At 43.3% G+C, this 288358-nt stretch overlaps 2 protein-coding genes across 7 annotated transcripts; one reads left to right on the top strand and one right to left on the bottom strand.

The window, feature by feature from the left end:
* The first annotated feature begins 73843 nt into the window (after nt 1-73843).
* On the top strand, nt 73844-210352 carry CPM (carboxypeptidase M). 5 transcript variants are annotated; one of them, XM_073620066.1, is made up of 9 exons: nt 73844-73978; nt 80490-80652; nt 174905-175002; nt 176270-176442; nt 186747-186931; nt 193827-193967; nt 199074-199226; nt 208287-208435; nt 209807-210352. In XM_073620066.1, exons 1-9 carry the CDS (start codon nt 73970-73972, stop codon nt 210032-210034), a joined length of 1299 nt encoding a protein of 432 aa, XP_073476167.1. In that variant the 5' UTR covers nt 73844-73969; the 3' UTR covers nt 210035-210352. The 5 variants fall into 5 exon arrangements, with proteins under 5 accessions (XP_073476167.1, XP_073476168.1, XP_073476169.1 ...); XM_073620067.1 differs by having other exon boundaries at nt 73848-73978; nt 80493-80652; XM_073620068.1 differs by lacking the exon at nt 80490-80652 and having other exon boundaries at nt 73854-73978.
* A 22165-nt stretch (nt 210353-232517) lies between these two features.
* Nucleotides 232518-287751, bottom strand: MDM2 (MDM2 proto-oncogene). 2 transcript variants are annotated; one of them, XM_073620064.1, is made up of 11 exons: nt 287574-287751; nt 286802-286880; nt 286633-286707; nt 286392-286525; nt 278983-279032; nt 263629-263693; nt 261353-261431; nt 261062-261222; nt 254845-255000; nt 242873-242950; nt 232518-239146 (listed from the first exon to the last, which is right to left on the bottom strand). In XM_073620064.1, exons 1-11 carry the CDS (start codon nt 287603-287605, stop codon nt 238583-238585), a joined length of 1473 nt encoding a protein of 490 aa, XP_073476165.1. In that variant the 5' UTR covers nt 287606-287751; the 3' UTR covers nt 232518-238582. The 2 variants fall into 2 exon arrangements, with proteins under 2 accessions (XP_073476165.1, XP_073476164.1); XM_073620063.1 differs by lacking the exon at nt 287574-287751 and adding an exon at nt 287028-287525.
* Nucleotides 287752-288358: the final 607 nt, after the last annotated feature.

Genomic DNA, 288358 nt, shown 5'->3' with positions numbered 1-288358 from the left:
GCCTGGTCATGAAAATCTTCCGCAGGTCAAATGGTTAAAGACGGGTGTTTGTGCTGTTGCAGATTGCAGTGGGCCAGACCACGAAAACCATTTCCACCTCAACTAAGCTTTATGTATTCATTTAATTATCACTGGGACACATAGCAAGTTTAAAGACATTATGAGATATCCATGACAACACAGATATAATAAAAAATGAAGTGCGAGAGATATCTGACCAACACAGTAGTCATAGCATCTGGAAGGAAGAACCATGGTGTCCAAGGGGGATACGCTAGCCAGAAGCGTGGGATAGCAGTGATTTTTGCAGCTCTGCTATAGAGATGAAGATTCTACTTGCCACCTGATGGAGAAATATGCATTGAGCTTCTTCTATTAAAGGGAGTCACTGGCTATTATTTCTAATACAAGCAACATGGTCACTATAAAGAATGTGGTCTGGGTTCACATCCCTGCAGTGCAGTAATATATTGCTGTGCAGTGATTCATTGCAGTGCCACTCATTGTGAATAGCACCCTAATGCACTTTGGCAACACGTCTGCCCTGCATATATTAGAAACATTCCAACTGCTACATTTATTTTATTACTTGTGCACTTCTCCCTTTCATATTTGATTGCTTTCAATATTTTTTTGACTGTGCTTCTGAGTTATGTTAAATACTTATTGCACCCCATGACAACTTTTTACCCACAGACACCAATTTTATCACCTTAAACTGAAGAAGTGGAAATTTAAACCCAGGATGGGAATGCCCAAGGCATAGAGAGTGACCACAATGACCCTACGTGGAGACTTGTCTATACAGAACACAGATTGCAGATCCTGGTACCCACAGCCTGGTGATCATGTGATCGATATGCGATCACATGATCACAATGTCAACAAAGCTGTTATGAATGAATACATTCATAACAGCTGTGTTTGCTCAGCTCTGATTGGCCCACAGCTATCTCATGGTACCTGGGCCATTCACAGCACCCTGTACCATGTGATTAGCTGTAGCCAATCATTAGTAATCACAGGGGTTATGAATGTAAAACCCATTCATGAGAGTACAGAACATTGCTGTTACAATGATCATCATTGTAACAGCAATCAAAGTGTAACAAAAATCCCTGATTACCCCCCCCCCCCCAGAGTAGTACAGTGTTACTGTGGTGACACTGAACTATTCTGATGAAAGTATTAAAAAATAAATTGTAAAAAATGTTAAGAAAAGAAACTAAAAGGTATAAACAAAAAAAAAATTTTTTTTTGCTGAATTTTTTTTTTTTTTCATACTGTCACCAGCGTCCCTGATCACCACCACACCAGTCATATGATGACACTATACTGCACTAGTGACAGTATGTAATAAAAAAGATATCAATGTAAACATTTTCAAAAAAATTGTGACAAAAAATGACTACTTCCAAAAACTTCCCATGCCTCTTATTAAATGCCTCAGGCTGTCTACCTTCCAAAAAGGGTTCATTTGGCAATTTAAGGCCCTCAAGAATATAGGTAGGCCATCAGTACATCAGAATTGATCAATCTTCAAATATACTATATGTACCATAGTTTGTGGAGGCTATAACTTTCACACAAACCAATAATATACACTTATTGGGACTTTTTTTTTTTTTACCTAAGACTTGTAGCAAAATACATTTTGGCCTAAATTTACAAATAAATTTGATTTTATTGAATATGTTTTATAACAAAAAATATAGTTTTTTTTTTTTTTCCCCAGACTTTTCAGTATTTTTTAATTTATATCAGAAAAAAACGCCCCCAAAAAAACAGTAATGATCAAATACCACCACAAGAAAGCTCTACTTGTGTGAAAAAGATGATACAAATTTAGTTTGGGTACAGTGTTGCATGACCGTGCAATTGCCACTTAAAGTAGAGCAGTCCTGAAAAGCACCTTTTGCAGGTATAGCTATGTCAAACATTAAAAAATAAGTGCCTATACTGTGTAAAATCCAGTATGGCACTATCTCACCCTGCTCTGCTCAGCCTCAGTTGTCCTGTATTCTCGGCACTGTGTCACTAGAGGCCAATCTGCGACAGCCTCAAGATTTATTGCTGCTGGGGGGGAACAACAAGATGACACAAACTGTGATGAGCAAACGCAGATTAGGGAGGGGGAAAAGAAAAGCAGGAGAGGTGACACAACAAATTCTGCTGCCAGGGAGAGACAAAAGAGTTATATTTAAAAGGATAGTGTCTTATCCTATCACCCTGATATTCTCTCCTTTCTCCCTTCAGCACTGAAAAGTTTTTGCAGCCTCCCTTCCTACCCAAGCCAAGACACAAAATTCAAGGCTGGAAATGCACACATTTTAATTAAAGAAAGTGGTATACAGTGGAACCTTGGATTACGAGCATAATTCATTCCAGAAGAATGCTTGTAATCCAAAGCACTCGTATTTCAAAGTGAGTTTCCCCATAGAAGTCATTGGAAACTCAGATAATTTGTTCCACAGTGACTTCTATGGTATGCAATACCGCATGTGGCCAGAGGTGGGGGGCGCCGGAGACACTCAGAAAGAGCTCGAATGGAGTGGAGAGTGAACAAGTCTTGCTTTTTGACTGCTGGTGATTGCTGGGTTGCATTTTTAGGTTCTTTTTGGGGCTTTTCCTTGTAGCTTTTTAACACCTTTTTCTGACACTTTTTAAACAATTTTTTATATCTCTTTGCTTCCTTCAGCCTACTAACTCAGGGGAGTGGTTAATTGGTCGCAGGTGCTTGAGGCCTATAAAACATTCTGTAGAACTCATTTTGAGCCTGCTGGAACTTAGACCAAGTGGAACTGGTCTAAGTGGTGAGTTAAAAACCAGAGTTGAGGCTAGGAATTGATAGTTGAGGAATTCTCAAAGTTTTTTTTACTAAACTTTATAAGAAATCTAACCTATTTCCCACTGCTCAGGCAGATAAACCCTACAAAAGCACCTGGCCTAGAAGGCTTCACAGGCCATTATTATAGAAAATATGCAGATATATTGACACCACATCTATGCTCCTTTTTTAACGCATTGCGAAGGGGGGCTCCCCTGGCCACACACGAAAATGAGGCTTTTATACAGGTAATTCCCAAAACCAGGAAAGGACCACGGAGACCCCGCTAATTATCACCCGATTTCGCTCATTAATGGGGACCTTAAACTGATGACCACAGTCTTAGCGACTAGAATGAATACCTTCCTATCCAATTATATTCATCTTGACTAGGTGGGGTTTGTTCCCAACCGACAGGCTTCTGACCAAACCAGACGGGTGATGGACATCATAGCAGTGCTTAATTCAAATTGGGACAATCAGGGCAAACTCAAGGGAATGCTATTATCACTAGAACTTTGTAAAGCGTTTGATTCAGTGACGTAGGATTATATACACTATACATTGAAAAGATACGGATTTGGGCCTAATTTCATGACTGTACTACAGGCGTTATATAGCACACCTACTGCTAGACTCCAGATAAAAGGTTACAAATCGCACACTATAGATATACATAGGGGGATGCGACAAGGTTGTCCTTTATCTCCCATTCTATTTATATTGGCACTAGAACCTTTAGCAATTAAGCTAAGCAATCATCCAGACATAAAAGGCATATACTGTGGAGAAGGGGAGCATAAGTGTGCCCTTTTTGCCGACGATATTTTAATGTTCCTCTCATCACCAGTTAGGCCACTCCCCAATATGTATCAAGCCCTACGTTGCTTCACAGCTTTCTCTGGTCTCACAATTAACCATTCCAAATCTGAAGCTTTAAATCTAACATTAGAACCGCAGACTGTGAAATTACTTCAAAATTCATTCCCATTTAAATGGCAAAGAGAAGCACTCCCATATTTGGGAATCTTTCTAACTCCTTCCCTACAGACTTTGTACCAGGCCAATTATCCCCCCTCTATAGAAAATTGACAGCGGATCTTCTGAGATGGACCAATAATCCACCGTCGTAGTTCGGCAGACTGTATTCAATAAAAATTAACCTCTTACCGAGACTGTTTTATTTGTTTAGAACTAGGGTTGTCCCGATACCACTTTTTTAGGACCGAGTACAAGTACCGATACTTTTTTTCAAGTACTCGCCGATACCGATTACCGATACTTTTTTTTTAATGTCACGTGACAGTTTTTTTTTTTTTTTTTTTTTTTAACAGTGCTTGCTTTTTTTTGGGGGGGGGGGGGGGGGGGAGGGGGTGAACGTTGTATGTGTGTGTTATTTTTTTTTTTTTACAATTTTTTTTTTTTACAATAATATTTTTTTTATTCTTTATTGTTTTTTTTTTTTTAATCAGCCCTTTTGGGGGGCTTTGGTGAGATATCAGGGGTCTTAACAGACCTCTGATATCTCCCCCTTGAGACAGAGAAAGAGACCGAGGATAGAGATTCCCCAGTCCCTTTCTCTGCAGCGTCAGCTGCACTGAGAATGAATGGAGAGAAGACAGCGGCTTCTCTCCATTCATAAACTGACACATCCACAGGAGATTACAATGTTTCAGTTATGTGAATGGACAGAGTCAGCTGACTCTCTCCATACACAAAGGAAGGAGGAGGAGGGGGACGGAGGAGCGGAGGGGGAGAACGGAGGGGACAGATAAGAAGAGCAGAACGGAGGGGACAGCTGAGAGGGACAGATAAGGAGAGAGGAATGCAGGGGACAGCGGAGAGGCACAGAGGAACGGAGGGGGCACGGAGGAAGATGCAGTGACAGTCAGCTGTGACCGATCACAGCTGTATGTCACTAAAGCAGCTGAAAGCCGCTGGGGGAGAATCTTTGTATCTCCCCCATGCGCCGATCACAGCTGACTTCCAGGTATCGGTGGAAGCATCGGGAGCATTTGCCCGAGTACAAGTACTTGGGCAAATGCTCGGTATCGGTGCCGATACCGATACTAGTATCGGTATCAGGACATCCCTATTTAGAACCCTTCCGATAGCTATTAACAAACCAGATCTTAAGGTACTTCAGAATAAGATTATGTAATTCATCTGGGGGGATAAAAGACCTAGGGTGAATAGGCGAACCCTCTATACTCCCAAAATGAGAGGAGGTCTGGGGGTTCCAGACCTGGTCAAATATTTTGAGGCAGGACAGCTAGTCCGATTAATTCACTCTCACTACTTACAAATTCAACCATCCTGGATGAAAATTGAATCGTCCCCCCACCCCACTAAACCGATTAGTCACATGTGGCTACGTATGAGAGATAGACCAACTATAATGTGCCCTACGTTATCTTTTTCATTAAGTTTATGGGACAGATTGCAGAAGCCCTTTGCTTTCCGTTCTAACCATTCCCCCCTAGCCCCGTTGACGGGTAATCCAGATTTCACCCCAGGTCTTAATCCTCAAGTGTTTTCATGGTGGACCAACAAGGGTCTGATACGTATTGCCGATATGTGCGACCACAGAGGTATCTTATCGAAACAAACCCTAACAGAGAAATATCAATTACCCAATACAGAATTCTACCATTACCTTCAAATAGTGCACTATTTAAAGACTTTACAGCGCACAATTGATATCACTAATTCCACCCCAATGGAATACCTGTGCAGGTCCTTCGATAAGCATACAGGTCACATTTCAAAAATATATAGTATCTTGACCTCAAAGACAGAAAAATGTATTTTATATGCACAAGTGGGAACAGGATATAGAGGTAACGATGGAAATGGATACATGGATTAAAATTGCACAATCAGCCTCAAAATCATATATTAATACCTCACTAATAGAGGCGAATTATAAAGTCCTATTACGGTGGTACATGGTACCAGCGAGAGTAGCGACATATGTCCCAGGCACCTCCCCACTATGTTTCAGGGGTTGTGGTAAAGAAGGCACACTATATCATATGGTGGACATGCTCTAAAGTCAGGCGATTTTGGATACGCATTTATAACTTTATCTACTCACTCACCCAAGTGAATCTAACTAAATCTCCACAACAGGTGTTGTTGGGGGGCCAAGTGGAAGGAGTGCCTGGGCATACAAAAAAACTCATATCTTTTATTTTCACGGTGTCTAGGATTGCAGTTGCTAGATCTTGGAGAACGCCCATGATGCCTTTCGACTTGGTGAAAGCGAAGTTGTCGTGGATCATGATTAATGAACGCCTTTCAGCGATGTTATTGGATAAACAGCCAGCCTTTCATAAGATCTGGGAACCGTGGTTGACATATCTGTCTGAAGGTTTATGAGTTGTTAGTAGAGCCTAATAGGGATCTACAGGGGTGCACTCCCCCCCCCTTTTTTTCCTCTTTCCTTTTCACTTTTTCCTTTTCTCTTTTCTTCTTTCACCACAGTTCCTCTCCTACGCAGGTCTTCCTTTTCATTGTTGTCATCCTAGTATCTTATATGAAAGACTAGAGTGTGGTAAGTGGCCTTATGGTCATATGGAGCGGAGGGGAGTGGTTGGGGTCCTCCCACCCACAGCGTGATCCCATAGGGGGTGGCTGGTGGGACTCTTGCTTATTACCTTCTCTCCGACAAGTACATAAGTAATGAAGAGACAATTCTAGGGACAACTAATATATATATCTAAACAGCCATAACTCCAAATTATGATATTCTATATAATGCCTAACTTTGTATGCGAGTGAAATTAGAGTTAGAAGTGAACAACTGGCCAGCCAAGGTTCACTTCATGCTGAGATAGTGGAGTTGATATTTTCTTTCTGTAAAATTTCGCAGGCCATGTTGGCTGTGATATTTTTTTTTTTTTTTCAATATTTGCGGAATGTATATTGTATTTTCTACCTGTTAAACTCAATAAACATTATTGGAAAAGAAAAACCAGAGTTGAAAACAGGAGGTTATAACAGGGGTCATAGTACCTGTGTAGTGTGAGAACCTGAGTGTTGTCTGAGTAGTGTGTGTCGATCGTTAGTACTTGTGTATTGTGTACTGTGTACTTGTGTATTGTGAGTACACGTAGTTCTGTGAGTGCCTGTGTATTGTCTTGTTGAATATTAGTGTCAGGAACAGTGGGGGCTCGTCCATAGGGGGCGCACGGGCGCTGCCCCCCCTCCAGGCAGTCACAAACAAAAAAAACATTTTTTAAAACTAGCCCTTTAAAAAAAAAATTGAAAAAAGGTCCTTAAGTGCACTATGTCCAGGCGCAGCACGCAGTGTACTATGGGAAGCGCCACGTCTATGCAATCACGAGATTGGAGACGAGGCGCTTCATTTGCACTACACTGCACACCTCCACTACACCGCACAGCACCTCCACTACAGCACACCTCCACTACACAGCACAGCACACCTCCACTACACTGCCCAGCACATCCTTTACTACACCGCACAGCACACCTCCACTACACCGCACAGCACACCTCCACTACAGCACACCTCCACTACACCACACAGCACACCTCCACTACACTGCACAGCACACCTCCACTACATTGCACAGCACACCCTCCACTACACAGCACAGCAAACCTCCACTACATTGCACAGCACAGCACACCTCCACTACACTGCACAGCACACCTCCACTACACTACAAAGCACACCTCCACTACCCAGCACAGCACACCTCCACTACACTGCACAGCACACCTCTACTACACTGCACAGCACACCCTCCACTACACCACACAGCACACCTCCACTACACCACACAGCACACCTCCACTACACCGCACAGCACACCTCCACTACACCGCACAGCACACCTCCACTACACTGCACAGCACACCTCCACTACACCGCACAGCACACTGTTGCATTTGATGACCAGTGGCTGTATTCGATGGGCACCGTGGCTGTATTTGCTAGGCACAGTGGCTGCATATGATGGGCACAGTGGCTGCATATTATGGGCACAGTGGCGGCATATGATGGCACAGTGCCTCCAATTGATGGGTTTTTTTTAAGTATTTTTCAGAATTTTTTTAGTTTGTTTGCACCCTCCCAAAAATTTTGAGCACTGGTCAGGAAGCTAGTTGTTAGGTAATTTGTAATTTAATAGGTACGATGCCCAGCAGGTATGGAGAGGCAACTCTTTGTACATATTACGGCATGTATGCGTTCCTTGTTCATCCGATTGAGGGTGAATACTGCTGTGCAAAATGTAAGCGCATTGTTTCCCTGGAAGCCCAGGTTCTGAATCTGGGGAAGCAACTGTCAGCACTAAGAAGTCCCTCCATACTAAAGGAGAGCCAGGAACATATACGGCAGGTGCCGGCAGGGGCCAGCGCAGAGGCGGGTGGAGACAAAGAGGTGCTGGCACTAGGAAAGAGTAGATGGGTGACAGTCAGGAAGGGTAGAGGGGGAAGTGCCAGGGAGGTCAATCTAGGGCTGGAGCATCCCAATAAGTACGCTCCATTGAGTGACATTGGCGAAACCAGTCAGGGACCAGCAGTGCTGGAGCTAAGAGACTCTCCTAGCTGCTGGGAGAAGAACTCCTCCAGTGAGAGTGGGGGGGGAAGCGAAGGGAAAGGAAAGACAGATTCTGGTGGTAGGGGACTCAATTCTTAGAAGGACAGAGAGGCCAATCTGTAACAAAGATCTGAAGCGCCAAACAGTATGTTGTCTACCGGGCGCTCGGGTTCGGCATATCATGGATCTGGTGGACAGATTACTGGGAGGGACTGGGGAAGACCCAGCTGTCATGGTGCACGTTGGCACCAATGACAAAGTCAGAGGCAGATGGAGTGTTCTAAAGAACGATTTTAGGGACTTGGGAGCTAAATTGAGGAGAAGGACCTCCAAGGTAGTATTCTCAGGAGTACTACCGGTACATTGAGCCACACCAGAAAGGCAGAAGGAGATTAGGGAAGTAAACAAGTGGCTGAGGAGCTGGTGTAGTAAGGAGGGGTTTGGGTTCCTGCAGTCGGTCACCAGTACTATAGAAGGGACGGACTGATCCTAAATGAGGAGGGTGCAGATATGCTGGGAGTAAAGATGGCCAAAAAGTTAAAGGTGTTTTTAAACTAGAAAACGGGGGGAGGGTCCAGAGGTAAAGATAGTCAGCGCAGAACATAGTCCAGAGGGTAGTATTGGGGGCATTAGTGGTAGGTTGACTAAAACACATAAACCCAAGGTAAGTATAGAAAAAAGTCCTAGTTGCAATCTCAGAACACCCAATAAGAGGATAGTATGCAACTGGTCTAAATTATGTGATATGTTCACCAATGCCAGGAGCCTGGTGGACAAGATGGGTGAACTAGAGATACTGTTGTACGAGGAGGATTTGGATTTTGTGGGAATTTCAGAGACTTGGTTCAACAGCTCTCATGATTGGCTGCCAACCATTCAACGGTATACCCTTTATCACAGGGATAGAGAGAATAAAAAAGGGGGAGAGGTATGCCGGTATATCAAGAATAATGTACAAATGAATGTGAGTAGGGATGGGCGAACGGTTCAACCCGAGCATAAGTTCGGGCCGAACTTTTGTTGTTTGTACGCTCGGCGAACAATGAACATTATGCGGTGTTCGCGGCAAATTCGAAAGCCGCGGAACCCTGTTAAAGTTTATGGTACACTAACATGAAGTGCTAATTTTAAAGGCTTATATGCAAGTTTGGGGACCTGGGTCCTGCCCCAGGGGACATGTATCAATGCAAAAAAGTTTTAAAAACTGATGTTTTTTCGGGAGCAGTGATTTTAATAATGCTTAAAGTGAAACAATAAAAATTAAATATTCATTTAAATATCGTGCCTGGGGGGTGTCTTTAGTATGCCTGTAAAGTGGTACAGTTTTCCCGTGTTTAGAACAGTACCACAGCAAAATGACATTTCTAAAAGAAAAAAAGTCATTTAAAACTGATCGCGGCTGTAATGAATTGGCAGGTCTCAGCATTATAGATAAAACTTATTGAAAAAAATGCCATGGGTTCCCCTCCCCCCCGTCCATTACCAGGCCCTTTGGGTCTGGTATGAATATTAAGGGGAACCCCGAACCAATTTTTTTTTTTAATTGCGTGGGGGTCCCCCCAAAATCCATACCAGGCCCCTCAGGTCTGGTATGGATATTAAGGGGAACCCTGCGCCAAATTACATAGTTACATAGTTGGTGAGGTTGAAAAAAGACACAAGTCCATCAAGTCCAACCTATGTGTGTGATTATATGTCAGTATTACATTGTATATTCCTGTATGTTGCGGTCGTTCAGGTGCTTATCTAATAGTTTCTTGAAACTATCAATGCCCCCCGCTGAGACCACCGCCTGTGGAAGGGAATTCCACATCCTTGCCGCTCTTACAGTAAAGAACCCTCTACGTAGTTAAACCTATTTTTTCTTCTAATTTTAATGAGTGGCCATGAGTCTTGTTAAACTCCCTTCTGCGAAAAAGTTTTATCCCTATTGTGGGGTCACCAGTATGTTATTTGTATATTGAAATCATATCCCCTCTCAAGCGTCTCTTCTCCAGAGAGAATAAGTTCAGTGCTCGCAACCTTTCCTCATAACTAATATCCTCCAGACCCTTTTTTAGCTTTGTTGCCCTTCTTTGTACTCGCTCGCTTTCCAGTACATCCCTCCTGAGGACTGGTGCCCAATACTGGACAGCATACTCTAGGTGCAGCCGGACCAGAGTCTTGTAGAGCGGAAGAATAATTGTTTTATCTCTGGAGTTGGTCCCTTTTTAATGCATGCCAATATTTTGTTTGCTTTATTAGCAGCAGCTTGGCATTGCATGCCATTGCTGAGCCTATCATCTACTAGGACCCCCAGGTCCTTTTCCATCCTAGATTCCCCCGGAGGTTCTCCCCCAGTGTATAGATTACACCCAAATGCATTATTTTACATGTTTCTACATTGAACCTCATTTGTCATGTAGTTCCGCACCCCATTAATTTGTTCAGATCTTTTTGCAAGGTTTCCACATCCTGCGGAGAAGTTATTGCCCTGCTTAGCTTAGTATCGTCCGCAAATACAGAGATTGAACTGTTTACCCCATCCTCCAGGTCGTTTATGAACAAATTAAATAGGATTGGTCCCAGCACAGAACCTCGGGGGACCCCACTACCCACCCCTGACCATTGAGAGTACTCCCCATTTATCACCTCCCTCTGAACTCGCCCTTGTAGCCAGTTTTCAAAAAAGTGTCAAAAATTGTAAAAAAGACAGGAGACACTTTGGGACAAGTCCTTTATTAAAAAAAAAAAATAATGTTCCACAATGTAGATCCATCTCACGCTGCCCGACGAGCTGAAAAAATAAAAAAGCCGCAGCAGCTCCGCCTCCATGGGAGGCCGCCGAGTGATGCTGTTATATAGCTGAGGGCGGGGTCACTTAGTGACGTAAACAGACGACCCCAACTTCCTCTGACATCACATCGCGGAACATTTTTATATTTTTTAATAAAGGACTTGTCCCTAAGTGTCTCCTGTCTTTTTTACTATTTTTGACACTTGTTTTCTGAAATGGTAGGGGTACAATGTACCCGTTACCAATTCACATGGGGGAGGAGGCTGCGATCTGGGGTCCCCTTGTTAAAGGGGGCTTACAGATTCCTATAAGCCCCCTGCCTGCAGACCCCCACAACCACCGGGCAAGGGTTGTGGGGATGAGGCCCTTGTCCCCATCAACATGGGGACAAGATGCTTTGGGGGGCAACTCCAAAGCACCCTCCCCATGTTGAGGGCATGTGGCCTGGTACGGTTCAGGAGGGGGGGCGCTCTCTCACCCCCCCTCTTTTCCAGTGGCCTGCCAGGCTCAATGATGCGTGTATGTTGGTTCTTCTATGTGTTTTGTTTCAGGTTCAACTGGATCTGCTGTCAAGCTACTGGAGAATGGGTGGCTTAGATAGAGAATTAGATGTTGGGAACTATGTTGCTGTATTTCTATGTGTGCTAATGTTAAGTCTACATTTTGTTGTTACTTTACCCCCTCCCTTTCCTATCCATGTTTTTGGGATTTAGGTATGAACTCTCAGTATTGAAAGTTTATTTTTATTTTTTTAGACGATGGGGACATCGTCTATTGCGGTGGGGGGGAGTATGTTTCGCCCTGCTCCTAATGGGCAGGTGCTATCTATGTAAATTTAAGTTGTCTGAAGCTATAGTTTAGCTCAGACTGATTATGGTAAATTTCCTGGTTTCTGTACCAGTTCAGCTGGGTTGTGTCAATTTCCACTTGGCCTTGGGTGTCGCTGTGGCCACCGGAAGTGTTGGAAATGCAACAGGCTGGATGCATGAGGGGTACCCCTTTTACTCAGAAATAGCACGGTGGGAGTGGTTCACTCGACATGCATTCTGGGTAAGGGTACTTAAGGTACAGATGCCAATTGGTCGGGGTTCGTTGTTCTCGACCTGAAGGCCCTCCTGGCCCAGGGTGTGCCGTGGCAGCTCTGCTGTCTTGGGGCCGGCCAGCTTTGTTACTACAGAAGTAGGCCGAGGAGTTCTGGGGCCTGCTGATCCAAAGGTTGGTCCTGTGCTGTCTTGCCTGCAGGGAGAAGCCGATCGATTGGAGGAGACCAGGGGAGGACTTCTCTAGAGGTGACCGAGCCAAGTATGCTGGTATCTCGGGAGGAGCCTGGAAACCCAATCGGGGGATGCAACCTGGATTATCTAACTCACAGTATCGCCGGGTCGGCTGAAAGAATCTGGTACTGTGCAACTAAACTTTAAATCTATTCAAAGTTCGGTTATACCATCCTGTGGCAGAGGATTTTGTAATGACCACAACGATTAACTGTTTTTTCATCAAGTCTGTGGCATAGACTGTGTTCAAGTATTGCACCTGACTGTTAGGTCAGTGAGAGAGGCCTATCCAGTGATTGCTATATCCAGATTGGAGGAGACCATTAGTCCTCTGGATAAGTAGAAATACCATGACTCGCAATCTAAGGTACCTAAATCTCCCTTAATCCTCTATCCCTATTCTTTTGGCTTCAAAGAATAAAAGAATTGCAACGAAAGAAACTAAGTGTTTGGTGCAGACATCATTTAAAACTCTTTTTTCCTCCTCATCATTGTGACCCCTGTGACGGACACGAGGTAACGGTAGGCCCAATCTAAACCAGCAGCTCCTTCGGGGGTAAGTGCTACACTTACATAAGTAAAAGGTTACAAGCATAAAAACATTGGTTCCAAAAGCATACAGAGTTCACAGATAGACAGCATAACACCACACACTATAGTTGAACATATTGGGGGTTATTTACGAAAGACAAATCCATTTTGCACTGGAAGTGGACTTGGAAGTGCAGTCGCTCTAAATCCAAGGGGTAGATCTGAAATGAGTGGAAGCTCTGCTGATTTTATCATCCAATCATGTGCAAGCTAAAATGCTGTTTTTTTATTTTCCTTGTATGTCCCCCTCGGATCTACAGCGACTTTACTTTCAAGTGCACTTGCAGTGCAAAGTGGATTTTTCTTTAGTAAATAACCCCCATACATCAAAAGTCTATAAATACATATGCTGTAGGTCCAGATAGAGAACAAAGTCAGTATGAGGTGAGTAAATGATCTTAAAGAATATGAAGAAGCAAAGCAAGAGAGGCTGTTTAGAGGTGAGAGCCTAGTTATCCTAATTGGAGTTCAAACTCTGCATGTAACCCTCTTGTGACACAGAGCCTATAAAAGCAGTTGTTATTCTATATTAGTGGGGAGCTGCTAATATCAGCAATCCAGGTTCCCATTTTTTAAAGAATTTAGCAATAGAAAGTTGCTCCTTGGCAAACATATATTCCATATGGAAGTGTTGGTTCAAGGTTGCAATTAGTTGAGAGATGGTTGGCGGAGTGGCGGATATCCAGTTCCGAGCAATGGAGAGACGAGCTGCTATGAGGATGTGAGTAGTGATAAAGTGAAATTGATGAGGCCAGTCCTCAAGCCCTATACCCAGCAAGACAATCTGTGCTATGATATCACAAGATACATCCGTGAGTGATTTGAGTAAACGATTCACTTCTTTCCAAAACATTAATATTATTGAAGTCCACCATATATGCAGGGATGACCCTATGTTTCCACAGTTTCTCCAGCAGGTGGAGGGGAGGGCCTGGGAAAAGTTTGGAGAGTTTTGCTGGTGTGTAGTACCAAAAGTGGAGCAGCTTCTGGACCGATTCCCAGTGAGTATGGAACTTCGAGAACCGTAGCATTGCCCGGGATGCTTGGTGCCAGGATGTGATGGTAAATTTCAAGATTTTATTCATAAAGCATCCAATCCTCTCAGCTATTGTAAAAAAAATAAATTATATATATATATATATATATATATATATATATATATATATATATATATATATATATATATATACACACACAGTATCTCACAAAAGTGAGTTCACCCCTCACACTTTTGTAAATATTTTATTATATCTTTTCATGTGACAACACTGAAGACACTTTGCTACAATGTAAAGCAGTGAGTGTACAGCCTGTATAATGGTGTAAATTTGCTGTCCACTCAAAATAACTAAACACACAGCCATTAATGTCTAAACCGCTGGCAACAAAAGTGAGTACACCCCTAAGTGAAAATGTCCAAATTGGGCCCAAAGTATTTTGTGTGGCCACTATTATTTTCCAGCACTGCCTTAACCCTCTTGGGCATGGAGTTCACCAGAGCTTGCGCTCCTCCGTTTGAGGATGCCCCACAGATGTTCAATAGGGTTTAGGTCTGGAGACATGCTTGGCCAGTCCATCTTTACCCTCGGCTTCTTTAGCAAGACAGTGGTCATCGTGGAGGTGTGTTTGGGGTCGTTATCATGTTGGAATACTGCCCTACCGCCCAGTCTCCGAAGGGAGGGGATCATACTTTGCTTCAGTATGTCACAGTACATGTTGACATTCATGGTTCCCTCAATGAACTGTAGCTCCCCAGTGTCGGCAGCACTCATGCAGCTCCAGACCATGACACTCCCACCACCATGCTTGACTGTAGGCCAGACACACTTGTCTTTGTACTCCTCACCTAGTTGCCGCCAAACAGGCTTGGCACCATCTGAACCAAATAAGTTTATCTTGGTCTCATCAGACCACAGGACTTGGTTCCAGTAATCCATGTCCTTAGTCTGCTTGTCTTCAGCAAACTGTTTGCGGGCTTTCTTTGTGCATCATCTTTATAAGAGGCTTCCTTCTGGGACCACAGCCATGCAGTCCAATTTGATGCAGTGTGCGGCATATGATCTGAACCCTGACAGGCTGACCCCCTCACCCCTTCAACCTCTGCAGCAATGCTGGCAGCACTCATATTTCTATTTCCCAAAGACAACCTCTGGATATGATGCTGAGCACGTGCACTCAACTTCTTTGGTCGACCGTGGTGAGGCCTGTTCTGAATGGAACCTGTCCTGTTAAACCACTGTATGGTCTTGGCCAACGTGCTGCAGCTCAGTTTCAGGGTCTTCTTATAGCCTAGGCCATCTTTATGTAGAGGAACAATTCTTTTTTTCAGATCCTCAGGGAGTTCTTTGCCATGAGGCGCCATGTTGAACTTCCAGTGACCAGTATGAGAGAGTGAGAGCAATAACATCAAATTCAACACACCTGCTCCCCATTCACACTTGAGACCTTGTAACACTAACGAGTCACATGACACCGGCGAGGGCGAATGGCTAATTGGGCCCAATTTGGACATTTTCACTTAGGGGTGTACTCACTTTTGTTACCAGCAGTTTAGACATTAATGGCTGTGTGTTGAGTTATTTTGAGAGGACAGCAAATTTACAATGTTATACAAGCTGTACACTCACTACTTTACATTGTAGCAAAGTGTAATTTCTTCAGCGTTGTCACATGAAAAGCTATAACAAAATATTTACAAAAATGTGAGGGATGTACTCCCTTTTGTGAGATACTGTGTGTGTATATATATATATATATATATATATATATATATATATATAATTTTTTTTTTTTTTTTTTTTTCATGACGTTTGTACATCTATATCTATAGATATATAATTTTATACCTATAGACTGAATGAAAGAAAAACAGAAACCTGAGATATATTTAAATTGTAATTCTAAACAGCCTGTGGTTTTATTAATAAATACTGTATTTCAGGACTCTGTGAACACATCATGTGGGCAGATGTTCCAACAAAGAACAGTTGCTCAGTATTCTGATCAGCTTAGTGGCAGGGAAAGTAAATATTGCAAAACTAATAAGCATTTTCAGAGACTTTGGAGCTACTAAACTGACTTTAAAAAAAAAAGAGAGAGGGGCCACCCTGTATGCATTCCATGTAGTTGCTTCAACACACCAGTTTCCCACAATTTTGTTTTTTTAAGTAGTGATAATATGTGATTTTCTATATTTAAAATTTGTAGTGACATAATATAATTAAAGGAATGGAAACATTTGAACTCCTTACTCGTGAACTTCCTAATGTGATCATATAAACAGTTAAAGTAATATCTATTTATAAGTAGAGGCATATTTGTTTTTTGTATTTGAAATGCCAATCATCTGATATTATTTTGAGGTGTACTGGATGATAAAAAATGTCTCAAAGATAATGTTGGGACACCACTGGTGAATAAATGCCTAATATAGGAGTTTAGAAATATTCTGCCAAGCCCTCGATATTTGAATGTCATTGTAGATGTGACTTACTAGGTGTAATCCTAGACTCCGACTTGTCATTTCAGCCTCAAATCCAATCATTGTCAAAAGTTTGTAGAATTCACCTCCGTAACATCTCTAAGATTCGCCCTTTTTTAACAAATGAAACCACCAAGCTCCTCATTCACTCCCTTGTTATCTCTCGCCTTGACTATTGCAACTCCCTTCTCATTGGCCTACCGCTCCATAGGCTATCCCCTCTTCAGTCTATCATGAATGCTGCTGCCAGACTTATCCACCTTACCAACCGCTCAGTGTCTGCCAACCCTCTACTTCAATCCCTACACTGGCTCCCAATCACCCAGCGAATTAAATTCAAAATTCTAACCACAACATACAAAGCCATTCACAACTCTGCCCCAAGCTACATCACTAATCTTGTCTCCAAATATCACCCAAATCGTCCTCTCCGCTCTTCTCAAGACCTCCTGCTTTCAAGCTCTCTCATCTCCTCCTCCCATGCTCGTCTCCAGGATTTCTCCAGAGCCTCTCCCATCCTCTGGAACTCGCTACCTCCATCTATCCGGCTATCCCCTACTCTTGCTACCTTCAGGCAATCCCTGAAAACTCATTTCTTCAGGAAAGCCTATCACGTCTCCAACTAATCTCCTACCACTTCCACCAGCTCATTCCCCACAGTTACAACCTTTTGTACCACCTGCCCCACCCTATTAGATTGTAAGCTCTTCTGAGCAGGGCCCTCTTAATCCTATTGTATTGTATTGTATTATATTATAACTGTATTGTCTCCCTTTTATATTGTAAAGCGCTGCGTAAACTGTTGGCGCTATATAAATCCTGAATAATAATAATAATAATAATAACTTAACTTTCATGTTTTTAAACATCGTCATGTTTAATTTGGTAAACAGGCATTTCAAGACACCAGTCATCAAAAAAGGTAAGTATTATCTATCTTCTTTTAGCAAGTATACATTTAGATATAATTGACTGTGTATACTTTTATTGTCTTCCTGTTAATACAATGTTACTTGGCTTTGCTAACATGGCATAACACTAGTAATGTGTTGGATGTCTTGTATCTTGTAAAAAACGGTAAATGGTTGGTGATTATCCTGAGATGATAGATACTTTGAAATTGCATCAGATGAAATTGCACAGACATTGAGGAGTATAATAAATAATCGAAAATATTGAAACAACACTAAAGCCCCGTACACACGATCGGACTTTCCGACGGGAAATGTTGGCTGTCAGGCTGTTGGCGAACAATCCGACTGTGTGTATGCTCCATCAGACAATTGTTGTCGGACTTTCTGCCAACAAATGTTGGCTAGCAGGTTTTCAAATTTTCCGCCAACGAATGTGTGTTGTCGGATTTTCTGATTGTTTGTACACAAGTCCATCGGACAAAAGTCCAAAGTACAAACACACATGCTCGGAAGCAGAAGCGGTCGGTCTTGTAAACTAGCGTTCGTAATTTAGAATTAATATTCGTGACGTGGCAAATTATGAAATCTCCAAATGCAGCGCACAATTCTCTTCTTCTTTAATGGGATAATAATGAAGCTGCTTTGCTGGTGATACTGATGGAGGTATTGCAAAAACATTTTTAAAGGCTTTTTTTTCTAGTGATATTTAGTGATATTTAGTGATAAGAATAATATTTATTATGTTTTTTTTTATGTTGGTGTCCCTTATCAATTTTACATTGTATTTTTTAAAATGTAACTGCCTACTCCCAAACTGTCATTTGAAGTAAAACACATAGCCAAGTATTATTCTACACAATTCTTTTATTGTGAATTAAAAAAAAATAGACATGCTATCTGCCAATAGAACTTAACCAAAAAGTGCATTCTATGCATCCAAAAATATAGAAAATATACCAAATCAAATCATTATACATCCAAAAAAATGTCAAAGCAATAACTCCAAGACCAATAATAAATAACACGTTATCTCCTCCGATTCCGCAACATGTCTGGTTAACGAACGGCCGCTCAGAAACTGAAAAGCGCGAAATGAAAAGTGCGAAATAAAAAGTGCTAAATGAAAAACTCAACAAGAAAAGCGCGAATCAACACTCACCAAACTTCTACTAACAATAAATTAGCAGTAGGAGACTAAAGGGTGGTCCTAAAGAGCTGAAAAACCATGTAGTACGTCTAATATGTCACTACGTTCGTAATTGTTGGTCAACATTTGTGTGACCATGTGTATGCAAGACAAGTTTGAGCCAACACCCTTCGGACAAAATTCCACGGTTTTGTTGGCCAACAATTCGATCGTGTGTACGAGGCATAAGGCTCAATGCACACTAGAGTTTTTTATAAGCTCAAAAAACTCTAGAAAAAAAATGCTGGATGAAAAAACACAGATAACACCCTTTTTGTGCTGGCTTGTAGTAGCGGTTTAGTAGCTTTTAGAAGCATTTAGGACCGTTAGTGTTTTATTCGCATTTTTACAGTACACAAAGAAAAAAAAAAGCTAGCAAAAAGCTGTTTTAGTAGCGGTTAGCATTTTCTTCTGCTGGGAAAGCGCTTCCAAAAACGCTACAAACATTTTTTTTTTTGCTTCTAAACGCTGAAGCATTGAAAAATCATAAACTAGTGTGCACGGACACATAGGATAGCTCATAATAGCTTCTGGGAGCCTAAACAAACGCTAGTGTGCGTAGACCCTTAAAGTGATATTAAAGCCTTGTTTTAAAAAAATAAATAAACAAGTCATACTCACCTACTCTGTAGCAGTGGTTTCTTATTACTGTTTCCGGTCTGATCTAGTTTGGGTGACACAAAGTTTTGTGTCATGAGGGCTACATGCAGAATCATGTCGGGACGCTCTGCGTGGTCATGACGCTGGGTGTATCGCAAGATCCCTTCGTAAGTGATTACGTCCAGCCCCCGTCTTTTGTCACGTGATCCGAGCCTGACGCTGGGCGCGTTATTGTGCGTAGCGCCGGACTCCTTTGTTTGACACGTGGACCGTCGGCCATTGACACTTGAACTGTTGTTCCGATTGGCCGTGAGGTCTGCCTGTCTTCTATCACGTGACTTTGGATTGACGTTGGGCGCTTCTTTCAGGCCGGACGTCATATCCTTTTGTTTGACACGTGGAGTCCCAGTTTGAGTATTGTATACTTCCTGCTGGTTTACGGATTGGCTGCCTGGCTCGTTTGTTTCTTTTTGCTGGATGCCATTGGCCGATCAGTATTTAGCTGCTCATTTCCTGATCAGCTGATCTTTTCGGTCCAATGACATTGAGCCATTTCCTTTCCTTGTGATTGGTTCTTATCTGTTTGTATTATTTATAAATATTGGCAACTTGGAGTTGGTGGCTTATGCCCCAGTAGAAGGCCTTTGGGTCGAAACGCGTCGGTCTACCTTACCATCATTCATGTTGCCCTTGACTTTTATTGTGATCACTCTATTTTAATGTATCGCTTTTTTTTAGCAATAAAAGATACCTTTTTTATCTGCACCATGGGGAAGCTACAGCTACAGCTTTCTACAGCTAACACTACTGGTGTTTTTATAATGTCCAGTGTGCATGAGGCCTTGGGGGAGCGGGCGGGGGGGTTGCTGCACAGAGAAGGTTTTTTTTTTACCTTCATGCATGGAATGCATGAAAGTAAAAAACCTTGAGCCTTTAGAACCATTTCAACTAGTTCCAGACCAGCCGTCGCAGTTATTCTGCGGCAGGTTGGCTCAGCTGGGAGAAGTGTCGTAGCTATACGTCGGGCACGCGGCCGCCTAGGGGGAGGCAGGGGAAGTTATGTCATCTCCCCTCGTGGAACTCTTTTCCTCTTTTCCATGCCAGAGAAAGGAGAGAGGACATGTTTCTGAGCATGAAAGATGAGAGTGAAGAGGAAGTCACCCATCTGTCAGATTCAGGCTCAGAATACGAACTTGTAGACAGCAGCAGCACCCTGACAGATAGCTCTGACGATGGTGTAGTGGTCCCTGCCAAGGTTAGGCGTACCTGACCCCGTTCTTCTGCTGTTGTTGAGATGCAAGAACCACAGGGCTCTCGTATGGAGCAGAGAAGTACTAGTGCCACTCATCCTTCTGGTGAACTGGCAAACACCAGCGGCCTAGTACATCCTGGTCGTACATCCAGCACTTCAGCATCACGTGGTGACGTGGCGAGTCCCATAAGTGCAGTTCAAGCTGGTGAGGTGGCTAGCACAACTAGTGTCCCACAGCCACCAAGAAGACAAAGACAGGCCCGTCGAGCCCATAGTGCCCTTCCTGCTGCATTTGCCAATCCGAATTGGGAGCCCACCACTTCTGCAGCACCCATACTTCCCATTCACTGGCCAACCCGGAATTTAGGGGAAAGTTGATTTTACGTCACTTGATATTTATTCACCAAAAGCAATTTGTATGCTGGTCATTTCATCGCCGCTAATCCCCAGTTGATCCTTGCCAGAGATTGTAAACCTATTACGGTTTCTGAATGTAAGACCTTCTTGGGCCTATCCCTCCTCATGGGCATAGTTAAAAAAAGTGAGTTGTGGTCATATTGGTCCACTGACCCAATTCAGCATATCCCCGTGTTCTCTGCCTCCATGACCAGGACACGATACAAGCAGATCCTGTGATTCAAGCATTTCAATGACAATGAACTCTGTCATCCTCGGGGTGACCCTGGATTTGATTGGCTCGACAAAATTCGGCACCTCGTAAACCACTTCAACCAACAGTTTGCAGCCTGTTTACTCCCAAATAAGTTGTCTGCGTTGATGAGTCCCTGATTAAATTTTCTGGCCGCTTGTCTATCAAACAGTATCTTCCCAGCAAGCGTGCCAGATATGGGGTCAAGATGTATAAGCTCTGTGACAGGTCAACAGGCTATACATATAGTTTTATGGTTTATGAGGGAAGAGATAGTCACGTGGAGCCCAAGAACTGCCCAGACTACATAGGGAGCGCTGGTAAGATTGTGTGGGACTTGGTGTCACCCTTATTCGGAAAGGGGTACCACTTGTACGTGGACAATTATTACACAAGTGTGCCACTTTTTAGTCACCTTTTTGATTGTGGAATTGGCGCATGTGGCACTGTGCGATCTAATGGTCGGGGCTTCCCCCAACGGCTTGTAGAGTCCCAACTTTGATGGGGGGAGAGAGCCTGCTTGAAATGTAATAATTTGTTAGCAGTGAAGCTGAAGGATACACGGAATGTTTTCATGCTGTCCTCCCTTCATGCAGATATGACTGTCCAAATTCCTATGGCGACTGGTGTTGTGGAGAAACCCCTTTGTGTCCACAAATACAACCTTAACATGGGAGGGGTGGACAAAAGAAAGTGACCAGTCGCATAACTAGATATCAATGGCATGCTTCCATCCCGGGTTCATATATAAAAGAAAAAGAGAGGGGCAAGTGGGACTTTAAATGAAGCATGTCAATTGAAAGTATAATAATAATGAATACATGTGAGTAGGTAAAATGATTGGATTTAATTTATAGTCAAGTCCATGATTTTGATGCATACAGTACCAATAAAGTAGTATAGATACAGACATAGTCGCATGAATTGATATATAAGCATATTTAGCAGTAACAATCATTGAAGACTCAGTAGTGTAAAACAAATCAATGGACATACATATATGCAATTCATAACAGAAATACATGAATTAAAATCGCCAATCAAAATCACAAAATCGCATGAAATGAGAAAACTCGATAAAAAATTGATAAATGTCAGAGATATGATTTAGGCTTGATAGGGCATCCTTAGTTTGCGAACCCGACGCGTTTCTTGGCTTCTTGCCAGTCATCAGGGGTGGGATGCATAATTTAACTGAGAAAAACAAAGGAATATCATAAATATTGATACATGTGGAACCTCCAGCTAATAGAGAAAATCGTATCAGAAATGTCCTTTGAATAGAGAAGCTACTTACAAAATAGCCCAAAAGTCAAGGAGAGTCGCCAGCAAAGGGATCTGTTAGGGTGTGAGATATAACCGTCTCAACCGGGGTTGAGGCAGGGCACCGACCATCCTCCCAAAGTGATTGGAGGGTGGGCCAGGAGAAACCACAGCCAACTGATTCCTGAGCCCTCAATATACTGGTCAATGAGTTGTAAATGGGAAAATCTGCAGAAAATTGAAGAAAATGGAATGTATCAAAGAAAGTAAATCTAGAGTAGAACGTGTTGGATGAATAGAATGACTGAAAAAAATATGTACTAGGTACATCTGAAAGAGTAAATGTGTGAAAAATGAGATGATAAAGGGGAATAGAAATAAAATAGATGCATAAAAATGCACGTGAAAAGAGATAGAAAAAGAAATCCCTAGGAAATGTGTGAAAATAGAGAGTGTCGTGTGCCAGGTAAATGGGTGAGAGGATGGGAATGTGTGTACTGTAAGCAGAAAAAAAAGATATATATAAAAAAAAAAAAAATAAATAAAAATATATATTAATTACCCATGTGTTGAATAGTGGCTGCTTAACAGAGCGGTCCCTTCCTAGCGAAGCACAGTGAGGGAGTGAACCGTCAGTCTGTCGGTCCCAGCTGATATACTCTGGCCCTGGGCGGGTCCCTGCCAGCGTCATGCAAGACGTCATTAGCAGCTGAGGGACGAGAGAGCAATCACAGCTGAGAGTAACTCAGTGGATGTCTACTCATCACAGCTGTAGGCGTCAGATGGAGAGAAAAAAAAAAAAAGGAAAAAAAAAAAAATGCATGGCGCCGATGCGTTGAGATCGGGCCCCAGCCGCCCCGAAATAAATGAGGGGAGGTGGGGAGGGAGCTGAGCGCATCGCAACCCCGGACATAGAGACTGCAAAATATCAAAACACCCCAGCCCATATGCTGGATTTAAATCAATAAGTGGATTCCAGGGAATAAAAACCTTGGAATTAGTACAAAATAGTTCTCAATAAACTCAAGGAAACACATGTAAAAATATATTATATAGTCACGGACTGTTACTGTGTTGGAAAATTGGTAACAGAGTTGGGATAAAAATACAAAAAGATATTTGAACTAAGGATGAACAAAAATTAATGATGGTGCGACTTGATCACCGAGGGAGCGGGTGTCTTCCACCCAAATATAAATATAGACAAAAGAAAGTGACCAGTCGCATAACTAGATATCAATGGCATGCTTCCATCCCGGGTTCATATATAAAAGAAAAAGAGAGGGGCAAGTGGGACTTTAAATGAAGCATGTCAATTGAAAGTATAATAATAATGAATACATGTGAGTAGGTAAAATGATTGGATTTAATTTATAGTCAAGTCCATGATTTTGATGCATACAGTACCAATAAAGTAGTATAGATACAGACATAGTCGCATGAATTGATATATAAGCATATTTAGCAGTAACAATCATTGAAGACTCAGTAGTGTAAAACAAATCAATGGACATACATATATGCAATTCATAACAGAAATACATGAATTAAAATCGCCAATCAAAATCACAAAATCGCATGAAATGAGAAAACTCGATAAAAAATTGATAAATGTCAGGGATATGATTTAGGCTTGATAGGGCATCCTTAGTTTGCGAACCCGACGCGTTTCTTGGCTTCTTGCCAGTCATCAGGGGTGGGATGCATAATTTAACTGAGAAAAACAAAGGAATATCATAAATATTGATACATGTGGAACCTCCAGCTAATAGAGAAAATCGTATCAGAAATGTCCATTGTCTACTTTGAATAGAGAAGCTACTTACAAAATAGCCCAAAAGTCAAGGAGAGTCGCCAGCAAAGGGATCTGTTAGGGTGTGAGATATAACAGTCTCTATGTCCGGGGTTGCGATGCGCTCAGCTCCCTCCCCACCTCCCCTCATTTATTTCGGGGCGGCTGGGGCCCGATCTCAACGCATCGGCGCCATGCATTTTTTTTTTTTTTCTTTTTTTTTTTTTTTTTTTTTTCTCTCCATCTGACGCCTACAGCTGTGATGACATTTATCAATTTTTTATCGAGTTTTCTCATTTCATGCGATTTTGTGATTTTGATTGGCGATTTTAATTCATGTATTTCTATTATGAATTGCATATATGTATGTCCATTGATTTGTTTTACACTACTGAGTCTTCAATGATTGTTACTGCTAAATATGCTTATATATCAATTCATGCGACTATGTCTGTATCTATACTACTTTATTGGTACTGTATGCATCAAAATCATGGACTTGACTATAAATTAAATCCAATCATTTTACCTACTCACATGTATTCATTATTATTATACTTTCAATTGACATGCTTCATTTAAAGTCCCACTTGCCCCTCTCTTTTTCTTTTATATGGGAGGGGTGGACCCCAATGACCAGTTGTTCACGCCGTACTTAATTGCCCGCAAGGCCAGACGCTGGTATGAAAAAGTGTCTGTATATTTATTCCAATTGGCTCTGCTGAATGCTTATGTGCTATACAAAGCTTCAGGACAAACTGGATCCTTCCTTAAATTCCAGGAAGAGATCATCACAGCCCTTCTGTTTCCAGACGGTGCTATGCCTCACCTTTCTAACGCAAATGCAGCCAGCTGCATGAAAGGCATTTTACGTATGTCCTCCAGGGTACCCCTGCCCACAGAACACCCCAAAGAAGATTTTATGTCTGCAGAAAACGCAGAATTAGGCGTGACATTCGCTTTTACTGTCCCTCCTGTCTTGACCAACCTGGTCTCTGCATCGGAGACTGTTTCAAATACTACCACACACTGGTGGAGTATTAGCGTAGGGTACAGTATTGCACAGTCCCAGGGTACACTTACACAGCGTCTCGAAAGATGAGATGGCCATCACATTTTGAGAGACCCTAATCTGGAACATTTACAGTTTACATAAAAGTACAAAAAAAAAACACAAAAAAATATTAAAAAGCCAAAAATAGTTGTCGTTTTATTTTTCTTCTCTCTATTGTTCTCTCTCTTATGTTCGATCTCTATTGTCCGCTCTATTGTTCTCTCTCTATTTTTACTGTAGTTTAGAACTGTAATGTTTTATTTTTACTATGTTTATTTGTATTTGCTTTGCAGGTATGGTATGTCTTACTGCAGGTATATAGCACATACTGTAGTGTTACTTTGTTTTATTGTTAACCATTATTTGCTTAGCAGGTACGCCATTCAGCTGCAGCACGGGTTTATTTATTCTGAAAGCAACGATGTTTGCTCCCACGATATGTAAAGCCGTGACTCCAGCGCTGTAGGAGGCGATTTCACCACCACAGTTTAAAAAAAGAGCATATATGCTGAAGCATGGGGGCAGGGGTGGAGGAGCGATTTGCTCCTAACATTAGGGGCAGATTGCCCCCATGCTTCGGCATATATTTTGTAGGCGCAGATTGCGTTAAAAAATCAAGTTGTCTTATTGAGTTATGCCCCGTACACACGGTCGGACTTTGTTCGGACATTCCGACAACAAAATCCTAGGATTTTTTCCGACGGATGTTGGCTCAAACTTGTCTTGCATACACACGGTCACACAAAGTTGTCGGAAAATCCAATCGTTCTAAACGCGGTGACGTAAAACACGTACGTCTGGACTATAAACGGGGCAGTAGCCAATAGCTTTCATCTCTTAATTTATTCTGAGCATGCGTGGCACTTTGTCCGTCGGATTTGTGTACACACGATCGGAATTTACGACAACGGATTTTGTTGTCGGAAAATTTTATATCCTGCTCTCAAACTTTGTGTGTCGGAAAATCCGATGGAAAATGTGTGATGGAGCTCACACACGGTCGGAATTTCCGACAACAAGGTCCTATCACACATTTTCCGTCGGAAAATCCGACCATGTGTACGGGGCATTAATGTTTTATCGTTACCATTGTTTGCTTTTCAGGTACGCTATTCAGCTGCAGCACTGATTTATTCATCTTGACAGCAACAGCGTTTGCTCTCACAATACGTAAATCAGCTACTCCGGTGCTGTAGGAGCAATTTCACCACCACAGTTAAAAAAAAATGGTGCATGTATGCCCATCATTAGAAGTGAGTGGATGAAGGGCGATATTCTAATGGTGGGCATACCCACCGATCAATCTCTTTTTTTCGTTCAGCCCACAGGCTGCATGAAAAAAAGTACATTATAATATACAGTGGGGACAGAAAATGTTTTCAAACCCCCTTAAATGTTTCACTCTTTGTTATATTGCAGCCATTTGCTAAAATCGGTATAAAATAAATAAGTGATCAGCGCAACTTAATATTATAAATATAGATGATTTAGCACTATGCAATAATTTGTGCAAAAATTGCTAAAAAATGCAACTATGCAAAAAAACGCTAAAGATGCTGTGCAAAATTGCTAGGTGCAAATATGAGCTTGTGCTCAAATAAATCAATGCCAATGAATGCTCATACTATAAATAAATGTAGATGATTTAGCACTGTACGATAATCTGTGCAAAAATTGCTAAAATATGCAACTGTGCAAAGAAAAAACGCTAACGATGCTGTGCAAAATTGCTAGGTGCATATATGAGCTTGTGTTCAAATAAATCAATACCAATGAACGCTCATGGCACTGTGCAAAATACAAATATGAATCTGTGCACATAAGATGATTTCAGTGCAAAAAAATTATATAAATATCAATAATAACATTCCTATGTATATGCAATATATCAATGAGTATAAAAGCGAATGTAGATGTGGCGCAGTTCTGATGGAAGAGAGTGTTTTATGATAGAGCTGCTATATTACACCCTCTGCAGTTCTCCCAAACTATATGTAAAAACATTGGAGAGTTTAAAAAATGTAGATTATAAATATCAGCAGATGCCCATCCAATGGGGTGTAGTACCATAAACCAATGTTGTCCTCTAATGGTTAAACCGAGTCAGAGGAGGAAATAAAAAAATGGATATCAACATTAGTATACATATACTGTCCCCAGGGTGTAGCACACTTTCAAAACCAGGTGTATGACCCCCTAATGTTCACGTCTAAATTTCAAAAAAAGAGGAGTGAATGTGCATACAGGAAACGCCAATAATGGCTTTCTGATAGTGATGCTAAATTTTCATAATAAAAAAACGTGAGTGGGGTATTGACTTATAATGTTATTGGAAATGAAGAAAATGTATCTAGGTTGTGTTACAACCTCTGGCAGGTAATTATCAATGTGGTGTCGGCAGCCAGAAGGGGTAACCCAGCATACCCTCTTTTCAATTTTTAAAGCTGGTTGGATAATTAAAAAGATGTGTCCAACGTGTGTTACATCCTCTGGTTGCAATTGAGAAAAATTGTGATACAAACTAAATGTATATTATTCACCAATGGTGTGTTTGGGATATTATAAAATTTGACCTAAATATTTAGTATTACATTCTACAAAATTAATATAAGTGAAAAAACTTAGTAAAAGTGCATTTAATTAAAGTGCCTAGTGCTCAAGATGTGTGCAGTGCTAGCAGATGAGCTATTTAACAAAGTGACTTGTGCTCAAGAAAAAATCCAGTGCTTGCTGAAAGACAATATTGTTTTTAAAGATCTTCTTATTCAGGTGCCAGCTGGTGATGGTTCTTCGTATTCGTGCTCCTAATGTGCATGCACTCACCAAATAGCCTCATCACCACAGGGGTACTGCGCGGTCACAGTATCTGCCACTGTGTAGCAATCCTTGGCAGCCCTGGTCTGGGCTTTAAATGTTGTTGGCGGCTTGTTATGTATTCAGTTCCTGGTCAAAACTGGCTCCACCCATGGATTAATATAATTAATTAATATAAGGTGGAAAAAAAAAAAAAAAAAAAAAAATATATATATATATATATATATATATATATATATATATATATATATATATATTGGGTTCATCTAGTTTAAGGATGTGGTTACTAGAACTAGAATACTATTAGTATTCTATAATACTATACTAATACTAAAAACTCTCCTGCCCCAACAGGGAACCCGAGAATGCAGCCAGTGGTTCCACCAGCTGACCATAGAGCTGATTGGAGACCAGAATGGCTTCAATCATTTCTATGGCCTAAGAAACCGGAAGCCATGAGCATTTCATGACTTGGGTTTCACCGGATATAAACAGCGCCATTGGGAGAGCATTTTATCACACTGATCTTGGTGTGGTCAGATGCTTTGAGGGCAGAGGAGAGATCTAGGGTCTAATAGACCCCAATTTTTCAAAAAAAGAGTACCTGTCACTACCTATTGCTATCAAAGGAGATATTTACATTCCCTGAGATAACAATAAAAATGATTTAAAAAAATGAAAGGAACAGTTTAAAAATAAAAGAAAAAAGACAAATAAAAAAAAAAAAAAAAAAAAAAGCACCCCTGTCCCCCCCGTGCTCACGCGCAAAGGCGAACGCAAGCGTTGGTCTGGTGTCGTATGTAAATAGCAATTGCACCATGCATGTGAGGTATCACCGCGAACATCAGATCGAGGGCAGTAATTTTAGCAGTAGACCTCCTCTGTAAATCTAAAGTGGTAACCCTTTAAAGGCTTTTATTAATGTATATAGTTTGTCGCCGATGCACGATTGTGCACAATTTTAAAGCATGTCGTGTTTGGTATCCATGTACTCGGCATAAGATCATCTTTTTTTTTTATATCATCAAACATTTGGGCAATATAGTGTGTTTTAGTGCATTAAAATTAAAAAAGTGTTTTTTTCCCAAAAAATTGCATTTGAAAAATTGCTGCAGAAATACTGTGTGGGAAAAAAATGCAACACCCACCATTTTAATCTGTAGGGCCTTTGCTTTAAAAAAATATATATAATGTTTGGGGGTTCAAAGTAATTTCCTAGCAAAAGAAAAATATTTTTTTCATGTGCACAAAAAGTGTCAGAAAGGGCTTTGTCTTCAAGTGGTTAGAAGAGTGGGTGATGTGTGACATAAGCTTCTAATGTTGTACATAAAATGCCAGGACAGTTTAAATGACCCTTTTTGGAAAGTAGCCACCCCAAGCTATTTGCTGATAGGCATGTTGAGTCCATGGAATATTGTATATTTTGCCACAGGTTTTGGGAAAATGACAAATTTTTTTGTTTTTTTTTTTAAACAAAGTTTCACTAAATCATATACGGTTAAACGTGCCATGGGCATATGTGAAATTACACCCCAAAATACATTCTGCTGCTTCTCCTGAGTACGGGTATATCACATGTGTGAGACTTTTTGGGAGCCTAGCCGTGTATAGGACCCCGAAAACCAATCACCGCCTTCAGGCTTTCTAAGGGCGTAAATGGTGATTTCCTGACAGACTCCATGGCAGCCTTACGTGTGGGTTAACCCTGCCTCCTCTCCAATGCTATAGGACCCCAATCCCATAAATTTGAGCTCACCACTAGAGACTATGTTCCTTTTTTGTCCTCCTCTATGGACCTACATTGTGTGCACTCACGTTTGCTCGTACGGCATCTAGTCGGGGTGACTCCTGTGTGTCCAGCATACCAATTATGTGGTGCAAGCCCAGGGCCCAGCCATGGGCGGGCGAGTGGCTTTCAGGCACAGGATACCCCAGTGGTGGAGGGGAGGCTGCCTGTGTATTCCCGGGATGGACGTCTAGCAAGTGCAAGCGGCTGGCAAGGTCTGACATCGTTATCCTACATCCTACAACCGTTTTTTTTTTTATGTCACTGTTTTGTCTCTCTCTCCCCTTTCTAGCCTTTCAGCCTCTCATGGTGCCTGGAACACTCCTGCGTTCCAGGACGCCGCATACTTCTGGGTTGTGGCCACAACGAGCGTCTGCGCATGCGCTAGGCCTCGGTGACATCGAATCTTGATTCGCACATGCACAGCTCGGCGGAGTGCCTGGCGACCGCACAGGCTCCATTTGGCCGCTCTCTACAGGCACGAGGAGGGGGGAGGCAGTGATGTCCTTCGGGCTGGGATTTTGAAAAGCTGTCAGCCCCTGTCAGTCTGGGAACCCCTGCGGGCAGTGAGCGGCAGCTTCCCCGAGCCCAGGATCACACAGTACAGGGTAAGCCTCAGCCTGGGACCTCCTTACCGAGTGACCTTCTTAAAGGGGAAGTCACTTCTTGTTTGGATTAAAGTCCCGTCCAAGGTGCCATGGACAGGTCACCGCCTCAGTGCGGCCAGCCCTCATGCACAAGGTACGTGCAGACGAGGGGGAGGGGCTGAGATTGCTCATGATTAGAAAAAAATGCGTTAACATCAGACTTTACATTTCCTCTTTTTCTTTTTCTTCCAGCCCTTTTAAGTCAGACCGCCAAATCATGGTCCAAGACGACAGAGACCTTGCCAGGCCACAACATCAGCACTCATCATCTAAGTCCAGACATGACTCTCCATCCAGGACCCACCAGCAGAGCAGATGTTCCCATTCCTCCTCCAGACACCGCACCCTCCGCCGTGACAGCCGCTCTGATCGCAGAGCCTGCTGGGGATTTGGGACACGAGTCCCGGAGAGCAAATCATTGTGTGACCCATGCAATGCCCAAGTGGTCAGGGAAAAAGAGACTTAAAACCAACAGATGAAGTCTCTAATTAAGCGTGTGTGCAGCAATCCCTAAAGGAGTGGGGTACAACCTGCACACGGAGCCAGTCCACCACTCTGAGGCACAGGAGGATCCGGGCCCATCCCAGCCTTATGACGCATCTCCCGGGTCTTAAGACAGTGAGTTGGACGGAGACAAATTTGGCGGATTCTTCGACTTCGCTCTTGTTTCTCAACTAATTAAAGCGGTCAAAGAGGCCCTTAAGTGGAAGATCCTTCCACTCCCCCGGCTAAGCAAAGGAAGTTCTTTAAACACTTGGGGAAGGAACTTTCCAATTTCCAGCTCCTTTCAGAATTGAAAGATATTGATGAGGAGTGGAGCAAGGTAGATAAGAAGACTTCTATGTCAAGCAAAACCACCAGATTATACCCCTTCAAGGCAGAGGAAGTGAAATATCTGGAAAATGCTCCCCTCGTAGACGCAGCACTGATGCAACTGGCCAAACATGTCACTCTTCCCCTAGAGGATGCTGTATCCTTCAAGGACAGGCTCCAGAGGAGAATAGACCAAGACTTCAAAAGAATTTACGGGCTAGCCAGAATGGCTTGCAAACCCCCACCTTGGCCCTCGCAGCCATGTCCAAGGCTATGGAAGCCTGGACAGAAAATGTGGACTCCGTGCTCAAGGGCATTTCAGAAGAACTGGCCAAGGGCTCGGCAGTCCAGGAATTGAAGCTGGCAGCGGCCTTCCTGGGGGAGGATTCTATCGACCTGCCTGTTGGCCCAGACTATGCTATCCTCGGTCACAGCTAAGCGGGCCTTATGGTTACACCCTTGGCTCACAGATCCAGCATTCATGCAAGCCTGGTGTAGGATTCCCTTTGAGGGACCCTCGTTGTTTGGCAACAGGCTGGATAGCGCCATAGTCCAGGCCATGGGTGGGAAATCGGGCTTCCTGCCCCAGGATAGGCGTCTGCTCAGTCAGAAGAGGCCCCAGCACAGAAGACTCAGTACTGAGCGTTCAAGGGAAGCACGCTCTTACAGGCCCGGCCAAGACTTCAGAAGGAATTGGAGCAGAGGTCAGACATCCTTCTTAAAGCCAGGCGTCCAGTGGACGTGAGCCAGCTAAGTCGTTTTGAGATTGGTCCCGCCCAGGTGGCTTGGGTGAGGGCATGTCTGCTTTTCTTCCGGCACATCTGGGTGGCCTCAATCTCGGACTACTGAACCATCAAGATGGTCTCTACAGGCCACACATGGTCCTTCACCAGTACTCCTCCCCCAGATTTATTTCTACCCTGCTACCAGGGTCAGAAGAAAAGAAGCAGGTGTTATAGTCCTACGTGGATTCACTGATAGTACAGGTGGCCATGGTGCCTGTCCCGAAAGGCGAAGAGTCCCAGGGGGTATACTCCCCTCTCTTCTTGGTGCAAAAGTAAAACGGTTCATGGCGTGATAGATTCAAAATGGAGACTCTGTTAAAAGATGCCTATTTCCACATGCCTGTAGCAGAAGAATTCCACAAATACCTCCGGCTCAGAGTCGGGCAAGAACATCTACAGTTCACCTGCCTCCCCGTCAGGCTGACAACATCACCCTGAGTTTTTTGAAAGTTCTTCTGGCTATGGTGGCCCTCATCAAAACAAAAGGGATACGGTTGTACCACTATCTTGACGACATCCTGCTACTATCCCAAGACAAGGAACGGCTGCTGATCCACAGTTCCAGAGTTTTGGGCACCCGAGCCAAGTCACAGCTCCGTGTGTCCATTCAGACACGGAGCTGTGGCACCGTCCTGCCCCCTCTCTCTCCTGATTGGCTAACTGACTTTGACAGCAATGGGAGCCTTAAACGATTGAGACACTGATGGACATTGCTGGACAGAGATTGAGCTCAGTTAAGTATTAGGGGGCTGAGGGGGGCTGCTACACACAGAAGGCTTTTTATCTTAAAGGAGAAGTACAGCCTGAGCTCGTTTGGCTGTACTTCTCCTATGGATCACAGGAGTGCAGTTTGTTTTGCACTCCAGTGACCCCTTTTCTTTTTTTTTTTTTAATTCCTTTATTTTCAAAAATGCATGTTACAGTTTAATGTACACAAAACCGAAACCACATACAGCTTTTATGTATATTGTAAAACAAAAGTAAAGATCAGCCTTTAACATAGTCAGATGTCAGTATAAACGTACAAATTAACATTTCTCTTGATTACACGATCTGTGGGGTAGAAATGGAATCTAGCAGAGTGAATGAGTCTTATGGATTAACTATCTTAATACCCATGCATAGTAGTTTCCTGAGAATGGCCCTTTTCGGTCTATCAGATCGTGTAATTATCATGACCCGACAGATAATAAAATGAAACAACAGAATAATAAAAATGAGAAAATAAAAATAAAAAGGAAAAGGAGAACTCTCCACTGACCGGGGATAGAAACATCCTTTGAAGATAAGTGGAGTCCAGCAAAGGGTTACTACCATAGTACGATGTAGACCATGATATACAACATATCTGACCAGACCTTCCCTTAGCCAGAGGGATGTAAGGAGATGGATAAAACACAGAGAGGGATGAGGGGGACTAGGGGAGAGTGGGAGGAAAAGAGCGGAAAGGCGAAAGGGGGAGGGAAGGAGGGAGGAGGGAGAAGGGCAAAGAGGAAGGACGGTGGTGCGGCCCCCGCCAGGCGGGGCCTCTATACCAGGGTATGTTCAAGCTATGTTACCTCTCGGAGGTAAGCTTCGGAATAGATAAAGTGTTGCCAGGGACGCCAGGTCTCCCGAAAGGCCTCCTCCCTGCCGTGTAAGGTAGCTGTAAGGTCTTCCATGTCACGCAGTTCGTTGACCCTGGCACATCACTGGATTTTCGTTGGTGGGGTTTCCGATCTCCAAAATAGAGGGATACAGGCCTTAGCAGCATTTAGTAACTGAATAGTGAAGGAGGCTTTATACTTCTTGATTGGTCGTCTAGAGAGGTGCAACAGACACGCCCCAGGATCCCCCTCCAAAGTGGCACCTGTCAGATGCTCGATCGTACGTGTCACCTCCCGCCAATAAGGTTTAATCCTGGAACAGTCCCAAAAAATGTGGAACATTGTTCCCTCGCTTGACCCACAGCGCCAACACAGACTTGGAACCTGCGGAAAAAAACGATGTAGGGTGGATGGTACTCTGTACCATCTAGTCACAATTTTGTAACATGTCTCCTGAACCCTTGTGGCCAGAGAGGATTTTTGGGCAAAATGTAGAATCTTTTCCCTTTGTGATTCATCAAAGCAAACTCCCAAGTCGGTTTCCCACTTAGCGAGGAAGGGGGGGACAAACCCCTCTGCCGGAGCAATCAGAGATGAGTAAATCAAGGATAGAGAGTGGCGTATGGGTTCTCTGCGATGACATATACGTTCCAACTCCGTAAGCGGGCGTGGAGGACCCAGAGTCCGAGCGCATCGGCGTAGAAAGTTACAGAGTTGGAGTCCACTCAAAAAGTCCAATGGTGGGTTAAGGTCTTCCAACCCCGCAGCTGCACCAAGCTGGCCATTTGAACCCAGAAAGTCATGAAGGTGAGGCCATCTATTTTCATCTGACAGGGACCTATAAATTGGACCCTGGCAGCCTGGTGGAAAGTCTGGGTTGCCTAGAATCGGTACCATGGGAGAGGGAATGGGGGATACCAAGGTTTTACGAAAGGTTTCTCTGGCAACATGCAATGTGCTTCCTAGGGTTGGATGGTCGGTAAGGGTCTTAGGGATCGAAGTGGGAAGCCACGGCCAACTCTTGGCTGTACCTCTGGAGTCTTCTAACTCCATTGTAACCCATTGTTTGGCCTCTGCATGACAGTACCAGTCTATCAGTCTGGTGAGATGCGCTGCCCTGTAGTATGCTTTCATGTCCGGGAGTCCCACCCCTCCCCTGCGTTTTGCCATATAGAGTAGTTGCAATTTAATGCGTGGCTGCTTGTGGGACCAGACAAATTCCCGAAACAATGCATCGATTCGCTTAAAGAAATAGGGTGGGAGACGGATGGGGAGAGCTTGCAACAGATAGAGCACCCTCGGGAGTGCTGTCATCTTGATAGCATTACAGCGTCCAAACCACGTTAAAGTGAGGGAGTGCCAATGCTGTAAATCTGTTTTGAGTCTGTTAAGTAGAGGGGCAAAGTTTGCTTGGTAGAGGTTGACAGGGTCCGGGGTGATAGCCACTCCTAGGTAGGGGATGGTATCGGATGCCCAGTGGAACTGGTATTCCAAGCGTAATTGTCGGATAACGTGCGGACCCAACGTAATATTGAGCATGGAGGATTTAGACATATTTATTTTGAATAGGGAAAGAGCCCCATATTCCTGCAAGGAGTGAAGCAAAGCGGTGAGCGAGGCAATAGGGTCTGCCAAGAAGAAGATAAGGTCATCCGCAAAAGCGGCGACCTTGTGCGCCCCTGAGGTTTTGCGGAAGCCCTTAATATGCGGGTTTGCCCGTATCTTACATAGCAGAGGTTCCAGGGTAAGTATAAAGATTAAGGGGGATAAAGGACAGCCCTGCCGAGTACCATTCCGGATATTAAAATAACCCGACCTAGTTTCATTAACCTTAACCGCAGCTGTGGGGTTGGAGTAGTGTGATAGTATCCAACTGAGCATTGACGCACGAAGACCAATATGCTCTAGAGTAGCCCTCACAAACGTCCAATCCACCCGGTCGAAAGCCTTCTCCGCGTCTGTTGACAGCAGGAGAAGGGGTCGCTGTGAAGTCCTCGCGGCATGTATAAGATTAAGCACCCTAATGGTATTGTCGCGGGGTTCTCGTTGGGGAACAAAGCCTGCTTGGTCTTTGTGGATTAGGCTTGGTATGTGTGGGAGCAGTCTGTTTGCCAAGATCTTGGCAAACAGTTTCAAGTCGGTGTTCAGTAAAGCTATCGGTCGGTAGCTCCCGCAACGAAGCAGGTCCTTTCCCTCCTTGGGGATGAGAGATATGTATGCTCTGAGGGAATCAATAGGGAAGGAATTGCCTTTCATAATCGAATTAAGTGCAGCTACTAGCGGTTTGGAGAGCGTCTCAAAAAAGGTTTTGTAATAGATTGGAGTAAGGCCATCCAGGCCTGGGGTTTTCTTTGGTTTGGAGCTTGCCAATGCAACCCCCAACTCCTCCACCGTAATGGGGTCCTCCAATTCCTCCAAAATATCGGCCGATAGGGATGGCATGCCAGAAGAGGCTAGATATGAGTAAGGGGTGGATCCCCCGGTAGAATTAGGATCATCAAGAGGGGGCTTGTCTAAGTTGTAGAGACCACTGTAGATCGAGCGAAATTCCTCGGCCATGTCAGATGAAGTAAACACTTTCCGACCCGATGGAGACAGGATGTGGAAAATATAGGTTTTGGTGCGAGGGCCTCGTAATGCTCTGGCCAAGAGGGAACCAGGTTTATTGGAGAATTCGTACATCGTGCGTCGTGACCAAGCCAACTTCTCTTTTGTTTTATGTAATAGAAGCGAGCGAAGCTCTTCGCGTGCTTTAAGTAACTCCTGGTAAACGGAGCGGGCTAGACTGGCCTTATGGGAACACTCTAAGGTCTTAATCTGGAGAAGGAGCTCCTCAGTTCTGCGAATTCTTTCTCTCTTAAGACGTGCCCCAATACTTATTAAGATGCCCCTGATGACTGGCTTATGCGCCTCCCACATCATTAGGGGATTGGGGACCGAGGCTTCATTTAAGGAAAAGTATTCCTGTAGTTTGGCCTGAACCTCAGCGTGAGTCTCCGGAGATTGTAGCAGCGACTCGTTTAATCTCCACGAAGGTGGGGTTTTAGTCATTGGCCCCAGTTGAAGCGTCAGGTGTATTGGAGCATGGTCCGAAAAGGAAATGACATCTATGGAGGAGTCTACTACCCTTGTCAAGTCCTTATGGGACAGAAGCAAATAGTCTAGTCGTGAGTACGAGTGATGGACTTGTGAGAAGTAGGAGTAGTCTCTATCTTTGGGGTGTAAAAGGCGCCACGGGTCTACTAGACGTAAGGAGTGAAGGTCTGATTTCATCCGTTTAAGGCGGGCATATGAAAGATGGGAGGCACCCCGTGAGGTGTCCAAAAGGGGATCCATCGCAAAGTTCATATCGCCCCCAAAGATGAGCATCCCTTCTGAGAACTCTAGCAGTTTGGGTATTAACCCGCATAGGAATTGTGCATGGTCTGTATTAGGGAAGTAAACGTTGGCAAAGGTGACCTGCACGTCGAACACTTTTCCCTTGATCAGAAGAAAGCGGCCCTGGGGGTCTGCCCGCTGAGCCCCAAACGTCCATGGTACAGATTTTGCCACCAATATGCTTACCCCCTTAGATTTGGAGATGGGTGAGATACTGTGGTATGCCGTCGGGAACAAACTGTTAGCCAGTTTAGGGATACGGTCACCATGGAAATGGGTTTCCTGTAGAAAGGCAATTTGAGTTTTATTTCTGCGTAAGTCAGCTAGGAGCTGAGAGCGCTTTTCCGGGACGTTAAGGCCACGTACATTAAGGGAGGTCACCTTTAGGAGCCCCATTATGGCACCTGCAACTCTGAGAGCTGTTAATAAGGTGAGGAGGACAATCACTTTTAGTCCACGTCCCCGCCCAGCTGAAGGGCAGCAACACCGAGAGAAAAAGGGGAATGGGGGGGAGGGAAACAGGACGAGAAAGAGGGGGAGAGAAGAGGGAGTTGGGGAGGAAGAGGAGAGGGGAAGAGGGTGGGAGAAAACTAAGTTAGTAATAAAATTACTCTGTGGTCTCCCGGCTGATACACAAAAAGAAAAAAGTATAGCATGTGTGTGATGGAAAAATCTGGACAGCCGCACTCCGGATTGGAAAAGTGAAAAATAAAATCCTCTTTATTGAAAAAGTAATAACATGATTAAAATCCGTACATGGCTTTGTTGGGATAATGCAGCATAACCGCTAAGCGGAGGATTTTATTTTTCACTTTTCCAATCCGGAGTGCGGCTGTCCAGATTTTTCCATCACACACATACCATTGGAATAGCAATTGCCGGCACCTGGGGCTCTCACAATCATCCACACAGCGGAGGACGGGAAGCTTGAACCCGGTCACCTAGAGCGGTGGTAACTATCTTGTTCATCTCAAATATCTGGACTTTTGCTACAAAAAAGTATAGCAACCGGGAGGCCGCCCTAAATGGGGGTGGTCAATGCAGCGAGGAGCGTTATGTATCTGTTATTTATATAACCTATAATAACAAAGATTACAGGGAAATTTTTTGGTGGAGAGGAGATGCACTGGGTGGAAACCTTCAGAATCAGGTAAGCTGAATGGAACATAATAACCATCTTAAATAAAATGAGATATAAAACAAAACTCTGCAAAAAACCCAAGAGCGCCACTGTGTTTCAGGTAAGTATGTGCGCAACCTGGCAAGGCTCAATTCTCTATGATCATCTGGCGTTGATGCACTGCAGGGGTGACTTAAGGACAGAGGGGCCCTCACGTCAGCTCGCCCTTCTCTGAGGCCGGTCCATGTGGGGTCCTCCAAATCCCATCTGTCAGTGCATCAAGGCCGTATTTGTCAAAGGAGAAGCTTGGAAACATGCATCCCAACCTCAGCACCACGACTCATGTCAAATACATAAGGAGAGAATGCATGAGACCAACCATGGCTCAAGGATACATCTTACATAATGTGTCCCCCCTCCCCCCAGCAATGTCCAAAAATTAAACCACAAAAAGAAAATATCCCCGAGAAACAATAAAAATGGCAACTGGGAAACATTTTGGGGTCTTGCAGATCAATAAGAGATGGTGAAGGACTCACCAAACAAGTCTCCTAAGCATAGATTGTGCAAGAGCTGTATTGTTCCTGGGAGGATCGCCAAAGTAGGGGGAAGGTGGAGGGCGCCAGTTAACAGGAGATGCTGAGAGTCTTACCGGAATCTGTAAATGGAAGAGCGTTTAGTCCTCGGAGGAGGTCGGATGTACTCTTGTGGCTTCTCTGTTTGGGGGACGAGATCTTGAGCGCCTGACCCTCTGTTGTCTGGGGGGAGCTGGGCCTTGTGTATCCTGTGAGAGCAAATAGTCAAACCAGTTAGGCACATCAATCACAGGTCTGGCGATGAAATTAAATAGGGCAGGGAGTTGGTCCGGCGTACGGAGGTAGAATTCCGCTCCCTGTTTCTTGACTATGAGATGAAAGGGGTGACCCCATCGGTAGGTGGCGTCAGCCTCGCGGATTACTTCCAATAGGGGTCGCATCAGTCCGCGCATGACACGAGTTTGTCTTGAGATGTCCGGGAAAATCATGATGGGAGCCCCGTCAAAATCTATCGGGCCCCTTTCCCATGCTAGGCGTAGGATGTCCTCCTTGATGGTAAAAAAATGCACCCTGCATAGAACATCAAGGGGAAAATCCGGATCAGATAATGACCTCTGTGTGGAGGGGGGGGCTCTGGGGCCTGGGATGCGATGCACCCTGTCCAGTTCCAAGTCCGCGGTCGGTGGTTTGCCCAGAACCTGGTTTAGGATGGCGACGACCGTGGATCGGAGGTCAGGGCCCATAGTGGCCTCCGGAATCCCCCTGAGGCGCAAATTGTTCCGTCTGCTCCTCACCGTCATCAAGACGGAGCTGAACATCAACAAGATGGCGGCGGAAGGCCTTGTGCTCTGACTCCAGTGTTGTGATGCGAGCTTCTGTGGTCGTTTGGGAGGCCTCAATAGTGGTTACCCTCTCCTCTACAGGGTCCACTTGCTGCTTTAAATCATGTAGTTCTCTGGTAAGGGCACTGACAATAGAGGTGGCCATAGCGTTTAAGTCCTGTTTGGTAGGGAGGCCTGCCACTATGCCCCGCAGCAAGCCCTCAACTAGGCCGCTTAGGTCCCCTGTGTTGTCTAAGGGTAGCGGAGTATCGGTAGGCACGAGAGCCGGGGACAGTATAGGTGAGGGTGCCCTGTGCTGTAGAGGGGGAAAGTCTTCCTCCGCTGCGGAGGTTGTTGCGTGTGTGCCCTTCTTACTTGTGGCTGCAGCGCTCGCCGAGCTGACTCGTGGTGGCGCCATCTTGCTCCGTCCGGCCGGTGAGGAAATCTGTTGTTGCCTCAAAAAATAGTGGGATATTTCGGGTCCCCTCCGTTTCTCAGTGGCCGGTGGGTGTTTGCGGCCCCCTGGCATGTGAGGATGGCTTGGCTGCTCGGTGCTACGGGTGATTCATGGCCCGTTCCAGTGCAGAGCTCCCGGCGACGCGTCCTCACGCTTCCATAGTTAAGCCACGCCCTCCAGTGACCCCTTTTCAGCAGAGAGTGGGCTGAAATCCGCTTTCTGCTGACGTTACTTAAAACCAACAGATGGAGTCTCTAGTTAAGCGTGTGTGCAGCAATCCCTAAAGGAGTGGGGTACAACCTGCACACAGAGCCAGTCCACCACTCTGAGGCACAGGAGGATCCGGGCCCATCCCAGCTTTATGACGCATCTCCCGGGTCTTAAGACAGTGAGTTGGACGGAGACAAATTTGGCGGATTCTTCGACTTCGCTCTTGTTTCTCAACTAATTAAAGCGGTCAAAGAGGCCCTTAAGTGGGAAGATCCTTCCACTCCCCCGGCTAAGCAAAGGAAGTTCTTTAAACACTTGGGGAAGGAACTTTCCAATTTCCAGCTTCTTTCAGAATTGAAAGATATCATTGATGAGGAGTGGAGCAAGGTAGATAAGAAGACTTCTATGTCAAGCAGTACCTCCAGATTATACCCCTTCAAGGCAGAGGAAGTGAAATATCTGGAAAATGCTCCCCTCGTAGACGCAGCACTGATGCAACTGGCCAAACATGTCACTCTTCCCCTAGAGGATGCTGTATCAAGGACGGGCTCCAGAGGAGAATAGACCAAGACCTCAAAAGAATTTACGGGCTAGCCAGAATGGCTTGCAAACCCCCACCTTGGCCCTCGCAGCCATGTCCAAGGCTATGGAAGCCTGGACAGAAAATGTGGACTCCGTGCTCAAGGGCATTTCAGAAGAACTGGCCAAGGGCTCGGCAGTCCAGGAATTGAAGCTGGCAGCGGCCTTCCTGGGAGAGGATTCTATCGACCTGCCTGTTGGCCCAGACTATGCTATCCTCGGTCACAGCTAAGCGAGCCTTATGGTTACACCCTTGGCTCACAGATCCAGCATCCATGCAAGCCTGGTGTAGGATTCCCTTTGAGGGACCCTCGTTGTTTGGCAACAGGCTGGATAGCGCCATAGTCCGGGCCATGGGTGGGAAGTCGGGCTTCCTGCCCCAGGATAGGCGTCTGCTCGGTCAGAAGAGGCCCCAGCGCAGAAGACTCAGTACTGAGCGTTCAAGGGAAGCACGCTCTTACAGGCCCGGCCAAGACTTCAGAAGGAATTGGAGCAGAGGTCAGACAACCTTCTTAAAGCCAGGCGTCCAGTGGACGTGAGCCAGCTAAGTCGTTTTGAGATTGGTCCCGCCCAGGTGGCTTGGGTGAGGGCACGTCTGCTTTTCTTCCGGCACATCTGGGTGGCCTCAATCTCGGACTACTGAACCATCAAGATGGTCTCTACAGGCCACACATGGTCCTTCACCAGTACTCCTCCCCCCAGATTTATTTCTACCCTGCTACCAGGGTCAGAAGAAAAGAAGCAGGTGTTACAGTCCTACGTGGATTCACTGATAGTACTGGTAGCCATGGTGCCTGTCCCGAAAGGCGAAGAGTCCCAGGGGGTATACTCCCCTCTCTTCTTGGTGCAAAAGTAAAATGGTTCATGGCGTGAGAGATTCAAAATGGAGACTCTGTTAAAAGATGCCTATTTCCACATGCTTGTAGCAGAAGAATTCCACAAATACCTCCGGCTCAGACTCGGGCAAGAACATCTATAGTGCCAACGCCTCCCCCTCAGGCTGACAACCTCACCCTGAGTTTTTTGAAAGTTCTTCTGGCTATGGTGGCTCTCATCAAAACAAAAGGGATACTGTTGTACCACTATCTTGACGACCTCCTGCTACTATCCCAAGACAAGGAACGGCTGCTGATCCACAGGGAGCAGGTTATCATCACACTGCTCGAATTCGGTTGGCTCCTAAACCTGAAGAAAAGCCACCTGGAACCAGTTCAGTGCCTGATATACCTAGGGGCCCAGTTCGACATGGTGGAAAGTACCATCTCTCTCCCAGTGGAGAAGATCCCAGTCATACTAGAGAGAATATCACGCCTGAGGGCCTCACAGTACCTAAAAATTATCGGCACAATGGTCTCTTCGACCCCCATGGTTAAATGGTCTCTGTCGAGGTTACGTCCTTTCTAGACAGGGTTTCTCCAGCAATGGAACTCAGGGGACAGCAATCAATCCATTCACATAACATCAGTGATGAGGAACAGCCTCTTCTGGTGGCTTCAGCACAAAAATCTGCTCAAGTACCACTCCATTGCCCCCTTATGGGTCACGACCAATGCCAGCGGTGCTGGATGGGGAGCCCTTTGCAGGTCAGAACCTGCACAAGGCAGGTGGGATGCCGTCTTCACAACCCGGGCTCAAATGTCCTGGAACTATGGGCAGCCTGGTGTGCCCTTCAAACCTTCACTCATCTCCTGAAAGGGGAATCAGTTTTATTGAGAATGGACAACACAGTGGTCTCCTATGTGAAGAGGCAAGGGGGCACCCGGAGCTCCACCTTGCACCAAGAAGTCGAGCCCATCATGTCTTGGGCTCAGAAAACTTAGCCAATATCTCAGCAGTTTTCGTCCCCGGAGTTCAGAATGTCCAAGTGGACTTCCTGTCTCGCACATAGTTAGACAACGAGTGGTCCCTTCATGTGGAGACGTTCGAGTGGTTCCTGTCCTTTGGAGTCGATCCTGAAGTAGATCTATTTGTATCCCCCTGCAACTTCAAGATGTGGAAGTATTACACTCGGGGCCGTTGCAGCCAGGCTTTTGGAATAGATGCCCTGACAGGTCGGTGGAGCCTCAACATATGCCTTTCTCCCGTTCCCGATCATCCTCAGATTTTTGCGGAAACTCAAAGCAGTTGAGGTGGTGGTGATAGCGCCTTACTGGCTGAACAGGCCATGGTTTCCCCTCCTGACACAGCTCACCTTCTGGGACCCGGTTCCTCTTCCTTTCAAACCGGACCTTCTTTACTTACTGAGACCAAAATTGGGTCATTTGGGAGGGTTTTGTGCTATCTTGGCATTTTATGGCCTCCGAAACTGTGATAGGCAGTGAGGAGTGAAATCAAATATTTAAGCCCTTAGAAAGCCTGAAGGCAGTGATTGGTTTTCGGGGTCCAGTACACGGATAAACTGCCCAAAAAGTCCCACACATGTGGTATCCCCATACTCAGGAGAAGCAGCAGAATGTATTTTGGGGTGTAATTCCACATATAACCATGCCATTTTTGAACCGTATATGGGGGGGGGGGGTTGTGCTATCTTGTGATAGATAGAGGAAGTGAAATCACCATTTCACGCCCTTAGAAAGCCTGAAAGCGGTGATTGGTTTTTGGGGTCCTGTACACAGCTAGGTTCCCAAAAAGTCTCACACATGTGGTATCCCCGTACTCAGGAGAAGCAGCAGAATGTATTTTGGGGTGTAATTTCACATATGCCCATGGCATATTTGAGCAATATATCATTTAGTGACACCTTTGTGCAGATAAAAAAAAAAAAAAAGTTTGTAATTTTTCCGCAACTTGTGGCAAAATATAAAATATTCCATGGACTCAACATGCCTCTCAGCGCATAGCTTGGGGTGTCTACTTTCCAAAAAGGGGTCATTTGGGGGGGTTTGTATTGCCCTGCCATTTTAGCACCTCAAGATATGAGATAGTAGTCAGTCATAAACTAAAAGCTGCGTAAATTCCAGAAAATGTACCCTAGATTGTAGACACTAACTTTTGCGCAAACCAATAAATATACGCGTATTGACTTTTTTTATGTGGCTGAATACATTTTGGCCTAAATGTATGACTAAAATTGAGTTTATTGGAATTTTTTTATAACAAAAATAGAAAAATATCTTTTTTTCCAGAGTTTTGGGCACCCGAGCCAAGTCACAGCTCCGTGTGTCCATTCAGACACGGAGCCGTGGCACCGTCCTGCCCCCTCTCTCTCCTGATTGGCTAACTGACTTTGACAGCAATGGGAGCCTTGAACGATTGAGACACTGATGGACATTGCTGGACAGAGATTGAGCTCAGTTAAGTATTAGGGGGCTGAGGGGGGCTGCTACACACAGAAGGCTTTTTATTTTAAAGGAGAAGTACAGCCTGAGCTCGTTTGGCTGTACTTCTCCTATGGATCACAGGAGTGCAGTTTCTTTTGCACTCCAGTGACCCCTTTTCAGCAGAGAGTGGGCTGAAATCCGTTTTCTGCTGACGTTACAGAAGTCGGTCGGTTGGTGGTGCCGTCGCCCCAAAACCTTTTTGAGGTACTCTTGATGAAAGCAAGAATTGACCTTGCTGTAAAAAATTTAAATTTGATGCCCCTGTCGCACAGTTACGGAAAAATTGGTCTTTAGGTGTTGTTGGTGCCTTCACCCCAAGTTAGGTTCTGAGGAGGAGACTGATTGTTGAGAGGGCGCCCCTTGTGGCTAAGTGCAGTGCTCCCCTGGGAGTTATACAGAGGGAGCAGTGCTCAAAGGTGCACGGTTTGCCAGGTATTGTTGGTGATGAGCCGGTCACTTGGAGTGCACTGGTAGTTGCTGGGATGACCCGCAGAGCCTCTGAGCACGAGGTACTGGGCAGAGGGTGTCAGTAGGGAGAAACTGGTAGCAGACACTAAAGACAAGCCAGGGGTTATACACGAGAGATCAGTCTAGAAATGCCAGAGATGAAGTACTGATGAAGGAGCAAACAGAAGCGTAGTTGATGGTTAAAGTTCTAGGCTATGTTGGAACTTTACTAGTGGGCAATTACAAACGCCCTACAATGTCATAATACTTTTATGATATATAAAATTATTTTTTATATGCTGTATTAGCAATGTCAATGTTCACTAAACATTATTTCACAAATGTTGTTGGTACTGTATTTCTAGATTACTCTTTTAATACTGTAATACTTATACATTTTTTTTGCTACTTTAAATTCCTTGACGAAGCGGGGTTTTTCGCGAAACGCGTAGGCCACACTTCTGACATTCTCTACCAGGATCTGCACACCCAGGACCAAAAGAAATAGTAAAACTGTAATCTATTTCAGATTGTAATCTGTTTTTAAGGTTTCCATCCATGGATGGTGAATAAAGTTTTTCTACATTATTTTACATTTTTCTAAATTATTTTTAAATCTGTGGTATAGATTGGTATTTCAACCCCACCGAGGCACACTCAAAGTTCCATTCTACCCTATTTTTAGTCTGAATTTTGCACTTCAAATTCTGGTTTGCCATCTATTATGACTGATAGAGGCGGCTCCTCTTCTCTCCCTGGGAAGGGACGGGGCATGGCTGGCTTGAGCAACGGAATGTGGAACACCGGGTGGATCTTGGAGGACTCCGGAAGGGTAAGTTCAAAGGGTTGATTACATTTTGATCTCAAACGGGCTGACGAACATTGGCCCCAGCTTCCTAGAAGGACAGGGCAACCGAAGGTTGATGGAGGAGATCCAGACCTTGTTCCCAACTTTGAGGTCTGGGCTGTCCCTTCTCTTCCGGTAATAGTGTCTCTTGACATCTTCCTTGGCCTTCTGCATGGTTTTCCGGAGGGTTTGGAGGTTGGACTGGAGAAGGGTCAGCCGGTCTTGGACTGCGGGTACTTCCCGCAGTCCAAGACCGAAGAGAGTCTTCCGTAATGGTGTTAGGTAGAGCGGATGGGCGGAACCCGTAATTGGCCCAGAAGGGCGATTGGTTGGCTGTTGCATGTACTGAGTTATTGTAGACAAACTCGGCACACAGGAGCAGGAAGAGCCAGTCATCCTGGGAGAAGGAACAGAAGCATCTCAAGTATTGTTCTAGGGTTTGATTAATCCTCTCCGTTTGTCCATTACTCTGCCTTAGACATGTGCAATCAGTTTCGTAACAAATCGAAATAGGGCTGAATTTTGCATCTTTTGGACATTCGGATGCATCCGAATGTCCGAATAAAAAAATAATGAATTTCAACTAATAAGAAAGAAATTATAGCGGATATAACGAATGAATTCGACATGATTCGATAATGCGTTAAAGATCTAATGAAACAAAAGGTCAACTCAAAGTAAATCTTACAGTCCAATCAGCTGATTAATTTTGTGTTGGAGGTTGGATTACTGGCAAAGTGCATTCCTGAGAACTGAGTGAGAAGAGTGTTGTATTGTATTTGAGCAGAGGAGAAGAGATATTGTCATTGTGTGCGTTAATAGATTCAATAAACAAATGACTTTCCAAACTACAAATCAATATCACAAATCAATATACATACATACATAAATATCGAATTTCAAGTAAAACGAAAGAAATTATAGCAGATATAACAAATGAGTTCGACATGATTCGAGATTCAGTATAACGAATAGCGACACTCTACAGAAATAACGAATTATCGTAACATAACAAATATAACAGAACGAAACTATGTATTTTACGAATTAAAACGAAACAAAACTAAATAAAATTTTCCGTTGTGCACAAGTCTACTCTGCAGGTGGTAAGCCGAAGATAACCGTACCTCAATGGCCAGGCTTTTGGAAAGGCCCTTCCAGAATTAAGATGTAAACTGCACCCCCCTGTCTGAGACAATACTATCGGGGAGGCCATGTAATCTGAAGATCTCCTTGATGAAGGTGTCCACAGTTTCCTTAGTGGTAGGTGTGCCCCTCATGGGCAGGAAGTGCGCCATCTTAGACAGGCGGTCTACCACCACGAAGATGGTTGCATGTTCCTTAGATGGGGGCAAATCCACTATAAAATCCATGGAGATATCTTTCCAAGGTTTCTCTGGCACTGGTAAAGGTTTCAACAGACCCCAGGCTTTGGCGTTGGATCCCTTGTTGCGTTGACAGACAGTACAGGAGCGAACACATTGTTTACAGTCCGATTTGAGAGTGGGCCACCAGAAGGATCGTGAGAGAGTCTTTAACTCCAAAGTGACCGGCTAGCTTGTGGTCATGAAAGGTTCTTAGGACCTGCGGCCTAGCCTGTTGTGGAACGAAGACCTTGTCTTGGTGCCATACAAACCCCTCCTGGCTTCTTAGTACAGAGGTCTCTAACTCCAGGTATTGGGCTGCGGCTTGCTCCATAGTAGATTGAAGATCCTATTGAAGCAATAAGAAATTTTGTTTTGTTAGGATAGTATTGGGTGTAGCCTCCTCTGGGGTATCAGGGAACATGCGTTATAAGGCATAGGCTTTGCCATTTTTAGATCCTGGCTGGTAGGTGATATGGAACTGGAAGAGAGAAAAGAACAAGGCCCAACAAGCCTGGCGAGGTCTCAACCATTTGGCGATATTCAAAATTTTTATGATTCGTATAGATCATAATAGGATGATCTATGACAGAATGGCTCCTGTAGCTATTTCTGAGGCGCAAACTTCCAGAACATAGGGTAGTGCATGGTCAGGGTGCTGAAGGTTTGGAGCGGAAGTGAACAGGGACTTCAAGGTGTTGAAAGCGACCTGAGCCTCAGAGGACCATTGGAAGTGTACATGCTGGCGGGTCGCTTGGGTAATGGATGAAATAATGGTGGAGAAGTCCTTTATGAATTTCCTATAGAAGTTGGCAAAGCCTACTAACCTCTGCACACCCTTCTTATCCATTGGGGCTGGCCAGTCCACACTGGCTTTGACCTTTTGGGGTTCCATAGCGACCCCTTTGGTAAAAATAATAAGGCCTGGTAAAAAAACTGGATGGATTCTTTCTCAAAATCGCACTTTACGGCCTTTGCGTACAGTCTGTGTCTCCTCAGGGTGGCTAGCACCTTTTTTACATGAGACCTATGAAGTTCCAAGGTAGCCGAAAAGATAAGGATGTCATCCAGGTAAACGATAATGAAATGGTCTAGGAACTCCCAGAAAATGTCGTTCACAGGTGCTGGAAAGTGGCAGGTGTGTTCAGAGACCGAAGGGCATGACCAGGTATTCAAACCGAGTCCGGAACGCTGTTTTCCACTCATCACCCTCTTGGATGCGGATCAGGTTGTAGGCCCTGTGTAGGTCCAGTTTGGTAAAGACCCGGGTGTTATGGAATCTCTGGAAAAGTTCCGAGATGAGAGGGAGCGGGTAGCGATTCTTAATTGTAATTTTATTGAGCTCCCTGTAGTCTATGCAGGGTCTGAGGGACCGGCCTTTTTTTTCCACAAAAAATATGCCAGCGCCCGCAGGAGAGGAAGGATGGATGAACCCCTTCTTTAGGTTGTCATCCAGATACAGCCGCAGGGCCTCAAGTTTCTTTTCTGAGAGGGGAACTCCCGGTAGACTGCAGGCACCTCCTAGTGGGCGTTGGGCTGAAGTGTTAGGCAACAGGCAGGGTCCCGAAGTGTGGGGTGAAGGCAAAGCTGCTGGCAGTACGGAGAGGAGAAGCGGATTTCCCTGCTGGACCAGTTGATGTGTGGATTGTGTGCCTGCAGTCATGGGATACCCAGGATAACCGGGAACATGAGTGAACTTAAGATATCAAATCTGAGGATCTCGTGGTGGCCAGACTCAGTGGACACGAAGAGAGGAGCGGTGGCTTGGGTGACAGGTCCGGAACCGGGCTTGTAGCCATCAGCCAGGTGGATGGTCAGGTGCTTTTCCTTAAGAAGAAGGGGGATGTTGTATTATGTTGCCAGTGCGTCCAGGAAACAACTGCAGGCCCCCTGAATCAACTATTGTCGGAAGTCGGATTACCTCTTCCGCCACCTGCAGGGAAACAGGGAGAACCAGGTGAGTAGGTGAGGTTGCAGCCACTTTTGAGAGAACAGGGATATGTGGAGATGGCTTACTGGGACGGATAGGGCAATTGCAGAGGAAGTGACCGATGCTCTCACAGTATAGGCAGAGATTGGCTTGTCCTCGCCGGAGCTTCTCCTCGGCAGACAGAGCTGACCAGACCAGGCCAATCTGCATAGGCTCTGATTCTGCAGGAGCTGGGGATTTGGGCACTGCTGCTGGGGGAGGAGCAACATTTGGTAGCATTAGGGTTGCCACCTGTACGGTTTTCTCCCGGACAGTCCGGTTTTTGAATGATGTGTTCAGGTTTACTTCTGCCCCAGACCCGGACACATCATTCACATGGACTGCACAGAGAGTGACATGTCTCCCCTCTCCCTGACAGCAGCTTGGTTCAGCAGAGCAGAGCAGAATGTCAGTGTATCAAAGCTCCTCCCCTCCTCCTCCTTCTCCGTTCTGTACACACACGAGGAGGAGGGGGGAGCAGGGATGTGCTGATCTCAGGTCTGTAGAAAGTTTTTATTATGCTCTGTAGATGGAGAAGGGAGGGGGAGAGAGCAGCTGGAAAGGAGGGCAAGGTAGAATAATGTGAGAAGTTAGGAGGATATGTGCTGGGGGGGCTTTGGCAGGGGGAAGATAAGCTAGAAGTGTGGATTGGATTTGAAATCTGACAACCCATCCTTGCACTATCTATCTTCCTTCCCAAATCACCCCTCCAGCACATATCTCACCCCCCACTCCTCCCCCTTACACTGGCCCTCTTCTCTCACAAAGCACCCCCCCACATCATATATCTGACCCCCCCAAGCGTCCCCAGCACATATGGGCACAGGCTGTATGATGGGCACAGGCTGTATGATGGGCACAGGCTGTATGATTGGCACAGAGGCTGTATGATGGGCACAGGCTGCATAAGATGGGCACAGATGCTGCCTATGATGGGCACAGAGGCTGCATTTGATGGGCACAGAGGCTGCATTTTATGGGCACATTGGCTGCATTTTATGGTCACACTGGCTGCATTTTATGGTCTCACTGGCTGCATTTTATGGGCACACTAGCTGCATTTGATAGGGCACAGTGGCTGCATTTTATGGGGCACAGTGAGGCTTCAACTGATTTTTTTTTTCAGAATTTTTCAGTTTGTTTGCGCCCCCCCAAAAAATTTTGAGCACCAGTCGCCACTGCCCCCCAGCACATATCTAACTCTACCCACCCCCCTGCTATCACTAGCCCTCTCCCCAGGACATATCTTACCCCTGCATTCTGTGCAGAACACACAATTCAGCCACGCGCCCTGTTTGCTGCGGTGAGCTATGAGCCACATTACTACTCTCTTTTGGGCCACCAAAGGTGTCCCAGGTCTTTTACAATCTTATAGCGTATACCCCCTCAAAAAAATGCTGCCGCTAAAGTGTTCGGGTTTGGCTTGAAGAAAAGGTGGCAACCCTAGGTAGCATCCAGGTGGGCCTAAAAACTTGAGCTCCCGCAAGTGCCTGTCAAGCTGTATTACGACTTGAATGAGACCTTCCAAGGTGGCGGGAGTCTATACTGTCGCTAGCTCATCGTTGAGTGGCTCCGACAGGCCCTGACGATACTGGTACCTCAATGCCACCTCATTCCAGCCTGTGTCAGGGGACCACCCACTTGCAGAAGTCCATCGTATAATCTTCCACAGGCTGCCGCCCTTGTTGCAGGGCATACAGGGCAGATTCAGTGGTGGCCACCCGCTGTGGGTCATCATACAGTTGAGCCATAGCCTCAAAGAATGCATCCAGGGAATTGATGACGGGGCTCTTTTGCTCCAACAGGCCATGGGCCCAGGCCTGGGGTTCATAGGCTAACAGCGACACCACGAAACCCACCTTGACAGTCTAGATGGAGAAGGTGTGCAGTTGCAGGGCTAGGTACAGTAGACAGGCATTTTCAAAGGAGCTGAACTTCTTTCGGTCCCCAGTAAAGCGCTCAGGGGTTGACACCCGGGGTTCGGGTGGCGGGACCACTACTCTGTGTAGAGGTGGCGCATTCCAGAGCAGAGGCAGCTGACGCAGTGCTGGCAGAGGGTGAGCCTTGATCCGATGGAGCAGGTGGCGCTGACAGGTGCTGCAGACGAGCTTCCAACTGGAAGTAGCCCTCCTGCAATCGTTGCACTGCTTGTGTGAGGGCAGAAACTTGTTGGCACATAGCCTCCAAAGGGAACGCACCGCCATCAGCCTCAGACATATGGCTGGATTATACTATCAGGTTCCAAGGAGGAGGCCGATTGTTGAGAGGGCACCCCTTGCGGCTAAGTGCAGTGCTCCCCTGGGAGTGATACAGAGGGAGCAGTGCCCAAAGGTACATGGTTGGCCAGGTGTTGTTGGTGATAAGCTGGTCACTTGGAGTGCACTGGTGGTTGCTGGGATGACCCGCAGAGCCACTGAGCACGGGGTGCCGGGCAGAAGGCGTCAGTAGGTGCAAACCGTTAGCAGGAACTGAAGACAAGCCAGGGGTCATAAACGAGAGATCAGGCCAGAAATTCCAGAGATGAAGTACAGATGAAGGAGCAGACAGGAGAGTAGTCGGTGGTGCAAGCCAGTGGTCAATTAGGAGGGGATCAGAAGCAGGAGTCAAACAAGCTGGGTTGGTAACAGAGAACAGAATCACAGAGACGCAGGAGCACAGGAAACACTGGGGAGCTGACAATAATCCAGCAAGGGGCAGCTTAAGCAGCAGGCTTAAACAGACCCGGAAGTACTGCCCACATCAGTCACACTCACACTGTGCGCTGTGGCAACCATGATTGTCTTGGGCGGAATTGCCAGTCTTTCTTCGGCCATTTCCCTGACACTCCGTAACCTTCTAGAGGTAGTCTTGATAAAAGTAAGAATTGGCCCTGCTGTAAATAATTGAAATTTGATGCCCCTGTCAAACAGTTGTGGAAGAATTGGGCTTTGGGTGTTGGTGCTGCCTTCATCCCGTAACCCTATAAAGGCACTCTTGATGAAAGCAAGAGATGGCCTTGCTGTAATAAATTAAAATTTCATGCCCTGGTCAAACAGTTGTGGAAAAATTGGCCTTTGGGTGTTGTTGGTGCCTTCACCCTGTAACCCTATAGTGGAACTCTTGATGAAAGCAAGAATTGGCCTTGCTGAAAAAAATTGAAATTTGATGCCCCAGTCAAACAGTTGTTGTTTGGGTGTTGGTGCCTTCTTCATCATCACTGGAGCCAACTTGGCAATACGCTGTGGCTGGGGGAACATTACTGCCAATTAGTTGTTTATCAGTGTTCTTCCCTCTCTGCAGGCTCATGTTACGCCCTTCCTCTACCTCAGAACCAACATCAGAATCAAGTCTGTGCATCCTCAAGAAGCAAGTGGCTGACGCTGTGTTCAAATAATTCAGCTGACTTCTCCATGTATGATGCTGGGGCTATGGCAGGAGTAGCTGTGGACAAGGAGGCAGAATAAGTCGCTGTAGCATCTGCGATGGACTGCGCACTAGTGTCAGCTTGGGTCAAAGAGGATGAGAAGGATAAGGATGGTTTAGTAAGGCAGTCCACCACCTCCTCTGCATGCTGTGGCTGGATAGCACAGGTAACATCACTAAACAGAGACAAATGTGCCCTGCCTGAGGACGCACCATGTCCAACTTTGCCTGTGGACACAGACGCTGCTGGCCCCCTCGTAGTGGCATGGGAACATCTGTCTCTCCTTGTTGGCCTCCCAGGCATCATGGGGGGTTATTACCCGAGTTTAATAGGAACTGGGAAATGTGTAATTGGATGCCCTTTATTGAATGAAAAGTGGTGTTTGGTGCACTTTAAATTGAGGAGTGACCTTGACAGAAAGATGAAAACTATAAAAAATAAATGAATAAAAAGGGGGAACACCAGCATCGCAGTCACAAACACTGCGGCTAACAATTTAAAAAAAGAGGGCAGGCAGGGGACAAAAAATCCACTAAAAAACGCAGCAACCAAAAAAAAAAAAAAAAAAGGCATACTGTACAGAACTGTATAAAGCACTAAATGTTATTAATGCTGTGTTAAACACTTCACCACACTAAAACACTACACTGACACAACACTATACTGATACACTATACTCACACACTATACTAACACTACACTCTACACTCAGAGTCACAATAAGTGAACACACTAACTTGCTAATAGCAAACAGAGCCCTGCTCTATCTGTCTTCACTCCAACACAATGCAAAAGCTTCCTGTGGGTAGGAACCATTTATAGTGTGGGGTGGGACTTTGAGCACTGAGCCCGTGGTTGGAGAAAGTCATCCTCGCTTTGTCCAATCAGGGCTCTGACAGTGCACTGTGCCCTAATTGGCAAAGCCTTGAACCTGACCAGCGGTCAGGTGCAGGGCTTCCTCCAATTAGGGCCCTAGAATGCACTGTGAAGCGCACTGTGGGGCGCACAGCAGGCGAACGTCCCGCCGACTGCCCTGCAGATTCGGGTGTTCGCCGGACAGGCGAACATGCGATGTTCGGGCCAAACTTTTGCTCGGCTCAAACCATTTGCCCAACACTAATAGCTTAGTTAGTTGGTTTAGGTAGTTTATTTATTGTGATCACTCTTGCTCATTAGATTCACTGGTTTAGATTCATAGGGTTTTGGGATCTTGGTGTATTAGATGTGTATTTATATTGTTGTTTTACTGGCATTGTCCTTAATAAATCACTTTATTTTTATATCTTATTTGTGTTCTCTGTGCAAGTCCATACATTTCTGGTCACAATTGTTTCACAGGATACCAGCACTTGGTATTCCTGGTAAGTGGCATGTTAGGCATAACTGGGTCCTGTTCCTACGGATTATAAATAGATCTGCCACCTGGTCCTCCTCATGTACCATTGTACAAGACTAAAAACTAGGTATTCTAGTCTTACAGCCCCATCTTACCCACTGTGTATTATTGTTTGATTAAAAAGAATTTACTTTTTATATCGTCTCTTTTTTTAGTCCAAGGTGGCACAAATTTTGTCTGTAGCAAACTTTTTACCTTGTTTCATTAATCTAAAAAGTCAATTAGGTTTGTTGTGTATATTGTGTATAACGTTCTACAGGGATCAAACATTAGAAAAAATTGTAAAAATGCTTAGTAAATGTTCTTGTTAATCATATAGGCATGTTAGCTAGAAAATATTGACTTGCTTGGAATATAGAATACAATCGTACTTTAATAACATCCTTCCCTGAGATGGAAGGCAAGAATGATGAAGTATGATGACTATGTTAAAAATGTAACTTAGCTGTCATTAGTCTTGCAAATTCCCAATGAGACTACTACTTGTTTATTAAAATAATCCAGCACTGTGGGAACTTCCTGGGGGAATTTAGCAATGTACGGTAATAAGAATGAAGAGGGGATTGACTGTATTCCATTAACTCCATTCCATTAATTGCACACATTACATGCTTAGACACTAAATAACATTTTTATAACTGTCAGTGCTCCAGTGAAAAAGGATAGAAACTATTTAAAATCCAAACTGTCCAAAATTTACTTCTAAAGTTCTCTTCTAAAATATCAATCAAAAAATAGCTGAATGCAGAGTAGGGTCCACAACCTTGCAAATCTCTCAGGAACTGGGGAAATTTTCAACAGCACTGTGAAATGAACAGAGAGTTCAGATGCAAAATATAATATCCTCACTAAAAGTTTATGTTATAAAATGTCCTAGGACCCCAAAAGTACTTGTCATAAGCATATGTAAGGAATCTTCCGCAAAATTCGGAATGTTTCTGACTAAATGGCATTGTTATAAAATTTGTACATCCTGACTTATGTGTTTTGAGGGTGCACCCCTACATCAGATCCAACTCTCCCTCAGTGAATATACCTTTGAAGAGCCTTTCCATATCCTGATATGCCTCAGCAAGCCTCTCCCTTCTATATACCCATAATATAATGAAATAATATGACGATACTAAAGGATCGACTGACATCTGGCCTAATGCCTATCACACATAAAAAATACTATATACAGTAAAAACTTGGATTGCGAGCATAATTTGTTCCACAAACATGCTTGTAATCCAAAGCACTTGTATATCAAAGCAAATTTCCCCATAAGAAATAATGGAAACTCAGATAATTCGTTCCAAAACCATTTATTCATAAGTCCTTCAGTTTACAGTCCATATAAAAAGATTATAGCAATGCGATCGGTTGTGTAACCATAAAGTGTCCATATACAAATGGAAGCCTCCACAAAGGGATTAGAAGCAAAATTCAGCAGGAGCTACAAAGTATAAAAGAGAATAGAGGCGCCTCTAATTGTAGCAATATGTTGCTAAATGTTGTACCTTCCTTAAATGTAACCATATTGCTACACTTAGAGGCGCCTCTCTTCTCTTTTATACTCAGTTGTGACCTGGCGCTACTTGTATATCAAGACATCGCTTGTATATCAAGTCAAAATTTATTTAAAAAATTAGCTTGTCTTGCAAAACGCTCTCAAACCAAGGTTTTACTGTATACACAAACAATAATATAAAGTATGACTGTACATAGGCATAGAACATAGGAAAAGAATATGTATCGTCATTACAGCTTTAGTAATATTTATAACATACTAGTGGGTGTTGCCATGTGTTACATGCTGTTTTAATTTGGTGAACCCCCTGGGCCTTAATCATGATAATCATTGTTTTTTTACAATAACCATACCCATATCTATAGAAGGCAAATTGACCCATTGTATAATATTTAAAAGAAAATCATAATCAGATTACATCCTCCATGTGTACACTGTGTCCATGGTGATGGGGGTCAGGCCTTGTCTAGGATTAATAAAAAATAAATAAAGTGCGCTATATGCGTTATATGAAAATACACACATAGATGTGAATACATGTGGGTAGTAGTAAAAACCACAATCTACTGAGAGCAAGTAAATGACTCCATGAGTGGTAAAAATATATAAGTGCAAAACATAAAAACTCAAATAAAAAGAAGAAACAAAAAATGTGTACATGTGAAATACAATGATATTAATAGCGTGAAAATCTGAAAATCAAACAAACTCAGTCCATGGGTTCAAATATAAAAAGTTCATCAGTGAAAAAAAGCTTCCATCCACTATACAGCTCAGCAGCAACTAATCCCCCTATGAGTGGATTGACAAAGGAGAGAGATGTGCAGGATGGTGCAAATCCACTGGCGGTGACTCCAATAAGTGAGAAAGTGATAAAGGTGGACTCTTATCCTCCGTGTTGGACCCCCTCCTTGGCAGGGTCTATCAGGCATGCAGATTTTTGCCCTCTGCAGGGACCATGTAATGAGAAGATCTCCCCAGCAGCTGTTAGGAATGTTGTCTCCGATCCAGGCTGGTCCAAGTGAAACGCCTGGAGAGGGGGGAAGGAAAGCTCTCTTGCTCCCAGTGTGGCAAAGGAAAAAACAAAAGAGCGGAGCTCCAATAGTGTAAAAAGTTTCGGAATTTATTAAATAAAAGTACAGACCGCAACGGAGAGTGCACGCTCCGTGAGGTGAAAATACAATTAAAAACAAGCTGGCATATAAAAATCGTAATAACCCGTGCATAACATGGGGCAATCGTGACGGCTTACAACGTAGCCACGCCCTACATGTTTCGTCATTAGTAGACGTCTTCAAAGGGGCACGGGCTACGTGTTAAGCCATCCCCTATATAGTATAACAGTGCACACCAAGCCTCGTTTTCACCTCCACTCTCAGGGGAGGGAAAACCCAAGCCTCTACCTGGTGCTCCTCAGTGAATGGATGTTGCCAAGGTGACACATAGGACTGAAACTAAACAAAACTTCAGCCCCTCCCAGCAGAGCCAATCTCTCGCGCCATCTGGCGGAAGAAGCCCAGTATTACTAGACAATTAATATGTCTTACAGATGCTAATTTGGAACGTAAAACTGACAGAGCAGAAAGGAGAAAATCACTGAATCTCACCAAGAGGCAAGATGTGATGGAAAAAATTGTAAGTATATATGGAAATGTACGGAAAAGAAACAACGTTCATCTCCGTAAATAAAACCACATTCAAAAAACACATGTATGAAAAAAATATATATATGTATTAAAGTCACACCGTAATAAATGGAGGCCCATCCATGAACGTGAAGAGCACTCGGTATCACAATGATGCGACTAAATCATTATAATGTATAATATCTAAACATATCACTATGCTCCCAAAAAAAAAAAAAAAAGGTTGTGAATGGATGAAGAGATAAAAAAAGTGAATGGATGAGAAAAAAAAAAAAGAAAAAAAGTTGTGAATGGATGAAGAGATAAAAAAAAAAAAGTGAATGGATGAAGAGAGAAAAAAAAATTGTGAATGGATGAAGAGATAAAAAAAGTGAATGGATGAGAAAAAAAAATTGTGAATGGATGAAGAGATAAAAAAAGTGAATGGATGAAAAAAGAAAAAAATTGTGAATGGATGAAGAAATAAAAAAAGTGAATTGTGAATGGATAAAGAGATAAAAAAAGTGAATGGATGAAGAAAAAAAAAAGTTTTGAATGGATGAAGAGATAAAAAAGTGAATGGATGAGAAAAAAAATAAAAAATAAAAAATAAAAAAAAAATGTGAATGGATGAAGAGATAAAAAAAGTGAATGGATGAGAAAAAAAATTGGGAATGGATGAAGAAATAAAAAAGTGAATGGATGAGAAAAAAAATTGTGAATGGATGAAGAGATAAAAAAAGTGAATGGATGAAGAAATAAAAAAAGTGAATTGTGCATGGATAAAGAGATAAAAAAGTGAATGGATGAAGAAAAAAAAAAAGTTGTGAATGGATGAAGAGATAAAAAAAGTGAATGGATGAGAAAAAAAAAATTGTGAATGGATGAAGAGATAAAAAAAGTGAATGGATGAGAAAAAAAAATTGTGAATGGATGAAGAGATAAAAAAAAGTGAATGGATGAGAAAAAAAATGTGAATGGATGAAGAGATAAAAAAAGTGAATGGATGAAAAAAAAATTGTGAATGGATGAAGAAATAAAAAAAGTGAATTGTGAATGGATAAAGAGATAAAAAAAAGTGAATGGATGAAGAAAAAAAAAAAAAAAAAAAAGTTGTGAATGGATGAAGAGATAAAAAAAGTGAACGGATGAGAAAAAAAAATTGTGAATGGATGAAGAAATAAAAAAAGTGAATGGATGAGAAAAACAAAAAATTGTGAATGGATAAAGAGATAAAAAAAGTGAATGGATGAAAAAAAAAAATTAAAAAATGACAAAAATGAAAAACATGTATACAAAAGAAGGGAAGAAAGGAAAGGAAGCACAGGGCCCAAAGCATCACCTATGAGTTGTCAATGAACGCATTCAACTCAATATCAACATTTAGGCCTAAAGGTCTGAGGGAACGGATCTTATAAATCCACTCCATCTCGAGTTTAGAGATGGCCCGTCTTTTAGATCCCCCTCTCCATGGGAGTTTGAGTTTATCAATGCCCATGAACAAAGTGCCGCTAGGGTCTTTTTTGTGTTTGTCTAAATAATGTTTGGAGACTGGGTGGCCCAAAAAACCCCTTCTAATATTTCCAATATGTTCCCCCAGTCTAACTTTTAATGATCGGACCGTGCGGCCCACATAGTGGAGCCCACAAGGGCAAGTGAGTAGGTAAACCACATGGGTGGTTGAACATGTGATAAAAGATTTAATATGGAAATTAAGCAGGGAATTATTGGTAATGAATTGACACACCTTTCTCTCCGTTAAAGCATTAATAGCACAAACCTCGCAATTTTTACATTTGAAATAGCCTGTCATATGTTGAAAGAACATAGGTTTATGAACCGGAGGGTCACATGCAGCAGATACCACCCGTGAACTGATTGAGGGGGCACCCCTAAAGACCAGCTGGGGTCTGTCGGGAAGGGATGGTCCAAGCACGGGATCATTCTTAATAATGTGCCAGTGTTTGTTCAACATCCTCCTGACAGAAAAGTGCTGGCAGGAGTATCTTGTGATCAAGGGACAGACCAGCTGACAGTCCCTTTGTGCCCTGGTTTTATCAGCCAGAAGAGCGTCCCTGTCCAGTGATACAGCCTGATTGAGTTTTTCAGTCAGAAACTGCGCTTCATACCCCTTCTCTATAAATCTGTCCGTCAAAACCTTAGACTGAGCAAGAAAGTCAGTATTGGTAGAACAATTCCTTTTCAGTCGGATGTACTGACTTTTAGGGACAGAGTCTAGGATTGATACTGTCATGCCTATTTAAGCATGTTAGTATATGGAAGGGCTGTTTTATGGTATCCACACTCAGTGAGAGTTGGCTCTGATGTAGAGGGTATGCTCTTGAAACGCGTAAGTAGGACATACAAATGAGACAATGCTTATGTTGGCTGTGAGGTTTGACATTTTATTGTGCCATTTGGACAAAGACATTCTGAATTTTGTGGAAAATTCGTTAAATGAGCTTATAAGGCCTCGTTCACATGGGCGCACTTAAGCGTACATCTGTGTGAGGTCTGTGTTTTCATTCCTTCTTGGAATGTACAGGTGTTCCGTCCACATGCAGGCAGTCCCATTCAAGTCAAAATAGGACGCAGGAGCTTCTTGGACACAGCTGCTGCTCACAATTTGACATCCGTGTGGGTGCAGGTCCCTAAACGCTGACAGTGTGCTTTCAAGGACACGTACTCACACCCACACAGCTATCAGATTGGGAGCAGCAGCTGTGTCCATGCAGTCCATGTGTCCCAACTGACATGAATGAGACAGCCTGCTTGTGGATGCAACACCTGTGTATCACATCGTATAGGCAAAGCACAGACCTCACACGGGTGTATAAGTACTTAAGTGCTTCTTTGTTCATTTCACAAAATAAAATTTATTACAACTGAAAGTAAATAAAAACATTCAAATGCATAAAGTTTTTTTTTTTCTTCCTCTTAGTACCAGGTAGTCATACAGCAGTTCATCTAAATATTAACAACTGAAGCAATATGTAAGAGGCTATTAAAACTGAACACCGAATAATAGCTAAGAACACAATTGATATCCATATTCATTAAGCCAGCTCAGAGGTCTGGCAGAAGTTGGAAGGACATGACTGCAGGTAATTACATGCACCTTTGTAGTGCATTAAAATGACCCTCACATTTTTCAAAGGAACACGTTTTTTTAATTACTAATGGTTAAAGAAATATATTGACAATAATAGGAAGCTATCTAATAAAAAATTAGATCCACGTTCCTAAGTTACGGTCCCTTGTGTATGTAGACCCCTTTGGGAGTATAGTTTGCATTGGGCAACATAGCTGCACTGCTTTGTCCTTAACTTAAAATGGATGCACAGCCAATTCATGAAATTTGAGCTGGGCACATATATCTGAAGTGTCTTCTTATCTTTCTTCAAAGCCCTATGTCTCGTGGCTTTCTCCTGCTCCATTCTTCTGTTATCAGCATAACTTCTGACAAGTTCTCTGTCAACTGTGATAAAACCAGGCTGAATTTTGTGTCAGGGTGGGTGCTATAAATAGATTAGCAGAGAGCTGGTCAATTTATAGCACAGCTCTACATTGTTTCTTCCTTTTTTCTGCCTATGTGGAGAGGGGGGGTGTGCCTTTCCTCCAATCACCTGTCACACAGTGTATGGCAAGAATCCATACCCACAGGTGAATCATGAAGAGAAAATTTGAACAGGACGTGCACTTTCTAAACAGTATATAAAGCTGAAGAGAGCAGATATACATGTAAAACTTATGTAGGAGGATTTGTTTCATCCCTGTGTATCAAATGAGGCTGTTCACTTCACTGGGTATATGTGAGGGTTTACATGCACTTTAAGCCTAGTACACATGGGCTGGTTCAATAGAAACCTGCCGACATTTGGACCGTGTGTACTGCAACCGGTCTGACAGAAGCTGGCAATCCAGTGGTCTTCTGTAGAAGGGGCATCACCGAAAAGGTCTGCTACATTTCTGGCAAGACCAACAGGTATTTTCTGTATTTTTTGAAAATGTTTTTAGCTTAAAGTGATTTTAAAGGCTTGTGTTTTTTTACATTTTTTTAAAATAACAAACATATCATACTTACCTCCATTGTGCATCTCGAGTGGCCCCAAACATCATCTTCTGCGGTCCCACGGCGGCTCTCGCGGCTCCTCCCCGCATCAGATAACCCCTTAGGAGAAGCGGTCTCCTGGGGGGGGGTTACCTTGCAGGAGCGCTCCCAAGTCCAGCATTTGCGTCCATAGCCACGAATGCCGGACTCAGCCCCGCCCCCCCAGCGCCCACGTCATTTGATTTGATTGACAGCAATGGGAGCCAATGGCTGCGCTGCTGTCAATCTATCCAATCAAGAGCCTGAGAATCCTGGGCAGAGGAAGAGTGTGTCTCCGGCGTGTGAAATTCCAGGGCTCAGGTAAGTAAAACGGGGGGGGGGGGGGGGGGGGGGGGGCGGTTACTGCCAGGTGTTTTTTCACCTTAATGCATAGGATGCATTAAGGTGAAAAAACACGAGGGTTTACAACCCCTTTAAAACAATTAATATAACCACTGCATCTAAATAGTAAGCTGTAATTCATTACATTTTTGTTCTGGGATTTCGTTTTCCTGAGCACAAAAACCTATGATAGCGGTTTAAATAGTTGATGTTTTATTTTAGATCTAAAGTCATCATCAGATTGCATTTATAGTATACAGTAGATAAGGAAAACTACTGGAAACCACTTCAAGAGCCAATATTATTGTTGTGTACAGCAATGTGTACAGCTACTATAATAAAATATGTGCAAAGAGAGAAAAAAAAACAGTTGTAGATAAGGAATGGGGCAGAGGAATGCTGCTCCTTTGTCTATTTTATTGACAAATGTGGACTGGGAATGAGGGTGTTCAATGGACAGGATGTGAGACATACAGGGGCTGATTTACTAAAACTGGAGAGTGCAAAATCTGGTGCAGCTCTGCATGGTAGCCAATCAGCTTCTAACTTCAGCTTGTCCAATTAAGCTTTGACAGAAAAAAATGGAAGTTGATTGGTTTCTAAGCAGAGCTGCACCAGATTTTGCACTCTCCAGCTTTAGTAAATCAACCCCACAGTATCTCACAAAAGTGAGTGCACTTGTAAATATTTTATTATATCTTTTCATGTGACAACACTGAAGAAATTACACTTTGCTACAATGTAAATTAGTGAGTGTACAGCTTGTATAACAGTGTAAATTTGCTGTCCTCTCAAAATAACTCAACACACAGCCATTAATGTCTAAACCGCTGGCAATAAAAGTGAGTACACCCCTACGTGAAAATGTCCAAACTGGGCCCAAAGTGTCAATATTTTGTGTGGCCACCATTATTTTCCAGCACTGCCTTAACCCTCCTGGGCATGGAGTTCACCAGAGCTTCACAGGTTGCCACTGGAGTCCTCTTCCACTCCTCCATGATGACATCACGGAGCTGGTGGATGTTAGAGACCTTGCGCTCCTCCACCTTCCACTTGAGGATGCCCCACAGATGCTCAATAGGGTTTAGGTCTGGAGACATGCTTGGGCAGTCCATCACCTTTACCCTCAGCTTCTTTAGCAAGGCAGTGGTCATTTTGGAGGTGTGTTTGGGGTTGTAATCATGTTGGAATACTGCCTTGCAGCCCAGTCTCTGAAGGGAGGGGATCATGCTCTGCTTCAGTATGTCACAGTACATGTTGGCATTCATGGTTCCCTCAATGAACTGTAGCTCCCCAGTGCCGGGAGCACTCATGCAGCCCAGACCATGACACTCCAACCACCATGCTTGACTGTAGGCAAAACACACTTGTCTTTGTACTCCTCACCTGGTTGCCGCCACACACGCTTGACACCATCTGAACCAAATAAATTTATCTTGGTCTCATCAGACCACAGGACATGGTCCCAGTAATCCATGTCCTTAGTCTGCTTGTCTTCATCAAACTGTTTGCAAGCTTTCTTGTGTATTATCTTTAGAAGAGGCTTCCTTCTGGGACGACACAGTGTGCAGTGTGCAGCATATAGTCTGAGCACTGACAGGCTGATCTCCCACACCTTCAACCTCTGCAGCAATGCTGGCAGTACTTACAGGTCTATTTCCCAAAGACAACCTCTGGATATGACGCCGAGCATGTGCACTCAACTTCTTTGGTTGACCATGGCAAGGCCTGTTCTGAGTGGAACCTCTCCTGTTAAACAGCTGTATGGTCTTGGCCATTGTGCTTCAGCTCAGTTTCAGGGTCTTGGCAAACTTCTTACAGCCTAGGCCATCTTTATGTAGAGCAACAATTCTTTTTTTTAGATCCTCAGAGAGTTCTTTGCCATGAGGTGCCATGTTCAATTTCCAGTGACCAGTATGAGGGAGTGAGAGCGATAACACCAAATTTAACACACCTGCTCCCTATTCACACCTGAGACCTTGTAGCACTAATGCCGCGTACACACAACCGGACTTTCCGGCAGAAAAGGTCCGACGGAATCATTCTGTCGGACATTCCGATCGTGTGTGGGCTTCATCTGACTTTTTCTTTCTAAAATTCTGATGAACCTAGAAATAGAACATGTTTCAAATCTTTCCAACGAAGTCAGTTCCTATTGGGAAAACCGCTTGTCTGTATGCTATTCAGACGGAAAAAAAACGACGCAAGGGCAGCTATTGGCTACTGGCTATTGAACTTCCTTTTTCTAGTCCCGTCGTACATCATCGCGTTCTAAGCGATCAGACTTTGGTGTGATCATGTGTAGGAAAGTCCGTTTCAGCGGAACTCCGTCAGAACTTCATCGGAAAGACCGTCGGAGTCTATTCTGATGGAGAGTCCGGTCGTGTGTACACGGCATTAGGAGTCACATGACACCAGGGAGGGAAAATGGCTAATTGGGTGTACTCACTTTTGTTGCCAGACAAGCTGTGCACTCACTACTTTACATTGTAGCAAAGTGTCATTTCTTCAGGCTCGGTTCACACATGGGCGGCACGACTTGCAGGTCGCCTCAGCGAGGCGACCTGCAAACGACTGCCGGGGCGACTTGCGAGACGACTTCTGCATAGAAGTCTATGCAAGTCGCCCCAAGTCGCCCCCAAAGTAATACAGGAACCTTTTTCTAAGTCGGAGCGACTTGCGTCGCTCCGATTAGAACGGTTCCATAGCACAGAACGGGAGGCGACTTGTCAGGCGACTAGGTCGCCTGACAAGTCGCCCCAGTGTGAACCGAGCCTCAGTGTTGTCACATGAAAAGATGTAATAAAATATTTACAAAAATGTGAGGGGTCTACTCATTTTTGTGAGATACTGTATACACACATATACACAAGGAACACAGCACTCCAGAGGATTCTGCATCTTCATAGTTTCATTGTAAAATAGTTTACTCCAGTGTTCATCCAAATCCAATGTCTTTATCAAATACACATGACTTGACCTTATTAAAATTATTCTTGCATTATGATTTTGAAGAAGCAGATTCTTCAGCAATGCAGCAGCACATAGTTGGATATATTATTGGAGCTAAAAAGTTTACAGTATATATATATATATATATATATATATATATATATATATATATATATATATATATATTACTGAGCAAAAGCTTTAGATAGGTGTGAAAAAAAATGCTGTAAATTAGGAAAGCTTACAGAAACAGAAGTGTTATTAGTTTATTTTTCATCAGATAAACAAAATGGTGTCAATGAATAGAAGGCAAATCTAGAATCCACCCTTTGGCTTCAAAACAGCATCAATTTTTCAATTCTTCTCGGTATACTTGCACACAGTTTTTAAAGGAACAGGGCAGGTAGGTTGTTCCAGACACATCTTGGGGAACAAACCACAAATCTTCTGTGGATGTAGGCTGCCTCAAATCCTTCTGTCTCTTCATGTAATCTCAGAGACAGACTCTATATTGAGATCAGGGCTCTGTGGGGGCCAAACCATCACTTCCAGGATTCCTTGTTTTTTTTTTATGCTGAAGATACTTCTTAATGACATTGGCTGTATGCTTGGGGTCATTCTCCTGCTGCAGAATAACTTTGGAGCCTATCACATTCCTCCTTTATAGTATGGCATGACGGTTAAGTATCAGCTTTTATTTCGCAGCATTGATGGCACCATTGATCCTGACCAAATCTCCAACTCCATTTGCAGAAACGAAGCCCCAAACTTGCAAGTAACCTCCACCATGCTTCACTGTTACCTGCAGACACTCATTATTGTGCCGCTCTCCAGTCCTTCAGCAAACAAATTACCTCCTGCTACAGCCAAATATTTCACATTTTGACTCATAGGTCCAGAGCACCTGCTGCCATTTTTCTGCACCCTAGTTCCTTTGTTTTTGTACATAGTTGAGTCGTTTAGCCATGTCCTATGCAAAAACATAAATTTTTCCATTTTATCCTTTTTAAAATCAAATCATGATCCCCTCCCCTCCTCAACTTAACATTCCTACCTTTTGTGAAGCTGATCCAGTCCAGTCTCCAGCAGCGGATGCTGTGTACAGAGAGAAAGCTGACAACGGCTGTGAAATGCATAGAAATTAACGTCACCCATAGAGGTACTATGGGGTTCCGTTGTCGGCTGCCTCTCCTGCACACTCCCACAGACTGATGCTACTGCTGACAGCTCAGAGTGGGACCAGAGTGGTTGCAGAATAGGTAGGTATAGCAATCTCTTCTTTACAGGGCTAGATAGATTAGGTTTAGAATGTGACTGAGAGTAGGTTTAGAGTTAGATTTTGGCTGAACTTCCACTTTAAAGCAGTTGTATACCCCCACCTGGTCATTTTTTTACCTACAGGTAAGCCTATAATAAGGCTTACCTGTAGGTAAAATGAATATCTCCTAACCCTGCACGGCTGTGTGTAGGCTTCATCGGACAGTTTCCATCGAAATTTCCGTCGCACAAAACTTGAGATCTGGTTCTCAAATTTTCCGACAACAAAATCCGTTCACGCAAATTCCGATCATGTGTACACAATTCCAACGCACAAAGTGCCACGCATGCTCGGAATCAAGCAGAAGAGCAGCGCTGGCTATTGAACTTTATTTTTCTCGGCTCGTCTTACGTGTTGTACGTCACCGCGTTCTTGACGTTCAGAATTTCCATCTAACTTTGTGTGACTGTGTGTATTTCCAAGCTAACATCCATCGGAAAAAATCCATGGATTTTGTTGTCGAAATGTCCGATCAATGTCTGATCGTGTGTACGCGGCATTAGACTAGCCTTGGTGCCAGTTCACACAGGGGCGACCTGTCAGGCGACTTAGCCGACTGACAAGTTGCGCTCCATGCATTGCAATGGAACTGTTCTAATAGGAGCGAGCAAGTCGCTCCGACTTAGAAAAAGGTTCCTGTACTACTTTGGGGCGACTTCGGAACAGCTTGCATTGACTTCTATACAGAAGTCACGCTGTGCGGGGCGGCTTCAGAGTTGGACGACTTTGAAGCCACCCCTGTGTGAACCGGCACTTGGACAACTGTGTTTTTTTAAATATTTATGACTAACCTTTAAATATTTACAGTACGAAATGTTTTAATAACGGTGAGTCACCAAAATGCATGTGATGTTTGTACTTTTCACTTTACTAAACTTTGTAGCATAGAAGCAAACTGATATAGCTATATAGGCATATAAAATAGACTAGAAAAAAATGTGCCCAATTTAAATTAAATAAAACAGCTATGGTTTGCAGTCCGCAAAAGCAGGTCACACTCCTCTTTGCAGCCTTAATCTTCTATTTAGTGGCCTTCCCCTTCTGTCACATATAGAGGAATGGTAACTCTGGACTCTCTTACAGATGAAGATACTGTATTCTAATGCAATAATGAATTGCTGCTTATGTACAGTATCTCACAAAACTGAGTACACCCCTCACATTTTTGTAAATATTTTATTATATCTTTTCATGTGACAACACTGAAGAAATGACACTTTGCTACAATGTAAAGTAGTGAGTGTACAGCTTGTGTAACAGTGTAAATTTACTGTTCCCTCAAAATAACTCAACACACAGCCATTAATGTCTAAACCGCTGGCAGCAAAAGTGAGTACACCCCTAGTGAAAATGTCCAAATTGGGCCCAATTAGCCATTTTCCCTCTCCCTGTATAGATTTCAATAAAGCTGAAAGCTGGGGGGGGGGGGGGGGATGGAGGGGGGTGGAAGAGAAGAGGAGAAGTGGCTGTTAGCTGCTTTATTGAAATCTATACAGGGAGATTGGTGCTTGTAACTCCCCTCACCACCTCACCGATCACCCCTGACTGCCCAGGTATCAGATTAGGCATTGGAGCATTTTGCACAGGTACTCGTGCAAATGCTCGGTATCAGCACCGATACTGGCACTAGTATCGGTAAAACCCTACTTTTTACATACAGCAGGTATAAAAAATAATCATCCCCCCTTTAAAATAATCAATTTTTATTGCTTCGCAGCCTAAAATGAAGACAGACACAGTTGTTGTTTTATCCAGCTGTATTTACTCAACTTATAACATCCAAGTGAAAGATATAACACCAACATGCCAGAAAAATATCAAAAAAAGAATAATTGAGTTGAAAAAAGGATCACCCCCTTGAGTCAGTATTTTGTTGAACCACCTTTTGCTATAATTAATGTCTCTGCTAACTTTGCCCATCTAGACTTTCCAATATTTGGCCATTATTTTTTGCAGAACTGCTCAAGTTAAGTTAAATTTGATGGTGACCATTTGTGGAATGTAATCTTCAAGTCATTGCACAGATTTTTAATGGGGGTTAAGTCTGGGCTCTGACTAGGCCATGCAAGGACATACACCTCTTTCTCCTTCAACCACTGTGTGGTCATTTTTGCTGTGTGCTTTGGGTCATTATCATGTTGGAAGATAAACCTTCTTCCCTTTGACAACTTTCTGGCAGAGGGCAGCAGAATTTGATGGTATTTTGCCCCATCCATTTTTCCTTCTATCCTGACAAGTGCTCCAGTCTCTGCTGCAGAGAAACACCTCCATCACAGGATATTACCACCTCCATGCTTTACTTTAGGAATGGTGTTATTTAGATGTTGAGCTGTATTGGATTTCCACCAGAGATATCGTTTGGTGTTGAGGCCAAATATCTCAATTTTAGTTTCATCTGACCATAACACCTTTTTTCATGTTGCCTCAGAATCTTCAAGGTGCGTTTTGGCAAAGCTCAGTCGTGACTGCGTGTGGCCTTTTTTGAGGAGTGGCTTTTTTTCTTGCAACCCCCCCATACAAGCCACATTTGTGGAGAATTTGTGTCACATGCACACAATGACCACTCTTTGTCATAAATTCCTGCAACTGCTTCAGAGTTGCTGTAGGCCTCTTGGTAGCTTCTCTGACCAGTTTCCTCCTGGCTCTTTCATTGCTCTTGCATCGCATACTAGCTCATTATGAAATAATTACCTCATAATTACACAGCCGACATCTTCCACCGGAGTCACTTCTGGGTTCGCGGCTGATTGGCCAGAGCCTTGATGACGTCACTCCTGCGCATGCGCGCAGGAGCTGCCGGTCAAGGCACGGTGATGTTGGCAACAGCGCATATACTGAATATCTCCTAAATTGTGCAAGTTTAGGAGATATTCACGGTACCTACAGGCAGGGCCGTCTTTAATTTTGATTGGGCCCTGGGCAAACATTTTCTTGGGGCCCCCCCTCCATTCTGAGACATACAAAAAATAGCAGGTAGACTCAAAATCAGTTTACTGCAGCAGATCACGCAGCAATTGCAATTGTTTGCCAGAGGTTACAGCCTATCCTTACCGCTCACTGTCTGGTTTCTAGAGGTTACAACACATAATTTCTGCTTGCCGATTGGTTGCTAGAGGTTAATGTACATTATTAGCGCTCACTAATTGGTTGCTAGGGGTTACAGCACATCATTAGCACTTACTGATTGGTTGCTAGAGATATAAAGCAGATCACTACTGTTTGCTGATTGGTTGCTAGAGGTTCATGCACATCATTACCTCTCACTGAGCAGTGGAGCAATCCCAAATAATTGAGCAAGTAAAGGAGCACATTAATACACATACTACAGGAGAGGTTCAGAGACTGCGGACATACTGCGGGAGACAATCAGAGGCTGCGGACATACTGCAGGAGACAATCAGAGACTGCGGACATACTGCAGGAGATTACCAGAGACTGTGGACATACTGCAGGAGACAATCAGAGGCTGCGGACATACTGCAGGAGACAATCAGAGACTGCGGACATACTGCAGGAGATTACCAGAGACTGCGGACATACTGCAGGAGACACTCAGAGACTGTGTAAATACTGCAGGAGACAATCAGAGACTGCGGACATACTGCAGGAGACACTCAGAGGCTGCGGACATACTGCAGGAGACACTCAGAGACAATCAGAGACTGAGGACATATTGCAGGAGACAATCAGAGACTGCGGACATACTGCAGGAGACAATCAGAGACTGCGGACATACTGCAGGAGACAATCAGAGACTGCGGACATACTGCAGGAGACAATCAGAGACTTCTGTATTTTGTCAGTTTGTTCCCCCTGTCTGTGGACGCGGCAGATCCAACTTCACAGGTGGTCGGCGTCATTTTTATCATAACAGTACTGCATTGGGTCATTACCCTGCTACCTGTCAATATGTGTTCATGTCAATAAATTGTTTAATTTTTCTACTCAAACCTGGTCACTGCTTCTCCATTTAGCCCTGCTTTTCTTTTTTCCCCACCTGTTTGGGATACTTTTTACTGACAATCAGAGACTGCGGACATACTGCAGGAGACAATCAGAGACTGCGGACATACTGCAGGAGACAATCAGAGACTGCGGACATACTGCAGGAGACAATCAGAGACTGCGGACATACTGCAGGAGACAATCAGAGACTGCGGACATACTGCAGGAGACAATCAGAGATTGTGTAAATACTGCAGGAGACAATCAGAGACTGCGGACATACTGCAGGAGACAATCAGAGACTGCGGACATACTGCAGGAGACAATCAGAGACTGCGGACATACTGCAGGAGACAATCAGAGACTGCGGACATACTGCAGGAGACAATCAGAGACTGCGGACATACTGCAGGAGACAATCAGAGACTGCGGACATACTGCAGGAGACAATCAGAGACTGCGGACATACTGCAGGAGACAATCAGAGACAGCGGACATACTGCAGGAGACAATCAGAGACTGCGGACATACTGCAGGAGACAATCAGAGACTGCGGACATACTGCAGGAGACACTCAGAGACTGTGTAAATACTGCAGGAGACAATCAGAGACTGCGGACATACTGCAGGAGACAATCAGAGGCTGCGGACATTATACAGGGGATGGTCAGAGAACTTTCAGCAATGCACAGCTTTACAGTTAAATAACACAGCTCAGGGTTTAAACATTCAGGCATTTTATGGTTGTAAGGACATACCTGGCCAGTCAAACTCACTACATACATTCAGGACTGTGGGCGGGGCTTCCACTCTCTGCTCTCACTAAAGCTGCTGGGAGCTCCAATGATGCTTTGTTGGGGGGCCCACATCACCCGTGAATGGTCTCCCCGATCACAGCTTTGCAGAGCGCACAGAGGACACGGGAGGATGTATTCCGCGCTAGCCAGCTGAGAGGGGCGGGGCCGGGAGCTCCACTGACGCTCTGACCCCGCCCACGTGCAGCCTGTGTACTGGGGATAGAGCGCCTGTATTGAGAGCCAGTGATCGGAGTGGGAGTGTCATTGGAGCTCCCGGCCCCTCTGTATTCACCAGCCAGTATAGAGGGGGCGGGGCCGGAAGCTCCACTGACACTCGCACTCCGATCACTGGCTCTCACTACAGAAGCTCTTTTCCGAGTACACAGGCTGCACGTGGGCGGGGTCAGAGCGTCAGTGGAGCTCCTGGCCCCGCCCCCTCTCAGCTGGATAGCGAGGAATACATCCTCCCGTGTCCTCTGTGCGCTCTGCAAAGCTGTGATCGGGGCCCCAATTCACGGCTAGCGCGGGCCCCCCAACAAAGATTGGGCCCAGGGCAAGTGCCCCGTTTGCCCTGCGCTAAAGACGGCCCTGCCTACAGGTAAGCCTTGTTATAGGCTTACCTGTAGGTAAAAGTGATGTAACAGAGTTTACAACTACTTTAATACAGGAGGTGTCTTACTGGCCACATACTGTCACCAGTCATTGTCCCTGATCACCACCAGACCAATTATATGATGACGCTGTACTGCACTGGTGACAGTATGCAAAAAAAAAAAAAAAGGAATTGTAAAGAAATTTTTTTTATTCAACTTCAAAAAACTCACCATGCCTCAAACTAAATACCCTGGACTGTCTGGGTTCCAAAAAGGGGTCATTTGGGGGATATTTATACTGTCCCGGCATTTTTTGGGCCTCAAGAAATGAGGTAGGCCATCAGTGCATCGGGATTGATTGATTTTCAGATATTTACTCTATATAACTTTCCTACAGACTAAATAATATACACTGATTTGCATTATTTTAACCAAAGAATTGTAGCAATAAACATTTTGGTCTAAATTTATAAAGAAAGATTATTTATTTTCAAACTATAAACGTTTATTTAGCATAAACAGAAAAACCGCAGTGGTGATTAAATACCACCAAAAGAAAGCTCTATTTGTGTGAAAAAGAAAATGATAAAAATTTCATATGGGTACAATGTTGCATGGCTGCACAATTGTCATTTAAATTGGGACAGCACTGAATGCTGAAATTTGGCCTGGGCAAAAAGGGGATGAAAGTGCCCTGTACTGAAATGGTTGAAGCAGTAGGGAGGGCTTTCATCTTCCCCCGGTCTTCCTTCTGGGTTTGCGGGGGGGGGGGGGCGCGATGACGTCACTCCCATTCATGCGTGCAGGAGCAGCTGTTTATGCCATGGGCTCTGAAGGTCTGCCACGGTATGCTGAACCCTCAGAGCGCATGTGCCAGTGACATCACCGGCTGCATGCACTCTGAATATCTCCTAAACGGTGCAAGTTTAGGACATATTCACAGTACCTACAGGCAGGGGTGGCCCATCCATTAAGGGCACAGGGGCACCACCCCCCCTGTCCATCACCGCCCCCCATCCATGCATCAGTCCCCTTTCAGGACACCGGCGCCAGCGCCAGAGGCTCTAATAGGCTTCAATATAGGGTGGGCTCAGGTCGCAGAGAGTGCGCAATGATCCCACCCAGGTGTGTTACAACAGTGAATATTCACTGTTGTAACACTGATCCTCCTCCCGGCCAATCAGGAAGCCGGTTTTCACACTGGTCACCCGATTGGCTGAAAAGACAGCCGATCCTATTGGATGCCTAGGAGGAGGAGGGGAGTAGCTGGAAGCCGCCATGGAGGAGAGGACACGGAGCCGCTGCACCACGCTGTCTGCCACCCACTGCCACTAATAATGTAAGTGCGGGACCAATTGGCAAACAGCGGGGGGTGGGTGCCGCCACTGCCTACAGGTAAGACTTATTACAGGCTTGTCTGTAGGTATAAGTGTTAAAGTGGAGTTCCACCCAAAAGTGGAACTTCCGTTTAAATACTTCTCGCCCCCTAACATGCCACATTTGGCATGTCATTTTTTTGGGGAGGAATGTGTACCTAGTTTAGAGTGGGACTTCCTGTCCCACTTCCTCTTTCTTGCTCTTGGCCGCCTAGGCGACTCCTCCTCTCCCCCTAGGCGGCCCTTCCCTCTCTGCAATCTTCTGGGACACGTCACAGGTCCCAGAAGATTGCCTGGCCACTAGCAGCGTGTCTCGCGCATGCGCAGTGCACCCTCGGCCGTGAAGCCAAGAGCTGTCAGGGCCAGGTGCCCACAGTTGCTATGACGGCACAGCGGAGAGGAACGAGGCTCCGGGGGCCCACATCGCTGGACCGTGGTACAGGTAAGTGTCTGTTTATTAATAGTCAGCAGCTACACTTTTTTGTAGCTGCTGACTTTTAACCACTTCCATACCGGGCACTTTCCCCCTTTCCTGCCCAGGACAATTTTTAGCTTTCAGCGCTGTCGCACTTTGAATGACAATTGCCCAGTCATGCAACACTGTACCCAAACTAAATTTTTATCATTTTCTTGCCACAAATAGAGCTTTCTTTTGGTGGTATTTAATCACCTCTGCGGTTTTTAATTTTTATGCTATGAACAAAAAAGTGACAATTAAAAAAAAAAACTGATGGGCACTGATAGGCGGCACTGATGGCAATGATAGGAGGCACTGATGGGCACTGGTAGGTGGCACTGGATAGGCAGCACTAAAGAGGAGCTACTGACAGGCATTACTGAGTGGCACTGATTGGCACTTTGATGGGCACTGATTGGCACTTTTGTGGGCACAATGTGCTGATTATCAGCACAGACCCCCCCCCCCCCCCCCCCGACAGGGAGAGCCGCCGGGCACTTCCTGGTTCACGCGATGATCAGCTGTGATTGGTCACAACTAATCACATGGTAAGAAGCCATACCACGATCAGAGTTGCGTTGTTTCAGACTGCCAGCTGTGTTATCCTGATCATGCCGTATGACTTCCGGTCAGGATATCACAACCACTTTGCCGCCGTCATTTTGCTATATGACAGGCGACAAGTGGTTAATAAACGAAAAAGCGTGTGGAACTCCGCTTTGGAATAGAGTTTACTATCACGTTAATAAGGGAAAATAGGAAATTCACTTTGTAAGGGAATTTTTCCTTATCTTAGTGAAAATTCACTGAGGTGCAAAGAATACCCAATCACGTTCAAGGAACATAAAAATAATATACTTTTTGCTTGCACGTGATTGGATGACGGAAGTCAGCAAATTTCCTTCTAAAGTGAAAAGCATATTTGCTTTTAGTAAATCAGGCCCAATGTCTCCAAATATGAAGCTGATGTGGGTGAGTGCAGGCAGGTAAGTGTCCCTCCATCCAATGTCTCCAGTCCTGGAGCAGTGTACAGAGCAGATAGAAGTATACACTTCCTGTACACTGTCAGTGAGTGGACAGCACTGATTAGACAATGTACATGCCTTTCCATCAACATGCATGAACGCCTCCTCTTCTCCTGTACAAGTCCAGGCATACATTACATGACAGTAAGCTGTGAGGAGTTCCTGGATGTGCGATCCACCCACCCCCTCCCGCCTCACAATAGCCTCTTGTATCTGCTGCCAGTTCGGAGTGGGGCTGACTTGTCGCGGCAAGCTGTAGAACTGTCACTAGGTGGCGCCCCCTTTGGGTTCCGAGAAGAGTGTCAGGCGAGGGGTGGGTACGATCGGGGGGCACATAAGTTGAGCAGAGAGGAGGAAAGCAGTGCAGTGTGTGTGAGCCTGGGATCACCGACACCAAGTTGTGGGAGAGTATCGCTGTCTGCTCAGGATCATGAACTGGGTAATGATCACCTCTCACTGCTGGACATTCATCTCTCCCAACTTTCGAGGAAACACTTTGTTTTCCTTCTACACTGTCATTTCTTCTTTCATTTCCTTTACATGGCTGGGCAAAAGTACATGTGTATGTACAATGTCTACGAGATCTCTATTAGAAGAATCTTTTCTGACTTCCCTGTGTCCTAACATAGACATTGCTTAGGAAAATGTATTTATTTATTTCAAAATCCATTTAGACCTCTTCAGTGGAAAAAATGCAGATGTATTACATATATATATATATATATATATATATATATATATATATATATATATATATATATATATATAAATAATAAACAGTATATAATATATATCATATTATACAGTATATATGATAATATATATCGAGCAGGGCCAAAATCCATTTAGAAGTCTTCAGTGTAAAAAATGCAGATGTAGTATTAATATATATATATTAATTGTTATATTTATATATATATATATATATATATATATATATATATATATAAAATTTTATATATCATATTATACAGAATATATGATAATATATATCGAGTAGGGCCAAAATTCATTTAGAAGTCTTCAGTGGAAAAAATGCAGATGTAGAATATATATATATATATATATATATATATATAATATTTTTTTATATATCATATTATACAGTATATATGCTAATATATATCAAGCAGGGCCCTCTGATTCCTCTTGCATTGTAAATGTACTGTCTGCCCTCATGCTGTAAAGCGCTAACTGTTGGTGCTACATAAATCCTGTATAATAATAATAATAATAATCATATTATATATGATGCGTAGTTTCCTGATGGTGTCTTGGATAGAATACCTTTTAATGTTTTTTTGGGGGGTTTTAATAAGTCATGTAATTTAAAAAAAAATCAACTGTTTTCCTATTTTTCTCCTGTATGTCTAATGGTTGCCACACATATCCAATTCATGTGTATTACGATCAAAAGAATCAAAGCTGCAAACAATTGAAAAGCCATAACTTCCCAATTTTGAATTGATCGGCCGGGGTGGAAAATGATCAATCATTCTGCATCAATCAGCAGCACATCTCAGTGCTGCTGATTGATGCAGAATGATTGATCATTTCCTACCCTGGCCGAATACTTTGTTCAGGAATATGATCATCTTTTGATTAATCAGATTATGAGATTACATGGTGGAAACAGACATGTAATAAATAATTCCTGATCACAAGTTTCAAGGTAACTATTGATTAAAATCCACCTCCCCATGTGTGATTAAATGGGTTGCTGACTATAGATTTAAAATTAGTCCTATCAGAAGAGGTTAGAAAATGAATCCATCATTTATAGAAGCTTATGTGGCCGCCATTAAGATAGAAACTGACAGATTTCTGTTTACTGAAAAGTCAGTTAACTAAGATCTTGTTCTTGCCATGTTTTTACTGCCCCCCCCCCCCCCCCCCTTCAACAGCCACCCCCTTTAGCTGCAGAGGCAGTAGCAGAGCATGTACACATGTGGAAAAAATTGTACCCCCTGTCATTCAAGTAAATGGGGCTGCTCTGCAAGAGTTCCGCAACCGCATGCATTGTAGCACGCTAGTGTGGGGTTCAGGATGTTAAAGCAGAGGAGGCGTTCTATTTCCTCCTCACTGCCTATCAAATGCTCTTAGAGGAACGATCTGAATGAGCTCTAAAAGATTACTGGCAGGCTGCTACCAGTTACTGTACTTTGCGCTATATCAGAATACTTTATTCATATATTATGTTTTATGTATTTGTTTACAGCTATCTAAAAGAATTAATATTTTACATATGTAGCAACATAATGGCCATACACATAACAATAAAAGCTGTCCCAATCATGCTTAACGCTGTGGCTTATTGAACAGACATGAATATTATATTTATTGTACAGCTATCCTAAATAATGTATTTTTCACACGGATAGCAAAAGATTCCTGGTCTAGCACTGTCTATACACGTAACAATAATAGCTGGGCTGATTGTGTATTCTGTCATTTTAAACAATATTTCCCTTGAAAACAATTGTTACATTTGATTATCTGTTTGGTCGAATTCAGTTAGATTTTCTACCAGGACTATCTTTTTTCTTTTCTCATGAAAATGAAATGATCATTTATTTATTGATCAATCCATACATTTAGCACTTTGATTTCCTGAAAAATACCATTCTGTTAATAAAACGATTAATATGTGAAACAATTGTATTGTTATGTGTTTGGCCATAATGTTAGACGCTTTATGGTTGTGTTTAAAGGCTTACTTCTGTTGATCCTGTTTGTTATTCAGCTCTTGCTTTATGCTGATGGAGTGTGTGCTATATGAAATCCCTCAGTCTTCTCTTTCAGCTTGCCTTTTTATTCTTTATACATAATTCCTTATATGTAAGCAAATGTCCTTATCTTATGTACTTAAAACATATCTAAAGCCAATTGTAGTTTGGGAGAGAGTGAGCCGGCCATAGACATTTTAGAATCCCTGCTAAACTGGCCAAGATTCAAACCATGTATGGGCAGGCTGAATGTTCCCAAGTTGATCGATCAATTTGGGTACAACCAGCCTGTCAGATTTGCGATTATTTCTAGCAGTTATGATAGTTGCTAGCAGTAATTATTGTGTTCTGAACGCAGTAGAGTTGATTTACTAAAGGCCAATAGACTGTTCACTTTGCAAAGGGCAGTTGCCCTCTCCAAGCATTGGTCTAATGCTGCATCTGTCCCCTGGCACCTCTAGCACTGAGAACCGAGCGATCAAACACTGCTGATCGCTCCGTTCTCAGAGCTCCCTAAGCAGAGAGCTGCTGACTGCCCCACCCTATGTGAAAGAGTATGGGGTACCCCTACCCATTCAGCTAAAAAAAAGTGTCAAAAATAAAAAAAGCACACAGGTTTTTGACAAAGTAATCTATTAAAGCAGCTCTGGCGTCTCTTCTCCTTCCGATTTCTGCTCCCTCCGGCGATGTCTTCATCCTCCGGTTCTTCTCACTCCGCTGATGTCTTCTTCCGCTACCGGTTCTCCTCTCTCCTCTGTCTTCTCCCTCTGCTGGTTCTCCTCTCTCCGCTGTCTTCTCCCTCTATCTTCTCCCTCTGTTCTTCCTCCGATGCTCTCTCGATACTCTCTACTGCTAGATCCGCTGTGTGCCATTATTTATAGGGTGATGGGGCATGGCCATCCGCTGATGTCACCCGGAGGCCCCGCCCTCTTGTGATGTCATCGTCCATCATGCCCCGGGCAATGACGTCACAAGTGCGCGGGGCCTCCGGATGAGGTCACGGGGTGGGCACGCCCTATGGTTTTATAAGTAATGGACCATGGCGGACCTAGCATTACAGCGGGAGAGAGCGTCGAGAGAACATCGAAGGAAGAACAGAGGGAGAAGACAGCAGAGAGAGAGGAGAACCGGCAGAAGGAGAAGACAGCGGACAGAGGAAAACCGCCAGCGGAAGAAGACATCAGCGGAGGGAGAAGAACGGGAGGATGAAGACATCGCCAGAGGGAGAAGAAATCTTAAGGAGAAGAGATGCCGGAACTGTTTTAATAAATTACTTTGTCAAAAACCTGTGTACTGTTTTTATTTTTGACATTTATTTTTAGGTGAATGGGTAGGGGTACAATGTACCCCATACTCAATCACATAGGTTGGGTGGCTGGGATCTGAGGGCCTGTCCCCATGTTGAGGGCATGTGGCCTGGTATGGTCCAGGAGGGGTGGGGAACGCTCGTTCGTCCCCACTCCCTTTCTTGACCTGCCGAGCTGCATGCTTGGATAAGGGTCTGGTATAGATTTTGGGGGGACCCCATGCCGTTTCTTTTGGGGGGGCCCCACGCCGTATGGTCTTGGAGGGGGACTTTATGCCGTTTTTTTAATTGGCGGGGATTCTCCTTCAAGATCCTCAGCGCACAAGTCGCATGTCAAAGTCGGATCAGTTAAAATGATGATACGAATTTAATCCGACTTCAATGATATTAAATGGGCTAAATCAGGATTAAAGGCAGACACAAAGTAGTGCACGAACCGTTTTCAAAGTTGGACCAGTTAAGACGGCTCTCATAGGGAACCACTGATTTATGCGCGTCATACGACATGTGCTTCCAATTCCGGAGCGTTTGTGGTACCAGTGTGAACCCAGCCTTATGCCCCGTACACACGGTTGGATTTTCCGATGGAAAATGTCCGATCGGAGCGTGTTGTCGGAAATTCCGACTGTGTGTGGCCTCCATCGGACATTTTCCATTGGATTTTCCGACACACAAAGTTGGAGAGCAGGAGATAAAATTTTCCGACAACAAAATCCGTTGTCGGAAATTCCGATCGTGTGTACACAAATCCGACGGACAAAGTGCCACGCATGCTCAGAATAAATAAAGAGATGAAAGCTATTGGCCACTGCCCTGTTTATAGTCCCGACGTACGTGTTTTACGTCACCGCGTTCAGAACGATCGGATTTTCCGACAACTTTGTGTGACCGTGTGTATGCAAGACAAGTTTGAGCCAACATCCGTCGGAAAAAATCCATGGATTTTGTTGTCGGAATGTCCGAACAAAGTCCGACCGTGTGTACGGGGCATTAGAGTAGAATTCCAGTTTTTGCTTTAAATACTTTGTTTGGGCCAAGGTGGCCAAAAACAAACTATATCCATTACTAAACAATGCTTTTGCTGTGTGCACTGTAATAGACTGTAGTAGTGTTAGTTACATACAGTAGGTGGTGCTGAGTTCCGGCAGCAGTACAGGCGACTTCCCATCTGCTGCCAGAATTAAAGAGAGTCGGGCTGAGTTATTCTCCAACATTCAAGAGAAGCCTTGTATTTTTATCAGTGAATAGAAAGCTTCCTCTGATTGAATGAGTTGGAAATCGTGTCATTATCAGCCTGCCTCTCCATGTCAGACAATCAGAGGAAGTCTTTTATTCATTATTAAAAATACAAGGCTTCTCCTAAATGACTAAGATCTTTAATTCTGGCAGCAGACGCAAAGATGCCCGTACTGCTGCCAGAACACAGTGCCACTTACTTTATGTAGCTAATGCTACTTCAGTTCATTGCAGCACACACAGCAGCTGCATCATTCTGGTATGGAAATAGTTTGTTTGGGCCAGTCTGGGGATCTACTTTAGCAGTGGGTATTTGTAGGTCTTCGGAGCCAAAGTAGGGTCAAAAAGTCAAAGATCAGTTAACCCAGCTGAAAAGTCTTCTGCAGGGAGGTACATCCCTGTTTTTCAAGTGGGAGTCTGTTGGTCTATCAGGGCAGGTCCTTGGGTAGTTTTCCTCACTGGCATTTGGGTGCTCAGGCACCCCATTTAGCTCTTTAGCCCTTTCAGCTCACAGGCTAGCCCCTTGTGCCTAACAATTCCTTCCTGAGGCCTTCCTGGGTTCCCCGTACCCTGGGTGGTTCCCTACCCTAACAAAGACCAGACTCCTCAGTGTCATTCAGCACCAGCTACTTCTTTGAATGCTGGTCTTTGTGTCTACCCTAATGCCTTTTTCTTGTATCCCCGTTGTGGCATGCTCGATTTTTCCCTGAGGAGGGTCAGCTTTTTGGGCCCCCACAGTCAGAACTCTTTTGAAGGTCTTAGCTCGCACCACACAAGGTGTCTATCTCTGGTAAATACTGGTCCACTAACAGGGGGGGGGGCTGTTCTACTTAAACCCTCACTAAGACACTATCCATCATGATAGGGATCTCAACCTTGTGAACTCTGTTCTTCAAAGACCACCCTTTGAACCGATTAGAGACATTTCTTTGGAAAATCTCACATGTAAAGCTGGTTATAGATGAATTGGTGTTTTATTTTTTATCAGCCAACTGGCTGCTTGAAAAAAAAGACAAATAAACCCCCCACACAATCGTGGTCGATGACAGAATCCTCCCCGCTGCGCTATTGTATTCTGACAGTGGGGACAACACCGCTGTCAGAATACATTGATCAGTGCTGCAGCCAATTGGCTGTAGCACTGATCATATAGAAATTGTCCTGTGTTCACAGCAATTTGTTTTCAAATGAAATGTCTTAATTTGTTCACAGTAATTTGCTTTTAAATTAAATCAACTTTTAGAAACGTGGCCAGACCAAGTATATATATGCTCCTGGCATGCTGGAAATTTACGCTAGTCATAGAAATGCCTGTAAAATGTCTGTAAACATGAACCCTAAAAAGTGGACAAATGTTCTTAACCCTGTATGCACTGTTTCCTGAACCTTCGATAAAAGTTTTAGGTGAAGTTGGGTTCTAATTATTTCAGATAGCTAAGAATATAGAATTGTGAAATATGAATGGTTGGGCCTACTTAGTACAACTTTTCATCGGTATCCAATGTGCATACACTGTTCTGCTGATCAGGTAACGACAGTAGTGTAGAGACAGGTTATTTATGTCAAAATCTTTAGTTTTCTCATAAAAGTGATACTCCGTGTTTGATAACCACATTCAAAATATTTACAAGTAGTATACGTGAAAACTATATTTGCTTATACATCCTCATTTCTCTATAAAGCAGTTGCTGATGACCGTTGCGTGCCTGGGTTTTCTTGCCCTTTCTGAGCAAAGTCTGGATTTTACCTATCACCACACTCAACAAGTGGAAAGCATATTAAAAGACTTCAATTCAAAATATCCAAATATAACTTATCTCCACAGCATTGGGAAATCTGTGCAAGGTAATATCAGTAATGTTAAACTTTTTCTACAAATTTTTGTACTGAGATGTTTTGCTTTGGAATTTAAAGGGTCAGTCCACCTAAAAGTGGGCAGGTGGTGTCTGGTGGACTGAATTGCCAACTGGCTTCTTTTATCTCTTGAGAAATTTAGCAGTGATATCTTCATATTAATATTTCCAGATTTCCAACTCACCTCCCACTTTTCCCAATAAATAAGAATCCAAATGGGCAGCCTGTTATAATTTTTGTGGTTGGTGTACAGAGCTCCCAACCAAAGTCCCAGGAAAATATAAGAATCTTTTAAGCTAGAGTTACATTGTGGTGTGCCATCTGACAAAAACTGGCATCAGTTTTGGGTGTACTCATCCATTCAATGTTGAATCTGCCTGTTGCAGATATTAATGCCAATTTACACAAATTTGAGCTTGAAATGTAGCGTGTAACTCTTTTATTAAAGGTGCCTAGGTATGGAAAATCATTTCCCATAGTCATTAATTACAAATCATTTCTAATTTATTCATTTCTTAATTGTAGGCTTCATAGTTATAAACACAGTTAGGTATGGATTAAGCTGCTGAATTTTATTTTTCTTCCTCTGACACTCGTACACTGTAAGTGGGTGTGTTCTAAATTGCAGATAATAGAGAGCAGTACTTTATTTAGTACTAATTTCCAAATTAATTCGTAGACAACAGGTAGGCCCTATAGTGCTGTCTGCTTTGAGCTTTGATGTCATGTTCAGTTCTATGGTCAGCATATGTTTACTGTCTAAGGCAGTGTTTCTCAACTCCAGTCCTCAAGGCGCACCAACAGGTCATGTTTTCAGGATTTCCCTCAGATGAAACAGCTGTGGTAATTACTAAGGCAGTGAAACTGATCAAATCACATGTGCAAAATAGTGGAAATCCTGAAAACATGACCTGTTGGTGCGCCTTGAGGACTGGAGTTGAGAAACACTGGTCTAAGGACACGTCAGGGTTTTCCTCCTTTCTCCTTTCTATATTGGTGATCATAGCAAGCTGTGTCTGCAAATCTGATAGTGATCTGAGGTGATAGTGTAAAGTAGACTATAGGAAATTTTTTTAGCTTTTAGTTTATATATTTTAAGGGTCTGTATATGGAAAATTAACTCCAAAGATTAAAAAGGGGAAGTTCAGGTCACAGGAATACCCTGAGTGTCATAAGGACAGTAAGCGAGGGGGAATCACCCTAACTGAGAACCTTAAAGGAATTGGAAGCTAACAGAGGATCTACCCCTTCTCCACTTTAACCAAACCTTAAAGCAGTTGTAAAGGTACAGTTTTTTAAAATAAAAAACATGTTATACTTACCTGCTAGGTGCAATAGTATTGTACAGAGTGGCCCAAATCTCCTCTTTTGGGGTCCCTTGCTGGCACTCTAGGCATCTCATTTTCTCGGTGCGCCCTCATAGAAAGTCGCTATGGTTGCTCACCTGTGGGCCCCCTCCCAACCGGGCTGTGTGCATCCATTGACACACATAGCATGGCTTGGCCCCACCCCTCCACTCCCCCTCACAGGATTTGATTGACAGCAGCAGGAGCCAGTGGCTCTCACTGCCTCGGCAAAGCCTATGAGAACAGGAAGAGGGGAAAGAACCAGTACCGATGGGAAAAGCGCTGGATTGAGTGAGTACTCAGGTAAGTATTGTAGTAATAGTAATAATATAGTAGGAGGGTGAGGGGGCAATAATATTACTGGGAATTGTTTTGCCTTAAAGGAGAAGTCCAGCCTGTGCTTGTTTGGCGGGCTTCTTCTATGGGTCACAGGAGTGCAATTCGTTTTGCGCTCCTGTGACTCGTTTTCAGCAGAGAGCGGATTGAAGTCTGCTCTCTGCTGACGTCACAGAAATCAGTCCAGGCACCACGTCATTCCGACAATAAAGTCTGGATCCACCAGGTGCCTGGACTGACACCTGACTCAGCGAGCCTCTGAGAGCAGCCGCTCCCCGCCCCTCCACAGCTCAGCGCTCCAGTGAGCGAGGAGGAGCAGAGCGGAGAGCTGCTGATTGACAGGCAGCAGCTCTCTGCTCAGGGAGCTGTGAGAACCAGAGCCATCGCGATGTTCGATCGCTCAGTTCTCAGTGTAGAGGCGCTGGGGGAAAGATGCAGCATCGGGCCGATGCTGCAACCACCTAGGTAAGTATAAACCTGCAAACAAAAAAAAAACATGCTTCTCTTTTGATGCAGAGAATGCATCAAGGTAAAAAATGTCTAGTCTTCTAGCCTTTAAAACCACTTTAAATTAAATGGGGTAAATTCCACTTAATTGCTGCCTGGTGCTGATTAAGGAATAATATTGAATTTGCTGCCATCCACAACCAGGGTGGATAAAAATCAACGATTTTTTTTTTAAAAATGATTTTTTTAATTTAAATCAGATTTTTTTTGCTTTAAATCAGATTTTTTTTATTTTTATCAAATTTATTTTAATGAGATGCTTTTGGAGTAAAGATCTATCCAAAGATAGTTTTCTATTTAAAGCAGAACTTCAGTAATTTATAAATCCCCTGCCCTTGTTGTTTTAACTTTGGATAGTACAACATTTTTTTTCTGCCAGGAAATACCTTCTACAGCCCGCTTCCTATTTCTTGTCTGATAAAAAGCCTAGGCTTATGACATCATGCACAGCTCTCTCTCTCACACTCGTGGGAGTTTGCCAGGAAGGGAGGGGGGATGAGTCATAAGAGGGCCAATAAGACCTGCAGAGCTGGAGGTGTGCCTCTGTGTGTAAATCCAGGAAGTGAACAGGGAGCAGCTTCAGCTGCCCACAGTTAAAATGGATGCAGCCAGACTCAGTGGAGGGAGATTTCTGCAGCATATTTGGCAAGTACAGAATCACATTATATATAAAATAATATGCAAAGTGGTTGGAGGGAAGCTTTAGAATGGCAAAGATGTTTTTATCACAAATTATGTGAGGAGACTGCAGTTCCTCTTTAACCACTTCCTCTTTAACCACTTAACGACCGGGCGGTGGTTCAGTTATCCTGACTGGGTGTCATATGACGCCCAGCAGGATAACAGCCGCCGCACGCGCCCATGGGGGGAAGGAACGCGGCGATCGGTGGCTACACCGATCTCGGTAAAGAGCCTCCGGCCGAGGCTCTTTACCACATGATCAGCCGTGTCCAATCACGGCTGATCGCGACGTAAACAGGAAGAGCCGTTGATCGGCTTTTCCTCACTCGTGTCTGACAGACACGAGTAGAGGAGAGCTGATCGGCAGCTCTCCTGACAGGGGGGGTCTGCGCTGATTGTTTATCAGCACAGCCCCCCCTCGGATGCCCACTTCAGACCACCAGGGAAGCCGCCAGGACCACCAGGGAAGCACATAACATGTGGATGGTCAGGTACATCCCCCATGGCCATCCACATATGCCAGCATATGCCCAATCAATGCCAATCATTGCCCACACATGGGCACTGACTGGCAGCATTATGAAAACAAAAAATTTAGTGATGCCAAGCAATGCCGCCCATCAGTGTCATCAGTGCCACCCATCAGTGTCATCAGTGCTACCTATCAGTGCCCACCTATCAGTGCCCATCAGTGCCCATCCATGCCATGTATAAGTACCCATCAGTGCCGCCTACGAGTGCCCATCAGTGCCACCTATGAGTGCCCATCAGTGCCGCATATCAGTGCCGCATACCAGTGCCACCTATCAGTGCCCATCATCGGTGCCCATGAGTGCCACCTCATCAGTGCCACCTCATTGGTGCCACCTCATTGGTGCCCATCAGTGCCGCCTTATCAGTGCCCATCACTGAAGAAGAAAACTTACTTATTTAAAAAAAATGTTAACAGAACAAAGAAAAACTTTTTTTTCTTCAAAATTTCCGGTCTTTTTTTATTTGTTGCGCAAAAAATAAAACTTGCAGAGGTGATCAAATACCATCAAAAGATAGTTCTATTTGTGGGAACAAAATGATAAAACATTTGTTTGGGTACAGTGTTGTATGACCGCGCAATTGTCATTCAAATTGCGACAGCGCTGAAAGCTGAAAATTGGCTTGGGCAGGAAGGTGTATAACTGCCTGGTATTGAAGTGGTTAAGATACATTAATAATTTAGTTTATTCAGCATGAAATGGAGCTTAGTTATGTAGTCTGTGGCTGTATATTCTGCAATATTAAAATTTTTGGTAAACTCCTTACATTTAAAGAGCACCTGTCATTTCAGATCCATCATGGCAGAGCCTGTTAGCGGGCGTCCATTCACCTGCTGCCATCACCTCTCTCACCTTGTGTCACTGCCGAATCACCAGCTGTCCCATTAAAGTGAATGGGACTGTTGATGAGTCAACAGCGGGTCAGAGGAGGAGCTGCTGCGGGGCGGAGATGACAGTTGATCTTTAGAAATAATGATTTAAATCAAGCCTTTTTACTAGTGATTTAAATCGACTTAATTTAAATCAATATAGGACACATCATTAGTGCAATATATTAAAATTAAATGTGAACCTATTGATTATACATATATTAAAGTGCTCCAGTGCATGAACAATAAATATGCTATGTATGCAATAAAGTGAATCCAGTGCAACAAATCAAATGTCCTCAAATAATTATGAAGAAAACACACAAAAATCTTATTAGTAGATCCAATCACTACTTAATAAAGTGCACATGCTTTCTTATTCGTGCTTCACCCGAAGTGGTATATCAAAGCGCTCACCAGATAGTAGTGGCCACAAAGTGACCCTCAGTGACCTGAAGACATGCGCACAGCGTGAAATATATTGAAAGGGAGGCTCGATATACTGTTACGAGTCCTCCGTTCCTGGATCAGCTGGGACGCATGCCGAGGCGCTAATCAAATACCCACAGAACATAAGGTATCGCTTGGTCTCTGCTTTCCTTCTCAGCTGCAGCTTAGTCTGCTGTTTTTTCGTCCTAAACCTGCACACTTATTCTGAAGTTTTTTTTTGTTGGAATAAAGACGTTTTTACACTATCCAAGGTTTGTGGCTTTTATGGGGAGCCACTTTTTGCAGATTTGGCTGATGCATTGATGCACCGAGGCTCAGAGATAGAAGTCATACACAATTCCTGCTGACTGGTGATTGGAGTCTTTCTGCCAGGACATCTGGGAAAGATACCTTTGAAGATGCATGGTTTTTCATGCCTGAGGGTCACTTTGTGGCCATTACTATCTGGTGAGCGCTTTGATATACCACTTCGGGTGAAGCACGAATAAGAAAGCATGTGCACTTTATTAAGTGGTGATTGGATCTACTAAGAAGATTTTTGTGATTTTGTGATTTGTTGCACTGGATTCACTTTATTGCATACATAGCATATTTATTGTACATGCACTGGGGCACTTTAATATATGTATAATCAATAGGTTCACATTTAATTTTAATATATTGCACTAATGATGCACCCTATATTGTTTTGTTATATTGTTTATTTTACTAATTTTGGAGTAGCATCAGGTTGGTAGAGTACACGTTTGTATATATTTTTTGGCGCCGTGCCCATTAATCATTTATTTGATTTAAATCAAATCCACCCTGTTCACAACATACCATCACTTGATATTTTTGATTGTTCTGTCTAATGTAAACTACTGAAAGGTAAGATCTGATTGGCTGTAATGTGTAAATGTGCTTGGCACATTATCATTATTGTTTGCTTGTATCTGCCATATTTAGCCAGGAGACAGGCAATGTGCAATGTTTACTTAGGAATGTCAGGTATTCAGAATTTACCTATCAAATCAATGGATTTGGTAAACTGAACTCTGGTTTGTAGTTAGCATATTTATTTTACTGGCTGCATTGTCTTCTGAAATTAAACTTTGAGTTATGTATGCTTTTTCCATCCTACTTCTCGCCGCCACCTTCTTTGTTACCCAGGTGTATAACCAGTACCATATCTAACACATCTGACACCCGGGGCGATACATCAAAATGAATTTCATTATTAATCATAAGATAATTTTTGCTCAGATTCCATTGCGCAAGTAGTAAATAAAGTTACGTACTACAAGGCTCTGCAGTCACCAGGGGCTTGGTCTGCTTCTGCTACATACTGATATATTCTGATAAGCAGTAATACCAGTTGCCAACATCTAAAACTAATTGGGAGGAGCACCTTGAAGCTTTTAGGAAAATAAAATGCAGACACTTGTGGATGTGGCCAAACAGTAGGCATGGCCAAACAAGTGGGTGTTGCTTAATGATGCATGACTTGTAGTTTAGCATTTTTCTCTTTTTGCTTTGCTATGTTTTAGATAAGATAGGGCCTGGGAGAACACTGAAGAGTAAATGGGAGTAAAAACGGTCACATCATTGGTGTCAGTGGCAGCCCTAATAACCCCAGCATTGGTGTTTAGTGGCTGTACTTACCTGAGCATGCAATCCCACATGGCTGCTTTTCTCCCTGTCAGACTGGGAATATACATAGTAATAATCAGCAATGGCTGATGCACCTCAGCATGCATGGTGCCTCCGCACATGATGTGGATCCAAAAAAGCCACAGAGGTTAAGTCATCTAAATTGTCAGGATGAATCGGACACCAACTTGTAAGCAGGTTGTGCCAATGTTAGTTCTGTAAGTTAGCTCTGTAAGTTAGTTCTTTATGTTAGCAGCTGGCCCAGGTTGGGGGAAAGGGTTAAGTTATGTGAGTTCAGTTCCAGGGTTTTTTAGTCCTAGCCAGCCCACCTGTGCTATAAAAAGGGGGAAGGCTGAGGTTCAGAGTCTTTGGATGGTCCGTGGTATCAGGACCGCTGCATCTTGCAGTCCTTTTCAGAAGACATCCAAGTCATGGAGGAAACCATGATGGGATATCACCTCATGGAGATATGCCTGGACAACCACAACTAATTTAGTTGGCACTAGGAAATGGACATTGTTCATATTGGACTGTAATGTTGAAGTTTCACCAGTAAAGTTACATTTACTGTTCTAAATCTAGTTATTAAAAGTAGTGCATGTTGGTTCTAGGGTATTCTAGGGGATCCAGGGTCTATAAAGCACAAAGGGGTATGAAACAACACCACTGCAACAGGGTTAATTCGGCAAGACAAGGAGAGGGAGTGTAGTTGCTAAGCGCAGCCAAGTGCAAGTTTACGACACAAAGCAACCAGTCATTAGGCGTGGTACCTGGTAAGGTAACAAGTCCTCCAGTGGCAAGGGGGTCAATGTTCTGGCTCCCTACCTAGCTGTTGGTATCCAATAGCAACCAGATCCGAAACCGCATTACGGAGATCTATGGCCTGGTCATGAGGTACAGTGATGTGCTTGGCATTACCCCATGCTGTTACTTGGAGTGAGGTAACAGAGGTATGCTGGACTGGCAGAGTGGGCGCAGGCTTAGAATGTCCCTCCTAATGCAACATCTACCAAAGTTACAGTGTGCAGTGACATGGGACAGCACTTTTCAGAAGAACACTGCACTTTAATTAATGCACACAGGGAAGGCTCACCTCTAAGCCAGTGAACTGCTGTAATGTTAGTTTTTTCACATGAGTGCAGTCTCCACCTAGTACCGGCATTGATGAGCGCGATCCGCATGAAAGGTATCCCCATGTGCAGGGTCTAGTAGGCCCCACCCACAAGCTACCATAAGCGGGACAGCTGGAGTAAATCTATATAGCAATAAGTTGAACAACAATAGGGTCATTTACTAAAGGAATTGAGAATCTTTACACAATTATCCAGTCATGTGAAAAGCTAATTCCCGTTTATTTATTTCAACTGCTTGTAATTGGAAAATTGAAGTGAAAATTCACATAATTTACTGTTTGAAGAGTCTCAACTCCTTAGTAAATCAGCCTGACTATCACTTTAAGAGGAACTTTGCCATGTTTAGGTTAAACTAAATTCCCTCTATGCAATTTTTGTCCCTGTATAACAATAAAAAAAACATACTTACTGGTACATGGAGTCCACCAGTGTCTTACTTTGCAGTTGAAGTTCTCCTTGCACTGCTCTGTTTCCATGTCCAGGATATTTCCATCTTGAAATATCCAGTGTGTGTGCAGTCATGCAGTTGGTCTCTGCCAAATATTTCAGACTGGGCAGAGACCTGTGGCATGTCTGTGCACGTGCAGGATCTTGCGCATGCGCAGACATGTCCAAGGTCTCATCCAGGTCCCAAATACTTGGAAAAAAACAGCATGTCTGCAAAAACATGGATCCCTATGCATGCAGAAACATGATTCTGGTTTATTGTGTTTGGGACCTGGCAGGGCAGGTTCACAATAACATGCTAGTGCAGGATCTCGCAGTGTGCATTTACTACTCACTAAAACATTGCCTGCTGGGATGCGTTACATGGACATCCCAGGAGGTAGCTGGGAGGATCACTACATCATCCTTGCTGAGGTGAGGAATTGGGAAGTGGAGGGCTACCTACTATTATAAAACGGGAGGGGGAGGAAGAAGATGAAAGTGCCTTTACAGGTTGAGGGTCTGCTTTAAGGCATGCCTAAATTACATACAGTAATTTAAATCCCAACTCCAGGCAATATTTTTATTGAAAAAAAAAAAAAACAGTCCCCCAACAAAGAATTTAAAAGAAAAAACAGATTTGGCTGCAATATTCACCTCCTTTCTGGTATTGTCCCCCACTGAAATCCCTTTCTACCACTAAATGTTCTCAGGCTTTTGGGTTGAATGATGCTGGGCGACACTGAGGACATCCTGTAAGTGCAGGGCCTCTTGCGGTATCATCATAGTACCCTGCACTTCTATAAAACAATGCAGAGAATGGCAGTGACATTATTGTGTCAGCACTACTCTTTGCATTAGTGAGCCCTCTCCTGGAGAATATCCAAAGATTCTACATATCGTGTGACTTTCTTAAAGACATCTGAAAAAGGTAAGTATATACAAAAAACTTGGGCTTTAAATGCTTAATTATGGCCAATATTTATGAGCTCGGTTGGTTGAGTATGTCATACTATTCACTTTAGCGCAATCAAAACAGTGGAACATATGCATTTAATAAGACAATGTTTTCAAGTTCCGACAAGCTCATAGACTTTTCATATGCATTTATTTATACAGTTTTGCTTACATTTTCTTGAACTTGCATAATTTCTTTTCCCAATTTGAATAATTTCTTTATGTTATCTACTCAATCAACCCTGCCTCTTAACCCATGGATACTGTAAGTGCAAGGTGGTGTCCATCTTCCTGGGGGAAGAGAAGCAGAAAATGCTATCACCTTATTTTACTCCACTAGAGGAAGATGCACTAAGGAGTGACTAGTGGATGTGGAGGAATATCGAGCCAGTGTTGAGGAAGGCATAAAGACATAAAGGCCTCTGCTCTAGTAGCTGTGTTACCAATGATATGATAATATCTATGAGAACCAGCAATAGTGGGAAACAAAGGTGATAACACCTCTTGCCTCCTAAAGTCTCTGTTAAAAAAATATGTAGGTGCATGGACACGAGTGAACAGAAACTGATGCAGTTGATTGACAGGGAGGAGCAACGTGCTGACGTCACCATGTTTGCGCAGGTCCTGGAAAGACGGGCTGCTACATCTGAGCTGGCTGGCTTATTCACGCATGTATTTAACTACCTTTTGTAAGTGCAATCGTTTTATATATTAAAACTTCTTGTTGATGATTTAACACAGCTGATTGGGTAATCAGTTCCCTCTTTTTTTGAGAACTTCATCTGATTGGGTCTTCCCTTGAGTGGTGGGCGCTCTCCAACTGGGTTCCACTAGAGGGTTAAAGGCCTTGGCTGGGTGTAATAGCCACAAGCGGGATAGACCTTCCATAATAAGAGGTCATAAAGAGCTGGTAAGCGGCAAATTTAAAAGGTGGAGGCTTTTCTTCTGGAACTCGCACACTATTTTGGTGATTAGTAGTGCACCGTGGGATTGTCCCTTTTTTCATCACTTATGGACTCTATGTTTGCAGTGTCGCTGTTTTCATTTATATTTCACTTATTTAGTGCAACTTTACTTTTGGAAAGTTGAGCGTTATCAGTAAAATTTGAAAAAATAAAAAATGTGCCACTGCTATATCATTGTGTGAAATATATAAGCAGAGCCACAAATAAAGGGCTTCAAAGTGACATTGCATGTCATGAGTGGTATGAAGTTTCAGTTCCTCTTAACTGGTTACTCCTGTTTCTTCTGTGTACGTGAATGTAAGGATTACATTTACAGTATATACAATGCGTATATACAAACCCATTGTGTTGCGAACTTGTACTGTGCTGCTCACAAGAAAGCTAATTAGGTTAAAGGCCTGTTTTGTTTGTTAGAGCTGGTTGTGTTTTGGTGTCTCTGTTGCCTGTAGATTACACATAAAGTGGGAGTCCGGCGACCAATCTTTTTTTTTTTTTTTTTAGGTCATTGAGACACTTTGCTAATCCCAAAATAATACTCACAGTTTGGGTGTGATATTTCCGCCTCTGTCTGTTTTTGTACTGAAGAATAACTTTAAAGCGGGGGTCCACCTATCTATCGTTTTTTTTTTTTGGAGTTCATTCACAAACTTTTCTTCTCATGATTATCTACTCACATGTTCTGTGTAATAAGTCTGCCTGTGTCCGATTTCGTTGTAAAGAATAACTTATAAAATTCACTGAAGGCGGTTTCCATCTTCATTGTGGGCATTTGAAGCCCACAAGCATGTATTTCCTGGATGCGGTGAATGCTGTGCTCCCAGCATTCACCGAGATGTTGTGATGACGCTGTTGCACAATGCATGCTGGGAAGCCTGAGACTAGCTCCCAGGGGACTGTGGGAGGTCTGGGAGAGGCTAGAAACACGCCTACTCCCATGGGAGGAAAACCAGGAAGTGCTAAGAAAATTAGAAATAAAAAGTAATTACGGCAAATTTAAATTTTTTTACACAGCATGTCAGCATCTAGGCAAGGAAGAGAATGCATAGAGATAATGTTCAAAATTTGGGTGGAACCCCGCTTTAAAAATGTGATGCTGGCTGTTTCCATCTTGCTTGTGGGCATGTGAAGCCCACAAGCATTGATTTCCTGGAAGGGGTGAATGCTGTTCATTCACAGCTTGTTCACAAGCATGATCATTGTTCCCGCACTGAATCTTGGGAAGCCTGACACTAAGCACCCAGGAGACAGTGCAGCGCCGGGGAAAGGCAATAAACACGCCTACTCCCATGGGAGGAGAGACAGGAAGTGCCACAATAAAGTAAAATATAAAGGTAATTACAGCGATAAAAAAAAATTTCATGCGGCATTTGAACATCTATGCAATTAACTGAAGGGGGTAAGATTAAGTTAAAAATTTGAGTGGAACCCCGCTTTAAGGAAGGTGAATAAATTAGCAAATGAGAGCAGTGGTTTCATGGGGATGTTATGCTAGTGAGCGAGCAAGAGGCGAGTCCTCTGTGAGAGAGCAGAGATTATGTTATATTTGTACAGGAACTGTATAGTGGTAAACAGTACGTACTGTTCATGTGTAACGAGTCCTTTGCAGCTGGAGAGTATATTTTATCCAGGAGATAGAGCCTGAAGGTCCCAACGGTTATTGTTTGACAGTTTCAGGGAGAAGGTTCCACTTTCTATTTTGCAGCAGTAACAGGTTCTCTAACCATGAAAAGTATCATCTTCACCTACCCAGCCTGGAGGAAACATGTTAATTCCAGAAGTGTTCCCCCCAAGTCAGAACGCAGCTCCACAAAGGAAGACTAGGAGTAACTGAGAATTTATGTCAGCTACAGAATAAGAGTGAGAGAGGAATGAGTACATTGTGATATCAGTGCATGAGTCCATTTACAATTTGTGATAAGAATATATTTTGCTTTCGAAAAAGCAAATCCTTTTTTGTACAGAGCATTTTTGTTTCCATTGCCTGCCTACTTTACCATCAATAGAATCTTAAAGTGATCGTGAAGGATTTAATTAAAAATAACAAACATGATGTTATAATAATCTGCTCTGGGCAATGGAATTGCCCAGAGCGGCCCCAAACCCCCTATTCTCGGGTCCCCCAGCAGCTCTCCTGGCTCCTCCTCTTCTGCAAGTGCCCCCATAGCAAGCCGCTTGTTATGGGGGCACTCGCACAAGGTCAATCCCAAGCCGTGCTGCCTGCATCCCTAGGTACCCCAGCACAGGATTTGCCTCAGAGCAGCAGGAGCCAATGGCTGCCTCAGCAAAGCCTGTGAGAGCAGGGAGAGAAGACAGAACTGCTCTAGATGGGCACAGTGCTGGATCGAGTGAGGACTCAGGTAAGTATGGGGGTGGGAGGAGATACTGATACTTAAACATTTTTTACCTTCCCTACAGGGAATGGAATTAGATAAAAATGTTTAGGCTTTAGAACCACTTAAAAAGAGTTAAAGGGTAGGCTGAGAATATGGCAATGATGGTCATGAGTAAAATAGTCAAGTATCTGACAAACATACACTTGCAATTGGGATTGAGGTATGGAAACAATGAAAATATAATTGCCTCCTATGAGGAAAAAAAAATCCCCCCCCCCCAAAACTGGGTGCAGTGAGTAATGCGTAACCCTTAAATTCAAATCTGATCACTGGTAGAAGTGTGTAAAAATCAATGTGTTATACTAAAGAGGAGTCTCTAAACTTTCAGTTTACTGTCTTTCAGACTTTAGTGGGGCTGAACTGTGGGGCAGTTAGAGTAGAAAATGCAACACCATCAGTAGGAATAAACACTGGAATTGATTTACTAAAACCTGAGAGTGCAAAATCTGGTGCAGCTCTACATAGAAAACAATCAGCTTCCAGATTTTTGTGCCAAAGCTTAATTGAACAAGCTGAAGTTAGAAAAGTATTATTGGCTACCATGCACAGCTGCACCAGATTTTGCACTCTCCAGCTTTAGTAAATCAACCCTACTGCCTCAGGCTTGGGAGTCAAAAAATTAAAAAAAACAACATTTTGCAACTACTTTAGGTCAATAACAGTATTATAAAAAGAGCATGTTAGAGAATTAAAGTATCTCAGTTCCCAGAGTGTTGTTAAAAAAAGAGGGGATGCTACACCGTGGTTTTCATGGCCCTGTCCCAACTTTTTTGAGATGTGTTGTTGCTGTCAGTTTCAAAAATTACCTTCTTTTTTTTCTTAAAATGGTAGATTTTCTCAGTTTAAACATTTGATATGTTTTCTATTACCTATTGTGAATACAATATGGGTTTATGAGATTTCTAAAGCATTGTTTTTCTGTCGATTTTACACAGCGTCCCAATTATTTTTTCGAATTGGGGTAGTACGTAGTGCCTGTGCTCAGTAGGATCAGGAATGACGCCGCAATCATGTTGGTGGAATAATGCCCCATCGTTGTTGTCGGTGGAAGGAATTCTGCCCCATCATTGGTGGTGGAATTATGACCCCCTGTTGGTTTCTGTGGAATTGTTGATACATCCTTGTTGGTTACAGTGGGAGAAATAATGCCTCAAGAGCCAGATAAAAAACAGCAATGGGGAGCAGTTTGGAGACCACCATAATAAAACATCAACTTCCCTTACCTCCATTAGGCTGCATTCATACCTGAGCATTTTCAGCTCATCTCAAAAGTTCCAAAACGCCCAACAAGCAAAATTCCATTCATTTAAATGGCCCCTGTTCACATCTGAGCGAAAAGTACACAAGCTTCTTTTTAGGCAGATTACAGACATTCTAATTTTACCTTCAAAAAAGATTTACTTACGATAAAGTACTTTTAACTTTATAAACCTAAGAGCCCTTGCACACTGGGGCGGGGGCGGCGTCAGCGGTAAAACGCCGCTACTATTAGCGGCGTTTTACCGTCGGTATGCGGCCGCTAGCGGGGCGGTTTTACCCCCCGCTAGCGGCCGAGAAAGGGTTAAATACCACCGCAAAGCGCCTCTGCAGAGGCGCTTTGCCGGCGGTATAGCCGCGCCGTCCCATTGATTTCAATGGGCAGGAGCGGTAAAGGAGCGGTATACACACCGCTCCTTCACCGCTCCGAAGATGCTGCTGGCAGGACTTTTTTTACCGTCCTGCCAGCGCATCGCTCCAGTGTGCAAGCCCTCGGGGCTTTCACACTGGAATGAAAGCAGCGGCACTTTCGGGGCGGTTTGCAGGCGCTATTATTAGCGCAATAGCGCCTGCAAACCGCCCCAGTGTGCAAGGGCTCTTAAACATAGTTAGATTGAAGGGATAAAACAAATCCTCTGAACCCCACTGAGTGACTGTTTAAACAAATATTGTTTTTTATGGCTAAAGTAACTCAGACATCCCAAGTCTCCCGCATTTCTGCTGCGGCTCCCAGACACCCGCAAGCGCCTCCCGATATCCCGGCTGCAGGGCCCATCCTAGATGGTCCCCTAGTTCACAGCGGGGAATGATCGGTGCAGCGGGAGGGACAGCTGTGAGCAGCGATCTCCCTGTATAGCTTTTTAGCCGACATCCGCTTCTCCTTCTCTCCCTCCCGTGGCTGTTGGCTAAAAAGCTATACCGGGAGACCGTGTTCCCAGCTGTCCTTTCCACCGCGCCAATCATTCCTGGTTGTTCCTTGTGTTCCTCCAGGCCGCTCCTCTGGCCCCCTGTCCTTCTCCAGCCCCCCTCCATGTTCTCCTCCGGCTCCCTGTGCTTCTCCTCCGTAGCTAGTTTCCCTCCTCTCCTCTCCCGCCTGCTTCTGGGGGGATGTGTCAGGATGAATTGGACAAAGTGAGCAGCACTCGCTCCATTATGAATGGACAGGAGCCAAAAAATGTAATTGTAAAAAAATTTTAAAAAATAAAAAATACTGCCCTACCAACACTGTCCACTGCCCCAACCCCCTCCCCCCAAAAAGCGTTGTGAATTTTTTTTTAAAACAAATTAAATTGTAAAAAAATCAATACGTAAAAATAAAACACATACACTGCCACATACCCCCCTCACCCCCTTCCCCAGAAGCACTGTGAAAAAAGATTTTTAACATTATTTTTTTTAAATGTTGCCGCGGAAGTGGGGTTGCGGAGCACCACCTCCCTGAAGTGAGTTTTTGGAAGTTGGGATGTGTGAGTAACTCCTATATGAAATCACCCTTAAATACTGAGCTTAATGAATCTCATATTGTGGTATACAAAGAGTGTAGATTTTGCACAACTGCAGCTGTTTTTCCATTATTTCATGTCATCGTCCTGTTTCCTGTTTCAACATTCTGCTAGAAAATTATGCAGAAATGGTCTAATGAATAAAGTATTATTAGCTATGCAAGAAGAAGTATCTGTTCTTCAGAAAAGGGTAAAATATGACCCCAGGGCAACCCTAGCTCATCTTTACTGGGAATCTTTTACCCGATCAAAATATATATACAGATCTATACAGGAAATACAAATTCAGTAATTTAATCATATTTGTTGATTAAATCATGAGATTGCAAGCTCTCACAAGCAAGCCTAACCCTTAAATTGTATTGTAACTGTACTGCCTATCTTGGTGCTATATAAATCCTGTATTGCAGTATAATAATAATATATTTTAGGGCCAGTAACCCACCTAGAAATGCAAATCAAATGCGTTCCGGATGCTTTTCTGCATGCACGTATTTGATGCATTCCGGTGCATTTTGTGGTGTGTTTTTGATGCGTTCCAGTGCTTTTTTGGTGCGTTTTTTATGCAGTCCAGTGCATTGTTTCTTCCTCTTTTTTCTTAACCTTAAATAAGGACAAGTGCCTTCCAGTGCATTTTTGATGTGTTTAGGTGCGTTCTGGTGCGTTTTTGATGCGTTAACTGCTTTCCATTACAATCCAGTGCACAAAAATGCGGCATGTTCTATTTTTTTTTTTTTCTGGAACTGGAACGCACTGGAACTGACCACACTGGTGTGAACTTTTCCATTGAAAACCTTATGACCTACTATCCATGCATTTTTAATGCAGAAAAAACTCCACTAGACTGCATGCTTTATGCTGTTAAATTACGTGGATTTAATGGCATATACTGTAGATTGCCCAGTACTGTGTATGAGTGTATTTTGTGCCTTTTTTTCCCTGTTTTTTATATGCCAATGGCTTTCTACCTTATATAAAGTATATACTGTATGTATATCCGTTACAAAAAAAGATGTGTTATGATCTCTCTTTTTTTTACTGTGAATGACCTGATTTACACAGTTGTATTACCATTGGTTTAAAGTTACTCTGTACTGTGCTAAATGTTATTAAATCAAAAGCAAAGAATAATGTTCTACTTCTTACTTATACAGGAATCCTCCCCAGATTGCTGCTGGAATCTTTTTTTTTTTTTGCAAGACTGAGCCGTTTTAGCATGGAACTCTAGAAAGGAGTTCAGCCTAAGAGCTCATTCATACATGCGGCAAGGGAGTGGTAAAAGCAGGCGGTTGAGCTGTGGTTTTATGGTTTTATTGCCCCCCCCAAAGATGGCCTAAGGGGTGTTTTTCTAAGTGATCTCTCAGCAAAATAAAGCATGGAGTCATGGGTGGATGGTTGAGTCTGCACTGAGTATTAACCGAGTCTGCACTGAGTATTAACCACTCCCCGCCTGCGCTATAGCCGAAAGACGGCTTCAGCGCAGGGTTTAATTGCCGGGAGGGCGTCCATGGACGTCCTCCCGTTTACCTGTTTCCCGCGTGATGCCGCGGGCGCGCATCGGAGGAAGTTCTGTGTTGGCCGTGTCCCTTGGACACAGCCAATCACAGATCATGGTAAATGGACAATCACAGCGGTCATTTACCACGCGATCAGGGTATCCAATGAGAGATGACCTCGAAAGGAAAAAAAAGAGATCATCTCTCATTGACGGCTCTCCCTCCTCACACAGAGACCGCATGTGAGGAGGGAGAGATTCTGTGCTGCAGATCTGTGAGTGCCTAACTATCATCTGTCAATTTACAGTAAATACACAGTAAATACAGTGCCCAAATAGTGCCCATTGGTGTCACAGTGCTCATCAGTGTATTTGTGTCCATTGGTGTCACAGTGCTCATCACTGTTAGTGTCACAGTACCCATCATTGTCATCAGTGCCATCTATCAGTGCCACCTCTCAGTGTCACGTGTCATCAGTGCCATCTGTCATCAGTGCCACATGTCATCAGTGCCACATCAGTGTCACGTGTCATCAGTGCCATCTTTCATCAGGGTCACGTAAGTGTCACGTGTCATCAGTGCCACCTTTCATTAGTGTCACATCAGTGTCACGTGTCATCAGTGCCATCTTTCTTCTGTGTCACGTGTCATCAGTGCCATTTTCATCAATGTCATGTGTAATCAGTGCCATCTGTCATCAGTGTCACGTGTAATCAGTGCCATTTGTCATCAGTGTCACGTGTCATCAGTGCCTTCTGTCATCGGTTTCACGTGTCATCAGTGCCATAAGTGCCCACCAACAATGTCTAGAAAATCATTTTCAGCTAAGGAGGCGTACAGTATTCTTGTGGCCGACGGGAGCAACGGGGAGCTCGCTGCTTCAGATTCCTCCATAGATTCAGATTCTGAGTCTGACGTTAACTACGAGCCTGTCCTAAGCAGTGGAACACTGACAGACTCAAATGAGGATGATAGTCCGCCCGCCAGACGAAGGCGTTCTGGTGAGGAAGTAGTGCCATCCACCAGCACCGCAGTGCCATCCACCAGCACCGCAGTACCTTGGCAAGAAAGGCCAAGTACTAGTGGGGTGTCACCTCCATCCCAAAGGGTTAGGTCCCATGCAAGCCTTCCCTATTCCCTATAGAACCCCTTGTGGCTTCCTCCTAATTCAGGAGAAGCTAACATTCCCCCTTTCACTGCCCAGCCAGGAGTCCAGGTGGACACAGAAATTTTTTCCCTGATAGATTTTTTCCACCTAACATGCTAGCATCAATTGTGGCCCAGTGCAACCTGTATGCACAACAATTCATAGTAAGTAACCCAACATCCTATTATACCTGTCCCTATGAGTGGAGAGCCCTAACAGTGGAGGAGTTTAAGATTTTTTTGGGCCTCACATTCTGTATGGGACTAACCAAAAAAAGGAATTACGTTCATATTGGTCAACCCTCCCCATCCACCACATGCCCATCTTTTCCTCAATAATGATGCCCAGAACCAGATATCTCATGATTATGAGGTTCCTACACTATAATGATAATACCCAGTGCCCTCCCCGAAATTACCCAAATTATGATAAGCTTTATAAAATTTGGCCACTACTAAATTATTTTTCTGAAATCTTCCCCCAGTTGTTTACCCCAGACCAACACATATGCGTGGATAAGCCACTTATCAAATTTACTGGCAGGCTGGGCTTCAAGCAATGTATTCCCACCAAAAGGGCCTGCTATTGGGTGAAGCTGTATAAATTGTGCGACCGAGCCACAGGGTATACATATGGCTTCATGGTTTACGAAGGGAAGAACACCCAGCTGCATCCCCTTAATTGCCCAGACTACATGGGATCAAGCGGGAAAGTTGTCTGGGAACTCATAAACCCACTCCTGGAGAAAGGCTACCATTTATATGTAGACAACTTCTATACGAGTTTGCCCCTGTTCCACAACCTTCACAGGAAGAACACTCCAGCATGTGGCAACGTAAGGAAGAACCAGAAGGGCTTTCCTCAAAGGCTTGTCAACAAGAAGTTAGGAAGAGGGGAGACGGCGAGTTTGCGTAATGAGGAAATTCTGGCTGTGAAGTAGATGGACAGAAGGAATGTCTACATGCTGTCTTCGATCCACAATAATACCTTTGTGGAGATCACCAGGAGGAATGTACAAATCCACAAATACAATATGTTCATGGGGGGTGTTGACTTCAATGACCAAATGCTCAAACCCTACCTTACCACAAGACGAACATACCAGTGGTATAAAAAAGTATCAATTTATTTGTTTCATTTGGCCATATACAACACCTTTATAATCTATCGCAACTCCACTGAAAGCCCCCAACCTGTCCTTGGCTACAAGGAGGAAATCATCACTGCCCTTATATTCCCGAACAGCCCACCAGAAAACATTCGATCCGATGTGATTAACAGACTCTCCGAATGCCACTTTCCCGATAAAATCAATCCCAAACCAACAGGCCAAAAACGTCAGAAAAAATGCCGGGTGTGCTTCAGAGGAGGAGTTAGAAGAGACACCACTTATTATTGTTCCCAATGTCCTTCCCAACCAGGCCTCTGCATAGGTGAGGGTTTCCCCTGTTGCCAAACTTCAGTAAATTATTAGTGAAGTATGGTAAACATAACCCTCACTTCCTGCCATTTACCTTCACACCCCTTATGCCTCTGCTCTGTAACTGACCCTGGCTTGTTATTCGACCATGCTTCTGCCTACTGATTCTATACAAACCTCTGCCTAATCTGGAACTGGCCCTGGACTGTTTGACCATGCTTTTCGCCTGCCTCTTGGACTGATCTTGTACCCTGCTACTGGACTATTGGGATTCATAACACAGGGGTCTCACATATGTGAGGGGCTCCAAAATAGTTTTTCTGGATGAAGAAAACTATTTTTTTGTTTTCTCATTCCTAGATTAGGGTCTGGGGACTCAGAGGCTTCAAAGAGATTTGGGTGGGAGAAGCCTCTACCCCTGTCCCCATTCTGTCCTGAACAAGGCCCTACTTCTGCCTGCTGCCTGTAGGACTTCTGCCATCATGCCTCTGCCTGTCACATGAACTGACCACACCACATGGACCATGTTCCTGCCTACTACCAGGACCAATATTTTGGAACTGCTGACAATCTCTGCCTGCAGTGACCCTGGACTGTATATGGACAGTATCCCTGCCTGCTGCCTGTACTGACTATGGACAGTATTCCTGCCTGTTGCCTGGACAATTGTATTAGTTTTTTCTGACCAAGTCCCTGCCTGATGCCTGGACCAGTGCTATCCTGTGGACAACTGCGCTACTAAAACCACAGGTAATCTTTTGTTTACCCTTTGCTCAGCAGAATGTATTTTGGGGTGTAATTCTTGGTATGTGCATGCTATGTGTCCCTAGAACACCTGGTGGTGTTCCTTGCATATCGGGCCTCTGCATGTGGCCAGGCTGTGTCAAAGTCTCACACATGTGGCATTGCCATACTCAGGAGTAGCAGAATGTATTTTGGGTTGTCATTTTTGCTATGTACATGCTATGTGTTGGAAATATGTTATAAAAAAAAAGCCATTCAAAGTGTGAGAGCACTGAAAGCTGAAAATTGGTCTAGGAAGGAGGGGGTTTAAGTGCCCAGTAGGCAAGAGGTTAAAAATGAATTAAAATGTGTATTCAGTTTGGCGTACTCAGATACAGTTTAGTTCCGCTAAGTGCTCAGTTAGAAAACTCAGAGAAAACTGACCTTTAGAATAGTTGCAGCAGAGGATTAAGTGGCTTTATATTTCTTTCATACTCTGCATATAAACTCATACTAGACCATTGCATGAAATATGGCACTCTTGGCATACTGTATATTTGATAGTCCCACTTTGTAAGTATCTCATGTGTGATTTAACCGTCAGCCCAGTAAACTATTCAGATTAACCTGACCTTTTTAAAGTAGCCATACCATGGTACTTGGTTTATATAGCAAGCTTTACCACAATAAAGAGGCTTTGCTAAATGCGTTCAATTTTACCTGTAATGCCGCGTACACACAACCGGACTTTCCAGCAAAAAAGGTCCGACAGAATCATTCCGTCGGACATTCCGATCGTATGTGGGCTTCATCGGACCTTTTCTTTTGAAAAATCTGACGGACCTAGAAATAGAACATGTTTCAAATCCTTTCAACGGAATCAGTTCCTATCGGGAAAACCGCTCGTCTGTATGCTATTCCGACGGACCAAAAACGACGCAGCTATTGGCTACTGGCTATTGAACTTCCTTTTTCTAGTCCCGTCGTACGTCATCGCATTCTAAACGATCAGACTTTGGTGTGATCGTGTGTAGGCAGGTCCATTTCAGCAGGACTCCATCGGAACTCCGTCGAAAAAACACAGTCGGAATCTATTTTGATGGAAAGTCCGGTCGTGTGTACATGGCATAACACTATGTGCACAAAGGTTTTTAAAAATGAATGTTAGGATATTCCTCCAAACTGGCAAATACCCTGATGTCTCTAATGTGCTATAAATAAAACATCAATTTCGTTAGCTAGGTTTTCCACATCAAGAGCATTCCGTTCCATTGTCAACTATAAACCCCTCGTAACATATTATTATTGCTAGATCCCTGTAATCATTTTTCAATAGGCTGCTTGTTTAGCATCCTGTCAAAGTTGATTTTTCATTTGAACTGAATAATAAAAGGATTATTCTTTCGTGGAAATTATTTCAGAAACAAATGTAGGCGGAGGGCTTACTCACTTACTGCTTCTTGGATGGATACAATATCTTGTCTGGCCAGTATGATGAAAATAGCCACCATGTTTTTTTTATAACCCTTGTGAAAAAAAAAAGTGAATCATTTGTATCTTCTTAGAGACCAAGCCTTGCCTTTAAAGTGTTTGTTAACCCCCCCAAAAAAGAAAACAAGTTAATTTTTTATAACCCTTATGAAAAAAAAAAGTGAATCATTTGTATCTTCTTAGAGACCACGCCTTGCCTTTAAAGTGTTTGTTAACCCAAAAAAAAAAAAATTCAGATCCTGGTCCTTTAAAGCAGATTAAACAGCACAGTGCTTGTGCTGTGTAATCTGCCCCCCTCTAAACTGTAAAAAAAAAACCTCCCTGAACTTGCCACTTCCTGTATCCCCCTCTCTGTACTGACCACGAAAATAAGGGCTGCTGAGCCCTGACCACTGTGGTCAGAGTGCGTCCCTCCATCATACACAGCTGTCCTCTCTGCTCTTCTCTCTCCTCCTCACCCCCTCCTCCTTGCCTGTCAGTTTCCTCTCTGTGTCTCTGTCTCCACTGCCCCCAGCCGCTATTATTAAAAATAAAAAACCTACAATGGTCACTTCCAGCCCCTCTATTAGAGCCTGGCATACCACACTATGCAAATCATTTATAAAAACAAGTGTTGTAAATACCTATTTAGAGCTATCTTCTGGCCATTCACGTGACTCGCGGCCACTTTACAGCTCCAAGACAGGGCTTCTGCGGGAGGCCACGTGATCTCCCTGGCTGACATCAGAGAGAGAGTATGGCCCCTCCCGCAGAAGCCATGTATCGGAGCTGTAAAGTGGCCGCGAGTCATGTGACCAGCCTGAAGACAGCTCTAAATGGGTATTTACAACGCATTTTATAGAAATGACTTACATAGTGTGGTATGCCAGGCTCTAATAGAGGGGATGGCATGGATTTGATATTTAGACTTAACAAACACTTTCATTTTTTTTACATTCTTTACTTATATAAAGTATTGTACAGTAGCGCACATCCAAAAGGTAAAAAAAAAGGCAAAGAAAACAGGCCAAACATATGACCAGCAAGAAAGAAAACTCAATACCTGGTATAACATCAATCTGTCAAAGTCATATCAGAAAATTTGTATTCAAGATGACCCAGCATTTTGTATATTTGCAGCCTATGTGAATATAGGTGAAGGAGCAAAATGGTCTGTATATGTAAACTTTCACGTATGCACTATTTTTGTATCAAAAATATGTGGAGTGGCAAGAAATAGAAAAAGAAAGAAGGGGGTGAAGCAGTGATCGTGGGTAGGGTTGGGAAGCACACTAAAAGGGTCTCTCTTCTGTCCTTTCCCCTAAGGGGAGGTTGTCATGTCGGCATCATCAGCAGCCTGTAATAGGGATTCATACTCAGAGGTAAAGGAAAATAAATTCTAGTAATACCAAGTTTTTCGATATCTATCATGGGAGTCTCTGCGACCAGTAGATTTTCCAAACATTCAATTTCGTTCACTTTATCTACATGGCTAACGGGGAGTCTGCCGTTGTTTCCAGCATCTCAGGTTGCAGCTTCTAGCTTTACTGATCAGGTGTGGAGGTACAGATCTTTTACATGTCCGTTTAGGGATAGTATTGTGATGTAGTAAGAAAAAGGCTGAATCATTCGGCATAGGATAGTCAGTAAATCTTTAAACCTTCCACCAGAAAGGCTGTAGGGAGGAATGAATCACATCTCATACATTTGTCAGAAGTCAAGGGGAACATACAGTGGAGCACGTGGGGCTGTTTGTACCAGCATGACAGAATTTTAAAGCTAGATTCTTGGTAGTTCATATAAATAGACGCTTTATGAGTGGAATATAGGATTTTGTCCCACTGTTCCGGGGACAGCTGGAGTTTAAGGCCTCATTCACACGAGGCAGGTTCGCTCAGCGGAGTCCGCCAGCTCAGCAGGAGATCTCTCCATTGATCTCCGCTGAGCCGGCGGATGACAGGTCCATCTCTGCTCACTGAGCAGGGAGGGGCCTGTCAGAGCGCCGCTGATTCCTATGAAGAGATTGGACGAAAACGGACAGCATGTCTGTTTTCATCAGATCTCATCCAATTCGGCAAGATGGATGGCGAACGTATCGCCATACGTCTGATTTTAGTGGATCGGATGGCAGATGAGTGTCAGCGGACACATCTTTGCTGACATCCATCTCCCCATAGGAGTCAATGGATGGCCTGCTCGGCTCTGCCTGAAAAACGGACAGGCTGATTCCGAGCAGGATTGCTGTGTGAATGGGGCTTAAAATCAGATTCCCATTTTGCAAGATAAGGAGGAATAAAGTTTTCCGGTGGGGTATTAAGCATGTTATAATTAATCGATATTATATATAGTGTGTATTTTACAAACTCGCGGCGCTCATTCATGTCTTTATGGACCTTGCTTTGTGCACTGGTGCGCAGTCATGTTGGAACAGGAAGGGGCCATCCCCAAACTGTTTCCACAAAGTTGGGAGCATGAAATTGTCCAAAATGTCTTGGTTTGCTGACGCCTTAAGGGTTCCCTTCCCTGGAACTAAGGGGCCAATCCCAACTCCTGAAAAACAACCCCACGCCATAATCCACATTCCATCAAATGATTTGGACCAGTGGACAAAGCAGGGTCCTTAAAGACATGGATGAGTGAGTTTGGGGTGGAGGAACTTGACTGGCCTGCACGAGTCCTGACCTCAACCCGACAGAACACTTCTGAGATGAATTAGAGTGGAGACTGCGAGCCAGGCCTTTTCGTCCACATCAGTGCCTGACCTCACAAATTCACTTCTGGAAGAATGGTCAAACATTCCCATAGACATACTCCTAAACCTTGTGGACAGCCTTCCCAGAAGAGTTGAAGCTGTAATATTGGCAGAGGGTGGGCCAACTCAATATTGAACCCTACAGATTAATGCCCCGTACACATGGTCGGACATTGATCGGACATTCCGGCGACAAAATCCATGGATTTTTTCCGACGGATGTTGGCTCAAACTTGTCTTGCATACACACGGTCACACAAAGTTGTCGGAAAATCCGATCATTCTGAACGCGGTGACGTAAAACACGTACAGCGGGACTATAAACAGGGCAGTGGCCAATAGCTTTAGTCTCTTAATTTATTCTGAGCATGCGTGGCACTTTGTGCATCGGATTTGTGTACACACGATCGGAATTTCCGACAACGGATTTTGTTGTCGGAAAATTTTATAGCAAGCTCTCAAACTTTGTGTGTCGGAAATTCCAATGGAAAATGTGTGATGGAGCCCACACACGATCGGAATTTCCGACAACAAGGTTCTATCACACATTTTCCGTCGGAACAGGGCATAAGACTGGGATGCCATTAGTAATAGAATGTATGTATTATTAATGACTTGCTACAAATGAAATATCTCTTGTTTGAGTGAGATTTTATAGGGTTTTTGAAAGTATATGGATAGCCTAAGCAATATTTGCTAACTAGCATGGGCCTAAAACAAAGATTGAGGAAGCATGATTTGTTCTGAGGTGCTTGCTGTTATGTCGCCCACGTGTACAATTTTAACCTTACATGATAGGTTATTTTAAGAAGCCATTAAAGGAATCCTTTCATCATTTACCTAGGAGTTGGTACAGGTGTGGTAGATCTTTTCTGTTACTTTAAAGGTTAATGAAAATGTAAACCACCCTACTCATGGTAAAAGGAAAAATGTAAATTTATGCAGTTAATAACATTTCTGCCAACGGTATTTGCTTGTATTACTTCATTTAAAGATAAAAATAATAGCTCATTATCCACAGTTTTTTAAGTTCAGTTCAGCTGTACAATTAAAGCGGTTGTAAACTCCCTTCTTTTTCATAAAATTAATCACATTATACCTACCTGTTCTATGAAATGGTATTACAGCGGCCCTGAACCTCCTCCTCTGGTGTTCTCTGCTTGCGCTCTTGGCTCCTCCTCTTTTGCGCATGCCACCTTTGGAAGCTGTTTCCTATGGTGGCACACGTGTGCGCTCGCGCCTGAGCCATGCTGTGTGTCCATTGACACACACAATGCGGCTCAGTTCCACCCTCTGCCCCCTTCTCACTGGATTTGACTAACAGCGGCAGGAGCCAATGGGCCCCACTGCTCTCAGTCAAGCCTGTGAGAGAGGGAAGAAAGCCGTTGCAGATGGGTGCAGCGCTGGATCAATATAGGTAAGTATTTTTGTTGGGGGTGGGGGTGTTTTGGGAATATAAGGCTCTTTGAAGAACCTGCCCGTCCCTGTTCCCTCTTTCTAAAAAGAGTTCTTTTGAAGTGCCTCATTATAGTATATCAGGCTGGATTCACACCACTTTTAGTGTGTGTGTTGAGACACATTAAATGCACTTGAGTTGAAATGTGTTGATGGGTGCTATTTTTTTTGCACTAGAAGCCACAATACTTATTTTGTTTACTCTAATGTGCACTGGAACGTCTTGTAGTGCATAGTGTTGCGTTTAAGTGCAACATGTTTAATTTTAACCCATAGCTTATCAATGCATTGGTGTGAACTGGACTTCTTGGAAATATGAAATTCCAGCTTGTCATTGTGTTGAGCAACAAAGCCCGACAGGCTTGGTGTGATTGGGCCCTTGACCATCTTCTAGTGGGGTGTTGTGCTATCGTAAATTGCAACCTCCTGATTCAGTTGTTGTGTGAGTTGAAGTAGTGCCTAGAAAATTTCAATCCTGTGTATATGAACTGCATTTATTCTGACTGAATTATATTACAAATAAACCAAATTTGAAAGACAAAAACAGATATGACAGTCACAGTTCTCTGCTCAAAGCGGCAGGGAGGGGAGAACTGAGTGATCAGCTCTGTTTGCTTGCTCAGTTCTCAGCCTTAGAGCCAGCAGGGGACAGATGTAGCATTGGAAAGATGCTGCATTCACCTAGTTAAGTAAGATTTTGCAAAGAAAAAAAACATACTTCTCTATTAACTGAGACATTTAATGCTACACTGCATCTGAGCACCACCCAAAAATGTTATTTCATTCATTTTTTAATATTCAAAACAAACTCCCCCATTCAGCTGCGTCTCCTCTTCATGCTTTATTTTGTTGAGAAATCACTTTGACCCCCCCCCACCATTTCTGTCTGTGGCCATCTTGAGTAAGGGCAGATGATACATGTAGCATTTACTTCCTAGAATCAACCTGCCCTTGGCTCAGGCATGCAGGCAGGAGGGTGTGCTTAGGTGAGAAAACCCCTCCTCCCCTCCTGAAGACTCTTGGGATGTATGACATCATTTGCCTAGGCCTGGAAATCAGGAAGTAACTGAAGAAATCAAAAAAAGTTTAAAACAAGTAGATATGGTATACCTTCCTAACCATTTACTAATGCTAGCAGCATAAGGCTGAAAAATAGTCAACAGTGATTGAGTAAGTGAAGTTCAGCTTTAACTCATAAGTATTGCCACAGATGTCATAATAGTTATTTGGCATGCTGTGAGTTGGACACGTGGCTGGATTATACCATCAATAAAATGCATGCAGAGTCCTTAGCAGAGGACTCCGACAGACCTATGATGTAAATTTCAGTGCTATGTGGTTCTTTTACATTAGTAGAATAGCACTTTCCTGTGGATGTGGTTGTAAAACCACAGAGCCCACAGTTTGAAAGACACTAAAAACTGTCAGCATTGTTGTCTCAATAACAGAAGCAGTGCTGAAAGCTCCTATCAGACATGGCTGTCAGTTTCTGTGACTGATGCATTATGTACACTTTTGTGCTGGTATGTTTTTCAGCGCTGGTTCTCCATTCCTGGGAGTGAATAGTATGTCTTACACGTTTTCGGTGTCAAAGGAAGTCTTGATTAAAATGAGCAGCAACTCTGAATACCACTTCCAGTAACACTAATTGTCCCTGAGATTAATTATTCAGGTGTCACCACTTTAGAAGGGCGTTTTGTCCGGCGGTGTCATTGTCCGCAGTCTCTACGGCATTCTAATCCAGTTTAAATAGTTCTCACTTTGAAATGGCAGGCTCTCTGAACTTTAATTCAAGTAACAGAGCAGCCTTGGAGGTAAATACTGTATGTAACGGAAGAGGATTCTTTTGTGACCTGTGTCTATATATAGTTCCTATTTACAGGGATTGCAAATAAACTTGTTTAGCTTGCTTTGGGACCTTTGTGATGAAGCTTGCTGTTTTAGTAAGAATGACTTGAGGCGCATAGTATTAGCTAATATGTTTCATGAGTTTCAAAAATATTCTGCTAAAATGCTGAATGTTATATTTGAAATGTGACTCAGCAACTTGCCAACAGTATGCTGGTATTTTACCCTGTAAGGCAGGGGTTAGCAACCTTTTTCCATTTAAGGCTCGGATTCAATGTATGTGAATGCATGGAGGGCCGCATTCACCTGATAATAAATTAAGATAGTCCTAACATAGTAACAACAGTACAGGTTTACCTCACTTTAAGGTGCTTCACTAATACAAAGCCAGTTCACCCTGAGGGAGCATGTGGCTGGGGATTCGGAATTTACTGCCCACTCCCCTATCCGAGCACCCAAGGGTGGCTGATGCCAGCCCTGCCAGCCAGCATGGTCTGGAGATGGGGTTCCTGTCCCCAGGGGTGATTGGGTCCCTGTCCCCATGGGAGATGGGAGTCCCTGTCCCCAGGGGAGATGGGGGTTCCGGTCCCCAGGAGTGATGGGGTCCCTGTGCCCCCAAAGCAGTGTCTTCTATCCCCTGCGCCCCACCACTGTAGTGTCCTCTGTCCCCACCATAGTGTTTTCTGGACCCCCCCATAGTGTCCTCTCTACCCACCATAGTGTCCTCTGTACCGCCAATAGTGTCCTCTGTACCCCCAATAGTGTCCTCTGTACCCCCCATAGTGTCCTCTGTACCCCCTATAGTGTCCTCTGTACCCCCCATGGTGTCCTCTGTACCCCCCCATAGTGTCCTCTGCACCCCCATAGTGTCCTCTGTACCCCGATAGTGTCCTCTGTACCCCCCCATAGTGTCCTCTGTATCCCCATAGTGTCCTCTGCACCCCCCATAGTTTCCTCTGTACTCCCCATAGTGTCCTCTGTACCCCCCCCATAGTGTCCTCTGCCCCCCCCCCCCCCCCCCCCCCGCCACACACACACACACACACACACACACTGTGTAGGTAGAACTCTCCTATCTTACACAGGTGTACATCGAGCAGAGCAGAGGTCGATATCACAGGGCTGGATGGGAGAGGGAACTGCTGGTAAACTTTTCACATTAACAGGCTGGTGATTGGTTGCTAGGATCGCCCGGCAACCAGTCACTTGCTGTGTAATGTAAAAAGTTAACTCTCTAACTGTAATCAGACTACATTTCCCATGAATACTTGGGATGGGAGTGAATGTGGAAGGTACTCTTGGCTTGTACATGTAAATGTGAACTCGCCCACTTCAACATAAATCACACCCCTCATTCTGCAGCCAGCAAGCCATACATAACACACGGTATGATAGGTTACAGTGTTATAAATTCAGAGCATTTTAATATAAATGCAAATCAGTGCAACGTGTCAGTGTCCACCAGAGCCATATGTCAGGGACCACCAGAGCCGAATGTCAGTGACCTCCAGTGCCAAATGTCGGTGACCACCAGAGCCAAATGTCAGGGACCACCAGAGCCAAATGTCAGGGACCACCAGAGCCAAATGTCTGTCCCACCAGTGCCGCTTGTCAGTCCCACCAGTGCAGCTTGTCAGTCCCACCAGTGCAGCTTGTCAGTCCCACCAGTGCCGAATGTCAGTCCCACCAGTGCCGCTTGTCAGTCCCAGCAGTGCCGAATGTCAGTCCCACCAGTGCCGCTTGTCAGTCCCAGCAGTGCCGCTTGTCAGTCCCACCAGTGCCGAATGTCAGTCCCACCAGTGCCGCTTGTCAGTCCCACCAGTGCCGCTTGTCAGTCCCACCAGTGCAGCTTGTCAGTCCCACCATTGCAGCTTGTCAGTCCCACCAGTGCAGAGTGGGGATTATTATCAGAAATCACTTGTATGACACAGTGGGGATGTCCCGCTGTGTCAGGTATAGTATATGAGAACACCGCTCACTGATGTCCCGCCTCCCGTCGTTATTATGATTGACAGCACACTGTGCCAATAACAGCGGGAGGCGAGAAATCAGCTAGCGGTGTCCTCATATACTATACCTGACACAGCGGGACACCCCCCGCTGTGTCATACAAGTAATTTCTGATAATAATCCCCGCTCTGCACAGAGATAGCAGGTGGGTGGGGGGTGGGGGCTGAGTGGAGGGGCAGATTGCTGGCAGGGAGGAGGAGGAGGGAGGAGAGAGAAGGAGGACACCTCCTCCATGGGCGGCACAGACCGGGGGGCTGTGAGACCCCCACCACCCCCTACAGGAGATAGAACTCCCTGCTGGCTTTCAGAGGACTACAACTGGGCGTGTCAGACCGCTGGCTGAGCTTATGGGAGGGATAGCAGCCAGCGGTCTTACAAACAGGAAGTCACCAGGCAATAACGGTTTTTCAGCAAGTTCAGCAGCCTATTACAGAGGAACTACAGAGCTCAGAAGAACATGGATGGCAAAGTTGGTGAAGGTAAGAGATCAACAACAAGGACATGGAAAAAAGTTTTTGGCTGGAGTTCTGCTTTAAGGCTGGTCTTGTAAAATGAATGTCTCAAATTGTAAAAATGTTCATGTCACATAACTCACCATTTGTAGTCAGAGTCTTCGAGTGAGAAAGTGATACTCCGAAGCACCAAGGCCTGAGGTATGCCTTGGCCTGGCTGGTCAGTATGCCTGAAACGAGGGAATACCCTAAATGTAAGAATAAGAAAAAGTATTATGAGTATGTATGAAGATTGGGGGGAAAACGGGTGGGTGGGAACCCAGAAACGCCGATGAGCCCTGGCCTGACAGAGGAGGAGGCTTAAATAGCCCTCAGACTCCTCCCACAAATACAGGCTAGCCTCCGGCTAGCCTTTACACATATGGTATTATACCACATATGATGTTATTGTCACAAAGAACTTCAGGGAGACCGCTTCCCATCCTCGATGGCTGCAAAGTATAGAATGGGAAGCCTTTGCTTACTCCACCGGAGATCCTGTAGGTGAATTTATGAAGAAGAGCGTGGAGCCTTTTAATATGTTGCTGGAGTATTTGTAATGTTTGAACCTCATGAATGAATATTTTTTAACTAGTGTTTGTATGTCCTTAAACTTTCATACCCACACATAGGCAGATGAGTAAAGTGGGAGGCAGATAGATGGCACACAAACCTCCCCATACCAGCTCTCCTTCCTGATCAAGAAGGCAACAGACATCCCTGTGCACATCGAGTCTCAATAAATAATCATTGTATTTTCATTGTAAAATACAGCGATTTCCTACTTTAAAGTAGTATTAAACCTTCACTGTTTTTAGCTTAACACAGGGGTCTCCAAACTTATAGACTTTGAGGGGGCCGGACTGTGGCTAGTGAGAGTAGACGATGCCCCAGGGTCAATGGGAGAAAATAATGCCCCATCATTAGTGGGAAGAATAACGCCCCACTGTTGGTATCAGGGGAAGGATAATACTCCATCATTGGTGTCAGTGGGACGGAATATTGACCCATTGTTGGCATCAGTGGAAGGAATAGTGCCTTGTGTCAGTAGGAGGAATAGTGCCCCAAGGGCCGGATAAAGGCAAGCAAAAGGCCACACCCAGCCCCCGGGCCACAGTTTGGAGACCACTGGCTTAACAAGTTGAGCACAATAAAATAAACAATGTCCAGTAAACTATTTGGTAAAATTCTTACCCCACCAAAAAAAATTACAACTTTCAATGCTGCTGGCTCCTGCTCTCTCAGTCCTGTTTCCCTGAACTTCTGGTTCCTACAGGAAAGAGTTAACAGTGGACAGTGAAATCTACAGTCAGTTTGTTAGATTGGAGAAGAAGGGAGGAGGAGAAGAGTGTATTGCCATCCTTGGCTACAGGAATGTGTGTTTCTATTGATGCACACATTATAGCGAGACACAACTCTATTCCCTATGTGCAAGAGTGGCTCCATAGGTTGCTGCAAGATAAAGGTGCCACCCTGAAACATGCTGCATTGATCATGGCACCAACTTAAACTAGAACATAGACAAGGATTAAAAGATAAGAAACCGCATACTAGGTAAGTGATTTCAATCATCAGCTGAAAGTGCTTAAAAAAATTATCATTTTAACCTGGAAGATAAGAAAAATGAATGCACAATGAATGTGACATTTAAAGGGCTGAATGGTACAATAAAACCAGTAATATCTGTATTAAGGAACAAATGTCAAGTTGACAGCATCATGAACATTGTGTCATAATTGTGTGTTATAAATGTGTTTAAAGAGAAACTGCAGTCTGCTCACATAATTTGTAATAAAAACATCTTTGCCGTTTTAAAGCTTCCCTCCAACCACCTCGGCTCAGTTCGCTCTTTCCCCCGAAGTCTTCTAGGACACTTTACAGGTCCCAGAAGACTGCTGCCCATTTACAAAGCACAGTTTGCATGTGCAGAAGGAAACCGTCTGTGAAACCGCAGGGCGTCACTACTGGTTTCCCTTAGTCAAGATGGCGGTGCCAGCACCCAATAGCTGATTAAAGAATCGCCTTGGGTGAGGACACTGCTGGATCCCTGGACAGGTGTCCTAATATTAAAAGTCAGCATCTACAGTATTTGTAGCTGCTGACTTAATTTTTTTTGGGGGGGGGAACCTGGAGCTCCTCTTGTATGTTTACATAATTCATGGCCACGCTTTAACATGTAGATTTATTTTTATTTTTAACGCTCATCTGATTGTTTTAGAATATTTCACATTTATGTATGAACAGAGACCTACGTGCTATATCTTTATACTAAGAGATTGGATGGGTGCCTGTACCCTCCATAGCCAGTGCACCCTCCATAGCCAGTGACATCTGTGATCTGGAAAATGTTCTTATCAAGCATTTCTGGCAGTATAAACAATTCTCTAATCTAGCCTTGGGATGGCTTCTATAAGTCTGAAATAGGCAATATCAAGCTCCACACAATGAAGATGCCCAATCTACACATATTTAAAATCTATACTGGCAAATTTTACAGTGATTGATGCTTTTGTCTGTCAAACAGTTGCAAATCCTTCCTTGTTCTTTATACTATAGGAATTATTATTACACCCTTCTATGAGGCTATAAAGCTATAAAAAGAGTACAATGACATCAGGAATTAGTTGAACGCCTTTCTACAGTGTCTTAAAGGTCATTGTAATCCAATATCCTTTATTGTTCCTTTTGTGACAACCTGTTTGGTATAGTTTGAAAGTGTGGTCAAAGTTCTTTGCCTTCTAAGTGTAAAATATATTGGTAACATTAGGAGAGTAAAAATGTAAATTTTTGTCTGATTCCTTGCCATTGATATTTAACATACATACGCACAGATTTTCATGCGTTGTACAGACAACTTGTAAATTCCAAGTTAGAAAAAATTCAGTCTTAAGTGGTTGTAACCCTAAAAAAAAAAAAAATCTTGATCCTTTAACCGCTTGCCAACCGTCTCACGTCGATATACGTCGGCAGAAGAGCACGTACAGGCAGATTAACGTACCTTTGCCCTTTCAGAAGCGGTTTGCGGGTGCCGCCGCAACCTCCATGAGTGTGTTTGCAGGTCCCGCAGACTCAATGTCCGCAGGGATACCTGCGATCGTCTCACGGAGAGGAAGAACGGGGAAATGCTGATGTAAACATGCATTTCCCTATTCTGCTTAGTGACACTGACACTGATCACCGCTCCCTCTAATCGGGAGTGGTGATCAGTGTCGTGTCACACATAGCCCCTCCCCCCCACAGTTAGAATCACTCCCTAGAACACATTTAACCCCTACAGCGCCACCTAGTGGTTAACCCCTTCACTTAGATCTATACAAGGACTTCTGTGTTAATCGTTGGCAGCCGATTAAGTGAGACTCTGTCTCTTTGCATAGCCCATTGAACTAAGCTCTGTGCCCCTGTATATGTTTATACATGTTCCTTCGTTATGCTATAGTGTAAATAAGCATCTTGTTTGACCTCAGTTGCCCTCTCCTACACACTTCTTTTCCTTCTAATGTCAGTATAAAAACTCTTTTGTCGCACACTATTTGAGCCTAAATGTTTTTCAGGAAAAAACAAGTAAGTGTCTTGGCTATTTTATTTTTATTTTTATTTTCATTCTCGTTTTTATTTTTATTTTTTCTCTTTTTCCACCCCTACACTTGTCATACAATCCTCCCTTTTCTTTTTTACAAATATTAATTATACACTTAGCAGTAATATTAAATTATTTAACAACAACCCTTGTTACTCTGATCATAGAGATGATTACTATATGCTATTCGGAGTTTATATGTATCCATTACCACTAGTTTGCTTACATTTGGTAACAGTGTTTCTTTTTTTTTTTTTTTCACATGTAATAATACTATTGTTTAATGGATACATGTTTAGAGTTCCTGTAGTTAATACATTCTCATACCATTGGAGTCTTTACTCTAATATCGGTGGAATTTTATTTTTTCATTCATCCCCCTGTTTATGTGACATCTAGGTGACTTGTTGGATACAGCTACTAGGCTGACTGTTTTATAATAACTTAGCTTGTACCTACTAAATTCATATATTTTCTCACTTGTACAGGGGTTTCATCAATGTATGTATTTTCATTATTTTTTCTTCATTCTTGTCCACTTCTATTTTATTTTTCTTCTTTTTTTCTTCATTACCTTTTATTTTTACCTCTATTTACATTTTACACTTCTTTATTACCTGGGTTGTTGCTGTATATTTATTACCCCTTTATGATAGGCACAATGTGATAAGTTAATGCTATGACAAACATATCCTTCTAGTGTCATTTTTGACACTTTTGTTATTTGAAATGCCAATACTTTTCTCTTCATTTTTAATTTACAGGTGTTTCCTGATTCTGGGATTTTGGATTTGGCTCGTGTTAAGGGTGTGGTCTAACTGTTCAGTTTTCATTGGTGGTTGTTCCACCCATTTTTCTATTCATATACATGTTTAGTTTTAAACAATTTAGCTATGAGTAAGCATCCGTTGATGTGAAACGCGTTAGATATTGCTCTCTGTATTGTCCCCCCTGAGGTGATGTTTGTTGGATTTTACGAATTATAATAAAGATGTCTTTTTCCGGAGTGCGACAGTCCAGGATCCCTGCCAGTCATATTTACACAGTAATCAATGCATTTTTAATTGTACTGATCGCTGTATAAATGTGAATGGTCCCAAAATCGCGCCAAAAGTGTCCGATCTGTCCACCATAATGTCGCAGTCACGATAAAAATAGCTGATCGCCGCCATTACTAGTAAAAAAAAAAAATTAATAAAAATGCAATAAAACTATCCCCTATTTTGTAGACGCTATAACTTTTGCACAAACCAATCAATAAATGCTTATTGCGATTTTTTTTTTTACCAAAAATATGTAGAAGAATGCATATCGACCTAGACTGAGGAAAAAAATTTTTTTTTATATATTTTTTGGTGATACTTATTATAGCACAAACTCCAAAAAGTAAAAAATAATGCGTTTTTTTTTCAAAATTTTCGCTATTTTTTTGTTTATAGCGCAAAAAAAAAACAAAAACGCAGAGGTGATCAAATACCACCAAAAGAAAGCTCTATTTGTGGGGAAAAAAGGACGTCAATTTTGTTTGGGAGCCACTTCGCACGACTGCGCAATTGTCAGTTAAAGCGACACAGTGCCGAATCGCAAAAAGTGCTCTGGTCTTTGGGCAGCCAAATGGTCCGGGGCTTAAGTGGTTAAAACAGGATACACAGCCTAGTGCTTGTGCTGTTTCATTTGTCCCTCTCTGTGTTTTTAAAAACCTATTTGATCCTGCCTGTTCCTGTGTCCTCCTTAGTGTGCTGACCACAGTAATCATGGCTGCTGATCCCTGATTACTGTGGTCAGGTTAATTGCCTCCGTCAGCCTGTAGTCTCTCCTCTCTCCCCCTTCCTCTCTGCCTGTCAGCTCGGGAGTCTGTGTGTGATCAATCTCTTCTCTGCCCCTCTTTTTCCCCTCTCGCCACTATAGCTGTAAAATTACTACTGAGAAACCCTGTAATCCCCTCTCTTACAAGAAGATATCATGTGCTGTGTTTTTTTAAATGATTCCACAAAATACCTTTTTTACAACGCCCCTGGGCGCTCCCGTGCCCTCCCGCCGCTCTCCTTTCAGCTGACGTCAGCAGAGAATCTCAGCCCCTCCCACTGTAGTGCTCTGATCAAGGAAGCACAGCGCTGGCAGATCGCGTGAGTGCCAAAGACTAGTTGTTACTGTGCCACCACAATACACCCCGACGTTAAACTTTACGTTTATTATAGTAACATTTTTAACAGTATGTAAACACACATAAATATACTGTACATGGGACCCCACATTATACACAACTACAAAAACTCCGTAAGTTATCTCATCATTGCCTATTTCCTTGAATCATATACAGTATATGTGCATACATAGAAAATGAGTCCATACTTACTGTCAACAAATCTTGTATGCCTTACCCATAGGTGCTCAAGGTTTTAAGAAATATATATATTTTCAGTTTTGCCCATTGTTATAATAGTTAACTCTTGACATAAATGGTGTTAATTTATATTTTTATAGCACTTTACTCCTTGAGGACCCAAAGTGCTGTTGGGGCAGATGATCAGGCAGCCATTTTGGATGCAATCAGTAGAGTATCATAAGAGGACCAATTTTAGACAGGAGCCTACAAGCATGTCTTTGGAGTGTGGAAGGAAAGCAGAGTACTGGGAGAAAACCAATGCAAGCACAGGGAGAACATGCATAGTTCATGCAGATAGTGTCCTGACCAGGACTTGAACCAAAGACCCCAGTTCAGCAAGGCAGCTCTAACCAACAAGTCACTGTGGTGGCCCCAGTTACCAAGATGCGGGAAAGGATCCTGTGCAGCAATCTCATAACAATACTTATTAGCTAATGATTAATCACATCGATATATTAGATAGCAGTAGAATATTTCCACCTTTGCCAATTTATTTAAAGCAGTATACTTATATAGATTAGATTATACTTATCAATGGTATTTGTGGAGTCTTACATGTCATTCTGGAGTAGCTGCCCCCTACTTCTTCCTGCGGGTGTCCCCATGGCAAGCCTTGTGCTATGGGGGCACCCATGTGGGCGAACCCCTGAGCCAGCCTGTTTGCGTCCATAGACACACACAGTGCGGCTTGTCCCTGCCCCTGCTACCTTCTCACAGTATTTGACTGACAGCAGCAGGAGCCAGTGCCTCAGAATCTCCTGTGAGAGCAGCAAGAGAGCAGTGATGGATCAAGAGAGGACTCAGGTAAGTTTTAAGGGGCTGGGAACAGGTAGTGGAAGGTTTTTTACTGTAGTGTAGGGAATCCATTAAAGAAGAAGCAAACCCTGATGGGTTTTAATTCCTCTTTTTTCCCCCACAAAGTAAAAGCATAATGGGCTAGTATGCATCCCGGCTCTGTGACTGGCCAGAGTCGCGTGACGTCACTCCCACACATGCGCACGGGAGCCGTCAGTCACGGCACTTGCTAGTGAGGAAACGACACAGAGGGCAGTTTCTTCACAGCGCATGCGCCAATGATATCATCAGCGGACTACAAGGTAAATATATCTTCTAAACAGTACACGTTTAGGAGATATTTACACTACCTGTAAGTAAGCCTTATTATAGGCTTACCTATAGGTAAACGTGACACAGAGAGTTTTACAACCACTTTAATCCAAAAAAGCTTTTGAGCTTACAACCAAACCCAAAAGCAAGCATTTGTTATGTTGCAGCTTACTAATACTTGTGATGGCATGGCCAACTAGGAAGTATAAAGGTTTACATTCTCCTATTGTGAACTTCCTTATCCTGGATCATGTTTACATATCATAAAAATATGTCTTCTCATTTCCTTCCAGTGCTACTTTTAGAAAAACAGTAGTTATAGTTTGAGTTTGTGATTTATTTTTTTTTAGATGTTTTTTTTTTTTGCACTAAGCTTAGTTTTTCTGATGTCTGAATGCAATAAAGTAGAAAACCATTAGTGGCGTTGCTAGGCCAAAAAACATGGGAGATTTGCCCTAAATTTCCTAAAATGTGGATCGGTCTGGAATTTTGGCTTACTTTGTTTTGTTGTTGGTATAGTGGCAACATTACCAGTGTGTCCAGACAGTGCAAGTCTGTGGTTTGTGCCAGCTATGGCCTTGCTGTGACCATGTCACTATAATTTATATACACACACAGGACACTGCACCGGCCTACTACCACTTAGTGAAGGCCTCTTTGCCACCACTGAGCTTTGAGCAATTTGGATGGCACTGCAACCAGAAAGAGGGTTCTTCTATCTCTGTCCTAAATGTAAGATAGTGAGGTAGGAAGGACAATTTGCTACTCGTGGCGACATGAAATGAAAAGCCTAAAGTGCAGATTGGTGATAGTAGTTGGTGGAAAAGAACATAAAAAGACTGAATAACATAAGTGAGCTTTTAGCGGCATAAAAACGTCACAACATCAGACGTCACAAAATATATAAATCCACTATGTGTGCAACAAATGCCTTTGCAAACACAGATATTATGTTGTAAAAGTAGTGGTGACATTATCACTCTGCTGCACATACCCTGTGCAGGGAGAAGACTATTGGGTGGAACCCGGACAGTTCTCCCACTAGAGCAGTGGTTCTAAATCTCAACTCCTGTCCTCAGGACCCACCAACAGGCCAGGTTTTATGTATTACCTTGGGGAGATGCAGACTAGAATACTGCAATCACTGAGCAGCAAATGATATCACCTGTGATGTATTTCAGTTATCTTGCAAACCTGGCCTGTTAGTGGGCCCTGAGAACAGGAGCTGAGAACCACTGTTCTAGAGGTTACCTACAAAAAACTATGGAGGATCGGATACAAAACCAATCACCCTGCATAAGGGCAGAGAACACCACTGACTGGTCTATATTACAGAAAAGTCCTGCACAGAAGCAAAGTGTAGGAGTTTAACAATGCCAGATTACTGCACAGATCTGGAGGAACAACACAAAGGACACAAAGAACACTTCTAGCTCTTGTACTTCTTTTCTCTAGCTTTTAGCTTTAAGACCCCATCCACATCTTGTGATTTACACACGTTTCCACGTTTCATGCATAGGGCAACCCGTTCTATGCTCGTTTGTTGTGCAAAAGAAGCTCATGCACCTATTTGGGTGACAGGGTTCACATGATTTTGTCACGTGCTTTTTGCCACGATTGTTACACGTTTTTGAAGCGTGACAATTGCAGCAAAATCACACTGTGTTTGGGATGCCATTAGGAATGAATGACACCCAAGCTCAGGTTTTGCCATGATTTCAGCACAATTTGGAATTGCGCCGATTGTGCCCGCAATCTCAAATCCCTAGGTGTAAATGGGGCCTAACAGCACACTCCACCTTTCTTACCATATTACATGGTTGCAATTCCTAATCCCCATCCTTTTTTTTTTTAAAATAGCGTGTTGTGCGTGCACAGCCAGGTCATCCATTCACAGAGATCTGTGGATAGATTGACTACCAGTCCCATCTGTCGCCAAAGCAGAAGAACTCCTAGATCATGCTAAGAGTATGGCAGTGATGTCATAGCACTTATAGTCCATTGTTTGCTTCCTCCAGCCCTATAACTGAAAGTCTATACCTCTGTATGGACCTGGGGTTGGAACATAAAAAATGTATTATATTTATCATATATTTTTTGTAATTAATGTGGGTACTTTATTAAATGTTTTCTAAAGTTTGAATTATGTGTCTTTAAGTAACTCATGTATACTTTCAGATATAGCTTTATTACTGTATACAGGGCTTTTTTGTTCTCAGAGAATAAGTGCACGTATTTCCCCCGAGTCACCCTTTGTATCCACCCTATACCTTCCTCCTAGCACCGTCCCTTGTCTCCGCCCCTTGTCCTCCTTCAAGAACTGGCCCTTTTAGAGACTAAAGAACCAAATATGATTCTGTAGTGTTAAGTAATTTATATGGATTTTGTTAAAGATAACAAGAACGGTAGTAAAATAGATAATTTGCAGACAGCAACAATAGACCCCACCCCCAACAACAATAGATCCTCCCCAGCAACAATAGATCCCCCCAGGAACAAAATCCTCCCTCAGCAACAATAGATCCCCCCACGAATAATATACACTCACTGGCCACTTTATTAGCTACACCTTGCTAGTAATGGGTTGGACCACCTTTTGCCTGCAGAACTGCCTTAATTCTTTGTGACATAGATTCAACAAGGTGTTGGGAACATTCTACAGAAATTTTGGTCCATATTGAAATTATAGCATCACCCAGTTGCTGCAGATTTGTCTGCTGCACATCCATGATGTGAATCTCCCATTCCACCAAATCCTAAATATTCTCTATTGGATTGAGATCTGGTGACTGTGGAGACCATTGGAGTACAGTGATCTCATTGTCATGTTCAAGAAACCAGTTTGAGATGATTTGAGCTTTGTGACATGGTGCATTATCCCTGCTGGAAGTAGCCATCAGAAGATGGGTACACTGTAGTCATAAAGGGATGGAAATGGTCAGCAACAATACTCAGGTAGGCCGTGGTGTTTAAACAATAGTTGGTACTAATGGGCCCAAAGTGTGCCAAGAAAATATCCCCCACACCATTACACCACCACCATCAGCCTGAATCATTGATACAAGGCAGGATGAATCCATGCTTTTATGTTGTTTATGCCAAATTCTGACCCTACCATCTGAATGTCGCAGCTAAAATCGAGACTCATCAGACCAGGCAACATTTTTCCAATCTTCACAGGTGAGCCTGTGCGAATTGTAGCCTAATGCTGTGTACACACGGGCAGACTTTTCGGCATCAAAGGTCCGACGGTCTTTCCGACTGACTTTCGGCGGACTTTTGAACGAACGGACATGCCTACACACGATCACACCAAAGTCCGACGGATTTGTACATGATGACGTACGACCGGACTAAGATAAGGAAGTTGATAGCCAGTAGCCAATAGCTGCCCTAGCGTCGGTTTTCGTCCGTCGGACTAGCATACAGACGAGCGGATTTTTTGACCGGACTCGAGTCCGTCGGAAAGATTTGAAACATGTTCCAAATCTAAAGTCCATCATTTTCAACTGAAAAAGTCGGCTGCAGGTCTGATGAAGCCCACACACGGTCGGATTGTCCGACGGATTCGTCCCGTTGGACCAGTCCAGTCGAAAAGTCCACCCGTGTGTACACGGCATTAGTTTCCTGTTCTTAGCTGACAGGAGTGGCACTCGGTGTGGTCTTCTGCTGCTGTAGCCCATCTGCTTCAAGGTTTGATGTGTTGTGCGTTCAGAGATGGTATTCTGCATACCTTGGTTGTAACAAGTGGTTATTTGAGTTACTGTTACCTTTCTATTATCTTGAACCAGTCTGCCCATTCTCCTCTGACATCAACACCTCTGACATCAACAAGGCATTTTCCTCCACACAACTTTTGCTCACTGTATATTCTCCCCCAATAGTAGTTTTCTCCCCAGCAATAATAGACTTATCCCAGCAACACTATCCCCCTCCCCCATCCCCAGCAGCCACCATCAATAGATCCTTCATCAGCACCCCCCAGCACCCCTTCCCACAGCACATACATTTATTTTCAATGCTAGAGGTGCCAGAACTGCCGCGTTCCCACTGAACAAAAGCTCTGGCTGTATAGAATAACTTGATTGTTCATCTGATATTTGGATTACAAAATCTATTAACAGGCACAAACTAATACAAATTGTTCTTCCTTTTAGCCCTCTCAAGGAAGCTTGTCTTGAGTGCTTTCCAAAGCCAAATATTTACTTCCAGAGAGCTCTGAGGATAGTTCTGAGTAATATATTAATACATACACAGCTGCAATAAATCAATTCTGGTCTGCTAAGTTAATAAACCCGTGTTCTAAACAATTAGCACTGTATGCCGTCCAAAAGGAAGACCCAACATTTCCACATCAGATCAGTTTATGGAAAAGCCATATTGGTAGCAACCATGGGAGACAAAATGTCAGAGGGCTTTCATTATCTTAGAGGAAATTTCTATTTGGAGTAAGAAAAAGACCCTCGAAATCTGCCGAGCACTGTGGAATATTGAGGACTTCCTTGCTTGGAACTGAGGGTCAGCTTTGGACAGAGTGTGAAAAAGTGCTTCAGAGGCTGCTAAAGTGCTACAGAAATTCTATACCACCACTTTGTATGCTTGTCTGGGCTTTTGTCGACCAACAATAGTGAGCCGCTGAAGGTGTATTTTTACCTTTTGCAGCCAATCTGGTCTAACACCAAAGCTATCCAATTTTCTGTAGATTTTAGTCTTACTTTTTATCTGTTGCAGATTCCCATTCACTTACACCCCATACACACTATTAGATTTTCTGCAGATTTTTGTCTTCAGATTTACCAAAAACCATATAGTGCAAGGGCCTGCCTGATTGCATACAGATTGAAACTCTAATGCCTCGTACACATGATCGGACTTTCCGCCAACAAAACCGTGGAATTTTGTCTGAAGGGTGTTGGCCCAAACTTGTCTTGCATACAAACGGTCACACAATTGTTGGCCAACAATTATGAATGTACTGACGTACTAGACATACTATGTGGTTTTTCAGCTCTTTTGTGCCACCCTTTGGGCTCCTTCTGCTAATTTCCTGTTAGTAGAAGTTTGAGTGTTGATTCTCGCTTTTCATTTCGCACTTTTCATTTTACACTTTTCATTTCGCACTTTTTATTTTACACTTTTCATTTCGTACTTTTCAGTTCGTTTCTGAACGGCCGTTCGTCAACCAGACATGTTGTAGAATCGGAGGAGATAACGTGTTATTTATTATTGGCCTTAGAGTTATTGCTTTGACATTATTTTTTTGGTTGAATAATGATTTGATATGGTATATTTTCTATATTTTTGGATGCATAGAATGCACTTTTTGGTTAAGTTCTATTGGCAGATAGCATGTCTAATTTTATTTGTTTTATTTTTGACTATTTAAAAAAAAAAAAAAACACTTCTAAACGCAAACGCGGCTTAAAGTGGCATGTAAACGCGGCAAAACAGACATTTTAAAAGTTGGTTACTATCTGTCAAGTTAAATTGTTCAGGAGGGGTTTCAAAACGTCCCATGTACATTAAGCCTAATATCTCGTACACACGATCGGACTTTCCGATAACAAAACTGTGGAATTTTGTTCAAAGGGTGTTGGCTCAAACTTGTCTTGCATACACACGGTCACACAAACGTTGGCCAACAATTACGAACGTAGTGACGTACTACGTGGTTTTTCAGCTCTTTAGCGCCACACTTTGGGCTTCTTCTGCTAATTTTGTGTTAGTAGAAGTTTGGTGAGTGTTAATTCGTGCTTTTCAGTTCGTTTCTGAACGGCCGTTCGTCATGTTACGGAATCGGAAGGAGATAACGTGTTGTTTATTATTGGCCTTGGAGTTATTGCTTTGACATTATTTTTTTGGTCGAATAATGATTTGATTTGGTAGATTTTCTATATTTTTGGATGCATAGAATGCACTTTTTGGTTAAGTTCTATTGGCAGATAGGATGTTTAATTTTATATGTTTTATTTTTTTAATGCACAATAAAAAAAATGTGTAGAATAATACTTGGCTATGTGTTTTACTTCAAATGACAGTTTGGGAGTAGGCAGTTACATTTAAAAAAATACAAGGTAAAATTGACAAGGGACACCAACATACAGTAGTTGTATCTTTGATCTTATAAACTACGGGATAATGGTGTTGTGGTAACTTGCACCAAAAAAAAAAAAAAAATAACAAGAATAATAATATTATTCTTGATATCACTAGAAAAAAAAAGCCTTTGAAAATGTGTTTGCAATAACTCCATCAGTATCACCAGCAAAGCAGCTTCATTATTATCCCATTAAAGAAGAAGAGAATTGTGCGCTGCATTTCGAGATTTCATAATTTGCCGCGTCACGAACATTAATTCTCCATTACAAGCGCTAGTTTACAAGACCGACCGCTTCTGCTTCTGAGCATGCGTGTTTGTACTTTGAACTTTTGTCCGACAGACTTGTGTACACACGATCGGAAAATCCAACAACACACATTTGTTGGCGGAAAATTTGAAGACATGCTAGCCAACATTTGTTGGCGGAAAGTCCCACAACAAATGTCCGATGGAGCATACACATGGTTGGATTTTCCACCAACAGCCTGACATCCAACATTTCCTGTCAGAAAATCCAATCGTGTGTACGGGCCTTTAAGGTTTGACCTCATATTATATGGTTTGGGTAAATCTGAAGACAAAAATCTGCAGAAAATCTAATAGTGTGTATGGGGCCTTAAATTGTTTTTTATAAAAGATGCGACTTAATTTTTTCAATTGCTGAAAAATCTTATGCATTAATCTGTTAAGCTGCATTATATTACATTTTTGGTTGTGGCTTTAAGGACAGTACCATATTATTTACAAAAAAAAAACACCTTTGCAGTGGGGCCTCTCCTCACTGCAAAGATTAAATACTTTCTAAGTCCAGCATGGGTTTTCATTTAATCTATGATAGAGTTTTTATAGTAGCCTTGGATACTATACTAAACATATGTTACATTTAATAAATTAAAAGGTGCAAAAATACTGCACTTTAAATAGGAGGATTTTTTAAATTCTAAAGAAAGCATTTTCTAGATTGCAGCAGTAATTCCAAATTAATAGCTTGTACAGTAGTTGAACCCCCTACTCCACTTTCACATTACCATGAAAACTACCCTTTAACCACCAAAGAGAAGTGAATTCTAGCCGCTCGTTGGCAGGCATTCACTTTGGTAGATATTCATCTGGCCTGTACCACTAGGTTGACCGATGTATCAAAGTGAGCTTTGTACTGTATCCCACTTCTGAGCGGCCTGTACCGGGAGAACAAAATGCTAGCTTTGTTGTTAGGAGTCTTCGACAAAGACAGCTTCTTTAAATACGTTATTTCACTTTTGTTACTGTTACCTTTCCATTATCTTGAATCAGTCTGCCCATTCTCCTCTGACATCAACAAGGCATTTTCCTCCACACAACTTCTGCTCACTGTATATTTTCGCTTTAAGTTATCCATAGGCAATGCTTCAAAAGCCTTTACAGGTTACTAGTTTAAAGTTAAAGGGATTGTATGGGTTCATTTTTTTTTTTAAATAACAAACATGTTATACTTACCTCCACTGTGCAGTTCATTTTGCACAGAGTGGCCCCGATCCTCCTGTTCTGGGGTCCCTCGGCGGCTGTCTCAGCTCCTCCCTGCAATAGCTAACCCCCCTCTGGGAAGCTCTATCCCGAGGGGGTTAGCTTGCGGGCGCGCTCCCTGTCATACACGCCGCGTCCATAGACACAGAGTGTATGAGTCCTGCCCCCAGCGGGCCGCGTCATTGGATGTGATTGACAGCAGCGCGAGCCAATGGCTGCACTGCTATCAATCTATCCCCTCTATCCAATCAACGGCCAGACTCCATGGAGAAGAGGACGCTGTGGGACATGCACAGCAGGTGAACGGGCTCAGGTAAGTAAACGGGGGGGGGGGGATGGGGGGCCGTCTTTGCCAGGTGTTTTTTCACCTTAATGCATAGGAGGCATTAAGGTGAAAAAACATGAACCTTTGCAACCCCTTTAAACTGGAGGTCTGGCACTAGAGCTATTGTTCTGACTCGAACTTTTACGGCGCTACCTCACATATGTGGTGTGATCACTGTTTGCATATGCATGCAGGATGTATGCGTTCGCATTTGCACATAAGCACAGGGGAATAGGAGTGCTTTATATATTTTTTTACATTTTTTTTATTCTTATTTTCTTTTTTTTTTTACACTTTCTATTTAAATGTTCTTTTTTTTTATTTGGATCAACTTTATTGGTATGACAAGGGATGAACAATATACCTTGTGATAGCATGGGCAGTGACGGGTACTCTTTATAGAGAGATCTGGGGACCCAAGATCTCTCCTCTGCCTTTTAAAAGCTTCTGCTCAAACCAAGATCGGTTTGATCAGATGCTTCAGCTGCTGGTAATGGCTTGTAAACATCAAACCGAATACATGTCGCTTCTGACTTTAAAGAGGGGAAGGTATGGATGTTGGCCACAGAGGATGCAGCGGTCCTGGACTCCCTGACCGCATCGAAGAAACCGGGAACGATGGTGTGAGGGGGGAGCTCTGAGTGATATTTTACTATTATAAATGAACAAGTAGCACTGTAAATTCATTCATAAGTGTGACAGATAACTATCAGTGGCTGCATTTACACATAAACAGCCCAGTCATTGGATTGCACAGCAACGTGTGAGTTTTACTTGTGTGGAGGGAGACAGGGGTTAGTGAGAAAAGCTTAGCCCTAAATAAGTTTTGACATTTGAAAAGTAAATCACTTCAGGGCACTTTCGCAAGGCACTACTGGCAGCTGGCAAGACAACCGCAGGCGCCTTATGCCAAATGGCCGGATGACTTTTATTAATTGCACCACTGTTGATAATTGCTTTGGTTCTTTATCTTGGCACAGAGAATGATTTTGCATATGCATCATTGAGTAATTGTTCTTCTACAGTCTTCTTCAGATATATACAGCATATAAATATTTTGCAAGTGGCACATTTTAAAAAAAAAAATATTTTTTTAGCAAGAGTGGACAGTCGTTTTTTTGTTATGTCCCTACAATACTAAATCAATACTAAGCCTAGATTCACACTGACAGCGGGAATGAAATCGTGCGAGTTCAGCTGAATTTGCACGATTCCAAACCCACATTTCAGTCCCGACTTCGGGTGCCATTTCAGAGACATCTGTGCGGGTTCCTGCACAGATGTCTATACAAATCGCACCCCAAAGTTCCCAAAAGTAGTACAGAAGCTACTTTTGGGAATCGGTGCAGCACCGCACCGTTTGGAACAGTGCCAGTGCAAGCAATAGCCGCCGATTTGGCATGCGATTTGACATGTCAAATCGCATACCAAATCACTGCAATGTGAGCCAGGGCTAAATGTCCTTTGAATGACTACTGTAAAGGTATAAGTATATTGGGATAGTCTCTAGTTAAAGTGTTACTTAACCCAGGACCCTGCAATCGCTATATCTGGTCTCCCACGGTACACAGAACATGGAAATGCAATTATTTTAGTAAATATAAACTGCTAAAAACCCTTTCTCATCAGCAGTGTGACTTCTATCAGTGTCTGGTTAAAGCTTGTAGGAGGAGTTTTCATTCTACTCTGACTGTCCTATGAGGCTGCATGACACCTGACCCTCTGCCTGGATAGTGCTGATTGGCCCTGTACTAATCACATGCACCCCTCCAAGAAAAAAAAAAACTGAGCATGTGCAGAGTGCCTCCCAGGCTCTGTACTATCAGGAGATGGATGGGGGACAGTAAATGAAGGGGAGGATGAGAGAAGAAGGGATCAAGCAGCCTTTTTACACAATGCGCAGGATTAACCCCTTAGGTTCCAAAGTGAGTAGAACAAACATGCGTTACTGCATATACAGACTGACTTGTTGTGGGTTTAATAACACTTTAACAGCATGTTCAAAACATATGTTATATCTAAGTACAGAATTTCCCCTTGAGGTCTGTAAGGATGAGAGCTTAGTTGTAAATGCAGCAACGTAAGGGGAGATGTTTGTGCTATTCTATCCTTATTGTAGGTTGCATTTGACAATGGGACAATAAGCTTAAAGTCTCATTTTTTTTTTTTGTTTAAAAATAACAAAGATGTCATACTTACCTGCTCTGTATAGTGGATTTGCATAGGGCAGCTCCGATCCTTCTCTTCTTGGTTCCCTCTTCGGTGCTCCTGCCCCCTCCCTCCTGCCGAGTGGCCCCACAACAGGCAGCTTGCTATGGAGGAACCTGAGCTGAGCCGCAGCTCTGTGTGTCCATTCAGACACAGAGTTGCTGTTCAGCCCCGCCCCCTCTCTCCTGATTGGCTAACTGACTTTGATTGACAGCAGCAGGAGCCAATGGTGCTCACTGTGTGTCTCAGCGAATCAGTAGGGAGATTCCCTGACAGCTGAATTTCTTGTGCAACATCGCTGGATCGAGATGGGCCTCAGGTAAGTCTTATGCCATGTACACACGAGCGGAATGTCCGACAGAAAAAGTCAGACGGGATCTTTTCTTTTTTTTTTAATACTTTATTTAATATTTTATCCATACAAAACCAAATCCCTCAGGTAAAATTACAAATTTCATTACCATCATACATCATATTACTGTCCTTCTTCCCAGATCCCACCCCCCAACTGCCCCTTCTCCATTCCTGCAGAAGGTCACACAGGAGGCATCCTATAACTATTCCGCCCAATCTTATCTAGCTCTCCCGCCCTTTATACACCCTTTATGAACTCCTCCAAATAACTCCAGGTCTTTTTAAACTTTAGCCATCCTACCAATTTGCCATTCCGTTCATCCCCCTTGTCAGGTGCCACTCCCCCACTATCCAAACGTTCGACAATGTATACCTCATTAATACATAGGAGCCAATCACAAATGTTTGGGCTAGCCGGATCTAACCATTTCGTTGCTATCTGCATCTTAGCTGCATCTAGCAGTATAGGAACAATAGAAGATTGGTATCTCTTCAACGACTTTTCCGTACCATGGAATAAGCACACCCACAGATCCTCTACAATGACTTCCCCTGTTATTTCCTTAATCAGTATTAAAATTTTTTCCCAAAAGATTCTAATAAGAGGACACTCCCACCATATGTGGGCCATTGTTCCTACACAAACACACCCCCTCCAGCATGTATCGGATTTAGTACTATCGATTTTGCTTAACTTGTCTGGGGTGGCATACCATCTTGCAAGACATTTGTAATGAATTTCAATTCTCTTGGTATCAAGTGCTGCATAATGTACCAACTTCAATATCTTCTCCAACGTGGATTTACTACATTGTGACCCTAACTCCCGCTCCCACTTTTTGATGTACGGAGGCACCTTCAGCTCTGACCCCTCACCCAGAATCCTATAAATTTGAGCAATAGATCCACCCGCTTGCTCCCTCACACAGAGCCGCTCAAATGGTCTATACTCCTCCTCACTTCTGAGTGGTTTCGGTAATTTTTCAATAAAATGCGAAAGCTGGAGATACCTCCACACATCCATCGCCCACAAACCTGACTCGGACCTTAATTCTGCAAACGTGCGTAATCTCCCCTTATTTAAAAAATGTTTAAGTTGAATTCCATCCTCTTTTATCCAATTCCCTCCCACCTCCCTCATCCCTGGCTCAAAAAATAAATTATCTTTCATATAAATCAAAGGTGAGTTATGTGTCCACTTTTTCTGTATGTGTAATAAATCCCAATATTTGAGAGTGTTTCGAGTCAATTCCGCTGTGTTTGTGCTCAGTGCTCTATATTTTGGAGGGTTCCAAATGCTATGTCCTAAATCTGTGTTACTCAAATAATTTTCTATGTTAACCCATCTCTTCTCCGAATCCTTTTTTGACCATTCAATAACGCGTGATAGTATAACTGCTAAATAATACTTATTGAAGTCGGGTAGAGCAAGTCCCCCTCTTTTTTCCCCTACTCAAAACTGCGTAGGAGATACGTGGTTTTTTGCCACCCCAAACAAATCTTGCCATCGAACTCCGTAAGGCTCTAAGGTAATACTGAGGGAGTGGGATAGGCAACATCTGAAATTTAAACAGTATTTTGGGAGCCATTATCATTTTAGCCGCATTCACGTGCCTGAGCCATGAAAGCGGCCTTGATGATAATCTTCTAGCTTCCTGCCTAATCTCATCCAGCAACGGAATATAGTTTTTTAGGTACAATTTTTTTGAATGTGTTAGATAATTTTATCCCTAAATACTTAATTTCCTTTTTCCAAGGGAAAGGGAACACCTGAGCAAGGTGGACTTCCTCTTGTTTTCCTACACTGATATTCAGGAATTCCGAATTCTTCAAATTTATTTTAAAATTAGAGATTTCCCCGTATCTTCTAAGGATCCGTAACACATTTGGGAGGGTGATTCTGGGGTTAGTGATAAAAAACATTACATCATCGGCGAATGCCGCGAGTTTATGTTCCTCTGCTCCTGTCTTCACCCCACTACAGTCTGGGTTATTAAGAATAGTGGCTAATAGGGGCTCAAGCAACAGGACAAACAAGAGAGGGGACAAAGGGCACCCCTGCCTAGTGTCATTTTTCATTTTAAAGGGTTTTGAAAGAACCCCATTAACCCTAACGGACGCCGAAGGGCTATTGTATAGGGCCTTGACCCACGAAATATACCTCAGGCCCAACCCCATTACTTCCAAAGTTTTCATCATGAACCCCCAGTCTACCCTGTCAAACGCTTTCTCCGCATCCACTGACAGGAATAGAACTGGGGGCCCGTCCCGTTTACTTGATTCCAACAGGAGCGCTGCTCGTACCCCATTATCCCTGCTCTGTCTCCCGGGCACGAAGCCGGCTTGGTCAGCATGTACAAGTGAGGTCATTTTATCCTTCAGTCTGCTTGACAGCACTTTCGCATAAAGTTTAACGTCTGCATTCAGCAGCGAAATGGGTCTATAACTAGAACAGAGCTTAGCATTTTTTCCTTCTTTTAATATCAGGGTGATCGAAGCTGTTAAAGCCTCTCTCCCCATTACACAGTTAGTACCCAACTCGTTTCAGAAATGGCAGAGCCTAGGAACAAGGATGTGTTTCAATTTTTCCAGGTATAGTGTAGTAAAACCGTCAGGACCTGGGCTCTTGCCCTTTGGGGAAGTTTTCAGGGCTGCCAAGATTTCCTCCTCTCCTATCGGTCTATCGAGGGCAGTTCTCTCTTCCTCGGTGAGCTCCGCAACTCCTGCCCCCCTCACAAATTCCTTGGCCATCTCCATATGTGTTGGGTTGTCTACTCTATCTTGACCAATAGAATATAGGGCCTCATAAAACTTTTTGAACTCATTTGCTATGCCTTTACTAGTCACTATTAACTCCCCTTTTTTATTTTGTACTTTTTCAATAAAATTCCTATCCTTTTTCTTTCTCACTATTCTGGCCAGATGTTTACTCGACTTGTTCGCCCAAAGATAGTTATCCTTTGTTATCCTATTAAGAGCTCTCTTGGAATCCTGTTCTATCACGTCCCTCAACTCCTCCCTTTTGGCGGCTAGTAGACGGAAAACGTCCTGGTCCTGCCCCTTCGACTTTTTATGGGACTGTTACAATAAAAAGATTCCCTCAATCAACCTTTCCCTTTCTTCCTTTCTCTTTTTTTTTATCCCAGCTCCTAAGGAGATAAGGACCCCTCTAGTATACGCCTTGTGCGCTTCCCATAAAATGGAGGAGGAAACCTCTCCTGTATCATTTGATTTGAAGAAAAAATCAACTTCCTCCTGTACCTTTTCAAATATTTTTGGTTCCTTTAACAGGAATTCATTCAACTTCCACGAGAAGGGACGCCTCTCCCTATCCGGGAGCCTCATCGTGACTGGTGAATGGTCTGAGAGAGACAAAATTTCTATTCTGGTTTCCTCCACCCATTCCAGGAGACTATGATCCACAAATATGTAATCTAATCTCGAATACGTCCCGTGCACAGGGGAGAAGAAGGTATAATCTTCATCCTTGGCGTGTTGCAACCGCCATGCGTCCATCAGTTGGCAGCTATACAGCCGCCGGCCGATTGCGCTAATTAAGGCCTTCCTTATCCCCTGGGCCCGGGACGTACTGTCGAGGCCAGGATCGAGGCAGAAGTTGAGGTCCCCGCCAACACTACCTCCCCCTCCCTAAACTTCACCAGCTTCGTCAACACCTGTCCCAGGAATACAGTAGGGTTTTTATTAGGGCAATATATGTTCGCTAGAGTAAACATTTTATTCCCAATATTACCCTTCAAAAAAATATAGCGGCGATCTGGATCCGTCACCCTATCTACCGGGGAAAAGTTAGAGGCCTTCGAGAGCCCTATTGCAACTCCCCTCGATCTCCTAATAGGAGAGTCGCTATAGAACCATTGAGGCAGGCCCGGGGAGAAAAGCCTAATTCTGGAGTCTAAAGCTAAATGAGTCTCCTGAAGAAAAACTATGTCGGCTCCATAGTATTGAAGTTCCTTCAGCATTTTGTGTCTTTTTGTAGGCGAGTTTAGACCTCTTACATTGTATGATAAGAACTTAAGATCAGGCATTTTTCACAATCTATCCCTTTTCTCCTTCCGACTGCTCCGCAGTAACCCACCCCGCAGGAACACCCTCCCCCTCCCCCACCCTCCCTCCCCCCACCTCTCCCACCCTTACTTCCACCTCAACCCCCCCTCCCCCCCGACTGCAACCCAGTCCCAAGCCCGCACATAGGGGATACTCTCAATCCCATACTGCGCGCTTCCTTTCTAGGGGTGGCGCTCCAATGACGGCTCCCGATACCCCATCCGTCCAAAGATGAGGCAGAAGATGGTAGGGAGGGCAAAAAACCAGCACACCTACCGGGCACCAAACCTCCCCATACCCCCCACCACAAGCAGCTCGACCCTTTGTCCATGCATTCAAGCAACTTTAGTCCAGAGTCTCATCCTATGGGCTCCCCGGTACACCTGATGGTAAGGGGAGAGAAAAAAAAAAAAAAACACCCTTCATCCATAACCCCTCACCCCCCCTCCACCCGGATGACCCACAGTTCGCCATTCACTCTCAGGCAGCTGGTCTTTATGTTCATCAACTCTCCCTTCTTGGGACTTCAGGTATCGGTATACCTAAGCTGTCACAAAAGTCCTGCATCTCTTCTAGGAATCTCATCCTGTAAGATCTCCCTTCCTTAACAACTATCAGGGATGTTGGGAACCCCCAGCTGTACTTCAGATTGGTCCTCCTGAGTTGTTCTAAAAGTGGTCTCATCTGTCTTCTCCGCGCCAGAGTTCCAGCTGATAATAAACAGGGAAGACATTGGGACTTTAAATGAGGCAGTTGGCAAGATGGAGTTGAGATAAAAAAGGGTCAGTTTTATTGCATAGGCATCCAGAAATACATAACATAATATAAACATAAAAGGTTGCATGCGCAATATGGATGCAGCTACTTTTGTTTTAATAGGATTTCATCTAGATCAGTGTTTTTATGAATTTATGAATTTATACGTACCTCCTACATCATGCTGGCATGTACCTCCCAGTTTTGTATATGTATTCCCTCTATGAAATCTGTTAATCTTGATTCGTTGCTCAGATGTCATGTTATCTGTTGTATATGCACGTATTTATGTAGGTTTTATTTGCATGTTTGCGCATGCAACCTTTTATGTTTATATTATGTTATGTATTTCTGGATGCCTATGCAATAAAACTGACCCTTTTTTATCTCAACTCCATCCTGCCAACTGCCTCATTTAACCCCTTCCCGCTGACCGTTCGCAGATATGCGTACTCGGCTTTCCAGGGTTATACCGGGATGATGCCCGCAGCTGCAGGCATCATCCCGGTACCGTTGTTCACAGCGGGCGATCGGCTACCCGAGTATAACAACCGATGCGGCTAAAAGCCGCTCGGCTGTTATACCGGAGGAGCGGGAGGGGACATCCCCCCCTCCCGCCGCTCTTACCGGGCCTCCCGTGCGATCGGGAGGCCCGGTGTCCAATCGTGTGCCTTCGGCGGCTGGGGGCGGGCTGGAACGAAGTCGTGGGCGGCTTCGTTCCAGCCTTCTCGTTGTAAACGCGGAAGCGACGTCATGACGTCACTTCCCGTTTACTCGGCTGCCAATGGCGCCGAATTTTAAAAAAATACAGTATTCAGAATCGCCGTTTTCGGCGATCTGAATACTTTGAAGTGCAAAGGAAGGATCGGGGGTCTTTTAGACCCCCGATCCCTCCATAAAGAGTACCTGTCACCACCTATTACTGTCACAAGGGATGTTTACATTCCTTGTGACAGCAATAAAAGTAAAAAAAAAAAAAAATTTTTTTTTAAACACAATTTATAAAGTAAAAAAATAAAAAAAATAAATTGAAAAAAAAAAATTTTTTTTAAAGCGCCCCCGTCTCCGCGAGCTCGCGCAACGAAGAAAACGCATACGGAATTCGCGCCCGCATATGTAAACGGTGTTCAAATCACACATGTGAGGTATCGCCGCGATCGTCAGAGCAAGAGCAATAATTCTAGCCCTAGACCTCCTCTGTAACTCTAACCTGGTAACCGAAAAAAAAAATTTAAAGCATCGCCTATGGAAATTCATAGGTACCGTAGTTTGTCGCCATTCCACGAGTGCGTGCAATTATAAAGGGTGACATGTTTGGTATTTCAAAATTTCAAAAATAGGCTTAGCCATGAAAGGGTTTTAAAGTCCCAATGTCTTCCCTGTTTATTTCCTGAACCCGGGATGGAGGCACTACCCTATCCTCATTTAAAGTCCCATATTCTCTTTTTTCGAGTTCCAGCTTATAGGTCCTCAAATATCTGTAAATTTTTATTTTCGAAACATATTGGGGGGGCCCCCCTAAGATTCTTCCATATTTTTTCTTTGTCATCATAAGCATGGAACTTCACGATCACATCTCTAGGCATGTCTTGTTTTATGTTGGGGGGTTTCCTCACCCTATGAACTCGATCAATCCTTAGAGCCTCCTCTTCCCTTCTACCCAGGATGGGGTTGAATATTTTTCTCATCTTCTCCCCGAAATCCTCATTAAGTTGTTCCGGTATGGATCTGATACGCAGATTTTGACGCCTGCTCTGGTTCTCCTGCTCTTCCATTGTATATGCCATCATGCGATTTTCATTCTGCATTTTCCTGACTTGCTCTTTTAGTTCCAGAATCTCTTTTGCTTGCTTTCCTGATACCTCTTCTGCTTCTTCCACTCTGTGCAATAACTGACCCATATCTGTGCATACGTTCATAATTTCAGCTTTTATAATGCTTTCAAGTTTGGCGAACATTTCCAGCATTTCTGTTTTATTTGAGCCAAGCTCCATACTCCATACCTCCCTGCCTCCTTCACTTCCCCTCTTCCTTTCCTTTTACTCTCCTTTATTACGCCCAATGCCAATGCAGGTATGATCGTGGGTTGCATCTATCATACCCAATTCCTGGGATATCGCATCTTTGACTCATAGACCCCCTCACATACCGCACCCTTGGAGAGGGGTAGGGTAAAAGAGGCAACCGGGGGCCCAAGGCTCAGAACAGAACCACCATTTAACAGCAATCTGGGGAAACACCCACAACAGTCCAGAACTCATATGACCTTATACGCTGTTCTCCTGAGCTTGATAAGAATTTAGGCTCCGAACCCCCTTATTATTACTTAATATGCTTCATAGTTAATTATAATAAGAGAGGTTTTCGTACCTTTGTCTTCCAATTCCTGTAGCCCACCGGCAGCGCTGCGCAGCCTCTGTTTCCTTGCCACTTCTGCTACATGTAGGATACCGGGATCTTAGTGCTGGTGAAGGGGGGTGAAGGGGACAGGTGGAACATGACAGGTCAGCAGAGCATCCAAGGCAGGCTCATCGATAGTGCTATCCGCTCTATATCCTTACTTCTACTCCAACACCGGAGCTGCCCATCCCGCCGGGTCTGCTCCTTCTCTGGCTCCTTGCTGCTTGTCCGTCCGGATCTGTTGGTGACCCACCTCTAACCTGGCCGCTGTTGCCGGCAGAGAGGGTCCACCTTTGTGTTGTACTGCTGTCTGTGATTGCGGGGCATGGAAAGACAGTCAGCCCCACGGGAGGTCATGTGTCCCAGTAAGGAATCTTCTCCTGGGCACGCTGCGGGCTCTCACCCCGCTTCGGCGTCTCTCTCCCGCTCGGAGCAGCTCGTATCCAGCCCTCACATCGGCGCCGCCATCAGGCCCCTCCCCCTGCACGGACGTCTACGTCACGTCCTCATCCCCGGCCTCCTCGACCCAATCCTTTAGACGGGATCTTTTCATCATATATTCCGATTGTGTGTATGCCCCATCAGACTTTTTACATCGAAAATTCTAATGGACCTAGAAAGAGAACATGTTCTAAATTTTTCCAACGGAACCAATTCCTATCGGGAAAACCGATCGCCTGTATGCTGTTCCGACGTAGCAAAAAAACGACGCATACTCTGAAGCAAGTATGAGACAAAAGCTATTGGCTACTCGCTTTTGAACTTCCTTTTTCTAGTCCCATCGTACGTGTTGTACGTCACCGCGTTCTGGACGGTCGGAATTTAGTGTGACCGTGTGTATGCAAGACAGCTTGAGCGGAACTCCGTCGCTAAAACCTTCAGAGTTTATTCCGACGGGAAAACCAGTCGTGTGTACGCGGCATTAGGGATGCTAGAATGCATTAAGATAAAAAACCTGCCTTTAGAACCACTTTATTGATAAGGTGTTATATTCTATGTTTATTGCACACTGCATTTAAAGTGATTGTAAATGATCACCTTGTAAAACAACTCAATCAGTTTAAAATAGAAATGAAAGGCAAAGCATTTTGTACAGATATATATATATATATTATAAATACCTTTTTTTCCCCTTTTATCCCATATAAGTGATCACATTCCCTCTGTTCTCAGCCGCATAAGAGCTGGGGGAGGAGAAGCAGCAGCACTAAGCTTCCCAGTGAATGGCTGTGCAGCAGGTGCATGTCAGGACAAGTCTTATCATTGGAGGAGAGCATACTGAGTTCCCAGCATAGTCAGAGAACTGACCACGGTGGTGTGCTCGTCTGCTTAGTGTGGTCAGTTTTTAATAGGGAAGCAGAGGGACTGGCAGGAACACCAGGGATATCACACAAAGGAAGCAATACAAAAAGAACAGGATACTTTCTCATACAAGTACATGGTACAGTAAGCACATATCAGGAATCTGAAGTGTTGAGGTAACAAACTCTTTAAAGTGTTTGTTAACCCATTGATATAAGACTATGCCAGCCCCTCTATTATAGACTAGCATATTGCACTATGTAAGTAGTTTTCAAAAACGAGCGTTCTAAATACCGAATTTGAGCTGTCTTCAGGCCGGCTGCTTGACTCGCGGCTGCTTCACAGCTCCGATGGATGTCTTCTGCGGGAGGAGCCGTGATCTCCCTCTGACGTCAGCTGGGGAGATCTCGTGGCCGCTCGTCTCTTCCACAGAAGCTCTGTCTTGTAGCTGTAAAGCGGCCGCGAGTCACGTGACTGACCTGAAGACAGCTCAAATTCGGTATTTAGAACACTCGTTTTTGAAAACTACTTACATAGTGTGCTATGTCAGCCTCTAATAGAGGGGCTGGCAGTAACAATTGTACCTTTTTTTTTTTCAAAAATAGTGGCGGGGGGGGGGGGCAGAGACAGACAGCACAGTGAGGGAGCTGACAGGCAGGAAGGAGGGGTAGAGAGGAGAGCAGAGAGGACAGCAGCGTATGGTGGAGGGACGTACTCTGACCACGGTGGTCAGGGCTCGTTAGCCCTGATTTTTGTGGTCAGTATAGAGAGGGGATACAGGAAGGGGCAGGTTTAGGGAGGTTTTTTTACAGTTTAGAGTGGGGCAGATTACACAGCACAAGCACTGTGCTGTGTAATCTGCATTAAGGGACCAGGAACTGTATATTTTTTGGGGGGTTAACAAACACTTTAAGGGCTTACTTATGTGTGTGATGTATTCTATGCTTATGGCATGCTTAGTTTCCTAAGAGATAATAAGCTTAATTCTAAATATGTTGTGACCCATGCATGGTGATTATGAAATTGTCACTCATAACTGAGGGTTAAGAAGCAAGGTGCAGTAAACTACTTATTTTATCCTCAACCAATATATTACATCTTATGAACATATTAGTCCTTGAGATATCATATTGCTAGATTGCTGGCATGTGGCATATGAATCCTGAAATGCTGAATGTTCTTGGCATGTTAGTGATGGGAAACAAGTGATACTAGAAATGTTGAACTAGCAGCTTACTGTGTTTGTGGAAACACTTTGCATACTGCTCACTGAACAGCATACATGTTTATTAAAAGGATTAGTGGAGTGAGATTATATTACTGTTCAATTGCTTATTGTCAATCCAGAAAAAAATCAAATAAAAACCAGACAATGATAAGGTCTCATGCTCTCTGCAGTTGTCATATGTCTGTTATACTGGTGTTTTACTTTTTTTCTGCCCCTTTTTCTTCTATCCATGCACACATAGGCGTTTACAGGCAGGGGCATTTAGGGGCAGAAATCTAAACGCATCAAAATCGCATTCAGGAGAGGTGAATTTAGGCAGAAAAAACACCCAACGCGTCTAAACACATTTAAATGTGCCTAAACGCTAGGTTCATCTAGCACTTGAGTTTTCCTTCATTTTTAGGGCCAGAATAAATTACTATTCTGTCCAATGAAATAAATAAACGCCCAAATGCTTGACCTGCCTGAGCGCATCTAAATGCATTTAGAAAAGTTGCTTCAGGCGTGTTTTTAACCCTGTTTTTCCCCTGTCAAGGTAAAAGCGTTCAGAAGAGCATAGTGTGCATGAGGCCTAAGCCTAGATGCACAAGATGAGCCTTAAAGGGGTTGTGAAGGCAAAAGGTTTTTTTCTTAATGCATTCCCCACTTAAGCTCCGGACCAGAGCACTTTTTGAGATTCGGCACTGCGTAGCTTTAACTGACAATTGCGCGGTCGTGCGACGTTGCTCCCAAACAAAATTGATGTCCTTTTTTTCCCACAAATAGAGCTTTCTTTTGGTGGTATTTGATCACCTCTGCGGTTTTTATTTTTTGCGCTGTAAACAAAAAAAATAGCGTCAATTTTGAAAAAAAAGCATTATTTTTTACTTTTTGCTATAATAAATATCCCCAAAAAATATATTAAAAAAAAACATTTTTTTCCTCAGTTTAGGCCGATACGTATTCTTCTACATATTTTTGGTAAAAAAAAAAAATCACAATAAGCGTTTATTGATTGGTTTGCGCAAAAGTTATAGCGTTTACAAAATAGGGGATAGTTTTATGGCATTTTTCTGAATACATTTTTTTTTTATTAGTAATGGCGGCAATCAGCGATTTTTATCGTGACTGCGACATTATGGCGGACACATCTGACACTTTTGGTGTGATTTTGGGACCATTTACATTTATACAGCGATCAGTGCAATTAACCACTTCAGCCCCGGAAGGTTTTACCCCCTTCCTGACCAGAGCACTTTTTACAATTCGGCACTGCGTCGCTTTAACTGCTAATTGCGCGGTCATGCAATGCTGTACCCAAACGAAATTTGCGTCCTTTTCTTCCCACAAATAGAGCTTTCTTTTGATAGTATTTGATCACCTCTGCCGTTTTTATTTTTTGCGCTATACACGGAAAAAGACCGAAAATTTTGAAAAAAAATGATATTTTCTACTTTTTGTTCTAAAAAAAATCCAATAAACTCAATTTTAGTCATACATCTAGGCCAAAATGTATTCGGCCACATGTCTTTGGTAAAAAAAATGTCAATAAGTGTATATTTATTGGTTTGCGCAAAAGTTATAGCGTCTACAAACTAGGGTACATTTTCTGGAATTTACACAGCCTTTAATTTATGACTGCCTATGTCGTTTCTTGAGGTGCTAAAATGGCAGGGCAGTACAAAACCCCCACAAATGACCCCATTTTGGAAAGTAGACACCCCAAGGAATTTGCTGAGAGGCATGTTGAGCCCATTGAATATTCATTTTTTTTGTCCCAAGTGATTGAACAATGACAAAAAAAAAAAAAAAAAAAAAAAATTACAAAAATTTGTCACTAAATGATATATTGCTCACACAGGCCATGGGCATATGTGGAATTACACCCCAAAATACATTTAGCTGCTTCTCCTGAGTACGGGGATACCACATGTGTGAGACTTTTTGGGAGCCTAGCCGCGTACGGGGCCCCGAAAACCAATCACTGCCTTCAGGATTTCTAAGGGCGTACATTTTTGATTTTACTCCTCACTACCTATCACAGTTTTGAAGGCCATAAAATGCCCAGATGACATAAAAACCCCCCAAATGACCCCATTTTGGAAAGTAGACACCCCAAGCTATTTGCTTTGAGGCATGTTGAGTCCATGGAATGTTTTATATTTTGACACAAGTTGCGGGAAAGTGACAAATTTTTTTTTTTTTTTTTTTTTTTTTTTTTTTTGCACAAAGTTGTCACTAAATGATATATTGCTCACACAGGCCATGGGCATATGTGGAATTGCACCCCAAAATAAATTTAGCTGCTTCTCCTGAGTATGGGGATACCACATGTGTGGGACTTTTTGGGAGCCTAGCCGCGTACGGGACCCCGAAAACCAATCACTGCCTTCAGGATTTCTAAGGGCGTACATTTTTGATTTTACTCCTCACTGCCTATCACAGTTTCGGAGGCCATGGAATGCCCAGGTGGCACAAACCCCCCCCAAATGACCCCATTTTGGAAAGTAGACACCCCAAGCTATTTGCTGAGAGGCATGGTGAGTATTTTGCAGCTCTCATTTGTTTTTGAAAATAAAGAAAGACGAGAAAAAAAATTTTTTTTTTTCTTTTTTCAATTTTCAAAACTTTGTGACAAAAAGTGAGGTCTGCAAAATACTCACTATACCTCTCATCAAATAGCTTGGGGTGTCTACTTTCCAAAATGGGGTCATTTGGGGGTTTTTTTTGCCACCTGGGCATTCCATGGCCTCCGAAACTGTGATAGGCAGTGAAGAGTGAAATCAAAAATTTACGGCCTAAGAAAGCCTGAAGGCGGTGCTTGGTTTTCGGGGTCCCGTACGCGGCTAGGCTCCCAAAAAGTCCCACACATGTGGTATCCCCGTACTCAGGAGAAGCAGCAGAATGTATTTTGGGGTGTAATTTCACATATTCCCATGGCATGTTTGAGCAATATATCATTTAGTGACAACTTTGCGCAAAAAAAAATAAAAAAAATAAAAAATTGTCTCTTTCCCGCAACTTGTGTCACAATATAAATTATTCCATGGACTCAACATGACTCTCAGCAAATAGCTTGGGGTGTCTACTTTCCAAAATGGGGTCATTTGGGGGGGTTTTGAACTGTCCTGGCATTTTATGCACAACATCTAGAAGCTTATGTCACACATCACCCACACTTCTAACCACTTGAAGACAAAGCCCTTTCTGACACTTATTGTTTACATAAAAAAATAATTTTTTTTTGCAAGAAAATTACTTTGAACCCCCAAACATTATATATTTTTTTTAAAGCAAATGCCCTACAGATTAAAATGGTGGGTGTTTCATTTTTTTTTTTCACACAGTATTTGCGCAGCGATTTTTCAAACGCATTTTTTGGGGAAAAAACACACTTTTTTACATTTTAATGCACTAAAACACACTATATTGCCCAAATGTTTGATGAAATAAAAAAGATGATCTTAGGCCGAGTACATGGATACCAAACATGACATGCTTTAAAATTGCGCACAAACGTGCAGTGGCGACAAACTAAATACATTTTTAAAAGCCTTTAAAAGCCTTTACAGGTTACCACTTTAGATTTACAGAGGAGGTCTACTGCTAAACTTACTGCCCTCGATCTGACCTTCGCGGCGATACCTCACATGCATGGTGCAATTGCTGTTTACATTTGACGCCAGACCGACGCTTGCGTTCGCCTTAGCGCGAGAGCAGGGGGGACAGGGGTGCTTTTTTTTTTTTTTTTTTTTTTCTTTATTATTATTATTTTTTTATCTTATTTTTAAACTGTTCCTTTCATTTTTTTTTTTTTTTTTAATCATTTTTATTGTTATCTCAGGGAATGTAAATATCCCCTATCATAGCAATAGGTAGTGACAGGTACTCTTTTTTGCAAAAATTGGGGTCTATTAGACCCTAGATTTCTCCTCTGCCCTCAAAGCATCTGACCACACCAAGATCGGTGTGATAAAATGCTTTCCCAATTTCCCAATGGCGCTGTTTACATCCGGCGAAATCTAAGTCATAAAATGCTCGTAGCTTCCGGTTTCTTAGGCCATAGAGATGTTTGGAGCCACTCTGGTCTCTGATCAGCTCTATGGTCAGCTGGCTGAATCACCGGCTGCATTTTCAGGTTCCCTGTTGAGACAGGAGAGCCAGAGAAAAACACGGAAGACGTTGGGGGGGGAGGGGCATTCCCTCCCACTGCTTGTAAAAGCAGTCTAGAGGCTAATTAGCCGCTAGGATTGCTTTTACATGAAAGCCGACCGCTGGCTGAAAAGAATGATACCAAGATGATACCTAAACCTGCAGGCATCATTCTGGTATAACCACTCAAAGTCGTGAATGGCGTACCTGAAGACAAAAAAATGGTTAACAATAAAGCACAGTAAACGGTAAGGTATAAAAAATTGCATACCTGAAAAGCAAACATGATAAAACATAATAACAATAAAACATTGCAGAATAGAATACAGTAAAAAAGAACAGAACAATAGAGAGAGAGAATAGAGAGAGAAAGAACAATAAAACGACAACTATTTTTTTTTTATTTTATATTTTTGTATGTGTTTTTTTTTTTTTTTTACACTTTTTTTTGTAACTAACTTTTATAACTGTAACCGGTTCCAGGTTCGGGTCTCTCAAAATGCGATGGCATCTTGGGAGACCCTGTGAAAGTGTGTCCTAGTCTGTGCAATGCTGTACCCTACGCTAATACTCAACTAGTGCATGGTAGCGTTCAAAATATTCACCAATGCAAAGACCAGGATTGTCAGGACAGGAGGGACAATAATAGCGGGTGTCACGCCTATATCCGCGCTTGCTGCAGACACGACATCTTTTTTGGGGGGGTTCGCTGGGTAGGGGTACTCGGGAGGACATAAAGAAAATGCCTCTCATGCAGCCGACTGCATTTGGTTGGGGATGTGAATGGGGGAAGTACGGGCGCCGCAGAAGCGGTGGGTTCCCAATTAGGATTGGCGAATGCAGCAGGAAGGGCATTATGGGCACGACGGGCCTGTGTTTGTCTTTTTGGTGGCAGCGGGACACTACTTGTGCTTGCCACCTCACCAGCTTGAACTGCACTTATGGGACTCGCCACGTCACCAAGTGTTACTGCAGTGCTGGTTTGACTACGACCGGGGTGTACTAGGCCGCTGGTGCTTGCCAGTTCACCAAAACGCTACCAAAAAAACTGTTAGCGATCGCAAGGATCAGGCCTGACTCTGCGAACGCTGCAGTTATGCGTTTAGTGTTTTGTAAGTGACAGTGATCGATCGATACTGCACTTGGGTGGGCTGGGCCGGGCGGAGGGGCAAAACGCAGGTGCTAGCAGGTATCTGGGCTGATCCCGCTAACACTGCGTTTGTGGGAACCCTAAACTGCTGGGGACGCTAGTATAGATCTGATCGGATCAGATATTGATCCGTTCAGATACTATACCACTAAGGGAGGCGTATGCTGCGTGCGTGGGTGTTAGCGGTACTGGCGCTAACCTGACGCTGCCTGGGGCTGGTGCTTGCCAGTTCACCAAAACGCTACCAGAAAAACTGTTAGCGATCGCAGGGATCAGGCCTGACTCTGCGAACGCTGCAGTTATGTGTTTAGTGTTTTGTAAGTGTCAGTGATCGATCGATACTGCACTTGGGTGGGCTGGGCTGGGCCGGGCGGAGGGGCAAAACGCAGGTGCTAGCAGGTATCTGGGCTGATCCCGCTAACACTGCGTTTGTGGGAACCCTAAACTGCTGGGGACGCTAGTATAGATCTGATCAGATCAGATATTGATCCGATCAGATACTATACCACTAAGGGAGGTGTACGGTGCGTGCGTGGGTGTTAGCGGTACTGGCGCTAATCTGACGCTGCCTGGGGCTGGTGCTTGCCAGTTCACCAAAACGCTACCAAAAAAACTGTTAGCGATCGCAGGGATCAGGCCTGACTATGCGAACGCTGCAGTTATGCGTTTAGTGTTTTGTAAGTGACAGTGATCGATCGATACTGCACTTGGGTGGGCCGGGCAGAGGGGCAAAACGCAGGTGCTAGCGAGTATCTGGGCTGATCCCGCTAACACTGCGTTTTCGGGAACCCTAAACTGCTGGGGACGCTAGTATAGATCTGATTGGATCAGATATTGATCCGTACAGATACTATACCACTAAGGGAGGCGTATGCTGCGTGCGTGGGTGTTAGCGGTACTGGCGCTAATCTGACGCTGCCTGGGGCGACGCATATCACCGCCGGGCGATCAGGGGGCTAAACCTTTATTCGGTAATAAACGGCGGGTGCCCTGACACTATAAAAAATAAACAAACTAACCAGCGTCACTCGTAACAGTTATACGGTGATCAGTGGTGAAAGGGTTAACTAGGGGGCAATCAAGGGGTTAAAACCTTTATTAGATAGTATATGGGGGTCCCTGTCGCTATAAAACGCTGACAGCGAACCTAAATATTTACGTCTCTAACTATCGTCACCAGCGACACTAATACAGCGATCAGAAAAATGATCGCTTAGCGACACTGGTGACAGGGGGTGATCAAGGGGTTAAAACTTTATTAGGGGGGGTTAGGGGGGTATCCTAGACCTAAAGGGGGCTACCACTCACTGCCCTAACACTGCAACTGTCACAAACTGACACTATGCAGTAATCAGAAAAAAAAAAAAAAAAAAAAAAAAAAAATACTGCTAATGTCAGTTTGTGACGGGGGGGGGGGGTGATTGGGGGGGGATCGGGGGGCGATCGGGGGGGGATCGGGGGTGTAAGGTATGCCTGGCATGTTCTACTGTGTGTGTTTGTGTGTTGTGCACTTACATGTCTTCTCTCCTCGGCGCTGGACGGAAACTGCCAGACCGAGGAGAGATGACATCACATCCTCTGCCTGTGTGAAACTATACACAGGCAGAGGAGGATTCCCATTGGCTGGGAGCGATCGCGAGGGGGGGGCCACGATCGGATGGTCTCCCCCTCGCCTCCCGACGCTCCCAGTCAGATGCCGACCGCCGATGGCACCAGGGGGGGGTCCGATCGGACCCCCCGCCCGCGGGAGGCAGATCACGTACAGGTACGTGATTCTGCCTGCCCGTGCCATTCTGCCGACGTATATATACGTTAGGCGGTCGGCAAGTGGTTAAAAATGCATTGATTACTGTGTAAATGTGACTGGCAGTGAAGGGGTTAACCACTAGGTGGCGCTGTAGGGATTAAGTGTGTCCTAGGGAGTGATTTCTAATGGGGGGGAGGGGCTGTGTGTGACACTACACTGATCACTGCTCCTGATTACAGGGAGCTGTGGTCAGTGTCATTAGGCAGAATGGGGAAATGCTTGTTTACATTAGCATTTCCCCATTCTTCCTCTCCGTGAGACGATCGCGGGTATGCCTGCAGACATCGAGTCCGCGGAACCAGCGATCACGCTCACGAAGCTCCCGGCGGGCGTGCGCCTGCAAGCCGCCTCTTAAACGGCAACGTACAGGTACGTGATTCTGCCTGTATGTGCCCTTCTGCCGACGTATATCGTCGTGAGGCGGTCGGGAAGCGGTTAAGATAAATAAAAAAACCTTCTGTGTCCAGCAGCCCCCCTCAGCCCCCCTATACTTACCAGAGCTCAATCTAGATCCAGCGATGTTGTAGGAGTGTCTCGGCTGCCCAGGACTCTCCTCCTCATTGGCTGAGACAGCAGCGTGGTGCCATTGGCTCCCACTGCTGTCAAAGTCAGTCAGCCAATGAGGAGAGAAAGGGGGCGGGCAGGGCCGCTCTGTGTCTGAATGGACACAGGGAGCTGTGACTCTGCTCGGGTGCCCCCATAGCAAGCTGCTTGCTGTGGGGCCATCCAACAGGAGTGCCGAAGAGAGATCCGGGTAGAAGAGGATCCGGGCTGCTCTGTGCAAATCCACTACACAGAGCAGGTAAGCATGACATGTTTGTTTATTTTTACTACAAAAAAATAACCAAGACTTTACAATCACTTTAATAAGGATGACCTTAGTACATATATGCAATTGATTTTAATGGATTTAGATTAATTTTGTCATTGTTTTCTTAATGTACAATAGTTTCCATTTGTATTGTTGATGGTAACAAATAAACAGAAACAATAAAATTTGTCATTCTTCCCGGAATATTTTGGTATGCAGTTACTCCTTTTATGAGCATTGTCAGTTCCAGAAAAAATAGCCAAATGGAATACTGAAAAACAGATGGGAGGTTAGGAAGATATCTACAGTCAAAATGTAAAACCTTGTATTCATTTTTTTCAATTACTTCCAGCCTACTTCTATTGCTCTGAACAATCTTGAAGCTTGTAAACTTACTAGGATACCCAAACATTTACTCTTTTTTTTTTTAATTCAGTGACATGTATTCACCATTCCATGTGGATAGGCACTGCTATGTCACAGAAATCACAGAGGCTTTCTTCAAAACTACAGGGAGGCTGAGAGGAGGAGTTTCAGTACAGGAATCACAGCTAGCAGGCAGCAAGGTACCATGGGATATGTAGTCCTAAGACATGGAACCTAAACAGCTGCAAAGCATGCAAGAAGTTGTGGATAGAGATGGCCAGCAGACACGCAGAAACCACAACATGAAATAGATTATTCACAAAAGCTTATATTGGATTGTCAAATATTACTATAGCTTGTATTACTATTACAATGCTGATGTTATAAAATGAAAGTTTATGGTGTGACCATTGATTTCTTTTAAAGCTTTAATGTCTCACCTAGCTTACTTTGGGTCAGTAAATAGAGGAAGGGAGTGTGACAACTGTAGGCATGAGGGTGGCTGCTACATTGCTTCCTTTATGTGAAATCCCATGGAGTTCCTGACAGTCCCTTTGCGTTCCTTTTAATAACTGACCACACTAAGCAGGAGAACACACCATGGTCAATTCTCTAGCTATGCTGGGAACTCAGCCTGCTCTCTTCCAATGATCAAATTTGTCCTGACAGGCCCTTGCTGCACAGTCATTCACTGGGAAGCCCAGTGTACTGCTGTTTCTCTTATCCCCAGCTCTTATACAGCAGAGAACAGGGGGATGTGATAACTTATAAAAAAGGGAAAAGAGGTATTTATATTGTTTTTTTAAAAGTGTTACTAAACCCACAACAGTAAAATCAGTCTGTAAATGCTTGCATGCTTGTTATACGCACTGTGGAACCTAAGGGGTTAATCCTTTGCATTGTGTATGAAGGCTATTTGATCCTGTCTCTCTGATCCTCTTCTTCTTACACTATCTCCAAAAAAATAACCTGATATTTACAGAGCCAGGGGACTCAATTTAGTGTGTATTGCTAGAGAGGTTTTTTTTTCTTGGGAGAGGGTGCATGTGATCAGCACAGGGCCAATCAGCACTGCCCAGACATGTCCAGACAGAGGATCAGTGTAGTATGAATACCCCTCCTAATAGGTGGAAGCGCTGGCCATTCATTTCAATGGGCAGGAAGTTTTGGGAGCGATGACTATAGCACTCCCAAACCACCCCAAAGATGCTGCTTGAAGGACTTTTTCTAACATCCCGCAAGTGCACCACCCCAGTGTGAAAAGTCACACGGAAATGAATGAGAGGCTGTTTTCAGGCACTTTACAGCCGCTATTTCTAGCTCCAAAATGCTTGAAAACCGCCTCAGTGTGAAAGGGGTCTAAAGGACACAGATCTGCTTAAAACGTTTACAGCATGTAATGTGGTATATAATTATTGCCATACTAGGAAGGCTAACAGCATTGTACACACAGTAAATGCCAACAGCACAGTATAGCATGTGACATAGTGCACCAAAATCTCTCATTTTCATTATGACCTGCCCTACCTTTAAATGACTTGGGGTTGATTTATCAAAGGCAAATAAACTGTGCACTCTGCAAGTGCACTTGCTCCAGAGCTTAGTAATAGTAAATGAGGTGAACCTTCACTTTGCAAATAATATCCAATCAAATGCAAGGAAAATTAAAAATAACAGCATTTTTGTTTGCACATGATTGGATGATGGAAGTCAACAGAGCTTCCCCACATTTACTAAGCTCTGGAGCAACTGCACTTGCAAAGTGCATAGTCTATTTGCCTTTAGTGAATCAACCCCAATGTGACAAGCTTGAAAGGCTACATGTATTTCACTTGTTCTTTTTTTTTTTTAGATGGGACACACACTTTTGCTCTAGGAACTTAAGATTTAGTTTTGTATTTGTTCGGCCACTATAAAAGTAGTGTTTTTTATACCACAAATATTACATTATGGGAGCTCCAAAAATAGATTTAGCTTATGCATAAAAATTGTGTGTGGAACTGGATGAAATGTCACTTTGTGACTTGTCATTGAAGTTAAAAAAAAAGGGGGGGTTGCCTTTTACTCCACTCCAGGGGCTGTACGTTAACCCAGCTGCTGGCCGTGAATCATACAACATGAAAAGTAAATAGTAAATCTATACACAGTGGCGGCTGGTGCTTAACACTGATAAATACTGGAAAAAAACCATCAATTGCAGCCACTGTGCCATCAAACACAGCCACTGTGCCCATCAAATGCCACCATTCTGCCCATCAATTGCAGCCACTGTGCCCATCAATTGCAGCCACTGTGCCCTTTAAAGACTGCCATTGTGCCATCAAACGCTGCCACTGTGCCATCAAACGCTGCCGCTGTACCATCAAACGCTGCCACTGTGCCATCAAACTCTGCCACTGTGCCATCAAATGCTGCCACTGTGCCATCGTATGCAGCCACTGTGCCATCGAATGCTGCCACTGTGCCCATTGAATGCTGCCACTCTGCCCATCCAATGCTGCCAGTTTGCCCATCCAATGCCGCCACTGTGACCCCCCGCCCACTCTACTTACCCTGTCTCGTGGGGCAGTGGGTGACGGCGGTAAGAGGTGTCTCTTCCCGTCCTCTCCTCCCGTCAGGTGCCTGTCGTTTCAGCCAATCAGAGGCGGTTCAGTGTTAGGACAGCAAATATTCATTCGCTGTTCTAACACACCTGGGTGAACTGCGAGCGCCATGCTTTTTTTTCACCTTTTTTGACGCCTATTAGAGCCCATGGCTCTAATCAGGTGCTTCAAAACCCCCCGCCACTGTAATTCCGGCGCCTGAAAAGGGGCCGGGCGCCTGAATAGGGGGTAGCAGCAGCGGCCATCAATAGATTCATGCAATGCATGAATCTACCAGTTGGTCACAGAGAGGGTGGCGCCCGTGCGCACTTATAGACGCACCGCCACTGTCTATACAGCTTGCAATAAGGTACCATTGTCAGCACAACACATAACCCCCCACAGGGACAATCTTTTCCACTGGTGAAATAAGTAAAAAAGAAACAAGCATTATTGAATAAAAGGTCCAAACTGGGCCTCATGGCATCTCCTAAATCAAAGCACAACCTGAAAACTTAAAGTGATTGTAATCGTTCACCTTGTAAAACAGCCTATTCAGTTTAAAATACAAATGAAAGGCAAAATACTTTTTGTATAGATATGAAAAAAACATAATAAATACCTTTTTTTAAATAAATTACCACATCCCCTTTGTTCTCAGCTGCAAAAGAGGGGGGGGGGGGTTCTCATTGGAAATCATGGGGTACGTCTTGTCATGCGACTTTGCAGTCCCAAGTGGCATGACAAGTCGCACTAGTGGAAACGTAGCCTAATCATTGCAGGAGAGCACACTGAGTTCCCAGCATAGTTAGAGAACTGACCATGGTGTGCTCTCCTGCTTAGTGTGGTCAGTTTTATGCTGAAAGGTAGAAGTATATGCAATGCCATTTTGGATACAGCAAGGGAGGGTTATAACCCCTGCCAGATTTTTGTTTTGCCATCTGTGTCCCATTTCTGAGATTTTCCTTCACTCCCTGTCCCATAGCCAAAACAGGGAGTAAGAGGAAATCCCTGCAAATTAATGGAATTCCTTGGGGGCCCCCCAGGTCACCAGAACTAGTGTCCTCATTGGAAGATTTTCCCTCTATTACTTTTCTGGGGACAACCCAAAGTTTGGGATTTTCGTTTACTTTTACTTTCAATGATAATGGTAAACAGGACAAATAGAGAGAATGAATCTCCCTAACGGGGCACAGACAGCAATAAAAACTGACAGGGGTTCTAATCCCTCTCCACTCTATCCAAAACTAAAAAAAAAAAGTTTTTCCTTTAGTTATACTTTAAATTTAGGATACACTAATGTATATACATTGAAATGATCAAACTTTCTTTGTAGATGTATACCTTAGTGTTTGTTTCACCATGTCCTTTCTGATTCCCTAGTCATTATGTGAAATGCAGCAGAATCGGCATCTCTTTAGAAGTACATGGGTGTAAGTACCTTACCAGAAAATGAAACTACTACAGCAGAAGATGATCGAAAATTGACTTCTATTCCTGTGCAGACTTCTGGGCAAAGCAAAACAGGAAATAGGATTTCTGGGGTTGTCCTGAACAGTACACAACCCCTCCAGGTTGCATTGTTTCAAGGAAGCAACATTTTGATTTTTTGACAGTTTGAGGAAATGGTTTTGCAGATTGTAGGTCAATTTAATTACAAAAAATACAGAATAGCTATTGTATGTGTGTATATATATATGTATGTATATATATATATATATATATATATATATATATATATAGCTTTTTTTCTTAAACAATAGGTGCTGGAACGTAACCACGGACCCACAGAACCCCTCCCCCTACACCCCCCCCCCAAATCACATCAAATAGTGGGTGTGTTCAGTCAAATTTCACAAAAACAGTAGGAGGGTCTTAAAGGGGCATTAAATATCAGGATTGCATTACATACAGAATGCAGAGCTGTCACTTGTAAACACAGAAACCAGACTTCTGTGTTTACAAGTGATTGTGGTGAGCAGGCACTAAAGGGTCTGAGCCAGAGGTGGTGGAACTGAGTTCCACCAAGTTCCCCCTGAAAAAAAGCCCTGTGTGTGTATATATATATATATATATATATATATATATATATATATATATATATACATACATACATAGCTCCCAAATGTCCCTGATTGCGAGGGACTGTCCCTGCTTTGGAACAATGTCCCTCTGTTCTTTCATTTGTCCCTCATTTTGGTCTGATGTATATACCTATATATAAAATGCACTATTTATCTATTAGAAAGTGTTTCCCAGTGCTAAACTTTTCATCCCATTTCTAAATTACAGCATTTATATATTTCAAAAGCCAATATAAAGAAATAGTAGTGGTAAAAAAAGCACTTTTTTTTGTATAATTCTCCTTTAAAGGGGTGTGGAGGGGGTGTGTCTTATGCCTACATACTTTTGCTAATAGGTGTCCCTCTTTCCCATCTCAGAAAGTTGGGAGGTATGTATATATACTGTATATAGTAAGTTCTCCTTTACCCTTCACTACCTAAAAATGTAATGCCTAAGCCCTAAAATGAACCCTTATGCCCCCACCCTTTATAATATGTTGCAACTTTTAAGTTCTTAGATGTAAAAGTTTCCTTTTTCTGGCTTTTCTCCTTTAGGCTGGGTTCACACTTATGCGAATTGGATGTGGGTTTCTACGCATCCAATTCACATGACAGGACAGTGTGCCCAGCTCCCAATGGAGCCGTTTCACACATCTCCGGGGCGGCTGCGGAGTGGATTGCACAGGGGTCCTGTGCGTCTTTGGCTCAGTTTCAGGTCCGAATTCAGGCAAAAATTTGAGCCCGATTCGTCCCGGAAACGGAGAACAGGACGCACCAGACCCCTGCTGTGAGCTGCATCCATATTAGGTGTGAACCCAGCCTGAGTTTCACCTGGTGATCCTGCCAGTAATACACTTCTTGTCCTAGGGTGACAGTACTAACTCGCCATACTCTCACCTCCCTCCCTCCTTAAAGCGGAGTTCCACCCAAAAATGGAACTTCCACTTCTCGGAATCCTCCACCCCTCCAGTGTCACATTTGGTACCTTTCAGGGGGGAGGGGGGAGCAGATACCTGTATAATCCAGGTATTTGCTCCCACTTTTGGTCATAGATAGCCACAGATATCTATGCCATATCCAGCGCCTCCTCCGCCCCCCCCCCCCCCCCGCTGTCTTCTGGGAGACACACAGGTCCCAGAAGACAGCAGGGACCAGTGGGATCGCGCAGCGTGACTCGCGCATGCGCAGTAGGGAACCAGGCTGTGAAGCCGCAAGGCTTCACTTCCGGATTCCCTTACTGAAGATGGTGGTGTCTCCACCCGAGAGCCGAGGGACAGATCGGCTTCGGGTGCCGACATCGCAGGCGCCCTGTACAGGTAGGTGTAGCTGCTGACTTAAAAAAAAAAATGCGGCGTAACTCCGCTTTAACTTATTTACATTTTGTAGTCCACAGAAGATGGGAATGTGGATAGTATTATTTGAGATATCAGTTCAGCACATAGGAATTTACAAGGACACAAGGAGGTTTATTTACTAAAGCTGCAGAGTGCAAACTCAGGCTCACTTCTGCATAGAAATCAATCAGCTTGCAGGTTTTATTGCCAAAGCTTAATTGAACAAGCTGAGGTTAGAAGCTGATTGGCTACCATGCACAGCTACACCAGATTCTGAGTGCACCAGTTTTAGTAAATCTACCCCAAGATTTCTAACATGATCAACAGGTATTTTTCTGCACTTGCAGAAAATGTACTTAGCCTGAAAAAAAAAAAAAAAGAAAACTAATGCAGCCACCACCTCTAAGGCCTGGTAAGCTTCAATATATACTTTTTTTGCTCTTGGATTTAGATGCACTATGGCCCTTGATACTTTTACCCCCAAAACAAGGGCACTGGAAAGCTCACATAGTGTAGTCATTTTCAGCAGTGTATTGAGTAAAATATATAAAAAATCCATTCCAGTGGGAATGCACTCATAAAGGTAGCAGTCAAAAACAGCTTTGTAATCTGACATTAGTGTGCAGTCCAGTAATGGTTTTGCACAGAGCAACCCCGATCCTCTCTTCTCGGGTCATTGCTGCCGCGTCTGGCTCCTCCCCCCGCCGAATTCCCACCATAGCAAGCCACTATATGATTAGTGTGAGTGGTTTGCAATTGCCAGTGGAAGTTATATGCAATTTAAATGCAATTTCACTGCTGTACATTTCTGGAAGCAATTTTATGGTTACTACTACTACGGCCTGGTTCATTCTTTAATGTGATTTCAGCTGCGCTTATACAGAGTGAGTGGTTTGCATCTCTCAGTGGAAGGGGTGTACAATTTTCATCATGTGAATGAGATTTCATACTACTACTCCTGTAGAGGAAGAGAATATTAGAGGGGAAAACGCACCAAACTTGCATAAAAACCCATTTACATGCATTTTATATGTGTTTCCGGAAGTCTATGGGCTACAAAATCGCACTGCATCGTACCAAAGTAGCACATGACTCTTCCCCAAACTTGCATCTCAGTTGTGTTGCAATGATGTGAACAGCCACCATTGAAAATCATGTTATTTCCATTGCTATGGGATTCTGTGAGACTCAAGTCGCATCACAAATTGCACTACTGTGAACCAGGCCTTAGTGGGAGATGATTTAGACGTGGCCGATTCCTGCTCTAACTCCTGTTCTAGTTGTTTTGTGTGGCGCAAACGCTCCTTTTTCTGTGTGGAAGTGATTTGAATAAAGTGTCCAGGAATTATAGGTTTATAGGCTTCCTATAAGGTAGACATGGGTGAAACTGAACCTTTATTTAGACAAACATATTCTGCAGTTTTTGAGCGGAGGTCAGTAAGGATTTGTTCAGCAGTGAGCAGGGAGACATCAATAGTCCAAGAAATAGCAGGTCTCTATAGGATAAACAGACAAGAAACCAGGAACAGGTCATGGTCTGACCAAGGAGCTGTAGGCATGGAAGCCAGTGTCACCAGTGGAAGGAATTTTCTTTGGATGTATGAATGTGTGTTGTGAGTGGAAGTAATATGGGAAATTTTTGGTAAGGGGTTGATGCTCACTCCAAATGTCAAGAGTGTGCATATGTGTGACCAGAAAGGACCTGGATCAGTATTTGGAGCATATTAAGAGAGGATAGTAAATTCACTGTCTTGCGGGTAGTCTTGAAGATGCAAGAATCTACCCTCTGCGTCAGTTATTTTTTCTTTTACATAAAAAGGGGGAGTTTTTATGAAATGCAATGAAGACACCATAGTAGCATTGGTAGAAAATGATCTAGATAATGGGGTCCCGGGGTTCAGGGGAATCAGGTAAGAAACAGAAAGACACATACCAGAGATAGGAAGAAAAAGAAAGAAGGTTGCAGAAAAGAAAATGATAACCAGGGAAGTGCACATGTGGTCTGGTAACCAGTGTGTGCAAAAGGCATGTTGTGACTAAATCCAGCCTTAAATGGATCGAAATGCATCCAGTTCAGAACGCAGCAGAATTTTGATCCATCTATGGACAGGTTGGTTATATTGAAGCTGATCCATCAATCATTTTCAGTACAACCAGCCAGTCAGGTTTTTTTTCACCGGATCACTGCTGGCGGCTATAGCCACCAACAGTGGTCATTGTATTCTGGCCGTGGGGAAGGATCCCTGTGCTTCCCGCCGGCAGAACACTTTAGTGCTGTGTGAGGGAACATTGGCTGTGTTGATGGGGGGAGTCAAGCAATTTTCTTTCCTTCAAACCATGGTTGAAGGAAAGAAAATTGTATAATGTATGGCCTGCCTTAGCAAAGAGGAGCTGCAGAGGACCACGTGGACAAATACAGTGGAACCTCGGATTACGAGCATAGTCCATTCCAGGAGTATGCTCGTAATCCAAAGTACTCGCATATCAAAGCGAGTTTTCCCATTGAAGTCAATGGAAACTAAAATAATTTTGTTCCGCATTGACTTCAATGGGATGCAATACCGCATGCAGCCAGAGGCGGGGGGGCGCCGGAGAGCCTCGGAAATGGCCGAAAAGGCCGAGGACACTTTGGCGGACCTCGGCAAACCTTGGAAAGACTTCCTACCCGAGATTTGCCAAGGTCAGCCGTGCTGTACTCGGGCCTTTCCGTGCATTTCCGAACGTGGCGTTCGGCTCTGCTCGGCTCCGCCTCACCTCAGGCCAAAAGCGGTACTGCACACCGCTTTGGCCTGAATCATGCTCGTTTTGCGAGACAACACTCGCAAACCGAGTTACGATTTTTAAAAATACAGTGCTCGTATTGGGAATGGCTCGTTAACCGCATTACTCGAAATCCGAGGTTCCACTGTAGTCCCAAGGAGCATGTTTGAAAAAATGTTAAAGGGCTCTGTTAAAGAGAGCCATTATGTCATATCTGTTAATTTACTGAATTAAGGACCCAAAGATTAAAAGGAGACCTACATTATCTTTTAACATACGGTAATGGCATAGATGTATGTTGTGCATATGGTACATAGACAAGAGAGTAGAACAGTTGTGGCTTAGCAGAACTGTATACACTGTATTATCAAAAGTATTGGAACACCTGCCTTTACACACACATGAACTTTAATGGCATCCCAGTCTTAGTCCGTGAGGTTTAATATTGAGTTGGCCCACCCTTTGCAGCTATAACAGCTTCAACTCTTTGGGGAAGGCTGTCCACAAGGTTTAGGAGGAGGTCTAAGGGAATGTTTGACCATTCTTCCAGAAGTGCATTTGTGATGTCAGGCACTAATGTGGAGGAGAAGGCTTGGCTCGCAGTCTCTGCTCTAATTCATCCCAAAGCTGTTCTATTGGGTTGAGGTCAGTACTCTGTCCAGGCCAGACAAGTTCCTCCACCCCAAACTCGCTCATCCATGTCTTTATGGACCTTTCTTTGTGCACTGGTGTGCAGTCATGTTGGAACAGGAAGGGGCCATCCCCAAACTGTTCCCACAAAGTTGGGAGCATGAAATTGTCCAAAATGTCTTGGTATGGTGACGCCTTAAGAGTTCCCTTCACTGGAACCAAGGACCAAGCCCAACCCCTGAAAAACAACCCCACACCATAATCCCCCTCCACCGTATGATTTGGACCAGTGCACAAAGAAAGGTCCATAAAGACAAGGATGAGCGAGTTTGGGGTGGAGGAACTTGACTAGCCTGCACAGAGTCCTGACCTCAACCCGACAGAACACCTTTGGGATGAATTAGAGCGGAGACTGAGAGCCAGGCCTTCTAGTCCACATCAGTGCCTGACCTCACAAATGCGCTTCTGGAAGAATGGTCAAAAATTCCCATAGACACACGCCTAAACCTTGTGGACAGCCTTCCCAGAAGAGTTGAAGCTGTTATAGCTGCAAAGGGTGGGCCAACTCAATATTGAACCCTACGGACTAAGACTAGAATGCCATTAACCTCCCTGGCGGTATTCCCGAGTGTGGCTCAGGGTGAATTTTCACTACCAAAAGGGATTGGATTGCAAAGTTACTTACCTTGTCCCCAGGATCCTGCGATGTCTCCCCGCTGTATGTGCGAGCTGTGTCCTCCGCTCAATTCATCACAGTGCCGGGCTCCATTCCCTGCGAGAGTTGCGACGCATGAGGACGGAGCCCGTCGCCAAATTCAAAAAGTGAAAAACACATTACACATACAGTACTGTAATCTTACAGATTACAGTACTGTATCAAATCATTTCACATCCCTTTTGTCCCCAGTGCTTTATCCAATGCCCTGCATGCAGTTTTATATTATAAATACTGTTCTTTCTGCCTGAAAACTTGAGGTTGTCCATGGCAACCAAAAAGTGTCCCCTTACATCAAAAGCAGTTTTAGACCAGCTAGAAAACAGCGATAATAAATTAGAATCACTTGCAAAATTGAGCGATAGTGATTCGTGGGGAAATTCGTCATCAAACACTGAAAGTAACGACAGCGACAATTCTGCAACTAAGCACATTTCAGTGTTTTTGATTTGATTACATTATTGAATACATTTTATTAGTATTATATTATTATTTGTTATAATTATTTATAGTTATTTATTATATGATTTTTTTAACCTGCACAATTATTGTTCATCTTATTGTCAGAAACTATCATCTAATGTCCTTGAGCACTTTTATTATTACTAGTAAAAAATAAGGATAGCCCTATAGCAAATTGTTAAATACTTTCTAATTTAGTCAGAAAGACATGCGCAAAGGAGAAAGTGTGACGTTCACCAAGAGATGGAGTAAAATCAAAATATATAGGACTATTGCATCAAACACAAATTCAGAAGTCCTTGTGCCTATACACACAGAACAAAGTGAATGTGTGAACAGCCTTTTGTGTGTAATGTGCAACTCAACAAACTCCATCTGTCCCCATATTAGAGACCATGTGATGGCAATGAGAACATCTAAAGAACCTATGGTTGCCACCTCATCTCTTTAAACCTGAACACATATTAATTACACAGGTTCTGTGGCTGATTAAGGTGGTAATTAAACTCACTTGGTGCCTTATCTGCATTTAATTAGCCTCAGAACCTGTGTAATTCAAAGGTGTTCCGGTTTAAAGGGATGAGGTGGCAACTCTAAAAAAGAACCTCTCATTCTGATGCTTGTGTTTCCAAGGCCTATAGGTACCTAAAATTAAATATGTTGTGGATTTTTTCATATAAAGCACAAATGTTATAAAAATGCTTCAGGTTTCTGTATCATTTTCAAGTATTTGTGTTAATGCTTTTAGTAACCTGTAATATGGGTTTACAGGCCCTGTTGTGGGGCAAGTTGCAGCAGTTTTAATTTGGTGCTCCTCCCTTGTAGGTATATGTGTTGGTCCAAACTGAGTATAGGGTGGAACACTTCACATTCATTTATGGATTTAATAACCCTCTAAGCTGCTAGTTAAAGCTCTAAAGAACAAAATATTACTTGTATTATACTAATTAGAAGTGCTAAATTGTTGCAGTGTAGTCCATAATGATGATTGTTAGATGCATGACTAAATAATAGTTGCGTTAATAGGGGCTAAATCCTGATCCCAACCAGAAAACAAGTTCAGATGGTTGACCATGACATGTTTCATAGTTCTACTGTTAAAAGATCGTAAAAAATATGCATTCTATTTCACATTAAATAGGATCATTTCAGGCAGCTTTATGTTTAGAGGCTCCCCCTCTTACCTACATACTTCCACGTGCAATGATTTCTGGGAAGCAGTGTTCTGCTCAGAGCAGAGACAGTAATTATTAAGTCTCCCTTAACTGCTGTCAGTGGCGGCAATAATAATGATCAGCATTGGTGTCAGTGACAGTGGCAGCAATAATATACCTGCTACCTTTACGTCAGTAGCAGCAATAATAACTCCGCTTTGGTTTCAGCACAAGCAATAATAATCCTCAGCTTTGGTGTCAGCACCAGCAATAATAACACTTAACATTTGTGACAGTGAAAGCAATAATAACCCTGAGGATTGGTGTTAGTGCCAGCTATAATAACCCTGAGAATTGGTGTTAGTGCCAGCTATAATAACCCTGAGGATTGGTGTTAGTGCCAGGTATAATAACCCTGAGAATTGGTATTAGTGCCAGGTATAATAACCCTGAGAATTGGTATTAGTGCCAGGTATAATAACCCTGAGAATTGATATTAGTGCCAGGTATAATAACCCTGAGAATTGGTGTTAGTGCCAGCTATAATAACCCTGAGGATTGGTGATAGTGCCAGCTATAATAACCCTGAGGATTGGTGTTAGTGCCAGGTATAATAACCCTGAGAATTGGTATTAGTGCCAGGTATAATAACCCTGAGAATTGGTGTTAGTGCCAGGTATAATAACCCTGAGAATTGGTGTTAGTGCCAGGTATAATAACCCTGAGAATTGGTGTTAGTGCCAGGTATAATAACCCTGAGAATTGGTGTTAGTGCCAGGTATAATAACCCTGAGGATTGGTGTTAGTGCCAGGTATAATAACCCTGAGAATTGGTGTTAGTGCCAGCTATAATAACCCTGAGGATTGGTGTTAGTGCCAGTTATAATAACCCTGAGGATTGGTGTTAGTGCCAGGTATAATAACCCTGAGAATTGGTATTAGTGCCAGGTATAATAACCCTGAGAATTGGTGTTAGTGCCAGGTATAATAACCCTGAGAATTGGTGTTAGTGCCAGGTATAATAACCCTGAGAATTGGTGTTAGTGCCAGGTATAATAACCCTGAGAATTGGTGTTAGTGCCAGGTATAATAACCCTGCAGATTGGTGTTAGTGCCAGCTATAATAACCCTTAGAAATGTTGTTTGCGCCAGCGATAATAACCCTTAAGAATGGTGTTAGTGCCAGCAATAATAACCCTCAGCATTGGTGTCAGTGGCATCAATACTACCCTCCTCCCCTTTATTGGTGTCAGTGACAGAAATATTAACCCCCCCCATTTGTGTCAGTGGCAGAATTTATAAACCTCAGCATTTGTGACAGTGGCAGCAATAATAACCCTCAGGATTGGTGTTAGTGGTAGCAGTAATACACCCCGCCCCCCTTTATTGGTGTAGTAGCAGCAAGAATACCCCTCTGGATCTGTGTCAGTGGGCTCAATTCACAAAATCCTCTTTACCCCTTTAAGATCAGCAGTAAAATAGCTCATAGCGCTATTTCTTGAAGTGATGCAGTATTTTAGTAGTGAAAACATTCTGTATTTTACCTCTGGCACCCACTGGCATCCTTAACAGCCAGTGAATAGCTGGTTGTTAAGGCGCTGGCACCTTAAGCCAGCCATAGACAGAGCGATTTTTCTTTCTTTCAACCACGGTTTGCAGGAAAGAAAATCGCTTGATTCCCCCATAAACACAGTCAATTTTGATGGGGAAATCCCTCCCACAGTGCCATTGTGTTCTCCAACATCGCATGTAAAATCCGGCAGGCTGGTTGTACCCAAGTTGATCGATCTATCAACTTGGGTACATTCAGCCTGTCCATACATGGTTAGAATCTCGGCAAGTTTCCGCTGAACCGTCCGAGATTCAAACCGCCTGTGGCTGGGTTTAGGCTAAAGAAATGAAATCTCTACTTGTATTTCCAGCCTAACTCGGTTAAGTGCTTTGATGTTTGTCAGACCCTTGCACAGACAGAGGTCTACAGTGCAAGTCCTAGCAGTTACGTATTGTCTTTTCATCTTCAGATCTTGCCTGTTCTTTTATCAAGTGAAACAATTGTTGACTTTGTGGTCCATGGGAATTTCTTTGCTCATGTATCGTTTGATAGTTTTACCACCTATGTTGCTTGCTTAAGTTAATATTTGGTCTCCTTGTAATTTTTTTCTCATGCCTAAAATCAGGTACATACAAAGAAATCCTAATCCACATTTTTCATTGTGAACGAAAAGCAAAAATTAGTTGCTATGGACAATGCAGTTCTTTAATTCAGATACTTTCAAGATAAGACTTCATTATTATTTTGCAGGTTTTATATAGCGCCAACAGTTTGCACAGAGCTTTACAACATGAGAGCAGACAGTACAGTTACAATACAATTCAATACAGAAGAAGAATCAGAGGGCCCTGCTCGTTAGAGCTTACAATCTAGGATGGAGAGTCAAGTAATACAAAAGGTAATGACTTTGGGGGATGATCTGATGGAGAAAATGAAAGTACAGTTGTTAGGTGTGGGCAGAATATGCTTCTCTGAAGAGGAGGGTTTTTAGGGATCATCTAAATGCAAGGGTAGAGTAGGAGATAGTCGGACAGATTGGGGTAGGGAGTTCCATAGAATAGGAGAGGCTTGGGAAAAGTCCTGGAGGCAAGCATGGGAGGAGGTGACGAGGGAGCTAGAGAGCAGAAGGCCTTGGGAGGAACAAAGAGAACAAACGTAGGTTGGTATTTTGAGACTAGGTTAGTGAATGTAGCTGGGGGCTGAGATGTATTAAATATTGGGTGTGGCTTAAAGGGGCATGGCTCAAAGGGGGTGTGGTTCAAGTCTGAGATGAACGCGGGATGAAGGGAGAAAGGAAGAAAAAGAGAGAGAAGGAAAGAAAGAGGGATGGATGGACAGCAGGCCCAGATCCTACACCGCAATATGTGTATTCCAGAAAATTTACCAAACAGCCAATAAAGATACTCCAAACACCTGCTGTTAGCGCTTCAGTCATCCTGGCACCATGGTTGATATGGTGTCAGGATGATTGAAGCGCATTATTTCTATTATTACATTGTAATATAAAATGAAATAGTTCAACTCACCATAATGCAGCATCAGTGGGAGCTCTGAGCGTGTCACTTGTAACATCTCCTGCCACCAGATGCCATCAGGTGTCCCCAGCAGAGTTCCTACTTACACCAGGAATTCCCAGCAGAGTCCCTCCTTACATCAGGTGCCCCCATCATAGCCAGACATTTCCACTGCATAGACAGGCAATTTCCCCCATAGCCAGACATACTACCTTCATAGCAAGGCATTATCCATTAATAACCAAGTATTCTCCCTTCATAGCCAGACACTGTCCCTTCATAATCAGACCTTATTCCTTTGTAGCCAGACATTCTCCCTTTTTAGCCAGACATTGGCTCTGCCTCTCGTCCGCAGCAGGCCTCGGGGCGGAGGGTTGGCGGCAGTTCCATTTAGGTCTATTTACCCTTGTATTCAGTGGAGAGGGGAGGGGCTTCTGATCCATGCAGCTAACCGGCTTCAGTGTACAAGACTCCTTTATTTATACATTTTTGTCTGTTTGGATCAGTCACACAGGTGTTGCAGCAGTGTTCCTTAGTATAGACCCTTTTGACAGCGCAGGAGTTTTTCTATTTCATTTGTATACTTGTACACCAACGAGAGAAGCCGATTGGCTGCACGGATCAGAGGCCCCTCCACTCTTCACTGAACACAAGGGGAAAGATCTGCTAGCCAGAAAGAACTCGCTGTGGCCATATTTTCAGAGCCAGAAGCTGCGGTCTTTGCCAAAAACAGTCCCAATTCCCAGGACAAAAGCAAAATCCTGCGATTTTCATCGGGACAGACTCAGATCAGGATGAGGGTCCAAAAATCGGGATTGTCCTGGGAAAATAGGGACATGTGGAATTAATAAACATCAACAGATTTCAGTTGTGCCCCACCAGGCTGGCCCCCCATGGACAATGTGCCTGGCTGCTGAGTTCATTGCCCCATCCCTGCACTCAGTGCACTGATTGGCAGTACTGACAGGCAGCAATAATTGACACTGATAGGCGGCACTGTTTGGCACTAATAGAAAGCATTGATAGGCAGCACTGATGGGCCCTGATTGACACTGATAGGTGGCACTGATTGGCAGCACTAATGGCACTGATTGGCAACATTTAGTGGCACTGATTGGCAGCACTGATGGCAGGTGGCACTGACTGGCACTGACAGGTGGCACTGATTGGCACTGGCAGGTGGCACTGATTGCTATTGACAGAGCATAGGAAGTTTCACACTGAGCCGATATTGATGCTTAGTGAAACTGTGTGTGACACTGTCATGAAATGTAAGTGCATGCAGAGAGAGACCAGCTGTCAAAATTTAACGGTGATGTTGGGGGTGGGCGGGACCCAGCAGCTATCAAACATCAGCCAATGATTGGGCTGCTTGAGAAAGGGGGCAGGGCCACATACACTTAGCGGCCCACCCATACCCCATCCCATTTGCTGGTGTTTGATAGCTGCTGGGTCCTGCCCACCCCCAACATCAACGCTCAATTTTGACAGCTGGTCTCTCTCTGCATTCAGTCACATTACATGACAGTTTCACCCACTGAGCAACTCTGTCAAGCGTCAATATCGGCTCAGTCAGTGTGATACTGTCTCACAGGCAGCACGGACCGCACACTCATTGGATGCATCAGTGACAGTCCCACGGGCAGATCTTGGGAGACAGGCGGCACGGGTGACCATACAGGCTGGCTGCCGCCCCTTTTAAAATGCCACTTGGGACCATGGGCCCACTGGGTCCCATGGTAGGGCCGGCTTGTTTCCAGGGTATATCAACTTTTTATCAGGGCCATTTGGGTGATTTCTGTTATTATGATTTAAAAAGGATCCAAAAAACTGTGAGATAATAAATGGCTTCATATCGCTACTTGGCCTTTTGGCTAAGTGTAGTATCTGTTCTTATCAGTTGCCAGGAGGTGGTGCTTGCTTCCGTCCCTAATCTTCGGTAAAGGTGGTATCAGGGGTGGCGGAGGCAATGCAAAACCTGCTGGTGTAAAGGTAACCTGGAGCGGTTCATAGCCAAAAGGGAAGCCTTCTGATGGGGATGGAGAACCACTGGGTCCGGCTGAAGGGTCGGGTCCTTGGCCTTCTGGCCTAGATTTGTGTGGTTTCTGCCCCTTTCAGTTTTTCGGTTGGGAAAGCATGGAGTGTTAAGTGGGGAAGGTATCTGTACAGCAGAGATCTCCTCACAAATTGTATCTTATGTTGGAAGTGATTGGTGAACTCCTGGGCAGTGAGTGAGTTAAGGCATACATGGTCGAATTTCGAAAGAATTTTCTTTTGAAAATCAGAAATTTAGTGCGTTTTGTGATCTATGGTGCCACCATTGATTTTGAAACTCGACAAACCAAGCCTTCATTTTCACCTTCTGTTGCTACAGAAAAGAATTTTTGTGGCTGGGAATCTTCTTTTCTTTCCGGGAATTTTCTTTTTCTGCACATGAGCATTTCTTTTTCGATTACATTTCTTGCATGATACTCCCATCATTGATTAGAAAATCGTTCGTTTTTCAAAAAAATCTCCAACATGCCCGATTTCTCAAACTCGATGGCTGCATGGGAATTGGCTGTTGCTGCAGCCCACTAATGGTGCCAAATCCGAACGAAAATTCTTAGATAAGATTTTCGAAAGAAAATTCTTTCGAAATTAGACCCATGTATGGCCTGCCTTAACACACTCACTGCCCAGGAATTCCCCTAAGTAGGTGGAGGACAAAGTAGAGCGTTAAAGGTAGAGAAGAGTTGACGGGGATGGGATGATACATTGTTGAGTGATAATATAGGTCTGCTTTGCAGTGAGGAGGCAGGAATCTTATTTTTGGAGGGCAGACTTCATACACACTAGCATTTTGTTAAGCTCCTAGAAGCTATTATGAGCAATTTATTTCTACTCCTAGAAGCTAATAGTGTTTTATCCTATGTGTCCATGCACACTATTTTATGCTAGAAGCATTTTTCAAGCTTCCCGGCAGAAAAAACGATAAACGCTCCTAACAGCTTTTTTTCGAGCGTTTTTTTCTTTTCTTCATGTACTGATAAACCGCTAATGCTCCTAAAAGCTATTAAAATGCTACTACAAGCCGGCACAAAAACGCTATTATCAGCATTTTTCATCCAGCATTTTTCTCTAGCATTTTTTGGAGCTTATAAAAACGCTAATGTGCATGGAGCCTTAGAATGTTTATGTATTATTTATGAATTAAGGGTAATTTGGAACTTACTGCGCTACATTGAATAAAATGTTGCAGTTTTACATTATTTGTGTTTAAGAAATTATTTTCCTCTTCCTGAGGCTAACTTTATATGGGTTTGGCCTGCCTTTGTCATTAAAATTGTATGCCTTAAATGGAATTGGACTCCTGAGGAGCTGCAAGCAGAGAGAAAATCTATTATTCTGTGGAATTCTATAAAAACTAGTAGAGCTTGTCTTTTGCTAACACTTGTGAAGACACCCAGCTATGCTAGATACCACAAAAAAGACAGTCTAACCATGGCACGGAACACACTTGTTTGTTCAGTCTTTCAATAAGTACCTCTTTCAGCTTTGGTGGATTTGGAATGCTGTCTTTAAACTGATCAAAGACACCTATTTTTAACCTAGCAGGGAGGGATACCTAGATATTAATGTATACTCATTAGACCGTTCTCACCAATACCTAGTATTTTCTGTCTTAGTGGCAGTGGTCACCAGAACAATTAATAAGAGAAGGTTAATCAACCCAGTAGGGTCGCAGACAGAAATAAACACCTAACAGAAGGTTCAACCCTTTCCCACCCCCAAAAAGGCTTTAAAGCAGAACTTCACTCTCTCAATCATCATTGACTATTTTTAATCCTTGTGCTGTTCGCATTAGTAAATACATTTTTAAAAAAAAAGTATATCGTATTTGCTTTTTTTCACATTTCTTCAGTTACTTTCTGCTTTCCATGCATAGGCAAATAATGTCATACATCCCAGGAGTCTTCAGGAGGGGAGGAGGTGTTTTCTCAGCTAAACACACCATCCTGCCTGTGGTCCGTCAGATTAGGCGACCCATCAAATCTTGTAACGGAAGTGACGTTCTGTCACGGCCATCTTGGTACACCCCGCAGTCGTCCACAGTAAGAATACAGTGAGAAGACGGCAAACGGACATCTTTTTACACCCAACGGAGCCTGGCATTTCACACTTATTTTTACCGGTAAACTGAGCTTATATAGTGAAATACAATATCTTGAAATCCGTCTAACTCTTTTGATGTTGAATTTTAAAAGCAGTGGTGTTCTGTCAGATTAACAGGCTTGGCGCTGCTTTTAAAATTCAACATCAAAACAGTCATACGGATTTCAAAATACTGTATTTCACTATTTAAGCTCTGTTTACTGCTAAAAATAAGTGTGAAATGCCAGGCTCCGTTGGGTGTAAAAAGTCCGCTTACCGCCTTCTTACTGTGGGCACCTGCGGGGAGTACCAAGATGGCCGTGACGGAATGTTACTTCCGTTACAAGATTTGACGGGTTGCCTAATCTGGATTCCAGGAAGTAAATGCTACATGAAATCATTTGCCCTCGCTCAAGATGGTCACAGCCAGAAATTCTAGGGGGGTGTTTTCTCCGCAAAATAAAGCATGGAGATGTGGATAGATGGGGGAGTTTGCTTTGAATATTAAATGTGAATTTTATAGAGCTTTTGGTCATACACTGTTATTTTTTTTTTTTTTCATTTATTCACAAATGAGGTGGCTGGAGGAATCACCAGGACTTTGTATTCTGATAGTGGCTCCCTCTTATGTCAGAATACCCTAATCAGTGGCTGCAGCTGCAGATTAAAAAATGTTTCCAACTTTTCCATTTGACCAAAGTCAATCAAACAATCAAGTTTTGTCGAGCAGGGTCAGCCACTTACTGGTCGAAATTCGTTTCTGCTGAACTGGCCAAAGTGTATGACCAGCTTTTAGAGTCATAATCCACCTTTGTAAAAATAACAAAAAACTAAAGAAAAAAAAACTTTAATAAATGCACCAACAATGATTAACTAAAAATGTACATTTATTGCATTTTTGCATTGAAGAGCATTGCAACTGTGAGTGGGTGCAATGCACAGGTTCCTGCTTTGTTTACCTTTAGCCCCTGCTCCGTACAGACTTTATGTTATGGCAGTAGGGTTGCCACCTCATCCCTTTAAAAATGAACACATATTAATTACACAGGTTCTGTTTAAGGTGGTAATTCAACTCACTTGGTGCCTTATCTGCAATAAATTAGCCTCAGAACCTGTGTAATTCATATGTGATCAGGTTTAAAGGGATGAGGTGGCAACCATATATGGCAGTGGCAGCTGCTCATAAAGGGAGCAGGGGCGCCGCCCCCCTAATCCATGAGCCCAGCCCCTAATCTCTATGCAAGACACCAGATGCATGGATTTCAATGGGGTGTTTTTTGTTTTTTTTGAAGCACATGATTAGAGCCTGAGGCTTTAATTGGCTTCAAAAAGGATGGGCTTGTAGTGCAGAGCTCTGCGCTCTGAGCCCACCTACTTGTGTGACATCAGCGAATTAATAATCGCTAATGTCTTCTTGCTTCTCCTCATGGCCAATCAGGAAACAGGTCCTAAGACCCAATTGGCCGGGAATTCTAGAACCCAATTAGCCAGGAGGGGAAGCCACAGAGGAGATGCAGGGGGGAAATTGCCGAAGCCGCGACCTGGATCGGGTAAGTGCGGGGTGGGCGAGTGAAGCAAGAATCAAACAGGCAATCGATCGAGCGACGGGGGGGTTGTAAGGAGGCCAGGTTTATCTGCCACCCAAACCCCCCCCCCCCAAAAAAATAAATTGAGCACCAGCTGCCACTGTGTTATGGGGCTGGGGGAAGTCAACAATAGGTCCCTGGCAGATCCCTGTGAATGGAGGACATGGCTGTGCATGGCTCTGCGCTGCATTCATAACAAGACACATATACCAGAGAGAAGCAGCCCATGATTCAGGTAAGCAGGCGACAGTTTGAGAATGAAAGGTGTAATGTTCTCCCATAAATATGGGTGTAACATGAATGGTGGGCTATGATTTTAAGTGGTTACTTCTGAGCAAAGTTTTTCTTTAGGAAAGAATAAAGAGTAGCCGAGTGTCATACTGTAAATGAGATGTTTGTAATACTATAATTATTCCCTTCTTTACTTGCAAAGTATAGGTTGTTTTGTGTGTTATTTCTGTATTTTATAGTTTGTGGAAAGTGGCCACTGCCTGCTTTTAAAACAACTATACAAGCTTATGCCTAGAATGTACTTAAAGTAAATGTTTCAGGATTTAATAGTGGTAGGTTTTATTTGCGGGTTTATTTATGATTATGCCAGTAAAAATCTGCACTTCTAGAGATAATAAAAACGTTAGACATAAAACTCATTAAAAAAAAGCCTGTTTGGGCACAGGGGGATCAGAAAGTGTAACAAAATCATCAATCATCGAGTCATTATAAAGTCCACTGTGAAATAAATGCTACTTTTTTAGACTTTAAAATACTGTCTTCTTGCCAGCAATTGCAGAGTGATATCCTTGTTTTCTGTGGGAAAGCAGTGGTCCCTCAGCAGAGGTCTAACATGTTTCCTGCTGAATCATACCTATAGCTCCCAATCAGCAAAGCTCATGCTCCCTCCTGATTGGAGAGCTCTGGATCTAGCTCTGACTCAGTAAGGGGTGTTCAGAACCTCTGGAGAGAGACCACTGATTCTCCACGGAGAACAAAACTCACACTCTGCAGCATGCTGGCATGAGTCGGGCTTTTCTATTCAGGCTTTAAATACCCTAGAGAGAAAAACGAATCATAGTTTACTTTGACCACCAATAAAGTAACATTTTAATGTGAGATTCTGGATGGAGAAGGCTACAGCAGAAAATCAGAAAAAAAATTATTGGAAACCCAAATGTTTAAATCTGAAGCAAGCATATCTGGTTGAGTCTAGATTTGACAGTCTCTTCCTCTACACATCTCCTCCAGCACATTACTTGAGATCACTTGCTTCACTTCCCTGTCCAAAATCTAGGTTCCTGTCTCCATTAGCACATGGCTAGGCCTCACTCTGAATAAGTCCTAACATTTTCCTAACAGCCCACTACAGGCACTAGTCTGCAGACCCCATTGAGATAGCAACCGTTTTAGTAGAGAAGAAAAAATGTGCTAATTGATACTTGGTGGACTACTGATCCCAGCACGTCTGATGCCAATCTTGCCAGCTCCCCTGGCTGCAACGACTTGACTTCACAACAACCCCACAGTCTCTCCCTCTGGCTCCACATCCAACTGCTGGCATGTCTATTCCAGAGCTTTCCACTGTGCTTTTCACTCACCGACCCCAGCATGGATCCCTCCTGAATGACTTGCCTGGAAGTGCTCCCAACTGTCCTCTTTCCTTCTCCTGTTCCAGAACACCTCTCAATAACCGTGTAGAAAGCGGCTCCCTCCCACCTCCCGAGCTTCCGATCTGAGGTACACCCCCCCCCCCCCAGAAAGGGGGTTCCCTCAGACCACAACATTCTAACACTCCATCACTCAATTCTTCCACCCGACAACTCCTCCCACAACAGGCTGACCATGGATATATATAGGAGGCCTGCCCCCTGCCAATCCTAGATGGGGATTGGTCAGGGCTCCCACATACACCCCATGTCACTCCAGCTCTCTGCGCTGCCTCTTTTCCAGAACCTTCTGAAAACCAGTGGAGGCGCCCAAGAGCTGAAGCACATGTCAGTCACCTGCTGCTACACTAAACCACTCCCCTGCCCCCAGATCAAAACAAACAGGCCAAGTTCACAGCATAGGCCTGCCTTAATTTACCTGCACTGACAGTACAAAAACAAACCCACTACTCTAGCACCTACCTACTTAAGGTAGAGGGTGCTACACAAGAATAATGCCCCGTACACATGGTCGGATTTTCCGACGGAAAATGTGTGATAGGATCTTGTTGTCAGAAATTCCGACTGTGTGTAGGCTCCATCACACATTTTCCATCGGATTTTCCGACACACAAAGTTTGAGAGCAGGCTATAAAATTTTCCGACAACAAAATCCGTTGTCGGAATTTCCGATCGTGTGTACACAAATCCAACGCACAAAGTGCCACGCATGCTCAGAATAAATAAAGAGATGAAAGCTATTGGCTACTGCCCCGTTTATAGTCCCGACGTACGTGTTTTACGTCACCACGTTCAGAATGATTTTCCGACAACTTTGTGTGACCGTGTGTATGCAAGACAAGTTTGAGCCAACATCCGTCGGAAAAAATCCTAGGATTTTGTTGTCGGAATGTCCGATCAATGTCCGACCGTGTGTACGGGGAATAAGTGTGTGTGTTATTGCTCAAGAATTTTTCTCAGATTCAGGACCCGCACTACTGTAAGTTCTTTTGCACTGATTTATAATTATCATTCACTACATATTGTTCTGCATTTGTTTGATATTCCATTCGTCTGGATTAGTAACACTGTTTTCACTGTTTATACTGATTAGTATGAGGTTGTTGTGAAAATTTTTTATTTATTTAATTTAAAGGAATAGTGCACCTATTTTAATTCATATATTTTGACAGCTGACCTCGGCTGTTTAGCCAAAAATTATTCGGCAGGCTTCTTTGACAAAAGTTGACCGAAAGACTGACTTTTGTTAAATGGAGCAGGGCCAACCACTGACCACCGTCAAAGTGTGTTTTTGATGCTGAGATTAAAGCAGTATTAAACCCAAAACTAAAAATGTAACGTATTTCAGCTTACTAATCATTAGATATGGTGGCTGCATTTGTTTTCCTTTTTTTTAGGATTTTCCCCCTCTGTTTTCACCTGGTGATCTGACCAGTTACACACCTCCCTTATTAGAGAGCCCACACTCTAAATAAATAGGCACAGGGGGCACAGCAGAAAGCAACATTGTCAGATTGGGGGGAGGAGAATGTTAAATGTACTAGTATATTTAAATACACTAACAAATTAAAGTCACACTCCAGCTAAACTATAATCAGTTACAGCAAACAGTTTTGTTTTTTTTATCTTAGGATAAAGGTTTTACGTGAATAAAAGCTGATCATTGTAAGTACCCCTGTCAGTGGTAAATGGTTCTTTTGAAAAACAACAGACTTACTGGTCAGATCACCAGATAAAAATAAAAACTTAAAAAAGAATACTTATGTAGTCATTGCTTCTAAGAATTGGTAAGCTGCAATATAATAAATGTTTGCTTTTGGGTTTAATACTGCTTTAAAGGAGAAGTTGGGCCAAAGCTCTTTTGGCCACACTTCTCCTGTGAGTCACAGGAGTACACTTAGTTCTGCACTCCTGTAAACCAGATTCAGCCGACAGCAGGCTAAAGTCCACTGTTGGTTGACGTCACTCAGCTGGTCCAGACTTTGGTGGGATCCCGACTTTAATGTCAGGATCAGCCCAAATGCCTCACAGGCAGCTGGCTCAGCCTCTCAGTGTGCCGCTAAGAGCCTGAGCCAGCCACTCCTGCCCCCTCCACAGTCCCGCACTGCAGTGAGTACTGGAGAGGCAGAGCAGAAAGCTGACAATCACCATCTCTCTGCTCACTGAAGACCGAGAACTAAGCAATCAGTGGTCTTTGATCATTCAGTTCTCTGTCTTGGTTGAGCATTATGCCACATACACACGAGCGGACTTTCCGGCATACTTGGTCTGGCGTACCGGAGTCCGTCGGACAATTCGATCATGTGTGGGCTCCAGCTGACTTTTTTTTCTCAAAAGTTTGACGGACTTAGATTTGAAACATGTTTCAAATCTATCCGACGGACTCGAGTCCGGTCGAAAAGTCCGCTCGTCTGTATGCTAGTCCGACGGACAAAAACCGACGCTAGGGCAGCTATTGGCTACTGGCTATGAACTTCCTTGTTTTTGTCCGGTCGTACGTCATCACGTACGAATCCGTCGGACTTTGGTTGATCGTGTGTAGGCAAGTCCGTTCATTCGGAAAGTCCGTTGTAAAGTCCGTCAAAGTCCGCCGGGCAAAGTATGCCGTAAAGTCCGGTCGTGTGTACACGGCATAAGACCAATGTTGCATCCACCTATTTTGAAATCCCACACTTCTCTTTCAAAAAAAGGGGGACCATATTGCTTGAAGTGCAAGTTCACCCGAATGTACAGTAGGATTGCTGCATAGATTGCTTCTTGTAATATTTTTTTCTCTTCTGCCAGTTATTTTTGGACTGTCTGTCACACATTAGTCTCTGCTACCATATTTGGCAACCTAACTATGTGATTTGTATAATTAGATATAATGACTTTACTCCCCAAATACATTATTGCATAATAATTGAGTAACCCAATTTCTATACTTTATCCTCTAACATTTTTTTTTCCAAACCGCGCTAATCCTCTCAAGGAATAGAAGCCATGAGCGCCACCTTCTGGAGATGTCTGAATAATAAGAAAAAAAAATCTCATCTCTAATCATTATTAGGTTACATACAAACGGGGGGTTTGTCCTTTTGTTGTCAAATCCAAGGAATTCTGTGTTCGGGGCATACCACCCTGAGTGCATACACCCCTAAACGCGAGTGTCGCTCTGCACAGCATCCAGCCACCACGTATTTCAGCCCATAATACATTTTTATAGGCCCCAGCAGTTTAAAAAGCTGCATCTGCTTCTCCAGGGTGCCCGGGAATGCCAGGATTTTATGCCGATGGGCCAAACCACCTGTGTCTATGAGGCTTTAGTAGCCTTTGCTCATAAATGCATCTAAACAGTGTTGGCTGTAGCAAGAACTTTCAAAGCATTTTAGCAGCTTTCTTAACCACTTCCAGCCCAAGGCCGTCATATGACATCCCTGACTTTCAGTGGGAATATCTGAATGATGCCTGCAGCTGCAGGCATTATTCAGGTATCCTCTTTTTCAGCCGGCGATTCTGTGTACCGTAAGAATGATCATAGCGGCAGTGCAGCCGCTAGATCGTTCTTACAGGTGACGGCAAGGGACATCCCCCCCTCCCGCCGCCCTCCAGTGCTTCTCCGGGCTCTCCCGTGCCATCAGGGACCCGGAGAAAGAATCGGCCACCGCCGGATGACGATCATAGAGATTTCCGGTGACCAGATGTGTGAACTCTATGACCGCCGGAGGCCCGGGCACGACGTTATGATCGCGGCTGGAAAGCAAGGGATTGTGATTTTTTTTTTTATTATCTCATTCTATCCAGCCTGGAGAAGAGATGTGGAGTCTTATTGACCCCACATCTCTCCAAAAAGAGTACCTGTCACACACCATTCCTATTACAAGGGATGTTTACATTCCTTGTAATAGGAATAAAAGTGATCAAAAAAAAAATGTAAAGAGAAAGTGTAAAAATAAAAAAGAAAGTAAAATAAGCAATAAAAAAAAAAAAAAAATTAAACCACACATGTGAGGTATCGCCGTGTGTGTTAGTGTGAGGGCAATAATTCTAGCACTAGATCTCCTCTGTAACTCTGAACTGGTAACCTGTAAAAAAATGTAAAGCGTCGCATATGGAGATTTTTAATTACCGAAGTTTGGCGTCATTCCATGAGTGTGTGCAATTTTAACGTGACATGTTGGGTATCTATTTACTCGGCGTAACTTCATCTTTCACATTATACAAAAAAAATTGGGCTAACTTTACTGTTTTGTTATTTTTTTAATTCATGAAACTGTTTTTTTTTTTTCCAAAAAAAAGCGTTTAACAAATTGTTGCGCAAATACTGTGCAATGAAAAAAGTTGCAATTACCGCCATTTTATTCCCTAGGGTGTCTGCTAAAAAAAATGTATATAATGTGTGGAGGTTCTCAGTAATTTGTAAAAAAACGTGCAAGAATAGGCCCGGTATGAAAGTGGTTAACCTGTATTAACCTGAGTAGAGCGTATTCCTAGTGATTTTTTTCGGTGATGTTTTTAAAGAGTTTTAGAGGCTGTGTGCAAGTGTTTTTGTACTTGTTTGAAGCTCACGATGCATGTTTCCTGAGCTGGAAAGGGGTGGAGAGCAGTTCTTAGAGGAAATGAGTGTGTCGGGTGTTTACAGGCACTTGTATTCAAATCTGTAGGGCCAAAAACACCTGGTCTTGGCCACCGTGCTGCAGCTCAGTTTCAGGGTCTTGGCAATCTTCTTATAGCCTAGGCCGTCTTTATGTAGAGCAACAATTATTTTTTTCAGATCCTCAGCGAGTTCTTTGCCATGAGGTGCCATGTTGAACTTCCAGTGACCAGTATGAGAGAGTGAGAGTGATAACACCAATTTAACACACGTGCTCCCCATTCACACCTGAGACGTTGTAACACTAACGAGTCACGTGACACCGTGGAGAGAAAATGGCTAATTGGGCCAAATTTGGACATTTTCACTGTACTTACTTTTGTTGCCAGCGGTTTAGACAATAATGGCTGTGTGTTAAACCCTAAACCCTATTAAGCATCTGTGGGGCATCCTCAAATGGAAGGTGGTGGAGCGCAAGGTCTCTGACATCCACCAGCTCTGTGATGTCAAAAGCAGCTGTGCACGTTTATTATTAGGTTATCTTATTTAAACATCACAATATTTTTTAATTGTGGCGCTGATTGTTTCATCTTAAAATTAGCTCCATGATGTCGTCATGGAGGAGTGGAAGATGACTCCAGTGGTAACCTGTGAAGCTCTGGAGGGTTAAGGCAGTGCTGGAAAGTAATGATGGCCACACAAAATATTGACACTTTGGGCCCAATTTGGATATTTTCATTTAGACATTAGTGGCTGTGTGTTGAGTTATTTTGAGGGGACAGCAAAATGTACACTGTTCTACAAGCTGTACACTCACTACTTTACATTGTAACAAAGTATCATTTCTTCAGTGTTCTCACATGAAAAGATGTAATAAAATATTTACAAAAATGTGAGGGGTGTACTCACTTTTGTGAGATACCGTATTTCTTTGAGTGTAGGATGATGCACATACAAGTGACTGACCATTGAAGTGGGAAGAGGTACAATTACAAACAATGGGATTCAGATGTGAATGGGGGCTTAATGCATTTAACACCTTCCCACGCACCTCGGCATCCCTTTAAAAAGATTTGAACGCCCATGGGCAGGAGGGATCATCGATTATGTGACCACTGTGATTCACTGTCAAAGTGGTCACATTGTAGGTGGGGTGCAGAGTGGTGTGTCGGCAATAATTCACACAGACAAGTGCAATGGAAAAATAGTTTGGAAATAATGCAGCCACAGTTTGACAGTGTCTGTAATGGGAGCAGAATGCGGCCTGGCTATCTCGTGTTCAAGCAGGATGAAGCCCAGAGTAGTTGTGACCCTGTGCTTTCCCTCCTAGCAGCCTTTCCCTACTGCTAGTACTGTCCCTAAGACACGGGGTACCTTTCCCTACACTACCCACTTGCATAAAGCGCACCAAACCCGGGAGCCAGGACCTTAAATAGGCTCTGCCTGACCCAAGATGGCTTCCAGAGTCACACTGGGGCAGCAGCCTTCAACCAGATAACTTCCCCAGGAAACCATAGAGGAACCATGTTCCTCTTGACTTTGTCTCCAGCTGCAAAGCCACTGCGGGTGAGCACCACCTGCAGTGGAGAAAGTAGACTGCACCTACCTACACTATGATCAGGAGCTGGTTGCACCGGCTACCGATTAGTAATGGGGACAAAGAGCTGTTTTTGACAGTTCAGTCTCTGAGGTGGAAGTACATAGTTAAAGCCCATCCTTTTGACGCCACATATATTCGTGATGTGGGCAGCAACAGGTGAAAGCACTGTTTAGCTCTGCTTCAGGTGCTCAGAATACCAATTTTATTAACCGTGCTGACTACAGCTTCACACAGGTTTTTGGGAGGCTTTAGGATGTTTCAGGTAACTTCTGACCCCCCCCCCCCCCCCAAAAAAAAAAAAAAAAAATACTCCAGCTGAAGTGTCAAGATTAGACAAAGTTAAAGGGCCAACATAAATATTAATTATTTGGATTTTTCATGAAGACTGTCCATGAAATCTATTCTTTCTATACATCTTTGGATAAATGAACTAGGTGTATTGGGTTATTAGAGTATTACATTAAACTAGATTTCTTTCCAGTAACTGATAAAACAAGCCGCACAGTACTTCATGCATTTTAATATGGCATGTTTCTGTTTTCTTTAAGGCAGAGACTTGTGGGTTTTGGTTGTGGGATTACATCCAACCACACACACAGTTGGAATTCCTGAGTTCAAGTACGTTGCAAACATGCATGGCAATGAGGTATGCGTCTGTTCTTCTGTCCATTTTTTTACACAGATCCAATGAAATGATTTTCTTAGAAATGCCTTTTCTGGTTATCTGCTTTATGGTCACTGGTACAGCTAATGTGCAGATACTGGAAGTACCATTGGAGAAAGGGAGGTAAAGCCTCGTACACACGGTACGATTGTTGGCCAACCAAGCGTCTGATTTTTGTCAAAAGGGAGTGTGCCAAGATCTTGTCTTGCATATTAACATTACACAAATCGTTGTGCCACAAACATGAACATAGTGACGTACTATGAGGAATTTCAGCTCTTGAGCGCCACCCTTTGGGCCCCTTCTGCTAATTTTGTGTTTGGTGAGCATTAATTCCAAGCATGCGTGTTTGTACTTTCGACTTTTGTGTGACGGATTTGTGTACTGACCATACGAAAATCTGACGTCAAACCACTGCTCGCCGAAAATTTAATAGCCTGCTATCCAACATTTGTTGGCCAAAAAGTGGACAACAATTGTCAAAGGAGCGTACTAACGGTAAGAATTTAGGACAACAGTCTGTCAACAGACAATCCCCTGCCAACAATCGTACCGTGTGTACGAGGCTTAAATCTAACTAAAATCAACATGCCTTCATTCAAAAATCTGAGTTTTTTCTGCTGTTTGTTAACCCATTGCAGTGATTATGTGTGAATGGAATTCAGCTTTAAATGGTTTACATTTGTTCAGATATAGAATTAATGTGCTGTTGTGTGTAGACGACAAGACAACTTAAATTAAAAAGTAATTCCACTTATCTTGGGGGGAAAATTCCCTCTGAATCTAGCCATACATGGCTCCATTTTTTTTTTTCATTCATTCAGCAGGCTGAACGAAAAAAACTGAATCGATTTCCCCATGCAGACATTTTAGGTAAGTGGGGGAATCCTCCCCACTGTGCTATTGTATTCTGAGAGTGGGGGACGGGATGGGACGGGACTCCTCTGCTGTCAGAATACACCGATCAGCAAAAAATCAGTGGGCCAATTATACAAGCAAAAAAATGACATTTCCAGGTGTATTCTATATATTAACGGTATACAGAACACCTCCAGGCTGCCTTATCGCATTGAACTTTACAAAAAATTACAGCAGAAAGGTCATTTTAATAACTTTCAATTACAGCACTGTTTGATTAGCAATTGTATATGCTTTATGTTTTTTATTTGCTATCTTTTTTCCCACTTAAGTGGAGTCACCCTTTAAAAACTTTAATAGGTTTTTCTGCAATTGTTTTAATTTCATCTAGGCAGTTGGTAGAGAACTGATGCTACACCTAATAGAATACCTCCTAACAAATTACCAGTCTGATCCAATTATTGCGCAAATGGTAACTAAAACCCGCATACATATTATGCCTTCTATGAATCCAGATGGCTTCGAAAATTCAGCTATTTTGGATTGTACCTCCGTAAATGGAAGGTAAGTCAGAGCTCCTGTTCTTCTGTGTGGCTTGGTTATAGGCACTTGTGAAAAATTTTTATAATATAAGGGTGGGTGCAAAGATATTGAATTTAAATAATTAATTTAAATTAAATGAATTCCTACAAGGTGCATAACAAAAAAAGTAAAAACTAAAAAAAAACGAAATAAATTAAATCTAATCAATATTTGGTGAAGTAAATCCAATCAATATTTAGTGTGTCTGTGTCAGAAACCATGAATCAGACTGAGACAGAAGTACAGTTAAATCACACTTGTTTAATAAAAATTAAAAAAAGTTAAAGATATTCAGACATACCAAAACGTCAGGGAGCCAGAGAGGAGCATAGTAGAACAGCAAGCAGGATCTGGAGCCAGAAGGAATGTCAGCCAAGCAAGTCTAACAGGAACACAGGAGAGCGTCTCTAGAGATTTGACCAAGGCGAAAGCAGAGATCATCTGCACTGGACAGCTTAAGTAGACAGGACTGACGAGCAGGATATCATCAACAGGTGAGTCACTGTGGAGAGATAGGAGCTGGCAATAAGCCGACAGCTGAACGGCCAGCTTTGAAAAGGAAGGGCTGAGCCCAGCCCTGACAGTACCCCTTCCTTAATGACCCCTCCCCCTCGGAGGACCACTAGGCTTGAGGGGAAAACATCTATGGAAATCACGGAGGAGGACAGGGGCACGTATGCCTGAGGATGAAACCCAAGAGCGTTCCTCTGGACCGTACCCTTTCCAATGCACCAGGTACTGTATGCACCCACGGAACCTACGGGAGTCAACAATGGACTGTACTTCATGCTTCTCATGGTTCTCAACCGGTACAGGGTGAGGACAAGGCACCGAGGTGGTAAAGTGGTTGCAGACCAAAGGTTTTAATAAGGAGACATGAAATACATTCGAGATATGCATATTAGAAGGAAGGTTTAATGCGAAAGCCACTGAGTTAATCCTGCGAAGAATACGAAAGGCCCAATAAACCGAGGTGCGCACTTCAGAGAGGGAACACGAAGTCGGAGGTTGCGAGATGACAGCCAGACCCTGTCCCCAAACTGGTAGGAAGGCGCAGGCAGGCGTCTGCGGTCAGCATGGAGTCTGTACCTATCATTAGCATGTCACCCAAAGGAGAAGTGAGACTGGTGCGAACCGTAGCCAGAATACGATCAGGAGGAATCACAGGAACCGGAACCGATTCCATCTTGGAAGTGGAGGAAAATTGTCGTGACAACGCGTTAGCCCTTACATTCTTAGTGCCGGGTAAGAATGAGACAATGTAATTGAAACTAGACAAGAAAAGAGCTCATCGCGCCCTTCTGGGAGAAAGGCGTTTAGCCTCAGACAAGAATGTGAGATTCTTATGGTCAGTAAGAATGAGATCCGGCACAGTGGTACCTTCGAGGAGATGTCTCCATTCCTTCAGGGCTAAAATGATCGCTAACAGCTCTCTTTCACCAATCTCGTAATTGCACTCCGCAGGTGACAATTTCTTGGAAAAGTAGCCATAAGGATGCATAGCGCTCTCAGAGGTAGGACGTTGAGACAGAAGGGCGCCAACTCCAGTCTCAGAAGCATCAACCTCAAAGATAAAAGGTAACGTAGGATCCTGTGCCAACACAGGAGCAGAAACAAAGGCAGCCTTGAGACTCTCAAAGGCCTTAATGGACTCCGAAGACCAACTCTGTGGGTTACCATCCTTTCTGGTCATATCAGTCAGGGGCTTGACCAGAGATGAGAAGTTATGAATAAACTCCTGATAATAGTTGGCAAAGCCAAGAAAACGCTGCAGAGGATGTAAACCCATGAGCCGGGGGCCACTGAAGGACTGCTGAGAGTTTCTCTGGGTCCATCGAAAAACCAGCAGTGGAAATGACATAACCCAGGAATTTAACCTGTTCACGATGGAATTTGTACTTCTCCAATTTAAAATAGAGATCGTTCTCTCTTAGTTTATGAAGCACACAGACATCTGTGTGGTGGCCCTCCAGGGACTTGGAAAATGAGGATATCATCGAGATAAACCACCACATATAACTGCAACATATCTCGGAGGACATCGTTAATAAATTCCTGGAAAACTGCCGGGGCATTACAAGGCCAAAAGGCATTACGAGGTACTCATAATGGCCTGTTCTGGTATTAAATGCAGTTTTCCACTCGTCGCCCTCCTTAATCCTCACGAGATTGTATGCCCCTCTCAAATCAAGCGTCGTGAAAACTGTTGCTCCCTTGAGGCGGTCAAATAACTCTGTAATCAACGGAATCGGATAGGCGTTCTTAATCGTAAAACGACTGAGACCCCTATAATCAACACAAGGTCTCAGTTCACCACTCTTCTTCTTCACAAAGAAGAAACCAGCACTAGCAGGAGACGAGGATTTGCGGATGAAACCTCGAGAGTGCGTCTGCAACATACGCCTCCATGGCCTTATCCTCCAAGACCGACAGAGGGTAAACCCAGCCACGAGGGGGTATGGCACCAGGTTGAAGGTCAATTGCGCAATCATAAGACCGGTGTGGAGGCAAACTACCGGCTTGACCTTTGTCAAAGACATCGCTAAAATTGCGGTACTCCTCCGGCAGGGAGTAGAGTGGAGAGTTGCACAGGACCTTGGCTACCTTCTGGAAGCATGTCTTACTGCATTGTGGTGACCAGGAGAGAACCTCAGCACGGAGCCAATCAAAAGAGGGGTTGTGCCTCAGTGACCAAGGATAACCAATAACCAGCAGAAACTTAGGTGAGTAAATAACTTGGAATTGAATTATCTCATGGTGAAGAGTCCCTACGACCATGGAGAATGGAACAGTCTTATGAGTCAAATGGGCAGGCTGTAGAGGTCTCCCGCCAAGAGCCTCAATGGCAAGCGGAGTGTCACGCAGCTGCAGCGCAATCGAGTGCTTTGATACAAAGGCAGCATCAATGAACAGGCCTGCAGCCCCAGAGTCGATTAGAGCCTGTATCTCCATGGACAACTCAGCCCAAGAAAGAGTAACCAAAACCAGAGGCTTATCCTTCTGGATAACTGGGGATGAAACAACGCCAACTAAGGTCTGTCTGTGACAGGACCTCAAGGTTCGGGTGTTCTCTGGACGGGTAGGACAAGACTTCAAAAAAGTGACCTGCCTGGCCACAATAAAGGCACAATCTGTCCCTCCTCCTGAGGGTTCTCTCATCTGCAGAGAGATGCGTGAAGCCCATGTGCATGGGTTCATCTTCACAGACTGACTCAGTGTCAGGAGGCATGGGAGGGGAGGGAGGCAAGGGTGGGACTGCAAAGTTCGGAGACAAATGTACAGGAGGCTTCTGCAAGCGCTCCTTAAAAGGGAGTCTTTCTCTGAGTCTGGAGTCGATGAGGATAGCAAACGTGATCAACTTATCCAGCTCAGTGGATATATCTCGGGCTGCTATCTCATCCTTGATGGTATCCGAGAGACCATCAGAAAAAGCAGCCACGAGGGCCTCATTGTTCCAAGAAACCTCTGCTGCCAGAGTATGGAATTCAATGGCGTAATTGGCAACAATTCTCGTACTCTGTTTGATGGACATGAGGCACTTGGCAGCAGAAGCGGAGCGTGCTGGAACATCAAATACCCTTTTAAAAGAAGCCACAAACTCAGGGTAACGCAAGACAACAGGTTTTTGTGTCTCCTATAAAGGATTTGCCCAGGCCAAGGCTTTCTCAGAAAGCAAAGATATCACAAAACCTACTTTGCTTCTGTTCGTGGGAAACGCCTGGGGCAGCATCTCAAAGTATATCTCAACCTGGTTGAGGAACCCTCTGCATTGGACTGGATCGCCCCCAAATCACTGGGGAAGTGAAGCGGAACCAGACATATCTCTTATAGAGGTAATACTCGAGGCGGGTGCCTGCACAGAGACTGGAGCAGCAGCAGGGATGGCCTGCAACACAGGTTGTACCAGAGCAGCTACAGTGAGAGATTCCAGGTTCACTGATTCAGGTGCGCATCAGGTCCGAATTTTTGCCTGAATTTGAGCCTGAATCAGAACCAAAGATGCACAGAACCCTTGAGAGCCGAGCACACTCTCCAATCGTGCTAATTGGATGCGGCGAAACCCGCTTCCAATTCCCATATATGTGAACCCAGCCTTAATCTATTTATTGTGCCAAATTGAGGTAGAATAATGATTGTCTCCTGTGGCAGATAACTTTTGGTATTAGTAGTGCAGAAGAAATCACTGTCTTTGGTTTAGCAGACCTCATCCACTTTTATTTATAAGTTTTTAAATTAAAACAAAATCCTCCTAACTATGCAAAAGTAGGCCTACCACCCAAAACTCCTAAAAGAAATATCAAATCTTCTTGCATAGGATATGTCAGAGTAAGTCTCCTAAATTCTTGTTACCTGCTATTTCCCCAGATATGGTGCCTTGTCTTGCTGGCTAGTGGCTACATACTCTGTCTATGGTATTTTTATTATTTTTATTATTATACAGGATTTATATAGCACCAACAGTTTGCGCAGCGTTTTACAACATGATGGCAGACAGTACAGTTACAATACAATTCAATACAGGAAGAATTAGAGGGCCCTGCTCATTAGCGCTTACATCTAGAAGGATGGGTCAAATGATACAAAAGGTAATAACTGTGGGGGGTGAACTGATGGAGAGAATTAAAATGCAGTTGTTAGATGTGGGTAGGATAGGCTTCTCTGAAGAGGAGGGTTTTCTGAGATTGTCTAAAAGCAAATAGAGTAGGAGATAATCAGACAGGTTGGGGTAAGGAGTTGCAAAGGATTGAAGAGGCTCTGGAAAAGTCCTGGAAGCGAGCAAAGGAGGAGGTGACGAGGGAGCTAGACAGCAGGTGGTCTTGAGTGGAACGAAGAGAATGATTAGGTTGGTATTTTGAGACTAGGTTAGTGATGTAGCTGGGTCTAAAGTGCAAAGTGCTTTTATTGCTGTTAGTGTCCATGTTAGACAGATTTTCTAAACTTCTGTTCTGCAGTTAACACAGGAATTGAGGATGAATCTCACAGCTTGGGACACAATGTTTAAAATCTGGCCAATGTTTGAACCCTACCTTACCAAAAATAAAATATATTCTGTTATCTGCATATAGTTTGTTTTTTTTCAGTTATTAAAACGAAAATCTATAAGCAAGGAGGCTAAAAAATTCCTTGGTTCTTGGTGACCACATATTTGAGGATACATCTGCAGCATAAGGACAGTGGGAAGCCCTGCCACTGTGAAGAGGTTACCTGTGGGTTTTTCTTTGTATCCCAAACAGTTCCCGTGCAGGCCCAGATTAAGAGCATCATGGGCCTGGTGCTAAGGGTGTTGGTGGGCCTTTTTATGAAAATAAATAAAATGAAAACGCAAACAATTTTTTGTGAAATTTAAATTAAAGAGAGAGAGGGGGTGAGAGAGAGGGGGGGGGGAAGAGAGAGAGAGGGGAATAGAGAGAGGGTGAAAGAGAGAGAGGGTGGTAGGGGGTGAAGGGGGTGAGAGAGAGAACAGGGTGAAAGAGAGGGGATGAGAGAGAGAGGGGGGTGGGAGTGAGGGGGTGAGTCTGTGGGGGGCACAGCATAGTACATTACACGGGAAGGGGGGGTATAGCACAGTACATCACATGGTTGGCACAACACATTACATGGTGGATACATGGATATAGCACATTTAATGGCGGGCACAGCACATTACGCGGTTGGCACTGCCCAATACAGCACATTACAAGGTAGGCACAGTACATTATATGGTGGGCACAGCACATGACATGGTTGGTACTGCACAACACAACACATTTCATGGTGGGCACAGCTCATGCACACAGTGGGCACAGGACCTTATATGGTGGGCACAGCACATGACATGGCAGGCACAGCTGAGCACATTACATGGTGGGCACTGGACATTACAAGTGGGCACTGCACAGAACATTATATGGTGGGCACAACACATTATATAGTGGGTAATGCACATAGCATGGTGGGCACTGCACAGCACATGACAAGGTGGGCACTGCATGACACAGCACAGCACATTACATTGGGAGCACAGCACATTAAATGGTGGACACCACACATGACATGATGAGCCCTGCACACCACATTCCATTGTGGGTACTGCACGGCACATGCCATGGTGGACAAAGTACAGCACATTACATGGTGAGTACAGCATATTACATGGTAGGCACTGCATGGTGCAGCACATGACATGGTGGGCACAACACAGCACATGACATGGTGGGCACTGCACAGCAATTTACATGATGGGCACTGCACATGACATGGTGGGCACTGCATGACACAGCACATTACATGGTGGGTACAGCGCATTACATGGTGGGCACTGCATGGCACAGCACATGACGTGGTGGGCACAGCACATTACATGGTGGGCACTGAATGGCACATAACATTACATGGTGGGCACAACAGATTACATGGTGGGCACTGCATGGCATAGCACGTTTCATGGTGGGAAATGCAACTGCACATTACATGTTAGGAACTGCACATGACATGGTGGGCACTGTTGAACAGCACAGCACATTACACAGTGGGCACAACACACTACATGCTGGGCACAGCACATGGCAGGGTGGGCACAGCATAGCACATGACATGGTGGGAAGTGCACATGACATGGTGGGCGCTGCACATTACACGGTGGGCACTGCACATTACATGGTGGGATCACTGTATGGCACAGCACATGACATGGTGGACACTGCAAATTACATAGCGGGCATTGCAAGGCACAGCCATGACATGGTGGGCATTGCACATGACATGGTTGGCACTGGATGGCACATCACATGACATGGTGGGCACTGCACATTACATGGTGGGCAATGCAAGGCACAGCACATGACATGGTGGGCACTGCACATTACATGGTGGGCACTGCAAGGCACAGCATGACATAGTGGGCACTGCACATCACATGAAGGGCAATGCAATGCACAGCACATGACATGGTCAGCACAGCACATTACATGGTGGGCACTGCAATGTACAGCAAATGACATACTGGACACAGCACATTACATGGGGGGGCACTGCAAGGCACATGACATGACATGGTGGGCACAGCGCATTACATGGTGGGCACTGAATGGCACATAACATTACATGGTGGGCACAACACATTACATGGTGGGCACTGCATGGCATAGCACGTTTCATGGTGGGAAATGCAACTGCACATTACATGTTAGGAACTGCACATCACATGAAGGGCAATGCAATGCACAGCACATGACATTGTTCAGCACAGCGCATTACATGGTGGGCACTGCAACGTACAGCAAATGACATACTGGACACAGCACATTACATGGGGGCACTGCAAGGCACATGACATGGTGGGCACAGAACTTTACATAGTGGGCACTGCAAGGCACATGACAGGACATGGTGGGCACAGCACTTTACATAGTGGGCACTGCAATGCACATGACATGGTGGGCACTGGGCACAAGAGAGCACATTACATGGGGGGAGCAGCAGTCTGTCCCCTAGCACAATAATTACACAACACCTCCCTAACAAATGTACTGACCTTATCATAACAGCATGGGAGATGTCCTTCCTCCCGGGCTTCTGCTGGTTAGGACATCAGCGCCCCTCCCCCAGACACTGAGGATCTGTGTGAGTGAACAGATCCTGTGATAGGAGTCAGACATCCACAGAGACAGGACTCGGCTGCACTGACTTGTCTCCTCCATGTGTGCACAGAGGGTTCCTCTTCCTTCAGGAAGGCACACAGGAGTTGACAAGCCACTGCCATGGGCCTATATTGAGGGAGGGGCCTGGAGCTGCAGCTCCACCAGCCCCTATGTTAATCCGGCCCTGTTCCCGTGGCAGTTGTGGCTGAAATCTTTTTTGGTCTACCTGACCTTGTCTTGGTATCAAAAGAGCCCCTAATTTTCCTCTTAATAATAAGTGATTGAACAGTACTGACTGGCATATTCAAGGCTTTGGATATCTTTTTATATCCTTTTCCATCTTTGTAAAGTTTAATTACCTCGTTACGCAGGTCTTTTGACTGTTCTTTTCTACCTCCTCATGGCTTTGTGTCTAGCCTGCTTAGTGCATCCATGTGAGAGCTAACAAACTCATTGACTATTTATACACAGACACTAATTGTGTTTTAAAAAGCCACAAATGTGGGAAATTAACCTTTAATTGCCATTTTAACCTGTGTGTGCCACCTTCTGTGTCTGTACCAAGGCCAAACATTCCAGGGTATGTAAACTTTTTATCGGGGCCATTTGGGTGATTTCTGTAATCATTATGATTTAAAAAGGATCCAAAAAACTATGTGATAATAAATGGCTTCCATGTGATTGCTATCCTTAACCACTTAAGCCCCGGAAGAATTTACCCCCTTCCTGACCAGAGCACTTTTTGCGATTTGGCACTGCGTCGCTTTAACTGACAATTGCGCGGTCGTGCGACGTTGTACCCAAACAAAATTGACGTCCTTTTTTTCCCACAAATAGAGCTTTCTTTTGGTGGTATTTGATTACCTCTGCGGTTTTGATTTTTTGCGCTATAAGCAAAAAAAGAGCGTCAATTTTGAAAAAAACGCATTATTTTTTACTTTTTGCTATAATAAATATCCTCCAAAAATATATAAAAAAATATTTTTTTCCTCAGTTTAGGCTGATATGTATTCTTCTACATATTTTTGGTAAAAAAAAAAATCACAATAAGCGTATATTGATTGGTTTGCGCAAAAGTTATAGTCTACAAAATAGGGGATAGATTTATAGCATTTTTAATATTTTTTTTTTTTTTTTACTAGTAATGGTGGCAATCTGCGATTTTTATCGTGACTGCGACATTATGGCAGACACATTGGACAATTTTGACACATTTTTGGAAACCTTGGCATTAATACAGCGACCAGTGCAATTAAAAATGCATTGATTACTGTAAAAATGTCACTGGCAGTTGAAGGGGTTAACACTAGGGGGCGGTGAAGGGGTTAAGCTAGGAACCCTCCCAGGGAATCCCCGTGTTCCCTGGGAGGTGATTCTAACTGAAGGGGGAGGGACTAACTACAGGAAGTGACAGATTGTGGTTCCTAGCTAATAGAAACACACCATCTGTCACTCCTGTCAGAACAGGGAAGTGTGTGTTTACACACACTCATCCCTGTTCTGTCTGCTCCTGCTCAGGATCGCTTGTGGCCGTCGATCATCGCGTCCGTCGGCCACGAGCATTGGCACCCCCGCTGTGCAGCGGGTGCGCGCCTGCTATTTGGACCCCGCGAGCCAACGTATAGTTACGTGGTTTCGTGCAGGGGAGCCAACCTGCCACAGTGAAACTGCGGCGGCTGGTCCGGAAGCGGTTAAATTAGACAGTTTTTGGCGTGATCAGTCATTTTTTAAATATTAATGCCAAAATTTCACAATTTCTGCCAGGGTATGCACACTTTTGAGCACAACTGTATACTGTATGTATCTTACAACAAACATGCACCACTAAAATACCTATTTAGGCAGCTGGCTGGTTTTCAGGGAGAAATAAATGAGCATAGCAGCACATCTCTGTGTGTTCTGTAAATATACTTCTTTGAAACTGGCCTATTTATTAGAGCCAGTTCACACTATAGTAACATTGTAAATGATGTGATGTACCATTCATTTGTAAAGCACTACCTTGTGTTGCATTCCTGAAAAGTGGCCAGTGTGGTTTTGCTTGCAATGGGGCATGATGTGAAGGGGTTAACACAAAGCAGTGTGAATCTGGCTTTTAAAGGGTATCTAAATCACAAAAACAAAGTGTAATATATTGCAGTTTATCAGTCTATGGATATGATGGCTGCATCTGTTTCCTTTTTTCAAGCTTCTTTCCTTTACTTTTTACATAGTGATCCTGACAGTAACATGCTACCTGTCATAAAGGGGCAACATCCACTTGCTCCAGTGTAATTATGGAGGAACAGCGGTGTTACCCTGGGCTGCTCTTTTATTTTAGACAACAAAATCTCCTCCTTTTTTATCTGTATACCACAGAGGGGTTGCTTTGTAGTTCATTGAAGTTATCTGGGGTGCCTGATAAGATTTTTGATAATTCAGTTTAGTGCACAGCGAGAAATAAATAAAAGAGGTATTTTTCTGTACTTACAGAAAACATTGCTATTCTAAAAAAAGAAAAAGAATGCATTCAGCACATCTAAGGACTGATTATCTGCAATATATTACATTTTTGTTCTTGGGTTTAAATATCTTATAAGATACTAGCAAAGGATAAAGTTGATTGACTTTACAGTATTTTTCTTTATGAGTTAACAGTTGTGTCTTTTTTTTTTTTTTTTTTTTTAGGTACAATGCAAATGGCTATGACCTGAACAGAAACTTTCCTGATTACTTTGAGACAAACCCTGATCCAATCCAACCAGAAACCCAAGCTGTCATGAACTGGCTCACGCAGGAGACTTTTGTGCTGTCTGCTAATTTTCATGGTGGTGCCTTGGTGGCTAGCTATCCATATGATAACTCTGCTAATAGTAAGATTCTGTTAAATATATTCTCTCTGTAACTTTATATCAAACATGAAACAACTCCAATACAGAGTCTCTCAGCATTGAAGCTAGACTGTCTTTTGGAAAAGTTCGCAATAGACTAAAAAAAAAAAAAAAAAAACACTTTTTTTTTCAGAAATAACAAACAGAATGTAACAGCATTATATTTATAACCAAATATATCATTTTTCCCACTTTCACCCTTAATATAATGGCATTAAAAGACAGAATGCCCAAAATAGGAATAGTATTTTTGTTGGAATATACAGTCATACTGTCACCTCCAGGGTCAAATATATTCAAATAAAAATATTGAAATATTTACACATGAAAGTATTTTTAGAGGTCCTGGAAAAATATATTCCGCACATGTACTTGTTTTTTTTTTTTTTCTTTAAAAATAACAAGCATGTTATACTTACCTGCTCTGTGTAATGGTTTTGCACAGAGCAGCCCAGATCCTCCTCTTCTCAGGTCCCTCGCTGGCTCTCCTGGCCCCTCCCTCCCTCCTGCCGAGTGCCCCCACAGCAAGCAGCTTGCTATGGGTAGAGCTGCACGATTCTGGCCAAAATCAGAATCACTATTTTTGCTTAGAATAAAGATCACGATTCTCGCGGCATAACATCATCTTTCATATTATACAAAAATTGGGCTAACCTAACTGTTTAGTTTTTTTTTTTTTTTTTTTTTAATTCATTAACAACTTGCCGACCAGCCTCTGCAGTTGTACTGTGACAGGTTGGCACGGCTGCGCGAACTGTCGTCGTACGCCGGCTGCTTTAAGAGCTATTGGAGGCGCGCACGCCCCCAGCGAGATGCTGGAGCCGATGCGTGGGGCCTGACGGCCGCGATGTCTGCTGGCCACCCGCGATCGCTCCACAGAGAGGCAGAACGGGGATCTGTCAATGTAAACAAACAGTTCCCTGTTCTGACAGGGGAGGAAAGGGAGATCTGCTGTTCCTAGTGATTAGGAACAGCGATATCTCTCCTCCTCCAGTCAGTCCCAACACCCCACTGTTGGAAACACCTCCCTAGGGAACACTTAACCCCTTGATCCTCCCCTAGGGTTAACCCCTACCCTGCCAGTGACATCAAAATATTTTGTAGACGCTATAACTTTTGCGCAAACCAATCACAATACGCTGTTTTTTGGGTTTTTTTTACAAAAATATGTAGTAGAATACATATTGGCCTAAACTGATGAAGAAATTAATTTTTTTTTAATTTTTTGGGGGGGATATTTATTATAGCAAAAAGTAAAAAATATTGTTTTTTTTTTTAAATTGTCGTTCTTTTTTTGTTTATAGCGCAAAGAATAAAAACCACAGAGGTGATCAAATACCACTAAAAGAAGCTCTATTTGTGGGAAAAAAAGGACATATATTTTGTCTGGGTACAATGTCGCACAACCGCGCAATTGTAAGTTAATGCGACGCAGTGCCGTATCGCAAAAAATGGCCTGGTCATTAAGGGGGCAAATCCTTCCAGTCCTTAAGTGGTTAAAGTGCATTTTTTTCCACAAAAATTGCATTTGAAAGACCGCTGCACAAATACCGTGTGACATAAAATATTGCAACAACTGCCATTTTATTCTCTAGGGTCTCTGCTAAAAAATATATATATAATGTTTGGGGGTTCTAAGTAATTTTCTAGCAAAAAAATTATGATTTTAACTTGAAACTGACAAGTGTCAGAAAAAGGTTTAGTCTTTAGGTGGTTACATTTCTCTCATTTACAGACTGAAGTTCATTCCTTTGATCTAAAGAACAAAACTTACAATGTTTATAGTTAGCTCAGGGCTGAGGAATGTTGTGATACTTGACAGACTGCCCGTTTTTTTTTTGTTTGTATTTTTGACAGCTGCCGGCTTGAGCAGAGAATAGAATCGGGAAAATGCTTTGTTAAGATTGCTAGGGGGGAAAATTGCGATCTCGATTCTTAACGATTAATCGTGCAGCTCTACTATGGGTACATCCAAGCTGATCCGCTGCTCTGTGTGTCCATTCACACACAGAGCTGTGGCTCAGACCCGCCCCCTCTCTTTCCTCATTGGCTCACTGACTTTGACAGCAGCAGGAGCCAATGGCGCCCACTGCTATTCTCAGCCAATCAGGAGGGAGAGTCCCAGGCAGCTGAGTCTCTCGTGTAACATCGCTGGATCTAGATGAGGCTCAGGTAAGTATTAGAGGGGCTGTTTTTTTTTTTTTATCTCAATGCATAGAATGCATTAAGATAAAAAAAACTTCTGCCTTTAGAACCACTTTAAAGAGGATCTTTGATCATTACAAAAAAAAAAAAATTAAGTCAGCATCTAAAAAATACTGTAGCTGCTGACTTTTAATAAAAGGATCCAGCCGGTTCTTCACCAGTCTTTGGGTCCCTGTCGCAGCTGTGTTAACTTTGGGAAACCGGCTGTGACTGCTTGTGGCTTCACAGCCAGCATCCCACTGTGCATGAGCAAGCCGCTCTGCATCCTGTCAATGGTCCCGCAACCTTCTGGGACCTGTGAGAAGTCCAGAAGAGGCTGCAGGTGGGGGTTGCAGTAGTTAAAGGATAAGCACACCTTAAAACCATTACCTTTAAAGTAGATCCAATCCCTAGCTGGATGATAGTTAGCTTGCTAAGGTACTGTGTATTATATAAAATGCCATGGTTTTATTCTCATAAAATACCGTGCTACTAAACATCTCAGTGCTACATCTGCATCTACATCTGTAGCTGCTGGCTTTTAATTAATTTATTTTTTTTTGGCAGAACACCGCTTTAAATAAAAGCTGCATATTTACGATTAAAGTGACCCTGTCACTACAGGGTCCAAAGTAAACCAGGTGCTTACTGTAAAAGAGGATGCTATATACATGCCCTTGTGGCTGCCTGTGTCTTCAAACTCTGCCGCTTTGCAAATCCTTTGCAAAACCTGCTGTAGAAATCTGACACTTCTGGTTGTGTCAAGTACCTGCCTCGCCACCTGCTGTGGTTCCTCCTGTACACCCTGTCCTAACAATTGTTACAGCAGAAGGAAGAAAAGCATGTGGCAGGAGGTAGAATTAGATCTTCTTTAAATATTAAAAAAAAAAAAAAAAAAAATCCCCACAAATAGAGCTTTCTTTTAGTGGTATTTGATCACCTTTGTGTTTGTTTGTTTGTTTTTTGCAGCTATGAACAAAAAAAGAGCGACATATTTAAAAAAAAATAATATATTTTACTTTTTGCTATAATAAATATCCCCAAAAATGTATTTAAAAATCAAATTTCTTCATCAGTTTTGGCCAATATATATTCTTCTACATACTTTTGGTAAAAAAAAATCGCAATAAGCGTATATTGATTGGTTTACGCAAAAGTTATAGTGTCTACAAACTATGGGAAAGATTTATAGAATTTTTTTTTTTTTTTACTAGTAATGGCGGTGATCTGCGATATTTAGCGGGACTGTGACTTTGTGGCAGGTAGATCGGACACTTTTGACACATTTTTGGGACCATTGATATTTATATAGCGAACAATGCTATAAAAATGCACTGATTACTGTGTAAATGTCACTGGTAAGAAAGGGGTTAACAGTAGGGGGAGATCAAGGTGTTAAATGTGTTTCTTACTGTGGGGGGATGGGACTGACTGGGGGGAGGAGACATATGGCTGTTCCTTCTTACTAGGAACAAACAATCTGTCTCCTCTCCCCTGAAAGAACAGGGATTTGTGTGTTTATGTTTACACACATAAACCTCCATTCTGGCTCCCATGCCCGCAATTGCAGGTGGCCGGTGGCGATCGCGCTCGCCGGCCACGAGCATTGGATCCCCCGCCGTGCAGCGGTGGCTCTTAAAGGGGGCAACCTACCCATACGTCTTTTTGCAGGAACATGCCACTTTGCCGACATATATTGGCGTGAGCCGGTCGGCAAGTGGTTAAGGTGGATAGAGGAGCCCCCCCCCCTCCTTCAGGACATATTCTGATCCAAGGTTCACATCTCTGCGTACTTGCGGCCCACGTTTGAATTGGCTGCTGTGCCTGCGTCTCCTGCAGAAAAAGGTGCATGCACCCTTTGCACCCACAATTATACATGCATGGGGGTGCCATTAATTCCCATTTTTACTGCGGGTGGGGGAATCGCTGCGATACCGGCATTCACATGAATAGGTATGTATAGTCTTACATCAGGACCCACTGCTGTCAGAATATACTGGTCAGCAGCTATTTGGCTGTAGCCGTTGATCCAGAAAGGTTTTCTAGCATGTCCCTTCAACAGGGATGACCACACATGGATTGAAATTTTGGCCAACATAAGTGCTACAGAGAAGAATACCTGCAATATACACTACTTTTAGTGCAGTATGTAGTTGGTTGTTTCACACAGGCTTTTTAATCAGGTCCACCTGCCAGCTTTTCAGATGGACCTGATCAGAACTCCACACAGGTCTATGGGCAGGCAGATTAACCACTTGACCTCTCGAAGATTTACCCCCTTCATGATCGGGCCATTTTTTGCCATTTAACTGACAATTGCACGGTCATGGAACACTGTACATAAATTCAATTTATGTCATTTTTTCCCCAACAAATAGAGCTTTCTTTTGGTGGTATTTGATCACCGCTGGTTTTTTCTTTTTTGCACTATAAACCAAAAAAAAAGACAGACAATTTAAAAATATATATATATTTCTTTTACTTTCTGCTATAAAACATATCCAATAAAAAAAATCAAATAGTCTTCATAAATTTAGGCCAACATGTATTCTGCTACATATTTTTGGTAAAAAAAAAATCCCAATAATCGTATATTGGTTGGTTTGTGCAAAAGTTAAAGCATCTACAACTATGGTATATATACTGGAATTTGTATTTATTTATTTTTATACTAGTAATGGTGGCGATCAGCAACTTATAGCGTGGACAGTCTGACCTTAACTGACACTTTTGACACTTTGTGGGAACCAGTGACACTAATACAGTGATCAGTGCTGGGAAGGGGTTAAACATCTAAGGTGATCAAAAAGTAAAATGTGTGCCTAACAAGTGTTTAGGTGTACACAGTGTGGTGCTTTTATTAAGGGATGTGCTGGATTTTACTCCCTGCTTTGCTGGGAAACAAAATCCACCACATCCCTGCTGACAGGATGGAGCTCTGCATTGTTTACATATGCAGAGCTCCGTCCTGTGTCTTTCCTCAATGATCAGTGGGTGCCAGCGGTCATCTATTTGTCGGCACCCGCTGATCGGCTTCTGCTGTGACTAATCACAGCAGAAGTGGTGCATCCCCGATGTGGTAGTGCAGGAATATATATATATATATATATATATATATAATTCTGCACAGAACGGCCGCCCTGTAGCAGTAAATCTATTTGTTGGTTGGCAAGTGAATAAACTGACTTGTGTCTGTTTATATCTGCCTACTTCCAAATCTATCCAGGTCTAAAAAAAAATTAAAAAAGCCTTTTCTGTTTTTCTTGATCTAAATTTGACCAGTCAGAGATAGCCTGATGTGAACAAGCACAAGTCAGTTTATATCCAGCAGCCCATAGATCCAACACAGTTCCACCATAGTCAGCTGTCAGAACGCAGAGAAAAAACTGAATGGGCACGTATGTCACAAAAGTGGAATCCATGCATCCCACTTTGCTCCAATTCAACAGGGGATTTGCTCATGGATCCCCTGCTGAAGGGCCCTAATGACCCTAATTTAGAGCTGCATTGTCTGAGTAGGCTTAATGCAAACATTCCCAGCCTCAGGGACAGCCACCTGCATACGTCACTGGCACATTGGTTGAACATATTCAGCTCAACTACAATTAAACCAACATGCAGTGGGCTGTTCCTGAGGATACTGAGAATTTGGTCTGTCCTAGGTTGAAGGGATGTGGAGGTGTATGTTCTCTTCAAGGCAAAACAAGAAGCTGCAGCTTACACAGTACATAGGTTGAAAAAAGACACAAGTCCATCTAGTTCAACAATTAAAAATAAATACATTAAAAAAAAAAAAAGAAAACAGTACTAAAAATACTATTTACATTTATTGGGAAACTTGCTAGAAATATGGTGTTTTGAAGCATAGCCTGCTAAAGAACATGCACAGTCTATATGCCTGGTACTTCTGCTTTTCATCGTGCTGTTCTCGACATGTACAGTGCCACCTTCCAATAAAATTTTTGCTGGTAATCTTGTGGTTCGGGAACACCATCCTGCCCACAATCTGAATCTGTGGCCATTCCCAATCCCACCCACTGTACTGATTTTGGTCTCAAGTGTCTTGGATCCTGCGAAACTTCAAGTCCCCTAATGCCTCTGCCTGTGGGAGTCATGCTTGTAACTGTCAGCCTTGCAATGCCTCATGGGACTTGTAGTTACGCAACAGCTGGAGGGCCGCCAGTTTGAGACCCCTGCGTCTAACCCCTTGTTTCTTATGATACCCCTGCATTTCATCCAAGCACTAGCGCACACTTCCTGGCTTACAGTCTGAAAAACACTTTTCTCCAGGCTACCCTCTCATGATATTCTCCTGCTGCTTGCCTGCCCATGTCAGTGTCAGGCAGACAGGTAATGCCTTCTGATCCAGCCATTGTTATGCCAGAGTCTGGATTAGCAGCACAGGATCTGCATGGTCCCATGAAGAGAAGTACAGAGCTCCCTCTAGTGGTTAGTCTATAGATTTCTCTATTTAATACAATAAAGTTAGTACAGCTGGTCAGGGTGATATTTTTAGTTATTATTGGCACTTGTATAGCACCAACTAATTAGACAGGAGCCAGGAAACCTACCAGCATTTCTCTGGAGTGTGGGAGGAAACCAGCGTACCCATAAGAAACCCACACAAGCTTTGTGATATGCATATTTCATTGATTGCTAAATATTTGTTCACTGCAATATTCTAATTTTACAGAATCTCCGGATAATGATTTTTTTAAGTATCTCGCTCAAACATATGCCAACAATCACGCCACAATGTCCACAAACAATATGTGTGATTCATCAGCATTTCCGGGTGGCATCACCAATGGCAACGCATGGTATCCTGTGAGAGGTAGGTTCTTTAAAAGCCTTTATGTTCTTTGCTTTTTGTTTTTTTTTAATTAATTATTTTTTTTCCCTGAGCTATAATTTGCCACTTTATTTATTTTGATTAGCACAAAAGAAAACATTTTTAACCACTTGAGTCCCTGAGTCTTTTTCCTTCTAAGGCCTCCTGCACACTGCAGCTTGAAAAGGCTCAGTATAGCTTTTTTTTTTTTTACTGAGCTAAAATACAGCCCATTAATATTGTAATGTGCCTATGCACACAGGCACGTAAACAAGCGGCATGTATTCTTCAGTAAAAAAAAAAGAAAAGAAAAGTCAGCATTTTTGGTCAGTAAATTCCATTAACATATTGTGAACGCGAGAATAAGTTTGCGCGCATGTGTGCGAAAATACGCGCAAATACATTAAAAAAAAACTACTGAAAAAATAGATGCTTAAACAGGAGTATCGTGTGCAAGAGGCCTAAATCTCCTTGAGCTCCAGAGTGTTTTTTTCCATTTTTACAATGTCTCAGTTCCATACAGAATATAAAGTGTTTTAGATTTTTAGATCCAACCTAAAGCATTACAAATTGTTTTTTTCAGGACTGATAGAAGTTAATTTGCTAGCAAATTTGGATATATATATATTTTTATCTTCTTGCTTTTTAATGGGAATCATACAAAATAAAAAAATAATAATTTTTCGCAAAACACAATGTTTATGGACAGTGCCACCCCCATATATTTACCCCAAAATATAATTAACGCCTGCCGATTAAGTGGATGGCACATTAGTGCGATTTGTATAGAACGTATCAAAAGTGAACATGTGTTTTACTTTCGGAACGATTCATTCCTATTTTGCTGCATTGTGACACACTGAGGGGAAAAACAACAACAACAAAAAAAAAAAGAATAACATTAACCCATTCAATGTTTCACACCCCCCCCCCCCCCCTTCCTGCCCAGGCCAATTTTCAGCTTTCAGCACTGTCACAATTTGAAAGACAATTGCGCAGTCATGCAAAGCTGTACCCAAACAACATTTTTAATGCATTCTATGCATCAAGATAAAAGAAATTCTGTGTGCAGCAGCCCCCCCAGCCCTCTAACACTTACCTTAGGTCCCCCTCTGTCCACAAGTGTCTCAGCCATCTGAGATTCTCCCTCCTGATTGGCTGAGACAGAGCAGCGGCACCATTGGCTGCCACTGCTGTCAATAAAAGGCAGCAATCCAATCAGGGGAGAGAGGGGGCAGGGCCAGGACCCATGTCTGAATGGATACAGAGAGCTGTGACTCAGCTCGGGTGCCCCCATAGCAAGCTGCTTGGTGTGGGGACACTGAACAGGAGAGAGAGGGGCCAGGATCACAGAACAGGACCCGAGAAGAGAAGGAAAAAAAATGCGACTTTACAATCACTTTAAACACAAGCTGCATGCACAGCAGCAGCAGCAGAATGCACCTTGCTGCATTTACCTGTGTACACAAGCTAAAAGGAGGCTCTTCTGAGTCACAGGCCAGGTGCAGATCCTTAAAGCGGAGGTCCGCCCACCCCTGCAAAAATTGAAAGCTACACGTGCTGCAGCTGATGAATTTTAATAATAGGATACTTACCTGTCCTGGAGTCCAGTGATGTTGGCACCGCAGCTGATGTTTCCTCAGCTGTCGGATGCTGCCACCGCCATTGCGGGTAAGGGTACCTGGCAGTGTAGCATTACAGCTTCATGCTGGGAACCGTACTGCACATGCACGAGGCAGTGCTGTGCTCTCCTGGCCCTGCGGCGGAGGGAGCAAAGCTGTGACGTAATGCACCGCAGCCTGGACTCCCCGAAGTGGGGACAGGATACCTGTCAAACACAGGTATCTGCCCCCCCCCCCCCCCCCCCCCCCCGAAAGGTGCCAAATGTGGCACCGGACGGGGGAAAGAGACAAATGAGCAGAAGTTCCACTTTTGGGTGGAACTCCACTTTAACATTAGGGCTGTGTAAAGTCTTTAGAACTCACTTAAATGCATCCCCACCAATGTCAGGTTTCTAGTCCAGAGGCAAAGAAATTAGTCACATTTAGACTCCAGGCCCGTTATATATACCGTACATCACCTTACATCTTTAAATCCTGCTGACAACAATGTTAATGATAGACCTGTTATGCCGTGTACACACGAGCGGACTTTTCGATGCGGACAATCCGACTGTGCGTGGGCTTCATTGGACCTGCAGCAGACTTTTTCGGTCAAAAATCTGACGGACTTTAGATTTGAAACATGCTTCAAATCTTTCCGATGGACTCGAGTCCGGTCGAAAAATCCGCTCGTCTGTATGCTAGTCCGACGGACGAAAACCCACGCTAGGGCAGCTATTGGCTACTGGCTATCAACTTCCTTACTTTAGTCTGGCCGTACGTCACCACGTACGAATCCGTCAGACTTTGGTGTGATCGTGTGTAGGCAAGTCAGTTCTTTCAAAAGTCCGTCGGACCAGTCCGGTCAAAAAGTCCGCCTGTGTGTACGCGGCATTACTTGTTTAGTATGAGAAACTTGAAAAATGTCCTTCCAGTATTTTTAGTTACAGTTTATTCCTAAAAGCTGTGCTTTCCCTTTTAACCCAAAATATCCTTTTGCATCATATATAGTATCTCACAAAAGTAAGTACACCCCTCACATTTTTGTAAATATTTTATTATATCTTTTCACTGAAGAAATGCACTTTGCTACAATGTAAAGTAGTGAGTGAGCCATTAATGTCTAAACCACTGGCAACAAAAGTGAGTACACCCCTAAGTGAAAATGTCCAAACTGGGCCCAAAGTGTCAATATTTTGTGTGGCCACTGTTATTTTCTAGCACTGCCTTAACCCTTTTGGGCATGGAGTTCACCAGAGCTTCACAGGTTGCCACTGGAGTCCTCTTCTACTCCTCCATGATGACATCACGAAGCTGGTGGATGTTACAGACCTTGCGCTCCTCCACCTTCTGTTTGAGGATGCCCCACAAATGCTCAACAGTGCTTGACCAGTCTATCACCTTGACCCTCATCTTCTTTAGCAAGGCAGTGGTCGTCTTGGAGGTGTGTTTGGGGTCGTTATGTTGGAATACTGCCCTGCGGCCCAGTCTCCGAAGGGAGGGGATCATGCTCTACTTCAGTATGTCACAGTACATGTTGGCATTCATGGTTCCCTCAATGACCTGTAGCTCCCCAGTGCCAGCAGCACTCATGCAGCCCTAGACCATGACACTCCCACCACCATGCTTGACCGTAGGCAGGACACACTTATCTTTCTCTCCTCACCTGGTTGCCGCCACACACGCTTGACACCATCTGAACCAAAAAAGTTTATCTTGGTCTCATCAGACCACAGTACATGGTTCCAGTAACCCATGTCCTTAGTCTGCTTGTCTTCAGCAAACTTTTTGCAGGCTTTCTTGTGCATCATCTTTAGAAGAGGCTTCCTTTTGGGACAACAGCAGTGGTGGTGCATCCATAAGGGCGCATGGGCGCCGCCCCCTCTCTCCAGCCACCCCCTCTATGACCAATGAATAGATTCATGCATAGCATGAATCTATCCATGGCCGCCACTGCCACCCCCTATTGAGGTGCCTGGCTCCTTTTCGGGCACCAGGCGCCTGAATTACAGCGCCAGTGGGTGTTTTTGAAGCACCTGATTAGAGCCATAGGTTCTAATAGGCTTCAAAATAGGTGAACTGCGAGTGCCATGCTTGGCGCCCGGAGTCCACCCAGGTGTGTTAGAAAAGCCAATGAATATTAACTTTCCTAACACTGAACTGCGTCTTCACTAATGAGATGCTCGGGTCTGTTACCCGTCACCTGATTGGCTGAAATGACAGGTGCCACTATTGGACGCCTATCAGGAGGAGAGGACGGGAGGAGACGCATGGAGGACACCACTCGCCGATGGGTACAGTAGCATCGTTTGATGGCACAGTAGCGGCATTCGCTGGGCACGGTGGCAGCATTTGATGGCAGAGTGGCAGCGTTTAGGCACAGTGGCTGCATTTTATGGGCACAGTGGCAGCATTTGACAGCACAGTGGCAGCATTTGATGGGCACAGTGGCAGCATTTGATGGGCACAGTGGCTGCAATTGATGGCACATTGGTTGCAATTGATGGCACAGTGGCTGCAATTGATGGGCACAGTGGCTGCGTTTGATGGGCACAGTGGCTGCGTTTGATGGGCACAGCGAGGCTGCAATTGATGTTTTTTCCAGAATTTTTCAGTTTGTTTGCGCCCCCCAAAAAATTTTGAGCACCAACCGCCACTGGACAATAGCCATGCAGATCAATTTGATGTAGTGTGCGGCGTATGGTCTGAGCACTGGCTGGCTGACCCCCCCACCCCTTCAACCTCTGCAGCAAAGCTGGCAGCACTCATACATCTATTTCCCAAAGACAACCCCTGGATATGATGCTGAGCACGTGCACGCAACTTCTTTGGTCAACAATGGCGAGGCCTGTTCTGAGTGGAACCTATCCTGTTAAACCACTGTATGGTCTTGGCCACCATGCTGCAGCACAGTTTCAAGATCTTGGCAATCTTCTTATAGCCTAGGCCATCTTTATGTAGAGCAACAATTACGGTATTTTTTTTAGATCCTGAGAGAGTTCTTTGCCATGTTGAACTTCTAGTGACCAGTATGAGAGAGTGAGAGCGATGATACCAAATGTACCACACCTGCTCTCCATTCACACATGAGACCTTGTAACACTAATGAGTCACATGACACCGGGGAGGGAAAATGGCTGATTGGTCCCAATTTGGATATTTTCACTTAGGGGTGTACTCACTTTTGTTGCCAGCGGTTTAGACATTAATGGCTGTGTGTTGAGTTATTTTGAGGGGACAGCAAATTTACACTGTTATACAAGCTGTACACTCACTACTTTACATTGTAGCAAAGTGTCATTTCTTCAGTGTTGTCACATGAAAAGATAGAATAAAATATTTACAAAAATGTGAGGGGTGTACTCACTTTTGTGAGATACTGTGTGTGTGTGTGTGTGTGTGTGTGTGTGTGTATGTGTATGTATGTATATGTATGTATATATATCGATAGATAGATCATTTCTAATACAAGTTGTACATATCTAAACTATGTCCTTTATGAATACAGGTGGGATGCAAGATTATAACTACATCTATAACCAATGTTTTGAAATTACTCTTGAGGTCTCATGCTGTAAATATCCAAATGATTCCACACTGCAGAAGTACTGGAATGATAATAAAGTATCTTTGATTGAGTACATGAAGAAGGTGCACATGGGTACGTATGTATCAATAATTGTACTTCCAGCTAGTTGTAATGTATCACAGACCAGCAGGAGGTTGTATGCAGGACCATTCCAAATCTTGCAAAGCAAAATCTTGAATTCCTCCAGTAGCATCTTGATCTTCTATTTGGGAGTCCAAAGAGACCAAAGGGTTATGAGGCAGCAGTAACTTTCTTTTCAAAAGTAAGCAACTTTTCAAAAATTGATTAACTGTAGCAAATACAGATTTAGTAAAGATATACTGTATGATCAGCAGGTCCACTGTATTGCTGACATAAGGTTTAATTTACCCCAGGACAAGGATTCTTTCCCAGTATACAAAGTTCTGTCATTGGAGGAGGTGGATCCTGTCATTCATCTACCTGTCCTCCATTCACAGAGCTTTGCACTCTGGGAAAGAATAGGACAACTTCTACAAATTGAGGAGGCTGGCGAGCGGCATAACTCTTTCCCACTTGCAGTGGCTGATGTTAACCCCCACAGTGCTGGAAGATCAGTGCGGTGGTTTGGACCCGGTGGCAGCAGGGAAAATATTTTCTACACTATGCAGCAGCCTGCCTGAAATGGGACACAGAGGTAAGTTATGGCCCTAGTATTGCATACCAAAAAAACTAAAGCAGCTTTCAGTACAGAAACATTTCCGATGATATGCCAGAAATCCAGTGAGCTTGTTAGGTAACTGCAGAACGCCCCACCCCCATTTTTTATGGAAAGAGTGTTCTGTTGTCCTAACACAATTCCTTTTCTACACTGCTCTCTTTATTTTTATGTAAATTCTTTTTTTCATTTAAAAGTTAAATTATACAAAATAAAGCCTATTGGGCATAACCAGGCTTAAAAACACAGAAGAGAGAGAAAAAAAAGCACATAAAAGGTTGGCAACCAAAGTCAAAGTGACCACACTCAGTTCTGCTGGTAGGCACTAAGTAGGATTCAGGAGAACAAGTACCCATATTACAATGGAATAACCTTTGTCAAATACTTGGAAGCAGAAAAGCCTTATTCATGGGGGCATTGGCGATGAGACAACCGTATCCCTGGACTCCGTCCAGATATCCCATACCTTACAGAGTTTGTTAGACCATCCTCTACGTTCATATGTAAATGTATACAATGGCATAATTTTATTAGCAACGGAATTGCAGAAGTCTAAAGTAGGGGCCTGCAGGGATTTCCATCTAAGGAGTATAGACTTGCGAACATAAAATAACAATCCTTTTAAAATTCTCATGGCCCTGGAGGTGGCCAGTAAATGAACTAGACCCAATATACCAAGAGTTTTCAAGCTATGGCCCTCCAGTTGTTCAAGAACTGCAATTACCACCATGCCTAGCCATGTCTGTGAATGTCAGAGTTTTACAATGCCTCATGGGCCAACAGCTGGAGGGCTGTAGTTTGAGGATCCCTGCAATATACAAACAACTATGGATACGGTTACTGAAATGATAGTAACTGAACAAATGCGCTGAGAAATATTAGTCCAAAAAAGCTTAACGTCCCGACAGTCCCAGAAAACATGTAAAAACGTAGGGTCTTCCGAATAGCGCCAGTACTTAGATGGATGTAGGGGAAAAATGTTATGTAACCATTGTGGAGTGAAGTAGACTCTATGAATAATTTTAAATTGTAGCAATCTATCCCTGACAGAGACCAGGTGTTGCATAGGGTAATCCCACATATCCTCCTAATCCTCTAAATCCAGCTCCAGAACCTCTGTGCGTCAACAGCACAAAAGCATGTCAAGACCTCCATGTATAGTGGGTTGGAGGGCCTTGTAAATCGTAGAGAGAGATTTCTCTATGGTTTCCTGTCACAATAGGGACTCAATCCCTGATAATTTAAAGTGGAGTTCCACCCAAAAATGGAACTTCCACTTTTTGGATTCCTCCCCCACTCCGGTGTCACATTTGGCACCTTTCAGAGGGGAGGAGGAAGCAGATACCTCTCTAATACAGGTATTTGCTCCCACTTCCTGGCATAGATCACTGCCGCGCTTGCGGTGACCTATGCCACTTCCGGCGCCTACCCCGTCCTCCCCCGCTGTATTCTGGGAGACACACAGGTCCCAGAACACAGCAGGGACCTGAGAGGACACGCAGTGCGACTCGCGCATGCGCAGTAGGGAACCAGGAAGTGAAGCCGCAGGGCTTCACTTCCTTATTCCCTTACCAAGGATGGTGGCGGCAGCAGCCGAGAGCCGAAGGATGGATCGGGTTCAGCCGCCGACATCGCGGGCTCCCTGGACACGTAAGTGTCCATACATTAAAAGTCAGTAGCTGCAGTATTTGTAGCTGCTGGCTTTTAATATTTTTTTTTCAGCGAACCTCCGCTTTAAGAATTACTGGTTGATTTGCGAAATTGCAACTGAAACGTGTGGCCCAACTGGGGGTACCAGATCAGGTATGAGTTAGGAAGGGAGTAGGTCAGTTTAAGTAAGTTAAAAGTTTGAAGGACACCTCCTGTACAAATTTGTCTGAGATATTAAATTATTTTAGAAGCCCATATGTTAGGGTCTGGAAACAGAAACGATTGTTTGAAAGAGGGAGTGAACCACAGTGGTGAATTGGGTGAGAAAGTATGAGGAGACACTGGGTGTTGCAGTGGCCAGGCTCTAATAATGGATCTCATGGAATGTGTAATTGAAAAAATTCATATGAGCCAAGATGTGCTGCCTCCAGTACCATTGTCTGCCACCAACCAGTTATGCACCTGAGTAAGCAAAGCAGCGATGTAATAAGCAAAGTCTGGACATGCTAGTCCACCCTGCCTCCATGGTCTCTGTAGTATTGTCAATCTAAATCTAGGCTGTTTTGAACCCCAGATGAACGAGGCCAGAGCAGATTTGAATTGTCTAAAATATTTCCTAGGGATCCATACTGGGGCATGACAAAGAATGTATAGTATAGAGGGAAGCAATTTTATTTTAATGAGATTGATCCTGCCTTAGGCCCCATTCACACTAGCGCGTTTTTTGATGCATTTTGCATTTTGCAGAAATGCACGGGAATTTTTTAACATGGGTTCCTATGGAACATGTTCACATCAATGCTTTTTTGTATCTCCGCGTTTTTGGAAAGGGTCGGGGACTTTTTCTCATGCAAAATGCAGCGTTTTGCATGTAATGGTTTTCAATGGACAAGCATCAAAAACGCAAGTGCACCTTTTTTGCAGCGTTTTTGATGCGTTTTTGGTGCGTTTTTGGTGCGTTTTTGCCGTTTTTTTTTTTTTTTTTTGTAATTTTTTTGTAAGACTGTAAAAAAAAATGAAAAAAAAAAAAAACGCAAAACGCAAATCGCGGCAAAAACGCCGCTAAAACGCGGCAAAAACGCGGCAAGCATGAAAAAAAAACCTCCAAAAACGCTCAAAAGCAACATGCATAGGTGTGAATCGAGCCTAAGAGGGAGTGAGGGAGGTGGGAACAGGCCAACATACGTTGCTTTGCCAGAGTTAATAACGGCAATACATTTAAAGACACTGCTCCTCTTTAGATACTGATATAGCAAGGTAGCATTGTCACCCTAGAACAGTGATGGCGAACCTTGGCACTCCAGATGTTTTGGAACTACATTTCCCATGATGCCCATGCACTCAGCAGTGTAGTTGAGAATCATGGGAAATCTCAGTTGCGGCTGTGGAGCGACTTGCACAGGAGTCTTTTTGGCTCAGTTTCAGGTCTGAATTCAGGCAAAAATTTGGCCCTGATTCCTCCCTGAAATTGAGAAAAGGGACGCACCGGACCCCTGCTGCGAGCCACATCCGTCGGATGTGTGAACCCAGCCTAAACCCCACATCGAAGAACTAGTAATCCTCAATATAATACATTTTTTTCTTAGGCTTGGATACACTTTAGTTGGTTGTTACTTTTGTCTTCATGTTAATTACCAACACATGTCATTTCATGTCTATTTTTACAACTGTCCTTCCAATCCTTTTGGACAGTATACATACCAACCAGGATTTGGAAGCAGGAGCAACTTAGTGGCCCATTAACTTAATAAAACTTCTCATGAACAAAAAATAGAGCCTATTTCCTCCGTCTGCTTCTGAGAATGCTTGTTACCTGGCTGCCGTAACAGACATTTTCTAACATTTTCAGAATTACTTTTTTAATCGTAATCCTCATATTAGCTTCGGGTCAGGTTTATAGAATGTAGACTGGAAGGGAAAGTAAATTACACACTGACTTGTGGCACAGATCAGCTTGTTAAACTGTCTGTTCTGAATCACTTCTAGCAGCTGTGTCCTGTTCTGTGGTTTCCATGAAATATGGGTTGAGCCATAGATGTCATTGGGGAAATACCTGACAACCTGGAGATAAATGAGCAAGTCTCAGCAGCCGAATGCATTTTTAGACAAGCATTTTAAAGCTACTGATCTGTGCACTGGAGCACATAGATCATTGGCATAAACACACTACACCCTTTCCCAGTCACACACATTAACAGATATGCACCCTAAGGGCTCTATCACACATGCGGACTGTTCAGATCCGCCTGTCAGTTTTTTCAGCGGATCTGAACGGTCGCTCCATACAGCTCTATGGAGCAACGGATGTCAGTGGTGACATGTCCGCTGACATCCGTTCCGCCCCGATCCGATCCGCAAAATCCAGACGGATGGAAACCCTATTTTCCATCCGTCGATCGGATTGGATGAAAACGGATAGGCGGACTGGAATCATCCAATCCCCCCATAGAGGAGAGCGGAGATCTGATAGGTCCGTCCCTGCACAGTGTGCAGAGATGGACTTGTCATTCGCCGGCTCAGCGGGGTTCAACGGAGCGATCCCTGCTGAGCAAGCGGATAGCTAAATACGGATCCGCGTGTCTGAAAGGGCCCTAAGGCTGGGTTCACACTGGTGCGACACGACAGCCGTCCTACTTTGGATCCGACTTTGCCCTGCGACATGAAGCCGGCATGTGTCCGACTTTCAATGAAAGGGGATCCGACTTGGATCCCCGCCAATGCCGGCACTGTGTTTGGTATGAATCTTTAGGGGGGAACTCCGCGCCAAATTTTAAATAAAAAACCGGCATGGGTTCCCCCTCCAGAGGCATACCAGGCCCTTGGGTCTGGTATGGACCTTGAGGGGAACCCCCTACGCCGAAAAAACGGCGTGGGGGGTCGCCCCCAATCCATACCAGACCCTTATCCGAGCACGCAGCCCAGCCGGACAGGAATGGGGGTGGGGACGAGCGAGCGCCCCCCCCCTCCTGAACCGTACCAGGCCGCATGCCCTCAACATGGGGGGTTGTGCCTTGGGGGAGGGGGCGCGCTGCGGCCCCCCCACCCCAAAGCACCTTGTCCCCATGTTGATGAGGACAAGGGCCTCTTCCCGACAACCCTGGCCGTTGGTTGTCGGGGTCTGCGGGCGGGGGGCTTATCGAAATCCGGGAGCCCCCTTTAATAAGGGAGCCCCCAGATCCCGGCCCACCACCCTATGTGAATGAGTATGGGGTACAGCGTACCCCTACCCATTCACCTAGGAAAAAAGTGTCAATTTAAAAAAAAACACTACACAGATTTTTAAAGCATTTTATTAGACAGCTCCGGGGGTCTTCTTCCGACTTCGGGGGTCTCTCCGGTTCTTCTCCACGCTCTCCGGATCTTCTGCCGGGCTCCTCCTCTCTCTTCTGCTCTTTTGCCGCTCTTTTGCTAAAGCGGAGGAGCCTGGTCTTCAATCTTCTGCCTTCTGCCCTCTTCTCCTGATGTTGACACGACGCTCTCTGGGGCTAGAATGCTCTCTGTGCGCTCTGCTCTGACTTATATAGGCGGTGACCCCGCCCCCTTATGCCGTCACAGTCCCTGTGCATGCTGGGACTATGACGGCATAAGGGGGCGTGGTCATCGGGTGATGACCACGCCCCCTAAAACGTCACAGTCCCAGCATGCCCAGGGACTGTGACGGCATAAGGGGGCGGGGTCACCGCCTATATAAGTCAGAGCAGAGCGCACAGAGAGCATTCTAGCCCCAGAGAGCGTCGTGTCAACATCAGGAGAAGAGGGCAGAAGGCAGAAGGCAGAAGATTGAAGACCAGGCTCCTCCGCTTTAGCAAAAGAGCGGCAAAAGAGCAGAAGAGAGCGGAGGAGCCCGGCAGAAGATCCGGAGAGCGTGGAGAAGAACCGGAGAGACCCCCGAAGTCGGAAGAAGACCCCCGGAGCTGTCTAATAAAATGCTTTAAAAATCTGTGTAGTGTTTTTTTTTAAATTGACACTTTTTTCCTAGGTGAATGGGTAGGGGTACGCTGTACCCCATACTCATTCACATAGGGTGGGGGGCCGGGATCTGGGGGCTCCCTTATTAAAGGGGGCTCCCGGATTCCGATAAGCCCCCCGCCCGCAGACCCCGACAACCAACGGCCAGGGTTGTCGGGAAGAGGCCCTTGTCCTCATCAACATGGGGACAAGGTGCTTTGGGGTGGGGGGGCCGCAGCGCGCCCCCCTCCCCCAAGGCAACAACCCCCCATGTTGAGGGCATGCGGCCTGGTACGGTTCAGGAGGGGGGGTGGCGCTCGCTCGTCCCCACCCCCATTCCTGTCCAGCCGGGCTGCGTGCTCGGATAAGGGTCTGGTATGGATTGGGGGGACCCCCCACGCCGCCTTTTCGGCGTAGGGGGTTCCCCTCAAGTTCCATACCAGACCCAAGGGCCTGGTATGCTCTTGGAGGGGGAACCCATGCCGGATTTTTATCTAAAATTTGGCGCGGAGTTCCCCCTCAAGATGATCTGAGCACAAGTCGCGTGCCGAAGTCGGATCATGCGAGACGGCAATCCGACTTTGATCCGACTTCAATGATAGTCAATAGGCTGAAGTAGGATCAAAGTCGGACCAAAGTAGTACAGGGAGCATTTCTAAAGTCGGAACGACTTGTGTCGGACCAGTTAGGACGGCTCCCATAGGGAAACATTAAATTTCACACGTCATGCGACATGAGCTCCCAATGTCGGAGCGTTTGTCGGACCAGTGTGAACCCAGCCTAAAGGCTACATTGATACAACAGTTTAGCTGCAGATAGTTAGCTGTGTTCAGAGGCAGCTAAATGCAGCCAACACTTTCTGCTATTAGCTGTGATTATCTGAAGCCAGTTTGTGTGTGGACAAAACTTTGCAGAAGCACCAGCCCTGGACACACTCTATCTGCATGTAACCACTCACATGAGCAGCTACAATGGACATAAAAAAGTCTACGCACCCCTGTGAAGATGTCAGGTTTCTGTGATATAAAAAAAGAGACAAAGATAAATCATTATAAAACGGTTTCCACCTTTAATGTGACCTATAAACTGTACAACGCAATTGAAAAACAAACAAATCTTTTAGGGAGTAAAAATAAAAAACTAAAATAATGTGTTTGCATAAGTGTGCACACCTTCTTATAACTGGGGATGTAGCTGTGATTAGAATTAAGCAATCACATTCAAACTCGTGTTAAAAAGGAGTCAGTACACACCTGCCATCATTTAAAGTGCCATCATTAACCCCAAATAAAGTTCAGCTGTTCTAGTAGACATTTTCTCACATCCTACAGCAAAAGCCATGGTCCACAGAGAGCTTCCAAAGCATCAGAGGGATCTCATTGTTAAAAGGTATCAGTCAGGAGAAGGGTACAAAAGAATTTTCAAGACATTAGATATACCATGGAACACAATGAAGACAGTCATCAAGTGGAGAAAATATGGCACAACAGTGACATTACCAAGAACTGGACGTCTCTCCAAATGATGAGAAGAAAACTGGTCAGGGAGGCTGCCAAGGAGCCTATAGCAACATTAAAAGAGCTGCAGGAATATCTGGCAAGGACTGGCTGTGTGGTACATGTGACAACAATCTCCCGTATTCTTCATATGTCTGGTCTATGGGGTAGAGTGGCAACACGGAAGCCTTTTCTAACATGCAAGCCTGGCTAAATTTAACAAAAACACATCTGAAGTCTCACAAAAGCATGTGGGAAAATGTGTTATGGTCTGATGAAACCAAGGTTGAACTTTTTGGCCATAATTCCAACAGATATGTTTGGTGTAAAAACAACACTGCACATCACCAAAAGAACACCATACCCACAGTGAAGCATGGTGGTGGCAACATCATGCTTTGGGGCTGTTTTTCTTCAGCTGGAACAGGGGCCTTAGTCAAGGTAGAGGGAATTATAAACAGTTCCAAATACCAGCCACTATTGGCACAAAACCTTCTGGCTTCTGCTAGAAAGCTGAACATAAAGAGGAAAATTCATCTTTCAGCATGACAACGACCCAAAAGCATACATCCAAATCAACAAAGGAATGGCTTCACCAGAAGAAGATTAAAGTTTTGGAATGGCCCATCCAGAGCCCAGACCTGAATCCGATTGAAAATCTGTGGGGTGATCTGAAGAGGGCTGTGCACAGGAGATGCCCTCACAATCTGACAGATTTGGAGTGTTTTTGCAAAGAAGAGTGGGCAAATATTGCCAAGTCAAGATGTGCCATGCTGATAGACTGAGTGCTGTAATAAAATCAAAAGGTGCTTCAACAAAGCATTAGTGTAAGGGTGTGCACACTTATGCAACCGTATTTTAGTTTTTTATTTTTACTTCCCTCCACCTAAAAGATTTCAATTTGTTGTTCAACTGAGTTGTACAGTTTATAGGTCACATTAAAGGTGGAAAAAGTTCTGAAATGATTTATCTTTGTCTCATTTTTTTACATCACAGAAACCTGACGTTTTAACAGGGGTGTGTAGACTTTTTATATCCACTGTGCATACGAACAGATGGAGCACCAGCCATTGATCTGTACAGAGTATAAATCTGACAGTTGCCACTGATAGCTGCACACTGCGCTCAAGCAGTGTTTAAAAGTGCTTACAAGAATCTACTGCCTTTCCCACACGCAAACTGCCATGTGAATGTAGCCAAAGATGTTCAGTTGATTAGTGTCGTTTATTTACAGAAGTCCAAAGGCAGTGGTAAAATCATGGCCTTCGGGGACTCCATGAACAAAACAAGGATAAAATATGCTCAGTTGAAGGAAAGCACAATTGTCCTGTATAATATTTTGTATGTCCATTGATTTCACAGGAGTAAAGGGACAGGTGTTTGACATAAATGGAAAACCTGTCCAAAACGCTATTGTGGAGGTCAAAGGAAAGCAACATATATGTCCATATAAAACGAACAAGTATGGGGAATATTATCTCTTGCTTCTTCCTGGAACATACACATTTAATGTAAGTAATAAGGATACAGACCTGAGAAGCTAGTAAATGATTAATATACCGTATACTTTATGAAAAGCCGTCAGTAGTTAAAAATTTTCCAGTGAACAAATCAAATATCGAATACAGGAAATGTCATATCACAATCTGTGTGACTGTCCCCAGGTGCTGAGGACCAGGTGCCCCTACTGCATGCCCCATGGCGAATTTTTGTGAGGCCCTGCCATAGAAGGGAGGGGATAAATTCACAGCTTTTCCTGGATTCCCATGCCCCCCCCCCCCTATCCCTTTACCTGTCCTTCCCTCCTTTTTTCCCCCCTCCATTTTTTTTTCTTTTTATTTCCCCCTTTCCCTTTGGCCCATGAATAAGATCTCTTAGACCCAAGACCTCCACCCTAATGATGCCCAACTGCCTAACAATTACATGCCACGTGAAATACTCTTGCTATGGACTCCCTCCTAAAGTAGTCCACAACTGGTAAAACCCCAGCGGGCATGAACACCAACGCCAACCACCTCCCCTTTTCCTTTCTTCCCCAATGGTTTTACCACTTTGTGTATTGCTTTATATGTACATTCATGTCATACCCAAGCTGTTAATTTCACTGTGTGGCTTTGCATATACTTTTGTATACTGTAACGCTAATACTAAACTGCACCTGAAAATGCTTAAAGTGTTACTAAACCCAGGACCCTACATTCACTATATCTGGTCTCCCACAGAACACGGAAATATTTTTGTAAATATGAACTGCTAAATACCTTTTCTCACCAGGAGTATATAGTAGGCTGGTGACTGGCCGAGCACTAGTTAAAGCTTATAGAAGGAGTTTTCATTCTCCTCTGACTGCCCTATGAGGCTGCAGGACCCCTGACCCTCTGGACAGTGCTGATTGGCCCTGTGCTGATTACATGCACCCTCCCAACAAAAGAAACAACTCTCTAGAGCAAAACACCAAACTGAGCATGTGCAGAGTGCCCCCAAGACTTTGTTCTATCAGCAGATGGATTGGGGACTGTGGAAGAAGGGGAGGGTCAAACAGCCTTTTTATACAATGCAGAGAATTAACCCCTTAGGTTCCACAGTGAGTATAACAAGCATGCTTTACTGCATATACATACTGATTTCACCATTGTGGGTTTATTAACACTTTATTAAAGTTATCATGAAAGAAAAAATATTTCCGGTGAAAGGGATCACAGAACTAGCGTTTGTCTACCAATTCTGCTTTACTCTGTTAATGTTAGAACTTGCTTCTTCTGGTATTTGGTCTGTTTTGAAACCTATACTATCTTCTGTGCATTATACCAATTTTGTACATACGGCTAGTAAAACTAAAAGGATCATCTTATTAACATATGTTTAATGTTCCCATGTTTTAGGTCTCAGTGCAGAATGCAACACTACTAACCGACATAACAGTGCCAGAGACTATAAATTTCTCAGCGATGATTTGTGACTTCCAATACAAAGTCAATATAGGCAGCCCATCTTTGGTCTCAACAACTTGCAGCCCTAACGATGACAGCAATAGCAGTAGCATACTGAAAGCATGTTTGCTGACAATTCTACTAAGAACTGCGCTGACATTATTCGTTAATGTACTATAGCACCTGCCATGAAAGATTCAAGTCTGCGCATAGGAGCAAGTTTTGGGACTTTCCAGAAAGCAAGAAGCCAAAAAAGTTACCAAAGTTTATATAGTAACAAGACGCCATTGAATTGCCTTTTTTAACTGCTTTTATTCCATGAATCACACCAGCAATATACAGATTTAATATTTTTAAGATTGTTGTAGCATTTATTGAAGATGTTAAGGTTATAATGTTCGCGTTAACTTGTATGTGCCATTATTCAGACTTGCAATGCTTTATCATTCGACTTTTAGCTGAACTTCCTCTGTGGTTTATTAAAATATCCATGTGAAATATTAGCTTTTACCATTTTGAGCCAGGAGAAACAAAGATCTGGAAGTATAGGTCAGTCTTTTTCAACCAGGTGCCTTGGCAAAATGCCTAAAAATTGCACAAATTGGCCAAAAATTGTCACCAAGCCAGTGAAGATCAAGCCTTCCGTTTTGTTACAAAAAGCCACAGGTTTTTGGACACTATGCTGGCCAGCCACTATCATCCTGATGTCATCAGTTGATAAACAGGACGTCGGGTGCCCGCATAGTATCCTTGTTTGTCCCTCAGCACTGGTGTCACGTTAGTGGAGAGCGGGAGAGAAAATGAGGAAGAACACAAATACTATAATACTAACCAGTACCAGTTTGCAAAGGTGAAGGAATTAATCGCTTCTAATGTTGGGTGGCCCACGTGTGTTAATGCTGCTGCGATATGGAAAACTATTAGTTTGGTTTTTACATTTTAGAATGGGGTGGCTTGAGTTTGTACTTAATTTTAAAGGGTGCCTTGACTAAAAAAAAGGTTGAGAAACACTGGTCTAGGTTACTGTTTTCCTGCTACCCATAGAAAGTGATCACCAGGCTTTCCTGGTCTTTCAGGGTTTTATACCAAAGATCATTCCATAAGCTCTAAAGACTTTCCCTGCTCTGGAAATTGTACATTTGCATAATAGATATTGCCAGATTTTACTTTTAGACAGTGCTTCCAGGTTCATGTAAGTTGTGTGCTCCTTCAGTTACTTTGGGATAGGAAAAACAGACATACTAAACGGTCATTTTTGCAAAAGAAAAGACATTTTAATTCCACAAATAACTTTACTGGCTACTTTAGTCTGATGTGAAGATCACTTTGTTCTCAACCTAAAATTGTTGGACACAACAGATCTATGACCATTGAACTATAGTGCCGCCTTCAGGAATAGGACACTAGGAGGGTTATTTATGTAAAGGCAAATCCACTTTGCACTACAAGTGCAAAGTGCACTTGAAATTGCACTTGGAAGTGCAGTCGCTGTAAATCTGAGGGGTAGATCTGAAATGAGGGGAAGCTCTGCTGATTTTATCATCCAATCATGTGCAAGCTAAAATGCTGTTTTTTTATTTTCCTTGCAGGTCCCCCTCAGATCTACAGCGACTGCACTTCCAAGTGCACTTGTAGTGCAAAGTAGATTTGCCTTTCGTAAATAACCCCCATGGTAAAAAACAAAGCACAGCATAGGGGAAGCCTCTTATGGTGGCCAAACCCCCCCATCTGTTAGAGGCAGCTCAGTTAGTCACAAATCAATACATAGAGAACAGCTGATCACAGACACAACAATCAGAGGGAAGGGTACCGTGTCCTTCAATGAACACAAAGGATTTTAAAGTGAGTACAAAAATTCTATTTCCTCTTCCTTTTATTGAAGGATATAGAGGGGGATCTTGCATCTCTGACCATTGGGACACTCCAAAATAATGTTTTTGTTCCCATAGGTGGGAAAAACAAAATTACTCTTCTAAGGCAGGAAAAAAAACTACTGGAAGACTCACAAGTTTAACTGTTGGTTTTGGCTCTGGCAATGCTGGCAGTGAGCATCCAACGATTTTCCCAGCAACAAGGCAGGATGTGGGGGGTGTTAACTAGCAGTTAGGCTTCTGAGGGGACCCAAATGGCTTACAGGTAAAACAGTAAAATTAGTGATCATTTTACAAAGCTGCACAGATTTTTTTTATATGTACTGGGGCCCCCTGACTGCACAGGCTATTTTCTTTAATATGTCAGGTTCCCCAACCTTATAATAAATAGAAGGGAAAAACGTAGTAAATATAATTACCTTACTCCTGGTTTCAGTACTGCAGAGTGTGATGTCATGATCCCTTAGCGCAGGAGCGTATTCTTGTGAGATGGAAGATATTCCGAATTCCCTGGGATATTGCCAGAAAAATTACCTCGGGCAGAAGCTGGGGTAAGGTAAGTATATATAATACATTTTTTTCCCTACAGTTTTTCTCTTTCATGCTACTATTTATTTTGAAGAAAGAACCCCTGATATATTGAGCAGACCTTGCCCACTGAAGTGACTTGCCTCAGCTAATACACAGAGAAGAAACAAATCCTTCTCCATAAGTTGTACCTGTCTATCTTCAGCCCTCTCTCTTACAGCCACCCAAAGCACACATTTTATGCAGCGTTCCTGAGCTTTCAGAGGCTGAGGGTAGGGATTTGAAATCAATAAATGCACAGCATTGAGGAGGGAGCTAAATGTAATCTGAGACCTGAGTGGAGGGAATGGACTCCTCTACACAGTCTCATAGGGAAACATGCGCAAGTGAGGCTAACAATCACCTGCTGAGTGCTAGAGAAAAAAAAAGGGGGGGGGGGGCAAGGCCATCCCCCGGGATTCTAGTACACACTATAGAAGGATATGCCTTGTACATTTTTAATTTCAGAGGTTTACAACCACTTTAACTACATAATTGTGCTCATATAGAGCACACAAAAAATGTTATATACAGTGCTTTGAAAAAGTATTCATACCCCTTGACATTTTCCACATTTTGTCATGTTACAACCAAAAACGTAAATGTATTTTATTGGGATTTTATGGGATAAACCAACACAAAGTGGCACATAATTGTGAAGTGGAAGGAAAATGATAAATGGTTTTAAATTTTCTTTTTTACAAATAAATATCTGAAAAGTGTGTCTTGCATTTGTAATCAGCCCCCCTGAGTCAATACTTTGTAGAACCACCTTTCGCTGCAATTACAGCTGCAAGTCTTTTTGGGGATGTCTCTACCAGCTTTCCACATCTAAAGAATGACATTTTTGCCCATTCTTCTTTGCAAAATAGCTCAAGCTCTGTCAGATTGCGTGAACAGCAATTTTCAAGTCTTGCCACAGATTCTCAATTGGATTTAGGTCTGGACTTTGACTGGGCCATACTAACACGTGAATATGTTTTGATCTAAACCATTCCATTGTAGCTCTGGCTGTATGTTTAGGGTCGTTGTCCTGCTGGAAGGTGAACCTCCGCCCCCGTCTCATGTCTTTTGCAAACTCCAATGGGGCACACACACGGTCAGACTTTTCGACCGGACTGGTCTGACGGACGCCGACGGACCAAATCTGGCGGACAATCCAATCGGACCTTCAGCTGACTTTTCCAGTCGCAAATCTGACGGACTTTAGATTTGGAACAGGCTTCAAATCTTTACGTCGTAACTCCACCGGACCCAGAAATCCGCTCGTCTGTATGCTAGTCCGAAGGACAAAAACCGACGCTAGGGCAGCTATTGGCTACTGGCTATCAACTTCCTTATTTTAGTCCGGTGTACGTCATCACGTACGAATCCGTCGGACTTTGGTGTGATCGTGTGTAGGCAAGTCTGTTCGTTAGAAAGTCCGTCAAAAGTCCGTTAAAAGTCCGCTGGAAAGTCTGTCGGACCAGTCCGGTCGAAAAGTCCGCCCATGTGTACGCGGCATAACAGGTTTTCTTCTAAGATTACCCTGTCTTTGGCTCCATCCATCTTCCCATAAACTCTGACCGGCTTCGCCATCCCTGCTGAAGAAAAGCATCCCCACAGCATGATACTGCCACCACTATGTTTCATGGTGGGGATGGTGTGTTCAGGATGATGTGCAGTGCTAGTTTTCTACCACACATAGCGTTTTGCTTTTAGGCTAAAAAGTAAAATTTTGGTCTCATCTGACCAGAGCACCTTCTTCCACAATTGCTGTATCCCCCACATGGCTTCTCGCAAACTGCAAACGGGACTTCTTATGGCTTTCTTTCAACAATTGCTTTCTTCTCTTCCATAAAGGCCAGATTTGTGGAACTTACAACTAATAGTTGTCCTGTGGACACATTCTCCCACCTGAGCTGTGGATCTCTGCAGCTCCTCCAGAGATACCATGAGCCTCTTGGCTGCTTCTCTGATTAATGTTCTCCTTGCCCAGCCTGTCAGTTTAGGTGGACGGCCATGTCTTTGTAGGTTTGCAGTTGTGCCATAATCTTTCCATTTTTGAATGATTGATTGAACAGTGCTCTGTGAGATGTTCAAAGCTTGGGATATTTTTTTATAACCTAACCCTACTTTAAATTTCTCCACAACTTTATCCCTGACCTGTCTGGTGTGTTCCTTGGCCTTCATGATGCTGTTTGTTTACCAAGGTTCTCTAAAAAACCTCTGAGGGCTTCACAGAACAGCTATATTTTTACTGAGATTAAATTACACACAGTTGGACTTTGTTTACTAATAAGGTGACTTTTTTGGCAATTGGTTCCACTATATTTTAGTATCATAGTAAAGGGGGCTGAATACAAATGCGCGGCACACTTTTCAGATATTTATTTGTGAAAAATGTTGAAAATCATTTATCATTTTCCTTCCACTTCACAATTACGTGCCACTTTGTGTTGGTCTATCACATAAAATCCCAATAAACAAATTTATGTTTTTGGTTGTAACACGATAAAATGTGGAAAATTTCAAGGGGTATGAATATTTTTTTAAGGCACTGTATGCTACAAAAATAATTAAAATAGCCATAGCAACACAAAAAGATAGTGAAGGATTGAAGGATCTTATGTTGAATAGGCTTAACAGTGGTTTTTGTATCAATGGTGAGATCTCCTCCCAGAATGTTTGAATTTTAGGACAGTACCACCATAGATGGAGGAACAAGCCTTCCTGAACACATCACTTCCAACAGTTTGGGGAACTTCCTGGAAAGAGTTTAGCTAAACATGCAGGGGTTTTATACCAGTGCAATAGGAATTTATATTACGATTCTTGTGTGCTCGTATTTAGAAATGAGATGTGGGAGAGTTTGAATATTTTCTGTAACTGAGCTGGTGAGAATGTAATTCCCAACTCCCTTTCCCATTCTCATATGTAATATAGGGTCTGTCCTGAATCTTGGGAAAGCAAGTCATTAGGGAGAGTTGGTGTAAAGTGTCCCATTCCATCGAACACATGGATTTAAATGTGGTCAGGGATTCTATCACCCGCAACTTAGAGGATAACTTGTGGTAGAAGTCTGCCAATTGTCTGTAATGCCAATGATCAATTAGGAACTGACCGAGTTGTATGGACACTAGAGGGAGAATCTTTCCTTGGGGTGCAAATTTTACACAGGTGACATTGCCAACTTTCCCCCACGATTTAAAAAAAAAAAAATATCCTCTCCGCTGGAGTCAAAGCACCATCGCAGATGTTGTAGATATAGAATCCTTTGCGCTACCGCTTATTATAAGAAATAGGAAGCAGCTACTCACAACTTAACAATGTGTCCCCACATCTAAAATACAATTGTTTACAAATATAAAGTGGCGCTAGGCTTCAAAAACTAAAAGAATATTGAAACTATATAAAGAATTGCAAACAGTAATATTGCATGTGTCTGATCTCTCAAGGTAGATATTACATAATGCTAATAATATTTAATCTACTGAGTTTGTACTCAAAGTGCCAGTGCTGCAACGAATTTCTCATCAAGATGTGCAATATAACGCAAATAAAATTAATATTCTTATGTCTTATCACAATCCAACAATAAAATAATACCCCTACTGGGTATTGTAACCAAAAACACCAGTGCTGCAAATAATGCTAAATTGTGCAAAAATGTGAAAATAAGCAAAAATAGTTTAAGCATTATTCAATACAGTGATAAATTGAGAAAAACAATACAATTTGGTGACTTGATTTTCATATAATAGTCTCCATTCCAGAACAAAATCAGTGTGTCTGGTGGTATCCGTTGTGCAAATGTCATCAAATTCCTCAGTGATGTGATCATTCTTCCTTGCACCTCAATCCACACTGTGTATGCTAGCAGCTCAACTCATTCCCTAGAACAGAGGGTCTAAAAGCATTTAGGGTGTAAGCAATTCCAATGCATGGGTGGCTATATCATATCCTTCTTTCAATCAGAAATGCAAGGTATATGGGTTTGTCCTCACTCTCTCCCACTATCCACTCTCCTCTCCCCCAATTGGTGATATGGTTCTACAAGAAAGCAAATCCTCATTGTGTAGTATTCCAATCAACATTTATTATATAAAAAACATAGTAACTCACATTTAAAATTGATTACAACAGCATCAGAAATCTTGAACTTGTTAAAGAAGAAGTTCATGGTTTCGGGTGCTGTTGTAATTGATTTTAAATATGAGTTACTGTGTTTTTTTATATAATAAATTTTAATTGGAATACTACACAATGAGTCAAGCATGGTGTTGGAAGTGTCATGAGTGCTGCCGGTACTGGGGAGCTACAGGTCATTGAGGGAACCATAAATGCCAACATGTACTGTGACATACTGACACAGAGCATAATCCCCTTCCCTTCAGGGAGTGGGCTGCAGGGCAGTATTCCAACATGATAATGACCCCAAACACACCTCCAAGACAAACACTGCCTTGCTAAAGAAGCTGAGGATAAAGGTGAGGGACTGACCAAGCATGTCTCCAGACCTAAACCCTATTGAGCATCTGTGGGGCATCCTCAAAACCGAAGGTGGAGGAGCGCAAGGTCTCTAACATCCACCAACTCTGTGAAGTTGTCATGCAGGAGTGGAAAAGGACTCCAGTGGCAACCTGTGAAGCTCTGGTGAACTCCATGCCCAAGAGGGTTAAGGCAGTGCTGGAAAATAATAGTGGCCACGCAAAATATTGACACTTTGGGCCCAATTTGGACATTTTCACTTAGTGGTGTACTCACTTTTGTTACAAGCGGTTTAGACATTAATGGCTGTGTGTTGAGTTATTTTGAGGGGACAGCAAATTTACACTGTTATACGAGCTGTACACTCACTACTTTACATTGTAGCAAAGTGTAATTTCTTCAGTGTTGTCACATGAAAAGATATAATAAAATATTTACAAAAATATGAGGGGTGTACTCACTTTTGTGAGATACTGTATCTGTTCTTAAAGGCAGAGTTCCACCCTGAAAAAAAAAATTACATAATCTCAGACTTTTAATCCTATAAAGAAACATTTGGGGGAATTTTTTTATATATATATATACTTACCAGAAACGCTGTGTTACTATGTAGCCTCTCGCCTGTGCTCCTGGGAAATGTGAGTCATCATTTCCCAGGAGTCTGTGGGCAGTACTGTGATCAAAAATCGCATTATTTCCCGTCAGGAAATGATGCGATTTAAGGCGGTTGCCATAACAATGGGGCGGGGCCTTCCTCTGTCGCCAGCCGTTGTTATGGCAACTTTCTAAACAGTTGGTGCTACCGCCATCGCTAATCCTGGATAAGGTATCGATTGGGCTTCACATGCCAACAATCATCATGGCAACGACCAGAAGAGGATTTACTAAGTTGTTAGTATAAAATAAATATATTATCAACATCCACTAGCAAACATATAAAATCGTTCTTTATGTTAATAATGCATTATTCTCAAATACCTGACAAAAAAAAAATGTGGCCGGAACTCCACTTTAACACAAAGTTTTCAGACAGGGTAAGTTTATTTAATAAAATTCAATTTAAAAAAATAGTAATTTTAGGTACGCGTTTTTTTTCTGCATCCTTTTCCTTTAAAATATATATCTAATATGAAAAGACAACTTTTCTTGCAGGCCAATGGAAACAAGGAAACACTTGTTTATTTTTATAAAATCTGCTGGAAGGAAAAAAAACACATTATAGCTACTAGATGGAGCTGATGATTACTGGAAATAAACCTTTTAGACAAAATACAGGGAAATATTGTTATGGCTAGGCAAAATGCTTGTGACATTGGTTCGGTGATTTTTTTAAATAAATAGATCCCCTAATGCATCATTGTTAATATATGATATTGCAATATAACGGCGCTTAATCATTTTATTAAACACAATAGGCACATGACATGATTTACCTGTCCAAAGGAATGTCAGTGTCAGGCCACCTTGAGGCTAGGTGACAGAGGCACACCGTTGGGATCAGGAGTGCACCGCAAGGTAGTGGACCCTACGGCTGACTGCTGCGGATGGGAGTCAGGGTGGTAAGGAAGGCAGGGCCGCTGGAACACCAACACGGATCCCACCAGGGTTAGAGCGTAAGATTCCCTGGGGCATGGAGTCTAAGAGCCGGCAGGTGTTCACCAGAGCCTCTAGTGGTGAGGATGGACTGGGCTGCAACTGGCTCCAGGTCGTGACTCCCAGCTCACACCCACAGTAGGCAACAGGAGGATAGGCATAGTAAGGGAATAAGCCAAGGTCGGGGCCACAAGCAGACAAGGACAACAGAGTTCATGCCAAGGTTCAGGGTCACAGGCAAATGGATAATCGGGGACACGCCAAAGGTCAGGGTGACAAGCAGACAGGGAAAGTCGAGAACAGGCCAAGGTCAGTAACTGGAATCAGACGTAGGAAACACAGCAAGTACACACAAAAGCTAACACACCATGGTTGATCAGCCCTGCTGGCTTGCAGTGCACAGGTTAATATAGGGTTCACTGATAGGGCCTGGGGTGGGGCCATGCTTAGAGGAGAGGTTATAAAACCAGCCAGGTGTGAGTGGCTGGCCTCTTAGTCTGAACACATGAGGAGAAGGTAAGCTGACAGAGAAAGATTACTGCATAACCATGACAGTCAGTTCTTGGAGAGAATGTCTAGTAAGGGGGCCAATTAGGAAACATTGGGCTCACTTTAAAAAAAAATCTGAATAACATCATAACAATCAGTTCAAACAACACAATAAATATCTTCCTATATATAACAACTTCACTTTTGCTCTAGTTTTGTAATCTAGCTTGAGCTGGCACTCTTCAGAACTTGAAATACTATAGTCAGTGTTACTTTCCAATATCAGTGTCAATAAGCCCTTTTTAGGAACTTAAAGTGGAACTGAAATCATTTTACAACAGAGTGAGCAGAAAGGCTAATATTGCACGACTGGCGAAGGGGTCCTGTGCGGCTCTTAAAACAATGCACTTATCTCTGTGATGTGATCTCTCTGCAATAAAGATACCTTTGAAGGGTGATTGTTCATCCATGGTGTGCTGGTGAATATATACACTTGCTTGATGTTTCCAGGACCCAGCTGGTAATCGCTGCAGCACGCACTATTTGAGCCTTGTTTGCCAGGAACGTGTGCGATAGGAATATTGATAAGGGCATTATTGCAGTCTCTGCAATAAAATACATTTACCTTGCTCTGAGTCCTGTGTGTGATGCACAGCTAAGCTTACATTGCTGGCATGGTCCCTGTGTGCCAGGATGACCGACTCCTAAGTATAAGTTACATCAGCCCTTTAAGAACGCATGAAGGATCTGGACAGTGTCAGGTCACCTGAGTCCAGGTGATAGATGCACCCCGTTGGGGTCTGGAGTGCACCGCAGGGTAGTGGACCCTACGGCTGACTGCTGCGAATGGAGTTCTAGGTGATACAGGAGAGCAAGTACTCTGTATTACCAACATGGATGACACTGGGAGCTAGAGCATGAGATTTCCCAGGCCACGGAATCTAAGTGCCAGCGGGTGTTCACCAGATGCCCCTAGTAGTGGGGACGGATTTAGCTGCAGTCTGGCTCCAGGTCGCGATCCCTAGGGCCTCCCAGCTCACGCTCACGGTAGACTACAGCGAGGTAGAGAGATAGCAGCAGACTGCGACAACAAAGGATAGTCAGGAGATAGCCAAAGATCAGGGTAACAAGCAGGTAAGGATAGTCAAGAACAAGCCACGATCAGTAACTGGAATTAGACGTGGAAGACACAGCAAGTCGCACACGAAAGCCAAACACACAATATTGATCAGCAGAGCTGGCTTGCAGTGCACAGGTTAATATAGAGTTCCCTGATAGGGGCTGGGGTGGAGCCATGCTTTGAGGAGAGATTACTTAAGCAGCCAGGTGAGAGTGGCTGGCCTCTAAAGCTGAACACATCGAGAGGTAAGCTGACAAACATTACTGCATATCCATGACCCCCCTCTTACAAGGCCTCCCCCTCCCCCGCCTGGGCCCAGGCTTAGAGGGAAACTTCAGATGAAACCTCCTCAACAGATGAGGTGCAAAGACCTCAGATGCAGTGATGCAAGACCTCTCTCCTCAGGACCAAGCCCTTTCCAATGCACGAGGTACTGAAGAATGCCTCTACAGAGCCAGGAATCCAGAATTTGACTAACCTCGTACTCCTGATTATCCTTAGAGACCGAGGCCGCGGTAGGGAGAGGACGAGAGAACTTATTGAGGACTAAATGCTTCAGAAGGGCAACATGGAAGGAGTTAGAGATTTTGAGGCTTTTAGGAATCTGGACTTTGAAACAAACCGGATTTTAGAGGTTATTGTGTATGGACCAATGAATCTTGGGGCAAACTTCAGAGAAGGAACTCGGAGCTTGATGTTCCTGGTGGAGAGCCAGACTTTGTCCCCTGGCTGTAGAGAAGGCGGTTTACACCTGCGGCAGTTGGCAAAGCCTTTGAATTTGTCAGCAGCTGCCCGGAGGGAATCATAAACGTCACCCCAAATGGAATTGAAAGACTCCTGAGCCATAGTCAAAGCTGGATTATTTGGAGAACAGGCAATGGAAAGAGGGAGTTGAGGGTGTTTTCCATAAACTGCGAAAAAGGGTGTTTTCTGAGAACTGGTATTTACATGATTGTTGTGAGAGAATTTTGCCCACGGGAGTAAAGAGGACCAATCTTCATGATGAGCAGAAACTGAGGTGCGAAGAAAGACCTCTAAATCCTGATTAACCCTCTCAGTCTGTCCATTGGATTGAGGGTGGTAAGAAGAGGAAGAAACCAAGACAATATTGAGAGATTTGCAAAAGGCTCTCCAAAAATGAGACGTAAATTGAACGCCCCTGTCGGAAACAATATGAAAAGGAACCCCATGGAGGCAGAAAATTTCTCGAATAAAAATGGGAACCAAGGCAGGAGCAGAAGAAAGACCAAGCAGAGGAACAAAATGAGCCACCTTGGAGAACCGATTGGTTACCACCCAAATGACCGTATTATTCTCTGACAGTGGGAGATCAGTGATAAAATCCATGGTAATGTGAAACCAGGGCTCCTTAGGAATGGGCAAGGGCATGAGAAGACCAACAGGGGCTTGTGTGGAGGATTTAGATTGAGCACAGACATGACAAGCCTTAACATAGTCTTTGACATCCAAGTGGGTATTAGGCCACCAGTAGTGATGACTGATGAGCAGGAAGGATCGGAGGAACCCAGCATGACCTGCCACCTTGGAATCATGTCCCCAACAAAGAATCTTAGCTCTTAGCTCAGTGGGCACAAAGGTCTTGCCAGGAGGAATTTTTGACTCCAGGGTGGTAGAATGGGCAACAAGGCATGAGGTTGGCGCAATCGGCTCAGGTTCAGGGGTGGACTACTCATCCAAAGGGTCAAATGACCTAGAGAATGCATCAGCCCGACTGTTGCAGGAACCAGGTTTGTATGTAATCGTAACATTAAAACGGGAAAAGAAAAGACTTCACCTGGCCTGTCTGGGATTCAGACATTTAGCATTCTGTAGGTACTGTAAATTCTTGTGATCAGTAAAAACCGTTATGGAGTGAGGGGAACCCTCCAAGAGATGATGCCACTCCTCTAACGCTAATTTAATTGCAAGAAGTTCCTGATCACCGATAGCATAATTTCTCTCTGCCTGAGAATTTTTTTTGGAGAAGAACGCACTTGGGGATTTGCCACTCTGCCTACAGTGTCCCAAGTGACAGATACTGACCGCGGTGGTCAGTGCATGGGTCCAGTGTGGCCATTGCGGCGAACCGCTAATATGGCTAGCATCTGCCCAGCAGGAGCCACGATATTACAATGTAGACCTGCTCTAAGGACTTTGCCATTTACAGCCTCGGATGTCCCGAAAGGCAGGGGAGGGCCTTGGATTATCCCCTACAGGCAGAGTGGAGTTGCGGCCTTGTGACTTCCACTGCGAAGAAAGAGGACATTGGGAAAGAGAGGATTGTCATGACCCATGGCCTGGTCGGGGACCTGGTAACTGCCCAGCAGGAGCCAGAAGTACCTGAAATGCCCCTATGCCCCTCGCCATATAAATTCCAGCTGAGCCAGTGCAGGAGGGGTGTGCGCCCTCAGGTGAGCTGGATGGGGAGTGTGAGGGCAGGGTCATCGACTGGGGTTTCCCCAGACTATTGGCAGAATTTGGATCCCTGGGAGACTAGTGGAGTGGTCATCCCCTTAGAAGAGCTCAGGTGAGGAAGAATGGGAGACGGGAGGTTCCCATGCTCAGTTTGAGAACAGACCTTCCACCACCCAGACCAGAGCGCTCACTGATCAGCAATGGCTTGTGAGATCCCAGGATGCCTGTGTTCTGCTGGGAAAGGGGAGAGCTAAGGAGATGCCCAGGTTTTCCCGATTCCAGCGGGAGGTGCAGAGGAAAGTTGCTCTGGAGTGGGGTCTGGACTATCCCTATGCCCCTCCCCAGATCATGGACGTCATAGAAAACTCCCGGGAAGATGACATGGTCTGCCACTATTTACATGTTCCTAAGCCTCTGCGGGCACTAGAGAGTGAAGCCAGGGCCCGTTTTGTGGACATTCGTCAGGAATGGAGGCTGGGGAGAGCAATTTACAAAGACCAGATGCTCATTGGGAGGGCAGGATGGCCTACAAAGAGCCTATTGGTCTCCATCAGGAAGGATGAGGAAGGCAGGAGGAGACTACCTGATCCCCACTTCTATGCATGAGAGGACTGTGAGTGTACAGCCATCATAGAAGAGCATTCACAGGGACTGCAGGGGAGTTGCAGTTCTTTTTCCTCCCTGACTTTGCAGGAACAGGCCAGCCTGTCACCCGTGTGTCCAATGGATGAATCTTTTTTTTTTCTTTCTTTCCTTCCACTCTGTTGCAAGGACACTTGGGTGAGGCCTGTTTCTTGAACTAATCCTTTAGGAGCCTGTCTGCTCAGGGAGGGGCCCCTCCCATCGGGAACTCCAAAGAAAGACTGTTGCTTTTAATTTCATGTGTCCCCCTCCCTTATTGTTTCTGTCAGCAGGTCATAACCCCCTCCTGGCAGAACAAACACAGGAGAGAAAAAAAAAAACATGTTTCCCTTTACTATGTCTATTGGGCAGATGCCCAATAGAAAAAATACAGTAAGTTACTTTAACCATTAGCCGACCTGGCACGGCTGGCCAAATCACCGCAGCTGTACGTCGCTCCTTTAAGACATCATAGCGGGTGCGCAGTGCGTTGTTCACCGGGCACCCGTGATCGCTTGTGACAGAATGAGAACGGGGATGGAAACAGGTCGTGTGTTTATACTAAGTAGGAACACTGATCGGTCTCCTCCCCTAGTCAGTCCCATCCCTCCTACAGTTAGAACACACTTAGGGAACACAGTTAACCCCTTCCCTGCCAGTGACATTTATACAGTAACCCGTGGCTATTTTTTAGCTCTGATCACTGTATAAATGTCAATGGTCCCAAAATAGTGTCAAAAGTGTCCCATCTGTCCGCTGCAATCCTGATAAAAATCGCAGGCAACCACCATTACTAATAAAAAAATAATAATAATAAAAATGACATAAATCTATCCCCTATTTTGTAGACGCTATAAATTTTGCGCAAACCAATCAATATACGCTTGTTGCAATTTTTTTTACCAAAAATATGTAGAATATATATCGGCCTAAACTGATGAAGAAATTTTTTTTTTTTTTTTATTATATTTATTATTTTATTATATTTATTATAGTAAAAGTACAAAATAGTGCTTTTTTTTTTTTTAAACATTGTCGGTATTTTTTTTGTTTATAGCGCAAAAAATAAAAACTGCAGGGGTGATCAAATACCACCAAAAGAAAGCTCTATTTGTGGGGAAAAAAAAAGTCAATTTTGTTTGGGTACAGCGTTGCATGACCGCACAATTGTCAGTTAAAGCGACGCAGTACCGTATCACAAAAAATGGCCTGGTCAGGAAGGGGGCAAATGGTTAAGAGAACCTGAACTGTGAAAGCCCTGTGGAGCACATAGAACTGTTCTTTAGTATTTTTATGGGCTGAATATTTACCCTTCACTGTGCCTTGTTCCACACTGCCTCTCTGTGTGCAAGCAGCTATCTTGGTAGAACAGCAGCGCTTTGCTTCTTTATATCACAGCTTTCCCCTCAGATGATTGTGATCCACAGAAGCAGGGAGATCCACTGTAGGTTTTCTAGTTCTCCAGCAAGTGGAAAGTACTAAAGGTGTGCTTGGAGCTAATAAAGAAAATGCAACAGGCAATATTTAGCAGGAACTGTAAACTATAAAGCAGGGGTAGGCAACCTGGGGCCCTCCAGCTGTTGCAGAACTACAAGTCCCATCATGCCTCTGGGAGTAATTGTAACTGCTAGCCTTGCAATGCCTCATGGGAAATGTAGTTCCACAACAGCTGGAGGGCCCCAGGTTGCCTACCTTTGCTATAAAGCAATTCCTCTTTAAACCCTTCATTTCCAGAAGATTTACCCCTTCCTGACCAGGACATTTTTTGCAATACGGCGCTACGCTACTTTAACTGACAATTGCGCAGTCATGCAAGACTATACCCAAATAACATTTTTGTCCTTTTTTTCCCCACAAATAGAGCTTTCTTTTGGTAGTATTTGATCACCTCTGCGGTTTTTATTTTTTGCGCTAAAAACAAAAAAAGAGCGACAATTTTGAAAAAAACGCTTCACATGCCCACAAGCAAAATGACAATGGCCAATCAATAATATGTATTTTTTGGGTATTAAACGCGACATTGGAGGACGAATTGTGGCAAAAACGTGAGTATAAGATGGCAATGTATTAACTTCAGAAATTTTTTTTTTTTTTTTCAATCTTAAATGTCGTTGGAACTCCGCTTTAAGTGGTTTTTTGAGGAATAAACAAAAAAAAAAAAAAAACAACAGCTAATGTTGAAAAAATATATATTTTTTAACTTCTGCAATAAAACATAACATATCTAGTTAAAAAAAAAAAAAAAAAAAAAATCGAATTTCTTCATCAATTTAGGCCAATATGTATTCTGCTACATATTTTTGGTAAAAAAATCCCAATAAGCAAATATTGATTGGTTTGCACAAATGTTATAGCGTCTACAAACTATGGGATATATTTATGGAATTTTTATTTATTTTTTACTAGTAATGGCGACGACCAGCGACTTATAGCGGGACTGCGATATTGCAGCAAATTGGACACTGACACTTTTTTTGCAGACCAGTGTCACTACAGTCACTGTACTAATGACACTGGCTGGGAAGGGGGTTAACATCAGGGGCTATCAAAAGGTTAACTGTGTGCCTAGCCAGTGTTTTAGTGTACGGTGGGTGGGTTTTTTACTATGGGAAGGCAGGGATCTGCATCCCTGCTTTCCAGGAACACAGGAGCCATGCCTTCCTTACTGACAGAACAGCAATCTGCCTTGTTTACAGAGGCAGACTGTCGTTTTGCCTATGTACTGAACGATCAGCAGGTGTCGGCGGACATCGGGTCTGCAGGACCTGTTGATCGACTCCTGCTCTGGAGAATCACATGTATATATACGTAGCAGTAACACTGATATAGGGCAGTCGGCAACTGGTTAATTGCCACAAGAACAGAAAGGATGCAAACAGTGCTCCAGAAGAACAAAGGGTAACAGAATTGTAGCATCACCACACCTCATTCCAAACCACCTGAGAATACCAGCCAAGAGGCAGCATTGCTTCTGATGATCTCTCGCCGCATATACCTCCAATGCCTCGTACACACGGTTGGATTTTCCGACGGGAAATGTTCGATGTGAGCTTGTTGTCGGAAATTCTGACCGTGTGTATGCTCCATCGGATATTTGCTGTAGGAATTTCCGACAACAAATGTTTGAGAGCAGGTTCTCAAATTTTCTGACAACAAACTTTGTTGTCGGAAATTTCGAGCGTGTGTACACAATTCCGATGCACAAAAGTCCACGCATGCTCGGAATCAAGCAGAAGAGCTGCACTGGCTATTGAACGTCATTTTTCTCAGCTCGTTGTGTTGTACGTCACCGTGTTCTTGCCGATCGGAATTTCCGACAACATTTGTGTGACCGTGTGTATGCAAGACAAGTTTGAGCCAACATCCGTCGGAAAAAAATCCACGGTTTTGTTGTCGGAATGTCCGATCGTGTGTACGAGGCATTAGGGGCTGTAGCCACACAAGTACCTATGCACCTTACACACCAAGATATGTACTGCTAAAATAAAAAAAGTGACATATGATATAATCGGTCACAGCAGTTTTTGTTTTTCCAAGTCCCTTATAATGGCTTATTTTTTGATGAGCCTGACAGACCTGTTTTATGCAACAGCTGTAGTTTTTTATTTTTTTAAGCATTTAACTCCCCACAATAAGGCTTGATTCACATCTATGAACTTTGCTTTTGAGCGTTTCTGCAGTGCTTTTTGCTGTGCTTTCCATGTTTTTTTCCCTTTACAATCACTGTATATAGCCGGAGGCTAAGAAGGGGGACAGGAAGCTGGTAGCCACGTCCTTAACAACAGATGAGTCTTCAGCTGTCAGTGGGGTTCCCCAGACAACTGAATTTCGGTCTGGAATGGATTTTGTGGGGAAACCCCACTCCATACGAAACCCTTATGCCCACGCAGCACGCAGGTCAGGAACGGGGGTGGGCATGCACACGGGGGGGGGGGGGGTGTTTGGTGATGGGGACAAGGGCCTCATCCCCACAACCCTAGGGGTCTGCGGGCAGGGGGCTTATCGAAATCTGGAAACCCCCTTTCACATAGCAGGCCCCCACCAGATCTTGTCGCCCCCCCAATGTGAATGAGTATAGGTACAAGTCCTTTATTAAAAATATCTTCTTCCGCCGACCTGCTGAAAAGAAAAAAATCCTTTCTGTTTGCTCCAATGTCTGGCATTTCTTATATAGCTATGGGGTGTGGCCATCGGGTGAGGTCTTCTGGAGACTCTGCCCCCTTGTGAGATCACCGACCAAGGCATGATGGGTCCGTGACGTCACAAGGGGCAGGGCCTCCAGATGACATTACCCTATTGCCACACCCCATGGTTATAGAAGAATTGTTAGGCAGAACAGAAAGGAGGGAGTCAAAGGATGATCGTTTTTTTTTCATCAGCGGTGGAGGAAGAAGACCATTGGAAGAAGACATTTTTAATAAAGGACTTGTCAAAAGTTGTCTGTTTTTTGTCACACTACACAACCCCCCTCAAAGCACCCACCGTGTTGAGGGCATGTGGCCTTGTATGGTTTGGGGGGCTGCTCGCTTGTCCCCCCTTCTTTCCTGACCTGCTGGGCTGCGTGCTCGGATAAGGGTCATGCATGAATTTTGGGGTGGACCCCATGCGTTTTTTTTTGTTTTGGTTTATTTTGGTGTGGGGGGACCCCACTTTTTTTTAAGCCGACAAATCTTTTTTTTACATTCAGTTGTCAATGGGGGAACCCTGCTGACAACTGATGACTCATCAGTTGTTAGACGCGAGGGCGGGCCCACTCTTTAGCAACCAGCTATATACACTAAATGTAAAGTAAAAAAACCCCACAAAATCGCAAACCGAAGTAAAAGCGCAGTACTTGCATTTTGGATGCGGGTTCTTTGAAGTCTAAGTCCCTGACCCTTTCCAAAAACGCAGAGGCACAAAATGCATTTATGGGAATGTGTTCCATAACAAAAAGCCCTGTGTTTCTGCAAAAAGCAGGAAAAAACGCATTGGTGTGAATGGAGCCTAATAAAGGGTTTCTCCCAACCCCTCTGTTACCTATGCTAGGCAGCTTGATTTGTTACAGAAGTGAGGAAAAAAAAAAAAAAGTTACCTGTAATATCAACAGTTAAAAAGAAAAAAAAACATGCTTTGGGAGACTCTCAAAAACAAACAGTGCTGCATTAAGGGCTGGTTCACACCAGATATTGCACAGGAACGAGTTCTGAATGGGCTGAAATCGCACACCGCATCAAAATTAGTGCATGCACTACTTTTGTAACCTCACTGCAACCACATCGCATGGTACTTCTGTACCATATGATCCAGGGTGGACAAACACACTGCATTTTCAAACTACATTTGGGGGCATCATAAATGTAATATTGACACTCGCTGCAGAGCACAACTTCTGTGCATTTTTAACATGAGTTAACGGGTTTCCCGCAACACATTCTGGTGTGAACCAGCCCTAAAAGAGGAGTATGGCCAATGCTTTGGGGCCATATTTCTCGTGTGTCACAGGAGTACATTTACTTTTGTACTTCTGTGACCCAGCGTAAGTTTATAGTGGGCTTTTGCCCACTATTAGCTGACGGGGCAGAGCCTTGTCAGGCTTGGGGAGGATCCTGATTTTGTCGGGATCCACCCCCCACTGCCTGACCGCTGGCTCCACCTTTTAGCACTAAGCTAAGAGCCAACCTCGCCCACCCCTTACCCAGTCTGGTGCTCCAGGAGCAGGAGAGAGAGCAGTGCCTTACAGCCAACGATCTCCACTCGGAACAGACTGAGAACAGAGCGATCAGCAGCCCTGTGATCACTGTTCTCGATGTTAAAGCGGACGTTTCTGTCCTTGTTGTTTTAACTTTGGATAGTAAAACATTTTTATTCTGTCAGTAAATACCTTCTACAGCCCACTTCCTGTTTCTTGTCTGGTAAAAAGCCTAGGCTTATAACATCATGCACAGCTCTCTCTCTCTCTCTCATGAGAGTTTGCCATGCCAGGAAGGGGGGGGAGGGGGGGGGGGTGAGTCATAAGAGGGCCAATGAGAGCTGCAGGTGTGCCTCTGTGTAATCCAGAAAGTGAACAGGCAGCAACTTCAGCTGCCCATAGTTAAAATGGTTGCAGCCAGACTCAGTAGAGGGAGATTTCTGCAGCATATTTGGCAAGTACTGAATTGCAGTATATATAAAATAATATGCAAAGTGACTGGAGTGAAGCTTCAGAATGAAAAAGATGTTTTTATTACAAATTATGTGAGCAGACTGCAGTTCCTCTTTAAGGAGCACACATCACACAGATGCTACATGCATTTTTTGAAAAACACAATTTTCTCTTTAATGTGCCTTTTTATACACTTGGATTTAGCCAACCAGGTTTAGCCTGAGTTCTTTTGTATTTGTTGTCCATTGGAACACACTGGCTAATGCCATTAATTAAACATTTTCCAAAAGCATTCCCACTTTTCCTCAGTTTTTTGCTTCTAGAATATCTTCCCATGTAATGGCATGAAGTACGGAGGGCAGTTTGGTAAAGTTAGTTCACTTGAAATTTAATGTACTTGTCCTACTCATGTCTGCTTTATCTGTACTTTACAGTGAGGGTAACTGCCCTGTGATTGCTGTTTCCAAAGTTATCCCTTACTGCCACATCTGCTATCAGCTCTGGGTTGTTTGTAATTAGTAGGTCTAGCAGATTCTTGTTTCTAGTTTGGGCATCCACCAACTCACACATAATATTGATCTGTAAGACATTTAAGAAGTGTCGAGCCTTAGCAGAGTGAGCAGTTCCATCTGCCCAGTCAATATCTGGATAATTGAAGTCCCCCACGATTATAACATTGCTTTACCTCGCTGCCATTTGTACCTGTGAAAGGCAATTGGTTTCCTCTTCATCCTTCAGGGTAGGGAGCCTGTAGCATACTCCCACTAACAAACAATTTTCCTTTTGTTTCATCTCTTTGTAGCTCCAGCCACAAAGATTACACACCCTCTGTTGCCCCGTTAGCAAGGTTGTCCTTCATTTTCACCTTCAAATCACTCTTGATGTACATGCAAACCCCTGCCCCTCTTCCGATACAGGGAGTACCACTGTACAGTCACAAGCAAGTCATGTCTGCTTTCAAACCAGGTCTCCAATAGTTCCAGTTACTCCATGTCATTTCTCGCATTGGTGAACATGCCTTTTTAGTTGTGTACTGCTGCATATTATTTACTCCTGCCTGTTCCAAGGCTGCAGTAGGATTCCGCCAGCCCAATGGTTGGTAGGTACTCCAGTTGAAATGACCACAGTCCCATTTCCTGCCCTTCATTTACTAGTTAGAAAAAGCTTCCTCTGAACCCCCCCCCCAGTTTAAAAGTTATTTATTTATTTCAGGCACTTATATAGCGCCGTCAATTTACGCAGCGCTTTACATATACATCATACATTCACATCAATCCCTACCCTCAAGGAGCTTACATTCTAAGATCCCTAACTCACATTCAGTTCCTCTAACTTTTTGGACATCCTCTTCCCCAACAGAGCTGCACCCTCCCCATTTACTGTAGGCGCAGTCTGTCCCTGCTACACAGCTGGTAACCGACAGAAAAGTCAGCCCAGTTCTCCAGGAACCCAAAACCCTCCTTCCTACACTAGTTCTACAGCAAACTTGTTAAGTTCCTTAGTGAAGGAGATATTTTGTTTGGCCCAGCTTGGTCCTATTTAACCACTGGCCGCCCACCCACTATCAAATATAGGCTGAGCGGTGCGGCTCCCATTCTGGGTGGACATCACATGACAGCTTCTCAGAACGGTTGTGCCGTGTTGCTAGGACATGGGGCCCCTGATCTCTGTAAATAGCCGCAGCTGCGGCTCTTTAACCATGTGATCAGCTGTGCCCACAACTGCCAGCAATCAATGGCTATTAGTCATGCCAGTCAGTGCTGGCTATCACTGCTACCTATCTGTGCCACCTATGTGTGCCCACCAGTGCTGCCTATGTGTGCCCATAAGTGTGGCATATTCATGCCTCATCAGTGCCACCTAATCAGTGCCCGTAAGTGCCACCTCATCAGCACCCATCAGTGAAGGAGAGGAATTACTCATTTACAAAATTTACTGACAGAAACTACATTCGGTCTTTTTTTGTTTAGGAAAAAATAGAAAAAACAGAAGCGATTAAATACCACCAAAAGAAAGCTCTATTTGTGTGAAGAAAATAATAAAATGTCACATGATTACAGTGTTGCATGACCACGCAATTGTCAATCAAAGTGCGACAGCGCTGAAAAATGGCCTGGGCAGGAAGGGGGTGTAAGTGCCCTGTATTGAGGTGGTTAAAGTGACAGAAAACATAGAAAAAAATCTTTAAAATATAGTTATTAACATTTACTAACTTTCTTTATGTCTAAAGTGGGGAAGTGGAGCCACCTAACTCACCCTCCCCCCAACAGCACATACCTTTTCTTCGCCCCCTCCCTGCTTCAATGGGAGTAAAATACTTCCAGGTATGGATAAGCATGCGCTTAACTCCCCTTCTCACATGGGACAGCACTGGTGTGATTGGGCTCTGTAAATTTATTCTAGCATCCTTGTATAATGCAAGACAAAGTGAGCCTCATTTATCAAAGTGTCTAAGGGAAAAGCTGTTTAACATGATTGTAAAGTCTTGTTTTTTTTTCCTATAAAAATAACAACCTTGTCATACTTACCTGCTCTGTTGCAGTGGATTTGCAGAGAGCAGCCCAGATCCTCCTCTTTTTGGTGATCCTGGCCCCTCCCTCCTGTTCAGTGCCCCCACAGCAAGCAGCTTGCTATGAGGGCACCCGAGCCGAGTCACAGCTCCCTGTGTCCATTCAGACACACAATCCCGACCTGGCCCTGCCCTCTCTCTCCCCTGATTGGCTAGCTTACTTTGATTGAATGCATTAAGATACAAAAAAAAAACAAACAAAACACCTTCTGCCTTTACAACCACCAAGTCAAAAAATACTGATTATGGAAACCAATTCAATCACTTAGAGCCCTTTCACACTGGGGCGGTTTGCAGGCGTTAATGCGCTAAAAATACTGCCTGCAAACCGACCCAAAACAGCCTCTACTGTTTGTTCAGTGTGAAAGCCCGAGGGCTTTCACACTGAAGCGGTGCGCTGGCAGGAGAAGAAAAAAAACTCCTGCAAGCCGCATCTTTGGAGCGGTGAAGGAGCGGTGTATTCACCGCTCCTGCCCATTGAAATCAATGGGGCAGCGCGGCTATACCGCGGCAATAGCCATGCTATGCGAGCGGATTTAACCCTTTTTCGACCGCCAGCGGGGGTTAAAACCGCACCGCTAGCGGCCGAATACCGCCGCAAAAACGACGGTAAAACAGCGCAAAAATAGCGCTGTTTTACCGCCGACGCCCCCACCGCCCCAGTGTGAAAGGGGCCTTAATAAACAGCGTGAAAAAGCTATTGCAAGCTATTTTGTGCCAGTAGTTTAATGTAAATGACCCAAAGCATTGCACATCTGATTCACACCTTTCAGTATCAGTGTTATAGTGTTAAAAAAAAAAAAAAAAAAACAAAACAACCTGCATCGCTGCAAAACAATTAAAATTGTTTTAATCTTAAATAATTCACAAAATGTAACATTTTCAATAGTTTATATACAGTGCATTTTAGTTGAATGTTCTGTACAGAGGGTTAAATGTACATATCAGCTCTTAGGACTGTAAATGTTTTTCACAGTGCAAACAACTGAAGAAGGTGCTAAGAGGAGAAAGTACAGAAACAACCATTAGCAACTGGTTTTACTCTCTGTATTTACTCTATGCATTGTTACTGCTGATCAGTCATAGATGGAAATAAATAGCAAAACATTAACAAAAAACACACAGCATGAAAGCCTAATGAAGTGTAAATTATACCTAGACACATTTGGGTTTAAATATAAGTTAAGGAGTAATCACGGGCAAAACTTAGCAAGATTATAGTGATGTACTTCGATCAAAAAAAAAAAAAAAAAAAAAACCACACAACCATAGTCAAATGTAGCAGGATTATCATGGCACATTAAACTAAGAAAAGTCCAACACATTTTACTCTAATAGACATTTGCAAAATCAAGGAGATAAAAAATAAATAAAAAAATCTGACAATGTCAAGCAAATCACTGCGTACACTGAATGATGTTGCCAAGAAATATTACTTCTGAGCAACTACTACAATTTATTATTCTATAACGTTTCGTCCTTCTTACATGTTGATAATTTTTACTACTTTTTTTAATAAATTCATAAGTGCTTATAGTCCAATTAGCCTTTCCAAAGATCCATTAGTGAGCAGACCACTGTATCCAGCATAAATAACTACATTTTAATATTCAAACCTAACAGTGGCAACAAACTAAACCTATTGCTGTATAAATCTTCTAAATAAAAGTGATAACGTTATGACGCATGGAAATTATTAAGTCTGGTCAAACATAAAAATTCACCAGCAAACAGGTTATTATTGCCTTTATCGACCCCCAAAACTCAAGCCAAATAAAGTAAATGCTGGGTGTTCCTACCAGTTGTCAATATTAGTGCACATTTCACTTAAAGCAGAGTTCCACCCAAAAGTGGAACTTCCGCTTTAAGCTCTCCTCACCCCCTGACATGCCACATTTGGCATGTCACATTTTTTTGGGGGGGAGGGCGAAGAGTGTGTACCCTCTTTTTAGTGGGACTTCCTGTCCCACTTCCTCCTTCCTGTTCTTGGCCGCCTAGGCGACTCCTCCCCTTGCCCTTGGCAGCCCCTCCCTGCCAGCAATCTTCTGGGACACAACACAGGTCCCAGAAGATTGGCTGGCCAATAGCTGTCACGGCCGGGTGCCCACAGTTGCTATGACGGCACGGAGGAAAGGAGGGGGAGAGGAGCAAGGCTCCGGGCGGCCGCATCGCTGGACCCTGGGACAGGTAAGTGTTTGTTTATTAAAAGTCAGCAGCTATACTTTTTGTAGCTGCTGACTTTTAATAAACTAAAAAATGGGTGGAACTCCACTTTATGGAAACATCAGCCTTCTTCCTTAAACAGAATAGGTCTAAGCCTGCGTTCTATGTATCTTATTACGATTTGTCATGTTAGTGCAAACAAACTAAGTTATACATAACAGGCATGAGACAAGAAAAGTTGCTGACCACAGTTCTCCATCTACGGGCATCACTCGCCTTATTGGACAATAGGAATTCACATTTGGACCAATGACACACTCTTGCTACAGTTTTGTAAAAAAGGACTTGGGTTTCGCAAAAAAAAAAAAAAAAAAACCTCTACATATGAGATATGCAATCAAATCAACAAATGCTAAACAAACTAAAATTACATGCACACTAATTGCAATATTTCAGTAATGAATGTACCAAAGGCTAGGCAAAAAAGAAAAAAAAATATTTACGGTAGTTATATATCCAATAAAAAGATATGAAATACATTGAAAAATACAGCAGTCATATCCATCGGCCCAAAGTTGTCTTCTCACAATCCTCTTCACTGCAGTAATCAGCATGAAAGTGAAAGGCTCCTTTGCATTATACAATACTGTCAGTCTAACATCTTTCCATGCTGCTTGCAAAAGGGGAGAGTACAGGGAGATTTTCAGCAATAGGTGGGTGCTTTTCAATTGATAATAAACAAACAAGTGACACAGATGCTATAGTGTTTGGTGAAGAATGGGTCACATCTGGCTATGCAATGCAACATGTATGTGTAAAATCGCAAAAATAGCTGAGAACAGTCCCATGGTCCTGGAAATATCCTTGCCTTGGAAAACTGATATAGCCAATCATAATTTTAATTAAAAAAAAATAACATATAGATTAATATAGTTTCTAAACTCGTATATTTCACCAAATTTAGACAGCAAAGATGGAACTCATTCACCTGCAAAAAAACTATTACTCTACAAGGGCAATCTAGCCAGACAGCACTGCCCACAACATGAAAGAGAGGCGGCCATAGTCATCTATCAGCTTACATGAAGTGTAAGCTGATAGAGCTTACGATAGAGCTTAGCGTATCATTTCGGTTATACAATGCTCAGTGTGTTAATTCACAAATAAAAGTTTACAAAAACTAAAGCAAAGCTCAATCATTATGAATATCCTCAAAAAAAAAAAAAAAAAAAAAAAAAAAATTTTTTTACTAACCCTACACTAAATACCATACATGTATTACTGGGTGGTTTGCGTTGCGGGACAAATCTTTGCATTCACAACCAATGCTCAAAACATTTAAAGGCACAAGAATAAAATTCTGCACAGCAGACATATATCGCATAGCAAATAGGACAACTGAACAGATGCCATCCATTAATCTTATTACAAACTCTTCATATAAAATACACTACCTCAAAGAGATCTGTAAAAATTCTCTAGACACCTATGGAGAAAACGTACGCAACATATAAGTCTTATGGCTACAACATTTGCCAGATAACATATCTCAGATGGGAAAATAAAATTGCGTAGATTTTAAAAAGTAAATTCATGCAGATTTCAAAAACCAATCAGCCAACCCAGGAGCTAGCAACATGTAATGCAGCAGGGAATCTGCACTGCTATTAACAGCATTACAAAAGAATAGCATATTCTTCAAGGCGCACGGGCAACCTAACTCCTGGAATTTTTGCAGGCTTGATTACAAACTAAAATATAAGGGGTTCGTTAATCGTTTTGACAACTACTCAAACAAGTTATGAATAACATAACATTTGCAAGAGGTAACTTGTATTCAGGGGTTCAGTCCTTCAAAATGTCTGTGTGCAAATAACTGCATGCTTTCCACCTGAAAAAGACTAGTGGAGAAGCAGGATGGTCTATTAAATAGTAAGAGGATACATTATACCAGGGGTAAGCAACCTCGGCACTCCAGCTGTTTTGAAACTACAAATCCCATCATGCCTCTGCCTCTAGGAGTCATACCTGTGATTGTCAGGGTCTTGCAATGTCTCATGGGACTTGTAGTTTCACTACAGCTGGAGGGCTGAGGTTTTCTACCCCTGCATTATACCATGGCTGATGCAGAATTAAAACTGCCTGCTGGAGATAAACCACCACAGCATCAAAGCCCTTAGAGCCCATTCACACTCGGAACTGCATGTGAATCACACAGGATCGTGCTGTGTGTTCATCTGCGATTCACATTCAGTTCTGTGTAGTGCGATTTCAGCCCATTCATTTTGCATGCAAATATCTTTATAAAATATACAAAACGGAGAATGAAAGCTTCACATGTGAGCAACTTTACAGACAAGAATGTACTTCTGATGTCTGCTGTTTTAGCGAACCTATTTGACAACTTATAGGTTCTGTAGTCATGCTGTCCAAGGTGCCATTTGGTAAGTGTTTGTGCACCAAGCCAAATAGATCATTGCATACTTCATTTGCTACCCGCTGGTCACCACATTGACTTACACTGACCTTTGAATAGAAAAGGTCCACCAGAAGAGGATTCCAAATGGGGGTGGAGCATTGACACAGTTTCTATGATGACTAGGTAATTAAATATACAAAGTTGGCCATTAGCAGCTACCACAAGATGCCTGCATTCTTTCTCATTTTGTGCTTTGGGGGGCTTCTGTGTGTACTGTACACAAATAACTTGGTGAAAAAATGTGCTTTGCAATATCCCAGTAGCATCCCATAAAGCAAAGTGTGCACCTCTCTATAATTTGCTAACATGTCAGGTGCACATTGTCAAAGCTCCAACTTGGTTACCAAATCTTTGAATTCAAGGCTTCTGGCTTCAAAGCTTTAAGAGGCACCTTTGGAGCCTTTAACATAGAGCACAGAAGCGCTGAGTGGACACTTTGTGGTATAGTTAGTAGTGGTAAAATATTAAAATAGACTTGTTCTGTAATGTTTATGGCTGGATTTGCACTGTTCCGTGTGCATGTAGCGTGCATGGTTATGCACACATGTAAGTGTAAATGGGCCCATAGAGTTTTCCTGTCTTTCACATTAAAACTTCAGTGCATAGATATGAATCAGTCACACATGAGAGAATGAGATTTCTACCCGACATGCATTTTCATGCAGCAAAATGCAGGAGTTTTTCTGCTTTAAAACAGACAAGTGTAATGGGCCCTTGGGCAATTTGGATCTTATCCAAGAAGCCTCTTCTGTTCTAATAGGCAGCTTGGACAAACTGAAAACATCAAAGATTACAGAACAATTCTAGTTGAATGTGACCGACTACCCCTAGCTATCTGATTAATTTAAAGTGGTTGTAAACCCTGTTACACCACTTGTACCTACAGGTAACCCATAATAAGGCTTACTTGTAGGTACTGTAAATATCTCTTAAACCTGCATGGTTTAGGAGATATTTATCATATACGCTTGTGCCAACGTCATAAGCGCATGCGCACTTAAGGAACCGCTCGATCGTGCCGCCTCTAAAGGGCTTGTGCTGTGACCAGCGGGAGTGACATCATCGCGGCTCCGGCCAATCACAGCACTTGGGCCCACGAACCCGGAAATTACTCCGGGAGACATGTTGCCGGCCACATCGGTATATGAGGACCGCTGCAACAGCTTCGATCTAAGGTAAGTATTTCATAATGAGCTAGTATGCGATGCATACTAGCTTATTATGCGTTTGTCAGGTTTTTTTTTTTACATGGGTTTACAACCACTTTAATAAACAAGAACCTTCACAGATGTACCATGTGGTATCTTGTCTATTGTATAAGGTTGGAATCCTGACCTATTGACTGAATGCACCTGCATACAGTATTAAAGGAGAAGTCCAGCCAAAGCTCGTTTGGTTGGGCTTCTTCTATGGGTCACAGGAGTGCAATTAGTTTTGCATTCCTGTGACCCGTTTCCAGCAGAGAGCAAACTGAAGTCTGCTCTCTGCCGACGTCACAGAAATCAGTCCAGGCACCACGTCATCCCGACAATGGAAGTCTGGATCCACCAGGTGCCTGGACTGACAACCGTCTCAGGCTCTCAGCAAGCCGCTAAGCGCCTGAGACGGCTACTCCCCAACCCTCCACAGCTCAGCGCTCCAGTGAGCGAGGAGGAGCAGAGCGGAGAGCTTGACAGTCAGCAGCTCTCTTCAGGGAGCTGTGAGAACTGAGCCATCGGTGGTGTTCGATCCCTCGGTTCTCAGTGTAGAGGTGCCGGGGGTCCGATGCTGCATCCACCTAGGTAAGTAGGATACTGAAAAAAAAATTAAAAATCCCTTACTTCTCTTAACTGGTTAGATGCGTTTATCACAGCTATAGTGTATGCAATTAGAAACACAGCATCACCCTAGAAATTAACTACAATGTCCCAGTCCATCAAGTGCAAATGTGGTCACCATCTGGCACACCTGTAATCACATCCTCATCACTGCATTGCAAGCATCATTAATAGATCTTGGATATGAAAAAAATACACAACCTGTGCCTGAATTTACAAACTATAAGATTTAAACTATGTACATGTTCTTAAATAAACCTGTTAACTAGAATTCTTCATTAAGCAAATAAGCCCAACAAGTATTAGTTTGACAGTCCATTCTCCTGTTGAGAGAAAAATATATATATTTATAATGTATAACTATTGGATTCAAAGGTTTTATGATCTAGTTTTTTGCATTTTAAAGCTTAAATAGTTAAGGATTGGAGTTTTAGCTGAAGTAGGTTAATACAATCATCTGGATGGGCTGTCTGCAGACAGGACAAGGCTTGTTCCTTTTCTTCAGTTTCTTTGCACAGCTAAAGCATGCCATGAGGTGTCCCGTCCTGCCATGGACAATGCATCCATTTTTTGGCCTTGTCTGACAAATGACGCATGGTTCTATGCTGGTCAAAGGCAGGCTCTTTTCTGAGCTTTCTTCATAAGATTGCTCCCGCTCATTCTCTCTGAGCTCCTCCTGACTACATGAAGCCATGCTACCCGACGTGGATGGCTGAGAAAAGTCCTCTGTCTCCTGGGATTCTGAACTTTGTAAGCCCTCATCTTCCTTCTTTTCTAGATTTGATTCTTGTGAATCTGACAATTTTGCCTTTTTGCCATCAGGTACATCAAAACCCTCGTCATCCAGAGAATCTTCCATCTTTTTCCTCTTTAAGGAGTTCGTTTTTTTCTCGTTTTCATCAGGAAGCCATCCCTTCCGAAGAGACCAACACCTGTGACAGTATCTTGGGATAGGAGGATTCATCTCATCACACTCAGAACATTTCCAATAATCCTGCAATGACAGGTACAAGACACACTTACTACACAGCAGCCCAGAAAAAGTTCAGTCTAAAAAAAAAAAAAAGAAAAAAAAGAAAAAAGGAAAAGAAAAAAGGACACTTTATTTCCACCACACACATATTTACAATGGGTCTTTCATTTTGCAGCAGAAATATTTTTAAGAACAATGAAAATAGTTTAAAAACATTGTAACTAGGGCAGGAGAGATTCGCTTGCTTTTTCAACATCTTAAAAAGGCAAGAACATTTTTTTTTGGTATGCTGTGGGACTGGGATCACATAAACACAAAGTGGGGTTTTCTCAAATTTGACTTAAAAATTATCCCTTGTAGAATGGGGCTGTACTCGTAATTCAAGGTCTAGGGGACCAAAAAAAGATTTACCTACCCAATCCTCCACATTGCTAGACCAGTCCCTGCAACATCTTCTCCCCCATGCTCCAGCGTTCTAAGGTCCTGACACCATCAAAACCAATGCAGGGTCCTTTGAGAAGAGATAGTCTACACCGATGGAGAATGGGGGAGTATGGTCTACTGGGTAAGCAGAGGATCATGCAAGTAAATGTTCTTCTATTCTCTCCTACATTAACCACTTCCATACCGGGCCTATTCTGACACTCCTCTCTTACACGTAAAAATCATAATTTTTTTGCTATAAAATTTCTCAGAACCCCCAAACATTACATATTTAGCAGACACCCTAGGGAATAAAATGGCGGTCATTGCAACTTTTTATGTCACACGGTATTTTGCACAACAATTTTTCAAACGCTTTTTTTTTTTTTTTTTTAAACTGCTTCATGAATTAAAAAATAAAGCAGTAAAGTTAGCCCAATTTTTTTTAGTATAATGTGAAAGTTGATGTTACGCCGAGTAAATATATACCCAACATGTCACACTTTAAAATTGCGAACACTCTTGGAATGGCGCCAAACTTGGGTACTTAAAAATCTCCAAAGGCGACGCTTTAAAATTTTTTTTACAGGTTACCAGTTAAGAGTTAAAGAGCAGGTCCAGTGCTAGAATTGTTGCTCTTGCTCTAACGCACGCAGCGATACCTCACATGTGTGGTTTAAACAACATTTACATATGTGGGCGGGACTTAGGTGTGCGTTCCCTTCTGTGCGTGAGCACACGGGGATAGGGGTGCTTTAAATTTACATTTTTTTTTTTATTGTTTATTTTACTTTACACTTTCTCTCTTTCTCTTGATCACTTTTATTCCTATTACAAGGAATGTAAACACCCCTTGTAGTAGGAATAGTGCATGACAGGTCCTTTTTATGGAGAGATATGGGGTCTATAAGACCCCCCATCTCTCCTCCAGGCTGGAAAGCATAAGATCAAAAAAAAAAAAAAAATTTACGATACCATGCTTTCCAGCAGTGATTGCAACTTTGTAACAGGCGTAATGTCATAACGTCGTGCTTGGTCCTCCGACGGCCATAGAGATGACCATCTGGTCACCGGAAATCTCTATGCTCGTCATCCGGCGGCGGATTCTTTCTCCGGGTCCCCGATGGCACGGGAGAGCCTGGAGAAGCACCGGATAGCGGCCGGAGGGTTGTCCACTCCCGTCGCCTGTAAAAATGGCAGAACTGTCACTATGATCATTCTTAGGGTGCACAGAATCGCCGGCTCTAAAAGATGATACCTGAATGATGCCTGTAGCTGCAGGCATCATTCAGATATCCCCACTGAAAGTCAAAGACGTCATATGACGTCCTTAGGCTGGAAGTGGTTAAAGGAGCAGTTAACCCATGCAGTGCGATTGCAGCCCCGCTGCAAGGGAAGATTTTCAAATTTGCTGGAGTTGGGTTTAATTACCACTTTCCCTTACAGCATGCACTCATTTGGTCACAGGATTATGAAAAGGAATGAACACTGCCTAGTCAGAGCATACACGGAACTAGAGACGACTTCCCGAGCTCTATCTATCTAACAGCGCTAACTTAATCACAAGGCACCTAGTCCTGTCACATGGAAAAGGGAGATTCACATGCTCACCCATAGCAGGAATTGTCAGTTATTTCTTCCAGGTCCTGGCTTCCAAATGGTGCAGCACAGGAGTGAAAAAAGGTAAGTACATGTTGAGCATTGGGGAAGTGGTTAAAGTGGAAGTAAACCCATCGATTTGATAGTTTCAAACAACAGTTAACATTCCCGAGATGCCGGAAGTGCTAGCTGTCACATTGTTTGTGCTCTTAACCAAACTCTCAAACCATCCAATGGCTGGTGTCAAAGGATCACATGTGCAGAATCATAGCAGTTGCAGAGTAAACAGAGGCTAAAATGGCAGCTTCCTTGGCTGAAAACGATAGGCGGGTTTACTTCCACTTTAAGTGACCCTTTCCCTTGCATAGACAAAAGGATTCACTTTGAGTGTCACTTTAGTACTCACATCAGAGGCTATGGTTAAGGTGGTTGTAAACCTCATATGAAATAAAAAAATATAGCATATCCCTCTATAGTATAATGTAGCTTCAATCCAACACAAAGCACCTAGTGTGGTTCCTATTTGCTCTCTCCTCCCTCTGCTATCTGCACAAGTCACTTCTGACAGTTTATGCCGACACCACAGAATCAAGGGGAACAAAATGGCTCCACCCCCAAGATACATAAGGTGATTGACAGCCGGGGGGGGGGGGGACAGGGGGAGAGAGAGAGAGAGAGATTTTAAAAGTGTATAATCAGGTACAATGTATGTAGGAGGATTTGTTTCTTCTCTGTGTATCAACTGAGGCTAGTCACTTCAGTGGGTATTTGTGAGGGCTTACAATCAATTTAAATCGAATCCAAAAGCAAGCATTTATTTTACTGCAGCTTACCAATTTTTAGATGTAATGGCTGCATTTGTTTTCTGTTTCAGGCTCTCTAATTTTGACCTTTTTCAACAGAACAAGCTTTCCTGCAGATGTAACAGTTAGATGGTTGAAAGGGTTATTATACTGCAGCTTATCAATTCTTAGATGTGAATTTTTAGGCTTTCTTCTATTTAAGTCTAATGTTTTTCAAAAGAACAAGCTCTCCTGCAGATGTATCAGTTACAGAGAATCACATCGACGGATTAGAAAGATGCAAGATATCAAATGCTTGATTTTGGGTTTAATACTGCTTTAAGTGTTAATTTATGGCATAAAATGTGTTAAAAGCTTTGGCTGATTTAGGGTTAAGTATCAAAGTTAAGGATAATAGGATTCACCTACTGGAGCAGGTTACATATTACACGTGTATTTAGGGTGTAACATGCAATATGCTCCAGCACCCCTCTGATCCTGGGGGGAAAAAACATTCCGATCCTGAGCACCATTCTTCCACATTCACCTAAACACAGCAGCTGCTACACTCTGCTAAAAGCCTATGTGTACATGGACACATAGGCTTTTATGGCGTTGAGTTTAGGAGCTTTGGCAAAAAAAAAAAAAAAAAAAAAAAAAAAAAACGCCAAAAGCTCATAAAAGTCAAGTTTAGGAGCTGCCAGTGTAGCCTAGTGAACACGAAGCCTAAGTGTTAATGTGTGAGTTTGTGTAAAGAGTTTAAAAAAAAAAAAAACCCCACACGATTTAAGGGAATGTTCCAGTATTGACCTACTTGGCTCAATAGACTTTTGCTGGGCTTTATGATTGAAAGTCAGCTACTAAATGTTAATGTACGAGGATAAAAGCGAATACACATTTATAATTTGGTCAACTCCATATAAAAAAAAAAAAAAAAACTTACAGCTTCTGAAATTTCAGTATCATCTTCAAAAGAATCCACATTACTATCCTCAGCTTGGTATATGGTTACTTGATATACCTAGATTTAGAAAACAGAAGGTCATTACAAAGAAACAGTATTATCTTTCAGTAGACACTGGGAAAAAAAAAAGAAATTTAGACCTTTAAAATTATATATATATATATATATATATATATATATATATATATATATATATATATATATATATATATATATATACACACACACACACACATACACACTCTAAAACATGGGTGGGGAAACCATGGCCCTCGAGCTGTTGGGAAACTACAAATCCCATCATGCCTCTTTCTCTGGAACTTTCAGTCTTGCAATGCCTCATGGGATATGTAGGTCCATAACAGCTGGAGGGCCGCAGCTTGCCCACCCCTGTTCTAAATCATCATGAAAATAATAGAACTATTTCCAAACAGCACCTTTCCAACATCACACCTTGTAGAAATACGAATAAGCTAGCCTTATTCTTTTACAAATGTATGTTAATTTTTCTGCTTTTCTATTTCCTGCATTGGTGGCTTGATGTACACCGGCCATCGAAGTGTAAATGAACAGAAGAAAAATCCAAATCAATATTAGGTGGGACCACCCTTTGCCTTCGAGACAGCATCAATTCTTCTAGGTACACTTGCACACAGTTTCTGAAGGAACTTGGCAGGTAGGTTGTTCCAAACATGTTGGATAACTAGCCACAGATCTTCTGTGGACGTAGGCTGCCTCAAATGCTTCCATTTCTTCATGTAATCCCAGACAGACTAGATGTTAAGATCAGGGCTTTGTGGGGGCCAAACCATTACATCCAGGTCTCCTTGTTATTCTTTATGCTGAAGATAGTTCTTAACTCATTAATGCCTCTTGTTCCAATATTGCTACAGCCAAATATTTCACATTTCAAATTTTTCAGTCCAGAGCACCTGCTGACATTTTTCTGCAACCAGGTTCCTATGTTAGAGCAAAAAGAATGTCACCAGCACATCATGGATCTTCAGAACAGGTGCAAAGCTTTAATCAGCGATCACATCATTACAGCAGATAGCAACGCTTTGGAGCCGCGCAGGACCCCTTCATCAGGCCAGTAAATTGGTGTACCTGGGTCACACTGCTTTCTGCCAGTTCTGTGCTGATGGCATTGCTGAACTTCTTTTGATGTCGAAGGAAAGTAGGCATGATGTGTCTTTCACCTGCTGCATTTTTCCCTGGCCGACCACTACGTCTACAGTCTTCAACGTTGCCCGTTTCTTCGGGCCTCTTCAAAAGAGCTTCAACACCACATCTTGACACCCCAGTCTGCTTTGAAATCTTTGCCTGGGAAAGATCTTGTTGATGCAGTATAACTACCTCGTGTCCTGTTGCTGTGCTCAGTCTTGCCATGGTGTATGACCTGTGACATGAAACGGTCTTCCACAGCCTCACCTTAGTAGCAGAGTTTGGCTGTTCCTCACCCATTTCTAAGCCTCCTACACAGCTGTTTCAGTTAATGACTGTATTTCAACCTACATATGAAATTGATAAAGCATTAGCTTCTGCTTGGTATAATTAGTTAATCATACACCTGACTCTAATCCTCCAAAATCCCTGACTTTGTGCAAGTGTACAAGTTTAAGGCCTCTTTCCACAAGTCTGCTTTGCTCAGCAGGAGATCGGTCCACTGATCCCCTGCTGAGCAGATCAGAGCGGGCAGATGAGATGTCCATGTCCACTCAGTTTATGCATGGCGGACGGACACCGACACAGCCCACTCTGCTCTTTGGGTGGTTGGGTGTAAATGGACCGGCTGCTTGTTTACACCCGACTGCCCTGCAATTTGATCCGCCTAGATGGCAGGCAATAGATTCCCTTCCTTTTTTCCGGAGGATAGGAAGTAGGCAGGTGTAAACAGGCAAGTCCACTTACACCTAACGCTCAATAGGGATGCATGGACCATTGGATCAGGTCCGACTGAAAAAATGACCTGAACTGATTGCCCATGTGAAATGGTGCTGGTTTGAAGGTAAAGGGTGTCACACCGGATATTGATTTGATTAAGATTTTTCTTCTGTTCACTCACTTTGCAGTTTGTAAATTGATAAAAATAAACAATAAAAATGTATATTTTTGAAAGCATTCATACTTTACAGCATTTCTTCACACCTGCCTAAAACCTTTGCACAGTACTGTACAGTTGTGCTCATAAGTTTACATACCCTGGCAGAATTTATGATTTCTTGGCCATTTTTTAGAGAATATGAATAACACAAAAACTTTTTTCACTCATGGTTAGCGTTTGGCTGAAACCATTTATTTTCAATAAACTGTGTTTACTCTTTTTAAATCATGATGACAACAGAAACTAGCCAAATGACCCTGATCAAAAGTTTACACACCCCAGTTCTTAATACCGTGTATTTCCTCCTTTAACATCAATGACAGCTTGAAGTCTTTTGCGGTATTTGTGGATGAGGCTCTTCATCTTCTCAGATGGTAAAGCTGCCCATTCCTCTTGGCAAAAAGCCTCCACTTCCTGTAAATTCTTGGGCTGTCTTGCATGAACTGCACATATGAGATCTCCCCAGAGTGGCTCAATGATATCGAGGTCAGGAGACTGAGATGGCCACTCCAGAACCTTCACTGTATTCTGCTGTAGCCAATGACAGGTCAACTTGGCCTTGTGTTTTGGATCATTGTCATGTTGGAATGTACATCCCATGCACAGCTTCCTTGCTGATGAATGCAAATGTTCCTCCAGTATTTTTTGATAACATACTGCATTTATCTTGCCATCAATTTTGACCAAATTTACTGTGCCTTTGCAGCTCACACATCCCCAAAACATCAGCGATCCACCTCCGCGTTTCACAGTAGGAATGGTGTACCTTTCATCATAGGCCTTGACTCCTCTACAAACGTAGCGTTTATAATTGTGGCCAAAAAATAGGATTTTTGACTTGCCGTAAAACCCATTTCTCGTTCATTGACCGACACAGCACTTCCTTATTCAGAACCATAGGGTTATATCGTCCCCTACAGAAGTAGGACACTAGGAAGAAAAAAGACTTGATTGTGCCCATGGGCAGTCCTATACACCTCCCTCTCTGCTATCGGCCTTCAGTTTTGTCACAAGCAGTGTCAGAAGCATTAAAAACTCCATAGAGGGGTGGGTGCTGTGTGTCAATGAACTCAGAGAAATGGATTTTACGGTAAGTCAATAATCCTATTTTCTCATCCGTTCTTTGACAGACACAGCGCTTCCTTATTCAGAACCATAGGGATGTCCCAAAGCAGTGCCAAACATGAGGGGTGGGGCAGCCAACAAAAAAACAGGCCAACCAGACAACATGGAGCTCAACAAGAACTGGAGCCCAACCCGACCAGCAAGTAAACCCCTTCATGAGGGGAAAAACCCTCTAGACAGCAGCCTGCAGAACCTTGCGGCCAAAAGAGGCATCCACAGATGCCAGCACATCCACTTTGTAAAATTTAGTGAAAGTGTGCACCGATGACCAGGTGGCCACCTTGCAAACTTGCGTCACTGACACCTGTTGACCTAAGGCCCAGGAGGCACTCAGCGCCCGAGTAGGGAGGAACCCGACCCCTGACAGAATAGGCCTGAGTTACCGTCTGTCTGATCCCTTTAGAAATGGTCGCTGAGAAAGCAAACAGCCCCTTCTTTGGCCCGTCTGTGATCACGAACAGGGAGGCTGACCTCCGAAAGGATAAAAGAAACAACTTTTGGAAGGAACAAAGGACAAGGACGAAAAACCACCTTGTCCTTATGAATCACCAGGTAGGGCGTGCGACAGGATAGCGCCGCCAATTCTGACACCCTGCAAGCAGAAGTGATAGCCACCAAGAAGGCCACCTTCTGTGACAGAGTGAGCAGGGGAATTTCTCTAATATTTTCAAATGGAGGCTTCTGTAGAAGCGAAAGCACCAGATTCAAGTCCCACTGTGGCAAGGGAGATCGCACCGGTGGAACCACATCGCACCCCCTGAATATGCTAAGCCAGGGGGCGTTGAAAAAAACATCAAAGCCAACACCTGGCCCTTGATAGTACTCAAGGCCAAAATTCTTTTCAACGCCCCTCTGAAGAAAAGTCAAAATCCGAGCCACCGAAAAGGAATGTGGGTGAAACCCCACTGACTCACACCATGAAATGTACGCTTTTCCACGTCCGATGATATATCTTCCTGGAAGTAGACTTTCTAGCTTTGAGTAGTGTCGGAATCACCAATGCAACACCTGGCTTTCAACAGCCAGGCAACTACAGCAGGGTGGAAGATCAGCCCTTGGCATAGCAGATCCTCCCTGAGAGGCAGCCACCAGATGCACCAGGTCGGCGTACCAGGACCGACGAGGCCAGTCCGGGGCCACTAGAATGACCGGAATTCTTTCACCCTTAATCCTGTGTAACAGCCAAGGCAGAAGCTTAAAAGGAGGAAAGGTGTAGATCAGACGATACTGGCCCCACTGAGCCACCAGAGCATCTGAGGCATCCAACAGAAAGTTCCGAGACCTGGCCACAAACCTCTGCTCCTTCCTGTTGAGCCGGGATGCTATCAGATCTACCTCTGGAGAGCCCCAACGCAGACATATCTGTTGAAATACCTCCTGATGAAGGGACCACTCCCTTGGTCCAACACTTGTTGACTGAGGTAAATCCGCCTGCCAGTTGTCCACTCCCGGAATGTGGACGGCGGAGATGGCCGGGACGAAACGCTCTGCCCAACGGAGAATGACGGCTACTTCCAGGCCCGCTAACACACTCCTTGTTCCTCCCTGGTGGTTGACATAGGCCACCGCCGTGGCATTGTCCGACTGGATCCGTATCGGGAGCCCCTGAAGTCGATCCGTCCAATGATCCAGAGTCTGATCGCCCGGAGTTCCAAGATGTTGACAGTGCCTGGATTCCTCCAGCGTCCAGCAACCCTGAGCAGAGCTCAGGCCCAGGACTCCTCCCCACCCGGACAGACTGGCATCGGTGTCACAAGATCTCCTTTTGCAGGGGTCTCATGTGGAGAACTGAGCAAAAGGGACCGCCTCGAACGTCTGAAAAAATCTGCTTGGGGGACAAGACTGAAACTCGATCTTGTAACCAGACAGAATCACTTTGTGGACCCAAATGTTTATCAGAGAGGTCCATGGGCCCAGAAACCAGCGAAGACGCACCCCACCCGGACTGCGGGTGAGGGCGCCCCTTCCTGCTGAAGGAGCCTTATCTGGGGGTCTGGAGAACCCCGCTCTCAAGTTGCCCGACTAGGGTCGCTTGGATGGTTGCGACGTGGCTCCTTCCCATTTTTTGACTATGGAAGAGAAGTACTCTTCCCCCAGCGGCACTCTGGATGATATCATTAAGAGCGGCCCCAAACAGTCGCTTTAAAAAGGCAGATCGGCTAGGGTTTTTTTTTTTTTAGAGGCCTGGTCCGCAGTCCAACACTTCAGCCACAATACCCGCCGAAGCACTACCGCTAAAACAGACAGCTTAGAAAACAAAGGAGCTGCGTCTAAAGAGGCATAGCAGACAAACTGCAGCCCCTGGACCAGCTGGTCCGCCAATTCAGTGAAGGCAGGAGGAAACTGATCACCCTCCAGGTCACAGCGCAACAGCTTCGCCCACTCTGTCAGCGTTTGAGACACAGGGCAATGGCCAGGACCGGCCGAAGCGCCAAACCCACAATAGTGAACATAGTTCGGCTCAGAAACTCTGCCTTCCTGTCAGCCGGATCTTTAAAAGTTGGACAGTCTTCAACCGGAAGATTTGTTCAATCGAGAGACCGGAGGATCCACCACAGGTGGAGTCGTCCACTTCTTGAGAAGACCCTCCGCAAAAGGATAACGCACTGCAAAGCACTTTGGGAATGCAAAGGGACGTTTTGGATGCTCCCATTCCTTATACAGACAAACTTATCAAAAAAGGAGGGATAAGGGAACACTTTTGCCGCGCGAGACGGTTTGTGAGTGCCAAAAGGTATCGGCATCTCCACCGCAGCTGCATCCTCCATTTTTAAAGTTTCCCGCACAGATGCAATCAGTGCGTCCACCAGTGCCTGCTTGTGTGCAGCCCCTGGGGCAGAGGAATCATCCTCACTATCTGAAAAATCTAGGAGCGTGGCCGCAGACCCAGTAGGGTGGGGCAGTCTACGGCAGCCGAATCAGATTCAGGATCTGACAAGACAGATGAAGCAGGGGAAGGCGGGGGACGCTTCTTGCTAGTCCGCCGCCCAAAAGCCACCTCCACCCTGGACACAAAGGACTCCAGGGCCACCATCAGTGCGTCAACGGATGGCTGGGACCCAGAGGGACCTGCAGCCTCTGATAGGGGGTCAGGTGGGGAAAACATGCTCCCGAGACTCCATAGGGGGAAGAAGAGACCGCCCCACACCAAGAGCGACCGCTGCAAAGGGACACCCCCCACGCCAGTAGCGGTACCGGAGCACCAGGACACCCCACAGCCTGCAGCAGAGAGAGGAATGGACTCCACCAGACTCCCCACACCACCGCCGTAGCGCTTGCTGCCTCAGGTGTAGACCCACACACGCGTGGCATCCCAGGAAGAGGATAACACAGGAGTCAGCACCGGGTTAAAAGGAGCAGCTTCCGCCTGCTAAAAACACCATCTGGGCTACACAGTAATGGCCGCTGCTGCCTGAGCATAAAAAACACCAAATCATGGCCGCCAAGCTACACAAAAATGCCCGCCAGCCATAAGAAGTCAGCAGGCACTAAGAGGGAAAAGACGCCGGCTACGGCAAAATAGCCACGCTACACGAGGCTGACGCAGACCCCAGGAAAGCCCCTAAAGGGAGGAAGAGGATCCAGGCACCGGACCCCCGGGAGTGCCCAGTGCCTCCCCCCCCCCCCGTAAGCACTGCACCTGGCGGCGCGCACCCCCTGCCCACCAGTACTCAACCCCATCCCCCAAGATCCATCATGGCACCACACTACCCCATATAGAGGAGGGAGGAGGAAAGGGGGGCTATCAGGGGACCATCCACCCCAGAAAGAGAAAGTGCAAGGCGGAGGGAAACCTGCAGGACCAACCGACCTGGGGAGGGGTCGCATCCACCGCAAGCCCACCAAGGCGTGAGGGGGAACATTTACTCACCATACCAGGACCAGGCGGGCACTGCTCCAGACAGAACCTCCTCGCCACTGAAGTGGGGGTGCTGTTGGCCATGAAGGACGCTGCCACTCGAGCCGAGACCCAGTCGTATGCCACCTCGCGAGACGTTTAACTTGTGAGGCGGTCGACCTAGCGCGTAACTGCGGTCTGCACACGCTCGCTGACCAGACTGCGGAGACCACTGGATCAAGTGTCCAGCCCGTCGCCCAGTCTGGCAGTTGATTGTTGTTTTCCTGGATTTTTTCTGGTCTGCAAACAAAAAAATAACATTTTTCAGGACTAGAGATCCCAGCAGGGAACTAGGTCCTTACTCCTGACTAGGCAGAAAAAAAACTGAAGGCCTATAGCAGAGAGGGGGGTGTATATCACCTAGGCCTGCCCATGGACGTAGCCAAGTCTTTTTTCTGCCTAGTGTCCTACTCCTGTAGGGGGAAGATATAACCCTATGGTTCTGAATAAGGAAACGCTGCGTCTGTCAATGAACAAATGAGAAAGCTCAATTTTGGTCTCATCACTCCAAATGATTTTCTGCCAGAAGGTTTGAGGCTTGTCTTTGTGCTGTTTAGCATATTGTAAGCGGGATACTTTGAGGCATTTGCGTAGAAATGGCTTTCTTCTGGCGACTCGACCATGCAGCCCATCTTTCGTCAAGTGCCTTCTTATTGTGCATCTTGAAACAGCCACACTACATGTTTTCAGAGAGTCCTCTATTTCACCCGAAGTTATTTGTGGGTGTTTCTTTGCATCCTAAACAATTTTCCTGGTAGTTGTGGCTAAAACTTCAGTTGGTCTACCTGACCGTGGTTTGGTTTCAACAGAACCCCTCATTTTCCACTTCTTGATTAGAGTTTGAACACTGCTGATTGGCATTCTCAATTCCTTTCATATCTTTTTATATTCCTTTCCCATTTTATACAGTTCAACTACCTTTTCCCGCAGATCCTTTTGACAATGCTTTTGCTTTCCCCATGACTCAGAATCCAGAAACATCAGTGCAGCACTGGATGAAAGATACAAGGGTCTGTCAGGAGTCCAGAAACTCACTGACCTTTTATACACACACTAATTACAAGCAAACAGATCGCAGGTGAGGATGGTTACCTTTAATAGACATTCAAACCCCTTTGTGTCAACTTGTGTGCATGTTATCAGGCCAAAATCACCAGGGTATGTAAACTTTTGATCAGGGTCATATGGGTAGTTTTTGTTGTCATTATGATTTAAAAAGAGTAAACAGTTGATTGATAATAAATGGCTTGAGCCAAACACTAACCATGAGTGAAAGAAATGTTTTTGTGTTATTCATATTCTCTGAAAAATGGCCAAGAAATCATAAATCCTGCCAGGGTATGTAAATTTTTGAGCACAACTATATTACTGCAAAGCAAAGTATTATTTAAAACAGCGGAATTTTAGACATTCATAAAGAACAATTTAAAGTCCCTACACAGTTAAACTTCAAAAAGTGGTCTGTAAAAAGCTAAATTCTCCAGGTTTTATTTTTACTACTGTCTAAAACTCCAATAATGAGATCTTCCACGGTCATTGCTGTAACAAGCCAATTTATTCATTGGCTGCATTTGAACATTTTCTAGATATAAAACTAAAGGGGAAAAAGGTAAAGATGCTTAGCTTAATTTAAATGATCGCATCAATCACTATGATTTTAGAGGAACTGGTTTATATAGCATGTAAGTATACAGTACATGTACATGGCCGCAACCCAATCTGCTGATTATATAAGCAGGCACTGATTTCTGCTTAGTGGTACACTATGATGTTGCCTTATTGCTTCTTTCCCAGAAGTCTACAGTTAGATTTCATGATTAAATGCAACAAAATTTGTATGTGGTCAAGATCTGGCTAGAGCTTGAGAAAGGAGGATAAGGGGCTTTACACAAGCCTTTATCTTAACACTCTGATTGGTAAACAAAGCTCAAGAAACCAATTTCAAAATTCTCACTTAGTACTGATGCACTACAATGCTCCCTATCATCTATCCCTCAGTCACAGTCCAATGGTGGAAGAAAACATCTGGGCACTATGTTCCATTTGGTGGGCTTGCACCCTCATAACAAACTCTGGGGCACAATCCAGGAACTCTACACCAAAACCATGGGTTCTGCTGTCCCTAACCGTCCTCACTGTTACGCTTTCTGTGTTACCATTCTCTAGCTCTATTAAACATGCTACTCAAGATATCCTTCAACATTTTCTTACTGCAAGTATGTGATCGCAACTGGCGCTGACCCTAACCACCTACCCTTCCAGAGTGGGTCAATGTATTAGACTTTATTTCCCACCTCCATCTGTCTTCATATTCATATCCTCATCCTCGGATCTGAGTTGGCTGGACTGCCCTTTGGAATTCACAAGAATTCTGCAACAGATTATCATCATCCCCTTAAAATGTATGCATTTCCTGGGTAAGTGCTGTAATGAGGATGGGCAGGCCTCCTATACCCTTTCTTACTAACCCCTGTATCCTTTACCTTACACCACTACTCTTTTCCCGCTAACCTACTCTTTCCTCCTTGCCCCCCCCCCAAATATGTCCTTCTCCTTGACTATATTTATACAACCACTGGCACCCAAGCCTCTGAATACCAGAGACTCTAAGCCACACCCTCCTCACGATCACGAGCCCTGGAAATTACACTATTTTACAATTATTTGTCTTAATCTAACATTCAGTAAAAGCATATTTAAAAAAAAAAAAAAAAGAAGAAGAAGAACACATTGAAATTTAAGAGACATTTTCTATTAAAATGGTTTGCTCCGGTTTCCTACCTGGGAGACAATGATTAGTCTTGTAGACTGGATCTGAGCTCAGTGTGTGTGGGAATTGACAGGCTGTTTGCCATGCTTCTCTGCCTTCCCACTCACATCTGAACAGATGACATTAGGTTTGGAGCAATGAAGACGAGGGGCCACTCACTAAAATGCACAAGCATATGAACATGCATTTCAGTGATATCAGAAGTTGCTGATCATCTTCAGTACCCAAAATGCAACAACAGACCAGGCTTACAGCAGCCTATGGAAGTAAGAGAGGAAATACTGCAATGAAGGCAAGACGATTTGCTGTGTTTAAATACACAAAAGACAAAAATTATCACATTGCTCAGAAATCACAATGCCTTTACACACAATATTTACAACCATCTACCTTCATTCAGTTTCAAAGTTTCAGTTAGCAGAATAAGAGTTTACTAATAAATGTATCAGTTCCAAAAGAGACCCACCCAGACATATACAAATCCTTTGAAAAGTATCCAAAGCCTTGCCATAAAGCCAGACTAAACATGCATTAGCAGGGGCAATGGTTTATGAAAATATTGTTATCCCTGAATGCTGATAAGCAGCACTTTAATACCACGAAATCCAAATACCGTATATACTCGAGTATAAGCCGACTTTTTCAGCACATTTTTTATGCTGAAAAAGCCCCCCTCGGCTTATACTCGAGTGAGGGTCTCCCGCTGTGTCATGCAGTCCTAACTGTTCGGCGGCTGTCTACTGTAACAAAGCAAGGAAAAGAACCCACTCCAGGTGTCTGGGTCACAAGAAAATCTTCTCCTCCTCAAATAATGGTGCTGGCTCAGTATGCAAAGTAGCATATAGAAAAGGATTCAATCCAGATGGCGGCACTCCAACAAACGATTTCTTTGTTGGTTAAAAACCATACAGCAAAAGATGAAATCAACAGCTGACATGTTTCACACCATAACTACTGGTGCTTACTCACAGCCACTTTAACAAAGCCCCGCCTCCTCCTCCTCTGTGATAGACGGAGCACTGATACAATGCTGGGAAACTGAATCAGTGTTCCGTCTATCACGGACGAGGCGGGGCTTTGTTATAGTGGATGGCCGCCGCACTAAGACTGCAGTTGCATGACACAGCGGGAGACACCTGCTGTTTGTAATCAAAGGTACAGGTGGGCCCAGTGAGGCTGCAGATGGGCACTGATGATACAAGTGGGCACAGTGAGGCCGCAAATGGGCATTGTTTACCAGTAGCTGCTGAATTTCCCACCCTAGGCTTATACGCGAGTCAATACGGTTTCCCAGTTTTTTGTGGTAAAATTAGGTGCCTCGGCTTATATTTGGGTCGGCTTATACTTGAGTATATACGGTAAGTTGTTTTTTTTTTTTTTTTTATTTTTTATTTAAAGGTAGAATCAAATAACACATCATCAAGATTTGAAAATAGCTTAAAAAAAAATCCTGTTAAAGCTGAACTCCACATGGATATAAAAATGAAAAAGCATTGCACCTATGCATCCATGTCAAGTGCCTAAATTTGCCTTGAGAGCAGCAACCTGTAATAGTCTGTACAACAGTTCTCACAATGGTAGGGAAGGGGTGGGAATGTGCAGCATACTGAGCAATTTAGACTCTGTTCAATGTCAGTGTGCCTACAAGAGAAGAGAAAGTGGGCAGAGAGATGACCTCTCCAGCATGCTGCAGCTTCTTCACTATCCAATCCACAGACTGTGCCGTTTGATAAAGTGCTGCTGCAGTGAAGTTCCAGGGTGTGGCTGGGATGTCTGACAGTGGTGCCAGGAACAAAGAATTAAAAATCCTTTGGTGGGTAAAATGGTTTCCTTTTTGTATTTAAATTGTTTTTAATCTCACTACCTAGAGATCAGTATTAACCATATTTTTCTGTGGTCTGGTTTTATAAGAAACATGTATGCAACAAGGTTAAACAAATTCTTAAACGCTGCTTAGTACTAGAGGATAGCATACAAATTACATAAGAAAATACATTTGCATTTTGAGTTGATATTTTCCAAGCTACCATTAGCACTTAAAAGCATATTCGTACCTCATCATCTAAATCATCATCCGAATGACTCTGTTCATCTGCACTGGGACTGTAATCATCCGAATATACGGACTCAACTTCAAATTCCACACTGAACTGGTCTGAGTCAGAATCTTGGTCCAGCCACTCAGAGTCATCTGAATGCGCTTGAAGATCCTAAAACAAGATGTGAAAGTAAAAAATACCTGTTGAAATGATGAGGTGCTAAAAATGGTGTCTACAGTTTGGAAAGAAGAGAGAACCAATCTTAAATAAATGGGCAATCACTAGTACTGCTTAGCTACCAACAGCCAGTGAACACTGAAAAATATATTTAAAAAACTTACCAATGTATCCACTTCAAAATAATAATAAATGTTCATTTTGACAGCCAAAAAAAAAAAAAGTCTTTTAAATTAAATGCATCAGTAAGGATAGCGTAATATGTTGAGATGTCAACGATTGCGCTAAATAAATAAATCCTGAAGTCATACAAAATATATTGGCCCTCCCTCAGTGGCTGCATTACATCAGGTGGGATGATGGCAAATAGGCTTTTACAGGCTGATGTGTGCAATTAGGGATGTCTTTCTCGAATCAGCAGCTCAACACAGAAGTCTGGAATGTCAATAAATGGTACCCAGCCAGATGTACACGCTACAGATTTGCCCCACCTGGCACTTAGCTTTTCTTCTGATGATGCCCAACAGGTATCATACTACCTTACAGCTCATCACGGTACCTCTCTCACTTCCTCATGTTATAAGTACTTTCACAATTTTTAAAGCAAAGTTTACATTTTATGAATACTGCTATAACCAAACTTGCGTGACAAATGTTTTTCCATACCTCCATGTAGTCCAAAGAGATTTACTGAGTTGTTTGTGCACACAGACTAGAAAGATGTCTTTCACAGATGTAACATTCTGTCTGATGTTACAAACATTCCCAAGTGTATAGTGTCTACATTTAGTTAAAAAGGGACATTAACACTTAAGACCAGGCCTTATTTTGGAACTTTTTGTTGAAAAGTTTAAATTTGTTTTCTTTGCTAGAAAATTACTTAGAACTCCCAAACATTATATATTATCTTTTTAGCAGAGACCCTACAGAATAAAATGGCAATCGTTACAATATTTATGTCACACAGTATTTGCGCAGCTGTCTTTCAAACTCGATTTTTTGGAAAAAATACACTTTAAATTAAAAAAACAAAAACACAATATTTACCTCAATTTGTATAATGTGAAAGATGATGTTATGCAGAGTAAATAGATACCTAAACAAGTCAAGGTTTAAAATTGCGCACGCTTGTGGAATGGAGACAAACTACGGTACCTAAAAATCTCCATAGGCAATGCTTTAAAAATGTTTACATATTACCTGTTTAGAGTTACAGAGGAAGTCTTGCGCAGGAATTATTGGTCTCGCTCAAACGATTGCACTAATACCTCACGTGTGGTTTGAACACTGTTTACATATGTTTGCGCGACTTACGCATGTGTTCGCTTATATAGTATATTGACATCCGTGATGTTTTGATGTTACATTTTGAAAGAAGCTGGACACCAGCAGTAGGAAGGTGGCAAAGGCCATATTGGTATACCCCACACTGCTCAGCGCTAAGCCTTTAGGCTTTCAATATTAAACAATCAAACAGCATCACAGATGTCAATATACTATAATTTATACAAGCTCACTTTTTAGCTAAAATTTCTCTGAAATTAAAGACGTAGCTGGCTGTAGTAAGAGGTCTGTTTCTGCCTTCTGACCTGCAGGTGTTCTGTTAGGTTAGCAAACCTCGTAGCAGTGGAATGCATGCACAGCTGACGGAACGTCACTTCCATTAGCTGATCTGACAGAACACCGGCAAGTGGTTAATGCCATTTTTATATTATTTTTTGGAAAATTAGTTGTTGATAGTAGGACTTGCATGCTCTTGCTATCTTTTTTTTTTTGTCTCAGCCAAAAGCTCAGGAGCCACTGACATTCACTACAGGAGCACGCACAGAGTGGAAACTCCTGCCTTCTCTGCCCTGGTGACAGTAGAACTGCTTGTGTGAGCATTAGCTGCGTTACCCCTCCTCTCTTCTTTTCCTTCCTGCGTCATTCCCTTTCCCCTCTATCCCTCTCCCACTTACCCAAACCTTTGCTGACTCCCCCCCCCCCCCTTTTTTTCCCCCTTCTTCTTCCTCTCCCCCTTCCCACAAGTCCCCTAGGGTTGCGGCGGGGGCCGGCTGGCGTCACGCCAACCATGTCAGTGAAGATCATTTCCTGGAATATCAAGGGGCTACATTCACCCAAGAAACAATTTAGCTGCCTCAAAGAACTCTGGAGACTAATAGCGCATATAGTCTTTCTCCAAGAGACCCACTTTAGAGCAGATAAGATCCCTAAACTTTACAACTCCAATTTCCCGACGGTCTATAACAGCCTGTCTCCATCTTCCAAAGCTAAGGGGACTATTATTCTGGTTGCCAAGTCCCTCCAATGGCAGTTGTCAGACGTCCATCAGGACCTGGAGGGCAAATTCCTCATGCTGAAAGGGTAAATTTACTCCCACACTTTCACTCTGGACAAGCAATACCTACCCAACACCAATCAAGTAACAGCTCTTGAATCTTTTCTCTCTACTCTTGAATCCTTCAAGGAAGGAACCCTTATCTTAGAAGGGGACTTTAACATAACCATAGACCCCTGCAGGGACACCTCAGCAAGACTGCTTTCCACCCCTAGAGGATCCAGACTACGCCTCAAAGAGCGTCTTCACTCACACCAACTAGTCAACATTTGGAGGATCTTTCATCCTCAAGAGAGAGACTATACCTACTACTCCCCCCTACATGGCTCCTACTCCAGAATTGATTTCTTTCTCATTAAACATTCCACTAATCTCCAAAGCCGAAATAGGCCATATTGCAATTTCAGATCATGCGCCGATTATATTAGAATTTAACCCCCAACAACAATCTAGCACACCAATATGGCATTTAAATGAATCACTATTAAAAGACCCGGAAATCACAGCGGACATACAGCTTGAACTTAGCTAATACTTTGCCACAAACTCAGGACCCCCTTTCCCTATGGGATGCACACAAGTGTGTCCTCCGTGGGATCTTTATTAAGCATGGACATGCATCCAAACAACGCAGAACGAAAACACTAGCTGACCTGCTGGACAAACTGTACACCCTGGAACGAGCGCATAAACTTCAGACCCCGCACTGCAAATGGAACTCACGAAAATGTGGGAAATGCACTCCCTTTACGAGGACAAACATGTTCCTCTAAGGGTCCATCGCTCATACTATGAACATGGCAACAAGTGCAGCAGCATGTTGGCTAGAGCACTGAAAGCCCAAAATGGTAATCATTTGTCTCGGCACTGACAATCGGAACCTCCCTTTCTTTCCAAATGGGAAAAAGACCTTCAGGTCACTTTTTCGAAACAACAAAAAGATAGGATTCTCTTTTTCGCTCATAAATAATCGCTATGCAGTTAGTATCAAGAAACCACTTACAAAATCATGACACAGTGGTATAGAACCCCATCTGTACTAGCCAAATTATTCCCACAATTGAGCAATCGATGCTGGAGATGTGATTCCCACAGGGGCACACTTTTACAAATCTGGTAATGCCCGAGCATCCAGCCATTTTGGCTACAAGTCATCCAATTGATTCACAAATTTACGGACATCTCAGTATCCAGAGATCCTGCAGCAGTTCTTCTTAACCTGACCCCTCTACCACAGGAAAAAATACAATAAATCATTACTTAAACATTTACTTAATGCAGCTAGAGCATGCATCCCAGCCATGTGGAAACAACAATCTCCTCCTACCCTCGACAGTGGTTCGCCAGAGTGAAAGCCATAGAAAGCATGGAGAGTCGAACCGCCGATCTTCGGGACAAATCGGAAGAACACAAAACAAGATGGTTCTATTGGGATCAGTTCCGTTTCTCTGATGAATACTCTCCTATGAAACCAATTTTTTGCCTGTCGTGGCCTGAGTGGTGTGGGGCTGGCGGGACACTGTCCGCATCCCCTTCCTTACCTCCCCCCACTCCATCCTTTTCTCCCCCCCCCCACCCCCTTTTTTTTTCCTCTCTCCTTTTACTTTCTTCTCGCAGTACAATTTTTTCTTAAGCTTAAAAATTGATGCAATTCATCACAGCGGAACACCGTTTAAGATATAATCCATCATCTATCAGTTACTACTTTCTCAAAGGTTTTGAAATCTTTATTGATTGCACAAAACTGCTTTTTTCAATTCTAAAAACAGATAATGTTAGATTGTAGTATTTATGCTAACTGTTATTACACTAACTGTGATATAGCATGGCTGTTCGTCTACCTGCAACTGTCATCCTCTGTGCATCTTTCAATAAAAAGAAAATTAAAAAAAAAAAAAAAGTGGAAACTCCTGCAAGACTCCAAAGATCCCGGAAGGCACTTACCTGAAGTTAGGCAGCATGGCTGGGGAACAGTGTAAGGAGCAAGCACAGTGGATAGAAAAAAAAAAAAAAAAAAAAAAGCGCTGGAGCATGCAAGTCCTGCTATCAGCATTTCATTTTACAAAAAAAAAAATAGCTTAAATATCACTTTAATACCAAGGCAGGCTATAATGCAAATAAAGCAAAGCGTGCCTCAAGTACTTTGTCCTGTGTCCTACAGCCACAGAGACACACTGCATCTCCCTGAATCTGCCCATGCAGAACAATTCATCAGTAAAATATACATCTACTATCCTATTTATAAAAAGGACCCTTAACCACTTAGCGATTGCCCACCTGCAATGCACTGTGGACGGGTGGCCGCTGTAGGCAAAGCGACATACCTGTATATCACTGACTAATTCCGTGTTTCAGTCACGCCTCCCCCCAGCACCTGCTGTGATTACACACAGCAGAAGCCTGTGAGTAAGTCCTGGCAAATCATTCATGGCTGGGACCTGCTGATCAGCTTGTGTGCAATCACAGCCCAGAGCTCTTGTGTTGGTAAACAACACAGAGCTCTGTACAGTGGTGGGGGGGGGGGGGGGGGGGCAATCAGTTAGTTTCTCTCTTAGTAAAAGCAGCACACCATACACACATTACACATAGTTAAAGAGGAGCTTCAGGCTCCCTCAGAAATACTGTAGCTGCTGACTTTTAATATTAGGGCACTTAACTGTCCAGGAATCCAACGGTGTCCACACCCATCTCTTACTGCGCTGTATGAATGGGCTAGCTGCAGGGGAAGGATGGGGGAGGCGCGAACTGAGCCAGAACATGTCAAAACCAGGTACCCCCCCCCCCCCAAAGGGTACCAAATACAGCAGCAAAGGGGGGGGCAGGCAGACAAGCTGAGCTTTCCCTTTAGGGTGAAGCTCTGCTTTAAGCACATATTTAACCCCTTGATCACCCTAGATGTTAACTCTTCCCAGCCAGTGTCATTAGTACAGTTATAGTGTATAGTTCTAGCATTGTATTAATGTCACTGGTGATGTCAGTTCCCCTCAGCGTCAGTGTCCGATTGAAAAAAATAAAAATTTTTAAAAATACAAAATTTTCGTTTATATCAAAAAAAAATAAAAAAACCAAGAAGTGATCAAATACTACCAAAAGAAAGCTCTATTTGTGCAGAAAAAAAATTATATAAATTTTGTTTTGGTACAGCATTGCATGACCACGCAATCGCCAGTCATAATAGCCCAGTACCGAACAGCAAAAAAATGACCTGGTCATGAAGGGGGTAAAATCTCCCAGAGCTGAAGTGGTTAAACATAGGTAAAGTTTTTCCATTTACTTACCAATCACTTACCAAGATGAATGTTTATTGAGAGAATCTTTATTTTACCAAAGCAACCGATGTTCAAATAAAGATGGCCATGAAACTTGCCCACCACTTTTTCTATTCAGATCTTAGCTTTCACTTGATTACGACCTATAAACTCCTCTTGGCACATCATGCAGACAAATTCAAAACCAACTGCATAATGCAAACAGAACCTCTCACAGTCACCCTGCCACTTTTGTTCTTAAATATTCTGCCTTTATCCATTCAGCCTGTATTCAAAACAAATCACAAACCAAACACTGTAGCACAGAATCTACCTCAAACGCAACAGAGAAGAATTTTCTGTATGAGGACACCTGAATGCTGTTAACTTGCACTGTTGTCTAACACCCCTTGCTGAAAAAATACAAATCTCTCACACCAATTTGTTGTCAGCCAATAACCTTACTTACAGCATTAGAAGAGGTGTCTGTTGAATCACTGTTATTTCTATCACACCGTAAGCCACTTATCACCCACCACGAAAGGCTTTCATCAAACGTTAATGAAATACTGTCTGACTTATGGCGCTTTCTCTGTTGTTCTGCTGGTTGATCATTTGAAGAATTTTCTTCTAAGCAAAGTAAAAAAAAAAAAAAAATACATAGAAAATTTGCTCAGTGACCAAGAGATTATATACACTTTGGAGGGAATGTCAAGACCAATGTGACACCAAGGCATCAGAGATCATGAAGGTTCCCTACCAGAGTCACTGTTGCCTTTTTTTGAACACGACGCAGAGGTGCCTGGAGGTAACTTCTCTTGGAGCTCCACAGAGGACACCTAGATGTGAGACAAACATAGGTAATGAGAGACAATAGGAACATTTCCTGATATGAGGCATAAAAAGAATAGTAGATAGTAGAATTTAGGGTAAATGGTTCACTTTCACATACTGCAGATCTATAATGGAAGTGCTGGAGACTATAATCTTTATCCACTTACTAACTAAAGTATGCAGTTTTACTAACCAATTCAACCCCTTCGGAAGTACCTGTACATCCTCAGGTTGAAGTGGTTATTCGTGGATGTTGTCAGCACCTGATGGTATCATAATGTTCAGCCCATAATGGGCTTGTATGATTCTTGTAAAAGTGATCCAAGCAGCTCTACAGCCGCTTGATCACTTCTACAGGGTGCTGAAAGGGGGCTGCCCTATCACCATAAGGCCAAACCGATCTCAGTTTGATCAGATGCTTTTGGAGGACAGAAGAGAGATCTGGGGTCTCATAGACCCCATATCTCTCCATAAAGAGGACCTGTCATGCTTTTTGCTATCACAAGGGATGTTGTTCAAGGGAGAGTGTAAAAAAAAAAAGTTTTAACTATGTAAACTGTGATTGCACCACACATTTGAGGTATCACTTCAAATGTTAGTGCAAGAGCAATTCTAGTGCCAGAGCTCCTGTAACTCCTAAACTGGTAACCTGTAAATAAAAAAACCTTTAAGCAAAAAAAAAATTTTGCTCATCCGGCGCCTCTGGAAAAGATGCTCTATGATAGAATTTAGCAGCTGCTATAATAAAATAAAAAATTAAAACACAAAGCTCTAGAAGTCCATAGATGTAATTCACAAGCTATAGCAGCACTCTGGAAATTAAAACAACAAAGTCCACTGGTGATAATATGCCCTCTGAAGGGCGAGTCCAAAGTGCATCAGGTGATCCTAAAGTTATTCATATGATGTTTTTCCAAAGAAAAAAAAAAACCTTCACCACGTGAGACCGCTCCCCTCAAAAAAAAAAAAAAAAAAACGCACTCACCAGAACAATGTAATAAAGATGCCTTGTTACAATGATGTATCATTAGCAGAGGATTCCTTCTATGTTTCATTATGGTTTGTGATAAACGAGACAACAAATGAACACCCCTCTTTGAACGCGTAGTCCTTGTTGTATGCTGACTAAAGACGCGGACTTGCTACAGGCTAATGATACATCATTGTAACAAGGCATCTTTATTACATTGTTCTTGTGAGTGCGTTTGAGGGGAGCGGTCTCACGTGGTGCTGTGAAGGTTTTTTATTCTTTGGAAAAACATCATATGAATACCTTTAGGATTACCTGATGCACTTTGGACTCGCCCTTCAGTGGGCATATTATCACCATTGGACTTTGTTGTTTTTATTTCCAGAGCACTGCTATAGCTTGTGAATTACATCTATGGTAACCTGTAAAACCTTTTAAAGCTTCCCCTATGGTGCTTTTTAGGTATCGTAGTTTGTCATCGTTCCACGGGTGTATGCAATTTTAAAGTATGACATGTTAGGTATCTGTCTAACACCATCTTTTACATTTTGACAAAAATTAGTATTATACTGTGTTTATGAGCACCAAAAATCCTTATAGCAGAGTTCCACCCAAAAATGGAACTTCTGCCTTAAGAGAAGGTGACCCCCTGACATGCCACATTTGGCATGTCATTTTTTTTTGGGGGGGGGGATGGGTAGGGGGAGCGGATACCCTCTTTTCGGAGGGTTCCAGCTCCCACTTCCTTCTGGCGCACCCTCAACGCCGGAAGGAAGATCACCTCACCCCCCTCCCTCTAGGCAATCATCTGGGACATGTCTCAGGTCCCAGATGATTGCGCGGCCAGTCATGGCGCGGCTTGCGCATGCGCAGTGGGTGCCCAGCTGTGAAGCCACAGCTGGGTGCCCACAGTTACAATGCCGGCGCCAGTGCCACCGAGCGGAGGGGCAGACGAGCGGGGCTTTCGATCCCCCGCATCGCTGGACCCCGGGAAAGGTAAGTGTCTGATTATTCAAAGTCAGCAGCTGCAGTATTTGTAGCTGCTGACTTTTAAATTTTATTTTATTTTTTTAAAAACAGATCAGGGGATCAGGGGGATGGTGCATTTGTAACATGTTACAAAAGGTGAACTTGTCCGTTAACATAGCCCTCTTTGGGGGGGGGGGGGCTTTCATTTTCTTAGATGCCTTTGAAAATGACAGAAAATAAGCTGTTTAAAAGTGTATACCAACCTGCTGAGATCCCAGTGTTTGTAAAGTACACTTGTCTTTCCCATACAATACGTCTCCCAAGGACTCTGAAGGAAAAATACACAGATTATTGGTACATATACAAAGAAATGATAAAAGCTATACACAGATGACTTTCAACATTCTAAATAGAAAAATACTTTGGACAATAGTTCTAAGCTCTTCTAAAAAAAAGATGGATACAATAAATCATTTACGTATACAAAACAGGACAATTGTAGAATGTGCAGAATACAGTCTTTAGCTCATGCTTTTTAACCCTTTTGTGACTAGAGATTATTGAAGCCTAGCAGCCCAAGTTAAATCTAGCCATGTCAGTATGTACCAGTTACCCTTAATATAATACTATAAATTATCTGCATACCTAAATATTTTTTTTTTTTTATATACTGTATATACTCGAGTAGAAGTCAATCTGAGTATAAGTCGAGGCCCTAATTTACCACAAAAAAATGGGAAAAACGTATTGACCCGAGTATAAGACGAGGGTGAGAAATGCAGCAGCTACTGTAAGTGGAAAAAGAGGGTCAACAATGCCCATCTGCAGCTGTATACCTCCCTGTGTCCTGTGCATATGTCACGTGTCACGTGTCCTGTGCATATGTCACGTGTCCCGTGTCCTGTGCATATGTCACGTGTCCTGTGCATGTCACATGCATATGTCACGTGTCCTGTGCATATGTCACATGCATGTGTCACGTGTCCTGTGCATGTGTGTCACGTGTCCTGTGCATGTGTGTCACGTGTCCTGTGCATGTGTGTCACGTGTCCTGTGCATGTGTGTCACGTGTCCTGTGCATATGTGTCACGTGTCCTGTGCATATGTGTCACGTGTCCTGTGCATATGTGTCACGTGTCCTGTGCATATGTGTCACGTGTCCTGTGCATATGTGTCACGTGTAATGTGCATATGTGTCATGTGTAATGTGTAATGTGCATGTGTCCTGTGCATGTGTCCTGTGTGCATCTTACCTGTGTCCTGTGCATGCCTCCGTGTGCCGCTCTGCACCGATCAGCGTGTGCTATTACTATTCGGCGGCCATTCACTGTTCAAAAGCTGTGCCTCCTCCTCGTCCAGAAAACTCAATTTCCCAGCAGTCAGTGGTCAACCTATCATGGACATTCTCTCATCCTCATACCATGGACGAGGATGAGAGAATGTCCGTGATAGGCTGTACACTGACTGCCTATCACAGACGAGGAGGAGGCGCGGCTTTTGAACAGTAATTGGCCGCCGAATAGTAATAGCACACGCTGGTCATCATCTGCCTGCATGACACGCTGATCATGTAGACAGACGGCGGTGACTCGAGTATAAGTCGAGGGGGCACTTTCAGCCCAAAAAAAAGGGCTGAAAATCTCGACTTATACTCGAGTATATACGGTATATTTTATTATTATATAAGGCTTTTATTTGGCACCCTGTTTAAATAAAAATGCTACGCCATGCTGTAAATATGATCTCATCAAAAATAAAAAAACATGTAAAATGTAATAGGATCAATATAAGAAACAGCAGCTAAAATCAGAACAAATTGTAGAATAAATTAATTGAAAAGTGCTGTGCTATTTAATATGCACTATACACCCATTAATTGGATAACAAATGTATATATAACATAGAAACACACAAATATTGACCAATGGTGAAGTGCCAATAAATAATAAATAAAAAAAATATAAGGGAGTGGAAACTCAAATACACAATAAGTATATAGTGTGGTTAAGCCAAGTCTAAACACGCATTAGAACCTCCTCTGGGCTCAGAAGGGAAAAACTGCATCCAGGGCTCCTCAGTGAAATACCTCCGTTTATGCAAAAATAAAAGCGCTTGATAGTGTAGTAGGTTTAAACAATTTAATGAACACAAGCAAACAAACCCTAATAAAGGGTACTCACATTTATAAAGTGCGTCTAGTGCACCACTCTATTGCCAGCAATAACCAATAAGATTAGATACCGGAAAGGTATGGGGGTGATGTGCGTTTCCTCCTATGGCAGGTAGACTGCTCCTCATGCCGTCCTGTCCTGATAGGAGGTTCTAATGCGTGTTTAGATTTGGCTTAATCGCTAAGTCGCACGCTCTACAGTGAGCGTTCACTACCTAGGGATCACTGGAGGGAGGACACCTTGGCACATTTGAACACTTACCAAGCTGTTTTGTGATTGCATGGACTACCCTGCGTAATGATTAGAAACACAGCAGGACACTCTATTGGCACATGAGCACTTTATTACTTGCTATATATACACATATATAATTTTTTTTTCTTTCCCGCATATATTTTATGGACTTCTACGAGCTTTATGAATTTTACGAATCTATATGTTTTTTTTTCACATGAGCACTATATACTTACTGTGTATTCGAGTTTCCACTCCCTTATATTTTTTTATTTATTATTTATTGGCACTTCACCATTGGTCAATATTTGTGTGTTTCTATGTAATATATACATTTGGTATTCAATTATTGGGTGTATAATGCATATTACATAGCACAGCACTTTTCAATTCATTTATTTTACAATTTGTTCTGATTTTAGCTGCTGTTTCTTATATTGATCCTTTTCAGTGTTACCAACCTACCAGATTGAAATTTACTGGCACAGCCAAGTTTTTACTGACATTTCCAAAAGTTACAAAATTACAGTTTTAAGTACAAATTTCACTATTTAGGCTACAAACAAGTACAATATGTAATTAGCAATGTTATTTAAGGTAGATAATAAGGCAAAAAAACATATTTCTTATTTTATTTTTTTCGATATAGTAAGTATCTCAGGGACAGTACTCAGGAGGGCAAGAAATTAGAATGGGTGGCACACACATGAAATTAACTCTCACAGTGATACTGACAGCAGTGTGCAGCAGTACAGATTACCGACACGACACGTCCCCTCCCGACAGGTAGCAGCTGCAGTTAGGGCTTGTTCATATCTGTGTTAATTATGAACACACGTAGAATCACACGTGGAAATGCAGGATTAAGATCGTGGGGGGGGGGGGGGGGGGGTGTGTTAAATCGAGATCGTGATTTTTTTTAAACGATTAATCGTGCAGCTCTAGTACAGGCCTATCTGAAGTTTGCTCATTAACATCTGAATGATTCAGAGGAGAACTGGGTGAAAGTGTTGTGGGCAGAGGCGACAAAAATTGAGCTCCTTGGCATCAACTCAACTCACCGTGTTTGGAGGAGGAGGAATGCTGCCCATGACCCCAAGGACACCATCAAACATGGAGGTGGAAACATTATGGTTTGGGGGTGTTTCTTTGCTAAGGGGACAGGACAGCTTCACTGCATCAAGGGGATGATGGATGGGGTCATGTACTGTCAAATCTTGGGCAAGAACCTCCTTCTCTTAGCCAGGGCATTGAAAATGGGTCGTGGATGGGTATTCCAGCATGACAATGACCCAAAACACACGACCAAGGCAACAAAGGAGTGGCTCAAGAAGAAGCACATCAAGGTCCTGGAATGGCCTAACCAGTCCCCAGACCTTAATCCCATAGAAAATATGTGGAGGGAGCTGAAGGTTCGAATTACCAAATGTCAACCTCGAAACCTTAATGATTTGGAGAGGATCTGCAGAGAGGAGTGGGACAAAATCTCTCCTGAGATGTATGCAAACCTGGTAGCCAACAAGAAACGTCTGACCTCTGTGATTGCCAACAAGGGTTTTGCCACCAAGTCATGTTTTGCAAAGGGGTCAAATACTTATTTCACTCATTAAAATGCAAATAAAAATGTATAACTTTTTCGAAATGCGTTTTTCTGGATTTTTGTAGCTGTTCTGTTGTTCACTGTTGTTAAAATAAACTTACCATTAAAATTATAGACTGATCATTTGTCAGTGGGCAAACGTAAAAAAAAAAAAAAAATCAGCAAATTCTTTTTTACCTCACTGTATAAGAGAATGTCCTGAGGAACCGGACACATGCTGCTTAATTTTTAAAACAGAACACTACCGCTCCTGTGTGAACAGCACTGTGTGGTACCCTTGTAATATTCATGGCAGGCATTAACAGGCGGAGATGAGGCTTTAAAAATGCTGAATGCCACATAAACACATGGCATTGACACACGTGTACGATCCCTTACCACAAGAGACACAGAATAATGAACCCACAGGACATTATGCAGGGATTGTTAATCAACAGATTAAAAGTACAGAAAAAAAACTTCAAGTGCATGTGATCACGGTGAGAAAATGAATGCAGTGACTTACACAGGTATTGCCTTATCAACTGAGCTGTCCATGTTACAGAAATATTTTCTGTTCAATTTTGAATTTCAATGCTTAAGGCAAAATATTTTTCTACTGAAAACCCAAAGTTTGCATGGTTGTCTTTCTACAAAACACCAGTGGTCAAAACATTGGAACTGCTTACAATCAAAATGGTGAATGTACTGAAATATCCCAAATCAAAGTTATATCAGCCGGAGAGAGTATGCCACACTGTTCTAGACTTCTTTTTGCTGGCAGCTGCACCACTATTCATATTAGTGGCTTTCACTATGATGAATGAAAAAGCAGCATTGATTGTTCATTTGTAAAAGTGAAAGATCACACAGCGCTGTGGGACTATGTGATCTATCTGCCAGCTGTTTGTAAACACACACAGCCCTGACCCATGGATTGATTTGTGACTTTGAGCCAGTGCTGTGTCTGAGACCAGCAGAGCTGATCATTCATTCAAAGTGAAGGTCATTGGCACCGCGGTGCTGTGTATCTTTATAAGCTGCAGATAGAGCACACTGCAGTGCAGGATGTGCAATTTTTGTGAATGGCAAGAACGACATTGTCCGACTATTCTCCTTAGCAACCGAAGGAGGGATCTGAATGTGACCAAGTGCTATATGCACTTGGTCCTGAGCAGGAATAAATAAAAATTTAATTTTAGTAATGATTTTTTTTTTTTTTAAATCGACTGTATTTGTACATTTTGCCTTCAGCTACTGAGAACTATAAAAAGACAGGATTTTTACAATAAATGAGACGAGGAAAACATGTTAAAAAAAAAAAAAAAACCTAGCCTAACACCACCAGCTGGTTGGACAGAAAACTACATGTTAATTTGCAATATTTTATAACTACTGAACTAAAATAAATAAATACATACAAACTGCAATACATTCCCTTAAATTTAAAAATGCTAAAAATGCACAAAGTAGATGTTTTCCAGCTTCAATATTCATCTATTTAATTTTAAAGTGGTTGTAAACTGCGGAAGTTGTAGAAAAAACGAAAAACAAAAAAAACCTACTTACATACTAGCACATCATCAAATACTTACCCTGGAGCAGAGCCCTCCAGCGTTGTACTGTCACCACTGAGAAGGCTGACATGCGCCCAACCCCCCCCCCCCATCTTTTTTCTGGGTTTGCGCGCTCTGGCATGATTGGCTGGAGCCGCGACAATTTCGATGCCCTTGGTTCTGGGCAAGGTATGAAATTGATCATCCCCTGGCATTTTCCCCAATCTGCACCCATTACAAAATGCAGCACAAGGTGGTAATATCCATCTTCGTGATTTAAAGCTGGGCCAAAACCATCTTAGTGCAAGAGTTTATCGATACACAGCAATGCCAGCTAACTGGTGGTGGAAGCGCCAGCCTGTGTATCGCAATATGAAAACCAGCACATCCCACGGTCAGCCAGCCGTGACCCACAGCAGAGATTCCCCTCCTCCCCTCTGCTGTGGTTGACTGCTAGGACTGGAAGGATTCTAGCACTCAGTGGAATGATTGCCTCACACCCAGCATTTACAGGAGAAGTGGATTTCCCCTGTCCAGACTTGCCCCACCAGGCTACTGTCCTTCCGCTTTACCGTCTCAAAAGCATGAGGTAGCATTTCTGGACAAAGTGGAACTCTGCTGAGCACTCCTGGATGTAAAGAGCACTTATTCAATCATTTAAATGTTATACATTCATTTAAAAAAGTGATTTTTTTTCCTGCCCACTAATATCCGTGAAATATATGAGAATCTCATACCGAAAAGTTTGATTTATGCACTTAAATTTAGCAAAGACTTTCAGCTGCTTTAGGCAACATTCACAAGAGTGTTTGTGTGCAGCTGCTGACAAGAATCAGTAGATTATTGCCAGCAGTTGTGAACTATTACACACAGTGTGCGGACAGATGCAAGTGTAAGCAGTGGTTGTCAGATTGTACTCTGTACAAATCAATGGTAGGTAGGCGCCGTTGCTGTTCACACGTAACCACTCGACCTTGGACACACAGCCAGTGTACGTCCAGGGTTAATCTTCATGTGAAGTTTTGGAAACACACAATTTGGCCGCAAGTGAAAAATCTGCCAATTTGTATGTGGCCATAGCAGGGACTGTTGCTGCATCCAAAGGTGATGTGTGGTTAAAACCTCACAACCCTCCCCACAAAAAAAAAAAAAAAAAAAAAAAAAACACACCACACCACCAAACATTAGCTAGAGAACATCGTACAATAAACTAGATGGGATTATTACATTTACATCCTCAGCTGGTTTGGTAGTGATGGACATATACTTTTTCATATGTTTTGCAAATACAATGCCTTGCAAAAGTATTCACCCCCTTGGCATTTTTCGTGTTTTGTTGCCTCACAACCTGTAATTAACATGGATTGTTTGAGGATTTGCATCACAGAACATGCCCACAACTTTGAAGATGTGTTTTTTTTTTTTTTTGTTTTTTTATTGTGAAGCAAACAACAAATAGGACAAAATAAAAGAAAAAGGCAATGTGCATAACTATTCACCCCCCTAAAGTCAATACTTTGTAGAGCCACCTTTTGCAGGTATCAAAGTTCCAAGTCACTTTGGATAAGTCTCTATGAGCTTGCCACATCTTACCACTGGGATTTTTGCCCATTCCTCCTTGCAAAACTGCTCCAGCTCCTTCAAGTTGGATGCTTGTGAACAGCAATCTTTAAGTCTGACCACAGATTTTCTATGGGATTGAGGTCTGGCTTTTGACTAGGCCATTCCAACACATTTACGTGTTTCCCCTTAAACCACTCAAGTGTTGCTTTAGCAGAGTGTTTGAGGTCATTGTCCTGCTGGAAGGTGAATCTCCGTCCTAGCCTCAAATCACACACACAGAGTGGTACAGGTTTTGCTCAAGAATATCCCTGTATTTAGCACCATCCATCTTTCACTCAACTCCAGTCCAGACCAGACCAGTTTCCCAGTCCCGACTGCAGAAAAACATCCCCACAGCATGATGCTGCCACCACCATGTTTCACTGTGGGGATGGTGTTCTTTGGGTGACGTGATGTGTTGGGTTTGCGCCAGACATAGCGTTTTCTTTGATGGCCAAAAAGTAAAATTTTAGTCTCATCAGACCAGAGCACCTTCCTCCATACATTTTGGGAGTCTCTCACATGCCTTTTCACAAACTCAAAACGTGCCATTTTGTTTTTTGCTGAAAGTAATGGCTTTCTTCTGGCCACTCTGCCATAAAGCCCAACTCTATGGAGCGTATGGCTTATTGTCATCCTATGTACAGATACTCCAGTGTTTGTTGTGAAACTCTGCAGCTCCTCCAGGGTTACCTTAGGTCTCTGTGCTGCCTCTCTGATTAATGCCCTCCTTGCCCCGGTCCGTGAGTTTTGGTGTGCAGCCGTCTCTTGGCAGGTTTGCTGTTGTGCCATGTTCTTTCCATTTGGGTATGATAGATTTGATGGTGCTCCTAGGGATCATCAAAGATTTGCATATTTTTTTATAACCTAACCCTGACTTGTACTTCTCAACAACATTGTCCCTTATTTGTTTGGAGAGTTCCTTGGTCTTCATGGCAGTGTTTGGTTAGTGGTGCCTCTTGCTTAGGTGTTGCAGCCTCTGGGACCTTTCAATTAGGTGTGTATATGTAATGACAGATCATGTGACACTTGGATTGCATACAGGTGGACATAATTTCACTAATTATGTGACTTCTGAAGATAATTGGTTGCACCAGAGCTTTTTATGGGCTTCATAACAAAGAGGGTGAATACATACGCACATGCCAATTATAAGTGTTTTATTTCTGAAAAATAGTTTTATGTACATATTTTTCTAATTTTACTTCACCAACTTAGACTATTGTGTTCTGATCCATCACATATAATTCAGATGAAAAAAAACATTGAACTAAAGGCTGTAATGTAACAAAATACATAAAAATGGGTAAAAAGCCAAGGGGGTGAATACTTTTGCAAGGCACTGTAATGTTCATAACCACTTTAATGAAAAGCCACAATCGGTTCAATATGTGAAAATTATGTGACTCGCAGTGTGCTGCGGTGATGCGACTCCCATGAGCACATTGGAGTGATGTCACTGCAGCCCGGCTGGTAAAGGCTGAACCCAGGAGGAAGATTGACACTGACAGCCCAACGCTGGAAGGCTTCCTTTGACAGTTAGTCTGTCATAATCTGCTAGTATGCGGTACATACTAATATATTATGGCATACAGTTGCAGGGATGCCGGATTAAAAAAAAATAAAATTTTATAAAATGTATAAATATAAATGTATGTATGTATGTATGTATGTATGTATGTATGTATGTATGTATATATATATATATATATATATATACATACATATACATACATACATACATACACATATACACACACACACATACAGTATCTCACATTTTTGTAAATATTTTATTATATATCTTTTCATCTTTAACACTGAAGAAATTACACTTTGCTACAATGTAAAGTAGTGAATGTACAGCTTGTATAACAGTATAAATTTTCTGTCCTCTCAAAATAACTAAACACACAGCCATTAATGTCTAAACCGTTGGCAACAAAAGTAAGTATACCCCTAAGTGAAAATGTCCAAATTGAGCCCAAAGTGTCAATATTTCGCGTGACCACCATTATTTTCCAGCACTGCCTTAACCCTCTTGGGCATGGAGTTCACCAGAGCTTTACAGGTTGCTACTGGAGTCCTCTTCCACTCCTCCATGACATCACGAAGCTGGTGGATGTAGAGACCTTGCACTCCTCCACCTTCTGTTTGAGGATGCCCCACAGATGCTCAATAGGGTTTAGGTCTAGAGATATGCTTGGCACGTCCATCACCTTTACCCTCAGCTTCTTTAGCAAGGCTGTGGTCATCTTGGAGGTGATGACCACAGAAGGATGCATCCTTCTTGTTGCCCATTTTTGATTTTATACTCTGTGATCACATTTTATTGTTATCTGGCGTTTTTAGCAATAAAAATCCTATTTTTGCTCATCTACACTATGTGGGGCTTGTTTATTTTTTCTCCACATACCTACTGAGAGATTCAACCAGCCTTCAATCCAGTTTTTGTACGTGACGCACTGTTCCCTTTGATCCGCACCTCGGCCATCCTTTGGGAGGACCCACCTGGCGGCCCCGGGAGATCCGCGCAGAGTTTGACCCAGAAGGTTCGCAGAGCTGTGATGTCCGTTCACTGGCCCTGAGAGGCAACCTGCTCGAGTGACTCCCTGTCGCTGACAAGGGAGTCCATCGCATCTGGTAAGAGTTTCTTACACACCATCTTTACCAAGTCGCATGTCATTGTGAGATACCACTTGGGGACGATTTGTTGATTCACCCGTGTTATAACATCTGCCTCCCCGTATCCACGCATGGTTTTCAGTGGGACATTCCATGTTATTTGTTCCCCATTCACCGATAGGACTTTATTCACCTATATTGAAAGACTTATAAGTTTTTTCACTGTTATGTTTTTTTTTTTTTTTTTGTGGATATTTGTTTTTTTCAGTTGTTTTCTTGATTGAACACTTTTGGCACAATCTATGCGCTACTTTTTATTTTCACATGTTTCTTTGGTTGTTGTCACCTTGTAAGTAGCTGCTCCACACTATATATTTTTTCAATTTAGCGCAGTGTACACTTTTATTATATTTGCACTAATTCATGTCCTTAGCCTGCTTGTCTTCAGCAAACTGTTTGCGGGCTTTCTTGTGCATCATCTTTAGAAGAGGCTTCCTTCTGGGACGACAGCCACGCAGACCAATTTGATGTAGTGTGCGGTGTATAGTCTGAGCACTGACAGGTTGACCCCCCCACCCCATCAACCTCTGCAGCAATGCTGGCAGCACTCATACATCTATTTCCCAAAGACAACCTCTGGATATGATGCTGAGCACATGCACACAACTTCTTTGGTCGACCATGGCGAGGCATGTTCTGAGTGGAACCTGTCCTGGTAAATTGCTGTATGGTTTTGGCCACCGTGCTGCAGCACAGTTTCAGGGTCTTGGCAATCTTCTAATTGCCAAGGCCATCTTTATGTAGAGCAACAATTTTATTTTTTCAGATCCTCAGGGGAGTTCTTTGCCATGAGGTGCAATGTTAAACTTCCAGTGACCAGTAGAGCTGCACGATTCTGGCCAAAATGAGAATCACAATTTTTTTTGCTTTGAATAAAAAGATCACGATTCTCACAGCGTAAAATCTCTCACATTATACAAAAAAAATAAAAATTGGGCTAACTTTACTGGTTATTTTTTTTAAAAAATTCATTAAAGTGTAATTTTTTCCCCAAAAAATTAGCGTTTAAGTGGTTAAACTTCCCTCATTTTCACACCAAAGTATATTCCTTTGATCTAAAGGACAAATTGTTACAATGTTTCTACTAAAGTTCCACTGCTAAAGAATGTTGTGATTCTTGGCAGACTGCCTGCTTTTTTTTTTTCCCCCTTTCTTTTGATGGCTGTTGGCTTTAGCAGAGCAGAGCGAATTCTCTGCATAGAAAGAATCAGGGAATACTTTTCAAGATCTCAACGGGAAAAAAAAATAATAAAAAAAACCGCGATACCGATTCTTTGTGCAGCTCTAGTGACTAGTATGAGAGAGTGAGAGCGAGAACACCAAATTTAACACACCTGCTCCTCTTTCACACCTGAGACCTTGTAACACTAACGAGGCACGTGACACCGGGGTGGGAAAATGGCTAATTGGGCCCAATTTGGACATTTTCACTTAGGTTGCCAGCAGTTTAGACATTAATGGTTGTGCATTGCGTTATTTTGAGGGGGACAACAAATTTACACCGATACAAGCTGTACACTCACTACTTTACATTGTACCAAAATTTTATTTCTTCAGTGTTGTCACATGAAAAGATATAATAAAATATTTACAAAAAAGGTACTCACTTTTATGAGATACATACACACACTATAATTTATATATATATATATATATATATATATATATATATATATATATATATATATATATATATATATATATATATATATATATATATATATATATATATATATATATATATATATATATATATATATATATATAGTGGGGACGGAAAGTATTCAGGCCCCCTTACATTTTTCACTCTTTGTTATATTTCAGCCATTTGCTAAAATCATTTGAGTTCATTTTTTTTCCTCATTATTGTACACACAGCACCTCATATTGACAGAAAAACACAGAATTGTTGACATTTTTGCAGATTTATTAAAAAAGAAAAACAGAAATATCACATGGTCCTAAGTATTCAGACCCTTTGCTGTGGCACTCATATTTAACTCAGGTGCTGTTCATTTCTTCTGATCAACCTTGAGATGGTTCTACACCTTTATTTGAGTCCAGTTGTGTTTTAATTATACTGACTGGACTTGATTAGGAAAGCCACACACCTGTCTATATAAGACCTTACAGCTCACAGTGCATGTAAGAGCAAATGAGAATCATGAGGTCAAAGGAACTGCCTGAAGAGCTCAGAGACAGAATTGTGGCAAGGCACAGATCTGGCCAAGGTTACAAAAACATTTCTGCTGCACTTAAGGTTCCCAAGAGCACAGTGGCCTCCATAATCCTTAAATGGAAGACGTTTGGGACGACCAGATCCCTTCTTAGAGCTGGCCGTCCGGCCAAACTGAGCGATCGGGGGAGAAGCGCCTTGGTGAGAGAGGTAAAGAAGAACCCAAAGATCACTGTGGCTGAGCTCCAGAGATGCAGTCAGGAGATGGGAGAAAGTTATAGAAAGTCAACCATCACTGCAGCCCTCCACCAGTCGGGGCTTAATGGCAGAGTGGCCCGACCAAAGCCTCTCCTCAGTGCAAGACACATGAAAGCCCGCATGGAGTTTGCTAAAAAACACCTGAAGGACTCCAAGATGGTGAGAAATAAGATTCTTTGGTCTGATGAGACCAAGATAGGACTGGCCTTAATTCTAAGCAGTATGTGTGGAGAAAACCAGGCACTGCTCATCACCTGTCCAATATAGTCCCAACAGTGAAGCATGGTGGTGGCAGCATCATGCTGTGGGGGCGTTTTTCAGCTGCAGGGACAGAACGACTGGTTGCAATCGAGAGAAAGATGAATGCGGCCAAGTACAGGGATATCCTGGACGAAAAACCTTCTCCAGAGTGCTCAGGACCTCAGACTGGGCCCAAGATTTACCTTCCAACAAGACAATGACCCTAAGCACACAGCTAAAATAACAAAGGTGTGGCTTCACAACAACTCCGTGACTGTTGTTGAATGGCCCAGCCAGAGCCCTGACTTAAACCCAATCTCTGGAGAGACTTAAAAATGGCTGTCCGCCAACGTTTACCATCCAACCTGACAGAACTGGAGAGGATCTGCAAGGAGGAATGGCAGAGGATCCCCAAATCCAGGTGTGAAAAAATTGTTGCATCTTTCCCAAAAAGACTCATGGTTGTATTAGATCAAAAGGGTGCTTCTACTAAATACTGAGCAAAGGGTCTGAATACTTAGGACCATGTGATATTTCAGTTTTTCTTTTTTAATAAATCTGCAAAAATGTCAAATCTATATCTATCTATCTATATATATATATATATATATATAAAATATACACACACACACACTTTGCCCGAAGTCATTATACGTCGGCACTTTGTAGAGGAGTATCCTTGTTATGGCAGCAGATAGCTGCCATAACCCCATTATTCTCTTCTTCAGCGAGCGGTCTGCTTTCAGATAAAAGTGGTCTCTGCGACGGATTTTCCGCAAGATTACTTTTATAGGGGGCAGGAGAGGCCCCCCCACAGCGATTCGGTGGTCTCCGGTAGCGGCGGAGACAATCGCATCCTCTCCCCCTGTTTGGCTGGCTGCCAAACGTCACTTCCGCCCAATGCTCTTAAAAAAGGAGAACATTTTTTTTATTATTGCATGTTAGTGTAAATATGAGATCCGAGGTCTTTTTGACCACAGATCTCATATTTAAGGAGGTCCTGTCATGCTTTTTTTCTATTACAAGTGATGTTTACATTCCTTGTAAAAGGAATAAACGTGACCCAAATTTTTTTTTTTTTTTTTTTAAAAGGACAGTATCAAAAAAAATAAAAAATTTTAAGTGCCCCGTCCCGACAAGGTCATGTGCAGAAGCGAACGCATACGTGAGTAGCGCACGCATATAAATATGGTGTTCAAACCACACATGATGTACCGCTGCAATCATTAGAGCGAGAGCAAACATTCTAGCCCTAGACCTCCTCTGTAACTCAAAATTGGTAACCTGTAGAAATATTTAAACGTTGCCTATGGAGATTAAGTATTGCACTGACCGCCATTTTATTCTCTAGTGCAGAGATCTCAAACTGGCGGCCCTCCAGCTGTTGCAAAACTACAAGTCCCATCATGCCTCTGCCTGTGGGAGTCATGCTTGTAACTGTCAGGCTTGCAATGCCTCATCGGACTTGTAGTTTCGCAACAGCTGGAGGGCCATCAGTTTGAGACCCCTGCTCTAGGGTATTAGAAAAAAATATATATACAATGTTTGGGGGTTCTAAGTAATTTTCTAGCAAAAAAAAAAAAATGTAACTTGTAAACACCGAGTCTGAAAAATAGGCCCAGTCCTTAATTGGTCTCTCACAAAAAAAAAAACCCTCTGCTTTTGTCAAATGAAGACCACCACCTCAACAGTTTCTTCTATCTCCTGGGAACTCCAGTAACAATGTCACTAAACAGTGAATTTTTGTCAGGCGCTAAAGCAAGAACTGTTAAATACTTCCAGACGGTGCCAAAATAAAGTCCAGTTATATTATAGTACAATACAATTTTTTTTAAAATACAAAAGCATTACAGCTAAATTCATAGCCAAAAGTGCACCGAAAACATAAAATACTTTGCCTCACAAATATAGTCAGAATTACTTTAGTTCTCTAACAAGTTTAGGACATGGGGCATGCTGCCCCCCCCCCCCAAAAAAAAAAAAAAAAAAAAGGCTGAAAAGTGTTTATCAGTACTATTCATGCCCTGTTCACACTTCAGGATTTGAATTCGTAGGAGCAAGTGCCACAATACTGCCTAGAATTCCAAATCCCAGCAAAACATGCAACACACATCTGGGTGTTAGTCATACTAAATGGCACTCCAAATGCGGTGTTACTTTGCCACAATTCTTATGTGGCAATGGCAGTAAAAACATGCCTTTAAAAACTATGTGAAGCTTGTCACCCGAAAAGAAGCAGGAGCTTCTTTTGGGCGACAAACATGCAAGTGCGCGACACATGAAATCATGTTTTAAAATCACGAGCAGGATCGGGGCCTCAGACAAGAAAAAGAGATACAAAGTAAAGCTGTTACTTTTATTATCTACTCGGTTTCATTTATCCCCGGATCAAAGCGGTGAGATTTCATCTGCAGATGTAGGCCTCATGCACATACCATAGCTCCATCTGTTGGAAGGTCGTTCCATTCCAGATTCAGCTGTTTTGGGTCCTCTACAGAAAAAGTGCTGGCCCTCCATTCCTCTCTGTTCTACTCCAGCTAATCTTAGTAGCGGTCACTCCAGGCTGTACAAACTCTGCGTGTACACAGTGTACTCAGCTCACGGAGAACATGCTGTGTTTGAATGGCCCAGAGCAGTCACTACTAAAGCTAGCTGGAGTTATGAGAGGACACGCTGCCCATGTGTGCAGTTTAAATGGCTCAGAGCAGCCACTAGGGGGCATTATTAATGAAATAAGCCTGTCCTGCAAACGGCAGGACCAGGAGATATTGGGGAGGGGGGGGGGGGTTAGTGCTGTTTCTGGAGAGGCTCCAACACATCTACATTTGGAATGGAAGAACAGTTTTCAAGAGGAGATGCTATGGTAGGTACTATTCATTGGATGTAGAATTACATAGGGGGATGCTCTAAAAAAAAAAAAAAAACTTCCTGAAAAGCGAACTTTAAAAGTAATGACAAAAGATTCATAGCACAAATGTAAAAAAAAAATGCTCTGGTCCATGGGGGGGGGGGGGGGGGTGTACAGATGTGAGAACTTGGTTTAAATACAGAGAGATTCAAAGTAGAGACTTGTAAGCTAAACTAGTATTAGAAGTAAATTTATTTCAATAACTTACCTTGTGAATCAGCAGTTACTAGATTTTTTGAGATCATTGCATACAACCTCCTAAGGGAAGAAAGCACGAGATCATATTTTAACTCTGTACAGTCTCATACATCCACATATATTAGAAACTCTGTTCAATTCTGCAATATTTGTTTTGTAACTCTAGGTTTACAATATGGAGGCAAGTTCTGGCAGCAATAATTTGTAATCATATCTCAGACTTCAACAGTCTTTGTTGTCACAGACTTGGTTTTTAAGGCAAAAAGGGAAAAATTTCCATTAGCATAATATATATATAAGTGGGAATTCAGAACACATGATCTGTATTTTTGTAAAGAGGTAATAACTCCAATATAAAAAAAGAGTGAAAAATTTAAGGGGGCCTGAATACTTTCCGTCCCCTCTCTATCTATCTATATATATCTCTATCTCTTTTTGACACATTTGATTTTGTAAGGCAGGACAGTGGCATACATACTCTAAAAATTGTAATTAACAAAAAACATTTCCTCAAAAAAGGCAATGTCCAAACGCATAGATCTACAACATTTACACAGAAGATATTGGGCCTGATAAGTGTCTAAAGACAGAGAGAATCATATTCCCAATGATGCGCACTTGTTGTGATAGGGAGCATCTGATTGCTAGGGGCAACAGGGCCTGTTTATTTCTTCATACAATTTCATTCTTCAGTCATGCTGTCTAGTAAATTATAGATATGGGTCTACAGTTTTCACCTCAAATTTAATCACTTTTTAAATGTTCTTGTTGCACAACCGATAATTCCAAGGTTTGCACGGAGAAAAGGATTAAAATATATTTTATTTTGATCCTTTTCCCTGCGCAAACCTTGGAATTATCGGTTGTGCAACAAGAAAATGTAAAAAATGATTAAATTTGAGGTGAAAACTGTAGACACTTATCTATAATTTACTAGACAGCATGACTGAAGAATGAAATTGTATGAATAAACAGGCCCTGTTGCCCCTAGCAATCAGATGCTCCCTATCATAACAAGTGCGCATCATTGGGAATATGATTCTCTCTGTCTTTAGACACTTATCAGGCCCAATGTCCTCTGTGTAAATGTTGTAGATCTATGCGTTTGGACATTGCCTTCTTTGGGGAAATGTTTTGTTAATTACAATTTAGAGTATGCCACTGTCCTGCCTTACAAAATCAAATGTGTCAAAAAGGTAGAGTCAAGGCTTTATTTTCTTAAAAGAAACCTGTACTGGAAGAAATACAAGGCGCACAGACAGTTAATTCTAACATTTCCAATGTAACTTTTATAATGATATATTGGTCCAAATACTCCGAGTTATGATCTCTTTACAAAAATACAGATCATGTGTTCTGAATTCACACTAATTTTATTAAAGGCTGCTTGCTTGTTCTAAGTCAGCAAATCGGGAATCCTGAAGACAGAATTAACTAGAATTTTCAGGTCAGAAAGACAGCCTATATTAACCTAAATTCAGATTTATGTGTGTTAATGCACCTACCTGCAATATTTATGGCCAATGCAATGAGCATTCACATCTATAAGTTGTGGTGTGCTGAAAGGCAGGTGCATTGCTTTACAGTGTATGGTCTAGTTCAGCTTGTATAACTGCAATCTTTTATGAAACCTTCAGAAAACTTTTGTAAGGTTTTCAGCAGGCTTAAAGCATCCTTCTTGAAGTCGTTAAAGCTTAGGTGTAGCCAAAATAAAAAAAAAAAAAAAAAAAAAAAAAAACTGAAAAACCAGCACAAGGGACACAACTTCAGTCACAGTCAGGAGGATGTGTCCCTTTGTGCCGATTCCTCTTCTGAAATCTTTTGCCCTTCATGACTCCCACCCGCACAACTTTCCCATGCAGAGCGGGTTAATACAAGGGGCTGCCACAGGCTCTCATCAAAAGAGCCCAAGTATGCCTGCCTTTTCCGCCCAACTCCTCCACACCTGGAAGCCGTATTACAGCGTCTATGAATGGAAAGCAATCTGAGAATGAATGAAGGGTGGATAATTCATAGCTCTACCCCCTCCATTCATAGATCATGTTTCATTTATAAAAGCTGTAGTACAGCTTCTATGAATAGAGCAGCTAGGCAGAAGAGGTGAGCAGAAAGGGCAGTCAGTCAAGCTCTCTTGATGGAAGCCTGCAACAGCCCATTAGTTGTATTAACACCCGCTGCGCCAGAAGGTTACAACAGAAGGGGTGAAGATATGAATGGAGGAAAAATTCCACTAACATAGAAGGAATCAGCACAAGGGCAACATCATCCTACTTACTGTAAATGTCCCTTGTGCTGTTTTTTCTGTTTTTTTTTTTTTTAGGATTAAAGCACTCTTCAGCTCCTGTTTGGAAATGTTAAAAAAAATGATCTTATTAGGAGTGCTAAATGTCACTTTAAATAGGCAGCTAGCATGATTTAGCAGCCTTTCAACAAACTTCCAGTAGTGCTGAAACCTGCTAGCAGCTTGTTTAAGTGACAGTCTGCACTCCATTTAAGATCTGTGTTTAACAATGCCAAAGTAGAGCGGAATAGTACTTTAAAAGCTTCACCAAAAGGTTGCAGAAAGCTCAGCAAATGCTTGCTGTTGACACTGCTCTTATACAAGCTGAAGGCTGTGTGAACTAGCACTACATTGTGTTGGGGTTCCATTTAGAACAAAATGGTAATGCATCAAAAAACGCACATATGCGGTGCAGTGGGGTCTGGTACAAGCACATAGGTGTGAATAGAATCTTAAAGTAAGATTTCAAATTTACTATGACTTCAGTTTATTTGGGAAAAGGTGGCCCTATTAAAACTACTTCCTTTACATAACTATGAGGTCGCTGTGAGCACTGTAAAACACTGTTGTAGCATTAGCCGATACAGTATGCAGCACCATCTTCCACAGCAGTATGGGTGACTTCCTGTCTGCCATCATAACTATATTAAGTCAGCCTGAACACATCTCCATCAAGCAGGAGAAGACTTGTATTAATACAAGGCATCCTCTGATTGGCCAAGGTGAAAATTGTGACATCTGCCTGCCTCTCCACCACAGCCAATCAGAAATCCACCAGAACAAAACATGTTTAATCTTATCACAGCTTTACAAACATTATAACTTAGCCTAAAATGGCAAGAAGGCATTTGGAACACATTACAAAATGGACCCAAAGTATATCTACTGTCAACTTTTTCTCTGAGATGTGGTATCCATGTGGGCCAAATCATTCTAATCACTGTCACTCACTGGTTTCTACAAGCAACACAATGACTGTCCAGACATATCTCATACACAGGGCCAATTCTGTCAGTCCCCCCACCACCTCACCTATTGAAGGAGTCACAAACAGGACAAATTTCTGTCAAAGTGACTGTGTACATTTCTACAGATAAGTGTTCAATAATCTGTAAACATATGAGGCTACATAGCTTATGTTTTAGACAAAACATTGGTCCAGGTTCACTTACTTACCTTCGTTTCTTCACTTCATCAGTTTTCCAATAAGACAAAAGCAGTCACTGTGCACAGCCAGAGGACAGTAAATGGTTTTATCCATGTTATACAGGTCACCTATGTTAAAATCAGTTTACACAATCTCCATTAGATTTACCAAAAACTAGGTTGTGCCAGGGTCACCTTTCCTGGATAATAATACTGTACTGTCAGGATGGCTTCACGCCTATATCTTACATTATCTTCCAGTAAAATGCAGCATTTTACCATGTGGTAACACACACTACTCTGCATAGTGTTATTTATTGTGAAAGGCCCTCCATCGAACAAACCTACTGTAGTAAGAGCTGACAGGCCAACATTTCCCTATGTTAACAGCAGGCTGTGTTGCCAATCCGTTCCTCATGAATAGACTGCCTTAACACGGTGTGAAGGGAGCCGATAACCTTTTTGCTGCCAGAGTCATTACATAAAAACATTATATATTTTTTTGAAAGAAGACACCCTAGAGCAGTGATGGCGAATTTTGGCACCCCAGATGTTTTGGAACTACATTTCCCATGATGCTCATGCACTCTGCAGTGTAGTTGAGCATCATGGGAAATGTAGTTCCAAAACATCTGGGGTGCCAAGGTTCGCCATCACTGCCCTAGAGAATAAAATAGTGGTTGATCCAATTTTAGCGCAACAATTTAGGGTATTTTCAACTGAAATTTTCTAAAGTTAATTTTAGGGCACACAAATGCAATAAATGATCCTTTTTTGGTAAAATATAAAAAGATGAGGCTGCACTGAGTAAATATATACCCAACACGTCACACCTTAAAATTGTGTGTGCTTTCCATGTCCTAGTTTTCAAAACCGTTATCTTCGTTGTAACGAAGACGGACTTGGTCTCTGTTTGCTGTGTTTCTTTGCTTCTTTTGTATTTGAAAAGCTTTCAAAAACTCATATTGAACACAAAAATGCACGCACCTGTGAAACAGCAACAAACTTCTATACCCTATATTTTCTACAGGTGACACTTTAAGAGGTCATCAGTTTAGGGTTAGCCATGAATTTTTGTGCATAGAACACCCCAAAGCATGCATTTACATTTGTACGTGCATGTAAGTGGAGGTAAGGACACTCAATTTCTTTTTTTTTTTTTTTTTTTTTGGGGGAGGGGGGGGGATTATAAAAAAAACAAAACAGTTTTTTTTTTAATCACATAGGGGACAAGGTCCTTTTTGCACTCCATTGGATTTTTCCCCAGCCATACTAGGGGCAGTGACACCAGGACCCAGAAGTGATGTTTTTGAGTCAGTAACAGAAGGGGAAAGCAAAGGATTGTGGTTAGATCTCCCACCAGCCAGCGGCACCCAGCGTGCTAGTCCTGGATCAACCGATGGGTGCTCAGAGCCCAGGAAGCATGGCAGGAGCATGGGGACCGGGGGGGGGGGGGGCCTGACAGTACCACGGGTGCTTCGATCTGGCAGTCAGCTTGCGACATTTACACAAACACTAAAGTGTAAAGATCCCCTGAAGGCACCAACGTAGTTTCTACAGCGATGGAAGAAAACATTATCAATGGGCCTTGCTTTAGACGTTTGATGTTAAATCTAAAGGAGAATGTGTTATCAAAATTTAACATTTATGACCAGATCTATATGGATAGCCATATTAACAGAAGGGCCAGTGCTATAAGCTCTATGAGTAGCAACTTGACAGTTGGTCAAACCTGACATTGCACAACTCAGCTTGTGTTCAGCATGCATTGATTATTACATTATTACAGTGGCTCCTGGATTTGTACTTTGCTCAGTAACATGCAAAGTTTTAATCAAGTGAAGCATGACCAACTGTATATGTATACTTACAAAACAATGCACACTGTGCCTTTTATATCAAAATGACTTAAGAGTTTGTTTTTGTCACCTATAGCAACCAGAATATACCTTACATGTCCCATTTTGTACAGGAAGGACCAGCTTATGCTGGACATACATGGCTCAAATTTTACCTGATTCTTGCTGAATTGGTAGAAATTCCAGCTGTAGGTGACTCTGTTAAATTGACAAACTTCAATTTCAAAATCAAAGAAGTCAAATGGAAATTTCTCAGCTAAACAGTGACTGTAGCCAATGCAGTCATTGTTTGAGTATTAGGCCCCTTTCACACGAGGTGGACTCCGTTTCTACGGAGCCCGCCTCGGTCCGCTGGCTCAGCGGGAGATCAGTCCGTTGATCTCCGCTGAGCCGGCGGATGACAGGTCCCTCTCTGCTCACTGACCGGGGAGGGGCTTGTCAGGCGCCGCTGCCGCCTATGGAGGGATCGGACGAAAACGGACAACATGTCCGTTTTCGTCAGATCTCACCCGATCCGATAGCGACGGACCTGGACGTAGGGCCATCCGTCTGCTTTTAGCGGATCGGACGGGGTCGGATGTCAGCGGACATGTCTCCGCTGACTTTCGACGCTCCATAGGCTAACATGGATCGCCCGTTCAGGTCCGCCGTCAAAACTGACAGGCGGACCTGAACGGTCCGATCGTGTGAAAGGGGCCTTATGCCTGCCGCAGGAGTCAGGAATATACTAGCTAGCAGGGAAAATTCCTCCATTCTCACTGTTAAAGGATAAGTTTAATTTTTAAAAAATAATAATAATAAAATGCACATTTTTTTGCATTTACGATTTTTTTTATTTTTATTTTTTTAGGAGCATTGCACCAGTGATCAGCAAATTGTGTGTGCCATGCAGTACTCCTATATAGACTGTCAGTGTAAGCTGTCTGCCTGTACATTGTATGGGCAGACAGTTACAGACTGACAGGAAAAAAAAAAAAAGAAAAAAAAAAAAAAAAAAAATCAATGAACTTCCACAGCGCCCTGGTAGTTCATTGAGAACTACAATCCGACAGTGGCAAAGGCTTCCTGTAGTTTTCCCATTCACAGAACATTGTGAAGGAATGAAGCAGCCGGGTGAGCAGAGCCCCGCTCTGGGACATTTATTTCTTTACATTATGACAGCTAGTGAAGGGGATCACCATGGGGGCTGATGCATTTGTAACATATTACACCTTGAATATGGGTGTAACAAGCAACATGTTACAAAAAGTGAACTTATCCTTTAAGCAAGCATGAAAGAATCTATTGACAGAAATCTTAACATGTATGGCTGACCTGAGGTTGCTGTAGGCAAGAAAAGGATCAATTTGGCTTCAGGCATTGTGATATATAAGGACTTTGAAAGAGAAAGCGGGTTTTAAAGGATAAATTTAATGAGTAGATGGTTATTTTGAAAGTCAGTCAGTTGCTGTAGAGAATGCAGCCAGTGATGAAAGGATGATGAGAGAGAATAGAATAAAAGGGAGGAAAATTGGTGTATGCAATACAGATGGCAAGAAGGGGCCCCCAGAATTAGAGTAGAATCATATTTATTGGAGGTCCCCATTAGGTTCCAGAATAAAGAAGAATCATATCTGTGCCTTAATGCAGCATAAAATAGAAAATAAAAAGATAGCCACATTTTAACAAATTTTAAAAAGTAGTAAGATTTACAGAGGAAAAAAAGAAAAGCAGGAATTAAAACGGTGTGTGCACACGCTGTAACGTTTAGGCTCTATGCACACTGGCTTAAAAAAAAAAACATTGCTTCTATAGGAGTTTTGTGTTCTGCCTGTAGAAGCAGCTCACTGTTATGTGTTCATGTACTTTAGGATGATTACAGGCATATTTTGAGCTCAATGTTTAGAGGGAGAAGAAAAAAAACCTTCTGGTTCGCGTTTCTGATTGAAGCTTACTGGCAGGAAAAAGAAAAAAAAAAACAAAACAGAAGTAAAAAACTCTCCTAAACTTTGTACAAAAATGCTCTATATGAGTATTTTTTTTACTCCCAAGAAAACAGATGTTTTATTTAAAGCCCAGTGTGCATGGCGCCTTACATAATAATAAATCCTTCCATAATGTCACAATCTCACATACACACTGTATTTATATTACCTTGGTTCTTTTACAGAGAAGTTCTGTACCCCAAATAGTTCTCCCAGAGGATCATTAGAGCAGTGGACAATATGCTGTTGCTTCTCGTCATACAACTGCTTGGCCATAATGTATTGACCAAGATGGTAAATAACCTACAGCGCAAGTATGGAGACAATGCAATGAACTATATTATATCAGACAACAAAGCACGGCTAATACAGACTGCATACAATCTTACGCAAACATATCATCCGCGCACCTCTTTCATTGTAAAGGTATCCTTCTGGGCACCGGCAGATTTTAACAGATGCAACAGAAGAGGATTTGGTTTAACCTGAAATATTAACCAGTTGGAAGAAACAGGCTTAATGACAGGCTAATGACAACAATGGTAAATCGATTAAAGAGGATATAGAACGCTCACTTACCAGTGTTTCGTTGTCTGAGCCCATGATTGCAGAGTTTTCTATACAATCGGTACTGGTAGACGATACATTGCACGCTTGCCTGTAATGAAAAGAGGATGCTCTATGAGAACAAGTAAAGAAGAAGGTATGAGTGGATCGCTCCTTGACAGCTTGTGATGACATGAATATCAGTGATCGGGATGATCAAAGAGAATCATGTAGATGAGCAGGAGAGGGCTCTTCTTACCTTGACATATAAAGTGCTGAGGTTGTGGAGCTGAGCTCCCAGCATATAAAGTGCAGGACAGTGTAGCAGCCGGTGTCCCTCTTTATGAGCGAGAGAGCAGACAAGTCGGGGCTAGATCCCTGGCACATGTCTGAGCATGATCCGCACAGTCAGAGCTGACTCACCACCTGTCACCATCAACAACACGCCATACCGGACTGACGGCTCTGTGCATGCTCACCACTAGAGGGCGTGATGAGGGGGGCGCTGCTATCACAGACATGACCAGCATGGCCCACCCTCACCGATACGAATGACGACACCACCAACACTCCGCTCACACCGGCTCCTTCCTCTCCTCACACGAAACTCAGCGCTACATGCCCCGGACATGCCCTGTACACCGAGCCTGCCCACCAATACAATACAGAGAGCGCCAACACAAAGGAGGGCCTAGTACACAGGAGCTCCCCCTCCATACACGACTCCCAGCTCCGCTCCTACAGGCCGCACAGGCCTCCGCCGCACCACGGCACCATACATACCTACCGGACACCACAAACCCACCTCAACTGTCCGGAGCCTTCGCTTTCCTCCATTCTGTGTGCAAAACGTTTAATTCTCCGTGTTTACCATGGAAAATGGTGATGCAACCGCTCCACACACGATATACACAGCCAGGGCTATTCAGCGGGCAGCGCGCCATCCCAGGAGCTCCCCCTGCCGGCAGACACAGGCGCGACACCTAACCTCTCCCTGCTACAGTGACACGTCTGGCGGCTCCACACCCAATACACACTGATCATATAAACACACACTACACACTGATCATATAAACACACACACAGTACACACTGATCATATAAACACACACTACACACTGATCATATAAACACACACTACACACTGATCATATAAACACACACTACACACTGATCATATAAACACACACTACACACTGATCATATAAACACACACTACACACTGATCATATAAACACACAGTACACACTGATCATATAAACACACAGTACACACTGATCATATAAACACACACTACACACTGATCATATAAACACACAGTACACACTGATCATATAAACACACACTACACACTGATCATATAAACACACAGTACACACTGATCATATAAACACACACTACACACTGATCATATAAACACACACTACACACTGATCATATAAACACACAGTACACACTGATCATATAAACACACACTACACACTGATCATATAAACACACACTACACACTGATCATATAAACACACACTACACACTGATCATATAAACACACAGTACACACTGATCATATAAACACACACTACACACTGA

This window comes from Aquarana catesbeiana, linkage group LG03 (assembly GCF_042186555.1).
Source record: "Aquarana catesbeiana isolate 2022-GZ linkage group LG03, ASM4218655v1, whole genome shotgun sequence".
NCBI classification, from domain to species: domain Eukaryota; kingdom Metazoa; phylum Chordata; class Amphibia; order Anura; family Ranidae; genus Aquarana; species Aquarana catesbeiana.
The sequence above is the reverse complement of the archived record's forward strand: the minus strand, read 5'-3'. Positions and strand labels throughout refer to the sequence as shown.

Excerpts from the sequence above, each read along its gene's own strand:
- CPM (XM_073620066.1), top strand. Across the intron at positions 80,653-174,904 it reads CATTGGGAAATCTGTGCAAG|GCAGAGACTTGTGGGTTTTG; the intron begins GTAATATCAGTA and ends GTTTTCTTTAAG. Across the intron at positions 186,932-193,826 it reads ATATGATAACTCTGCTAATA|AATCTCCGGATAATGATTTT; the intron begins GTAAGATTCTGT and ends CTAATTTTACAG.
- MDM2 (XM_073620063.1), bottom strand. The coding sequence starts at position 287,155 with ATGTGCCAGGGATCTAGCCCCGACTTGTCTGCTCTCTCGCTCATAAAG. Across the intron at positions 279,033-286,391 it reads TTCTCTGTAAAAGAACCAAG|GAGGTTGTATGCAATGATCT; the intron begins GTAATATAAATA and ends TTCTTCCCTTAG. Across the intron at positions 255,001-261,061 it reads CAGACACCTCTTCTAATGCT|GATCTTCAAGCGCATTCAGA; the intron begins GTAAGTAAGGTT and ends ATCTTGTTTTAG.